Here is a 239,684-nt window from a genome sequence, read left to right on the forward strand (position 1 = left end):
TGCATGCTACGTTGGTGTTACGTTGTCATTTTAAGAAGTATTGTCATACTAATGCATCCCTGAGATAATAATGTAGAAATCACATATAGAGGTAATTAAAAAGAGATGTGTGCACCTCTGAAATCGTTTAAGCCCAGGTACAACTCTCTAAGCATACTCAAACTTCCAATTTCGCTTGGGATTTTTCCGTTGAAATGATTTTTAGATAATGCCAGCTGCTGAAGTGTCTGCATTTCCATATATTTGGTGGAATTTCTCCACAAAGTTGGTTGTTCCAAATATAAAGTACTTCAATATTTTGGAGACTATTGCACATATCACTTGGGAGCACACCTGTTAGACTATTAGAGCTAATTCTAATATCTCTCAGGGAAGATACATTGAAAATACCATGTGGTATGGACCCATTCAATTGATTATTGTTCAAGTATAACATTTGGAGCTTAGAACTGTTAGACAAAGATGCAGGAATTGTACCTAAGAAAGTGTTTTTGTACAAATAGAGTTTCTCTAGTTGAGGTAAACTGTCAATCCATGTTGGTATTTCTCCGGTGAATGAATTGACTCCCACATTCATCACCTTCAACCGACGCAGTTTAGCTAGCTCAGAGGGTAAGATCCCCGTGAAACTGTTGAAACTGATGTCCAAATATCTGAGAAACGTAAGGTTTCCAAGATGTGGAGCAACAGTTCCAACAAGGCCGTAGCTAGAGATATTAAGAGCTGTGACACGGTGGTGTTTGAGGCCGCACGACACACCAATCCAATTACAGACTGATGTGTTTTGCGTCCAATTGGTGCTCAAAATAGAATAAGGGTCGGAAGTGATGGAGTTTTTGAAGGAAATGAGTGCATATTTATCTGCGACAATGCTAAAGGAGAAAGCAAAGCTGTTTAATAATAACACTGAAAGAGCAAAGGTAAAAGTAAAACTCTCCATTTCTTTTCTGGTTAGTTTCATTTGGTAGACGGTGTTCTTTATAACAGATTCTTTATGGTAATCCTTTTATATAAACGGAGTATGATTTTTAATTATAATTTTAATTTTTTGTTGATATTATTTGATTCCATTTGATTTGTTCAATGAAATATACGCCAAAATAAGCATGTGGAATTTAATCGGATTCTTCTAAATGATACTTGTGTGTCACTTTCTGTAGCTACCAAATGAAAGGAGTATTGTAATGTGGAAATTTATTAATGGGATTCTTGTAAACGTATATATGACGATGAGAAGGATTCTTGTGTGGAAATTTATGTGTACTGACAAAATTAAGAACAGGTTAAGAAACAAATGAAAACAATTTCCAGACTATCAAGATGTCTATATATATGTGGTTTCAATTAGATTCACAAATATGAAGATAAATGTGAGTCGTCGTAGTCAACTCAACCTTTCCTTAGTGGGAAGTATTTTTTGTATACAGAGAAAAGTTTGGATAGCTAATTAAAATTAGAGATTTTATTAATAAAAAATAAAAAAGTCTCACTTATGTCAAAATACAATTCAGTTGGGATGACACTTATCTTCATATCGATGCATAATTATATATGGAGTTGGGGTTGGAAAAATACCAAGGTTAAATTTTCTAGATTTTGAATAATTTTCTTATTATTTGATGATCATAAGTTCACTATACTCCCACCGTCCCAGATAATTTGACCCAGTATTCCATTTCGGTTAGTCCCAGATAATTTGACCCATTTCACTTTTACCATTTTTGGGAGTGAACCTCATATTTCACTAACTCATTCCTACTCACATTTTATTATAAAACTAATACTTTAAAAGTATGACCCACATCCCACCAACTTTTTCAACTCACTTTTCATTATACTCGTGTCCGGTCAAAGTGAGTTGAATTATCTGGGAAGGGAGAGAGTATAATCTTGTTCTCATATTTTGTTTTCTTGTGTATTATCCTACAACCCTAATCTTGTTCGCAATTATTTTTGCAGAAAAAAAATTCAATCGGATTTGCCCTTCTACGTGTCATTGAAGTGCAAATTAATCGCATCCCACATGTATCATGAATAAATAAAGTTGCAGGCAATGTATAATTGCTATCTCAACTTAATTAGTGCAAGGCTTAACTACAACAAAAGAATCTGTTAAGGATTAAGGACGCTAAGGACGTTAATTTGGGTTTTTAAATATACGATCAATGCTTAAGAAATTGTCCTTATTATTGGTGTCACAGTTAAAATTAGAAAATGCAAATGGAAATGCCCTAAAAAAGTAAAAAGTTAAGTTAATTTGTCCTTAAATTAGATACGCTTTATTTTTCATCCCAAACTATTGTTTCTTTTAAAAGATTTCAACATACGTAATTGCATCTCAATTTTTGTGTCCTTAAAAATTATCTCTCTGTTCCGCGGCAGCGGAGACATTTCTTTTCGGCACGCGATTTAAGAAAAATTATGTTAAGTGAGTTGAAAGAATAAAGTAAGAAATAAAAAAAGGTGGTGAGAGGAAGAGAGAATAAAGTAAAACAAAGTAAAGAAAGTGAGAAGAAATGTGTAGATATTTATCAAAAATGAAATAACTCCACTATTATGAAATATATCAAAATATTGAAAAATTTCCTTTATTATGGAATGGATGGAGTACTACTTTTTGTAGTGCTTATTGAAATGTCCCAAAAACAAAACCTGTGCTCGAAAATATGAGAAACATAAGTAGTGAAGATCTAGCATGGATGAGTTTTGGGTTTTTGACTGGCTCAGAGATCCATATAAATAGTTTGATACTTATGGCTATAAAATTCATCTAAAATTTTGCCGTCCATAACATTTTTTTTTTTTTGTTTAAAATTATGCGAACAATACTTATGTATCAACTACGACATCATGATTTTGGATTGTTATAAGATATTTATACATATTGACGAAATTCTGGGAAAACTATTTCAACACTGCCTTTTACGTGATCAACAGGGCAAATGAGGCTGGGTCGTCGTCGGCTCAAGTCTTCAAAAACTTGTTTTACGTTAAACAGGAAAATAAATCTATCAAACAGTGCATTTTTACAATTAACTGATGTCTATATTCTTGAGTGACATAGGATTTTAGGAGGAGTTGTTTGGTGGAGAAAATAAAGAGAAAAGAGTAGTTGAATATTTTAATGAGACGTGAAGAGGAAGAGACCTAATTATTTCCAAGTAAAAAATGGACAGCTTGAGTGGGATGAAGGGGTAATACTTCATCCATTCCATTAGAAATAATACATTTGCATTTGGGTATGTGATTTTTTATAGTATTGTTCTGTGAGTTAATGAGAAGAGAATAAAGTAAAATAAATGAAAAAATAGATCATATAAATAAATTTTTTATTGAATATAAGCGAAAGGAAGGAAATAATTAGATTTAATTAACACAAAAAGAGTTAATTAATGGCAAGTAGCTAACAAAATTTGATTGGGGCCGATCTCTAGCAAACCTTCAGCTATTATGGGCTTGGCCCGATAAGATATGGGCTTTAAAAAGGGGCAGGAATCACATTTACAAAAATCTGAAGCCCAATATTTGCATTTACCTTCATTTATGGTTCTATTATTTACTTTCTAATTTCAAATATGGAGAACACCTTTCTTTTTTTTTCATATAGAGTGAACTACAAAATTGACCTCTACGTATGACTAGTCGAACGCTAGAGGTATCCATATTTAAAAAAAATGCATTGTAAGCCTCTACGTATGGGTATATATCATTTCAGACCCTTTTTTACTATTTTGAGTCTTTTATACTCTTTTCCCCCACTTTTAGTCTAAATGTAATTCCAAGGGTTTTTTAGTCTTTCTCATTTTTATTATTATGTACTATGTTTTTTTTATATTAAGATATTATTTTCATTTAATCCATAAATATTGTAAATTTAATTAGATTGATAAATTAAAATACTTATCAAACTAAAATAAAAACATAAATCATTAAAGAAGTAAAATATTTTAGTTAAACTAAAATAAATCCTAATTTCTCAGTTAGGTTAATATAAAAATAATAGAAGATGTTTAACTAAAATATTAAACATAAATCCTAATATTTCGACAATCCATTTTCTATTTAGTTTAACTAAAATAAAAACATAAATTACTCTTATGATAAATATTTTAATTTATCAATATAATTAAATTTAGGGAGATGGGGTACATGCCCGGAAAATCCAAATGGAGGCTGAATTTTTCTAAATTTTGAGATTAAGATTTTGAAGGATAATTTTCTTACTATTTGATCGGAATCCGATTTGTACATTATCGATTTACAAGTCTAATCTTATCCTAATCTTTTGTTTCTTATTATCTCACAAGCCTAATTTTATTCTAATGTACCTCAACAGAATTGCCTAGCTATTAATAAAAAAATAAATAAATAGATTTTCACTGCCCTTCTGCTACAAGATACTACATGCTACTTCATTCGTCCCTCTATATAGTAGAGACAATTTTTTGGCAAGAGATTTAAAAAAATTATGTTAATTGAGTTAAATAGAGAGAAAGTAAAGTATAATAATTTAATAAAGTACGTAATATATGAAAAACGAACAAAGTAAAAGAGAGGAGATATGTTGCGTTTTGTCTAAAAAAAAGATATGATTCGACTATATGGAAAACAACCCAAAAAAGAATGCGATTAGCTACAAATCGGACGAAGAGAGTACTATTATTTAAGTATTATAAATGTGAAATCGATGTTTGAGTCTTCGTCAACGCGCAACGGACTATTCTTCTTCGAAATATGGATTAAATTTTTGAGTAAGGGCCACATGTGGTCCTTAACGTATGACTATTTTATCATTTTGGTCCTAATCTTGTCTCATATTGACTTGGTGATGATCCTAGCTCACCTATATAAGTGTGGATAACTCTCCCCCTTATGAGGCTTTTTAAGGAGTGAGTGATCCATTTCTAATAAGTGTCATGGTGTATAAAGTGTTAATGTGAGATTTTGTTAATATCCAATTAACTTTTATATATATATAGGGAATCTAACCGACAAAGGGTTCAGTTTCGGTTCTGGGTTTCGAAAAAATGGGAGTCGGTTAACCGACTAATCGGTACGATCGGAACCGAACTGACTTAATTCCCTCCCCTACATGAATTGTATATGTAGTTGACAAAAAAAAATAAAAAAATATATATATAAAAATTTTAAAAAATTAAAATTAAAATTAAAAAAAATGTATTTATTGAAGTACCATGAACCTATCATTCTGCTATTTCATAATAATTAATTAATTTAAAAATATCTTCCATATGACAAATTTTAGACATTCATTCAATAAAATAATGCATCTCAATTACTCAATTACACTAAAAAAAATCTCAATTGATCACAATCTTAAATTAATATATGTACATACAATTAATAACCCACAAATCGGTATCCTTTGACTATGAAAAACCCTAATTTTAAAATTTGCCACATTGATTTTAGTTTTTTACATACAGTAATAGTAGCTAAATAGCCTTTTCTTCTAGCTGGAATTTCCTACGCCGCCGGTACAACTTCTCATTTTTACAGCAATTTAACATTTACAAATCCATGAAATTTGATTTTGCCGCGTGAATTTGTGCGTATTCGTTACTCTGTCTGTTCAATTTCACCGTTAAAATTGCAAATGCCGTGGCGTTTCTGATTTTTGGTAGACATTTTGTTATTCAATCATGTTGTTTCAGTTCATCAAAATAAGTTCTGATTGTTGCATCTTTTTAGGAGCATTTGGCTGTTGGAATGGATTACTGTTTCATTCATGTTTTGCTGCTTAATTTGTTGCATTTAGGCTGAATCAGAGAATTAAAAATCTGTATTTAGTTAGTGTTTATTGTGTTTTGAGTTTTGAGTTTTGAAAGTTTACTACTACAAATTTGGGGAAAATTATAGCTTACCCTGTTTTAATGTTTCTATACATTTCATTTTACCCTTAAAAACATTGAAAATAGCCTTTTTTCCCCCTTGTGGTTGATTTCAATTGCTGTGTGGTTGAAGAATTTGCTGCTGTTAAACTAGATCATTGCTTTGTGAAGGTGTTTGATGGATTAATTGTATGTCTAATTGATGTAATATCGAAATGCACAGAGCTGTGATCGTGTGAGGGCGGAAGGGGGTGGTGTTTCGGTTGAAATGGATTGGTCGGAGAGGCATTTGTGCATAAAATGTGATAAAGGTGGGAATGTGCTGCTTTGCAATGAAATCGGCTGTCCTTTGGCTGTTCATGAGCGGTGTTTGGGCGGTCCGGCTAGGTTAGATGATGCCGGGCGCTTCTATTGCCCCTATTGTGTGTACAAGCAAGCTGTTGCTGAGACGCGCAAAGCTAGAGAATTTTCTCTGGCGAAAAAGAAGGCTTTGTTGATCTTTATGGATGGCAGTGAAAAGGATATGCGAGAAAACAAGACGTGTGAAGAGAATGGGCGAGATCAGTCGAATGTGAATAATGGATTATGTGAGGATGGTAAAAGTGAAAAGGCTATGCGAGAAAGTGAGACGTGTGAAGAGAGTGGGCGAGATCAGTTGAATGTGAATAATGGATTATGTGAGGATGGTAAAAGTGAAAATGGTATGCGAGAAAGTAAGACGTGTGAAGAGAATGGGCGAAATCAGTCGAATGTGAATAATGCATCATGTGAGGATGGTAAAAGTGAAAAGGGTATGCGAGAAAGTAAGACGTGTGAAGAGAATGGGCGAAATCAGTCGAATGTGAATAATGGATTATGTGAGGATGGTAAAAGTAAGGCTAACAATGACGGGGTTATTGATCAACCTCGTGAAGAGGAAAAGGTCGAAGAAGATTCTGAATCTTCTGGTGGCTCTAAAGATGAGGATCGTTCGCTTGATTTGAACAGGGGAAATGGCGATATAGCTGTGGGAGAGAAACAGATTCGGGAAGAGGAATGTGAAGAGGAAAATGCTGAGGAAGAGGAACGGGAAGCTTCTGATGAAGAAGAAAATGCTCAGGGGAAGGATTTTGGAACTTCGTTATCTTCCACCAACGAAGACTCTACACTCACTGGGCGTGCAAGAGCTACGAGAGTACCAAAAAGGATCACACTTGTGGACAAAGAGTCCAATGCTATTTCAGTCCTGCAAAGTAAATTTAGCGATAAGAAGAAGCACGCATCTCCAACTTCGACTCCTGCCAAGAAATCTGCTAGGAGTCCATCGTCGGCTATGGGAAAGAGAAAAGTAGTTATAAAATTGAGTTCAGCTAGGAGGTTGAGCAAATCTGAAATACAATCCAAAAAATCGTAAGATTATAGTATAAATTACTAGCTATGTTCGAAATCTGCCTTTTCTTGTATATGCATCCTTACTGACAGGAACTAATCACTTGCTGAGGTAGCGACACGCCTGGCAGCAGGAAACGCAGTAGACTGATGTGGACGGAGGAAGAAGAAGAAGCACTCAGGGTAAATGTTGATTCTTGAAACGCTGTTAAAAGCTTCTTTCATTTTTTTTAACGCGGTTATGTCATAAAATCTGCTAACGAAACCATACCTTATGCCTTCGTATTCGAAAATTACTATTCTACATTGACTTGACATTCTTTCGACTTTGGCTCTGGAACCGGTTGAGTGATTCGGTTAACGATTTCTGTTTGCTATAGGAAGGAGTGAGAGAATATCAGGTGGGAGTGAACATCCCTTGGAAGAAAATCTTGGATGAGAGCGAAAAGTTCGACCCGACTCGGACCCCGGCTGATCTTAAGGATAAATGGAGGACTCAGAAGTTTGTGCAGCTTGGCTACTTGGAGGATGGTAGTGAAGGTATATAGACAGCAATTTTTGGTTGGTCTATAGTTGGCTGTCTAATTTTGTCTATAAAGAGTGAAATTGCTGATTAACTCTTTGAATGAATTTGTCTATTTCATCATGAGTTAAATTGATGATCAATTGCATAATTATGATCGGTTTTCTTGTTAAATTAGAAAATAGAGATATCCTTTTACATGTGTTTGTATTTGATGAAGTTTCTTAAAATTGGATATGGGATGAAATCTTTATAGTACTCACAAAACATCAAATAAATACATTGCCGATTTTATATAAAATGTGAAATAAATCCGCACAATGTATATAAAAAAAAATTATCAACAAAAAATGATGGAATTTATGTGCCAAGCGTGGGCAAAATATTTGACGAAGTCTAATGAAACTTTTTGTATCATTTATCAAAACTTCAAACTTTTTGTAGTAAGTATAACTATTCCCTCCGTTCCATAGTAATAGAGTCATTTCCCTTTTTAGTAAAAGTCAACACATATTTCCACACCTACTTTACTCTCTCTTATTTTTTTCTCTCTTCATCTCTTTACCTTTTTCATTTTCCACTTTATTCTCTCTTTACTTAACTCACCTAACATAATTTTTCTTAATCTCCGTGCAGAAAAGAAACATCTCCATTACTATGGAACGGAGGGAGTATTATTTATCTAAACCACAAACTTTGTACTCCCTCCGTCCCACAAAAGATGTCACACTTTCCTTTTTAGTTTGTCTCACAAAAGATGTCACATTTCTTTTTTGGAAAAAATTCTCTCTTACATGAATATAAAATTTATATTTTCTCACTCTATTTAACACACAAAACAAAACCTCCTAAAATCTCGTGCTGTCCCACAAGTGTGACATCTTTTATGGGACGTAGGGAGTATTAATATGAAACAACGGTGGAATATTTTGTATGAAGAGTATAGTTACTTACCCCTAGTATTTCTTAGGGCAATCATAAAATTCAACCAAGACCTCATTTCACAATAAGATTTAAGACAAAACCACCATTTTTTTTAGTACGATGTTTCTCTTGATGTTTGAAACAAACTTGAGATTAAGACTGCATCTCCATAATATATTTAGATGAAAAGGAGAGGCATTCAATGAAATTAACGTTTATTTTAATGTTTTAAATTATTATATCACCATTTAGATAAAAGGGAAAAACTATTGAAAGTTCTTAAATTCTCAGCTGTTATGTACATCAAGATAAGATTATACCCATAAAGCTGAGAACTCATTCTCCACCTCCGTCACGTTGCTTCATCGGACCGGCGATTTCTAGATCACACTACCACTGGGAATCAGAGCGTCTTTGATAACGGTGACGATCCCACTCTTGATGAAGTATCCATCCGTCTCCCTCGCTGCTTCTTGAACGTCGTCACTGTTTATAATCTGCCATACATCGAAAAACATATTTTAGAGGTGAGGCGAGGATGTTCTTTCAAATGCACTCCATATAAGTTCGCACCTTCACATTTTCTCCAATCCGGGCATTTTTGTCGATGATGGCTCTCTTGATGTGAGTGTTTTTACCAATGCCGATAGGTACTGCGCCCTTGGCTGCCAGAAACCTTCTGTCTGCGTCCGTCTATAATGCAGAGGAAGTAAAACGGGTCATATGCTCCGAATTCAAGGATAGGAAAAGATCAGAACGTTACATTTTAACTTGTAAGGGGAGAATTTACCTCGTAATAATCTGCACCCATCAACAAGGAGTCCTCTATGATTGCACCCTCGGCTATGCATGACCGAAGTCCAACCACAGAATGATGGATTTTGCAGTTCTGCACGGAATAAGATCACGATAAAATGGGATCATCTGGCACACTAAAGGATGTTGTTCGCTATTTTTTATATGGAGTAGAAGACTAGCATAAAAAGCTATACTAATTTTTGACAGAAGGTTAGATGGTGCGAATATATTAACCTTCTCTATTATACTAGGCCAGTTTGCAGATTACTCACCTTGATCACACAACCTTCACCAATGACACTATCTGTGACATCAGCATCCAGCATCTTTGAAGGAGGTAGATATCGAGGTTGGGTATAGATGGGAGCAGATCGATCATAGAAGCTGCATAAGATAATTGAAGAAGGAAGAATATAAGGGTATTGCAATAATACATCGTGTAGGTTATCTGGTAAACAACAATATGTAGAAAGGGTTCGTGATAAGAACAAACACCCACCTAAAATCGGGCACTGGCTTTTTAGTGATCCCTAGATTGGCATTATAAAAAGCTTCAATGGTACCAATGTCTTCCCAGTAGCCATCAAACAAGTAAGCTTGCACCTTTATAGAAAATTTAACTGTTAGACCATATTTCACTAAATTGCTAACAGTAAAAAGTGATAGAGTGCTATGTAAAGTTCACTGATAAATCCTTAATCACATTTAAGGAGAAGATACTGCCAGAAAACATTATGACCTTTATATTTCTCCCATTAATTAGTTTGCAAAACCACTGCACTAAAGTAGAGAAGAACTAAAGTAAAGTTCAGAAGCGTACTCTTAATCCCATGGCAGTGGCTCCTGGGATAACTTCACTACCAAAATCATTGGCTGCGGGGAAGTCATCTCTGAGAAGATTTATCATCACTTCTTTGCTAACAACGTATATTCCCATACTTGCAATGTAAGGCATCTCCTTTGCTCTCTTATCATCAAGACCCAATATGGTAGTATCAACCTTTAAAAATGGAACCACGGAAAAAGCAAACTTAAAAATCGGTCTATTTTAGCTAATTCAAAATGCTTGAGCGTATTTGCCCAAAAATCCACCTTCATAGATTTTAACTGTTCTCCCTTTGGTTTCTCAGCAAATTCGATGATGCGCCCTTCTTCATCAATCTTCATCAGTCCAAATGATGTGGCGCGCTTTTCATCCATAGGCAAAGCAGCAACAGTAATGTCAGCATCTGTCTCTCTGTGAGCCTGAATAAACCTCTCATAATCCATTCTGTACAGATGATCTCCAGCAAGAATCAGGAACTCAAGCACATTGTGCTCATCAAACAGCCACAAATATTGCCTCACAGCATCTGCAGTACCCTAAGGAAGAACAAACTTTATGTATCACCGGTTTAACACACAAAAAAAGAGCAATTGGGTTGAAATGATATCAAGCATCGACTACAAATCTGGAACATAACATGCATAACATTTGATTGAAACAAATGCAGCTGAAGAACTTGTACCCGTTAGACAAAAGATTAAATTTTTTGTGCATGATATATATTCATCTTAGTGAACATTGAGAATACCATAATAAGTACCTGGAACCAATTGGGGTTTTCTGGACTTTGCTGAGCTGCAAGAACCTCAACAAAACCTTCGTTTTTGTATCCACCCATGTTGCTTGCATATGCCCTCGAAAGATGGCGATTGAGGGAAGCAGAATTGAATTGAGTGAGGACATAGATCTTCGATATATTGCTGTTCAAGCAATTGCTAACAGGAATATCAATCAACCGGTAATTTGCTCCAAGAGGAACAGCTGGTTTTGCCCTCTTCTTTGTTAGCGGATACAGCCTAGTTCCAGCTCCACCTCCCAGAATGATTCCCAAGACACTCTGCAGAAGGACCATAACACATATATGATAACTATACATTCTATTTTCCAAGCCACAAAATAAAACATTAATGGTCCACACAGAAATCAGTTGAATTTGATAGCCTAAAAATACTTCAATCCGTCACAATACTTTAGAATATTGAACTGTGTTAACAAGAAAGCACAAAAATAACATCCTTATTGATCTAATCCATGGAAGTAACAGTGCATATGCTTGATTCAAGTGTAAATGAATAGTATAATGGGGAATCACATTATTAATTTAGTGAGTCAAACTTCGTTTGCACGTGTGTATTGGCCTGACTAACTGTACCTTACCCATAATTTAAGAATACATTAGCAGATAACAGAGAATTTCACCAAACTATAATTTCAATAAACAAATGTAACACTCGTTGCTTGCTCAAATCAATTAAGCAGCATAAAGACTCCCCTGGTTTAAAGCTACATGTACATTCTAAATGTTTGTTGTTTCACAAGAGAGCGAATCGCGGATCTGCACAAAGCACTAATATAACTTCGAATCAAAGCAAAGGTCAATTTATTTTCGTTTGTTTTGGATTTTTGTGAAGGTAAGTCTACTCCTAGAATCATGTGAGTATGTCTTTGTCAAATTGATTTATTTTCATGATAAAGAAATAAAGATAAATACTCTTTCCGTTCTGGATTAGGTGTCACTTATGTTATGACTCGGAACAGTGGAAGGGCCGCGGCCCCCCACTACTGAGGCGAGAGAGGGAGTCGGCCCAGCGGGGTGGACGAGAGAGAGGCGAGCTCTCGGCCTGGCCGAGGCCCTTGGGCACGAGGCGCGGCCCTCCACTGCAGGGGGCCGAGAACCGCGGCCCTTGGGCTTCCGATTTTTAATTTTTTTTTTTCTAGTTTTTTTATAAATTCTTCATTTTTCCTTCATTTTTTTTACAGTGAAAATTTTCATTGTATAATTTTCCCTTTTATAATAATACAGTAGAAATTTTGTTATAAATTTTTTATTTTAATTAATTTACTTTTTATTTTTTATTATTATAGGTAAATAATTTTTATTCTAGCTAAAATTAAAATATACCAAAAAATGTTAAGAAAATAATTTTAATTGGTGGCTCGGAGGGCCACCATTGTAGTGGCCAAGTTTTCATGGGCAGGGCTAAGTTTGTTGGGGCATGCCCAAGAGGGCCACCACTGTGGATGCCCTAAGAAAGAGTTGAAGTGTGCAATAAATGAAGCGAGATAGTGGAGTGTGTAATAAATGAAGTGAGTTGGTTGAAGAAGGTGTGTCCCTTTTGACTTTTTGGAATTTATTTAATTTTTGTTTTATTTTATTTTAATATAGAGAATGACATTTTGATGTAATTTTAATGAAGAATGAGGTAAAATTATATGACCAAATATGACAAATTCTAAATGTGACTCTTAAACAGAGACGAACTTTTATGGCAAAATGTGACTCTTAATCTGGGATGGAGGGAGTAAATGACAAATACTTTTTGTATACCATCAGTCTCATAAAAAAAAGTCATATTTTTCTTTTCAGTCAATCTCAATAAAAATGTTATATTTTTCTATTTTTAAAAAAAGCAAATCATCATTAATACAAAAAACTAGTATTTTTTATTATTTATTAATATATTCAAGTAAGCATTATCAATTTAACACAACAAACAAAGTTCCTAAAATTTCATGTCACTTATTTATAATTGCACATGTTAATAGACATAATAAAAGGTGAATCGTTAAAATAATATCTATTTAGTTAAAATTTCAATCTTAATGCTCATTGCAATTATTACACATCGAAATATTAGTTTAGATAAAACATAGTATTAACATATTGTAACATGTCTCAAATTATTAACGTGATCAAGCATAAAATTTAATTATTAATTATAGTGTCAAACTGATAAACATAAAAACTTAAACTCTAGTTGTCAATACCGAATAATGTTCTATCAAATCAAAGTCTCTGAAAACTTACAAACAAGAAACAACATTAGATTTCTTGATATTTTTATTGGCTTTTAAAATTACAAAACAAACCCAATTTAATCAAAATTGATTGTAATATTAATACTGCATTATCGGGGGACACCACACGTGATACGGAGGGTAAATTGGTAAAGTGAGCCTTATTTTTGTATCCCATATTTGGCAGGTCAATTAACCAATTTCCCATATTAATAAATCAAAGAAATTTGAAGTTGTCACAGGTGGCATGTGAAAAATATCTGTGACGAAAGTGATTTTGCACCGTTGCTTATATTTTCTAATTTCTTAATTACTTTTTCTACTGTGACATTAATAATTGTCGAGATTATTTCTAGTATCGTATGATTTGAATACCGAGAGTGATGTTTGTAACTCCCTCCGTCCGCCATTAGGAGTCTCATTCATGGACGGCACGAATTTTAAGAAATGTTAAGAAAAGTGGGTGGATAAAAATTAGTAGAATAGGGGTTCCACTTGTTTATATTAGTTTTAAATAAAATGTGAGTGTAATGAGTTAGTAGAAGGTGGGACCCTATTACCATTTATGACATAAGTGAATCGGGACTCCTATTCGCGGACGGACTAAAATGCAAAAAAGAGACTCTTATTCGCGGATAGAGGGAGTATATATTATTTGAATAAACAAGATTATTAAATATTCTCTCCGTCCCAGATAATTCAACCCAGTATTCCATTTGAGGTCATCCCACCTAATTTGTCTCATTTCACTTTTACCATTTTTGGTAGTGGACCTCATATTCCACCAACTCATTACTCACATTTTATTATAAAACTAATACTCCTTCCGTTCCACAGCAATGGAGGCGTTTCGTTTTGAGCTCTCGTTTTAAAATGATAATAAATAGTTAAAGTGGAGAGTGAGTAAAGTAAGAGCGAGAATAATGTAGTGAAGAGTCTTGTCTACAATATTCTCTATCTTACTTTACTCTTTCTCCACTTTAACTATTTATTACTCCATCCGTTCCGCTTAAGATGACACGTTTTCCTTTTTAGTTTGTCCCAACTAAAATGACACATTTCCTTTTTTGGTAACTTTTTCTCTCCAATTAATACACTCAACCACTTTTTCTCGCTCCTATTAATATATTCATCTTTCTTTATCTCTCTACTTTAATACTTACATCTACCTTCTCTTTCCAAAATTAAACACTTTAACCAATAACTCCCTAAAATCCCGTGCCGGCTAAGCAATGTGTCATCTTAGCCGGGACGGAGGGAGTATTATTTTTTCAAAAGGAGTGCTCAAAACGAAACGCCTCTATTACTGAGTAAAACTAGGAAGTACTTTAAAAGTAGGATCCACATCCCACCAACTTTTTCAACTCACTTTCCATTACATTTCTTAAAACTCGTGCTGAGTCAAAGTGTCCCAAATTATCTGGGATGGAGGGAGTAAATAAGTAGAGAAATAATAAAGTAGATGAAATAATTAAATACAATTGAAGAGAGATTTAAATATAATAAATTAAGTAAATTAAATAGAGTAATTAATAACCTCTTAGTAACGTATAAACGAACCCCTTGTTTCTAATGATCTTCTGCACTTTGTTAATTGTCTTTTATTATCCTTTTATAGTGCAATATTTTTCATTGATAAATTCGTTGGTAACCAAAAAATTACTTCTTTTAATTTGTGTAGTTTGATAATCAGATCATCAAGGTCACCAAAAAAAAAAAAAAAAAAGAAAAAAAGTGCCCTAATTATACAAGCATTTTGTTCCAACCATTGCGTTTGGTAATAAAGTGACAAAACCAAATCTATTACACATATTAAGGTTTATTTGGTCGTCGTCACTCGTCAACCACTCCAATCAATTTTGCTCCCCTCCATATTATCTTTTCAATAATTCGGAAATAGAATAAAAAATAGTTTTGGTAGTTGAACATATTTTATATAAACATTAGTAAGTATCAAATAAAACTAAACACTATGATTACAATTTTAAAAAAGTACTCTTGCAAATTCTCAAAACATAATTGTTTTGAAAACAAAATAAAAGAGCCTCATATACAATAATTAACAAAATATTTTCATTAAAATCAAATCAATCCGCAACAAGCTCCACCACCACCACCTCTCCCTGCATTACCAATTTTGATTCCACTCTACAATAATTAATCAACAAAGAAATTGTCAATTTATCAATTAATTTTATAAAAAAATATGCTTTAAAATTGAAGAAATATTAGTTCTAATTAATTAAGAAAATAACATACCTTCTCATTAGGTAGAACAAAAACTCCATCTTCAATATTCCTATAGATTGTTTCTGCAGTTCTGATAAATGCCTGCATAAAATAATACAATAAAACTCAGTTATTAATATTATTTATATAAATAGAGAGTAATTAATTAGTTTTTAAATGATGATATATTATATGTACCTGATTCACATTTTGAGTTGTTTTGGCAGAAACCTCCATGAATTGCAAGCCATTCATCATAGCAAAGTGTTTACCTTCTTCAATACTCACAACTCTCATGTGATCAAGCTCACATTTGCTACCTATCAACATTATGCTTGTGTTTGTATCTACATATTTTCTAACATCTTCCAACCAAGTAGGAAGGTGGTCAAAAGTTTCCCTCCTGAAAAATGAAAAATAAATTAATGATATCCCAATCATGAAATCAAATAGTAATACTCTATTATGTAATAGGTTATTGTTCTCTATTTTCTTTTCTAATTTTCGTATAGATAACAGGCTATTGATCTTAACTTTAAATATCAAAAACTGAAATGACAAATTTTAAATAAATGGGATTGATATATAAATTTTGAATTTTTTTATTACTCCTAATTTTGAAGACACGTTGTTAGATATAATAAAGGGTAAACGGCAGAAAACACTATAAAGAATGGTCAAATTTTGGTTCGTCTCACAACTTTACAAATTAGTCGAAAAAATCATGAAAAATGAAACTGTTCGCAAGTATGCCATGGTGAAAATCCAATCACCTACCTCCAAACAATATCACCATTGCATGATTGCCGAACCAATCTAAATTTCATGATTTTTTTCCAATTAATTTTTAAAATTACACGAACCACAATTTTACGAACATTGTAATTTTTCCAACAATTTGCTCTATAATAAATACTCTATAGAGTACCTTGTGATGTCATAAACAAGCAGCACTCCAACTGCACCCCTATAGTAAAACCTTGTAAGGGACCTGAATGTCTCTTGACCAGCCTGAAATTAAATTTAAAAATTATTAAAATGAAATTCACAATATATTTGATCAATCAATCAATTGTTTAATTAATTGTAAAAAAACAGATGAACTCACCGTGTCCCACATATATAACTTGATAGTTTTATTATTTACTTTTATATTTTTGGCCCCAAATTCAGAACCAATGGTAAAATCATGATCTCGCCGAAAACCTCTACCAATAAATTGCATAAGCAAACATGATTTTCCAACACCTGCACCAATAAATCTCAGACATTAATCACACTATTATTAGACATTACACATACTTAAAAAAATCTTTTTTCTTGTACATGCATCACATAAACTAACACAAAAATTTGAATATATTCAAACCATTCAAACCAATGTAGTAATAAGAAAAATCTAATACCTGTGTCACCAATTATTATGAATTTAAACAGATAATCGTACTTGGAAGACATGAATTAAATCTGCAAACTAGACTAAGAAATATTCAATTAAGGATATTTGGTGTGGAAAAAATTGATAGAACAGCAATGGAAATTGAATCATAGGATAATCCTTTTTATAGATAAAGAGAGAATCTAGTGCGAGTTGGAGAAAGCTTTTACTATGGAAATAAAATTATAGGATAATCTTTCCTTCTTACAAGTCCCTTTCCTTGTCCAATTAGGATATCTCATTATCGATCAAACCCAATTATTTAATAATGGGTTTTATTATAAATTTATTATTGTTTAATCAACGGTGATTGACACTTTATCAGTTATCACTAAATTTTAGAGTAAAAAATCATATGCGTATTTATGGTATAATTGATCCTAATATAATTTTCGTTAAACAATAATTTCCATATATCGGTAGAATCATTCAATCTTATTTCACATAAAAATATGTACAAGGATTAGAGCTTATATAGACTAGGTTACCTCTATACATGGTAAACCTAATTTACATTTATTTGCATTCTATCTATGGTATGATTTGATTCCATATATTGTGCTCCTGATTTCCTTCTAACACTCCCCCTCAAGTTAAGTAATGGGATTCCCGATACTTAACTTGCCTAGTACTTCTTGAAACGATTTTGAGTTCACCGCCTTGGTCAGAATGTCCGCCAGTTGATCTTCGGACTTGACATATGGCATCTCAACTATCTTTGCTTCGATGTTCTCCTTTATGAAATGTCTATCAACTTCCACATGCTTGGTTCGATCATGTTGTACCGGATTTTCCGAGATGCTAATCGCCGCTTTGTTATCACAAAAGAGTCTACACGGTTGGACTGGGCGAAGACCCAACTCGTTCATGAGTTTCCTTAGCCATAATATCTCTGTCAACCCACTTCTAATTCCTCGAAATTCTGCCTCTGCACTAGAGAGTGCCACCACTTTCTGTTTCTTGCTTCTCCATGTAACAAGATTACCTCCAACAAAGGTAAAGTATCCCGCGGTTGATTTCCTGTCGTTCGGATTCCCTGCCCAGTCGGCATCAGTAAATCCATGTATCTCCATGTGATTGTGTTTCTCAAACATGAGCCCGTGCTCCGTTGTCCCCTTCAAGTATCGAACAATCCTCAAAACTGCCTCCCAGTGTTCTTCTTGAGGTGCATGCATAAACTGACTCACCACTCCTACAGCATAAGCAATGTCCGGCCTCGTGTGGGAAAGGTAGATCAATTTCCCAACTAGTCTCTGATATCTTCCTCTATCTGTTGGTTTAGCTCCTTCCTTCATCTGCAATCCATGATTCTGAACCATTGGGGTGTCTGCTGGCTTACAGTCTAGCATCCCAATCTCAGCAAGTAAGTCCAACACATATTTCCTCTGATTTATAAATATCCCCTTCTTCGACCGTAGGACTTCTATTCCAAGAAAATACTTCAAAAAACCCAAGTCTTTCATCTCAAATTCTTGAAACAAGTTCTTCTTTAGCTCAGCTATCTCCTCTGTATCATCTCCTGTAATGATCATGTCGTCAACATATATAATGAGGCACGTGATCTTACCATCTTTCTTCTTTAGGAACAGAGTATGGTCGGATATGCTCTGTTTGTACCCATATTTCTTCATCACTTCGGTGAACCTTCCGAACCATGCACGTGGGGACTGCTTTAGCCCGTACAATGTCTTCTTTAGTTGGCAGATGTCCCCATCTTGAAATTCTTCCGTGAACCCAGGCGGAGGTTCCATATAAACTGGCTTTGGCAACTCTCCATGAAGGAAGGCATTGGTCACATCAAACTGATGAAGTGGCCAATCCTTATTTGCGGCAATCGAGAACAGAACTCTCACTGTGTTGATCTTTGCTATTGGGGAAAAGGTCTCGTCGTAGTCTATGCCATAAGTCTGGGTGTACCCCTTCGCCACAAGTCGGGCTTTGTATCTTTCAATCGTACCATCTGGTCTTCTCTTAATGGTAAATACCCATCTGCACCCAACAGTCCTCACTCCTTCGGGTAACTTCCCTTTCACCCACGTATTGTTCTTCATTAATGCCTTCATCTCAGTAAACATAGCTTCTCTCCAGTGCTTAATCTTCATAGCTTCCTCGGCTGACTGTGGAATCTCTTCCTCCTCATACAATGCAGCCTCAAATGCCCGGGCCATTTTGGTTAAGTTCCCTTGCACAAAATTCGCCACTCCATAGCGACTCTTCTTGCCAATCTTTTCTGGGGAGTATCGCTTCGGTGGTATTCCCCTTGTACTCCGATAGGGAAGTGCATACCGTCCTGTGTCTCCATCAATAACATTCTCCTCTTCTCGTGGTTCTGTGTTAACAGAATCAATGGAAACCGAAACAGAGCTGGGATCGGGTTCAGGAATTACCTCGGATATCGTCGGAGGAGAATTCTGAGGTGGATGAGCTGACTCTAGTGGCAAGACCTGCTCGGCAGTAGTGACAGCGGGTTCTGGTGGATCCTCAATCGAAGAGCTTGGAACTGGCACAACCCAACTTAGATAGTCCACTGTACTACCTGGATCACTCTCCCCCTGACTACTAAGGTGGGTTTGGTGGTAAAAGAATTCGGTTTCCAAAAAATTGCAATTCATGGTGGTAGTGATTTTTTTGGTTAGAGGATCATAACATCGGTAACCCTTTTGGTTCAGCCCGTACCCCACGAAGACACATTTGGTAGCACAAGGTGATAGTTTAGACCTTTCATGTTTTGGAATATGGACGTAAACAGTACATCCAAAGACTTTGGGTGAGAGATTTAGGTGGTCAGGAATTTTGGCCAATTTGGATAGGGTATCAAGTGGGGTTTTCATGCGAAGGGTTTTAGTAGGTAGGCGGTTTATAAGGTAGACAGAGGTAGCGATGGCTTCGGGCCAAAAATGTTTTGGGACTTTGGATTCGATCATTAGGGCTCGAGTCATTTCAAGTATGGTTCGGTTTTTTCTCTCGGCAACCCCATTTTGTTCAGGTGTATAGGCACATGAAGTTTGGTGGATTATTCCTTTTTCTTTGCATAATTGGGTCATGGCATTGTTAACAAATTCCCTCCCATTATCGGACCTAAGAGTTTTAATGGTAGTATGAAACTGTGTTTGGATTAATTTGAGAAAGGAGACAAATCTATCGAATACCTCAGATTTATGTTTCAAAAAATAAATCCATGTCATTCTAGTGCAATCATCAACAAATATCACAAAATATCTAAACCCATTCCCACCAACAATTGGGGCAGGCCCCCACACATCAGAATGTACTAAAGAAAATATGGAATTCATTCTAGTATTTGTAGGTTTAAAAGACTGTCTGTGGCTCTTGGCCAAAACACAAGTTTCACAAGCAAAATCAGCAGGAATAGTAATGTTCGGGTAAAGAAGTTTAAAATAACCAGGAGAGGGGTGCCCTAGTCTTCGGTGCCAGAGCCAAGTTTCTTGTTTCGTGGATCCTTGAGCCAGCATCGCACTACCAGTTTGAGCTATCTCGTCCACGTAGTAGAGTCCATGCTTCTCAGTGCCACGCCCAAGAATCCTCCTCGTCTGAATATCCTGCAAGATACAAAAATTCGGATGCATTAGAAGAGTGCAGTTCAGTTCCTTAGTAACATGACTAATAGACATCAGCCGTTGAGACAATGTGGGGACATATAAACAATTCTTAAGACGAAGTGTTGGAGATATCTCAATAGTCCCGGAACCCACAACAGTAATCAATTCCCCATTAGCAGTCCGAATATATGTTTTAGTCACTTCATCATTAAAATCAACAAAATCATTCTTTTCCGGAGTCATAGTATCAGTCGCACCACAATCAAATATCCATCCTCTCGTATGTGTATCAGATATATTTTGGGCATGAAATGCAGCGGAAATATTGTCTAGGGGTGCGAAAGAATTTCTAGACACATAATTGGGGTCAATTTCATAATCCAAAGAGTCAAGGGTGCATTTACTAAAGGAATGGGGTTTAATTTCGAAATCATTAAACTGCTGGGGGTAAATGTGCAATATTCGAGTTTTTCTAGGGTTTGGTTTAAAACCAAACCCTTTACCTCCTTGAAGCGGCGCCGCCACCATTCCAGTCGCCGTCTCCGTCCGCTCGGCTAGGTTTCCGGCGCCCCGTACGTTGCCGCCGCCGGATTGACCGTCCTGGCGGTTTCCCGATCCTACACCAGCCGTTTCCCTTGGGTTTCCGGTTTCTGCTCGTCGCGTTTGTTCGTTGCCGCCTCCTCCGGCGGCGAATTTCGCCTGAGCCTGTGCAACCCTTGCCTTCTGTCGCTCCTCCCACCATTCCGGATACCCCAATCGTTTAAAGCAAGTGTCCCATGTGTGTTTTTGTTTCCCACAGTAGGAACACCACAATTTTGAGGTGTCGGGGCGATTTCCCGGCCGGCTGGTGGCTGCGGGGCGCGGTGAGAACCCGTTCCGATGTGGCTGGCGACTGTTCTGTGCAGCGAACCCGTGCCCGATCTCCCCAAGTGACGAATCGGCGTTATCGCCGTCGGTGTCTGCGGTGGGTGCGGCGGACGTCAGTGGCTTGATTCGACGTCGAGCCGCCTCCGTCTTCACCCACCCGTAGGCTGCCGCTACTGATGGGTAAGGTTCCTCCTTCAAGATGTCACGCCGGATTGAGTCGTATTCCTGGTTCAGTCCCGTTAGGAACTTGATCAGCCTCTTCTCGCTCGAATGCACCCTGTACTGACCAACTCCCTTATCGCAACAAGTCACGGGTTGTTTCTGGCAGCGATCAATGTCCACCCATAACCCGTGGAGTTTACGGTAATATGTTTCCAAGTCGAGATTTCCCTGTCTAATTGCAATTACCTTTTCTTCCAGATCATAGATGAGGTATTTGTCCGCCTTATTCTCAAAGGTCACGGCAAGACTGTCCCACAACGCTTTCGATGTTTGGTGGTGGGCAAAGTCCGATATGATGTCGTTCTCGATGTTGTCGACGATCCACGAAAATACTACTAGATCGTTCTCTTCCCATTCATCGAACCCTTTGCTCCCTGGTTCGGGGGGGTCGTTTTTTATGTAGGCGTACGCCCCTCGGCCTCCGATCTTCACCTTGATCAGTCTCGACCATAAGGGGTAGTTTTTCCCATTCAATTTGAATGCTATGGTGATGCTCTTGCTGTTCCTTAAGCTTTTCGTCTGCTCCTGATTCGGTTTTGTATCTTCCTCTGTGTCTGACATGTTTTTGGTGTAGGATTGGAATTTCTGGGCTGATTTTGGCTAAGAACAGGTCGGGTATTGGTATGTATTGGCTATGATGAAAATTTTCTGAGCCTAGGATCGTTGCTGCTCTGAGGCCATGTTAAATATCGGTAGAATCATTCAATCTTATTTCACACAAAATATGTACAAGGATTAGAGTTTATATAGACTAGGTTACCTCTATACATGGTAAACCTAATTTACATTTATTTGCATTCTATCTATGGTATGATTTGATTCCATATATTGTGCTCCTGATTTCCTTCTAACATAATCATTATAGGAGCTCAATATCTAATTGATATTTTCCAAATGATCTCGTATTGAAAATATATGCAACTGATCTAGTCATCTAGGCATAGTCAGACTTAAATTACTAATATGCCCTTGATGTTTCAATGAATATTATGCGAATGGTCAGTTTATTTCGTTGTTTTGGAATTTTGTATTAGAAAGGGGGCTGGTGGTAGGGCTAAATAGCCTTGAAACACATTCACAGCGTTTGGTAGCTCCTACACAAATTCATCGATCCGATAAACATGTTTCGGGTTTCCACCCTACAAATACTACTATCGGTGGTTTCATGTTAACACAATCACGGTGGTGAATAAGTATATATTAGGGCTCGGCTTTTCGCGATTTGGCTGAAAATGTTGTATATGCCCACTTTTACCCTCGGAATTCTCCAATCGAATCAACTGTCGCCCCCTCCCTAGCAAAATTTTTGGTAAAAGGTTGTATATGCGGTCGCGTCTGCATACCGCTTTGGATTGTCTACCCCTGTGGCGATTTTGGACAAGAACTTGGACTTATAGATGCTGAAGCATCTGGGCGATGTCGCTAATGCCTACGCCGCGGCGACCGACCCGATCGGTCGCCAAGGGGGTGCACTGGGACATCATGCAGAGGCCAGTGACGGATGTACAGTAGTTCCACAAGGAGCAAATGCCCCTCCTCAAAAAAATTCATTTGTGCTATTTTGAGTATTATTTTTAATTTTTTTTTTGAAATACCCTTATATATGCCCCTTCTCAGATCCTTAAAATGCCTTTATCTATATGTTTGCCCTAGGTATATAAAATTTATGGATCCGTCCCTGCCAGAGGCAGAGGGGTCAACTGGGGATGACAAGGTCTACTGCACCGGCAGCGGCAGCGACGACGACGGGGGATGGGGAAGCAGCGGTGGATTCGGATGATGCCACCGAGTGAGTGGCGACGGTGTATTTTTAAGTGTTTTTATTTAATTTTCGTTGTATAAATTTCTCATATTTATTTTACAACGAATATTTAGTTTTATTTATTTATTTTTAAATTAATGATGTTTTTTTTTCAAATTATTTTAGTCCGATAATTTTTATTCCAATTCAACTAAAATATACCAACAATTGATTAATAATGTGATTTATGTTTGTGATATGACTATGAAGTGACTTTTATTGGGCCGGACAAATTTTTGTAGCTGTGGAAGTGTTTTCGGCCGTGGCCGTGGCCCGAGAGGGAGTAACCTGAACCGTGGAGCCTATAATTATTTCCTCCTGGTTTTGATGCTCCGTATCCTCCTGGTTTTTTGAATGTTGGTGCTTCTTGTGATGTTTTTGATTGAAATTACTTTTATTGTGCTTTTTATTAAAAGTTGGTTCTCTTAGTTTTTGACAATTATGAATGGTAGGTTTAGACATTGTGCATACTCGAATTGTTTTTATTGAGTTATAGTAGTAATTCATATCCTCACGTCCAACATCAAATCTGGTGCTTTAATCTAGTCGCTCACTCACTTGAGTTTTGTAAAATTTTGTGAATTTTAATAACTGGTGCAGTTCTTTTTAATAACTAAATTTGTTGTTACATACTTATGTCTTTTTTGTTGACATTAGTAATGTACTCCATATAGTTGACAAGTTATTGAGTTAGCGATTTAGGGCATTCATGATGGGGCGGAGGATGCGATGCCCTAAGCCCCGCCCTATGCTCCGCCACATCAGCATTCTATCCTCCGCCCCTTCCTTCTGCAACAGGGCGGACTATAGCCCGCCCTATAATTTTAACTCATATTTTGTATTTTTTTTTTTTGTTTACAAACATATCAATTAGCAAGAATAAATATAAAAACACCACAACTTAAATGCAAATCCTATTGTCAATATTTATATTTTGTTTTTTATGCTTGCAAAAATGGAAAGTCGTCGGAATTCATTATTGTATTTAAAGAGAAATTGAGATGGAGAAGAGAGTGGAGTGAAAGGTGTGAAATGAAGTAAAAAACTTGGGGATATATATAAAAGAAAATACAAAAAAAAATTTATAAATGAAAAATGTGTGCATAGTCCGTCGCATCCTCCGCAACCCCTGCAATGGGCGGAGGATAGGCCGGAGGATGCATCCTCCGTGTCATAGTACGCGGACGATGCATCCTCCGCGGAGGATAATGTGTGCATAGTCCGTGGTGCTGCAGTGGTGGACTAAGGGGCGGAGGATATATTATTAAATTGTGACTAGTCTACAAAATATCAGATATATTATTATAATCTGTGCAGTTTTTTTTATTCTCAAATTGCAAAGATCAATATTTATGAGCTTAAATTTGAAATATTTTGACATATAGGTTTAAATAAATACTGGTGTGCATGAAATTTATAATTTTAATTTATAAATTTGTGATCTTGAACGAAATGGAAGGAATATTAAATAAATTCTATATTATATTTGTTGATCTATGTAATTGCATTAGTGATATACATAAATATATGATTATTAATATAGTATATAATTGCATTAGTGATTTGTATTTAAATTGAACTCATTGATATAGTTGATTTACATGTCATAATATGATTACTAAAATAAGCAATTGAGTTGATTCAAACTCATGATTAGAATTTGAGGATGTCAGTCGGGATAGACTAGCTGGTTTCGAGTTAATTTTATACTTCCTCCGTCCACAAATAATAGATCTATTATTGTTCGGCACGGATTTTAATGTAGAATTGGTAAAGTAAGAGAGGAAAGGAGAAAAAGTAGGTAAAGTAAGAGAGATAGCGAGAAAAAATGGGTAAAGTATGAGAGAGGGAAGAAAAAATGGGAAAAATATGAGAGATAAACTTTCCATTTTAGAAAGTGATCTATTTTTTGTGGATGTCCCAAAATGGCAAAAGTGATATATTTTTTGTGGATAGAGGAAGTAAATTTTACTATAATTACAATATAATATTATAAATTATCTTTAGATTTCAATAAATGAAGTAATATTACAAATCTCTCTTAAGTAATATTACAAATCTCTCTTTCTGTCTCTCATTACATTTCATATCTTATATCATTCAAACTCCATCACTCTCTATATATACACACTACTCGTAACACACCTTGTTTTTCTTCATCTCCTCCGCTCAACTTTAATAGTAGTAACATTTTAAATTCTCCTCTATAAGGAAAACACAAAGAATGGGATCGACATTCTCGTAAGGATAATTATTGCTCTAAATTGATACCTCACTAATTTTTTCGGAGAGATAGAGCAATAATTATTTAAAGTGATACCTCACTGAAATTGATATGGAAAAATTTTTGTACTATTTGTAGTTCCTAACAAGTCAGGTTGTCACGACCGTATTTTCTAAGGATAGAAAACACGGTTTATTGCGACTAGGGGAGGGTTTAAGAAGCGGGAAAGAAAAGGGGAAACAAACATATTGGTCCAAAACATTTTAATAACTGAAATAACATAGAAAAAACAACGTAGTATCATTTCAACAAGGTACCAACCCTAAAGACATAAAGACTAGAAAGTAACCAATTTTGAAAAGAGTTAGGTTCTCAATACTAAAACAATTCTAAAGAAAAGACACTTAGCGGAAGCGTTCAAGACACGGAAAATGCCGAGTATGAAGACACGACATATCCCACAATATTAAGCTAAACATAATTAATCCATGAATTCTGCTCAACATCCTCCACGCCCGTCGTCGCTCAATCTGCACATTAAGAAAAACAAATATGCAGGGCTGAGTACTTGATGCACCCAGTGGACACATGCCAAAACAGTTTGTCAAGCCATAACGAGTGATCTTGGGGGTTTTAATTGAAAAGAACCCAAGTCACTAAAAGCATTTTCAGATAAAATTCGGTTGCAACCATTTTTCCATCCACATCACCATCACCATATCTGAACATACATGACAAGGAACGTGGCCACGAACCAAGTCACTAGACCGGCCAACTCCAATGAGATAGCGCACGATCTACTGGGTGTACACCAGTCCGAGCAGGGTTTGCGGCCCTACTGGGACCCGAATTCGTTAACAATACATGGCATAGCCACTTCAGATAGGTTCATTCAAACACAAAACATGGCAAGACAAACATATTCCACCTCCTTTCACATAGTAAAAATATTTATGACATAGCCCTTATTTAAAACGAAAGCCCACCTCACAAGCTTACTCCTCAATCACCTCTTATTCCAACCGCCAACAACGTACACAAGCTCACCCTTTTTAAAATAACATGACATGCAAAAATCAGACTTTGCAAAATAAATTAATTTAACAATGCATGCATCCTAAGTGTGCTCAAAATTTCCTTTTATTATCTTAAAAAGCCAAACTCATTCCAATCAATTAACCGTTCTAAACAAACACATGCGAACAAAATGAAGATCACTAGCTTTAAAAAAATGCTTCCAGCCACCATATGCGGACATACCCAAAACTTATTCTACTTCCTCAAATTAAATCCAATTTGCTCAAATCAAGTACAGTCATATACATAACACAAAGATTAAAACAAGGTACATATACTCCCTACTACTTACGCCTATTTCCCAAATTACTCAAAATAAAGAAATTATGTAGGCAGTACATATACTCCCAGCAAACCCACGTACCTACACTATATTTCCAACACCATCACAAATCTATTTAATTAAACCACTTGTAAATGAATTAAATAGCTCAAGCTTTTAAACCAATGAATTAGAAATATACTCCTAGCCAAACACACGTATATGTAATAATTATATTACTGATTCCTCACTGAACTTAAAGGGACAGAAGCAAAACTAGATAAAATCATTTAATATCGGCCCAAAAAACAAATAAGCCGGCACACTTCTAAACAATTTCCCCAGCAGCTCTATTAAACAAAATAAATTTTAATTAGAGGCCCAGAACCACAAAACTAAAGAAAAAGAATTAATGATGAGTATACATAAAATACTCCCAGCCACCTCTCGTTCCTCTATCTCTCAATTCTCTCTCTGTATCAGCAAATCTCAAAATTCTCTCTGTAACTCACGCCCTCTCTCTCAAATTCTCACCCCAAAATTTAAACGTTTAGTTCCCATCTCTTCTTCCTTCCTCTCCTAACACAACATAAATCTAGTTCCCACCATAGCCATCTCATCTCAATTCACAAACAGGAACACAAAAAAAAAAAAAATAATATAAACAATCCCACTCCAGCCGCAACTCTTTCTCTCTCTCTCGGTCTCTCCGCTAGAGACTCGCCGCCGCGGCCTATCTTCGCCGCTACTCCAGCCGTCCCAGCTCGCCGGCGTGCGACTGGACCTCGCTGCCGCTGCCTCTGTAGCGCTCGGCCTCCGTCGCCGTAGTCACTGTCCATTCACGACAGGTGGTATCTCTCTTCCCCCTTCCCCCAATCTAAATCTTAAACCTTTTATTAAATTTTAAATTGTCCGATTTCAATAATTAGTGGGTAGGCAAAGTATTTCCAAGAATTTGGATTGTAGGGAGAAAACAAGAGATTCAAGTTTCCAACTTTATCAAGAACCAATCATTCAACAAATTTTGAAGAAAAATCAACAAATCTGATCTCGTGGACTACCGTGAATGTATGCATCTATAACATGGAATTGAAGAGAAGAAAAAAAAATACCTTTGGTTGAAAGAAAATTTTGCACAAGCAGGAGGTACTAAAAGAGTCACGGTTTCCTCTCAACTGTAACAAAATGGGAAGAATATGGTGCTATGGATTTAATACGCAGAAGGTTGTATACACTAAATTGAAGGGAAAGATTATACCTTTGAGAAGAAGAGGATAACAAGAAAAATTAATTCCACAGCTCTCTCGGTTTTCTCCTCTCAATGCTGTGATATCAAGAATTTGGCCATGGAATCAACAAATTGAGGTTTTCATATTAATGAATTTGGGGAGAAGAATATACCTTTTTGGTGGAGGAGATGAAAATAACTGCAGCTACAAAAAGAAAGCTGCGTTGTGGAAGAAGTTATAAGGAGAAGAATGGATTTTGGTTGGAGATTTTTAAGGAAGATGGGGATATGGAAGAACCGTATGGTTATGGGATTGGGAGAGATTTATTTGACTAAGATTTGACTGCAGGAGAAGTAGAATAATTATTTACTACCTCCGTCCCCCAAAATTTGCTACACTTTGACCCGACACAGGTTTTAAGAAATTTAATGGAAAGTGAGTTGAAAAAGTTGGAGGGATGTGGGTCCTACTTTTAAAGTATTAGTTTTATAATAAAATGTGAGTAGGAATGAGTTAGTGGAATATGGGGTCCACTACCAAAAATGGTAAAAATGAAGTGTATCAAATTTTCAGGGACGAACTGAAATAGTAATGTGTATCAAATTTTCAGGGACGGAGGTAGTAATATTTTGGCTTCTCAAAATCGGTCAACCAAAAGTAATAAAAGCTAGAAACATGGGAGGTACAAAGATAAGCCAAATTATTTGGTTTAGAGTTTTTTTATTGGTATTTTACTTTTAGTATTTTGGTGACTAAATAAGAACGCCTAATATTCCCATCGACGACACTCACATCAATCTCACCGAAAACTTTCACCACTCGATTAACCAACAATGATCAAGCATTCACTAATTCCATTCCCAACTAATCAAAACAAAGACAACGTTTTAATCAAGGTCTATCACTTGCTCGTTCTCAAAACAAAACTAATCGAAAAAGGTACTAAAAAGACGGGTGTTACACAGGTAGAGACGTCCCTATATTTAAACTTCGCTCTTTTATTTTGATATAGAATTTTCCGTATTTTATGTAAATTATTATACAAATTTAATTAACTATATCAAATAAAATAAAAAACATGGATTTTCGTGCCGTTCAAGAAAGAGATCATCTTCTTTGGGACGGAGTGGTACTACCATCATACTATAGTACCTTGTTATGTCATGTTAGCACTCCAACAACACTCTATGGCGCAAAATCTTGTAGGGAATCTGAATGTCTTCTGACAATGGAATTAAATTAAAATAATGATAAAAATGAAATTCACAATATGTTATTATCAAATCAATTAATCAATTGTCAAAAGATATGAACTCACCGTGTCCCACATATATAATTTCATATTTTTATTATTTATTTTTATATTTTTGGCCCCAAATTTAGAACCAATGATAAATTAAGTCGTGAACGAGCTGATAACCTCAGAATTTTCTAGAGTAATAGAATGTGAGTGTAATGAGTTGGTGAAAAGTGGCTTCCATTTACCAAAAAGGAAAGAAAAAACAAAACAAAACAAAACAAAGTGGACAATATTTCGCGGACAGACTGAAATGCCAAAAGTGAACAACATTTCACGGACGGATTACACTGAAAAATATGAAACGACATCATATAATATCAAATTAAATAATTGTATTTGTTGAATTTATTTTTGTTTTGTTTCACATTTTCTCCCCATCTCTTTTTTTACTAAAATAGTACTCCCTCCGTCCCATAAAAATAAGGATAATTTTCATTTTGGGATATCCCATAAAAATATCTCATTCTATTCTTGGTATTTTCATTTTGGGATATCCCATAAAAATATCTCATTCTCTTTAATAAGGTGAGTCCATTCTACACTAATAATACTCTAATTACTTTTTCTTTCTATCTATCTCTTACTTTTTCAATTGTGCATTAATTCGCGGCGTCCCAACATCCATATTTTATGGAACGGAGAAAGTATAAATTTTATTTCAAATAAATAAAATTATTTAATTTCATATGACATAACATTATTCAACTAAGTACTATGCAACATCACTTTAATTACTACTCCCTCTGTTCCACTTTAGGAGTTCCGGTTGAGTTCGACACGGATTTTAAACGATTGTAAAGAAAGTTGGTAAAAAAAGATAGTGGAAAATGTGGGTCCTACTTGTGAACGAACATGAGTTTTAATGTTAAGAAAGAGATGGAAAAAAGTAAGAAAGGGAAAAGTTAGTGGAAGAAGTATTAGTAGATTGCGGCATTCATATTATGAATGATGTGTAATATAATTATTTGTTAAAAACTTTCTATATTTAGAATTATTATAGTTTTGGGGGATGGCTCAAGTCTCAACGTATTAAAACTAGTTTATTTTCTGGGAATGGATGTCAAGAATTTATAACGAATTCATAGGATTCTTGATATACAGTATTTAATTTGATTTTAAATCGTCGTTTTAATTTTTTAAAAGCGAATTAATTAATTTTGGTCGTTGAGTCCATAGCTCTAGACTTTAGTGCCCAATTAATTAATAATAGAAGAGACACAGTAAACAAGCGCAACAGTGGGCCGCACTAATCATAGGCCCAAACGCCAAACGAGGCCAACCTAGAGATATTAAGATTTTTTTTTGTCGCTAGATTAGTTTGCTTAATGTTTTGTTTATATTAAACGCTTTATTTTTTTTTTTATAGAATTTTACTTTCTGGGTTTTCTCTTGTTGGTTCTTTTCTAGATAATAAAAGAGAGTTGAACCAATCCTATATTTGACCTTATGTCTCTGTCCCTCGACTCCTGCCAAGAGAACAAACGAAGACAAGACCGATCACAGAGCTAGTGTACGTGGAGTCGATTCACAGCAGCGGCCAAAGAGCACCGCGACGGCATTGATAGACATTGCAGAGAGAAAGACTGGTATGCGACGGCGAAATCGCTTGTTCATACTGGAATGAAATTAAAATTCGACTAGAATGAAGTAATATATTCTGATACGAAGTTAAATCCTCTCAATATGTCCTGGGCCAAAGTAAAATAGGCTTGTGATGAAGACAAAAATAATTTATCTCATCCATAAAAAACTAGATTGAAGAACCCTGATTTAGTCTTTAGTTATACAGTTCTGCAATAAGGAGTTGATTTACATATAATGAGACTCTATATCAATGATCATATAATTATATACTCTCTCTCCCATAAGAATATGCATTTTGGGATAGACACGAATTTTAATATAAAATTGGTAAAGATATCCACACACATAATACAAAAGTACACTAACTCTCAAACTTTTAAATATCCACACATAGATAAAAATATATTAACTCTCTCTTGACATACCCTTGTTTCAATGTACAAAAACAAACAAAATAACATGAAATGTATATACTCCTATGAATGCATACTCCCAACCTTCACACATGCCTCTGCCATAAGGCCTTGAACCCAACATAATACCTATTGCCTTATTTTCCACACTTCCTTGATCACCACCAACTCCCACTCTCACTCTCACTCCATGATACCTATGTACATTTATTGATCAAGGAATTAGTACTTCAACATTATCTCAAGACATGCAAGATTAATTGCATACCTCTTCTTCCTTGTTCTTGGGCATTGCATTTACAAAACGCCACTTTTTCCCCATATCGTTTAGGGAATGGTGTAGCATAGAGCGTTGAAGCTTCTTTAATGTTCCTACAACTTCCACAGTTAAATATAAATCATGATCACTACAATCAAAATTTTGTTTTGGGAAGTGAGTTGTGTCCACCATTTCCTTGAACCTATCGAATTCCTCCATGTCCTGAAAGGCTATTCGAACTTCAATCTCCTCATTGCCCAGACTCAGCTGCTCCTCCAATATTTTGGTTGATGAAACTGCAGCAGATTCATTACACGAACTTAACACAAGAGATCCAAGTGTTGGGATTTCTCCGAAACCCATAGGGATCCCATCCAATGCATGCAAATTGCGAAGGAAAAGCTTCTCCAAGACCGGGAAATGGGATTTGTTAGCAGTCCAGTAGATCAAATCACTGTTGGAAACACTTAAGGATTTGAGACGAGGGAATGCTTCCTCAACAAGGTTCCACTCTAGTCCCGTGACCAAGTCTAAATTCAGAACTTGAAGATTTGGCAACATCAACCCAACTACTGCCACATTGTCGAACTGAAGACAACAACCACTTAGAGACAACTTATGAAGTGAGCTTGGAAACGCGAGTTTCACTGCCAGATCTCTCATCTTTTCGTCAAAAAGAGCATTTCAGTGATTGGAGCTTACTTAGGGAATAAATATCAATTCTGAGACACTCATCTGAGAAATCATCATCATGGCTTATATGCAGTTTCTCGACGTTGGGGGTTCTTTTGCAGACATCCTTACTGAAGCAGAAGTTCACGACATCCACGAGTGTCTGCAGGTTATGCAGAACAGAGTCATCACTTGTTGGAGGATTAGGAAGACAAATTTTGTTGTACTCAAGATGCCTAACTTGTCTCATGTTCCAAATTTCAGGTGGTGACACTGTTCTCCCCGTGATTCCTTTAAAGATCAGTGTTTGCATATTCCACTGTCGGAATACTGATGAACGAAGTTGGGCTCCTGAGTCTCCAAAAGGTTCGTAAAGAAGGTATCGTGAGTTAACTTGTTGAAAAACAGTTTCCAGGGGACGATCTTTAACTGTAGTCACCACCTTCAACAAACGATATTTGGAAGGGAATGGGCCGTCTTTCAATATCAATGACTGCACAAGTGCTTCTGATCTTATAGCAGCAAATACTGCAGGGTCCTCTGAATGTTTTAACTTCTTCTGATAGTTCTGCTGACATTGGTATGCCTTTGAATATCAATGAACGCGTAAGTTCTGCTGATATTAAAGCGTCGACACTCCAGTGTCCTTTGATCTCTCTCTTTTACGACGACCACATTCCATGTGTAGGAACTTCTCTTTCTCAGCTTCCCTAAGGGACACTTCTCTTAAAAGATCATGAATGTAACAAACTTTAGCTGTTCCATTCCGTCTCCACTCTGTAACTAAGATGAGATTTCTGTCGATAAGATCTTTTATGTAATCTTGTGCAATCTCTTCTAAGCTTTGGATTTTGTTTGGTCTCAAAAATCCCTCAGCAACAAAAAGTTCGATGAGTTGGGATACATCAATCCGATCATCTTTTTCTAAAATTCCCATATAAAGAAAACATGGTTTTAGATGGACGGGCAAGTGAGTGTAGCTCAAAGATAGTATATTCAAGCAAAGACCACCACCACCATCATCATCTGATTTCGAAATTGAGTTTATGTCTCTTACGGCATTCTCTCAGTTGTCTTTTGAGTTTTGACCTACTGGACATTGCAAGAAACCCCCGATCACAACAGTTGATAGATGAAGTCCTTTGCATTTGTGATGATTTAGTTTATTAATTTATATGATATAATTATGTTTTGAATTATGTGGTGCAGTTCCTATGGAGACGTCGAAATAGGTCGTAAACATTATCTTATTAATTACTGGAAATTTGCACGGTGCTTGCTACTCGAGCTGAGAAGTTATTCTAAAATACCATTGATATAAGGCTAAACCCTAATAATTGAATAATTTGTATTTTATTCACACTGCTTCTACAAAAGAATGACTTGAAATTTGCACGATGACTTGAAATTCGCACGGTCACTTGAAATTTGCACGGTACCATAAGTATAAGATTAAACCCTAATAATTGAATAATTGATATGTATTTTATTCACACTGCTTCTATAAAAGAATGACTTAAAATTTGCACGGTCACATGAAATTCGCACGGTCACTTGAAATTTGCACGGTACCATAAGTATAAGGTTAAACACTAATAATTGAATACATGAATAATATCTTTTCCCTCACAACTCCTTCTCTCTCCATCTTTTTTCTTCAGATACAGTTATGCAACCATCCGGAAGTAAGGGCGGCCATGGCGATAATGGCAAGGGTATTGGGTCTGTCATCACTAACCTTTGATCTCTCCTTAAAGTTGTAGGGAAAAAAAAAGTTCTTTCCTTTTCAACCTTTAACTTCGCAAAATATCTCTTGTATCGCCTCCTGTATATTCATTTGTTGTGGCGACTTCGAAATGTTTTGGTAAAAAATATGGCATGGATCTTATCCCCATCTAGAAAATCCATCCTAACAATCGATAAACTAAAGTGAGTAGCAACAGTAGATAACCTAGTAGTCACAAGAATTCAGCTTCCATTACCATTATCAAGAAAGAAAAACTTCAATTTGTCCCAAGACTCAACACTCTAGATATCATCCAGCTCAATTAGATATCTTCTACCATACAAATATTGGTATAATTTGAGTCCTAGTTGATCTTTGGGTTCTTGACCAATTTCACTAGGGTTTGCTATGTTCAGTATCGGTAAGCATGTAAGAAGTTCTAACAGAAGCTCTCTATCACTGTAGCTATGAGAGATTGTAACTCAACACGAATGTCAAAATGCTGAATAATAAGACAATTTTCAAAAGCATTTCTAGTCAGAGTTGTTTTACCTATGCCCCCCATACCTACGATCGAGATGATCTGACGGCTAGAATTCGTTCCGGTGAACACATCCAAGAGCAGAAGCAATTCCTCATCATCTCCCACCATATCCTTCTTTGGACTTTTGGTTGTCTAGGTAGGAGCACGTGATTTAGGGTATGTTGGTTGCACATTCCTCAAAATTCCCCTTTTCTTTCAACGTTTAACTTCACAGAATCCATCTCTTGTATCACATTCTGCAAATTCAGTGGCGAATTCGAACTGATTTGGATCTGATCAGCAAGATGAGATTCCAACACATGTTCAGCTGCGAGAGATGCGGATGCAATTTGGATCTCCATATCTCGTGCTTCTTTGCTACCTTCCTCCATGAAATCAAGCAGGAAATCAAGTATTTCACGAATCGATTCTATCTGCCTAGGTCGAATGAGGTCGCAAGGCGCGGATGATCCATGATTTTCTCTGTGGTATTCCTAAGCGAAACCACCGTTGCAGACGTAACTAGAAACTAGAGTAAGGTGGTGTTTGAAAATATATTATAAAATTTTTAATATAAATTGTATCTTTATAATGTTTGCATCTCAAAATAATACAATCGATAAATATGATATCAACAAATATAACTAAAAGAGACATTAGTTTTTTTTAATCCTCTTATATCTTCGATTTTGGTATGTGGATGTACTAGTGTGTGATGATTTAATTTTTTAATATGTACACTTAAATCATGTGATGCAGTTCCTACCATAGATGCCGAAGGACTTTTAAAATGACTTGAAATTCACACGATACTCACAACTCAAGCTGAGAAGTCATTCTAACTTACCATAGATATAAGGCTAAACTCTAATCCAAATAATAATACGAAATCATATCACTATATACGTGTACTCCTTCCGTCCCACTATCTCCTTCCGTCCCACTATCAGTGGGGTGTTTCTTTTTGCCCGTTATTGCGAAAATGATACTAATAAATAGTTAGGAGAATAATATAAATACGACTCTCTTGTATATTATTCTCTTTTCCTTTACTTTCTCTTTACTTTAACTATTTATCATCATCACTTAATGTAGAGAATATGTTCTTTAAATTATTTTTATATTCACTATTTGATATTAGATGAGTTTTTTTATGCACATTGTTATTTGTATTCGTTATTAATTATGGATGAGTGCAGTTTCTTCTATTACTGTTGTGTGACAAAAAAAAATGTACGAGACCAAATTAAATCTTTATTTATTTGTGTGATTAAATTGGTCATATTTTTTTTGCTATTTAGCAACATTATTTTCACTAATTAGAATGAAATGAATTGCTTGTATGATAAGTAAATAACAGCAGTCAACAATATTACATAAATCCTATTATCAACAATCGTAATATGAGTTGTAATACTCTGCCCAGCCTATAAATATTAAATACACATATCAACCCCTATATAACCCCCTAATTCCATACCATTTTCTATTTTTCTCATCTTCTCATGATAGTATAATAACTCCTTAAAATGTCGGGCAGAGAATCTCAAGAGCCCAACGTCGTCAAAATGTATGGCAAACCGTCGGCTCGTATCCGCACTACGTGAATGTCCGAATCCCCAAATTCAGAGCTGATACAGCTTCTTCCATGTCATCTTCACAAGCCACAAAGATGGTTTTTTATACCTCGTGTGTCTCATTCTGTGTTTAGATGGCCTAGAATGTGAGAAATAATATTCACATTTGGTATCATCACAGCAATTAAGAAGAAATTGTACAATATAAGAAATATTGCACATGTGGAGATAAATAGAATTTTTTTTTTTTTGGGATAGAACTAGAGCAAATATGGTCTCTATTTATTCAGATTGACCTTAATATCCTTATTGACGTTTTTTGTTGGTCGTATTGGCATTTCGAGGATGATGATCTAGGCCATTGATTTTAATATCCAAGAGCTTTTATATAGTTATAGTTAACAATTAAGTATTGAGTTAGCATTATAACACTCCCCGTAGTAGACACGTACTTATTTAAGTAAGTGTATATGTTTCATAATCAAATTAAAAATATAAATGTCATATAATGCTAAACATACCTTACATAATGACAACAATGATGGATGGTGCTCATATTAATGTACATATCATTTAATTTCTATTAGAAAGTACTCCCGGCCGGGTCTCACAATAAGAGTCATACTTTGTCTTTTTAGTCCGTCCTATAATAAGAGTCACACTTGATGTTTATCATAAATGGTAAGTAAGTCTCACATTTCACTAACTCACTTTACTCACAGTTTATTATAAAACCAATATAAAAAAGTGAGTTTCATATTCCACTAACTTTTTCAACTCACTATTCTTTACATTTCTTAAAACTCGTGCCCACAATAAGAGTGACTCCTATTATAGAATGGAGGGAGTACTATATTATAAGGGCCTGACTCTCCTTTGTACCAAACGGCCTTGGACCCAACACAATACCTATTGCCCAAGTTTCGTACATCTTTGCTGCCTTGATCACCACCAACTCGAATTTTGTGAGTTTTTTTTTTTTTATTTTCTCAGGCAGCTAATACTTCCCACCTGTTGAGATTAACCAGAAAGAGATAACACACGGTTTACGTGGTTCGGCAAACTTTGTCTACGTCCACAGAAAGGATGGATATGTTTATGACTTCCAATCTTTGATGGTGAAGATACCAACTAGATCACTGCGTGCACAGAAAGAAATAATAGGTTTCCTAGGTCCAGCAAATCCGCTAGATCACACGGTCTAGGAACTCACTGGTCGTTGGGAAATCCTGGTCGTCGGACACTATGAGCACTTCTTCAAAAACCCTCAACCACTTTACTAAAACCTAGCTTAGGGAAGTAGGGATCGATCCCACAGAGATGGATGCGTAATAATCATGCTTAAGGATTTGGAAATTGTTTTTTGGGTTGGCTGCCATGCATTTTTTGGGTTGAGGAAATTAAACTAAACTTGGTATTTCAAACTGCTACGCTATCAGCTAGATCTAGGCGAAACAACAAAAGCATGCACGTAAACTAGAACCGAAACAATCAGTAGATTTGAGAGACTATTCTAAACTACCTAGATCTGGGAAATATGGGAAATAAACTGACGGTGGGGACCATAACTGAAAAAGCAGAGTACGGACAAAAAGCTGGAAAAACAACTAACTAAGGTACTAACTAACAGCGACATCATCTTCTCCAACCAATTTGCATAAAAACTCAGAAGAAACAGGTATGAGCGTAATCGGAACAGAGCAGACTGGATTTTAACGATTTAATGAAGAACAATTAAAAACTAAACAGATCTACGGATGCTAGACGAAGCAAAACAGAAAGTAAACAGAAACTCAAAATCCATGCATAACTCGACTTCACCTGTTCAAATCCAGCCTCGGATGCTAAATCCGCTCTGGATCCAAGCATCGGACACAAACTCCAGCAAAAAAAAAAACATTCCATAACTTCAAATTCAACCAACAACCTCCGATCAACAACAACACCGCAGATCTACAGCCGAATTCCCCAGATCGAGCCGCAAAAACATCGAGAGTAAATAGATTGTATCTTCGCCCTCACGCGTACGGTATTACGACGGAATTTCTCTGAAGATTTGACCCCTTAAAACCTAAACTATCCCAGAATTCTCATTTCCCAAGTGTGTGTGTTGTGTGTGAGCTAAGAGTGAAAAAAAAGTGGTCTCCTTGTGTGTTGCATGCTCCTCTATTTATAGGCGTTGAAGTGGGGCTCAGCGAGATATAAATAGACTTTATTGCCCTCAGCTATTGACTCCCTTCTTGTAGCCTTTTTTTCCTTAAATTCTGCTCACTTCTCCTTCATTCTTTCGCTAGTCCATTCCCTCCAGCATCTCCTGGATCTAGCGATTCTGTCACACACCTGGCTTAGAAACTGTGTTAGACCCAGCAAAATATAGTGTTTTTCACATATAACCGATGCATGAAATTAGCCTTATCAGATGGGTACAGAAAATGAAAATTACACACCAAACATAGTGAAACACACATCTCTCATTCTCTTCTTTCTTTTTCCTCTCTCTGTGATCTTGCTTACAGAGCTCTTTTATATCTAGCCTGGAAGCTTCCAAATCGGTTGTAACTGAATTTACTTCCTCATGCTGCGACCCACATGCTCACAAAGATCAGACACAAAGACGACAAGAAGGAGAGGCTTGAAGAGATGTATAGACAGCATGGATGGATGTTGATCGAGTTGGTTGTTTTAAAGAGAGAGGGAGGTGGTAATGGTATAGACAGAAGTTAAAGCAATGAGCTGGGGGAAGATTGGCACCATTGATGAAGACGAGCAAGAAAATGTGGCTCTCAAGAATGATCACATGTTTCTCAGTACCAGATTAACACACACTGGACTTTAACTCGACAAAATAGGATGAATTCTTGTTCTGTGCATTGATCATCAGTTCCTCAACTTCTTTGGCTGAGGCTGTCAGCACCACACATCATGTGAGTTCTATACTGCTGGGAGCCTCGGGAGGTTAAGGGTGCAAAATGAAGCAGTCGAAAGGGGACAGGCAGTTTCCTAAAGTCAGAATTGAGTTGGCATGAGAAACGGAGACAGCATGTGATGCCACTCATGGTGCCGGAGAAAAGGTCGTTGAGATCGACAACTACAATACAACAGCCATAATGGTTTGCATCAGAAATACTGCCTGCTAAATCATGTACATTTAAAAATCACCAAAATAAGCAAACTTACAGGAAGGAGTGGAAAGCTTAAGAGTTCGGAAGCAGATATCATAGAGAGCCTCGTTATCCACAAACACATTCTCAACGAGCTGATGAACACACAATGTGGCACTGTATGGCTCAACAAATTAACAGTGTCGGATACCTTTGGCGATGGAAAGACAGAGAATGTCACCTTCATCCTGTCCGGAATGACATAGTTGAAATCCTGTTGAAGAAATATCAGAACAATGTCACAATCCATAGAATAATCACCCTCAGTTTGCATTATCCTACACCTTATAAACCATCGTAGGCAGAGAATGAATATCATATTGAATTTCTTGCAGAGAATGAATAATGACTGCCTTTGCTAAGTTATGAATTCTCTGACTTCCAAAGCATGCATAAAATCTAAAGCTAGAGTTCACAATCATGTAAAATTCTATTTACCTATTCGTTTTCAGAAGGAAATAGTCAATATTTCTGAAAAATTATCTACACTACAAAACAATATCACAAAAAACTAATCAATATTAGATAAAAAAATATGGGACACATAAAACTATAGATTGGTTATCTACGGTTGTTTCCAACTATGAATAAATTTACTAAAATGAGAAATAATATCATTACATGAAATTTAAAACTCACAAATGAAAAAATATAATTATTTAGAAATTTTTTTACTTTATCTTCCGGGAGATTCACATGTGGAATATTGATTTATCATCACTTCTTTGCTAACAACGTATATTCCCATACTTGCAATCACAAAAATACTTCAATCCATTCGCAATACTTTAGGATTATTGACCTGTGTTAACGAGAAAGCACAAAAACGCCAGGCTGATTAGTCGGTGGTGTTCAGTTTTCTAGATAAAATAATGTCAAGATATAATTTAGGATTGAGTTGTGAGATTATTTTAGTCATAGGAGATTAGTCATGACTAATTACCCATATATGATTGAGTCGTGGGATTGATTCTCATAAATCAAACACAATGCATATTTAATCTGTGATGCAATCTTTACAAACCGAACACCCTCGTAGTCTAGGTATTGCAGTCATAGAGAATTGAGTGTGGGTGTGATGATACGAATTTATTGAAAATCGAAATACGAGGCTCCTCGTTCAACTTTCAACTGCCCACACCACCCCTTCTCTTATTCATGTTTTTTTTTATTACTAGTACTAGGAGTAATATAATTAAAAATTAATTTATAATAGAGGATGAATGATTTCACCTCTTTTGTTTAGATGTGAAATGCTCTTTTGGTGTCATGGATAAGATGAGTTTCAATTTAACTAATAATGTTCCTAGATTGAAACAGGGCTCAACATTGTTTTGAGACATGTCTTACTAGGGATGAAATTCATCCAATTTTGTACTAGTAATAACCAAAATTAAACATTCAAAGCATAAAACATAATAAAACATAACATCAAGATTTTGAGTATATAATTATATATAGTTGATAGTCTAGTTCAGTGTCATGTGCCCACTGCACAATAATAGCAACTATCACTGATTCATAGCATGTAAATTTCAATATCTAGCAACAAATTTTTAATAGAAAGCACAATAAAAGTAATTCCAATCAAAAACATCACAAAAAGCACCAGCATTCATACAACCAGGAGGATACGGAGCATCAGAATCATAGGTATCCTGCCATTTCTTAACCCAATCCACGAAACTGATAGAGTCGGAATAGAGCCACAGATCTTTTTCCCAACATCTTTTTCCCGAAGATTTATCGTCAAAACCAGAGCATCGCCGAAGATCAAGTGATTTGAGGTTGGGGCAGCCATCGAGAATCGGTTCCAGTACCTTATTTCCAGTCATAAATTGACAAAGCCGGAGATGGTGCAAATTAGGCATGGTTTTTCCAATTGCGGCAGCATACTCTATAAAATCCGGACCCCTGGTTTCACAGTTGTGATAGGTAAATGATTTCAACATTGGGCAAGCAATGCCAATGGTTTCAAAATCTCGGGGATCGACCCATGGCTTCATGACAAGCTGCAACTCTTCCAATTGTTGCAGTTTTGTTATCTGCAAAATCAAAGGAGTACTTCCTCCTCCTCCATAATTATATAGATACTCTACAAGCTTAAGGCATCGAAGCTGACTTGATCTGTCACAATTAAGTTTACAAATTTATAAATTTAGTAGTAGTAGTAGTATAAAAACTGAGATAAATTAGTACTCCCTCCCATCGTCATATTGAAAATGACCCACTTTCCTTCTTAGTTTGTCTCATCCAAGATTACAAAACACTTTTATCTGTACTTTATTCCCTTTCTCTTATTTTACTTTCTCCACCTAACACACAAAATAAAAATACATAAAATCTCGTGATTATAAGAAATTAAAAAGGGAGCAATCCATCCATACCGATGGGCTACATAGTTTAGCAAGGGATCGAGGTGAGAACCGGCAAGCGTTAGATCGATCAATTGTCCCTGACTACGATCCACTGCGCAACGGAAAATGCGGTCAAATTGGTTGACTGCGCAGGAGCAAATTATGTCACATGTGTTGACTCTGCAACGGGGAATTGTGTCACGAGCGTGGACGGGGCAGCAACAGGTATAGCAACTGCAAGGGTAAAGGTTATCGGATTCGCAGCGGCAGATGTTCCAGAAATCGCGGCGTCGAATATCCAAATGAATGGCGCGCCACATGGACGGATCCTTGGAGACTCTCCACCATGTAGTGCACACTAACTGCGCGCTCATCAGTATCTCTTCGGGGTGCAGCCTTTGCAATATATTCGCCGTCAAATCTTGAGGAAGTTCAGTCCATTGCGGGGCTGAGGATAAAGAGGCCGCCGTCGGAATTGGAGGTTCAATTTGCATTCCTGTGCTGCACATCTTCGATAGCTAGGTTTCGGTATTGGGTTGGGTGTGGAATGTTTTATAATATTGAAATAATTATAGGCTCCACGCTTCAAATTACTCCCTCTCGGGCCATTTTAATTGTCCACGGCTACAAAAATTTGTCCTGCCCAATAACAATTACTCCCTCCGTCCCCCATTAAGAGTCACACTTTTCCATTTCGGTCCGTCCTCAATTAAGAGTCACACTTCATTTTTACCATAAATGGTAGTAGGTCCCACATTCCACTAACTCACTTCACTCACATTTTATTATAAAACCAATATGAAAAAGTGGGTCCCACATTCCACTAACTTTTTCAACCAACTTTTCTTTACATTTCTTAAAACCCGTGTATCAAACTGTGACTGCTAATGGGAGACGAAGGGAGTACTTTATATCATATCACAAACATAAATCACATTATTTAATTAGTAGTTAGTATATTGTGTAGCGGGTATACATAAAATAGAGGCGTTTCAAATAGTTAAAGTGGAGAAAAAATAGTAAATAGTTAAATATTAATAGTCATATACGCACTCATTTTGAAAAATTAAAAATAAAATAGTAAGAATGGAGAAAAAAATCAATTAAGAGAGATAATAATAATATAGAGAAGAGTATTTCTATTATTATTTTTTCTAAAATGAGTGAAGAAAATAAAAATACCTCCATTAAGGCAGAACAATGGGAGTACTTTTTATATAATCTAAGAGTTCTTTTGAAATATTTGTATATTTTAACGAACGTACAATTTAAAACTCACCGTAACAAGCTATAGAGTGTCCCCTCACTTTTATTCTCAATTTATTCAAAGTTTATCATCGATATTAATAAAGTAAATTGTGGTACATTAACGGTTATTATGGTTTTCAATTTTTTTTATTATGATTTCGCGTCGGATACGGGTACCTGCAATGTCGTGTACGGGATACCCCGTGTCGAGTAATCCCGATATGTCACGGGGCGGGTATAGGGACAAAAAAATTGGCTAAAATCGGGTACGGGTACCCGACTTGTCGGATGCGGATACCTGCGGGTAACCCGTTTCGCCACCCCTAATTTTAAATAAAAACTTTGAAGAAAGAAACTTTAGGGATCGAAATTGTGTATTTTCTTGAATGAATTATCGTTACACTGATCCACCTATTTATAGGTCTAGAAATATTCACATAAGGAAAAACTAATCTTTGCCTATTTTACAGGGATTGCATTCTATCTACGGAAGGAGATCAATCAAGGATCAATCTATCTACGGAAGGAGATATTCTCGTGATATCTTCAATATCTTCCAACACTCCCCCTCAAGTTAAGTAATGGGATTGCCAATACTCAACTTGTCCAATACTTCTCTAAACGACTTCGAGTTGACCGCCTTAGTCAATATATCTGCCAACTGATCTTCTGACTTGACATACGGAAACTCGACAATCTTAGCTTCAAGATTTTCCTTTATGAAGTGTCGATCCACCTCCACATGCTTGGTTCTGTCATGTTGCACCGGATTTTCTGAAATGCTAATTGCAGCTTTATTATCACAAAACAGTCTGCAAGGCTGCTCCGATTGAAGTTCAAGCTCTGCCATGAGTCTCTTCAACCACAATATCTCCGTGAGACCACTCTTAATCCCTCTAAACTCTGCTTCGGCACTTGAGAGTGCTACCACCTTCTGTTTTTTGCTCCTCCAAGTGACCAGATTTCCTCCAACAAAAGTGAAATATCCGGCAGTTGACTTTCTATCATTCGGGTTACCGGCCCAGTCCGCATCAGTGAACCCATGCACTTCCAAGTGGCCATGCTTCTCGAAAAGCACCCCATGTTCAACTGTCCCTTTCAAATATCGGACGATCCTCAGTACTGCCTCCCAATGGTCTTCCTGTGGTGAATGCATGAACTGGCTGACTATTCCCACCGCATATGCTATGTCGGGCCGAGTGTGGGAAAGGTAGATGAGCTTCCCCACTAACCGCTCTAATGATATCTCCCCCTGTCAGCTAACTTCGCCCCTTCGCGTATCTGTAATCCATGGTTCTGTATCATAGGAGTGTCTGCCGGTTTACAGTCTATCATTCCAACTTCTGCAAGCAAATCGAGTACATACTTCTTTTGGCTGATGAAGATTCCCCTTTTTGACCGTAGGACCTCAATTCCCAAAAAATATTTGAGAGGGCCTAGATCCTTCATTTCAAACTCCTTGAACAAATTTTGTCTTAGTTCTCCTATTTCTTCCTCGTCATCCCCAGTGATAATCATATCATCTACATAAATGATCAAGCATGTAATCTTTCCGTCCTTCTTTTTGAGAAATAGTGTATGATCTGAGTTGCTCTGCTTGTACCCATACTTTTTCATCACTTCAGTAAACCTGCCAAACCATGCCCTTGGCGACTGCTTCAATCCATACAATGTTCTTCCGAGCTTGCACACCTCACCCGGTTGGAAGTCATCAGTAAACCCCGGTGGAGGAACCATGTACACAGGTTTTGGTAGTTCCCCATGTAAGAAGGCGTTTGTTACGTCAAACTGGTGGAGGGGCCAGTCTTTATTTGCTGCGACTGAGAACAGTACCCTTACGGTATTAATCTTTGCCACTGGGGACAAAGTTTCAGCATAATCAACTCCGTATGTCTGTGTATACCCTTTCGCCACAAGCCGAGCCTTATACCGCTCAATTGATCCATCGGGCCTCCTTTTGATGGTAAACACCCATCTACATCCCACCGCCTTTACTCCTTCTGGTAACTTCCCTTTCACCCAGGTATTGTTCCTCATTAGGGCTTTCATCTCTGTGAACATCGCCTCTCTCCAATGCTTGATTTTCATTGCCTCTTCGGCAGTTTGTGGTATCTCCTCTTCCTCGTACAGTGCTGCCTCAAATGCGCGAGCCATCTTAGTCAAATTAGCCTATGCAAAATTCGCCACTCCATATTTGCTATTCACCCCTATCTTGCCAGGGGAGTACCGGTTTGGAGGAACTCCCCGATTGATTCGATGTGGAAGCATATATCGGCCTGTATCTCCATCCACTGTGTTCTCCTCAATTTCTGCACCGTTAGTATCAACGATAGTACTTTCTTTGGATTCCAGACATACCTCGGATATCGGTTGAGGCGGAATGATAGGTCGCGGATGAGATGACTCTGACGGGGCATGCTCGGCGGGAGTGATAGGAACAGTCTCTATTGGCCCCTCAATCGAAGGGCTTGGAAGTGGCACAAACCAACTTAGACAGTCCCCATAATTATTTTTAGGTTCTATCTCTCTCTCCCCCTGACTGTTAAGGTGGTAAAAGAATTCGGTTTCCAAAAAATTACTGTGTATGGTAGTGATGATTTTCTTGGTGTTTGGGTCGAAGCATCGGTAACCCTTTTGATTTACCCCATATCCCACGAAGAGGCATTTTGTTGCACACGGGGAAAGTTTGGATCTCTCGTGTTTAGGAATGTGAACGTAGGCAGTGCACCCAAAGACTTTTGGTGACATATTAAGGGATTCTGGGATATTGGCTTGTTTAGAAAGAAAGTCAAGGGGTGTTTTCTTGTTTAGTATTTTGTTAGGGAGTCTGTAGATGAGGTAAACGGCGGATGCTATTGCTTCGGGCCAAAGAAAGGTAGGGACTTTGGAATCAATCATGAGAGCACGAGTAACTTCTAGGATGGTTCTGTTTTTTCTCTCAGCTACCCCATTTTGTTCGGGTGTATAGGCACAAGAGGTTTGGTGAATTAGACCTTTCCCCTTTAAAAATTCTGACATGGTAGTATTAACAAATTCTCTCCCGTTGTCTGACAAAAATCCACCCCTTTTTTCAATATTATCAGTATTTTGCACACTAAATGCAGCGAAAATATTAAATAAGGGTGCAAAACGATTTTGGGTTCTAACTTGGCCAACATTTGGGGTCAATCTGGAATTTACAGTACTTAGGGGGTATTTTTCGGAATTTAAGATGGCATGGGGTACTAAAGGTGATTTACACACAATATAGGGGTTAAGGCATAAATTAAGAGAATTATTAGGGTTTGATAATTTATCAAACCCTTTACCTCCTTCGTAGCCGCCGCCTCCCCTCATTTGCGATTCACCTCTGCCGGCTTTCTCCACAAAATTTCCGACACGAACCCCGCCGATTCCGCCGCCGCCGCCACTCCCGGAGCTCGCTTCTGGGTTCGGAGGGTTATGCGGTTGATTCCCCCCTCCGATTCCACCATCTCGAGCCAGATTTGCGCCCTGACTTTGCTGCTCTGTTACTCCGAGGGCGGCGAATTTCGCCTGAAATCTGGCTTTCTGCCTTTCGTCCCACCACTCCGGGTAGCCTACCCGGAGAAAAAAACTCTCCTTTGTGTGTTTGTTCTTGCCGCAATGTGAGCACCACAGTTTGCTCTTGTCTGGCTTTCCTCCGGCGTGGTGAGTGGTGGCTCCGGCGGGTGGATGACGAGGTGGTCCGTTCCGATTGGTCGATCTGTCCCTCTGTGCTCCAAATCCATACCCGATTTCCCCCGATGATGTATCGGCATTTCCTATGCTAGTGGCATCTCCGGTGAGTGATAAAGATGCCGGTGACATGATCTGGCATCGAGTCGCCTCCTTCTTCACCACCGCGTATGCCTCTTCGACTGAGGGGTACGGCTCCATCTTGAGGATATCTCGCCGGATTGCAGCATACTCTGGGTTTAATCCGGTGAGGAATTTGATTAACCTTTTTTCGCTTGTGAAGTCCCTGAATTGTTTTATTCCTTTATCGCAGCACGTCACGGGCTGCTTCTGCCTCCTGTCGACGCTGATCCATAGTCCATGGATTCGACGGTAATATGTCTCAAGATCCAAATTGCCCTGTCGGATTGATATAACTTTGTCTTCCAGGTCATAGATGTGGAACGAATCTGCCTTGCTTTCGAATGTTATTCGAAGGTTGTCCCACAGAGCTTTGGACGTTTGGTGGTGAGCAAAATCGGAAATTATATCATGTTCGACATTGTCGATTATCCACGAGAAAACCATGAGATCGGTTTCCTCCCACTCTCGGTATCCCTTGGTCTCTGGTTCTGGCGGTTCATCAACTATGTGGGAGTATCCTCTCCTTCCTCCTATCGCGACTTTCATAAGTCGAGACCATAGCGGGTAGTTCTCCCGTTGAGTTTGAACGCTACGGTAACGTTCTTGCTTGACCTCAATCTCGAGGGTTCGGTTGTTGGTTTCTCCTCATCGGTATCTGACATTTTGTGTGTATAGGGATGAATCTGGATTTGGTTTTAGCCTCTTGGCCGAGTTTTGGTATGATTGGGCTAGGATGAAATTTTTCTGAGCCCTAAAAAATCCTACTCTGACGCCATGAAGAAAGAAACTTTAGGGATCGAAATTGTGTATTTTCTTGAATGAATTATCGTTACACTGATCCACCTATTTATAGGTCTAGAAATATTCACATAAGGAAAAAACTAATCTTTGCCTATTTTACAGGGATTGCATTCTATCTACGGAAGGAGATCAATCAAGGATCAATCTATCTACGGAAGGAGATATTCTCGTGATATCTTCAATATCTTCCAACAGTTAGTGCCGACACTCGCTACACTAGAACCGCCACTGTAGTACCCGCGCTGCTCGGGTATCCAGATTCTTCAGTGCCGGGGGAATCACTATTTCAGCCTTGCATATTGACTACAAATAAAAATCTAGAGAAATGAAAATATGGCTATGGAATTGTCAATTGTAGCTGGATGTGTGAATGAAAAAATGAGAGAATTCGATGTATTTATAGAAAATAATTAACAAAAAAAATAAAATTCACCAGCGGCGGTTGCCATGGAACCGCCCCTTCCACGCCGCACACGCAGCACTGACCCCCTCCCAAACATTATCGGTCATTTTACAATTTTGGTCATAAACATTAACTTTTGAATTTCTATTCGGACCACAATTAGCCCAAAACTGACGAATCCGTTAAATATTAACGGTCAAGAATATTTATAGGCGAGTGATTGGGGTGTTGAATTATATTTGTATGTTGATTTATTTTGTATGAAGTGTGATTTTTTGGATTTCCAAATGCAGAAAGAGCAAATAGCATGGAAGTAGCATAGTATTATTTGACAAATTGCCCGTAAAGTCATATATTGAATTAAAATTTAGCTAAATCAAATAATAATATAAAACACCAATAAATAATGATAAAAAAGTGAAACTAAATTAGTGTCATTATTAGGCACAATATTGCATCACATTAACATTTTTATTAATACGAACACATACTATGTGTTATTTTCTTGATATTAGGCCGTACGTTTGGTGTTACTTCAACTAAAGTAGGAAAATTAAATTTTCAATTCTTTTTTACAAAGTAATCAAATTCATGTATATAGTAAGAATCGAGTTCAATCTTATTTACAATCACTCATATTTCTCTTTTTTAGACTTCTTAAAATATTAACTGAAAATTATATGTGTATTCACATGTTGATAAAATTCTTATATGGCAATACACGGGATATTATTTGAAGAAATAATATTTGCATACAGGATGAAAAAAGTTTGGAGTGAGTATAATAGAATGAAAAATAAGTTAAAGTAACAATGTTAGTTTTTGACAAATGTACTAATTTGAAACACTAATAAAATTTATTTTCACTCACTTCTTTTTCATTTATTTTCAAGGCTGCCCGAGCTTCCTATCTCCATCAACCCATGACACTAGAAATTAATCTTCAACCCAATCTTTAATTATTCTGCCCCAAACTCTAAATTAACATTCTGGCCCAAAGTGAAAATAATGATCAACCCCAAATTCCTTGACCTCTTCTTGCCAATCATTGAAGCTTTTAAGATTAATTCGATGTTAAAGGTGGAAGGATTGTAAAAACATGTTATAAATTCTTGTTATTGTTATAGGCTTGCAAAGTGTAAGGAAATATGCCGTGAGGCTGAGATGTCTGGATTCAAGATAGATCTTGACAAATTGACATAGTTTTGGTGATACATTATGTTGCTTTACATTTATGGAATTGATGTAGTTTGAAGAAAATATTGCTTGTAAGGGTAATTTTCTCATTCTGCCTAAAACTCCCTACATTAGACAAAAAAGTAAAATAAAATGTAGCCACCATTCATGATAGAATTATTTGTCAAATATTAGTATTATGTTACTTCCGTTCTATTTGTTGTTTCTGTATTCGGAACTTGTGTAAAAGATGACAATTCATATTAAAAGGCACTACAAATCCAAAAAATAACACCATAAAATTTCATGATTAAATCGACAAAGAAAACTCGGGAAGGAGCTTTTTATATGGTCAACACTGTTACAATAATTAAAAACCACAAATCCTATATAGTTAGTTTTGTGAAAAGCTCCTAATTAGAGCTGCTTGAGGAGCATTTGGATCCATCGAGTGCAGCATCTGTGAGGCCTCGGCTCAAATCATCAACCTTATTGTGCAAAGTTTTGATGTAATTGTTAGCATCGTCAAGATAGTCTGATGTGAAATAAATTATAGTCCTTTATTGTATTATCTTAACATACTTTTTAAGGTGAAAAATAGACTCATTTTGATGAATTGTAGGACAAAAGACTAAGTTTTAAGAGAGATGAGAAAATAAAAAAGGTCTGAATCTGATCAGTAATCAGGCCTTCAAGATTAAATAGCCTTTCAAAATCTAGGGCACAAGATTAAATATAATGGGACAATATAACTACATTTTTTCTTTTTGTAAATCTTCGCATTGCTTCAGGTTCTTGTTTACTATAAATTCATTAAAAATTATATTCATTTTTTTAACTCTTATATCATGTGCATAACACGAGTATTAATAATAGTAGGTACAAAATTGTGGTTAGAAAAAGGTTAAAAGAAGCAACCGACAGCGTACTTTCCGCGGTAGGCAGTCATGGTTGCAGATTTAAAATGTTGAGAGAAAAAAAAAAGGCAGATGCAGAGAACGAAATGAGACTTGTGTGTGTTGGAATATTACAATATAACTTTATTTTGTATTACGTAGAATTCTCTAAATATTAGTAAAAATTAAAATATATAGGTATTTAGGAGAATTCTCCAGATTATTTAAGAAAATATCCAAATTTTTATGTATAAAAATCTAGATATTTAGAATATAAAAGAATGAAGTAGATATTTCTAGAATAGGAAGTGGATACCTATAACTATGGGAGAGTTGTACCATTTTGCATAATTTAAGGAGTTTGATAAATTAAATTCTTTGTTGGCAATGTTGGGCAAGGCCATCAAGACCTTGGGTGGTAGTCTTACCATTGGTTCCAGCAAGCTCAATTGTACCCTTGTCAACCTTGATACCAGCAAGAACACCATTATGCTTAAAAATATCAACTAAACTCGTGCCTGCGAGTACACATACAAAATGTCAGATTGTTTATTTAATCATTTTAATAGTTTTAGAAAAATTATGCATATACCTTGACGGTTGATCATGTCCAAAAGTCTCATCATTAGAGATCACACCAGTTGAGTATGGATAGTAATCAAACACGGTGAAAAGGGTAAAGCCATAACTAGGGTCGAATTTAGTATCATCAAGAATACTGTTCCCAGATTGCAATAATTGCAGCATTGGCTGTAAGCTCAGATCATGTAGAAAGTCTCATCATTAGAGATCACACCACTCAGGTATGGATAGTAACCACAAACGGTGAAAAGGGTAAAGCCATAACTAGGGTCGAATTTAGCATAAGCAAGCCCCTTTCTGAAATTCTCAAGGACTTGAACAAAAAGGTCCCCGAATCGCTTCTCAAATCCCGCACTGAATCCTCTAGCTTCCTAATTCGATACGTTCCTTGGTATTCTTTCTCTCTTCATCTCCTTTTCTTCTCAATAATAACCTTCCCAGGGGTACCAATGATTGCAGCATTGGTTGCAGGCTCTCCCTCTCTTCATCTCCTTTTCTTCTCAATAATAACCTTCCCAGGGGTACCAATGATTGCAGCATTGGTTGCAGGCTCATATGTAGTGAAAATATTTAAGGAATTAGAGTAAGAATACAAATTAAAGTGCATATCATTAGTTTATTCTCATTTAATGCTGGAATGGAAATGGGAATAACAATTGATTTTGGCGAGAAATTGAATTTTTCAGGGATGGGTAGGTAATTGGTCATTTCCCCAATGAACAGTGAATACCCTAATTTGCCTAGATTTAGGGCTATAAATGCATCATTAAAGGATAAATTTCAGAAAGAAAAATAGCACAAGATCCATTAATTAATTGACCATTCCTATAAACACGCCATTAAAGGATAAATTTCAGAAAGAAAAATAGCACAATATCCATTAATTAATTGGCCATTTCCCCAATGAACAGTGAACACCCTTATTTACCTAGATTTATGGCTATAAACGCGTCATTAAAGGATAAATTTCAGAAAGAAAAATAGCACAAGATCCATTAATTAATACTCATTCCGTCCCGCTTTAGCAGTCCCATTGACTTTTCTGCCCTCTTTTTGTAAAAATGATAAAAAATAGTTAAAGAGGAGAAATGGTAAATTAAGTTAGAGAATAATATAAGAAGAGTCTTACCTACATTATTATCTCTCTTACTTTACCATTTCTCTACTTTAACTATTTTTTATCATTTTTACAAAAAGAGGGCAGAAAAGTCAATGAGACTGCTAAAGCGGGACAGAGGGAGTACATAATGTGGTTAAAAAATGTCAAAGGCTGAAAATCTTACCGGCGTACTTTCCGCGGTAGGCAGTCATAATGTTGAGAACTTGGGTGCGGTGGCGGTGTCGGTGTCGGTGTGCGCCGCTAGGGTTTCTGTGGTGGCAGTGGCAGTGGCGGTATCGGTGTGCGCCACTAGGGTTTCTGTAGTGTCGGTGGTGAATTGTGATTCTAGGAGTAGATTAGGGATAGGAGTAGATTGGGGCTTAGATATCTAAAAAATTGCCATTTTAGATTTAAAATAATAATCTATACAATATATAAAAAGGGATTTTTGAGAGCATTAAGGAAAATATTCTAAAAATAGATGAATGAAGATTATTACGTGATAATTGATACTCCTGTCCATCTTCTAACTTTTGACTATAATATGGTTTGGTTTGGAATTTTTGCAAATCTGGCATGAGAATATTGATCGAACTTATTAACATAGAAATTAATATAGGAATAAGAAAGGTGAAGAGTTTTGAACTGTTGGTATAAAACAAAATAAAATATCTATAAATACTTCTCACAAAACAATTCTTCGTACCAAAAAAAGTAAAATATCTATAAATACTCTTCACAAAACAATTTATTTTCGTAATACTAACAAAAAATAAATATGGATTTATTTTTTGCTAAAATCACTAATTTTGATTTTGGAACCGGCAAGTATTTTGTGAAAGTTTATACGTCATGAACTTTTATTACTATTGTAATTTTCAATAGTGGACTTCTCGCACAATTTTATATCATGTATTATTGTGGTAAAACACCGTTGGTGATTTTTGTTTGAAGTTCTTAATGTCCGCCAAAATCTCCCTCTCCAAAATTGCTCAAGCTTAGAGCATCTCCAATGGTCGTGCTAGCGACCGGCTTAGCCGATTCGTCACGCTGGCCGATCGGCTAGCCGAACCATTGGAGTCTCACAGCCGCAAAATCGGCCGGGGACGTCTTTTTGGCCAATCGCTCGGGCGCTAGCCGATGCGCTCGCCGCGATGTGGCGTGCCGATCCCGACCAGCGCCGATTTTTGATTTTTTTTTAAAAAAACCTATATAAATTAGTGGCAAACTAACACAGATTCAAAGCATACTAACATTTTTTAATGTATTTTTTTAATAAATTAGTGAGGAGTAGAGTGGGGCGGTGGCTCGTGTGTGGAAGCTCGGATTTTTTTTATTATGTAATTTTTTTATTTTTAGTTAATGTACTTTTTTTATTTAAATAAAATTAACGAATTTTTTTCCGTATATATGTCGTAAATTTAATTCCGTATTGTGATTTTAATTCCGTAAATGTAGTATTTTTGAATTATTTTTATTGCGGCTGGCCTATGGATGACCTAAATCTGATATAATAGGTGGATTTTTAATGCTACTGACGTGGCAGGGGGAGAAACTGCTGGCCGATTTTTGGGCCGAAGTACCATTAGAGATGCTCTTACTGCTATCATCTCTGAGCTTGTCATTTCTCCTCAAAACCACACTTAATTTAAGACATCTTTCTTGGGATATAGAGAATATTAATTTGACGATTGTTTAAATTTCACAGTCAAACTAATTTGATTTTAAATTGTCAGTTAAGTAGAGTATTAATTTTATTTAAAAGCGAATTAATTAATTTTGGTCGGAAATATGGTTTAAACAGCTCAAATTTGGAGTGAAGAGAGAGTCGAAGATCAAACAATGGCCGCCAAAATCTCCATCTCCAAAATTGCTCAAGCTTCCTGCTTTCATCTGCGACCTCGTCGTTTCTCCTCAAAACCACACTACTCTTCCTCCTCCAAATCGCAGCGGCAAGACTCCAATTTCGGCTCCGACGCTGACGACGCCGCTGTCCCCACCGCCGGAATAAGCAAGCCCCTTTCTGAAATTCTCAAGGACTTGAACAAAAAGGTCCCCGAATCGCTTCTCAAATCCCGCTCTGAGCCCTCTGGCTTCTCAATTAGATACGTTCCTTGGTATTCTCCCTCTCTTCATCTCCTTTTCTTCTCAATTTGGAATTCGAAGTTCTCGTTTTGTTTTTCAATTCAAGCTTCTATTAACTTTGCAGGCATGTATTGAATCGAATTCTGAACCTACACGCACCAGGTATGCACACACTAGATGAGTATTAGGGTTTAGGGTTTAAGAAGATGGACTGGAAATTTGGGGATATTCTGAAGCACTTGATTATTTTGTCAATTTGGATTAAATTGGTTAATTCGGATTGCATAGTTCCTCGGAATTAGTTCAATCATCTATAATTGTCAATCATAAAGAGTGAAAGCAGTTTGCAATCTTCTGTTTGTAGAATGGTCTGGTGAGGTTCGCAGCATCACTTACTCAGCTGATGGCAATTCTGTATCGGTCGTCTATCGCGTCACACTATACGGGACTGATGCAGAGGTATAATTGCCTTTCTCATTGTTGCAATAGTAATGCAGATGATGTGTTTATAGCATAGCTTCGACTGTAGTATTAGTTTCAAGGTCGCAATATAGAGAGCGACTTTAGTGCTGAAGAGTGCGTGCACTGCTGATCTTGCTCTCGTCTTAGTTGTGATTTTGTGGCTCCACTTTCAACAATACAGTTGCTGATCTTAACTTTTAGTTTCAAGGTCGCAATATAGAGGACCCGTTGAATCCATAGCTCTAGACTTTACTGCCAAAGAGTGCGTCAACTGCATTTGATCTTACTCTCGTCTTAGTTGTGATTTTGTTGCTATGTTATCAACAATACAGCTGATGTGTTTATAGATTGACTTCGACTGCTGTGTTTGTTTCAAGGTCGCAGTATAGAGGGCTCTGTTGAATCCATACCTCCTAGACTTTAGTGCTAAAGCGTGTGTCAACTGCTTTCGATCTTTCTCTCATGTTAGTTAGGATTTTGTGTGGCTCCACTTACCAGCATTACCTATGTGGAATCTGTGAGGACTCTTGCTATTGTTTTCCGAATATGAATCCCAGTGAACTTGAATCTCTAAATTGTGTGATCAGATGAATTTGGACTACCTAGTTTGTATAATATGTGCTCTTTCAGGTCGAATATTTAGAGCTATACCATGTAAACCCACAAACTAGTTGAGCCTCGTACCAATGCCATTCATCTTATCCTAACGATGTGGTTGTTTCATATGAAGTAGATATTCAGGGAAGCAACAGGCAGTGCTTCAGCTAGCGACACAAGCTTCGGGAGTCCTGTGCAAAAGGCAGAAGCAATGGCATTTCGCCGAGCTTGTGCTCGCCTAGGGCTGGGACTTCATCTTTATCATGAAGAATTGGAGTAGTGCAGGTTTAAGCCAGAGCAACTCGGGGCTATAGCCTGTATATGCTTCTCTCGAACTCGGTGGATTTGATCTCTTGCTTTTGTGTGTAATCGCGTTTACAAAGCCATGTTTCTTTTAGAGAACCTCCCAATTTTCCCAAAAATCCAGGAGGAAATTCTTTAACTTGAAAGAATTGGTACAGATTTAGGATACTTATCCAAAAGTTTTGATGACTCAATCATGGATGATGGAATCATCAAAGATTTAACCTTTTTCGAACTATGTTTGTACCTAATTAGAGTGATCAATGTTAGCACATTATCATGAATGTTTGTTTTGTTACAAGTTTATTTCTTGGTAGTTAAAAAGATTTTAATCATTTTGTTTGTGAAAAATTGGAATAAAATTGACAAATTAACAATGGAGAGAGAAATTTTGAACTATGTTTATACCCAACTACAAAATGTTTTGATTTGCGATTGCATTTCATATCCAAGCCAAGAACCATTTAGTAAAATAGGTTGTTTCAGCCCTCAAAAATGTTACATCAACAATATTTCATACCCAATTTATAAAAACATAAAAAAAAATTACATTTCTTGCAAATTGCAATGTGACCCATTGTCGAAAGGACAGAAATACACATTATATGTGATTATATGTCAACAACTGTTGGTTTCCGGCCAATTTCCTAGTAATCGAACATAGCTATCAACACCTAAAAAACATAGAAATTGCAATTTACAATATAAGTAAAATATATTTAGGTATTGATCAAGATAATTTCGTTACAATTCACATATTTGATACGCGTTAGCATTTGTTATAAATTACTATGTGATTGGTATTTCTGTCCAAACCATACTCAAATGTATAGGAGCTGGGTAATGAGCTTCTTCTTCTTCTCTCTCAAGGTATGTTCTAAATCATCCTTCTAAATTTAGTAGTTTAATTTCATAAAATATTATCATGCTTGTTTTGATATATTTAATTATATGTATATACAAATTAGTCCTAGGCAATCTCCAATCGTTTACATCAAACTCAAACTCATTTTTAGTATATCTCACACTAAAAAGTAGTTTTACTCCAACAATTGACACCAAATTCAAATTTTACACTATTTTTGAGTTTTTGTCCCACAAAATTTTTACAGTAACACCATATATATTAGGTGTTAATACATAGAAAAACCCAAAAGTGGGTATGAGCTTGGGGTATGGTTGAAGAAATTTTCTAGACCAAAATTTATTTTTGGTGTATTGTTAGAGATGGTCTTAGAGATTGTATTGAATTGCAGTGTCGGTATGCAAACACACGTGGAAGCAAGGAGGGTTTAAGCTTTTACCAGGTTATAAAATTCTTTTTTATTTGCGTAATATCATCGAATTTTTGATATTTTGTGTGAAGAGTTGTACAAAAGCCCTTATTACTGCAACAAAATATAGGAAAATTACTGTATCAAAATTGAACTCGGAAATTAGAATATATAGCCCATGTCAAAACAAATTTATGCATCCGCCCCTGCTTCCATGTTCAACGTGGTTTTGCTTTTCGAAAATCGTGGTATGTAGGAATTTGTGTTCACTTTAATTGAGGGGACATTTTGTTGGGGGTGTTTAGAAACATATAGATTGAAAGTGGGGACTTAATTGCATATATTGAAAGTTTCAACCTATTTGTAACTTATGTAATAGGTTGTGATTTTAGGTGCAATGGACTGATTCAATATCAACGCTACTTTTTCTTGACAATAAAATGGTTCGATCGTTCACTAAAAATCAATTTCAACACCCACTCGATTTTATATATATTTAAGTTGAATAATACGAAATATTGGGAAATGGTGGTGACTTATGTAATGGTTGCATTATTCAATATGTATTATCTTTGGAAAAAGAATAGTAAACATTATACAAGTAGTATGAGCTAGTATATTGTTCCCTTCAATCAAGCCAAATACAAATCACCATCTCAATATTTATATACTATAAAAAAACAACCAAAAAGAAGATGAGATCCAAGTCTTTGTTGTTATTATGTGGAAATTTCATGAGTCGTGAGGCTTTATATTTCGTGGAACGTCATCTTCGGTTTGAAAAGTTGAACCTCAAATTGATAGGGTGATTACAACGAATGATATTGACCCATTCTCACATTTCTTTTTTAATAATTAAGAATACTATAATTAAAGAGATTATTTGTAAATGATCAATCAAATTAATATTGTTAACAACCAAAAGGATTAATGACTTTGTTTAGAAGATTCCATTGAAGACAAATCTAGATGGAGTAGTAGAGGGCCGACCCCACGTCCGATTAAAAAAACTGAAAAACTCCATTAAATTTGGTTTTTGAATATGCCTCAGACTTTATAGTACAATATATAGTTTAACCCCATTCTTTTGAAATTGTGCTCATCTTGTTCTTTGCCGTCATTCATTGCTTGTTTATGTTTTTCGATGCTAATCTTGTTCTTCGCTGTCATTCATTGCTTATTTCTGTTTTTCGACGCTAGTAACGACATTATTTCACTCTCACGTGTTCTATTTATGAATCCACTATTGCCATTGGCATTTGCATAAAAACAAAATACTATATGAAATTTTATAAATATAATTATAGGATGATTATCATTTGAAGACATTTATGTTTACTCAATAATATATTTAAAAGATAATTTTGTTTAGCTATAGCTACTAGTAATATTTCGGTTGTGTTTTTATCTTGTTTATTGCATAACCAAGCTGGCTCTTTTTTTCTTTCTTTTTTTTTTATATTTAATTTGAGAAACGTTTTTCACTGTTTAATACATTAGCTTCTTTGCTAAGATTTATGAATTTATATTTGTGCACAAGGTAGAAAAATACAATATTATGCCCTCAAAAGTCATAAACAATCAATGCTAGATAAATAAGGTCGGATCTCAAAGTAAACGCACAAACAAGTCTTTTTTTAGTACTAGTACCATTAATACTACAACGTATAAGTATGAATAAGTACTCCCTCAGTCCCTTATAATTTTACCCACTTTGACCCGGCACGGGTTTTAAGAAATTTAATGGAAAGTGAGTTGAAAAAGTTGGTGGGATGTGAGTCCTACTTTGAAAGTATTAGTTTTATAAATAATGTGAGTAGGAATGAGTTAGTGGAATATGAGGCCTATTACCAAAAATGGTAAAAGTGAAGTGAGTAAAATTATGTGGGACGGCCCAAAATGGAATACTAGGTAAAATTATAGGGGACGGAGGGAGTAATATTTTATAACTAAATTCAAATAATTTATAATTAACAGTAATAGTTTATTAAACATTAATTGAATTAATTATTAGACAAAATCTCATCTAGAACGTCCACGAATAAAGTTATTATGAGTAGACCTGTCCAAGGTTTACCGAACCGGCGGTTAACACTGGAACCGTAATCGCCGGTTACGGTTCCGAACCGCAACCGTGAGAATTTATCCAAACCGAAATTGTAAATGTTTAAACCGTGGTTCGGTTCAGGTTCAAAATTTTTCGAACCGAAACCATGCCGGAACTGCGAAAAACCACCGAAAAACCGTCAAACCAAGCCAAAACCGTAAAAAACCATAAAAACCGCCGGTGGTTTTGAATCGTAACCGCAAAACACTCTCGCGGTTCAGTTCCGGTTAGGCAATTTCCAAAACAAGAACCGACGGTTCCGAACCGCGGACACTCTAATTATGAGCAATTAATTATTAATGCTGACGTAAGCAAAATTTTATGTGAAATAAGCAATCGTGACTCTCTATAACTCATTATTGCATTCACACGTTGCTCAAAAAGAAAAATTACTTTTTTTATAAAAGAAACTTTTTGTTCAAAAAAAGAGAGAACTAAACCGTGTGATATGGGATTAGACCCTACTTTGACGAATAAATTAAGTTTATTTATTTTCATAAAATTATTATTTATTCCATTATAACAGTTTCCGGATTTTGGCAAAAGTTAGGTTCTGAAGATGAAAAATACTCCCTCCGTCCCCGAATACTTGACACGGTTTGATCCGGCACAAGTTTTAAGAAATGTAATGGAAAGTGTGTTGGAAAAGTTGGTGGGATGTGGGTCATACTTTTAAAGTATTAGTTTTATAACAAATGTGAGTAGGAATGAGTTAGTGAAATATGGGGTCCATTAACAAAAATGAAAAAAGTGAACTGTGTCAAGTATTCGGGGACAGATCGAAATAGCAAACTGTGTCATTCGGGACGGAGGGAGTAATAAAAAATTGTGATCACTAATTAAAATATATTTTTGAGAATGATCACTTATAGAATTTACTGTTTGGGCCTTGAAATATTCCCTTAAATATCACGGTTCATTATCAATACACATTATTTTAATATGTATGTAATCTATGATGCATTTGTTTTGTGGTGTATTTTATTCAATATACTGAAATAGTTTATATATTGAGATAATTATATTTAATAAAAATTAACTAAATAAACTAAATTAATAATACTGATAATTTTGATTTTATCATAGACTACACATATAATACAACTAAGTCAAATAGACTATTACTATGATTTAGTCTATTCGTAAAATTACTTTAAAAAATAAGCTATGAATAAAAAAATACACAACCACACAATTATTTGGGTGGTGCCTGAAAATTGAAACTACAAATTACGAAAACTAATAAAGCATACCTTAAAATTACAACTTATAAACTTTAAATTTCATATAGTATTTATAATTTGGCGTGGATAAGAATATAAGATACTTTAGTATTATAATAGTAATATTATTATTATATTAGTATTATTCTTACTTGACCATATTATATACACTCGTCTACTTTTCTAACAACCATCACTGATGACATGTATCTTCCTCGAAATTATATTGAATGCGACTGTGTGATCCACACAAAATATGGACCATTCATTTATGAGGTAGTACGTTGTCCATAATTATTTATTTATTTTTTATTTGAAACAATGATGTTTGTTCACAGTTCACACCATAATATGCACATTTAGATTCCAAGTTTAATTAATAAAATTACAATTACAATCACACGAATAATCCATCCACTTTAAATTAATTTTGCTTCATCATTGTATAATTTACCATTTAATTGATTCTACCCAAGAGAATAGAAATATGGACTATCATCTTTGATAAACATATACTCCCTCCATCTTCAAAGAATATACATTTTGGATTCGACACAAATTTTAATGTAAAATTGATAAGGTAAGAGAAAGGTAGAGAAAAAATAATAATTAAAGTATTGTTAGTGCATGATGAGTCTCACCTCATTAGAGAGCAAAGTCTTTTTAAAATTAGAAAGTACATAAACTTATGGGATAGACTAAAAATGAAAGAATGTAATATTTTTATAGGACGGAGGGAGTATAATTCCTTAAAATACAGTTATGTTACTAACACTGTTACACGATTTATAGATTTATTAGTTTTCTAGTTTAGATATATGATTGTATATTCACTTGGTTGGTATTAATGGAAAAAAAATAGTCCACAGATGTTGCAGTGGGTGCAGAATGCAATATTTACAAAAGCAAACTAACATAACTACTTATAGTGCCATGGGTTGAATCAAATTATAGGAACAATTGTTTGGTAGTACAATTAATAAAAATCAAGGTATAATACAAATATGATTAAGAAAAAATTATAAACGAAAACCCATCGCAGGCTAACGCTTTTATCATAAAAGATAGTCTCTTTGTCTCATTAAATATGCAATATTTGGGAATCGGCACAGATTTTTATATAGTGTTGTTTTGTGAGTTAATGAAAAGAGAGTAAAGTGAAAGAGATGAAAAAGTAGAGATAGAGATATTTCCATTTTACGAAACGTTTCAATTTTAATGGGACAAACTAAAAAGGAAAACGTTTATTTCTAATGGGACCGAGGGAGTATAAATTCCGATTTTGTAATATATGAGTTACAAATGACACATTTAATCATTCAAATTTTTTATTTATTAATTAGATAATATTATCCTTTTAATATAAGAAGAATTTGTCAAACTACCAAAAATACTAACGATAGAAAATATCAAAACTCAAAAACATTTATCAAGACCCTACAATATTATTAAAATAATAAAAATAATAATAATAAACGCGTTTAAATTATCTTCACGACCCTATAAATACCACTCTCTCAGCTCCATTCTCCCTCAATTCAAACACTCTGCTCTCTACCAAAGCCATTTCATCTCAATTCCTTCAAATTTCATCGATCGCGTTCATCAATCAACAAAATGAAGGTAAATTCACTGCAAATTCGTTGAATTCCTCTGATTTCATTGCTCAATTGAATCGATTGAGTGATTAATTTGGATAATTCGATGCAGGTTAAGATTGTGGTGAGGGTGTCGATGAACGACGAGAAATCCCGCTCCAAAGCCCTAAAAATCACGGTGGGGATCTCCGGCGTCGAATCGGCGGCTCTGGCGGGGGCGGAGAAGGATCAGGTGGTGGTGGTGGGGGAGAGCATCGACGCGGTGGTGCTCACGCGCCAGCTGAGGAAGGGCGTGGGCCACGCGGAGCTCGTGAGCGTCGGCGAGGATAAGAAGGAGGACAAACCCGCCGCGAAGGCGGAGGCGCCGGCGCCGGCGCCGGCGGTGCCGATGGTGTGGTCGTACGGGCCGAGCTATCCCGGGTACAACAGCTACCCGGTTTACGAGACGCGGTCGAGCGATCCAACCTGCACGATTATGTGAAGAATTTGGGGAAATTTGAGTTCCATTTTTTAATTGAGCTGCGATTGATCGTCTATCTAGGAGTTTTGTGAAAATATAAAATGATAATTTGTGACACGAACATAGCAACATGTTTGTTGGAACGGAGATATATCATTAACGAGATGCGATTGATCGTTTCCATTGTTTCAAATTCTTTGCACGAGAGTTTGTGTAGTATAAATCGATTATTGAGTTGACTCGAACATGATAAATTTAGTTATTGAAATTGAAACATCTTAGAAATTGAGTTGAGTTGTGATAGGTAGTTTATATAGTTTTGGTATCCTTGCATGGAGTAATTTTTAGCTAGTGAAATGCAGTGTCTACACGTTAGCATGTTAAGGTACTAGCTACTACGCAAAATATACCTCCTCCGTCTCACTAAAGATGATCCGTTTTTCTTTTTAGTTTGTCCCAACTAAGATAATTCATTAATATAAATAGAAACATCTTTATCATGAGGAATTGGAGTAGTGTAGGTATAAGGCAGAGCAACTCGGGGCTATGGCATGTATATGCTTGTCTCGAACTCTAGTGGATTTGACCTCTTACTTTTGTATGTAATCGCGTTCAGAAAGCCATATTTCTTTTAGAGAACCTCCTAATTTTCCCAAAAATCCAGAAGGAGATTCTTAAACTAGAAAGAATTCGGTACAGATGTAGGATTCTTATACGATGGAATCATCAAAGATTTGACCTTTTCTGAACTATGTTTATACTCCCTCCGTTTCTTCATAGTTGAGGCGGAACTTTTCGGCACGGAGTTTTAGAAATGAATGTTATGTGTGTTAAATAAATAGATAAAAAAGTAAGAGAGAGGAAAAGATAGAAAGAATAAAGTATAAAGTGAATAAAGTAGAAAGAATAAAGTAAGAGAGAGTAAAGTAATAAAGAGAAAAAAGTTACCGTATATGGAAATGAGTCAACTATGAAGAAACTTCTCGAAATGGAAAAATGACTCAACTATGAAGAAACGGAGGGAGTACCTGATTAGAGGCGTATTCGATCAATGTTAGCACATTATCACGAATGTTTGTTTTGTTACAAGTTTATTTATTGGTAGTTAAAAAGATTTTAATAATTTTGTATGTGAAAAACTGGAATAAAATTGATAAATTACGATGGATAGATAGCATTGATAAATTTATTAAAGGTCATGATCGATTTTTGATCTGTGGTTGCATTTCATATCCAAGCCTATACCCATTAATTAAAATAGTACTCTCTGTCCCTAAAATATGATAATCTCTTTGTTCACCATTTAAAGAGTCATTTTAATTCGTCATGAATTTTAAGAAATTATTTGACTTTGTAAATAAAAGGAAAGGAAGTTAGTGAGTTGAATGTGAGACCCATTTAAAATAGAATATTAGTTTTATATTGTATTCCGAGTGTAAAAAATTGGTGGAATGTGAGACCCACATATTGAAAGTGAAATAAAGAATAGTTTTATAAATCGTGGACAACAGAATGGCAAAATGATTCTTTAAATGATGGACAGAGGAGTACATCATTAATATTTTGTACCCAATTTATAAGATCGAAAAAATACATTTTTTATAAAAAAAAGTACTTACATTTATTACAATTTGATTTTGACCCATGTCGAAATGTGATTATATGTCAACAACTGTTGGTTTCCGGCCAATTTCCTAGCAATCGAACATAGATATCAACACCTAAAAAAAACTTAGAAGTTGCAATTTACAATATAATTAAAATATATATAGGTCTTGATCAAGATAATTTCGTTACAATTCATGACATATCTGACACGCGTTAGCATTTGTTATAAATTACTATGTGATTGGTATTTGAATTTCTGTCCAAACCATATGAGCTTCTTCTTCTCTCTCACGGTATGTTCTTCATCATCCTTCTAAATTTATTAGTTTAATTTCATAAAATATATCATGCTTGCTTTTATATATTTAATTATATGTATATACAAATTAGTCCAATATTTGAGAATATTGAATTGCAGTGATTGCCTGTGGACACACGTAGAAGCAAGGAAGGGTTTAAGCTTTTACCAGGTTATAAAATTCTTTTTCATTTATGTACTATCGTCGAATTTTTGATATTTTGTGTGAAGAGTGCAAAAGCCCTTATTATGGCAACAAAATAAAGGAAAATTATTGCATCAAAATTGAACTCGAAATTAGAATATATATAGCCCATGCCAAAACAAATCTATGCGTCCACCTCTGCTTCCATGTTCAAAGTGGTTTTGTTTTTCGAAAATCGTGGTATGTAGGAGTTTTGTTGGGGATGTTTGAAAACATAGAGATTGAAAAGTGGGAACGTAATTGCATATATTGAATGTTTCAATCTAATTTGTAACTTATGTAAGAGGTTGTGATTTTAGGTGCAATGGACTAATTCAATATCAACACTACTTTTTCTTGACTATAATGGTTCGATCGTTTACTAAAAATCAATTTCAACACCCACTCGATTATATATTTTAAGTTGAATAATACGAAATAATGGGAAATGGTGTCGACTTATTGGTCAATAAACCCCTTTTAAGTATATGTAATGGTTGCATAATTCAAAAAGATAATCTAGTTTATTGCTCCTTTGAATCAAGCCAAATATAAATCACCATCAATATTTATGTATAGAAAACAGCCAAAAATAAGATGAAATCCAAGTATTTGTTGTTATTATGTGGAAATTTCATGAGTCGGGAGTTTGAAAAGTTGGTTTGAAAAGTTGAACCACAAATTGATAGGGTGATTACAACGAGTGATATTGACCCATTCCATTCTTTAGCGATTTTATTTAACATTTCTTTTTTAATAATTAAGAATACTATAATTAATGAGATTATTTGTAAATGATCAATCAAATTGATATTGTTAACAACCAAAGGATTATGGACTTATAATTAAAGAGATTATTTATAAATGATCAATCAATTATCAACCATAGGATTATGGACTTTGTTTAGAAGATTCCATTGCAAAATGATAGATCTAGACGGAGTTGTGGGTCGACCCCACCTTCAATTCAGAAAATCGAAAAACTTCATTAAATTTGGTTTTTGAATTTCAGTACAGTAGCTTAACTCCATCATTTTGAAATTAGGTTCATTTTTGTTCTTCGTCTGTCATCCATTGCTTGTGATGTCTCTGTCTTTCGATGCTAGTAACGATCTTTTTTCGCTGTATTCGATCTCACAGGTTCCATTTATGAATTTGTCACTGACACTTGACACTGAATTTGCATAAAAGCGAAATACTAGTGAAAATTTATAAATATAATCATAGGATGATTATCATTTGAAGACATTTGTTTTGTGCTTACTCAATTATATTTACAAAAGTTAATTTAGTATAGCTATAGCTACTAATACTTTGGATGTGTTTATATCTTGTTTAGCTCCTTTCTTTTCCTTTTTTTTTCTTAATTTGAGAAACGTTTTTCACTGACTGTTTGAACTCAAATGACATTAGCTTCTTTGCTAAGATTTATGAATTTACAAAAACACAAAATTATGCACCCCAATAGTCATAAACAATCAATGCTTGATCGAGAAGGTCGGATTTCAAACTCAAATTAAAGTAAACGCACAAACATGTCTTTTTTTAGTAGTATCAGTTTATACTACGACATTTAAATATTGATTTGTCGACAGATAAGTATGAACTTGTTATAGTTTATTAAACATTTAAACATGTCTTTTTTAGTAGTATCAGTTTATACTACGACATTTAAATATTGATTTGTTGGCAGATTAGTATGAACTTGTAATAGTTTATTAAACATTAATTGAAATAATTAAATATAAAAATTAAGCAGATCTCACGACCCTAAAACGTCCTCGAACAAAGATAATATGAGTAATTAATTATTAATTAGTAGTATTAGTTTATACTACGACAGATAAGTATGGATTTGTCGGCAGATTAGTATTAATTTGTAATAGTTTATTAATTGAATTACTTAAATATAAAAAATAAACCACTCTAACCCTAGAACGTCCTCGAATAAAGATATTATGAGTAATATCTTTATTAATTATTAAATGTCGTAAGCAAAATTTCAGGTGAAATAAGCAAACGTGACGTTATAACTCATTATTGACTTGCATTCACACGTTGCCCATAAAGAAAAATTACTTTTTTCAGCTAAAAAAACTTTTTTTCAAAAAAGAGAGTTTTGTAAAGTAAACCGTGTGATTGGGGATTAGACCCTACTTTAACGAATAAATTAAGTATATTTATTTTCACGGTTAATTATCAATACACGAATAAATAGTGTGATCAATTGAAAACTCTAAATATTGTATGAACTCAAAACTATAATCTAGATCATTGAAAAATGTCAACATATCACAAAAAAGCATTAACAGGAAAATGTAAACAGAATTTCAACGGTAGTCAATGATTAATGTTGTGTTGATATTGTGTTGACATTAAAATCTTGAAATTTTACTCTGTGTTGATATTGTATTGAAACTGTGTTGAAGCTGTGTTGAAGAGTTTTGAATTTGTACAATATATAAGTTTGCATTTTATCACTACCCTTAACTAACTAGTATAGCTTTTAATAATCTATAGTGCCTTCGTTTTTTTTGGGGTGTATTTTATTCAAAATACTGAAATAGTTTATACATTGAGACAGTTAAATTAAATTATATCAACTCGTAGCATATTATATATAATAAATTTAAACAGAATTTAACTAAATTAATAATATTAATAATTTTGATTTTTATCATAGACTACTTCAAATATAATACAATGAAGTCAAATAGACTATGATTTCATTTAGCCTACTTCAAAATATTTCTCTTTGGTGATATTATAATATTATTAATTATTACTTGACCATATATACTCGGTCTACTTTTTCTAACAACCTACATTGATGTGTTGTATCTTCCTTGAAATTACATTGAATATGCTTTGTGGGTTCCCCACACAAATTATGGACCTATTTCTTTAGACTCATGAGGTCCATATAAATATAATCCATATCTTTTTCAATTTGAAATTATCGTACTCCACTTGATACAATCTTAAACTATGACGTAGTGGTTGATATCATAATATCCACATTTAGATTACAATCATGAAAAATCCACCTACTTTAAATTTATTTTGCTTCATCATTACCATATAGTACTTCAATAGTTCAATTGTATCCAAGAGAATATAAATATGGATTAACTATCATCTTTGGTAGTATTAAAAACACTTAAATAGCCTTTAAACATGTAATAACTTAAAACACAGTTTACATAAGTATATATTTCACTATTACACGATTTTCTAGTTTATATATATGATTGTATATTATTAACTTATTAATGAAAAAATAAATCATTCCACATATGTTGAGTGGGTACATAATGCTAACATAATGCAATGGGTTAGAGGTGTCCACGGTTCTGGAACCGATGGTTACGGTTCGGAACCGCCGCTTTTGGTTTTGGAAATTGTTGAACCGGAACCGAACCGCGAGGGTGTTTCTTGGTTACGGTTCCAGTTCCGAACCCGCCGGTTTCGGTTTCGGTTCCGAATTGGCGGTTTTTTTTACGGTTTTTCACGGTTCCAAACCGTCGATTTTTTGCGATTCCGGCTTGATTTAACGGTTTTCCGGTGATTTTTCGCGGTTCCGGTTTGAAACCACGCGGCGGTTCCGGCACGGTTTCGGTTCGAAAATTTTTAAACCTGAACCGAACCACGTTTCAAAAATCGACGGTTTTGGTTCAGATAAATTCTCACAGTTTCGGTTCGGAACCGTAACCAACGGTTACGATTTCAATTTTAACCATCGGTTCGATAAACCTTGGGCATGTCTACAATGGGTTGATTCAAATTATCAGAACAAGTGTTTAGTAGTAGTCCACACATTTATGATTATGTAAACAAAAACCCTTTGTAGGTTAATCCTTTTATTTTAAAAGAGATAAATTTTGATTTTGTTATGTCTACTATAAAACACCTTCGATTTCAAACTCATGTTTTTGAGTTAAAAATCACACTTATATTAGAAGAATTTCCTAAACTACTTCGAATTTCTTGAATGCAACATTACCAACAAATTAACATTTATTAGTGACCCTACAACTTTATTAAAAATAAAAAATAAAAAATAAAAAATAAAAATAAATAGTTTACGCGTGTAAATTTGTTCACGACTGCTTCCTATAGCTATAAATACAGCTCTCTCAACTCATTTTTTCTCAATTCAAACACACTGCTCTCTACCAAAACCATTTCACCTCAATTCTCTCAAATTTCATCGATCGCGTTCATCAATCAACAAAATGAAGGTAAATTCACTGCAAATTCGTTGAATTCCTCTTATTTCATTGCTCAATTGAACCGATTGAGTGATTAATTTCGATAATTCGATGCAGGTTAAGATTGTGGTGAGGGTGTCGATGAACGACGAGAAATCCCGCTCCAAAGCCCTAAAAATCACGGTGGGGATCTCGGGCGTCGAGTCGGCGGCTCTGGCGGGGGCGGAGAAGGATCAGGTGGTGGTGGTGGGGGAGGGCATCGACGCGGTGGTGCTCACGCGCCAGCTGAGGAAGGGCGTGGGCCACGCGGAGCTCGTGAGCGTCGGCGAGGATAAGAAGGAGGACAAACCCGCCGCGAAGGCGGAGGCGCCGGCGCCGGCGCCGTCGGTGCCGATGGTGTGGTCGTACGGGCCGAGCTATCCCGGGTACAACAGCTACCCGGTTTACGAGACGCGGTCGGGCGACCCGGCGTGCACGATCATGTGAAGAATTGGGGGAAATTTGAGTTCCAATTTTTTGATTTTGTTTTTGGAGAGGAAGAAGAAGTAAGGGTTTAATGTTTTGGGGGTTATAAAGTCTAGACATAATGCGTGGAGAGTCGAGACGTTTTATCAACTGAGCTGCGATTGATCGTCTATGCAGGAGTTTGTGAAAATATAAAATGATAATTTGTTACTGAACATAGCAACCTATTTGTTGGAATGAAGATGTATAATGTATTATTAACTGAGTTGCGATGATTGATCGTTTCTGCGGTTTCAATTTCTTTATACGAGAGTTTGTGTAGGTAGTATAACTGTACAAGGGGTGTTCGGTTGACAAGACTAAATCTCATAATTAAATATGTATCATGTTTGGTTCATAAGATTGATCCCCTCAACTTAATCCTAGATAGATAGTCTCATGATAATTAGTCATAGCCTCCTTCCTCCAACTAAAATAATCTTACAACTTAATCCTAGACGGATAGTCTCATAATTATTAGTTATGACAACCGAAAGCCACTTAAATTGATTATTGAGTTGACTCGAATATGATAAATTTGGTTATTGAAATTGAAACGTCTTATCAATTGAATTGAGCGGTGATGAGTAGTTTTATATCCTTGCATGGAAGTTTGTGAAAATAGAAACTAATTTTTTTGCTTGTGTTGGTTATTTGGAAAATTTTTAAACAAACAATTTCAACAAATTTTTTAATAATATTTTGTAATACTCAACTCTATGCATACCTCAATCCTTATCATACATTGAATGATTGAATGTGGAGAAATAACTAGAAATCTAAAACAGATCTTTTTTCCAACATCATTACATTTAATGATTCTCAAACTCAAATTAGGAAACCGAATTTTTAACAAAGCCCAGCCCAATGTACTCATATGCAAAGCCCATGGAGCCCAAATTTTAGTTCTTGTTATCCCACATCGGATAAGCAATAGCCTATGGTTGTGTTTATATTTCATCACCTAGCTACCTCTACTGTCCCTTCGGGGACATCCGATAAAATTGGAACGATACAGAGAAGATTAGCATGGCCCCTGCGCAAGGATGACACGCATAAATCGAGAAATGGTCCAAATTTTTTTTGTTAACGAAACAATATAATTTTGTGAAAATAGAAACTGATTATTTTGCTTGTGTTGATTGTTAATGTAACAAAAAGAAAAATTTGTTGTTAACGCAACAGATAGGAATGTTGAACTCTTATTGGCATACGCATTCCACAATTTTCTTTTGCAATATCAATTTAGCTTAAAAAGTTTTCTTCATATTTTGGTTGGTAGGAGTATTTGTTATAGATGAACAAGTAGACATTTGATGAATAAGGTAACCATAATATTAGTCCAGTTTCTCTATTCAATTCCTTTTCTACTAATGTAAAGTGCACTTATGTTTTCTTGATAATTTGGCTTGTATTGATTTGTGATGACAGTGTTGTAATGGTTTAGGTCTTGAGAAATTAAGCAACAAGTGGGATAGGATATAGTGTCCTATTAATATTGGGTATATTAATTTGAAAATTGGCATTTAAAAAAGTACACAGTACCTTATTTTTTAATTTATCATTTCTAATAATTATTTTTATTTAATAAAAATGACTACTATATAACTCAATTTTGTGTAATAAATTACACCATCCGTTCACTAATAAATATCTCATTTTGTCATTTTCGTCCATCCACCAAATTTTGCAAATATTTAACATGTATCTCTCCTCGCCGGTACCACCCCTATAAACCTATAAGGCTATAATGTATGAAACAAATATATATGCGATTAAGGTCACAGTCTATAGTTATAATTCTATCGTATTATGTCTTTTTCATTCCGCCGAAAATAATTTTACTGGTCCTATTGTTCAGATGTAGAAAAGAATATACCATTAGCTTTTCAAGAAATTTTCAAGCAAACAATATCTATTTTACTATATTCAACTCTATATATATATCTCTATCCATAGAATTCATTGAATATACATAAATAACTAGTAATAGACTTCTCTTATAATTAGTAACTGTCAATAAAATCTTTAAAATTAGTAGTACTATAACTTTTAAACAGCCCAATCTCCACATATCCAAAGCCCATTGCCCAAATTTTAGCTCCTTTTTACCACATCGGATAAGCACTAATTTTGGATATACTACCTCTGTCCCTGAAAATTTGAAACAGTTTATCATTTCGATCCATCCCTGAAAATTTGATACACTTCACTTTTATCATTTTTGGTAGTGGACTCCATATTCCACTAACTCATTCCTACTCACATTTTATTATAAAACTAATACTTTAAAAGTAGGACCCACATCCCACCAACTTTTTCAACTCACTTTACATTACATTTCTTAAAACCCGTGTCGAGTCAAAGTGTAGCAAATTTGGGAACGGAGGTAGTATCATCTAGAGACATCTGATAAAATTAGAATATTATAGAGAAGATTAGCATGACTCGCATGGCTCCTGATGCATTCCTATATTTGTTGAGTACATTAAATGTATAGAATTGACTATAACATATTTTTTTATAATAAATTCATTTCCAAGAATAGAACATTAAATAAGTCTAAAATCTTATTATTTTGTCCAAAGTTTTAATTATTGTTCTCCCACATCGAAGAAGCAATGACTTATATGTATGTTTATATTCCAGCACCTAACAACAAATATTGTCCCTTCAGGGACATCTGATAAAATTGGAACAATACAGAGAAGATTAGCATGGCCCCTGCGCAAGGATGACACGCATAAATCGAGAAATGGTCCAAATTTTTTTGTTAATGCAACCATAAAATTTTGTGAAAATAGATACTGGTTATTTTGCTTGTGATTGTTTGGCCATAGGAATGTTGAAGAAGATTGATTATTGGAGCATTTCCCCATTTTCTTTTGCAGTATCAATTTAGCTCATAAGTTTTATTGATATTATTGGTTAGTATTCCTAATTAGACATGTGATGAATAAGGTAACCATAAATTTAGTCCAGTTTCTCTCTTCAATCTTCATAGCTTTTCTAGTACTAATGTAGTGTTTCATTTCAATATGAATGAAAAGTGCACTTACGTTTTCTTGATATTTTGGCTTGTGTATTGATTTGTGATGAGAGTGCTACATGTGATGGTTTAGGTCTTTAGAATTTAAGTAGCAAGTGGATAGGAATTAGTGTCCTATTATTGGGTATACAAATTTGAAAATTGGCATTGAAAACAGTAAAGACTTTAATTTTTAGTTTATCAATTATAATAATTATTTTCTATTTGATAAAAATTACTACTATATAACTCAATTTGGCGTAATAAAGTATTGATAAAGAGTTCAATATAAAATTTAAGCATACAAAAGTAGATCATTCATTAGAAATTATATCACTCCATAGAACTTATATTGCATCCATAGAAGTCAAGGAAAATATTTAACACGATATCTCTTACCATCCCTATAAATCTATAATGTATGAAGTAATGAAACAAGTTTATATTTCGATCAAGGTCATAATCTATAGTTATAATTCTATCATCTTTTCATCCCACCAAAAATCAATTTTATGGTCCTATTTGTTCAATTGTAGAGAAGAATCTACAATTAGCTTTTCATGAAATTTTCCAACGAATAATTTCTTATTTTAATTCAACTCTAGATATTCCTCTATTCATTGAAATTCGTGAATGTACACAATTCATTCCCTACATCATTACATTTAATGAGTCTCAAAACAAAATTTTTAAAAAATTACATAGCCCAATCTACATATATCAAAAGCCCATTACAAAAGCCAATCTACATCAGATAAACAATAATTTATCTTCAGGTTTATGATCCAGCACCCAACTAGCATCTTTTTCCTTCAGATACATATGATAAAATTGGAACGATACTGAGAAGATTAGTACGACTCTGTACAAGGGGAGACACACATCGGATAAATGCTAACTTTTCTTCGGGTTCGTCATAGAATTCCATCTTGGAAAACGATTTTATGACACTATCGTTCTGTTGGAGAGAAGAACCTACGCAAGAGATATTTTTTTAATAGATAGCTGAATTCCGTTGAAAATCGATTTTATGGCTCTATTTTTTCGATTGAGAGATTAACCTATGATTAGTTTTTTTTTTGGAAAATTTTCAGCAAACAATGTCAGTTATAATTTGAAAATTTCTTGTTATACTAGTTTATTAAAGTCTATGTGCACCTCTTTTCAATTGAATTTTAAAAATGACTACAAGAGAGTTCTCTTAATGCAATTATTTAGTCTCAAATTAAAACTTTAAAAATCACATTTTACAAAGTCCAGCCCAATCTCCACACATCCAAAGCCCATGAAGCCCAAACTTTTAGTTCTTGTTTTCCCACATCGGATATATAGCCGCTTATACTAGTGTTTAAATACGAGCATCTAACAATAGATATTGTCCCTTCGGGGACATCCGATAAAATTGGAACGATACAGAGAAGATTAGCATGGCCCCTGCGCAAGGATGACACGCATAAATCGAGAAATGGTCCAAATTTTTTTTCCTGTTACACCCAACAGATTTAAAAAAAAAAAAAAAAAAAATTGAATTCCTGCAAAATACAATCTTATGGCCTTATTTTTTGATAGAGAGAACGAACATAAAATTTGTTTTTCAGGAAACTTCCAAGTGACAATTTCAATGAAACGTTTGAATTTATTATTAGACTATATTCATCTCTATGTGCGTTGAATGTATTGAAATGACTATAACGTATTTTTTCTTATAAATTAATTTCCATGATTAGTAGTTAGTACATTTGATTGAATAAGTCTCAAATCTTAATCATCACATATTTCAAAACCCATATTGCCCAAAGTTTTAAGTTTTGTTTTCCCACGCCGGAGAAACAATGTATTTATGTTTTATATACTTATATTCGGCATATAATTACATCCATTGTCCCTTCGAGAACATCTGATAAAATTGGAACGACACAGAAAAGATTAGCATGGACTCTGCGCAAGAATGACACGCATAAATCGAGAAATGGTCCAACTTTTTTATCATCAAGAGTTTAGATTTTCTTTAATCAAATTTCCAAGTTGGTCAAAACTATCAATAATTTATTAAATCATATGAACATAGTTAATTACTTACACGCATGGATTGAATTCTTTTTTCTTAATTATAACGTTGTATAATAGAGGGAATGCAAAAAACAGAACAAGAAGGTCATTCATTCATATCACACAATCTAATTTTGTTTTTATTTCTATATTTTTAATTTGTAGATAAGAAATCTTGGACATTAATATGCTGCGTGATCTTAGCCGTATTTAAATGAAGCAAACATGGGGAGAAGAATCGGAATTTGTGAGACGGTGACTTCGGTTTGATTTGAGAACCGTACACCATTAAACAATGTGGATCAAAGAGACACTTGATTATTAAATAGAATGCATATGTAATTCTATATTCTTTAGTATGTTTCATTACATGGATATTAATGAGGCCCTGATTTCTTAGCAAGTGTTAGAGGTGGTGTGTTGGTGTAACGGCTACTATTGTATCTTAATTTTCTTGCGTTTGAACCATTCGATTGCGATGTTGTCTTGATGTATGTAGGTGCGTTTGATTGTCGTTCCTCTCTATTGGATTGATGTATAGTAAGTTTTGTTCGTAGTCATTTTGTGTCGTCATGCATTCTATTCAATCGAAAATATATTGGCCTCTGAGTTGTGGCTGACACATGAGGTGCTAGCATTGACGAAACTACATGGTGGGGTGACGGGCCATGGGGCCCCAACGATTATGTTAAATTTATAATCACATTTTTTACTCCATTCCGAAACTTTAATTTTATGGCTAGTTCATTTCTCTATCTTTTTTATTCATTTTTCATTTAATATCAATATGAACAAATTTCTATAAATGAAGTTTTATTTTTGTTTTGATTCAAAAGAAATTTCGCTAAGTAAGCTCGTAAATAAATATCTTCTTGACAAAAGTATGGCTTTGTTACTAGACTAGATGCTAGGGTTATATTAAACACACCTTACCAAAAAAATTCAATCTACATTTCACATATTTAGATATCATTTTAGCATTTATTTAATAAAATCGACTTGAACTCCTCTTAATTAAATTAATTTTCTGTGCCCGTTCCTGATTTTTTTATAAATATAATTGATAATTTTTTTTTAATATTATTGGTAAAATTAGAAAATGTTATTATTCAATAGTGTAAACCGAATCCCAACCAGTTGACTTATTTCACATCGTGGAGCGGCTTCCATTTGCATTTTTTCAAAGTTCAAAGCCTCTATCTTTCTTTCCAACTCAATTTTTGGATGCATTTATCATATATCCCTTTCAATATTGTCTTAAAATAATTCAAACTATGTATGTATACCACATCTTTTAATATGTTTTGTCCAAATAACTTTATCATTGTCAATAACTTTACGCATTTCAAAGATTTATTCTTCCCTTTATCAATTCGAATTTTATCCAATCATTAATGACAATTGTCATGTTTGCTATTCTTCAATCTTCACACAAAAAATCAATGAAAAATCCTATAATAAATGAACTCCAAAGTCCAATGTTTATTAATATGTGAAGAAAAAATAATTGAGAATCAAGTAGCATAAGGGTCCCCTCCATGATGTTAATGGTCATCCATATATAAGCCCCACTCACCTAGGGCATGGTCATGTGCTTGTTATTTTTTATCAAAAGCACCCACTCATATCACCATTTTCTTTTATATTACTCCATCATGTGTTGAAAAATCTTTCACAATTTTGATGAAAACTATTGTTTGTTATGATCCAAATAGTTTGTAATTTTGATAAATATTGTATTTTTTTCGTCCAACTAAAATTGACACCAATGACACTGCAAAAGATCGATGTTTGTTATAAGATAATTGTGCTTGGTTAGCAGAAAATACTGAGCATTTTCTGAGCACGCGAAGTGATGTGCATTAGGTTCGTCGTATGAGTATTTCTTAGCGCATCTCATAGAGATTTCGAGCACATATATATGTGCTCTATTACTAGTTGATGATCATAAGATTTTCATATAGTACAAGGAAAAGTGTACTTGGATTTTTTTTAACATTAATTTATTATGTAACTCGTCAAGCACAACTCAGGTCGTGAGGTGCAAATCATGTGCTCGGATATTATGAATTTGATAGTGATACAATGTAACAAAAGATTATATTGATACAAAATATTACATTGATTACTTTTTATTGATACAAAATATTACATTAATTAGTAGTACTACTTTTTATTGATACAAAAGGTGGGCAATATTTTAGTGTCTATTGATGAACAAGTGTTCATTTTCATTTTTATCTATTTTTCACATTGTTCCTATATAGGGTCAATGCCTACAACATAGCTACTAGGGATCAGGGATTCATCAAATAATCAATAAATGTGAACATATATACAAGTTCAAAGTTGATTTATGCCAGATGAAAGTTTCACCAATTCTGAACAAGACATGTGCTCTTTTATTGCTAGTGTAACTTATATTCCTACCTACATCTCTAGTACTCCCTCCGTCCATAATTAAGAGTCTCATTTCTAAATAGTGCGGATTTTAAGAAATGTTAAGAAAAATTGGTGGAAGAAAGTTAGTGGAATATGAGTCTCACTTATATATATTAGTTTTAAATGATATACGAGTATAATGAGTTAGTGGAATGTGGGGTCTCTTTACTATTTATGGTAATTATGAATCGGGACTCTTATTCGTGGACGGACAAAAATGGAAAAACGAGACTCTTATTCATGGACGGAGGGAGTAAAAATTAATTCCACGAGTATATTAAATACTGGAGTATTTATACTAACAAAATGAGGTGGAAACATTTTTTTTTGACAAATCAAATGATCATAGTCATACATGCACCACACAACTAAAAAAGTTGACCAACTTTGCTCATTAACTATGTTGGATTATGTCTATTCATCATCACACACAACTCCACAACACTTGTTGTCACTTAATCTTACCTCATCATAATTAATCATTTGATCTCCTTTAGATGTGGATATCGTTGATTAACTATTTTAGTCAAAATATATACAATTGGAAGAATTAGTGCTTGCTTTCATTAAGTATATGTCCAGCTTCATTGCAACTCTCAAGTTAATTTTGTTGTCTCTTTCCTTTTTTCACTTTGTCTTTGCTAGTAGATCGTTGTTGAATCTATCCGATTAAGGGTTTTTCTTACTATATCACGACCAGAATCTCTTTCGTCGTCAATTGAATCTCGAAATTTCAAATTACAAAATATCTCATAAATTGAAAAAAAATTTACTAACAAGAATGACATAATTGCATTTTTCCCTAATAACACAAAAGTCAAACCGAACTATTTTGTCACACCACTTAAATACTTTAGATTAACAAAACATATCATATTCACAAATTACATGCAAATCACAACACCCATAGAATATAATACGATCCAATTAAAGCTCCAAACACCATCACCTCGTTTCGATCATTTCTTTAAAATGAAGTCAAACAATGATGGGTTTTCTCACCTTTTTGCCCCATGAAAGGTCAACCCCACAGCCTTCAAGAATCTATTAAATAGCTGCTTCAACCACCAATACAAACTGCTCACCATCACTACACACTCTCCTCCTTTAGTGGGAGCTAAGTGAGTGGAAAACTAAAATAAAAAATAAAAATAGACTGTTATCTCTAAAGTGAAGAGCAATGGCAATTAATAGAGCTCTTTATCTCCTCTCACTTGCTCTAATAACACTATTGCTTAGACCCACACTTGCCACCAAAAAGGTAAGCATTTACTAATTTTTCTTCTCTGGTTAATAATAGAGCTTGATTTGATTTTTTTGTTTCTTGATTTTTGTCTAGTCCTACGTTGTGTATTTGGGAGCTCATTCACATGGAATAGGACTCCAATCTCATGATTATGATGCTGTCACAGAGTCCCATTATCAGTTTCTTGGATCATTCCTTGGCAGGTTAGCAGAAATCAAGATTTGTGGGATTTTCTTGTGATAAAAATCCAATCTTTATGATAAAAACCAATCTTTATGATAAAAATCTAATCTTTATTGATCCCATGTAGCTCTGATAAGGCCAAAGATGCAATTTTCTACTCGTACACTAAACACATCAATGGGTTTGCTGCAATCCTTGAAGACGAAGAAGCTTCTAGAATATCTAGTAAGAGTGAAAGTTAATTTTGTTTTGCAGTTCTTGTCTGATTGGTTTTTGTTTTTGTTTGGAGTTCTAATTGTTTTTTTTATGTCAGAGCATCCAAATGTTGTATCAGTGTTTCTGAATCAGGGGAAGAAGCTTCACACAACAAGGTCATGGGATTTTCTTGGGCTCGAAAGCAATGGCGAAATCCGAGCCGGCTCTCTGTGGGAGAAGGCTAGATTTGGGGAAGATACCATTATTGCCAATCTTGACACTGGTGAGTCTTGAAGCCTTATCTGGATCCATTTTTTTTAATGACTAATGTTAGTTAAGTCAGTGTTTAGTTTGCTTTAATTATGAGGTTTGAATCTGTTAGGTTGTGAGAATTATTTTATTGTTTTCTGCCATCTATGTCTGGAGCTTTGCTGCAGAGCATTATTGACCTCTATGATTGTTTATAGCAATGTGGGGTTGTTGTGTTGAGCTAAAGAAGACATTTTTAGTTTATTCATTTATTTTACTTGAGTTTGCTTAACCAGAATCAGAATCAGACAATAAATTTGGTAATTGTGATTAAAAAAGAACACATTTTGTGAGTGTGGAAGTGAGTATGGCTTTGCTGAGTTAAATAGGAAAACCGGGTCGTGTCTCGTTCGATGTCATAGCTTCGTGTAGGGTCTAACCGTTGTGTGGTTGAAACAAGGTGTGTGGCCATCTTCAAAAAGCTTTAGTGATGAAGAATTGGGACCAGTTCCTTCAAAGTGGAGGGGAATTTGCCAAAATGATTTGGATGCCAGCTTTCTTTGCAACAGGTTACCCTTTTCTAGCACCTTTATCTCATCTAATTTCTTACCAAATTCATCTTGTTGTCATGTGGAGACAGACACCACTTTGTCTGTTTCTTCATTTAGTAGTTTGCATTTTCAGTTGGGAAACTTTAGTGTTTTAGTATATTAACTGTCAATTGATTGGAGCTGTGTAGGAAGCTGATTGGTGCAAGGTACTTCAGCAAGGGGTATAGTGCCGTGGCCGGCCCACTGAATTCCACGTTCGCGAGCCCGAGGGACACGGAGGGGCACGGGTCCCACACGCTGTCGACGGCCGGTGGGAATTTTGTGAGCGGGGCGAGTGTTTTCGGGTATGGGAACGGGACTGCCAAGGGCGGGTCGCCAAGGGCTCGGGTGGCTGCTTACAAAGTGTGCTGGCCGCCTGTGGGCGGGAACGAGTGCTTCGATGCGGACATCCTGGCTGCTTTCGACACGGCCATATATGACGGGGTTGATGTTCTGTCTGTGTCTCTCGGAGGAGATCCTGTCCCGTTCTACAACGACAGCGTTGCTATAGGCTCGTTCCACGCAGCGAAGCATGGCATTGCGGTGGTGTGCTCGGCTGGGAACTCGGGGCCGGACCCTGGCACGGTTGCGAACCTTGCACCTTGGCAGATCACGGTTGGGGCGAGCACCATCGACCGCCAGTTCTCTAGCTTCGTCTCGCTAGGGAATGGATTGCGCTTCAAGGTATATAAGTCAGAACACAAACTTATATCAGTTTGCAAATATACGAATATCAGTTGACATTACAAAACATATCATTTCATGATATTCATGAATTATCGAACTGATATATTTTATGATGTCAACTGATATTACAAAACATAACATAACATACGCATTTTGTTGTTTCGAAGGGAGAGAGCCTTTCAGCGACGTCGTTGCCTCAGCACAAGGCGTATCCCGTCATCTCAGCTGTGTCGGCCAAACTTGCCAACGCGACAGCTGATGAGGCGTAAGTTACTTATACGCGGACACCGAATGATAACCACCGCTGTTTGCTGATCAAGGAAATGTTGATGTAGGTTGCTTTGCAAACCGGGAACTCTGGATCCGCGGAAGGCGAAGGGGAAGATCGTGGTGTGTCTGCGGGGGGACAACGCGAGAGTCGACAAAGGCGAGCAGGCCGCCTTGGCCGGAGCAGTGGGGATGGTGCTGGCAAACAATGAGGCTTCTGGTAATGAAATCCTTGCTGATCCTCATGTTCTGCCTGCTTCACACATCATTTACTCTGATGGAGTCACTCTATTCTCCTACATCAATTCAACAAGGTTAGAAACAAATCAATGATGAATCCGAACAATGTGTGATCCTTATTCTTGGCACGGCGTTTAACTGTCAGGTCGCCCGTGGCGTACATTAGCAAGCCAACGACTCAGCTAGGCGCGAAGCCTGCGCCTTTCATGGCGGCCTTCTCGTCTAAAGGGCCTAACACCATCACACCTGAAATCCTAAAGGTTTAGACTTTAGAATGCAATTATTGCACTTATCTTAACGAAACACCGATATACCACACTTATCTTAACGGTACGAAACAAGATTTTGGTATAACGGTATTTCGGTAATGCCGCCGAATTTAGTATACCATAAGTATGGTAAGGTACTCCCGAACTTCAGTATGGTAATAATGTTAAAAATTAACATATCGAAAAATCGGGTAAGGTAATAGTATGATTATTTATTTATAATGACATTTTCGGTAATATATACAGTATGACAGTTTTAGTAAGGTACACCGTACTGACTCATCCCAATGTATACTTAACTTGGAAACACCGTTTGTTTTCAGCCGGATATCACTGCTCCGGGAGTGAGCATCATAGCCGCCTACACGGGGGCGCAGGGGCCAACCAATCAAGGCTTTGACACGCGGCGCGTCCTCTTCAACTCGGTGTCGGGGACCTCAATGTCGTGCCCCCATGTCTCCGGAGTAGTCGGCCTCTTGAAGACCCTCCACCCTAAATGGAGCCCCGCAGCCATCCGGTCCGCCATCACAACAACAGGTAACAAATCAAAACAAACATGATCAGTAGCGAACGAAACCACACTATCCCGTCACTCACTCTGTTTCCTCTTGCAGCGAGGACGCGCGACAACGAGTTGAAGCCCGTGACAAACGCGTCCCACGTCAAGGCCACGCCATTCAGCTACGGAGGAGGACACGTGCAGCCCAACCGCGCCATGGACCCCGGCCTAGTCTACGATCTATCCGTAAACGACTACTTGGACTTCCTCTGCGCCATCGGGTTCAACCAGACGCAGATGAAGCTCTTCTCGGAAGAGGCGTACGCGTGCACCAGAGCCGTTCGCCTCATCGACTTCAACTACCCTTCCATCACGGTCCCGTACCTCAACGGCTCGGTGACCGTGGCGAGAAGGGTGAAGAATGTGGGGTCCCCGGGCACCTACAGAGCCCGCGTGCGCAGCCCACGTGGCGTGTCGGTGAGGGTCGAGCCGGAGACGCTCGTGTTCGGGGGAGAAGGGGAGGAGAAGGCCTTTAGAGTGACACTGAGTGCTAAGAAGTATGGTGGTGTGAAGGACTATGTGTTTGGACAGCTGATATGGAGTGATGGAAGGCATTATGTTAGAAGTCCAATTGTTGTGAAACAAATCTAGTGAAATTACCAAATTTTTATTGAGAAATTCTTGCTACTTGAGCTTGAGGGGATTGATTCTTGCAATTCTGAATTGTAACTATTTTTATTTTTATTTTTGCATTTAGTGAAAATCAAGGAGGTTATTTTAATTATTTTGGATTATTAACTAATGTACTTCCAAGAACTTGATTGAATAACTATCAAATTCTTCATATTTTTTGCTTTGACTGAATTTGGTGATTCATAATTAGTATACTTAAAGCAAATGCTTACTAGTATAAATTAATTTTTTTTAAATGAAATAAAAATGGGATATTTCAATTGTATCAATCCTAGATTATCCTCCTTGCGATGCATGGATAAAAATACTGAATTAAATTAATATAGTAGAGAATTAAAATTACACTAACATGTACCAAATCGAGATAATTAGAAGAGAAGCCACTTTTCATCGTGATTTATTATTTTTTTCACAATGTTTTTATGGTCATATAATATGAAATAATTTCCGTCCCAATTAAAATAAAATATTTGAGAATCGATACGAGATTTTATGTAGTGTTATTTTGTGACGTAATGAAGAGAGATTAAAGTAAGTGAGATGAAAAGTAAAAATAGACTTGTTTTCATTTTAGTAAACGTTTCATTTTTAATAAGTCAACTAAAAAAGGAAAAAGTTTCATTTTTTATGGGACAGAGAGTGTATATTAGTAAGGGTGGGTCGATATGATATATCGTATCGAAAACGTTGTATCGTGTATCGTATCGAAAATATCGGTATGAAAGAATTTCATATCGTTATCGTATCGAAATTCGATATATCGAACTTTCGATATAAAAAAATTTCATATCGTTATCGTATTGATATTTCGATATATCGTACCGAAATTCGATATATCGTTAAATATCGATATATATCGAAAATATATCGATATATCGAAATTTTTCGATATATATTGTATTTTCGATATAAAACGATATATCGCGATATAAGGAAATTCATATCGTTATCGTATCGAAAACTTACAATACAGTATCGTATCGTATCGAAAATTACGATATATCGAAAATTCGATAATTTTTAAATATTTTTCAATACAATACGAGCGATATATCATTTTTTCGGTATTTTTCCCCAGCCATATAGATCAGTAGTATTATAACTTGATGAAACTAAAATTAGTAGTACTACTATAGTTCCAATTAACGATATTAATCTTGACCACTTTTGCTAATTAAATGCTAACTCTTGATTGAAATTATAAATTACCATTTTAATTCATAATTTATTTGATCAAAATTAGTTACAACTATTTTATTTAAAAAATTATAATCTATTTAACTGCTCTCTTCTTCTTCGTCACTCCCTAACGGTTTTCTGCAGATCAAATGTGAATCAAAATTCGAGCGAAATCTCACACTGAATCAATCTCAAAAATCGAGATGGCAGGAGTCACCGTAGCGGCGGAATGGCAGCTCCTCTACAATCGCTACTACCGCAAACCGGAGCTCTACCAGATGGAGTGGAAGCAAGTCGACCTCACGCGCAACAAAATCGCGTGCGCCCCCTTCGCCGGCCCCATCGCCGCCATCCGCGACGACGCCAAAATCGTCCACCTCTACGCCGAATCCGCCCTCCGCAGGCTCCGCATCTTCACCTCCTCCGGCCGCCTCACCGCCGAGTGCGTCTGGCGCAACCCCGGCGGCCGCCTGATCGGAATGTCCTGGACCGACGACCTAGCCCTAGCCTGCGTCACGCAGGACGGCACCGTCTACTCCTACAGCGTCCACGCCGAGCTCCTCTCCACCTTCTCCCTCGGCCGGGAGTGCTTCAATTTCGACAACAGCGTCGTCGATTGCGCGTTCTGGGGGAACGGCGTCGTCTGCATCACCGAGGCGCTGGAGATCCTCGCGGTGCCGGATTTCAAGGCGCCTAGGGCGGTTAGATTGGCGGATTGTGGATTGGAGGAGCTGCCGCATTGTATGGCGGTGATTGAGCCGGGGCTTTCGAAATCCGGGGGCGTGGAGGTGCTGCTTGGGGTTGGGGATCACGTGTTGCTGGTGGAGGAGGATGGAATTCAGCCCTTGGCGGCCGGAATTGGACCGTTGCAGAAGATGGTGCTGTCGAGGAAAGGGGAGTTCGTCGCCTCCTTCACTCATGATGGAAGGCTTCTGGTTATGTCCTCTGATTTTTCCAAAGAGTTCATTGATTATACTTGTGAGGTACGAGATGCGATCATATCATAACCCATATTTATGGTGATAATCTAATAACCCTCATTTTATGGAACATAATATCATTTTATGCATGCTGATAAAATGATATTTTATCGTGTATAAATACCATTTTTAGTAAAAATGATGCTTTTGACCCATAAAATGATAGGGTTATTAGGTTATCACATAAATATGAGTTATGATATGATCGCACCCTGTGAGTTACATTGTGCTCTGCTAAGCATTTCTGTTTAGCTAATTCGGTTTAAATTCAATGGCAATGGATTTGTCCTTTGTGTAGATAATTCAATTGGAAATATGGAGTATGGATTAATAGCTTGCACACAATTATACTATCACTTTTAACATTTTCAGTCAGCACTCCCACCGGAACAGCTAGCTTGGTGCGGATCGGATGCTGTGTTACTCTACTGGGAGGATATGCTGTTGATGGTGGGTCCCTATGATGAGCCGGTGCGATACATTTATGACGAGCCAATTATTCTTATTCCAGAATGCGATGGGGTGCGTATATTATCTAACACAACCATGGAGTTTTTGCATCGAGTTCCAGACTCTACAGTGTCAATCTTTCAGATTGGGAGCACATCGCCTCCTGCTTTGTTGTATGATGCATTGGAGCATTTTGATAGGCGAAGTGCGAAGGTAGTCCGTCTTTGATTGCATTTTCTATTATATAGATTTGTTATATACAAACTTGTCTGTTGCCTCAACTTTATACAGTAGAAATGTGGCACATGGAGGTTGTTAGAGTTAAGATAGTTGAAATGAAATACTTAAATGACCAAAGTAGGAAAGGTTCCAAAATTTAGGTTCACACTTCAGAGTGAGCTTTTCTTTCTCTGCCACATCAATTGTTTTACCTCCTTGAAGTTTTGTAATATGCCGACCTGATAAAAAGTTAAAAATTTGAAGGTATATTACCCCTCTCCTTTCCTACCTAGCCGATTTATAGAAATCATTGTACGCTATCCTGTTAGCCTCCCCTACACATTCACTAAGTTGATGTTATTAATATTGAAAATAAAAAAATTGGGATAAAAGATGCATGCTTATTAATGTTAAATATGGTAGTAGACTCATAAAAATTTGATAAGATTGGGATTGTATTCCAAAACTATGCAAGAATTTTTTGAATATTTATATTCTATTATTTGCAGGCTGCTGAGAACTTGAAATTAATCTCTTCATTGCCTGAAGCTGTTGAGTCTTGTATTGACGCTGCTGGCTATGAATTTGATATTTCACTGCAAAGGACACTATTGAGAGCTGCAAGTTATGGTCAAACCTTTTCTAGGTACATTTAGTGCAGAAATTTGCCTCCTAAGAATGAATTTAAGGTTATCTTTTTCCTATTCAAGTTGTGCTAATGAATAATTTTTATTAGATGGTCTACTATTTGTAATTGATATGTGACGTAGTTCGATATTCCAGGTGATTTGTGATCTTCATGTGCATTTTCATCATTTATTTGATTGTTTGTATTTATATGCAGAAGTTCTCATTTTATAGATGAGTACTCAGTATCTATGTACAGGTCGAGGACACTGATTTCCATTCCTAATGTGAGGTGTTATCTTCTGCAATTGGTCAAGAAAGGATTGGAACTGAAATTCTGCTACTATATTGAGAATCTATTTTGGTTGATTTATAGAGTAGATGATAGTCTCAGAAAATCTTACAAATTACTATATTTCTTGTGCTCTGCTTTTTTCATATTTTTGACTCCATACCATCATAAAGTATTGAAATTTGAATGAGTGAACTGAACATATATTGGTTTATGTGTTCCCGTAACTTGGACTTGGCTGTTGTAGTCTAAATTTGGTGTAGTATATGGCGTTTAATGCTCCAAAAAGCAATATCTTCTGTTTTCTTTTCATGTTATTGATACCCATTTGGCTTTTTTGGCAGCCATGTTCGACGTGACAGTGTACGAGAGATATGTCAGATGCTCCGTGTCTTAAATGCTGTACGTGATGTCGACATTGGAATTCCTCTAAGCCTTCAGCAGTACAAGGTGTTGGCATCTGAGTACCTTACGCTAAAATCTCATGTCCTGGCTTCTTACAAAATGCTAGTTTATTTATTTGCTTGTTTGTTTTTCAAATTTTTCTTTGCAGTTACTTACTCCATCTGTTCTGATCAACCGTCTAATTAAAGCCCACAAACACCTTCTAGCTCTGCGACTATCAGAATACCTCGGCTTAAGCCAAGTAAGCTATCAACTTCTTGTAATGTAGTAGTGTATATTTTTTTTAAGAAACAAAATTTATGGGTAGAAAGGAATAAGAGACCTCAAGTAGTGGGCAAATTTGCAAAGAAATCGTTATAATTTGATGCTTGTATAGGAAGTTGTAATAATGCACTGGGCGTGTACAAAGATAACAGCTTCCGCAGTGATTCCTGATGCCACTCTTCTTCAGATTCTACTTGACAAGGTCAGTTTTTCAGTAGTCTATGTTTTAGTTATTTCCCCACAAGAACATGATCATAAGAATCTTGTTACTGACCCAAAGTTTCATGATTAGTTTTATTTACCCTGATTGTTGGCTGCCAGATGTAAGAGCATATAGTTAGTTTTGCAGCAACTTCACTGCATATCTTGGGTTAAGTATACTCACTGTAGCTTGAAGATATGCAGAGGAATATCTTATTTATTTGCACCACTTGTTTGGTTACAAAATGTTTTGTCTAATATAATTATCTATTAGATCTCAGTTGAAGATATGCAAAGGAATATCTTATGCAGCTGTTGCTGCTCATGCTGATAAGCGTGGCCGCAGGAAATTAGCTGCTATGCTAGTTGAACATGAGCCATGCTCCTCTAAACAGGTAGAGTTTTGAGTTTTTTTCTCCCTATTCCCTTCTGTATGCCATATTCCTTCATTACGTGTGTATAGAGACATGATTACGTATTGGCTTGATATCGTCTGTCATTAAAGCTACTTGTTTGACAGTCTTAAGAAACTCCTATATGACGTATCTGTATGTCAGATCCCTCTCTTGCTAAGTATTGGGGAAGAATATTCAGCACTTGTGAAGGCTACCGAAAGTGGAGACACTGATCTTGTTTATCTTGTCATGTTTCATATCTGGAAGAAGGTGTAGTATTGTTTAAGATTAATATTCTCACACATTTATACAGGAGCAAGCTCTAATATATGCTTACATGAATTCTTGGTCAAAGATATTTGATTCACAAATTGCAAAATTTCAGAGTTCGCCAATGGAGTTTTTTTCAACAATACAGGCTAGACCTCTTGCACGTGATCTGTTTATCAAATACGCACGGTAGGTAAAGTACTTATCCTCCCAAATACCATGCGGAAGGGAAGAAATTTGTTTCATTTTGATCTTTTTCCAGGTGTTACAAACATGAGTTCTTGAAGGACTTCTTTCTATCCACTGGGCAACTCCAGGTTAATTACATTTGGTTTTTCCCTACATTAATAATATATTCACATTTACCTGTTCCGTTTGGTCTCTTTTCGTCACTCTCAACATGTTTACGAAATTAGTATGGTTATGTTCTCAAACTGACTTGTGCTGTAGAAGAAACCTGATACTATGGCTTGTCTTTCAAAACTTCGATTCCTATTACTTCTGTCATTTCAGTTTTCTAATTCTATGATACCAGAGATATATTTGCTGGAGTTTCAATAGTCTTTGGAATGACTTAGACATTTGCATTTTTGCACCATTCTCTTGCTGCCTATTGCAGTTTTTTTTGTTTTGAAGATGGTGTTTGGATGATGTTTTTCACAGATCTTTCGATCCTAAGGCCCAACCTTTTACCTCTTCTCTCTATAACATTTGTTGTAATAAAAGGTTTTATATTTTGCAGGAGGTAGCTTACCTCTTGTGGAAAGAATCGTGGGTACTTGCAAAAGATCCGAGGGCCAAAGGATCATCTTTTGGTCCACGCATAAAACTAATCGAAAAGGCCAGCAATCTTTTTGCGGAATCAAGAGAACATATATTTGAGTCCAACGCAGCTGAGGAACATGTCAAACTGTTAAGGTAATTGTTGTGCTGTGGCACTTACAGGCTTGTGACATTTAGAACATGATTTTGTTCTTCTTTGATCCTCTCCACCACAATCCTATCTAATCCCTTTGAAAACTTTTTTTCTATTTCTACTTTAAATGAATCATGCATAGTTTTGTATTTGCAGAATTCAACGTGAATTAGAGGTAACAACAAAGCAGGCTATTTTTATGGATTCAAGTGTCAGCGACACAATTCGCACATGCATTGTTCTGGGAAATCATCGTGCTGCAAATAAAGTTAGAGCTGAATTTAGGGTTTGTATATTCCAAACATTGCCCTGTTGAACATAAAGTAACAGCGATTCATAACTAGCCGTTTTGGGCATGCTTCTGCATTTTCATAGATGGGTATGGTTTTTATTTAGCACAATTAATATTTTTTGAAATACATGAATACGATTCAGGTTGCTGACAAGCGATGGTATTGGCTTAAATGCTTTGCTCTGGCAACAATCCAAGACTGGGTTGCGCTGGAAACATTTTCGAGAGAGAAGAGACCGCCAATTGGTCAGTGTTATGCGCTCATAGTTTATATTTTATGTTCAAATTTTCTTATCTTCATCTTATTCTGGTATTCTTTTCTCTGTTTTTCCATCTGTTATCTTCAGTAGTTTGCATAATGAGCATAAACTTGGCATCCTATGATACGATAACCTTTCCAGTGATAAGATACAGGTCGATCCAATTGACTATCTCTTTCTTTGTGCCTTCTGGCTGCACGAGTTACTTCGAGAATAAGCTTGTTTTCAGTGCAGTAATTGACTGATGGACGCAGATTCTGTTGGTGATGCATGTTGCTAGCTTTTTGTACACGAAAGGCTAACGAGAAAAAACTAGCACGACATTAAGTTCCAAATTTCAGCATATGCTTTTTACTCAATTACTAAACTTGAATCTTTTTCTTAGTTAGTTCCTTTATATTTACATCGTCTCTAGGTTATCGTCCATTTGTGGAAGCTTGCATTGACGCGGGTAAGAAAGATGAAGCACTGAAGTACATACCGAGGCTTTCAGATCTGGGAGAGAGAGCAGAAGTAACTAAACTAGCATGCAATTTTCACTTAGTTTTTTGTGTCTTCTCTTTCACTTGCTGAATGTGCTGTAACTGGCAAACAGGCTTATGCGAAAATCGGGATGGCCCGGGAAGCTGCAGATGCAGCATCTCAATCCAGGGATAGCGAACTGCTAGCGAGATTCAGAGAGTCGTTTTCACAAAATGCTGGAGGTTCTTCGATCTTTGATACTCTTCGCGACCGCTTATTGTTCCAAGCTCTCCTTTAGTTTTGTTTGCTCATTTTTGTAGGGTCATTCAGTTTCAAGGCATAGGTAGGAAGGCTAGAAACTCAATGCATTTATCTCATTTCATAAAGAAGTTGGCAAGACAGATTTTTTACTTGCCACTTTTGTTTTCTTATAAAACGAATGACTATACCACAAAATTTTGAGTCCCATTAACTTCAAAGTTTATACCACAATGATTCTTATATTCATGTGACATATTAGTAATTTACTACTAGTGCACTATAATTAGTTAGCTCCAAGTTTACCTACAATGCAACAATGAATATCAAGATACTATTTCCTTCGTTTCGTTCAAAATGACCCATTCTTTTCAAACTTCTCATTCAAAATGATAATAATTCTAAGAAACAAAAATATGACTCTCTTAACTCTATTATCTCTCTTTAACATATAAAAATAATGCAGAAAATTTACACTACGTTGAAATAGAAATGTGTCACTTTACATAAGATGCAATATGTCTTCGATATGCTAAACATGATAATATCAAGGTACAATGCAAGATACTTAGTAGCATGGGTGAGAGTGTGATAAATATGTATGAGACAAAGTGTAATCTCAGCATTGTGGAGCCAACCGAGCCAACCGAGATACATTGTCACGAATCACGATCCAAATTTTTGAGAGAAAGGACAATCAAACTAGAAATAAGGATAAACATTGTCTTTAGTCACGAGCAATAGTGGAAGCTAGGGTGAGTATTTAATTCAGTTTATTGGCCAAACAGAACCAAACCGAAAAATCAAAATTTTTAAAAATGAAAATTAAATTGAACCAAATTATCCGAAAAACCAAAATCCGAACTATAAAAATCGATTGAAACCGAAAATCTAAAATTTCATAAATATATCTAAAATATCCTTAAAAACGAAACTGAACAATATATCCAATTTTTTTTAAAAAAATCCAAAATCCAAAAATAAAATTTCTATAATTAACACAAATTATATGTATCGAAACAACAATCTTTACAAAATCTAAAGGAAATTAAAACAATTGAAATGAATTTTAATTTTCCATTTTTTTGGATTGGATATTCGATTTTCGATTATTTTGCTCATCACTAGTGGGAACCGAACAGAATCCGAAGAGTATTGTACTCCCTCCGTCCCATAAAAGTTGAGTCGTATTCCTTTTTAGTCTGTCCCAACAAAGTTGAGTCATTTCCTTTTTTTTAACTAAAGACAAAACATCTAATTACTCTTACTTTATTCCATCATTTACTTTACTCTCTCTTTATTTTTCCTACTTTTTTCATCTCTCCTATTTATTTAATATAAATGTTTAATTTTCGTGCCCAAAAGTTTTGTCTCAACTTTTATGGGACGGAGGGAGTATTACATATTGAAATTTTTGAAGAGTGAATGACAAAAATACCCTTGGATGCATTTTCCTTAGCCGTGTTGGAATCCAATGAACTAAATCCAGCGCACATACGGCTCACGTTAGCATCCACCTGGAAACCAACGAGCACGAAATATGACCGTTACCCATCTGAAACTCCCACCCTTCCTTATTCAAAAGCTTCCCATTTTTAAATCAAGCAATTATGGCTTTAGATTTTCCCCCAAATCTATCGCAATAAATCCTCATCCCTCACTCCCAGCATTCAACCATGCTTTAGCACAATTTTCCATTCAATCTTCCTCTTTCCATCTTTACGCGTTCCAATTCATTCCCCGTGTTAGCAGATTCAGGTGCTGTGTTGTTTTCGTTTAGGAATGGCGAAGAAAGGCGCAGAAGAGGCGAAAAGCGAGGTTTTGCAGGCGGTGGAGGAAGCAGGGGGAGACGTAGATTGTGAGAATCGGTTGGAGATTCAAGCTCAAGCGCAGCAGCAGCATCCCTACGCGTTTCATGTGTCTGGACCGCGGAATGTTCCTACCATAAACTGGAGAGATCTCATCAATTCGACTTGGTACAACCGCGATTCGTCTTCTTCTTTGTTGAATTTTCGGTTTGATTGCAGTGTTTGATTTAGTTTTCTGCCGATTTCTCGTTTGTGTGGTGAAATTAGGGATTTACCGATCTGTGCATTGATGAATTAGATTGAATCACAGATACCTAAATCCAAGTCTGATCTGTTGAATTTTGAAATTTTGATATGAAATGCATGAATTCAAGTTGGGAATTTGGGGGATTTGAGCTTATTTTCCTGCTCTAACACGGATTGAATTGAATCAAACAGGAAGGATGGGAAATACAAAAGGACTGTGATTGCTTGCTTCATACAAGCAGTTTACTTGCTTGAACTGGACAGGCAGGAGAGCCGAAGCGAAGAGACCGGTCTCGCCCCTAAATGGTGGACGCCTTTCAAGTACAAGCTGGTGGAGACGCTGATAGACGAGAGAGATGGATCGATATTCGGGGCGATACTAGAATGGGACCGAGCAGCTGCGTTGGCGGATTTCGTGCTCCTGAGGCCGAAAGGTGCGCCGAGGGCTGTTCTGGTGCTCAGGGGGACTCTGCTGAAGAGCCCCACGATCAGGCGCGACATAGAGGATGATCTCCGTTTCTTGGCCTGGGAGAGCCTCAAGGGGTCGGTGAGATTCAGCTGCGCGTTGAAGGCGCTGAGATCCATCTCGGATAAGTACGGGAGCAGCAACGTGTGTATTGCGGGACACTCCTTGGGTGCTGGCTTTGCTCTCCAAGTCGGGAAGGCTCTGGCTAAAGAAGGGGTGTTTGTGGAGGCGCATTTGTTCAATCCTCCATCGCTGTCGCTGGCTTCGAGCCTGAGGAACATGGGGGAGAAGGCTGGGGTGATGTGGAAGAGGGTCAGGGCGATGCTGCCCTCGAGGAGCGCGGGTGGTGATGGTGGTGTCGAGGAGGTGCAATCGTCGGTCACGTTGGGATCAAAGCAATGGGTGCCTCATTTGTATGTGAACAACAGTGACTACATCTGCTGCTACTATAGTGATGATCCGGTCGGGGCGGAGGGGAGTGGTGGTGGTGGTGATAATGGTGATAAGGAGAACGCGAAGCCACTGGAGACGAACACGAACATGAACACGAACACGCCATGTGCGGCTAAGCTCTTCGTGTTCTCGAAGGGGAAGCAGAAGTTCATGGAGGCGCACGGGCTGGAGCAGTGGTGGTCGGATGATTTGGAGCTGCAGATGGCTGTTAATAACAGTAAGCTGATCAGCCGGCAGCTCAAGTCGTTGTACAGTGCCCCGGCAACGACGCAGCAGTCGCCGGCCAAGAGGCCGGCGGCGGCCATGTGAAACTGTGATTAGGTTTGGTTTTGTTTTCAAGAATTTGATCATACAAAGTTCCTCAAAGGGAGCTGAGAAATGAGAAAAAGTTTGTGCTGAATGATCTGATGATTATCTCACATTTGTTTTCTGGTTATTACTGTAATAAATACTATTTGATTCATTTGATTATATATGTATATTAGTTCCTTTTTCTTTTTATGGAAGTATTTTGTTTCTTGTTGCCATTAAATGGTTTGACTGAAAAAGTGGGGGAAAGTAATGAAGATTTAGAGATACTATTTCTTGTTGTAATTCAAATAGAATGGTTTGGTTGAAATAGCGGAGACAGAAATTGATGGAAACTCAAATGAAAATGGTTTAATTGCAACAATAAGGTAATGAAGTTTCTTTTTTTGTTAAAATAATACTAGTCTGTTTTTCTTTATGAAAATGTAATAATATGCACAAACTACTATAAACCTAGCCACTCTTATATAAATAGCCGGTAGCAAATAATTCATATATTTACTTTGATGGAAGAATTAATGCAATAAATAGTGGGGGAGGGGGAGTAAATGAAAATCAAACATAATGAAAGAAATGAAAAATTAATGCAGATTCAAAATTAAAACAAAATAGGTCATATATTTACTTTGATGGAAGAATTAATGAAACAAATTAATATAGTGGGGGAAAAATAAATGAGGATTCAAAAATTATAGTACTGTGTTTACTTTGATGGAAGAATTAATGATATAAATAGTTGGTGGAAAATAAATGTAGATTCAAAATTAAAGCAAAATTAAAACAAAATAATTCAAAATTAAAACGACTCTGCTGGGGATCGAACCCAGAATCTCTGGTTCCGTAGACCAGCGCCTTATCCATTGGGCCACAGAGTCCTTGTTGCTTCTTTTCAGCTATGTTTTAATATAATATATATGAAAGGATTGATCTTACTCCTCAAATTCGAGCTATTTTACTAAAAAAATGAAATACCTAGGGGTGGGTAGGTAAGGTATACCTTACCGTAAATACGGTATACGAAAAAGTCATACCTTTACCTTACCAAAATTTTCGGTATACCTTATTTTCGGTATGACGAATTTCCATACTGATACCGTACCGAAGTTCGGTATACCTGACTTTCAACATCAATTAAAATAGAAAATTAGAGTATTTAGAATATTATTTATATTTTATAGTTTTAAAAATAAATTAAATATAATTTATTCATAATTATATTTATATTTCACAATAGATTTTATAATTTAAAAATGAATTTTATATATAATTGTGTTTATATTTTTGTGGTATATATAGTTTACGGTATATACCTTAATTTACGGTATATACCAAATTTCGGTGTGCAACGGTATACCGCGGTATTTGAAAATTCATATTGTTACCTTACCGGAATCTTTCGATAAGGTATCATACCGTGCCGAAAGTCACGGTATACCGAAAATTCGGTATTTTTTCGACACAATAAGGCCGGTATTTCGGTATTTCGATATTTTTCCCCAGCCCTAGAAACACCTGATACTTCATTCATTGTTTTTTATATAATTTTTTTTACCAAATACTCTTCTCCGGGGCTTAAAGTAGAACATAAACTTGTGAATTTGCACTCGCATACAAGTATCGATCGGGTTCGTGTATTTTTCCATCAAAGTAAATACGCGAATCATTTCGGTGAAGGGCATTCTTGTGAGTCTATGGCTATTGCTTTCTTTCACTAATAATGAAAAACATAGCTATTTATAATTTTTTCCTCCTTCCTCGACGTTTCTTGAATATAACAAGTTTTTTTACTAATTGACATTTTGATTAACTTGTTGTACAAACTACGTAGCAAATTTGATATTCATGTGGACAAGCATTTCCCATCAAAATGAGTGATCACTCATTTTTTGCATCCTCTAATATTTTCTCATTTATTTTATTTTATTAGTGTTTCACACACACCAACAAACAAAACCATTTCCAAGTTTCCAACAACAAATTATGCAATGAGTTACAAATTTATAGTATGAGATTTTGAAAAACATCATGTTATTGCATGTAATAACTTCTTCACTTGAATTTCCTAGCTTGCAATAAACCTTCAAAATAAACATACATATAAACATAAGGAACAATAAAAAACTAATTTACAAATAGTATGAAAAAAAAAACTATTCACAATAAAGTATTTATTATCAATATGTATCAAAATATACAAAATCTTACAACCCTAATCTCCTACTAGCTTCATCTACACATACCATAATACAAAATACACACATATATACATATATTATAAGCCATATACATATATACATGTCCATGATCACGATCATGATCAAATCAAGCCGGAAAAATCATAATCATACGTGCAAAACTCTTGCTGGATATTGGCATAAGAGCAAGAATCAAAACCACTAAAATTGGAATAATTGATGGAATCTATCCCCATCAAAATCTCCTCCAAATCCACAACCTCCGACGCGAAATCGAGCCCATAATAATCCGAGCAATCGAGCGGCCTCAAATCCGGGGACCCCTCCAGCGGCGTGCTGAAGCAAGACGAGTCAAACGACACGTCCCGGTATGCATGGACCGGAGGAGGAGAGGCGGAGGAGTTGATCCTCGGAGGCGGAGACGAGGAGGCCTCGTTTCCGGTGAGTTGTTGGACGAGGCTCTTGAAGTTGGATGAGTCCGTGATGAACACTTTGGGCTTCAACATCTTCATCAAGGTGTTGTTGCTTTGTTGCTTTTTCTCTTGCTTTGTTGATGGAGATGATGATTGCTTTGATTTCTTCCCCATTTTCTTGATTTTGGAGATGATTTTGGAGATTGATGAAAAATTAGGTTGTTTGGATTTGGGAATTTTAGGCTACTTTGCTTAGTAACGGAGGATACAAGGTGGTGATGATATATATGGACTAGCTGTATTTTATTTTATTTTATTTTATTTGGGAAAAAAAAGTAGAGATCATCCCTAGCAAGTAATTGAGATGCCGAAAATGATGTTTATTTATGGCTATATTGATGATATGCTAATATTTGTAGCTATATTGATGGAAGGGAGTGCTAATTAAACCTAGCTAGTGATCAATCTTGGGCGAAGAAATTTGTTTTGGTAGGGTCTGTATGGTGTATATTTTGAGTTTGGAATTTTGAAACGGTATTTTTTGTTATGTTTTGAGGTGTTGATAGAAGTTTTTGCATGCCGATTCACGCAAAATATCAAAAATTAACGGTTTTAATGGTAAAAAATTGCATATTTTGAGTTTGGAATTTTGAAACGGTATTTTTCCTTATGTTTTGAGGTGTTGATAAAAGATTGTGCATGACGATTCACACAAAATATCAAAATTTGACGATTTTAATGGTAAAAATAAATGCAGCATTGAATTCATCATGAACCCTAATTGTGAATTAGTATAAAGTTTTACAAAATCAAACATTCTTCGTGAAATTATTATGCTATTTAAACGACTTTTTTGCGTAAAAGTCTTTTAAAATATAAGGTTTTTAAACGACTTATATTCCGCTAATTGATGTTGTTTACTAATTAAAGTTTTTAAAGTCTCTAATTGATGTAGTTTTGTAGAGATGCAAAATTTGGAGTTTGTAAACGTGGTGGACATGAAGGTTAATTCTTGAAGCTGAGGTTGTGGGAAAATTACAAAATATCACAAAAATAGTTTATTTGATTTGTATGGTGTGAGGTAGACCAACATCTAAGGCACGCTGATAAAACTATTCACTACATTGTCCATTTTCACACACACATCCACATGGATGTGTGCGTTTGTTTGTTAAGATGAGACAGAAAATTTTCACAGTTTTATATTGAGAAAAAAATTATGAATTTAATAGGGCTTTTATCTTGAGAAATTAGAGAGCTTATAATATGACATGTAATTATTAGCATCAATCATGTACAGTTTGTTCACTTTATAATTGTATGTAACTATATGTCTTAGTTTGTTAACTTTATTATTAGTATTTTTTTATATGTGACTCATTCTTTTATGGTTTGGGAATTATATAAGTACTTCATCCGTCCCATAAAAGATGTCATATTTTCCTTTTTGGAAAAAATTCTCTCTCATATGAATATAAAAATTATATTTTCTCTCTTCATTTAACATATAAAACAAAACCTTCTAAAATTTCGTGTCATATTACAAGTGTAACATCTTTTGTAGGACTGAGGGAGTAATAAAAAAGAATAGATAGATATTTTGATGCTGATCATTAGGTGTGAAATGTGAAATAGCCATCAGGAATAATAGTAATATTATATGAAGATAATGAACATGATAATGATAAAGAGGAGGAAAATTTTTCTACCTAACAAAGACAAATAATTAAATTATAATATTAGTCTTTTCAATTAGGTATATAAATACAGTATCCAAATCTTGAATTTTGGCGTTGGCTGTCTTTCTATTATTAATATAGCCGCTTTCACATACCATTATTCCATATAATTCGGCGTTTCATTTATTTGAAAGCAACATTTTACTAAAATATATTTATGTCAATTTGATTACTACATGAATAATATACTAGTACTATATACTCACTCCGTCCAAAAAAAACAATCTCATTTGGTCATTTTAGAGCGTGCATAGTAGTCTCATTTCGAAAATGAAAATTTCTCATACTTTATCTACTTTTTCTTCTTATCTCTCTTACTTTTTCATCACTCACATTTACTTTTCTTTTTCCCTCTTTTATTTTATCTTTTTTTTTCTATAGTATCTTTTACTTTACCAATATCACGTTAAAACTGTCATCCACAAATGTGATTATTTTTTGAATATCGTTTGCTATTATGGTAAAAGAAAACATGAGTTTGAGACATTTTTAAACGCTCAAAGTTGGAGACACTAAACAAAAATAAGACAAGATATAAACAAAAAGCAGCCACAAAATACAATTCATCAAAATCAAATAGATAAAACATCTTCATTATAGTTTACTACCTCCGTCCCTCAAATTTTGACACATTTTGACCCGGTACGGGTTTTAAGAAATGTAATAGAAAGTGAATTGAAAAAGTTGATAGGATGTGGGTCCTACTTTTAAAGTATTAGTTTCATAATAAAATGTTTTTAGGAATGAGTTAGTAGAATATGGGGTCCACTACAAAAAATGGTAAAAGTGAAGTGTGTCAAATTTTCAAGGACGGACCGAAATGATAAACTGTGTCAAAATTTTGGGCGCAGAGATAGTATAATTTATACGATCTAATTAAGTGAAGAATGTACAAACTTGTATATGTATATTTCACCTAAGTAAGAGTGCTACAACTTGATTATAGATAACTAACATCTACAAGATTTTCCCATACAGAAAATAATCAACACAAGAATGTGTTGCCCTAGGCAGAAACATGGAAACCCAACGAGGGCAGACCCGAAACCCGATGAGCTAGCCCGATTGACATCCCTAACGATAACGATGATCAAGTGAAGGCCGCCTTGTCTTTCTTCCCTGCCAATATCATCGAAATCTGGAGGCCTCGGCTGAAGGCTTGGTTGAAGAGGAGACGCGTCTGGAACTCGGACACGAAGGGGAACCACGACAGCACCACGATGGGCATGAAGATCACCATCCCCATCACTGCTTCAAACGCCCGAGCCAACTCCCTCACCGAGTCCCACGCCCCGATTCGTTTCAAACACGGCCTGCATGCTTGAGCAATCTGCACAACCATGGCTCATACATGAGATATACAATGCAAAACCTCATCACAAATATGCATAACTTCGAAACACAAGCTCCGGGGCAAGAGGAAACACGCGTAGAGCGTGCTTACCAGAACAAGGGCCCATCCGGTGGGCATGAAGGCCAAAATGGCAGCAAAAATATCGCCCACGACTAGGCCACACACCACGAATAAAACGGTCATCACTGACACGAATCCGAGGAACAGAAGTGCTTTCAAAATCCTGAACATCAGCTGAAAATCGGTTCCAAATTTTCGCCTCCCCATTGACACCATCTGTTCCAAAACGGACGACAACTATCTTAGCATAAACAGAACGTATCGATTTAAGGCAACGAATCAAGTAACGAAGCATACCTTTAGTACCAGAAGCACAGTTGCCATAACAAACCAAGACAGTCCATAAACCTACACAAAACCGAATGGAACGATGAGCAAATGTAGAAAAATCCATGAAACGAAATATCGTGAACAGAGCGATGTTCTTACCAGGAAGTCGTCGTTGCCCTGTGATATCTTGAGGTGATAGACAATCCCATATTGGTAGATGAAGAATCGAAACGAGAGGAGAATCTCAAGCAGTTTACCACGTAGGTTCGTGTACTTCAAGTGTTCCTGCTCTTCGTTCCACCACGATTCCCAACTTTTATCAGGCGCGATCCCAATGCCACCACGGTTCCCCATCCACCTCTTCCAATCCGTCCAGTCATCTACCGTCTTTTGCCACTCAAAACCAGACGGATTGAATACGAACGGAGCAAACAGCCAGGACGCCACGAGGAACCACATTGAAAACGTGATGAAGAGGTACAGCGACGAGCTGCTGGAAGCGTGCCCGTAGACCTCATAAAGGATCAACAATATGAAAAGCTCCAGCCCTTTCACAAAGTGGCTACGCGAATACAACCTGTAGTTATCGGCAAATTTGGCGTGAAAGACGACAAAACCACGGCCTGTGGCTCGGTACTTGGAGCCTCCGTGTAAAAGCGTTCTGCCAAAATAATGTGCTTTCGTTCCAAGCTGAAACGTGAAGAACACGGACGCTAGCTGGAGCTGCATGACGATAAAATCACCAATAGCGTTGCGAAAACCTCGTTCGAGGCCTATTTCCATCACCATGGGTAGAATGAGCAACAAGCCTAGCTGAAAGAAAGACTGTGAAGCCAAAGCCTCTTCAAGCGCTTTGCTCTGATGAACGGACGGATCCCTCAATATACGCCTTTCCAATCCACTCAACGCCATGTATAATCTTCCGTATAAGAAAACATAGACTGTAAGCACGGTAACCTGAAAGAAATTACGAAACAGCCTTTGGTATCAGAGCGAGAGAAGCCTTAATGCACGATGTGTATCATTCGACAAATAATTGAACTCGTATACCATGCTACTGAAGTAAAAGCCAATTGTGGTGAAGTAGAACGACAGCATACGGTAGAAATCAAACTGATGTCCAAGCCGATAGACATCTCGACTAAGAGTCTGCTCCCCGTTGCCATTTGCAACCTTCGCCTCGAAAAGAGATATCTGATTCATGCCAACGTCTCGTCCCTTGCCTACTTGAATATATTCGTGATGCGTGACGTATCCCCTTCTAAGTGTCGAATTGTAGCCTGAAATTGGTAGCTCGATCAAACATTAGAAATTGTAACATATTCACAGATGAGCGTCGAGTTGATAGTACCAGAGAATATGTCTTCACTCAAGTTTATCGTTTTCGAAGCTTTGCTTATGCCTCCTCTTGTCAAGTGGAAGATTCTATCGAAAATATCAGGATGTCCGTAATGAAACCTTACCCTACAAAATAACAAGGAAAAAGCAATGGTTAGCAAATTGCACGACATGTTCAACCAAAATATGATTCGAAGACTAACGAATACGCAGCTGCAGATTTACCTTAGGGGGTTCGCCAAAACTCTTTGACCGATCGTCACGAAACTGGTTTCTTGATTGGACATGAACCAAGCTAGTGAAGAAACACTGATCAAAGGAAAATGTAAGCATATTCATATACTGTTATATGTACAGTATTTTGCTTTAGTCCTCAAAATGCAAATACAGACCTTCCTGTGAAAATGTGCTCCCTTAGTCCTAATATCGTTGGTGTTCGATCTCCATGATGAGTCGTCAAAAGCTCCTCCAAAACATTGCGCATTTTGAAAGCCTCTTCGAAGTAGTTGTCCTGTTGAAACATAATCAGATACTTACTCGCTCATGTAGGTAAATCCGAAAAGAGGAAAGGGAGAGAGATTACAGACCTGATTCATGTCTATGGTTTGCAAGGCTTCCCCCCGAGTAAAAATGATAGCATGATTTTGATTCTCCGGCTTGCCTTCGCCAATTTCTGTAGGGGGACCGGGAAGCTTGATACGATAAATTTCCTGGAATCGCAATGCATGACTATTAGACCAGATGACATATAGGTATGACCGGTGTTAAGGTTAATCGTATACCTCATCCAGCTTCTCGCCTCCCTTGACCAGAACGGAATAGTAAACCTTTTTCGTCATCCCGCCAATAGTCTCCTCTCTCTCATCTATATAAGCAATCCGTAGCGATGGATACCTTGAAATTTCGAAATACTGTCAACAGATCATACTCAAATAGACGCGGACACTCAATTGCAAACGAGTTTAAGTCTTCAACTTACACCAACATAAGATTCAAAATATTGACATAACAGCTCCTGTCATGTGCATCACTAGATTTTTTCTGGTTCCCGTAAACCTGACAAGATACAACGTAAGTGAACTTCATGTCGGCTAGAGCTTCTGCTTTTTCCTTGAGGATTCGGTAGTCCCTGTGCTTTACATCGATTGCCCGGTATCCACCAAATATGGCTGCCAAGAATATGAAAATATTTATCACTAAAAGCAACATACTAGAAAACTTAACTATAGAAAGTCTCAACCAACCATTATCATCAGCAAAATCCAGAAAACACTGAAGCTCCAAAGTCTCGCGGTAATACATCATTCCTCTCACTGGTGATTCAACGACCCCCGAAAAGAGAAACAAAAAAATTAATATAGACATAAAACAATGTTCAGAAATACTAGCATTTATAAATTTCTGACCTGTACGGGCGAGTGTTTGGCCCCTGTAAGACACCCACTGACGATCCAACTCTAAACGGTCTTTATTGGCAGCATCGAATTTAGGATCCATGATTCGCTCCTCGTAGTTTTTCCACTCATCTTCACAATGGTTAAGAAGAATAGAAGAGTTTAGTGAACCATCTCAGATATTATACGAAAACGATAAACTTAATACTCACCGGGATATATTTTCTGAAGATAAAACAGGGTTGTAATACCATCCTCGTTTTCTTTGTTGAGCTCGTCGGTTGAATAAAGGACGGACTCTTTGTAATAAGGAGTCAAAACACTGAACAAACACGGTAACATTTAGCAACATGTAAGAAAATGTAGTGAAATGTGAAACGAGAGAAACTTGAAAAGACGAGTAATCAGCCATTTGATAACTGACCTGAAAGAGAGCATGTTGCGAACTTTAGGCGCGTTTGGCATGATCATAAATAAAGAGTTCGCAAAGAAAGTAGTCCGCCTACGAGCTTCCAAATTCATTGGCACATTGATTGCTGATTCTTTCACAGTCAACAGTAAATGAAGCCTGACAACCTGTTTAACAGAATGTGAAACAATTAAAGATGGGAGCGAAAAGCACAGGAGAGAATTAATCTTCGAAACCACCAATACCTTCTCCATCCAGGGCCCACTTTGCAAGAGGTCGATGTTTACCCTTTCGAACTTCTGTTCTTTCCTTTCATCTTGATGGAATGCCAGCACTCTACGCAAAAAATTTCGATAACTATCAAACTTTTGAAAATAACTAGTATGTTAGCGGATAGTGGGAATTTTCGGATAGACATACTCGTGCCCATTCTCCATGACATCTTGAATGATGATCTCTACAATATCTTGGAGTTTGTTGATGATCTGAGACCGATATAACTCTATATCATCATCCTCGTGGTCTTCCATCTTCCGATTCAAAAAATAAAACAGTATATAGCATTAGCAAGAGACATGCAATATCGATATTGCTTCAACAAAATATAAAATAAAACTTGAAAATTAGTGGTGTAACTTACTAGTAGGTTTAGAAATTTATCCAACTTATCACTCAACATTGGTAGTCCACTCATCTTGAATTTCTTCAAGAATCTTTTCTGTTGGAGGCTGTTTTCGACTTCTTGACAAATTTGCAATATGATTCTAGAGTGGTGAACAAACAATACAAGCAACTTGTGTTAGAAGGATCGAAATGAAACAAGCAAAACTGATAATAGACTTACTTCTTATCCCCTTTATCTTGCAGAAGAGCGAGAAGCAAGTCCCTCAACGACTCATAGCATTCGATTATTGCAAAATACATGAAATCGTCGTTCTTGATTTTCCTGATGAGGTCAGCATCTTCCCGTTCCTTGAAATCTTTAGCCATGTCCAATGCTATTGGAATCTATCAATAGTAAGACAATGAGTCGTGCTAAAAGTGCGTTAAAAGTTAAGACGTGGAGTATAAATTAGACATATTCTTACCTTGCTAGCGAGCAAGAAAGGAGGCCACTGGACGACAGATACATCACTCGATGAATATGGCACAAGCAGCAGGTTTCTCTCCCTGGAAATTGATTATGGAATTTTTCATGAATCGTGTTAAAACGTCTTTATGACAGAATAGAGATAGAAGCTTCTTCTCCGATGACTCCACGTAGTTGAAGTCACGTTAAAACTAAAGCATTACTATACCTGTGGCTTATTAAATCTTCATTTCTCATGGATAAAATGAACTCATTCCACATCTGAGAGAACTTTGCGATGTTTATTCTCTCCAACGTGTCATCCTGTGCCATAGCAGTTTCTCGATAATTTATTACAATGTATTTACATTGGAGCACCGAGCGACCAAAGATACCTACATACCTGCTGGTGTTGTCTGCTTTCGTCTTTGGAATATGGAACGAGGCGTCTGCTGAAAGCTGAGGGAACAGATTCGAATCTTGCCCTTAACATACCAAGAGTTCTTATCTACAATTGGAAACATGGAGTTAAAATTTGGAGCATACGCTTCCTATTTTATCAAACAAAATAGCTGAAATATCTCTGACCTCTCCAAGATGACTGAAGGCTCCATAAATCCCACCAATGATAGTAGCAAAGATCGCATACCATATTTGTGTATCCATGAAGTAGACCTGTATGCAAAGAAAAATTTTCAAACGTCGAAGCCATTTTTATCAGAAAGTATTGCATTGATTAGAGTTTCTCATCACATACCAGAACGACCGGGGCCCATATTGCAATAACGACAGCAGAATTGTGAGTAACTGCATCGGTTCGTGCTAGATTAGTTAGGCCAGGGCCTCAAAAGCAACACAAAACAGAATATATCTTGTAACGAAATGCTATTACCGTTTGGGAAAAACTCATGCCAGTCATAGCTACTGACTTTGAGGTTCATGATAATCCATGTTGGTTGAATCAATGGCAATATCTAATTCAACATGAAAAGGTAGTGAAGACAAGAAAATGCATATCTCTAGGAGAAGACGAAAATTATTCGAAGAGCAACTTTAACATAACTTCCCATTTATAGAAGCAACTTACCTCAAAATAATAGCTGAATGCAAGCTTGCTTATTATCAGTGTAACCCAATAGAGTGTGTATCTAGCAAAAAGAAGGTTTTCATCAAGGTTAGGTGCAATCTCGATTTAATCTAAGAAGTCTTCGAACACGTTATTCTTAATAGGTGCATGTCCTTGAAGTCATACATAAAATAACAATACAAAAACCAAAGACAGATAGTACAACGAGAAAAGGCGATTATCTTACTTTAAAAGGGATAGCATGTCTTCGTGCATTCCTCTTCCGACATACAACTTTGGCTGGAATATGAGGAGGGCCGTTAGTTCAAAACGTACAAGATATTGTCTATAACGAAGAGGAGTGTTAATTACTTGCCTGAGACCACCACATTAGGATGCTAATGATGCGCCAGTTTGAACGCTCCATAGATCTCCGCAAACAAGGTAGTAAAAATAGTATGGCCGAGAGTATATTGGGCACCAAATATATCGCAACGCAATAGTAGTAGAGAGACTGCGTCTGCCAATTTCCTCCCAAAGTGTTGAAGAATCTTATAATCCCTCTTGGGTTTTGAACAGATCTTGAATATGCTATTGGCATGACTACGAGCCAAAATGCAGCAAATGCGAGTTTCAGAAGGTAGCGGAATGTCTGAGTGTATTTCAGGGTCCTCCAGGCATTAAAGCTGAGGACGATATCCAAGATAGCTGGAGAAAAGATCAGAGACATGTTATGAATCATTTTACAACGGAAATAGCATTCGAGACAAGAAAGGATGAGAGAAAGCCCTGCACAAACATACACGACGGATAGGGGGTAAAAAGTTACCTTGTAGAAAATTTAAAATAGCTGCTGTGACGAAGATGCTCGAGACACTTTGGAGTACGTTATCGTCAAACAGAGCATTTGAGGATATACGTTGATGCCATGCAATGATAATCATAGCCTGATAAGAACACGTATCGAAAATTTCTCATACGCATCATGACTAATAAGAAGCCATAACAGTTAAGTAGCAGAAGCAATTTGAATTACCTGGAGGGCCAATATGAAGAAGATCCACATTCTGTCAAAACTCCGGTAAAGGTGCCAAAACGTACGCAGTTCAACAAAATTTGTCTTTGGTTTTCTCTTTCCTACGGCCTTGTTATTTTCCTGTGTACATGAGAAAATGCCATGTTTTAAAAACCGAACTTGAGCCTTGTACGATGATACACAGTGCATACCTTGTTTACTGGCTTTATTACATCGGAATGCACGAAGAAATCAGCTTTCCGATCCCAAGGCCACCCCAACTTAAAACACTTGTCAGTCCTAAGAACAAAGGGAAAAGGAAGTCAAGAATCAAATAACATAGATATCACGTTTAGTTCGACTAAATAGACAGTAAAGTAACCAGAAATATTCGTTAAGATCGTCATAGTTCCTCCACTCCGAGTGGCTTGATTTCCCATTTTTGTTTCTCCTAGCTTCCTTCAAGAATAGAGATAAAAGTTTCAAACCAAAACTAAAGAAATAAGCTAAGTAGCATAGAGAGAAAGATCTTTACCTTTTGCATAACCTCATATATAGGTGTCACGACATCCCTCAGAAACGACTCCTCGCCTTGCGGTGCTACTGTCTGAGATGTAGCCCCGATTTCAGGCTGAGCATTGTTAAATAGAGTTCCATACATGTCATGGGCCATCTGTGATTCGGTAAATACAAAAGAGTCACTATTTTCAACTCATATTCATGTACAGCTAATCCCAAAAGGATTTATCGATTCATCGGGCCGACAGCATATGGAGGCATACCCGGTGAAAAATATAGCAAAGGCATTCTGGCATAAATCGAAGGTTTGAAGCTTCACCCCAGATAAGGAGATAGAGTCCAATGTAAAGAAGCTGTGACTGTTGCCTCCTGTCGCCCCACGGACACCTGCAAGAAGAACGATAAAATTAAAATCGTTGCTTTGTTAAGGCATTAGGCGATAACGTAGCCATGTAAATCAGTGAACTTACTCCAGATTAGATGCGGTGTGCAAGTATTTACACCATGATTGATAATTCTTGAATACCTTTTCCATCAGTTTTTCGACTGTATTGCCATCCAACTGCAGTACCGTTCGACAGAAAAATGCATGATAATAAGAAGCAGTTCGCTACAAAGAAGAGGCGCGCAAATGAGAAATAAACAAACGCTTACGAGTTCATAGTCCTGAAGGCTCTTATTCCGTACATCCATATTAGCAAGAAGCAATATCAAGTGCTCCCGCTGATTCGCTACATTCCCTTTCTTCAACACCGACATGAGACCAAACAAACTCAAGTCAGCTTATCTCAGCTATCTCGCGAGTTAACAGTCAAAACGTAACGAAAGCCATTTGGAAGGATAAACGAGCATTCCACTGTACCTGGAAACCAAAGCGTAAAGAAAGCCATTCGAGAATATCAACTACTCTTCTCTCCTCGCCGTCAGGCATTTGGAACATGGGAAGATCATCTACACTTTGGATAGCACTAAGTGCTGCTTTTATCTGATTAGCAGATACAACAAGAATTGTCATTTAAATTCATATTTATCTTTCGATAATAAGGTTTCATAAATGATGTGAATCTTCATAAAATAAACCTCGGGGAGTTCCATGATTGCTGGTTTCACGCCAACAGCGTACAACGGCAGAATGTTGTAATGCTTGTACTGTTCCTTTTTCTCCTCGACATCTTTGGCATATCTTTGAGTCTGCATTTAACATCTTGAGTTGAGTAATATGAGTAATTATTAGACCCGAATTACTCAAAACCAACAGAAGCCAAACCTTATTGTCAACTTTCTCCGGAGGTACAACAGTAATAAGGACATCATGCAACACAGTAGCAATTTGATACATCTTAGCCATCTCTTCCCTGTAGAGGTAGTTAATACGATATTAAGGTCGAAACGTGTGTATTCACAATGTGCCAACGTTATTTTGGTATATGATTAGCTTCAGATGAGGCTTACGGTTTTTTGGTATATTGGCCCTCTCGGATGTTTTTCTCGTAGAAGATCTGATAAAATCTCTGGATTTCTCTGGGATCATTCGAGGCAAGTATGGGTTTCGTCTCTTCATCTTCCTGCAACCGTACAGTATCCAATGATGAACAAATAAGCAGATAACAAAATGATCAGAAATGCAACAAGAATCTGTTGAATAACGACGGTATCAAACACATACAGAAAAGTAGAAAGTGCCCAGTAAAAAGAGAGATGGGTTGATATCTAATAAAACCAAAACCAACATCATCAGGCCTACCTTTTCAAGTCTGTGCAGCAAATACGTCTTGAACTGCCGAATGCCCCTCCCACTTGAGGTTGGGTCCATCCGGTGTGCTTTCTCAAATGCATGGAAACGGCCTGATCCATAGTTACAAGAAACCAATAAGTAGAAGTCAAAGTAGGAAACAGCGATGCATGATATAAACGCGTAAAAGCAATAGCTAGATGCAGTGTTAAAATCGGAGAACTTGATTTAGTCCAAAAAATGGCGGAACAGCACACAAAATGAAAGATAGCTAGCTTCATACATTCATACCAGAGGCTTTTAGATGGAATGCAACTCCTTAAAAGGACAGTAGAGATTCGACCAAACAGTAGAGATATATAATGAAACAGAATATTACTAAAAACAACACCTTTATAACCACAAACTAGACACCCATACTAAAACCCACACTCTTCTTTGACTAGAGAATCAACCAAGAACACCACATCACTAGAAACTTGATCAGCAATCAAGGTATAAGCAACCGATCCTCCACGTGACAAGGTGACTACGTGGCCATCAAAAGTCAAGAAAGGGAAATGGATAACAAGTAAAATTGTTCCTTCATAAACCAAAGGTCTCCTCCCATTCTTGGTCCCCCGGAGGGACCGGGGACTTAAAAGAGCCGATGCACTTCAGATTCCCTATTCCTTAACACTTCACACACTCACAAAAGGCTGGAATCTCCAACATAATGGTTGAAATTTATAAATTATGGCATATTCTTTTATATATGCAGTCATGAAACTTTGAGGGGAGCTGGGGTGGGCCACATTGGCCGCCTGAATCTAAGGAATCAATGCTGTTAGCAACAAAAAAAAGCCAAAATATTCCACAGAATCCTAATCATTACTGTCCATTTCACCCAAAACCAACAACATAATCAGTAGCAACACCACTTCAACAAATAAGTAGATGATTGAAATTTCCAAATCATGGCATATTCTCTAATATATGCACTCATTAAAAAAGACATAATATTCCACAGAATCACAATCAAATTAGCAAGAAAAGACTACTCACACAAGTAAGCAACCCGGGGATTCTCCTTCTCAACTTCATTAGCCACGCGGAGGATGGGGGCGATGGAGGCCAGCGACGACGGCACGAGCTCGCTGTCCACGGCTGCGCTGTCGTCGGCGCGGTCCACCATGGTGGGGCCCCTCGAGGCCCCCCTCCTGTAAGGCAAGCTCGGGCTGAGCTCGCCCTTTGTCCCACTGGAACTCGCCATGATTTTTCAACGAAGGGAGATGGTAAAAATTGAATCTTTTGCGAGTGTATATATAAAAGAGAAAAAGAGGAGTGGGAAAAATTCATTCTTTTGTGGCGCTGCTTTTTTGATTCCTGAGGGAGGAAGGAAAGAATGTGGGGTAAGGTGAAGGGAGAGTGGAAGTGTTTGTTTTGGAGTGTGATGGAAAAGAAAAAGCTCTGCTTTTGCTTAGTGTGGGTGTTTTTGCTTTATGGGGTTTTGCCTTTGTTTAATCAGAAGCGCACTAGCTGTGTTGTGGATTGTTGATTGATGCGTACGAGGAAGTTTCAGGAGGAGGGGAATTGTGATGGATGCGCCGACGCCGTTGCCGGTTCTTGAATTGAAATGGCTCCGACATTTCACTGTCAGCAGCGCTTTACGACATGCAACTATGTTAGGGAGAAAGAGAGAATGGAAATTTTTGTTTTTTTTCCTACTTTTTAAAAAATTGCCATTTTGGAGAGAAATTATTTTGATTGAGCCAATACTTTGTATCCGACGTGGATCGTGTATTTTACTATTGATCTAATTTACTACTCTTAATAGTCTGTTCGTCGCAACTAAGTTGAGTCGCAATTTTTGGGCATAGAGATTAAGAAATTGCGGTGAAAAATAGGAAAGAAGAATAAAGTAAGATAAAAAGAGAGTAAAAGTAGGCTATAGAATAAATGAGAGATGATTTGATATTTTGTTTTTTGTCAAAAAATGAAATGACTCAACTTAGTTGGGACATCCCAAAATGGAATACGACTTAACGAAGTTGGGACGGAGGGTGTACCAAATTTAGTCACTCCGTCCCTGAAATTTTTGTCACGTTTTTTCATTTTCGTCCGTCTAATAAAATTTGTCACATTTCACTTTTTACCATTTTTTGTGGTGGACCTCATATTCCACTAACTTATTCTCACTCATATTTTATTATAAAACTAATACTTTTAAAGTAAGACCTACGTCCTACCAACTTTTTTAACTCACTTTCCATTATAATTCTTAAAACTTGTGCCTAGTTAAACTGTTACAAAATGTGGGGGACGGGGTGAGTATTTATTATTACAAGAAAGGGTGTAGTTTTACGAGATTTATAGTCTAACCAGATCGAATTTACTCTCTCTATCCTTGAAAAGTATGAAAATTGGTTCGGCACAGATTTTAATGCATATATTTGACAAAGTGAGATAGAGATAGAAAGAAAAAATAATTAAAGAGCTTTCAAAATTAGAAGGTTCATATTTATCAGGGATGGACTCAAAAGGAAATAGTTTATATTTTTTAGGGACAAATAGAGTACTATATGATTTGGATTTATTACTAAAGGACAAATTTCAAACCACAATTTATGATTTTCATGCATATCTTGACAACCAGATTGGCAAATAATTTGCAATCGAGTTAGCCTCATAATATAATCTATCTAACCACGATGGATAATTTCTCATCATGTATGCTCCAAATATTTTGAACTAGATTGTTTGGCTCAAATAATCTGCAATTGAGTTAGCCTCCTAATATAATTTGTCTAACCACGATGATGGATAATTTCTCATCATGCATGCTCTAAATATTTTCTCATCTCAAATTGTTTTTTGCTTCAACTTCTACTAATTAATGTCAAGTGTAATTCAGTAAGTTGGGCAATACAAGTTTAAGAAGTGATTTGATCATAATTGGGCTTTAATTGCTCGTGTAGTGGAGAGGCCCAGTACGCAAAGCCCAAATTAGAAATTTAAACTATCTATATACTAGTACTAATTTTTATCATTATTAATGGAGTACTTATATTTTAGAAATATTTTCTAACTTTCATTTTTCATCAAATATCCTTTAACTCACGGTTTATCATCAAATGCACCATTTATTTAGTTATATTTATTGACTAGTTAAAATATGCATCGTGTAGAGCACTCTAATTAGAGAAAGTGAATGTATAAAATGAAATTGAGTCAATAATAAACAATATATGAAATCCTTAATACCAATAATATAAAAGATTTTTCAGAATGATTGTTGAGTCAATTGGGCAATGTTTGGCTGTGTATAGAAAAAGTGCTGAAACAATGAAAAAGAGATGTATATGAAAATAGGTGATGTGTCAATAAAAATTAGATTTGGAATGACATCCAAACATAGAATAAACAAAATGAGCATCTTATTGCAAAGTGGAGAATGGACAGAAACAAAACAACAAATTATGAAATTCTCAAACAGTCTGGCACTGTAATAACATTTCAATGGTTGTTATTTTAAAATCATATATAAAAATTGTAACTGCAGTTATACAATATTTATATGGTGTTAGAATTGTTAGTGACAGCCATTTTTTGTCTGTGGACCTATTCCCACCCTTTTTACTCATTTACCCTTTTATTTGTAAAAATAATTTGATTAACGATTTAAAAATTATTGTATTTGTCTGATTTTTACTATAAGACAACAAAGAATAAGGATATTGTAAATAAGGAAAATAGTAGGTGTAGTTTTTGAAGAATTTTATTTCCCTAGTTTTTTTAGATATTCTCTTTTCAAATTTCAGAATTTTTATATATTTAAGTATACAATATTACTTTTCCTTTTTATTGAAATAAAATAATAATAATTGGTATTATTAATATTTCTATTGTTTATTATATTTATTATTATATCAGCAATTAATAACTTCTTCATTCAGTTTTATTGTGATACACAATTAATAATATTTATAGTAATAGTTGTTATTATATAGTACAAGATTCATGATTATTATAATTATTATTATTCTCAATTAATAACTTATTAACTAAATCTTTATGTAATTTTGAAAAATCGTGAATCATAGCAATATATTGTTACTATTATTATTTTTAGTATAAGTATTATCTGAATTACTATTTAATCAAGAAAATCATACTTCAATTGTTAATTGAATTCATGTGATGGACACTTTTCACTAAAACTTCTCACGGTACTTTTCACCAACTAGCATAAAATGATGTATTACTAGTATTTCTTTTAAAATATCTTACAATTTTAAATTTCATATGATTGGATGAATGGCTTGTATAATGTACCTAGCTAGGTCGTTAATTAATATTAAACCTGCTAGATTTCATTACTAATAAAAGCAGAAATTATGATAAGAGATATACCACTATGACTAGACCTAATACAAAAGTAGTAGTGTCTCAATTTTATTAGTTATATTATTATTTATGCACACATATATAAAGCTAGTGACTAGCATAGAGTTTTTTGAATCAAGCAAATAATTAATAGACACCCCTGCATTATTCTCATGAGTTTAAGTTTTACTATATGCATAAATTGTTGCAACTAAATAATTGAAAACTACTCATTTAATAAATCTTAAATATATGCCATACTCAGTTAACCGTTGTTGTACCAGTTATCTTCTTACTTTATGGCTGTTATCAATAAATGAAAATGTAAGTAGCTTCCAACAAATGAATTAAAGAAAACTGTTAGTGATTTACCAAAATATCAATTTAAATGCATTTTTTTTCACATTAATTCATCCAACCTTTGGGTTGGATCTATACGAGGAGAAAAAGGGGGCAAATGCCCCCCTAAACATATGTAGAGATGTCCACGGTTCATGAACCGGCAATTCCAGTTTTAGGAAAAGTGGAACTGGAACCGAACCGTGAGGCTATTTTACGGTTACGGTTTCGGTTCGAAAATCGGCAGTTCCGGTTCCGAACCGTCGATTTTCAGACAGTTTTTTCAAGGGTTCGACCACCGGAAATCGGCGGTTTTGGCTCGATTTCGTGGTTTTCCGGTGGTTTTTCGCGGTTCCGGCACGATTTTGGTTCCAAAATTTTGGAACCTGAACCGAACCACGGTTCCAAAAGTGGTGGTTCCGGTTCGATTTAAATCTCACGGTTCCGCGGTTAACCGCCTAAACTGAAAACCTTGGGCATCTCTAAACATATGTTAGTTAAACTATTTTATTCTTCAATTCTTTTAATTTCTCAATTTCCTTTATTTATGTTCTTCTTAAACTCCTAAAATTTCTCCATAGTAGTATATATTTTTGTCCCTTCTGGATTGAATTCCTGGATTCGTTAAACTAGATTTAGTTTTAAATAGACTTTGAGAGACAACATGCGACACTTCCATACTTTCATTGACGTACGTTCGTTGTACATGAGGCTTAACGTGTTGATGTCATTGTCTTTATGTAGTCTTGCACGTTGCACGACATGTGTGGCCTCCCCAAGCAACTCCGGCATGGCTTCCTTCTCCAAGGATGAAATCTATGCGGATTGGTTAATGTCGAATGAATTTCTAGTCGAACATAGGAGAGTTATGTGAAGAAATTCAAGAAATTGGATGGATTTGAGAGAGAGTAGAAAGAAATGAGAAATGAAAATTAAGAAATGAGATAAATAGATATTTATTGTACTGTTACGATCTCTCATTTAATTAATCTATCCAAATCGACGCTTTTAGCTCCAAAATTATATAATGTTGGCCAACTAACTCGTTTAAAGAACAGTCGCATTCTTGATTATTAATTTATACTATTATTTTATATTCCTCATTTCAAACACTGATTGTTACCTTATCCAATATGATAGAAAAAAATACTCCAAGTTTTATATTTAAATATACAAGCGTCCAAAATCAAGAAAAGGAAATAATTGGTCACTAGAAAACAGTGAAAATCAATTACTTTTATGTCAAAATTACAGTCAATTTCACAAATGCATGTGTGGTTTATTCTCTATATAAGACTTAACACCAAGGAGAGATGGTCTTAATCATGAAATTCTAGTTTGTGGAGATTGTATTGTATCTTGCAAAAGCGACGTTTGGATTTGCTTTGTGCACCCGTCATATATCTTGGTTCGGTGAATCAGTTTGCATTAAGTATGACGATGTTTCGATCTTAGGCATTGCTTCGATAACAGTAGTTGTTAGAGATCTTAAATAGACATGCAAATGGTGTAATTCAGTCAGTAAGCATAAGCAACACGGTTTAATTAGGGCTCACGCTATTCATTAGTTTTATGAATTAAGAAAAAGTACAATTGTGGGTTGGATATCATCCGGACCAACTTGTAGAGTTTTGGGTATTCATCAATGCGAGTTAAAGAGGTTGAAATTTTTTCAAATTACAAATTTTAACTTTAATCCTTTCAAATTTAACAAGCTATTCGAATCAGCCCACGAGTTTCGTATAACACTCTGTCCCTACTCATGAGTATTGAAACCCAAATTTGTCTTTTATAGAAAGTGTGCTAGATGCCAATGGGGTAAAGGTGTTGTAAATTGATTTAGGGAGGACAAATTAGCTAACTAACTTTGAGAAGTTGGAATAGTATGTATTTAACACTTCCTCGTTTAAGAAAAAATAGTCTTGCAGTGATAAACCCCAATAGTGGGGTGGATTACTTAAATTGAATTAAGAATGGAAAATGGCACCCTTCAACTAATTAATAATTATTGTTGATTAAGTATGACATAAAGATGGAAAGAGATTTGCGTGTGATACTTTTAATAAATAGGTTATGCTTCAAATCAACGACTTTATCTCCTTAACCAAAATTACACCCCATTCCTCTACTTAATCCGAAATGACCCTATTGTCCTTGGACACCATTATATAAAGAGTTAATAGCCCTTTAAACATAAAGGCCGGTCAAATTCTGATTTGTCTCGTTAACTTTAAAACTGGAATATTAAATAGAGAAGTTTCATTTTTTCTCAATTGTCCCATCCATGGACAAAATGTCGTCTTTATATGTTATTTAAACAACGTGTTTCATTAAAATGATTATTTTTGCTTTGATATTCCTTTATTTTCTGATTTTCTTCTTATTTTATTGAAATATTATCGTTTTTAATGTCACAAAAAGATGTCAATTTGTGCATGCATATATGAGACAATTGATAAAAAATGAAACTTCTTAATTTAATATTTCAATTTTAAATAGAATTTAATCAAACTTCATGATTTAAATTGCTATTATCCCTTATATAAAAGGTACACGAGTAAAAAATGTATTTGTAACGATAAATCACAATTTAGCTATTAAGACGTTTTTCCTTCGATAAATCGATTGGGATTTGAGTTACAGCGGATGTAGAGATAAATGAGAACAATATCTACAATTTAATAATACAATTATCTATTCAATTGACGACAAATCCCAATTCATTTTCTACGTCACAATGGCTATGGAGATAAGACAGAACAATATCTAGTTTAATTATACTGTAATTTGTTTAAGACCATCTCCAACCGTACGCTAAAACTCACTTTTGGTGTAGATAATTTCTCCAACTATATACTAAACTCAAACCCATTTTTGGGGTTTTCAATGAAATAACACCAAGGCAAATATGGTGTTTACTCCAAAATTTTGTTAGAGAAATACTGAAAAATGGTGTAAACTTAAAGATGGTGCAAATGATTGGAGTAAAACTACTTTTTAGTGTGATATATACTCAAAAATGAGTTTGAGTTTGGAATAAATGGTTGGAGATGACCGACAAAATGCAATTCATTTGGTAGAGACATGTGCTTGTTTAATAGCCAATAGGTAAAATCTATGACATAGTCCATATTTTATATCAAGGTTTCTTATAATTTTAATATATGTAGATTATATAATTAAATTGCAATAAATTTATAACTTTTTGGAAAAAAATATTTTGCATCTGTATAAGAAAAAGTAAAATTGACTATCATAAAATTTCTATTGCATCTATGTATTTTATTGCTCTAAAATTGATACATAGAAACTCATTGATAACAATTTCAAATGGGTATCTTACATAGAAATTTATTTGTTATAAATATGAATCGTGAATAACTCAATTCATTTCACTAACAAGCATGTAAGGTAAGTTTGAGATTACAACTAACTTTTATGAATATTAAATAAAATCCCATTAATGTTCGCATAATAAAAATCAAATATTTTGGTTGAGAAAAATATTGAGAACGAAACTCAAACAAACAATTTATCACACAAAGAGTTAAGTAACATTTAAAACTCAAGTCATAACAATTTTTTGAGTCCACTATAAAAAACTTTATTTTCAAACCACAAATTAGATAAAGGAAATATATATACAAATATGGCATAATATACAATACTATACTAAAATACATTGTGATGATAATGTTATAAATAAATTAATATTACAACTCATAAATTAAATATCATCTAAAGAATAAATATAAAAATGGCCAACATACAGATTATGTGCCAAACACATAGTTTATTGAATTTGTTTAATAATATGAGAAAATTGAGGATAAATACACAAAGTTTAAGGTCTTGAATTTGCTTATTATTTATTCATATGATGAAATTGAGGATAAATTACTGCGACTCCACGCTCTACATTGATTTAATATCTTATTAATGTGCTATTAAGAAAAAAAATTCCATAATTTGATTACACATTGATTAAGCTTTTTATGCACATTAATTGCTGATTAGATCGTGGATTTGTGGGTGTCATGACTCTATGTCTTCAGAAATACTCTGAAAATAAAACAAAATTAATTACTCTTACACTTAGCTTGTTCTTCTTATAATATACTATATGTGTGTGTAAACTTTTTAAATGTATATAAATATAATAATGTGTTTTTTTTTTCTAGTATGGTATATATATAATTTTTTCAATAAAGATGAACGTTGTGATTGATGAGGACATGAGGTCATGTACAACCTATGCCCATTTTATCTTACGACTCATGCGTATTATATACCGTGAAGTCATATTCCTTAATTTCTATGTTAGGCCAAAACGCCTGCAACCTCATTCATCTCCTCATACATCTACTCATACCACATCATAATTTTATTTTTTTTATTTTTAATTATTATCTAATTTTATGAAGTAATTTTTTTCGTAAAACATAAAGTTAAATAACTACAAATGAAATTGATAAAATACTTTTGGTTAATCCCACAATTTTTAAAAATAATTACTTTTATCATAACCTTTGACGCTTCATGTATCTTTATTTTTCGATATAATCGACCAATTTTTTTTTTAAAAATACATAATGAATCAGAATTTAACCAAAACCAATCATATTTTTTACTTTAATAATTGTAATTCAATTTTCAATTTGCTTGGATACTCCACACTATATTGATAGAAGTTCAAAATTCGAATAAATGTCCTTAAAAAGTAAAGAAATCAAAGTAATTCATTTTTCAGAGCAGATTCAGACAGATGACATCCTAAAAAAGGACAAACTTGTAAATGCAGCTCTGTTTTAGTCCTAGATTTACTGTTCATTCTGTTGACTCACACCCACACACACTTTCATAAATCTTTTTTTTTTTTTCCCTATTACTCACATTCCACTTTTGTCTGGATTTAACTTTTTTCTCTCATTATTTTCATTTTTATTTTCTCCACCATTGCTATAAATGCAGGCTTACTTCTAAGTTCTAACCTCATTTGCTTTCACTTTACTATTCACTCTCTCTCTCTGGTTTTCCTCCATTGCAAACCAAGCATTCTTCCCTCTTTTCCCCACATTCCCAAATCCCACCTACCATTTCTCCCCTTTCCCCTTTTATTAGAAAATCCCACATCTCTGATTTCCTCCCATCATTCAAAGCCCCAACAAAATAAGGTAAAAAAGGATGAACTCCTCCGCCTCCTCCCAAAGATTGGATTTTTGGTCTGCCATTGTTTCGAGAAAGAAAAAGAAATTCACTTTCTCACTTGCATGATTGTTATCATTTCTCTTGGCCCACTCTTCACCACAAACCTTCTACTTCTAAACTACTCTTTCTTTTGAGCTTCTCTTTTCCCCCTTTTTTATTCTTGGTGGGTTTGTGGCGTTTCATCTCTGCATTGGCGTATCTATGCAAATTGGGCATCTGTTGAGGCAAAAAAGAACCTTTTTTTTCGCTTCTTTGGGTTGTCAAGGAGGAAGATCAGAGGGGTTGAGTTCAGATCACTGGCCAAGGTGAGGGCTTTCTCTCCCTTTGTGTTTCTGCTGCTTGGATGGAAAGACACAAGCTTTCTTGATTTTGATTCAGCTGTTGAATTTGGGTTGGATTTGAGGCTGTAATCTGTGTAGATCAATGTTGGTTTAGTTTTTCTTTAGCTGTAATGCTGCTGATTGTGTTGTGCTTATATGTGGAGAAGGGTTATTGTAATTGGTTAAATGTAGTGTTGAAAAGAAAGAAAGATTTGTGTGTTGATGCTGCTGAGTGCTAACTAGTGATCACAGTAAGCTCATTTCTTGTTTAGCTGAGTTTGTTTAGGAGATTAGATCAATGGTGGTTTAGTTTAGGAAGTTAGGAATCTGTGTAGATAAATGGTGGTTTGGTTTTTTTAGCTCATAGAAATGTGATAGTGTTTATATGTGGAGAAGGCTTATTGAAATCGGTTAAATGTAGTGTTCTTGAAAAGAAAGAAAGATGTGTGTTTTGATGCTGCTAACTAGTGATCACAGTCTGCTCATTTCTTGTTTGTCTGAGTTTCTTTTGGAACTTAGGAATCTAGCAGCAATTGAATATTTTGTGTTTTCTGATAATGTGATGTGACTCTTGAATTTAGAGTTCAATGAAGTAGCCCTCGTTCAGGTTTGCTTAGTGTAGATTTACTTCCTTGTGCTGAAATCTCGGGAAATGGCTCTCATTTGCATATGCGTGGGTGCGTTTCTAGTTCTAATTTTGGGGATCTTGTAATTGGTTAAATGTTGTATTCCTCAAAAGAAAGAAAGATGTGTGTGTTGATACTGCTAACTAGTTATCAAAGTCAGCTCATTTCTTGTTTAGCTGAGTTTGTTTCGGAACTTAGAAGTCTAGCAGCATTGAGTTTGTTTAGGAACTTAGATCAATGGCGGTTTAGTTTAGGAACTTAGCTATCTTTGTAGATGAATGGAGTAGAATTTTGTTATGTTGTTGATTGTGCTATGCTTGTAGCATTTATATGTGAAGTTGTATTGAAATTGGTTAAATGGAGTATTCTTGAAATGAAAGAGAGATGCGTGTGTTGATGTCGCTAACTAGTGATCACAGTCATCTCATTTCTCGTCTATCTGAGTTTAAATTGAATGAAGTTGGTGTGTTTTTTTCTGAAATGATGTAGTCCTTGTTCAGGTTCGATTGGTGCAGATTTACTTCGTTGTGCTGAAATACCAGAAAAATGGGTTCCGAAAGTTTATATTCCGAGTTGTCGAAGAAGTATGGGGCTCTGAAACTTTGGGTTCTCATTGGCATATGCGTTGGTGCGTTCATAGTTCTAATATTGGGGATCTTATCGATATGGATCATGTTCCAACGGAGATCTAAAAGAGCCTCGGACAAGTATTCTGCATGCCAGATTCCTAACATCTCGAAAGAAATCAGCGTAGACAGAGTTGGGGAGGAAAGCACGCACGATCATCCAGAAGCTCTATACTTGACGATTAACGATAAATCTAGCGATAAGAAAACGGAGAAGATGTTAGTCCATTTGGGTAGGAGCAGATCAAGCGATGCGGATAATATCAGCCAGAGCAGTTCGGTTTACCATTATGAGATGGGCGGTAGCTCTCAGTCGGGAGAGGAGGGGAGTTCTGGTCATGCACGTAAACAGTCTTCAATGTCGTACGGGATTGCCACAGCTTCTCCGTTGATTGGTTTGCCGGAAATATCTCATCTTGGGTGGGGCCACTGGTTCACGCTCAGAGATCTTGAGATCGCAACAAGTCGTTTTTCAGCCGAAAACATCATTGGGGAAGGTGGTTATGGGGTCGTCTATCGAGGAAAATTGGCCAATGGCTCGGAGGTGGCAGTTAAGAAGCTTCTTAATAATCTGTGAGTATCCTTATTAGTTTTTTTTTTAACGAAGCTTGTGCGAAATCTTTTTTTGATAAATGATGCGTTGAATTGCAGAGGCCAAGCGGAGAAAGAGTTTAGGGTCGAAGTCGAGGCCATTGGTCACGTTCGACATAAAAACCTCGTGAGACTTCTCGGCTACTGCATTGAAGGAGTTCAGAGGTTAGCTTTTGGTTCCGTTTCTCTTAGTTTTTGTTTCGTTGATCTTTATTCGAATTCTGAGATGAGGCGGCATGAAATCTATTTTCAGGATGTTGGTGTATGAATATGTAAATAACGGAAATCTCGAACAGTGGCTTCATGGGGCAATGAGGCAGCACGGCTCCCTAACGTGGGAAGCCCGGATGAAGGTTCTACTTGGCACCGCCAAGGCGTAAGTGGACTCTTTTCGTTTTTTTGTCTCTTGCATTCCCGTTTTCTTTCCTCGAAGCATCAACATTGAATAATTGGATGATGATAAAATGGCATCTGTTTTCGTTATGCAGGCTAGCTTATTTGCACGAAGCAATAGAACCAAAAGTCGTGCATCGTGACATAAAATCAAGTAATATCTTGATCACGGGCGAGTTCAACGCTAAAGTTTCCGACTTTGGTTTGGCTAAGCTGCTGGATTCTGGAGAGAGCCATATAACAACAAGGGTGATGGGAACTTTCGGGTATATTTCTCTTTTGAAGTTTGCTCCTCTCCGGCTTTCTGATCTATTTCTACCTTAGTTTTTGTTCATAACGAGCTTTTGTGAATTTCAGTTACGTGGCTCCAGAATATGCGAACACGGGCTTGCTAAATGAAAAGAGCGACGTATACAGTTTTGGCGTTCTGCTTCTTGAAGCCGTCACCGGAAGAGATCCTGTAGATTACGCACGTCCAGCCAACGAGGTGCTAATTTATTTATTTTTTTGTTAAGGGTAAAAGTAGCTAGTAAATTCTCGTCGTAACAGTCCATAACTGCGCTTGTGGCAGGTTAATCTCGTCGAGTGGCTTAAAATGATGGTAGGGAACAGGAGAGCCGAGGAAGTTGTAGACCCTATTCTCGAAGTCAAGCCTACTACCCGTGCTCTGAAACGTGCACTTCTCGTTGCGCTAAGATGTGTCGATCCCGAGTCGGAGAAACGGCCCAAAATGAGCCAGGTCGTACGTATGCTGGACACCGACGATCTTCCTTATCGTGAGGTAAGCATTTCTCTCTGATTAAATGGTTTTTGTCGAAAAGGTCACAAACTCTTTCGTATCCACGAACAAATAAGGTTTCGATTCCATGGATTATTCGCCTTGTAGTGTAGACCGTTTCAATAGATATAACGTTCATTACCTGCAGGATCGAAGGAGTAGGAAAAGTAGGACGATGAGCTTGGAGATCGAGTCGATGAAGGAGGCTAGTGGTTCGGCTGATTCGGAAAGCAGAGGGGAGCCATCAGAGAGCCACACTTCTAAGACAATGGATTCAAAAAAACTGACTATTTAGACATATATCTCTCTACCATTCACATTTTCTAACTGGAAAGATTCCTCCAGTGAAGAACAGGATTGGGATCTTGAATCATTGCCGATACCTCCAAAGATAACGAAGAAACGCGCGTGAGACCAAGATGGCTAATTAATGTGGCGCGGTAAGGGTTTAGGGTTCCGGTGGGCGGATCAAAGCGCCCGTCTTTTGTAACATTTATGGTTTGTCATTCTATTTCCGACTTCATTTTGTCTCGGTGAGGATACGTTCCTGCGGATTTACGGCCTCCCGGTTTATATAAATTTTTGGCAGAAAAACATTGTTCTTGCAATTAAGACTAGAGAGAGGGGGGTTTGATTAATTTATAAAAATTACTAGTGTTGAATTTGAGGTTTGAACCGAAGATTGACGTAATACTGAACGATCTCGGTTGAGTAGTGATGACGAAGGTCACTGAAAAGAGCGACGAACTACTATTGTTGCAGCTTCGCCAAAATGTGTCATCGGTTCTCGACCAAAATTGTTGAGTAATATGTCAAAATCTTCGTATTAACGTGGCCGAAAAATCGGTTATAAAGCGATTGAAAATCGGTTAGTGAACTATAGTTTCACTGAAAAGAGTGATGAATTACTATTGTTTCAACTAGGGGTTTATAAAGCGATTGAAAATCGGTTAGTGAACTATAGTTTCACGGAAAAGAGTGATGAATTACTATTGTTTCAACTAGGGGTGAGTCGATACGATATATCTTATCGAAAATGTTGTATCGTGTATCGTATCGAAAATATCGATATGAAAGAATTTCATATTGTTATCGTATCGAAAGTTTCGATATAAAAAAATTTCATATCGTTATCGTATCGATATTTCGATATATCGTACCGAAATTCGATATATCGTTAAATAACAATATATATCGAAAATAAAATATCGATATATAGAAAATTTTCGATGTATATCGTATTTTCGATATAAAACGATATATCACGATATAAGGAAATTCATATCATTATCGTATCGAAAACTTACGATATGGTATCGTATTGTATCGAAAATTACGATATATTGAAAATTCGATATTTTTTCGATATTTTTCAATACGATACGAGTAATAAATCATTTTTTCAGTATTTTTCCCCGGCCCTAGTTTCAACAATGAGTAATATGTCAAAATATTCGTATTCATAAAAAGTTTATACATCAATTGAATTAATCTTGTTATAAAGAAAAAACCACAAAATCAAATGGGCCTGTGCATTATTTAGCTCAGTGGACTAATGGGCTTCAATTTATTGGACTTGGGCTTACTGGAAAACCCTTTTGATGTTTCAGGGCTTACTATTTTTATTATTATTAAAATTATAATTATGCAATAAATATTATAATAATTAAAGAAATGAAACATCATTATAATATTGGCAGTAAATTTCCATAATGTTTAAGATTAGCCTTTTTTCATATTTGGTTTGCTAGATTATACCGAATTGAATGTTATGAATATTATTCGATTGAATGGATTCGCTCAACACTGAATATGAGGATGAGGATACGAACACCGACACCGACATTTCTTATGGAATAAAATTAATCTCGGTCAATTCAATTTCATAAATTCTCGTTTATCCGGTTATCCCCATTCATTTCAATGTGATTGCTTCTTTGTTACTCTTCTCTCTCTTTTTTTTTTTTTTTTTTTTAAATTTAGTACCAATACAAACACTAAATTTTTAAATTTTAGTGGCTCTTTCGGAAACATTCTTTTATTATTTATTGCAACATTATTTAAATTTCGCTACAGTCAAGAAGCCACTTTATTTAGCTTCAAAAAGAAGCATAAGAAATGAATTAATTATAGTAGGTGTATACTATAAAGCAAGCCTAAGTAGACTTTAAATATAAAATATGATTTGGCCAAAGTAATCGTATTTAGGTTAGGATAAATGTTACCCTACTTTTGATACAAAAATAAAACAAGACACCCCAAAATGTACAAAGGTTGGCCATAATTATTGCAATCGACCCACCATCTCTATCTTCCACCTTTTCTTTTATTGGTTTATTATTTTCTATTGAAAAGGAAATTAGTACTATTTTATGAAAATAATTCAAGATAGAATGATCATGTATTGTTTTTAATTGTAGAGGAATAAAACATAAATGACATGGAATGAGATTCCAAATTATTTTATTTGTTTTTATTTAATAGTAGTACAAAATTAATCATCAAGCTAAAAAGTTAACGAACATGAGTAATGATACAAAAATAGTTCAAAATAAAATACTATAAATAATGACAAAATTCATGTAAGATAAACCTTTGTTTTTTTATATATATTTTATATAGTCAATAATGGTTCATTATATACTCTGGTTATGATAATCTAAGCCTTTATTTTATTAATCGAAAAGAGAAACATTTTATCAATTAAATTATGTTTCATCGTTGAAATAATTAGTTGCACAACAATGAGTCACTATCTTCCCAAAGCTTATAAAGGCAAATTTAACAAGATAGTTGCCCAAATCTTTTTTAAATTTGTACCATAAAGAAAAGTGAGATTTATATAAAGTGAAAGATAAATATTTCTCCCTCATAAGAAAAAGAACAGATCGAATAAAAGTATGATAAATGATAAAATTAAACATTAATTAGCCAACAGCATCTTGCAATTAGTGAAGACAAAATTGACTCTCCAACCAATTAAAGAAAGTATTTTATAAAGTAGTATTTAAATGACTAATAGTAACAGAGAAAATTAATCTTAGAGTGAGTTGTTTTTTATACAAGCTCGTAGCAAAAAATCACAAGTAGAATTTAAAAGAGAATCAACAATAAAAAATGAAATTAATTAGACCTTTATTAAAAATCATTACACGATAAAAGAAGCAAACAGATGCAATAAAACATAATCAAACACACAAATTCAACAAGTGTTTTACACATCGTTATGTTTTACTAGTATTTTTACCCATCTTTATGATTTTTAAATATCAATAATCTTGTTTTAAAGTAAGGACATCAAAGTAGATATTGAAAAAGAAATTCAACTTTCTAACTCAGTTTATGGTGATAAATCGATCACTATCCTTTTTGTAATTTTGTGAAATAATAATAATAGCAATAACTGATGAGAGTCTTCCACTAACCATTATTAAATTATTCTGGCTACTAAGTTGGAACTCAAATTATTCTTTCATCATGTAATTTGGGAAGATCGTAGAACTACTTGAGTCAGTACTATTTAAAGTGAAATACTTTTTTGTCATGTGTTTTACTCCCTCCGTCCCACTTTAGCAGTCTCATTGACTTTTCTGCCATCTTTTTGTAAAAATGATAAAAAATAGTTAAAGAGGTGAAATGGTAAATTCAGAGAGAGAATAATATATAAAAGAGTCTTATCTACATTATTGTCTCTTTTACTTTACCATTTCTCCACTTTAGCTATTTTTTAACATTTCTACAAAAAGAGGGCAGAAAAGTCAATGGGACTGCTAAATCGAGACGGAGGGAGTAGTATATTTTTTGAAGTAAGAATATTGAAAGAAAAATGTTTCCATTCAAAAAAATGTGTTACTATGAAGTTTATATGAGTGTAGTCAATATTTTCCAACTTCCAATAGTATTTTAATGTCGTAGTTAAACAATCTTAACAGTTAACACATACCGATTATACAATCACGATGAGGTGCAACTCATTAATAGTATTTTTTTTTGTTAATAGGTTGATGATTCAATTAGCTCATATGCCTAATGAGTATAGGTTGTGTCTTAATTGTAATTAAAAGAAAAAAAAATACAATTATGATTATTGGTTGAAGTATAGGTTGATGATTCAATTAGCTCATATGCCTAATGAGAATAGGTTGTGTCTTAATTGCAATTAATGAGTATAGTTGTTTCTTACTACAGTTAATTGTGTTACCTTAAGACTTTGCATGTATTTCTTTACAAAAAAGAGAAAAAAAAAAAACTCACAAATTAAATATACTATTGTAACATCTAGTAATAAATTAGTAAAATAAGAGAAGTGAAGCCACATGACAAAAACGACCGGTTTATGCTCCGAGCCATCAAGTTCCAGTTTCACAGAAGATAGAATTGGAACCGAATCGGCTCAAGAAGCGGAATACCGCTAGTCTGGTCCAAAATATGTGGTTATTTTTACTCTTTCTTTTTTTTTTAATCTATATTTCACGATTAATCATCTGTTCACAATTCAAAAAATTTGCAATTGGAACCAGACCACCTAGTTCACAATTTAGGTTAAGGTTCGATTCGAACCAGCATTCTGATTTAACGATGCATCCCTAGTAAAAATAATTAAATATAGTGTGTGTATCCACTAACCACTATCCTGGCTCCTAGGCAGCAGAATCAGTCCCCAACCTAAGATGGAGCATTAAAAAGTTTATTTTGATATTTATATAAAGCAAACCCCACTTCAAAACTCCCTCTCTCTCTAGAAATGTTTGTATTTATATATGGTAATGGATGACACAAAGCCTCTTCTTTTCAAAGAGCAATGATGCTTGTTTGGATGGTGGACATGGTTTATCAAAACCAAAGCAAAACCAACACATGAGAGAGAAAGCAACACATATCACTGGCAACAATGGCAAGAATCAGAGTAACCATTCACTGCTTCACATTTCTTCACATGGCTTCTCTTCTCCTCTCTTCAGGTTCTCTTTTTTCTTCATTTTAGACTACTTCTTTTTGCTTTATACTCCTAAAATTATGTAAATCTATTTGTTTTCTTCTATTTCTTCTGAAACACGTCAGTTTTCTGTCAAAAACTCAGTTCAGTTCAAGTTACTTAGATTTTTATTTTAATATATTTTTTTTAATTCAAAGTGTTCATGCTTTTGTTCATCATCACATCTAACTAGTTATTCCAAGTTTTGAATTGGTGAATAGCTGTCTTGTTTTTCTTTTTGTTGGAAAGCCATCATTTCATTTTGAGACTAATGTATCTTTTTTTTTCTTTTCAATAGTGTCATGGTAAATACTTTTATCACATCACTTATTCGATGAATTAAATAAGTGATTCAATCAACCGAATAAGTGATGTCACGTTCTGTTACACTGGAGCATTACAACATCAGTTCCAATCTGTCGATACTAATCACCCAATCAACACATTTATTGATTATGTTTTTCAATCAAACGGCGTTGTTTCCTTTACATCTAATACTATGATTCTTGAATTTTGTTCTATTTTTCAACCAAACGACGTTGTTTTTTGACGATTTGTCTAATGGAGTACTACTATAATTTTTGAATTCTATTGTGTTTTTCAGGTTCAAGTTCCAAATCAATAGACCAAATCAAACTCCAAGAATCAACCACAATCTCCACCACACAAAAGGACATAACAACCCCAATCACAACAATCCCAACTGCCAACAACCCTTACACAACAACTCCAATGCTAAATCCAACTGATTCCAACTCTGATCAATCCCCAACCATCATGAACCCTGCCAATCCCCAAATGACTCCTCTGTCCACAAACTCACCCACTCCCTCGGCCGGTAGCTGGTGCATCGCCTCCTCCTCGGTCTCCCAAGCCGCCCTCCAGCTCGCCCTAGACTACGCCTGCGGCCACGGGGGAGCCGACTGCTCCCCCATCCAGCAAGGCGGGGGCTGCTTCGCCCCCAACACCCTCCGCCACCACGCCTCCTTCGCCTTCAACAGCTATTACCAAAAGAATCCCATCCCCACTAGTTGCAACTTTGGTGGGGCCGCCGTCACCACCAGCATTGATCCAAGTAAGTTACACTCTTCGTCCACGACCAATAGTCCTATTTTTTTTCCCTCTAACTTTAACTATTTCTGTTTTACTAATTTTGAATTAAAACTCGTGCAGGTTATGACACATGTCAATATCCATCAACTAGGTGAATATTTTTACTATCATTAATATGTAACTTGTGACATTCCATTTTATTAATTAAATTGATGATCATAGAAATTAATTTTTGCAGTACAAGTTCGTCTCTGCTGAATATAACGAACTCGAGTGGTTCGAGAGTTTTTGGAGGGGGTCGACCGACCACACCGGATACTTCATCAAGCTGCATCCCTTGTTTTCACTACATATTAGCATATTTGGTTATTACTATTATAGTAGCTTTGTTATGGTAATATATGAGATGTGATATGAGATTTTTTATATTGTATGATGTCAATTGGTGCTCATTTTTTGAATCATTTGACGTTTAATGTAGTGAGATTGTACTATGTATGGAGTGTATAGTTTTGAAAAGTGTAGTATAGTTATTGAGACTTGTGTTGGTTGGTTTAGTGATGCTACTTTATCACTTCTTTCTCTTTTTCATGGGAATCTTGGTAGGGAAATGTGTAACTAAAAAAGTAGTCTTCTTTAATGTGTAGATGAAATTTGACAGGAATACTCACTGTCTGCAAAATACACCTACCCTTATCGCGGATTGTCGGAGAAATAATCCTGCACGAGTTTTTTACGTCGAACATGACCAATGGCCATTTCGACTCTGAACTCCTCGTGGAGGATTATAATGTTGCATGCCCTTCTGAGGTTGTATTGAACTCTGTTTGTATTTGTCATACTGATTGAGGACAACATCGTCTTCACCATTCGATAAATTTCCACAAACAATATAAGAAAATTATTGAAATATTGATAAGTTAGAAAAATTGTTTTATCCGATTATTTTATTTCCTTCTTTCTCTTTCCATTGCACGTACTTCCTCGAGAGTACATGCTACATCAGCGTCTGCACCTTTTCGGTCAGACTGATTGGGGACAACATCATCTCCACCGTTGAGGAATTGCCAAAACCGTGTAAATACATAAACGAGACGAAATTGAAAGAGAAATTGATTGAAATATAGAGAGATTTATCTAATTCATTTATGCTTCAATTTGATGTGAATCTTGGTAGGGAAATGTGCAACTAAAAAGCAGTCTTCTTGAGTGTGTGTAGAGGAAATTCGACAGCTGAAACTGAGTGAGTCTGTGAAAGCAAAGTGAGATAAGTGGTAAAGATAAGAAAAGTAAGATTCAATCTAAAACAAATTGATACATCAATCAACAAAGCTAATAAAAAAATTGAGCTATTTCAGGTAAAATTCGATTCCAATTTAAAGAGCACATTGTTTTTGCTTGTGCTTATATAGTTATAAATATATTGCAAAAATAATACATCAATTTTCTAATTAAAGATCGATTGCGTTACATTCACGACAATAGTATCTAACTAGATTTTGTTCCACTTTTGAAACACGTGTGAATTTGAATTTGTCACCCAATCATGTTAAATTAAAAATATTTATGTATAAATTAATAATAATGTGTATTACTAGAATCAAACCTCACCAAAGGGTTTCAAATATAGTTGAATTTCTATTCTTTGAAATTAAAACTTGATTGTTCAAACTTCAAATTGTAAAGTTACACTGACTAACTTTTTATTACCTTGTTACTACTTTCTTTGTATATAATTATATTATCCAATATGCCTTTATTTTCAGAAAGCTGCCTTATTTATTTCCTTCTTTTTTGAAGCTATTACATGTTAAATCATTTTCTCCCCTTTTTTTCTTTTTTCAAAGTGAGATTCTACTTCTTTTTCTCCATTTCTATTATTTCTGTCCCATTTCTTGTTTTAAAGTTTATATTGATTAATATTCTTATTTTATTTTATTTTTGAAGTTATTACTATAATCAGTGTCAATAACATAAGAATAAATTTTTAAAGAATTTTTTCCCACCCAAGTTCGATATAATTGATGTCCTAATTAAATTATGTTGATTTAATCATTTAAGAGATTTTTCTACTCAACTTCAATCCATTTTAATTGCATATGGCCTTGTATTTAACATGCATGTTGTTGAATTGGATTTTTAATGTTTCCTAAAGTAAAGAATATATGAATAATTAGTGATGAGTTAAATTATCATGAGTTTACACACAAATAATTTTGTTCAATCTTGGAAAAAAAGGTCCATGAAGAAGAATTGAATGTCCTAAGCCCTATCAATAGTCAAGGCTAGCCCAATACCTATTTCTCTCTATATATCTACTCTTAAAAGCCCAAATCTTGTCATTTAAGTCATGATTTTTGTTGACTTTTAATTAATTTCATAACTTTTGAAATGAAAATGAAATTTTTATTTTCCAATATTTTCGCATTTTTCACATAATCATCAAGTAATATTGCAAATTTTTGATGTAACAATAAAAGGACATTATTTTTGACAAAATGACATCATTCCGCTATAAGACTTTGGGTCTTAATCCGCAAATTCGGTTGAGCAGGATTAATACGATTTTGCTAAAGGCGGATTCGGAAAATCTGTGGTCGAACAAAAACAAAAAAACAATGTGATTTTATTGCTATATCAATATTTAATTTTGTCACACAAAATCCGATTTTGATCATAATTGAATAATTCAAAAAAAAAAAAATATTTGGAAATTTAAATGAATTTTTTTTAATTTAATAAAAACAATTCTCTTTTTGGTATCACTCACTCTATATCTCTCTTTTCATAATTTCCCGACCACCGCATCAGATCACCGCCGCCGCCGTCGTTGGCTTGAGCTCGCCGTCCTTTTTTCAGGTCAAATTCTTCTCGAAGTCTGCTCTTTATATCCTGATTTGGAATTTATGGATTCAAAAAATTGATTGATGAGATTTGTGAGAGATTGAAATTTGACGCCAAGTGTTTGATATTTTGACTCACTGATTGATGTTTTGCTTTTTTTGGTGGAAGCTTTGTGATATACTAGTACTGAATTTGACTTGGATCTATTCATGTTTACAGTTAAAAGTGTTAGGCTGAAATTAGTGAGAAAAAATTCTAGGTTACACATGTATTTGTAGTATAGAATGCCCTAATTTGAAGCTCCATTGAATTATTTCATGTGTGTTAGCTGCTGATATACAACAGAATTTGGTGGATGGTGGATGAGTTTGGCTTGTAATGCCTTTAATTCTTTGTATATTTATTAATTGGTGTGAAACTCTACTGCTAAATTTGATGAATGCATTTTGATTTTCTGTCAGGAACTATATATCGTTATCGTTTCTAATCTAGCAATGAGAGTTATGAATTGCTTATTATTACCATCTTTGGAATACATCAGTTTTTGTTTCCTTGATTGAATTGGTGCTTTGGTTGATTGCTAATGCTTTGGTTTTGAATGAACTAAATGAGATGCATTCTTCTTGGTTGCTTTATTAGCACTCCGTATGCTGTTATTTCACTGCTGACTGCAGAGGCGGATTTCTACTATTGCTAATTGGAAAATGAGTTCATTCCTTAATCTGATTAGGGTTCAATGAAGTTGATTCTAAATGGGAAGTTGGGAACTTAGACTAGGCAACTAGATATAGTCTACATTTTGATAGAATCATTGGTGTAATAAATTTCTTAGAACTTTATAGTCTAAGATGGGTGGTAAATTGATTACTCCAAAAGCTTAATCTTCATTGTATTACCCTTCATTCCTTCATTAACAATGAGTTTGGTATAAGCTACAATGAAATCATTCGATGAAGGATGGACACGGCTTCATCGCTTCATTGTCCTCTGTTAACTTTATTATATAAAGAGCATCCAAGAATTGCTAACGATGGTGTATTTATGGACTGTTATTAATGATACTCCTTGTTACAATGTTATGTTTTACCATGGTTTGACGCAATTTATTTTTTGTAACTGTGCTATTGGCTAAATCTTTTCTTGAATATTTCATTTGCAACTGCAGGTTTCTAGAATTTTTCATTTGGAAGCTGCAGTTGATTTCATTTTATGGACTCAGCTGTCTTTACAATCACCAGAATACTACTGTAGTGTTGGGTCATGATGCTCTAATATTGCTTCTCTCAGCACGCTTGTGTGTCGTAAAAAAGAGAATTAACATGCTAGCAGCTACTCAGTTCCACCCTGTTATCAATGCCTCCAAAAGGTTTAATTTCTTCTTTTTTGTCTACTTAGCTTTCTTTTTCTCTGGGGTCACAGCATGAAACAATATGGTTTTTTAATTCCTTTGAACCCTTTTTCCCCGAAATCCTGCAGGGGAAGCTTTATTAATGTAAGAAATCCTGCAAAATTTGCATCCATTCGCTTCCGGTACCTTGGCAGGAGAGTTGGTTTTGCTGAAGGAGCTAAGACCTTGAAGCTTTTATCTTCGATTCAAAAGAGGGATCATAGTTTTGTTCTGAACGCAGATGGCCACGCAAGTGTCTCCATATCGGAAGAAGAAGAAGAAGAAACAAGTGAAGTATCTGTATTGAATCTTGAGTCGAATACATTCTTGAGCAACTGGTCACCTCCTCGCTACTTATGGAGAGGATTAACCGTTCTGATTTTGGCGGGGCAGGTGGTTGTTAGAACTGTTAAGGGAAAGATTCACTGGAAAAACACTCTTCAGCAGCTCGAAAGAGTTGGACCTAAATCAGTGGGCGTCTGTCTCCTCACAGCCGCTTTTGTTGGCATGGCCTTCACTATCCAGTTCGTGAGGGAATTCACCCGACTCGGGCTGAACAGATCCATCGGTGGGGTTCTGGCCCTCGCTTTCTCAAGGGAGCTGAGTCCCGTGGTCACATCAATCGTCGTTGCTGGGCGTATAGGAAGCGCCTTCGCTGCAGAGCTGGGGACGATGCAAGTCTCAGAGCAAACCGACACACTAAGAGTTCTCGGTGCGAATCCCGTTGATTATCTCGTGACGCCGAGAGTACTAGCTTCGTGCATCGCTCTCCCCTTGCTAACGCTGATGTGCTTCACCCTAGGGATGGCGTCGAGCGCCTTCCTAGCTGACAGCGTCTACGGCATCAGCATCAACATAATCTTGGATTCCGCGCAGAGAGCTCTCCGAGGGTGGGACATAATCAGTGCAATGATCAAGTCAGCGGTGTTTGGCTTGATAATATCGATCGTGAGCTGCGCGTGGGGAGTCACCACCATGGGAGGTGCGAAGGGAGTCGGAGAATCAACGACATCGGCTGTCGTCGTCTCCCTTGTCGGGATTTTCATTGCGGATTTCGCGCTCTCTTGCTGCTTTTTCCAGGGAGCTGGAGATACGCTCAAGAATTGTATGTAAATTCATAGTCACTATAGCTTTTTACTAGACAAAAACTTGAATTATACTGCTATATTTTGTGTAGAAGCCTTTCTTCTATATTCTAGTGATTTTTTTGCTGCTTTTATTCTTTATTAATTATGGATAGAGTATTTTCTTTTTTATACAATTTCGTTGAAGGAAAGGAAAATAGGAGACTTGGGAAACCTTTAATTACATACGTCTTTGCTTTTTAGTTTGTCTCACAAGAATATCTACTTTTTAATTTTGGAAACTTTTTTCTAATAAGGTGAGACTCATTCCTCAATAACAATACTTTAATTATTTTTTCTTTCTACGTCTCTTTTACTTTACCAATTTTGCATTAAAAACTGTATCGATCCCAAAGTATATATTCTTTGAGAACGGAGAGAGTATCTTTTACTCTTTGACAGAATAACATCAAAGAAATCCTTATTCCCAGAGAGACAACACCCAACTCCAACTCCAACACCACCTTCATTTCCTTCACACACCTAAACAAACATCTTATAAAATCCAATCATCTATGAATTAGCAGCAAAATTTTAACAAGACTGCTTTTTCTACATAGTATTATAAAATCCTTTTTAAACTATTTTTAAATTAAAACACACGTCTAAAAAAAATCATATTCACTGTCTTGAAAACGATCTTTACCCCAAAACATGAGATCCATCACCTCAAACCTAATATCTAGAGTAGAATTTTCGTAAAAAAAAAAAATTGGATAGTGAAGTTCGGGCAGTGCGGTGTTAGTGTTAATGTTACCTCCTTATCCTTTGTGGAGGACGATATCTTGTGCTGTGATAATGTGATGTGCTACTCTCAATAGAAACAGAGTGCTATATATAGAGAAAAAAAGGTGTAATATACTAATGAATAGGTTTATCTGGAGTGTAATAGTAGTGATCAACTCATGTGATCTCACAATTTTCTAACCAATATCAACACATCTTTTCCAATCCACATTGAATTTGGATTGGACGTCAACTTTCATTTTTTTAAGAAAGATACACACATTCACGCCTTTCCTCTTTTACACTTTATGACTCACAGAGTGAAGCAATTTATTTTTTTTATATAGTTTATTTTTTTATATTAAATGGTGTAAAAGTAAAATACTATAGAAAAATACAATAAAGAGGGTGATAATTTCAAATGTTGCAATGAAAAAACAAGAGAATTGAATATGTACCAGATAATAAGGAAGGGTGGTGGTGATATGTGACTTTGAGATTTTTAGAGTTAGTTACTTCTATTAGTATTTCATAAATATCATTAAAAAAGGTTTTGATTGCGAAGATTTGTGATTAATTCACATATGAAAAAAGTTAATTTTTTCTAAATCTACATAATTTGATTAAAAAAAAAATACTCTTGTTTCCCTATAATCTTGCAAAAATAAGTATTTAAGATATTAATTATTTTAAATAGATTATTAATATATTTTAAATATAAATTAGATAAAATCACTATGATGGTGGGACCCTCCTACCGAAAAGGCATGCTTTGTTCCGGGCCCGGCCCGGCCCGGCCTGAAAGCCTGCCCTGCTAGCTTTACAAAATTAAGCCTATCGAATAATGGTTATTGCAACTCACTCTTTCTTTCCACTGTGTGTTTGAGAGAGAGATGGAGAGATCAAAGAAGAAGGTGCTGCTTTTCTACTGTGTGGAAGCTGAGGATTTGGCACGCAAAGTTGCTGCTCAATCCAACCTCATCCAGCTTCAATCCATCAACTGGAGGTTAACCCAAAACCCCAACCTTTAGATGTATATTGAATCGGAAATTTATGTAAAGTTTCGATTTTTATTTGGTTGGAGAGAGAGACTACACTGCACTTTCTTCTCCTGTTGTTAATGTAAATTGGGGTGTTGTCTTTTTTTCATTCTTTCAATGAGTTCTTGTTGTTTTTTGCAATGCAATTATTCTCTGTTTAGAATGAATTGGTTCTTTGCTTAGAGAGATTTGGTGTAAAAATCCATTCTTTTCTTGGCCTCATATCTAAAAGAATAGTTTTTTTGCAGGAGTTATGTTCTCACAATAAGAATTGATTAAGTTCAATTCTGTTTCTTGAACTCACAGAGTGATTATTTGTGTCTTAGGAACTTAATCTGAGTGGTGGGAGAGTGATTCTTGTGTGTTACTTTCTGCAGAATTGGTGAGGGCTTTGTTGAGATTGTTGTGTTTTATTTTATGCAGGAGAGTGATTCTTGTGTGTTACTTTCTGCTGAATTGGTGAGGGCTTTGTTGAGATTGTTGTGTTTTATTTTATGCAGGAGCTTTGCTGATGGATTTCCGAATCTGTTCATTAAAAATGCGCATGATATACGGGGCCAGCACGTTGCGTTTCTAGGATCGTTCAGCTCCCCTTCGGTCATATTTGAGCAGCTTTCGGTCATTTACGCACTTCCAATGTTGTTCTGTGCCTCATTCTCTGTTGTGTTGCCATTCTTTCCGACCGGCTCCTTTGAGCGAATTGAAGAAGAGGGTGACGTTGCAACTGCGTTTACCTTGGCCAGAATGCTGTCGAATACTCCTATCTCGAGGGGTGGTCCAACCAGTCTGGTTATCTATGATATACATGCTTTGCAGGTTCCTCCCTTGTTCCAATTCTATTGTTTATGTCGTTTATATCAGGTGCATCGTTGCAGTATTTTCGCAAACAGGGCTAATTTGCTTCTTTGGATTCTACTATGATTTTACATTTCTTTGGTTTCAACACCTCTTATCATCTGCCATTAGTGTCAAAAAAAAGTTTGGCCTTATTTGTTTCATTTCGAGAATGCTAGTCAATTACGAATGATTTTAGTCCTTTGTGAAGACTCCAACTAGAAACGTAACATCTCTCGGATGGGAATATCATACTTTACTTACGTCTTCTCCTTTCTACAGGAGAGGTTTTATTTTGGTGATAGTATTCTACCTGTTTTTGAGAGTGGGATCCCACTATTAAAGGAACGGCTTCAGCAACTTCCAGAATCGGATAAGGTTATTGTTGCTTTTCTCAGTGATTTTGATGATCTTAAAAACAATCAGGATGGTTTTCTTCTGTCAATTATGTTAGAGGACGTTGCCTGACTTCAGTTTCATTGCAGATAGTTGTTGCGTTTCCAGATGATGGAGCGTGGAAACGATTCCACAAGTTGCTTGATCATTTTCCTATGGTTTGTTCTCCTTTGAAAAATTATCAACGTTTTCCTCTTTTGCTTTGCGTTTCTGATGCGAGCATTTCACGTCCCCCGTTTTTGGCCTTTTAGGTCATCTGCAACAAAGTCCGTGAAGGCGACAAGAGAATAGTGAGGATAAAAGAGGGCAATCCCGCTGGTTGCCATGTCGTCATTGTTGACGACTTAGTACAGTCAGGAGGCACCTTGATCGAGTGTCAGGTATTCCTTTTCGACTTTGAATACACCTTGACTGGATTTCTTGAGGCTTTTACTGTTTGATCATAGATTTAATTGTGAGTGAGCTTGATTTGATTCAATATATTTCTTTTGTTGTTTTATCAGAAAGTTTTGGCAGCACAAGGTGCAGCAAAGGTGAGTGCATATGTCACTCATGGTGTGTTTCCGAAGAAGTCTTGGGAGCGTTTCGTTCACAAGAACGACAATGCATCTGAAGTTTCAGGGAAGGCGTTCGCCCACTTCTGGATCAGTGACTCGTGCCCCCTGACCGTTGAAGCCATCTCCGGAAAAGCTCCTTTTGAAGTGTTGAGCCTTGCAAAGTCTATATCCGACGCCCTCCAAATCTAAGGCCCGAACGGCCACCGGAGGAATCCATTGCTCAACTATGACTGTGTTACACTAGAGTTTTCATTTTTGAATGTAGAATTTGGTAATCTTGTATTTTTTGGATGATATATATTTGACTATTTGGTATTTTTGCCAAGATCTATCTTTTCATGAAAAGTGGATATCACAGACATAAACAAAGAATCAAAAGAATAATTTCATTGAATCTCAGTCAATTCTATAAACTTCTATGCACATAAATGAATGAACAATAAAACAAATACTAGTTGTTAAAAAGAGCAGAGACTGGAAGAACTGAGCAAAGGAAACAGCAATGGACACAGCTACACCAATTTCTTCGTCTCCGATTGTTAAACCATTAGCTTATGTCGTTTCAGCTTTCACTTTGAGAATCGAGCATCCATCGCAAAAAAGTGGATACGAAAGTGAAGACTGCAGAAGACTTCAATGAATGCAAAAACTGTACAAGAGTCAAGCACGTACTCTAGCACGAAAGTCTTGTTAGATTCAGTTACTCCAAAAACCATACGGCTTCTGATCTTGATCGCCCTTTGGGCTGTCGAGAGCATCTCCTGTGTAAGATCCGTCTGGCTGGCGGACAAAAATGTTCAGATTGCTGGATGAGAAGTTTACCTGAGCCACCAAAGACGCAGCGAATTAGCATTTGAATAGCGATGAATTGTACAACTGAGAAATTTGATGAACACCAATGAAAACTCTGTGGCACAAACATAGCATACCAAATGATCAGATTCTTGGCCCTCGGATTGGAAAAGAATTGGTCGAAACCGCTTATCTTCATTCATCAAACTTGAGTTCTGAAAATGTGAAACGAGAGCGACGTTTCCCTGGATTCTTGCATATGCCAAGGCCGCAACTTTTTCGCTATTGAACTTTTCCCATTTCTTGCCATCAAATGCCTTGAGAGACGAGGCGCGTGGCGTGAGTCAAATTAGTCTATTATTCGGAATTCGTTGAAACAATGGCCTTATGCAGCCAGGGAAGGAAAGAAATACCTCAAAAAGTGAGATGATGTGAAGAGGAGAGACCATATTAATGAAGGCATATCCAACATTGCACTTATTCTGGATCAAGAAAGTTGAGATATCGAATCAAGATTCGATATTTAATCACTAGAAGAGGGAAGAGTTGCTCAAACTAAACACATAGTACTTACCTTGAAGTCTATTGGCAAATAGAGGAAATCGTATGCACCCTTATGCGTTTCATCGATAGTTAGGAGAAGCATCTTCGAAGTGTACCTTCAGAGATGCACGAGAAGACAAAACAGATAAGGAATAGGCATTCAGAATACAAAAACACATATAAGGCGAGCATCACGAACTCTTACTTGTTCGGGATGTTTTTAATCATCAAAGTGGTCCTAGTATCTTCACCATTTCTGATCTTTTCCAAATCGAGTTGGTATTGGCTTTTACTGTCCATTTGGCTTCCACTGTCAGCCCTTCTTCGACCACGATCCATTGCTCCATCATTGCCTCCAAAATACATAGGACCATTTGTGGACATTGGCATCATTCGGGAGCTAGAAGAACCACTTTCAACGAAAAAACCAATATGTCTTTCCATCTGAATACACGATGGAGCCGATCCAACATGAAATGGGAAGCCGATTCCATGTGCTCTAGACGGAAATGGGAGCCCTTTCTGTGAGGTAATGAGGTCGGAGTTGACAGCGGGACTTCCCCAAAGAAACTGAGGACCAGAAAGCGTTCCTACACTGGACGGCTTGGAATCACTAAACGATGAAGCGGTTCCAGGACTTAAACTTATCATCGAGTCCGGAGCAGAAAAGTGTTGCTGATAGGGTGCTCCATGCTCCCCGTTGGTAAATACCCGATTCGAATGGCTTATTCGTGAACCGATGGGTGAAATCTTTACAGGGCTGACCCTTCCTCCAAATAGAGGAGACTGACTGTAACCGTGCAAGGACTTTTGCTCGACCGGGCTGCCAAAATACTTCCAAATACCTGCAGAGACACCATAATTGTTAGTTTATGAATCAAAGCTGTAACAGATTGTTTGATACACAAACTCTCAATTAACATGCCTGGAGGAGAGTTGCTTATGGGTGCACCGGTTGGACGGCAGAGACCTCGAGCTTCGTCTAGTTCCTGATCTTGGCTCGGTTGCAGCAGTGAGCTGGAGGAGAGGCATGATGAGTTAAAGAAGCAAGATTGTAACTATCCAGTAAAAAATCATGACAAAAACTTGTGGAAAACAGCGCCAATGTAGTCGAAAACAAGCATGGTTTTTAGAGGTTACCTGCGACGAGCACCACCAGGCCGGCTAGGTTCAAGCTTTATGCGCTTTCCAGCTATGTCGCATCTGTTCAAAGCCTGAAGAGCTGCATCTGCACCTCTAACGTCATAAAACTCGACGAACTTGTGGTGTCGTTTATGTGGTGTTTCCCTTATCTACAGTGAATGCAATTCAGTTCATCAAATACAAGTAAACAAACTAACATCTCTAGATGCATGCTACTACTCGACACGTTAAGAAGATTTACCTCCTTCACGCTCCCGTAAGCACCAAAAATTTGGCGAAGGTCGTCATTAGATACAGAATCATCCACATTGAACACCACCAAAGTTCCCTGGTTGAGATCTTTTTCAGATGGATTGTCCTGCACGTACCAAGAAACGATGGTCGTATAAGGTATAAGCGAAAACACAGCAAAATCAACAGATGTCAGGGGTTCACACCTTTGGAATTGAGAAATGGATGTCGAGTTTCCTTCGCCTCAGGGGCGTATTTTGCAAGCCACGCATTGCACTTCGAGCAGCTCTGATGTCATAGTAAGATATCATCACAAATCCCCTATGCTTGCAAGCTGTATAAAGAGTTCTGATATCTCCATATTGCTATTAGGCACAAGCAGAAAGAAAAAATAGAGCACGAATCAGTATTTTTCGTACGATATTTGAGAAGCTAAAAATTGAATATGAATCAAGTTACACAGACACATACCTCAAAGAGAGACTTCAGTTCAGAATCTTCCACACTACTGTTGATATTGCGAACGAACAATGTCCTTGAAGGGTGCTCTCCGTATTGATGTTCACTACTAACCGATACAACGCCATTTGCAAAGACATATTGTGCAATGCTGCTGGGACCAATAGAGTCAGGACTCATCCTTGATGTCCCGGTGAGTAGATTTCCAGGTTCGATTTCCATTCCGCCTCCACTTGCAAAAATATCATCATCCAAGTCCTCAAGTTGAGTTGGCAACCAAGAGAGATCGAAATCGTCAGAAAGTTCATCTTTGTCAACAGGGAGTGGATCAAGAACTTCATCTTGTAGTTTTAGTTTGTTAAGGCTAGGAAATCCGTCCTCCAGCGACAAACCACTTTGGTTGGATTCATTAAAATTAACTACAAACAGAAACAAGAGTCCACAATAAAACAAACGAAAATCAAGATAATGCCATCAAGATTTCAATTGCTTGTACTTACGCTTCTCATGAAAAAAGACGGGCAACGAAGAAGAAAACAGCCTAGCATCGCTAGAGGCATGATATGCGTTTGTCCTTCCAGGAAGCCCCCACACGTTTTTTTCTTTCCCTACGGTACTCATGAATGGGATTTCAGGCAGGCCTAGAACTCGGAACTTTGCTTAAATCAAATCACTTCCTGCAAGAAACACAACATCAATGATACAACAATATCAACTCTTGTGTTGGCAAATCAATAGCTACAATTGATGTTATCATTCATAAAGTGAAAGAAAGAACAAAAATCTGAATAAAAACAGTAGTATAACTAATAAAGAAAACTATTTTCAAATATCTTCAATGGCTAAGCAAAACAAGAAATTATAATTACATAGGAAAAACATCCCCATATTGAAAATATCACAATTAGATTCACAAAAAGTTTCCTCTCATCAAACTGTATTATTAAACCTTCCAAATTAAAGCACAACAAACTCAATTCTAGTTTATAAATGTAAAACTACCTAGTTTTATTCAACCATAGGCAACTAATGAACATAGCTATAAACCCAAAACCCATAAACTGATTTTCCTAAATCAAATAAACACAAAGAAACAGTCTTGTTAATAACTGCAAAAATTCAAAACTTCTACTCGAACACATGCAGCTAGCAACACAATCAAGATAAAGATCACAACTTTACCACATAAAGATCACAAATTTGCATTACAATGTACTCAACTTTAGAATTTGAACACAACCCAACATGTATAACCATAGGCAACTTATGAACATAGCTATAAACCCAAAAACCCATAAATTGATTTTCCTAAATCAAATAAACAAAAAGAAACAGTCTTGTTAATAACTGCAAAAATTCAAAACTTCTACTCGAACACATGCAGCTAGCAACACAATCATGATAAAGATCACAAATTTACCACATAAAGATCACAAATTTGCATTAGAATGTACTCAACTTTAGAATTTGAACACAACCCAACATGTATAACCATAGGCAACTAATGAACATAGCTATAAACCCAAAAACCATAAACTGATTTTCCTAAATCAAATAAACACAAAGAAACAGTCTTGTTAATAACTGCACAAATTCAAACCTTTTACTCGAACACATGCAGCTAGCAACACAATCAAGATAAAGATCACAACTTCACCACATAAAGATCACAACTTTACCACATAAAGATCAAAAATTTGCATTACAATGCTCTCAACTTCAAAATTTGAACACAGCCCAACATGAACATGAAGAAATTATCATGACCCACCTTAATTTTGCAGTGCAATCACAAGTTGGTTTCTCAAAACAACACACATAGAGCAGAAAAACAGAGCAAGAAGAAGAAGAAGAAAATTCTGGGCTCGGTAGAGAAGAGAGGAAGTCAACAAGGAAGAGAAAGAAAGAAATTCAGAAGCTATAGAGATGAAGAAAACAAAGCACAACTTACTTAAAAGCAGAGGAATTGTTAACTTCCACTCTTTCACTTCCTTCTCTCCCGCTGTGTTTCAATTTGATTTTGAAAGATAGTTACCGTGTTCAATTTAATCTTTAATTGGAGGCATATTTATTAAACTTTCTCAAGCAATTCATATGGTAATAAATTTTAAGAGCATATTATATTACCTTGAGAAAAAGATTTGATGACAGGGATCGTGATCGCTTATCCAAAAGTGTTAATTGGATAACATTTATTGCTCATCAATAGTCAATAATGTGTAACTTGATTATTTAGATTAATTAAATTGCACAAGATAAAGAATTTGAGAGTGCGAGGACTTTCCTTGAATAATAACTTACCTTAAAATGTCAAACCCCAATTACCTAAACTAAATAATAAAGTAAAATTGGAGTATTTTATTACTTTATATAATTAAATATTTATTATTTATATAATGATATAAAAATTTTGGATGTAGCTGAAGATATGATTTTTCTAAGTTGGATAACGTTTTGATTAAATTGAACACCGAGAGAAAATAACAATAATTTGACTTAGTTGTGCTTTTGTGTGTACGCAGTGTTTTTGTGTAAAGCAAACAATATTTTTGAGCACTACGGAAATTTGATATCTAAAAAGAGTTCAAAAATTTTTACACAAAAAGATCATACGAATGAATTTTTTGTATTAGTGTTGCAGATAGAATATATTAGTAGCTAATATCATGAACTATAACTAAATTCTGGATTTTATTATGAACTTAAAATATAGCAATGGTAAAATCATAAACTTTGGTCGTATTTGTTTTCCACAATTAATGACTCTTGGCGAAATCGATTCATATAGTATGACTCGTCAAAGAGTTCTGATGAATGCAAAATCAACGATGTTGTTTGAATAGATGTAAATGACATCATTTAATGCAAACATTGCGATTAAACATCAATAGTACATTTTTGTCATGTTCTAAGTTGCACAAACTTTGGGTTTGAGTATTCAGTACTCATGTCTGTTATTCATTTCTCCATATATGATTTGAATTTGCCGGAAACATCAATAGTGAGTGTTGTGACGGAATAAGGTAATTGAGTAATCGAAACAAAGAGAAACGTAAAGAGACAGTTCACCAACGTTGTGTTGGCTATATCTACTGGCACGAATGGGGAGCAGATTGTATTATAATTGCGGTTACAGATTACCGAATTTTGTGCTCTACTTCCATATAAATAGACACACAAGACGGACTGAGTCCAGTATGACAAATACGACCTAATACGACAACATAGCATACGGTCGGACTCTTCCCCTTGGACCACTGGCGGACCTACACTCTTCCCCTAATGAATTCATTTTTTAAATTATTTTCTACTATAAATTCTAAAATTTATTCATATTCTATACACATTATTATATAAAAGCCCCTATTAATAATCTGAGTTACCTACAAATTTATTTTAAGATAAAATTTGAGAATTTAGCCCCTACTTACGTGTATTTATGCGTCCGCCACTGCCCTGGACCTCAGACAGCGAAACCCTATTTGAATAGCGGCAAATCATATAGATTCAAGACATTGTAACAATGAGAAATCCCAACAAAAACAATAGACATGATCAAAGTTTGTACTACTACATATTTTATAGATACTTATTTAAAAAGGATTGATCATTAATTAATTTCTTAAAAAATGAAATGCTTCTCAACGGCTAAGCTCAGCTTCTTCCCCACCTGATTGTGACGTCACTATAAACATCTTTCTCTCTCTAAAATCCAACTTCCCCTCTCTTTCTCTCTCTAGATTTGGCCTCAGATCTCCCCCACACGAGCCCCACAGCAGCTATGGATCCTCCACATCCACACATTCGCACGCAATTGATACTCTACAAACCTCAATTCCGCATATAAACACTATCAGAGGTTTAGAGCTGCAGAGAGGAGATGCTTTCTGCCGCTTTTGCTGCTCTATGACTGCGGGCGAGGAGGTTGAGGAAGGCGAAAGAGGAGAAGCGGCGCGTTTTATGACCGATCGCTTCCCCTTTCTCTTCAGCAAGCGCACGCGGTGGGACTGCTCCTTCGCCGTCCGCAGCCGCGGCCGATGGGGCAAATGCGGCTGAATTTGTGCGATTGAATGCTGATTGAGTTTTATCCCTTCAATTGGGGATTTTATTAGCTGCTGCTGCTGCTGAGAATTCTAATTTGGGGGAAATTTGAGTGTTTTTTTTTTCTGGCAATGCAGCCTGATCAACGGAAGAAAGTGAGCTCCTTGTTTTTGCAGTGATGTGAAAGATGATGAATTGCTTTTGCTGTTTTGGATTTTGGATGATTAGTTTTTGCTGATAGAGTTTTATCTATTCAATTGGGGATTTTTGAAGCTGCTGTTGAGAATTCTAATTTGGGGGAATTTGAGTTTCTTTTTTTTTTGTTTTTTTTTTCTGGCAATGCAGCCTGATCAACAAAAGAAAGTGAGCTCCTTATTTTTTGTATGCTGAATTGCTTTGTTGTTTTGGATTTTGGATGATTAGTTATTGCTGGTGGGATTGAATTGGAGCAGTCTGATGTATGACAATTTTCAGTAACTTTTTTTTATAAATTCATGCTTCTGATTTCTGTTTTGTCTTCTCTCTCATTTTAAAAGTTGACTTGTATGTATCTTAATTGTGTGAGAATTTAATTTTGTCCTTTTGTGGGCACTGCACTGTACAAATGTCTTGCCATTGTTTTCTTGAATAGTTGAGTTCATATGGCTATTGCATTGCCCCAGGTTTGCATACAAATATTTCAATATCTGATGATGTATTATAGATGATAGTTTTCATGATAGTTTAGGTGTGTTTGAGATGTATTGACTTGATTATCTCTTTGTTGTGAGGGCAAGATTATTGTTTGTTCCTACTTTTAGTTAGGGATAAACCATTCTTTTTCTGGAGTTATGAATTTGTCTGGTTCTGAAAAATGAATGGAACTGATAGTAATTTGTTAACCTGCTACTTTTCCTACACCATATGGTGATTGGAATGGTTTATGGTGTAGCAACAAAGTAGGATCTGTCTGAAAACATATTGCATTTCTGATGAACAGAAAGCTCTCTTAGTTGTCAATGTGCTGTTATTGTTGGTTGATTTACCCTCTTTTGTTTCAATGGACTAACATAGTTCTCATTCCATGAAACAGAGTTCAGTGGAGCCGGAATTCTTTTCTGAATATGGTGATGCGAGCAGGTATAAGATCCAGGAGGTGATAGGTAAAGGCAGCTATGGTGTTGTTTGCTCAGCAATGGATACTCATACGGGTCAAAAAGTGGCAATAAAGAAAATACGTGATATCTTTGCCAACGTTTCTGATGCTGCTCGAATACTTCGGGAGGTGAAGCTTCTGAGGCTTTTGAGGCACCCGGATATTGTTGAAATAAAGCACATTATGCTTCCACCTTCAAGGAGAGACTTCAAAGATATATATGTTGTTTTCGAACTCATGGAATCGGATCTACACCAAGTCATTAAGGCTAACGATGACTTGACACGTGAACATCATCAATTTTTCCTTTATCAATTGCTCCGTGCTCTCAAATATATCCACACAGGTAAGCCAGACTGCCACACCTCTTTCTCATTCCTCCTATGTTGAAATTAGAAATTAGTGACGTGTCTTAGTTTGCGATAAGGTCAATTGATAACCGTTATTGCTTTCTGCAGCCAATGTATATCATCGAGACTTAAAACCGAAGAATATTCTGGCCAATGCGAACTGTAAACTAAAAATATGTGATTTTGGGTTGGCTAGAGTTGCATTCAACGACACACCTACAACAATATTTTGGACGGTATAAAATACTAAGATCTCGTAGAGAATTTTGTGTTATCAAATTTTTTTCCTTTTATCTATTTCTGAGAGAATTCTATGGGTTTAACACAGGACTATGTTGCTACAAGATGGTATAGGGCTCCAGAATTGTGTGGCTCATTTTTCTCTAAGGTGATTCCATAGCTTCTTGAATCTTGACAGTCTTTGTTGATGAGAAATTTATAATGGTGATCTTTATAGTTCCCGTTGAAGCTTTCACGACATTGATGTTTAAACTTCATGTTTATTCAGTACACTCCAGCAATTGACATGTGGAGCATTGGCTGCATTTTTGCCGAGGTTGTAAAGGGGAAGCCACTTTTCCCCGGAAAGAATGTCGTTCACCAGCTGGATATGATAACTGACCTTCTTGGAACACCTTCTATGGATACCATTTCTCACGTATGCATAGAATGTCTTGAAAATATTTTGATTTTCTTAAATCAGACCCGCTTTTGATGTTCTGATTCTTCTATTCTTTTGTTAGGTGCGGAATGAAAAGGCTAGAAAATATCTTACAAGCATGCGAAAGAAACAGCCGATTCCTTTTGCTCAGAAGTTTCCAAATGCTGATCCTTTGGCTCTTCGGCTCTTGGAGAGGCTGCTTGCTTTTGATCCAAAGGATCGTCCAACTGCTGAACAGGTTTGCTATAACCTTATCTGAGATTTTTTCCCATTTGGTAGTCCTTTTAGTGCTTAGGGTATTAATCATCATTGATTTTCATTTTTTTTTTCTTTTCAATAACTGTTTGTTAATTTACAGGCACTGGCTGATCCTTACTTCAAGGGATTGGCTAAGGCTGAGAGAGAACCATCCTGTCAACCAATCTCGAAAATGGAATTTGAGTTTGAGAGGCATAGGGTGACAAAGGAAGACGTAAGAGAGTTAATATATCGGGAGATACTGGAGTACCATCCTCAGCTACGGAAGGATTACATCAACGGAATCGAAAGAACTACTTTTCTCTATCCTAGGTGACCTATTTCGACACAGTGGCTTTATCGTTTCGACTCCACTAGATTGTTGATTTGGAACATCTCTCTTGTGCAGTGCAATCGATCACTTTAAAAACCAATTCGCTCATTTGGAAGGAAGTGTTGGTAAAAGTGGACAAGTGATTCCACTTGAAAGAAAGCATGCTTCCCTTCCTAGGTATATGCAAACCTAACCCTTTCTTTTCCTTCTTAGTTTAAAACACCGTTATCGCATTTTGACACCGTTTTGGCTCGTTCTCATAGTAGTGTTGGCTTACGATTACGCAGGTCGTCTACAATTGTACATTCTGCTAGTGTACCTCAAAAAGACCAGCCAGCTGTTGCAAATGCAAGGGATCGGCTTAACTCTGAAGAATCACGCAGCAAAAACTCGAGAGATTCTGATGGGCTTCACAGCAGTTTGTCAAGACCCTTACAGCCACCGCAGAGGATCGCACAAGGTACTTTCCCGATTACAATGTTAATCTCTAATACACGAACCGTTATGCTTGTTTCCTGCGTGAAAATCTCACTTCCTACATTCAAATCATACGTAAAACAGCCAAACCAGGCAGAGTTGTCGGCCCAGTGTTGGCATACGAGAATCCAAATTGGGGAAGGATGAAAAGACCAATGGGCGAGACCGGGCGAGACTATCATACTAATGCGAAACAAGCTCCAAACTGCAGCGTACCTGCCAAATTGGCCCCGGATGTGACAATAGACATAGATCACCATCCATATTTTACGAGCCGGGCTGGGGGCACAATGTTGGACTGTCCTGGTGACAGGGTCATCGTAGACATGAATCTGCTGCATGCCGAAGCTCAATTTGGTGCGGCGAAAGTGGAAGTTCAGAGAAAAGTAGCCGTGATGCAGTACGCGGCGGCACAGATGTACTAGCCAGCCGGCAAGGCTCTATGGTTCAAAAAAAGGTAGTGAAAATTGTGAAGTGCAAAACATGCATCAATCTTTCTTTATCTATTTTATAATTTGATTATTTTTTTCAGATTTTGGTTTGGTTCGTTATCATTATTTTGATAAATTTCACTTTTTTCAGTTTGGTGAAAAAAACCCAAAAAAAAATAAATAAAAAGCGAATTTATTTTAATGGTATTGTAAAAATGAAAAGAAATGCTACCCAACATATTTTATGTGAGCATCATATATAACCACCTTGGGTTTTGAATCGTGATGCAGTCTTTTAATTTTATGTTAATTTATCAATAAAATTATAAAATTCTATTGGGCAAAATACATACTTAGGTCCTTATACTCTAGTCAAAATGTTCATTAGGTCCTTGTTCAATTTTTCGTTTTAGTAGGTCCTTATACTTTTATCATAACTTTCATTAGGTCCTTGTATAATCTTTTATTTTAGGGACTTTTTTACATTTATCTTAGATAATAATCTAAATTTAATTAAACTTAATGAACTTTTTAATATTCCATTATTTAACTTAGCATAATCTATAAATATAAATATCATCTTGTTAACCAATAATTTCAATAGTTGTAGAGAATAATAAAGATTAACCGTGGTGATTGAAGATTAAAATCGAAGTTTTTTTAGAATAACTATCTGAATTTTCAATTGATTATTTATATTTATATTGAAAGATACGTTTCCTGAATATTTATAATTATGAGATAAGTTAAATAATAAAATTAAAAGGTTCATTAAATTTAATTAAATATAAATTATTATCTAAGATAAAAGTAAAAGAATATCTTAAAATAAAAAATTGTATAAGGACCTAATAAAAGTTATAATTAGGGTATAAGGATCTACTAAAACGAAAAAAATGTACGAGGATGTGATGAAATTTATGAGAAAGGTAAAAGGACCTATTAAAACGAAAAAATTGTATGAGGACCTAATGAACATTTTGATTAAAGTATAAGGACCTGTTTTGCCAATTCTATTGTGTTAAGTAGGAAAAACTCTATCCCATTTTTTTATTCATATTCATCTCAATCTTTTAAATCAATCTACTCATCACCGGTCTTCCGCTGTTAAATAGTTATGTGGATAGACTTTTATTCCAAATCCAAATCCAAATCCAAATCCAAATCCAAATCCACTCAAATCATTATATAACTATCACTAGGGTTAGCAACATTAGATTTCCAAAATATATTAAGAACATAAATCCATCTAGTATTCGTTAATTTTGACTGAATTTACGGCGGAAGAAATTCACTATATTAAGCCTTAGGCTGAAGCCATATTTTCGCGAGATGACGACTGAACTAATGGAGGAAGGCTTGCTTACAAATCTTCCGGAAGATATCAAGAGAGAGATCCTCAGGAGACTCCCGATTAGAAGCATTGCGAGGTGCAAGTGTGTTTGTAAGTCATGGGGCCAGTTTGCGACGTTGTATAGCCCGAAACCAGGCCTGGCTTTCGCTAATGAAGACACGGGGTTCACGGCCTGCGATGAGGCCTTCCAACCACTTTGCCAATCCTGGTCGCCTCTTCTGCACGGCGATAAAGGTCGTCATGTGATTGGATCAGTTGATGGTTTGATTTTGGTGTGCGCTGGATACCATTTTACTTGTGAGATTCTTTACATATGCAATCCAATTACTCGTGAATATATCAAGCTTCCTCCTCTGCCTAGTACATATGTTTATAACTATGTATATGGATTTGGAGTGAGCAAATTAAGTGGACAATATAAGATTATATTTAGCGATCACAGGTTATGTTTAGTATATACTCTAGGACAAAGAGGGTATTATTGGAGATGCATCTCAGCAGCACCAGGCAACCCCAGTATGCGTCGTGATACAGCTGCATTTTTGAACGGAAATCTTCACTGGTTGGCATCTGATTCGGATGAGAATGTTTTTATATATTGTCTTGATCTTGAAACCGAGCTCTTTACCAGATATTCTACTTCTTCTGGTGATTACGGTAGCCTTGAATACGATACATATATCGTTACTAGATATCATCTTTGTGTTCTAGAGGGTCGGCTATGTTTAAGCAAATATATATCTCCTCATGGAATTGTTATTTGGAGGATGGAGAACTACGGTAATGAGAATTCCTGGATAAAGGAATATACCCTCAACAACTTTTGTAACTTGTATGGACATTTTTATCCGCTTGTTTCGTTAAATGATGACTTGATCTTTGCATCTATTGGTAGATATGATCGTCACCTATTAGTCTACTCCAGAAACACTAAACCTCCTGTGAAAAATCGACGATTTCCCTATTCTTGTTTATATTCCAACGTCGTTATTTACACCCCAAGCTTGATTTCGCTCGAGACCATGGGTATCACAATGTTCAAATCTTGAAGAATAATATTGAGGAATTTGATGTAGCTTTAGAAAAGGTTCCGGAGAAGATTGGTGATTTGAAGGAAAAGAACTGGCTGGCGGCCGGAGTTTCTACAATTGCTACTGTGTTCGTTGCGGCTGGCCTGCTGGCGGTCGGATTTTCGACAATTGCTACGTGCAGAAACAATGATTCAAGCACTGTTTCTATCCTTGATTGATGAGGAAGACTTGTTTTCAATTCTGAAATATTGTTACATTTTAGAAATATTCTATTTACACAATAATATATTTTCCATTCTGTTGATTACTATCATTACACATTAGGCCAAATAATTATTCACATGTGCACTTCCATCATCATTTCAACAATTATTTTTTTGTTAATATATTCACACAACGCTGACTATAGAAAATGTATTCTTAATGATCCCAAATAATTAAATAAATAAAATGTGAATTTTTATTAGGGTAAAACAAACATCAATCTTTCTTTATCTATTGTCTTTGGATGGTTAGGTATGGCTAGATGTGGAAAGTTCTTTTTTCTTGCATTTTTTTGTCAACTTTATTCTTGTCAAATTGTCCCCTCTCTTGTTAATAACATATCCGAAAATCAAATATCCGAAACAAGGGTCCTATTCTAATGCTTATAGCACCCTAATCCAAAATCAAGACTAAATCTCCACCCTTGGATATTAAAATGAGTGGATGAGATTAAAGCTTACAAATCTCAATAAATAGTAGAGAAAATATCAACAAAAGGGTAATATCGTCATTATGTTATCATATGATAATTTTCGTGGGTGTTTTTTTATATCAACATTGTGTATTACAAATATAACAATATGACATTAGAATATCAATACAAGGACAAAACAATATCAACACATTTTTATTGAGATTGAACATGCATAATATTGAGATTTTGCCTACAATATATTGAGACTTTTTTGTTGCATTTGTTGATAAAAGCTGCTTATCAACATGTACGAAAATTAAAAATATAATTTATCAAATTTCATCACCCGAACATCGTCGGAACATATGCAATTGAGATCTCGTTGGAATCCTTATTAAATTATTTTTAATTTGATATAATTTTTGCGAAAAAATAATTTAAATTGAGAGAGTTACGTAAATTTAAAGATTTGAGATGATTTTGAGGAGAAAGAAAGTAGTTAGTTATAATTACTATAGGATTTAACATTAATACCCTTTTAATTTAATTAATAATTATTTAAATTTAAAATATATTACACTTGACATTATATTAACCCCAAGATCTTTTAATATAATGGTTGAAAATTAATCTCAATTTTGAATTGATAATTAATTAGCAATTGATTACATCCCTCCGAAACAAATTAAATTGAATTTAAAAATTTGATTCGTTTTTTTTAATCAGATTTTGGTCTGGTTCGATTTAATTTAATCAGATGTGGAAAGTTCTTTTTCTTCCTTCATGTCAATCTTCCCCTCTCTTGTTATTTTAAAATATCAGAAAATCAAATATCCAAAAAAAATTTAAATGAATTTTATGATTTGAATTTTTTTTTAAAGATTTTGGTTTGGTTCGATATCATTTTTTTTTGTTAAATTTCACCCTTTTCAGTTTGGTGAAAAAACCCAAAAAATTGAGAAGCAAATTTGTTTTAATCGTATTATAAAATTCCATTGTGTTAATTAGGAACAACTCCAATTTTTTATTCATATTCATCTCAATCTTTTAATCAATCTACTCAATCTTTTTATTCCAAAAATCAAATCCACCCAAATCATTATATAACTATCACTAGGGTTAGCAACATTTTTAAATTTCTAAAAAATATTAAGAACATAAATCCATCTAATATTCGTTAATTTTGACTGAATTTACGGCGGTAGAAATTCACTATATTATGCCTTAGCCGAAGCCATATTTTCTTGAGATGACGAATGAACTAATGAAGGAAGGCTTGTTTACAAAACTTCCGGAAGATGTCACTAGAGATATCCTAGGAAGACTCCTGATTAGAAGCATTGCGAGGTGCAAGTGTGTTTGTAAGTCATGGCGCCAGTTTGCTACGTCGTATAGGCCTGAATCAGGCCTGGTTATTGCTAATGAAGACGCGGGGTTCATGGTCTGCGATGAGGCCTTCCAACCACTTTGCCGATTCCAATTGCCTCTTTGTCGCGGCTATAGTTATCGTTATGTGATTGGATCAGTTGATGGATTTATTTTGGTGTGCGGTACCGATAATAGTATTTGTGAGATTCTTTGCATATGCAATCCAATTACTCGTGAATATATTGAGCTTCCTGCTCCGCCTAGTACATATGTTTATAGCTATTTATATGGATTTGGAGTGAGCAAATTAAGTGGACAATATAAGATTTTATGTAGCGATCACATGTCATGTTTAGTACATACTCTAGGAAAAAGAGGGTATTGGAGAAGCATCTCAGCAGCACCAGGCATGAGGCAACCCTAGTATGCCCCGTGATAAAGCTGTATTTTTTAAGGGAAATCTTCATTGGTTAGCATCTGATTTGAGTGATTTGAGTAATCATTTTGTACATTGTCTTGATCTTGAAACCGAGTTTTTTACCAGATATTCTATTCCTTCTCGTGATTATGGTAGCCTTGGATATGATACATATATAACTGGATATTATCTCTATATTTTAGAGGATCGGCTATGTTTATGTGATTATATACCTCCTCATGGAATTGTTATTTGGAGGATGGAGAACTACGGTGATGAGAATTCCTGGATAAAGGAATATACCCTTGAAAACTTTTGTGGATATTTTTATCCGCTCGTTTCGTTAAATGGTGACTTGATCTTTGCGTCAATTATTAGATATGATCGTCAACTATTAGTCTACTCCAAAAACACTGAACCTCTTGTGACATATCGATGATATCCCTATTCTCGTTTATATTTCAGTGTCGATATTTACACCCCAAGCTTTATTTCGCTCGAGACCATGGGTATTCATAATGTGCAAATCTTGAAGAATAATATTGAGGAATTTGATGTAGAAAAGAACTGGCTGGCGGCCGGAGTTTCTACAATTGCTACTGTGTTTGTTGCGGCTGGCTGGCTGGCGGTCGGATTTTCGACAATCGCTACGTGCACAAACATTGATTGAAGGACTGTTTTTATCCTTGATTGATGAGGATAACTTGTTTTCAATTCTGAAAAATTGTTATATTTAAGAAATATTCTATGTTCCATTCCGTTTATAATATCATTACACTTTAGGCCAAATAATTATTCACATGCGCACTTCAATCATCATTTCAACAATTACTTTTTTTGTTAATATATTCACACAATACTAACTATAGAATTGTTTTCTTAATAATCACAAATAGTAATTAAATAAATAAAATGTGAATTTTATTATGGTAAACAGCTTAATTACATAAAATTTCATTGAATAAGAATGTGAAGGGAATCAAATATAGACACACAAGAATGATATAACACAATATTAAATAAATTGATGATGGAATCTTAAAATCTGGAGCGCTTGCACTCGAGAGAAGATCCCTGAGGGAATCTGTTGGAATCTGCGCAGTAATTGTAAACCATGTGTTTCTGCTGAACCCATCTGAGCCTGTTTCTCGCCTTCGCGTCGAGCTCCTGGGTCGCGCAGGGCGTTCCGGCTGCGCACGAGCCGATGTTGAAGTTTCTGTAGTAAGCGGTGAATGGAGCATGGGCCCAGTCGGTCTTCACGCGGCCGCCCTGCGTAGCCCAGTCGTCCGCATTCCAGAGGCTGCAGTATACCCTCATCGGCTGGTTTGTGGGGAAGGCCACGCCCGAGCTACCGTGGTTGTTGAACACTCTGATAGGGCTGTTGTCCACTAGGAATCTGCACATTTTAATATAAAATTAATAAAATAAGAGAGAATTAGTAGAGCTGAGAAAAAAATGATGTGACATATTACTTAAAGTGAAAGGGGATTATATTTTTTTTGACGGACTAAAATAGAAAAAAAAAAACTATTGATTGTGTGGTGTAACTGTGTAAGTGTAATTACATGATTTTGTTGGGGCTCCAGACGATGGTGTAGGTGTGGAAGGCGGCGGTGGGGTCAAACCAGAGATGGAACTGCTGCTCTTTGTCGCCTTTGCCTTCTGAGTACACATTTGTGTGAACTGTGTAGGGATTTCCGCTTGAATTTCCAAGAAATTCGAAGTCTATTTCATCGTGGCCCGGGCCTTGAGACGACAACTGCATTAATTAATTATACCGTACAAATGTTAGCTAAGAAATTTAGTAAAAAATGAATGAATGAATGAATGAATACTAACATAGAAAGTGGTGACGGTTCCGGCTGAGTTTCCCGGGATGAGTTTGAGCTGCATGTCGAAGCGGCCGAATAAGAACTCGTTCTTGGATTGGAAACCGGAGCCAGAGGATTGGTCGAGGGAGAGGGAGAAGCCGCGGCCGCCTTCAAGTATCTTGGCGCGGCCATCGCCAAATGTGGTGACGGTGTCGCGGTAGAAATCGGCGGCGGTCAAGCAGGCTAAGGCAAGAAAGGCTGAGAGGAATGCTAGAATTGATGCTGCCATTTTTATGTATTGAAATAGTTATGAGAGAGAGATGTATTATATATTTGCAATGGATGTTGGAAGTGTATATATAGTTGAGAAAGGTGAGCTGGAAAAGGAAAGCTGGCTATTGAAGAGCAAACAAAATAATTGAACGCGTATATTTGATTAAGCAATGGGTCCAATCCATGATTACATTCGGTTGGCGTCTTCTAACAAGAGGATGTCTTCACCACATATGACTTCAACACAATGTCTATCTCTTTCTCACACACATACATGCACGCATTTAAATTCTCGAAATCGATGAAATGGTAGTTTTGGGCCATGGCTTAACAGTGTCAGAATGATTTGAATTTCGTACGATGTCATTCATTATAATGTATAATGGATTTTGGCTAAGCAAAGCTTGAATTCAATGTTCACCTTAGTCTATCTGATAATTACTACTCCCTCTGTTCTATAGTAATGTGGGCGTTTTTTTCGGCACGGAGATTAAGAAAAATTGTGTTTGATGAGTAAAGTAAAGAGAGAGTAAAGTAGAAAATGAGAAAGGTAGAGAAATGAAGAGAGAATACAATAAGATAGAGTAAAGTAGTGTGGAAAAATGTGTTGAGTTTTACTAAAAAAGAAAATGACTTTATTAATGGAACGTACCAAAATGACAAAATGACTCTATAACTATGGAACAGAGGGAATGTTGCTAGTTATGTTCTAAATTGATACTATGTTGCTAGCCAATATTTGGATATGAGAATTCCTTTTGTACGAAAGTGCATAGGCTATGGAGTATATACATTTAATGAAAAAGGAATAAATTGATTACTAGTATAAATGTATGGTTATATACGTAGACACGTGATAAATTGCTAACTAATTTTCTATCCAAAATCTAGAATATTTCAATTTTGTAAGATAAAATTATTAATACAAAGATGTGTTGATATTTAAATTTACATGTTGTATTGATAAAATTATGCTTTTGTGTTGATAATTTTAATATATATGATTGTTGTATTAATAAAATTATGCTTTTGTGTTGATAATTTTAATATATATGATTGAAAGTTCTGGGTTCTGAATTGGAAATTAGTTTAATTGCTATCCTATGTATGTATATATATTATGGTGTTATTTGACGTACCTAATGAGATTTGGGTGTTGCTTGGTAGTTCATATATTAAATGTAGGCAACATATATATGCGTTGGAAAAATATGATTCACTATTAAAGTTAGGTGTTAGAGGATATATCATTATAATGGAGTATAAATAAACAAGATAAATTGTGATGTTGTTGGTAGAATTATTATATTGATTTTAAATGATGGTAGGCGGCGGTGCCAATTTCTTGGAAGCATCTCATTACACACTACCTACATTTGATGATTTCATAAAAAATCAATTTTTATAAGATGATGTCCCTTTTTTTGTAACACTATAGAAAAATATGATAAGAACTTACATACCTATGATAATATAAGGTATTTTATTTCTCTCAATATATTAATTTATTCATATCAGTTTTTATACTGTAGGAATTACTTATCCTGTAGTTAGAAGTTAGAACTGATAATAAAGACCCATTTCAACAACTTATTGACCTTCAATAATTGTGGAAAAAGGAAAAAATGTAGAGTATAAAATTGGAGACTAGTGGATAAAGAAAAAATACTATTCTTCTAATTCTATTTATAAGTTATAACAATCAATTAGCTGGAAACGGCGTAAAGCATGTCGTATGAATCTCAAATCGATATCCACCAATCTATATTAGTTTATTGTTTACTTTTAATAAGTTAAGAACTCGGTAGTATTAATTTATTTTCAAATTAAAAAAAAAAAAAAATCTATCTTACGTATTGTTTTATTATTTGATGATATATTGTTTTGTTATTATTTGTACTTTTTTTTTGAGCATATTATAATCTTAAAAAAATACTTTTGTATCGTATTAAGAAAATATCAGAAAATCAATTATCCAAAAAGAAATTTAGTTGAATTTTATAATTTGAATTCTTTTTCAGATTTTGGGTTGGTTCGATATCATTTTTTTTGGTAAATTTCACTTTTTCAGTTTGGTGGAAAACCCCCAAAAAAATGAAAAGCGAATTTATTTGAATAGTATTGTAATATATAGAAATGCTACATATTTAATGTGAGCGGTGTGATCTTTTGCTAACTATTCTTTAGTTGTTAACTTGCTAATTCATTAATACAATGTATTAAAAATGTCAATATGATGATACTGAAATGTCAACGTAAACTTAAATTGATATTTTAATACATTATATTGGCATTTTAACGCAACCCGAGCACCATATATAAGCACCATGGGTTTGAATCGTGATGCAGTCTTTTAATTTTATGTAAACGTACATAATTGTGCGTACATAATCAAACTTTTTTTAACATTTGACCTTGAAAATTGATTCATAAACATTAATTGATTTGAAATTAATTTCATACTTATCATTTACGACACTTCCAAAAAAAATTAGAATTTAAACTTAAATATTTGTAGAAAAAAATCTATATTTTACTGAATATTGTATAATTAATTTGAATCAAGCTTATAACACTATTTTTAATTAAATTCAATAAAATTAAAAAATTTAATGATATTATGTACATTTATCTTTTCTCTTATGGATAAAATTATCAATAAAATTATAAGCATTACCAAATTTTCTCCCAAATTCTATTGTGTTAATTAGGAACGACTCTATATTACATTTTTTAATTATTCATATTCATCTCAATCTTTTGAATCAATCCACTCATCACCGGTCTTCCGCTGTTATATAGTAACGTGGATAGACTTTTATTCCAAAACCAAATGCATTCAAATCATTATATAAGTTAGAACATAAATCCATCTAATATTCGTTAATTTTGACTGAATTTACGGCGGAAGAAATTCACTATATTATGCCTTAGCCGAAGCCATATTTTCTCGAGATGACGAATGTACTAATGAAGGAAGGTTTGTTTACAAATCTTCCGGAAGATATCACTAGAGATATCCTCCGGAGACTCCCCATCAGAAGCATTGCAAGGTGCAAGTGTGTTTGTAAGTCATGGCGCCAGTTTGCTACGTCGAAATCAGGCCTGGTTTTCGCCAATGAAGACACGGGGTTCACGTTCTGCGATGAGGTCTTCCAACCACTTTGCCAATTCCGGTTGCCTCTTTGTCGCGGCTATAGTTATCGTTACGTGATTGGATCAGCCGATGGATTTATTTTGGTGTGTGCTGCAGGCAAAAATATTTGTGAGATTCTTTGCCTATGCAATCCAATTACTCGGGAATATATTGAGCTTCCTGCCCTGCCTGGTGCATATGTTTTTAACTATGTATATGGATTTGGAGTGAGTAAATTAAGTGGACAATATAAGATTTTATTTAGCAGTCACAGGTCATGTTTTGTGTACACTCTAGGAAAAATTGAGTATTGGAGAAGGATCTCAGTAGCACCAGGCAACCCTTGTATGCATCGTGATAAAGCTGTATTTTTTAATGGAAATCTTCATTGGTTGACATCTGATTCGAGTAATCTTTTTGTATGTTGTCTTGATCTTGAAACCGAACTCTTTACTAGATATTCTATTCCTTCTCGTGATTATGGTAGCCATGGATATGATACATATATCGGTACTAGATATTATCTCTATGTTCTAGAGGGTCGGCTATGTTTAAGCAAATATATATCTCCTCATGGAATTGTAATTTGGAGGATGGAGAACTACGGTGATGAGAATTCCTGGATAAAGGAATACACCCTCGAAAACTTTTGTGGACATTTTTATCCGCTCGTTTCGTTAAATGGTGACTTGATCTTTGCATCTATTATTAGACATGATCGTCAACTATTAGTCTACTCCAAAAACACTGAACCTCTTGTGACATATCGACGATATCCCTATTCTCGTTTATATTCCAGTGTCAATATTTACACCCCAAGCTTTATTTCGCTCGAGACCATGGGTATTCATAATGTTCAAATCCTGAAGAATAATGTTGGTGTAGCCTTAGTAAAGGTTCCGGAGATGATTGGTGATTTGAAGGAAAAGAACTGGCTGGCAGCCGGAGTTTCGACAATTGCTACTGTGTTCGTTGCGGCTGGCTGGCTGGCGGTCGGATTTTCGACAATTGCTACGTGCACAAACAACGATTCAAGCGCTTTTTCTATCCTTTATTGATGAGGATAACTTGTTTTCAATTCTGAAATATTGTTAAATTTAAGAAATATTCTATGTTACACAATAGTATATGTTCCATTCCGTTTATAATATCATTACGTATTAGGCCAAATTAGCTTGCATACATGTACACTTCATCATCATTTCAACAATTATTTTTTGTTAATATATTCACACAATACTAACTATAGAAAATGTATTCTTAATAATCACAAATAATTAAATAAATAAAATGTGAATTTTATTATGGTAAACAACTTCATTACATAAAATTACAATGAATAAGAATATGAAAGGAATCAAATATATACACTCAAGAATAATATGACACAATATTAAATAAAATGATGATGGAATCTTAAAATCTGGAACGCTTGCACTCGAGAGAAGAACCCTGAGGGAATCTGTTGGAATCTGCACAGTAATTGTAAACCATGTGATTCTGCTGAACCCATCTGAGTCTGTTTCTCGCCTTCGCGTCGAGCTCCTGAGTCGCGCAGGGCGTTCCGGCTGCACACGAGCCGATGTTGAAGTTTCTGTAGTATGCGGTGAACGGAGCGTGGGCCCAGTCGGTCTTCACGCGGCCGCCCTGCGTGGCCCAGTCGTCCGCGTTCCAGAGGCTGCAGTATACCCTCATCGGCTGGTTCGTGGGGAAGGCCACGCCCGAGCTGCCGTGGTTGTTGAACACTCTGATAGGGCTGTTGTCCACTAGGAATCTGCACGTATTAATATAAAATTAATAAAATTTGAGAGAAAATAAAATTAGGTGACATTGTTACTAGAAAAAGGAAAACTATTTTTTTATCAGACAAAAATGAAAAAACGGAACTATTGATTGGGAAAGAGTAATTACATGATCTTATTGGGGCTCCAGACGATGGAGTAGGTGTGGAAGGCGGCGGTGGGGTCGAACCAGAGATGGAACTGCTGCTCTTTGTCGCCTTTTCCTTTCGAGAACACATTTGTGTGAACTGTGTAGGGATTTCCGCTTGAATTTCCAAGAAATTCGAAGTCGATTTCGTCGTGGCCCGGGCCTTGAGATGACAACTGCATTGTTTATAAATAAATACTGTAAGTGATAATGATTTCAATAATGAAATCGAATTTTAGATTTGAATTAATTCAACTATGAGAAAATACTGACGTAGAAAGTGGTGACGGTTCCGGCTGAGTTGCCGGGGACGAGTTTGAGCTGCATGTCGAAGCGGCCGAACAAGAACTCGTTCTTGGACTGGAAACCGGAGCCAGAGGATTGGTCGAGGGAGAGGGAGAGGCCGCGGCCGCCTTCAAGTATCTTGGCGCGGCCTTCGCCAAATGTGGTGGTGGTGTCGCGGTAGAAATCGGCGTTGGTGAAGCTGGCTAGGGCCAGGAAGGCTGAGAGGAATGCTACAAATGAAGGTGCCATTTTTGTGTGTAGTGAAATGAGATTGAGAGAGAGATATGGATAGAGAAGTATGGGATTTGGAAGAGTATATATAGTTGGAAAATGTGAGCTGGCAATTGAAGAGCAAACGCAATAATTGAACGCGTAATTCATTGGCAATGGTCATATCCACCCATATTATTAGATTTGGTTGGCGCCTATACCAAGAGGAAGATGTCTTGACCACATATGACCATGAAAGAACATTGCTCTTTCTCACTCCTCGTATACAGTGTCGGATCCAGAATTTTTTAATTTAGGCGTGCCGTAAATAATTATAGCTAACTTATTTCTAAAATTAGATTGATATGTTTTCTCATTCACAATTATATCATTTAATTTTAAACGGTGTCCCATTTGAATTATATATTCCAATTGTTATAAAAAAATTGAAACTTATAAAACTTCAAGCATATTACAGACAGAGAAAGATGGAAAAAGTAAATGCATCCATAATATTAATAAGAATAGTAGATGGAGGACATATCATGATAACAAACTAATAAAGCAATATAAATTATGAATTTGTAACTTTATTTTATATACAAGTACTAATACAGAATGGTAGGCGGCGGTGCCAATTTCTTGGCAGCTTCTCATAAAGAGTCTACCAACTACTGATCATTTCACTGAGACCAATTTCATAGAGAGATGGTGAAGATGGGCCCTTTCCTTTTAGTAGGGACCAATATTAAAAAATTATAACATGCATATAGTGATATTATGCTATATCTTTATAAAAGAATAACACTATGCTATATCTTTATTCTTCAATATTAAAAAATTATAACATGCATAAAGGTAATATTATGCTATATCTTTATAAAAGAATAATACTATGCTATATCTTTATTCTTCGAGTGAACTACAAACATAGTCCTTGTACTATACATTTATCTCGCCAGACAACCTGGACTTTAAAAATATCATCAGACAATCTTAGACTATGTGTTTGTCTCAAAATTGGTCCTTTTTCACTGTTTCGTACCGAAACTATCCTTTTAAGGGTTTGGGCAATTTCGGAAGTTCAAAATTTTGACTTTTTCAGATGTCAGCACAATAATTGATTGTGCATGTTGTCTCCTCTATTAAATACTCCTCTCATTCTCTCTCTCACCTTCTCTCCTCCATCTCTCTTCATTTTTTCTTCTTCCCCTCCCTTATGCAAAAGTCGAAGCAAGATCTCAACTTCAAATGGAATGTTTTGGAAAAAAAAGACAAGGTTTATTTTCGGTGGTGTTATCCTAATTGTGTGGATTTTGACTTAGTTGGGAAGATTCGGCGTGAAGGTTTCATTTGGTGGGTTGGAGGAGAGGATGAAGTTGTTTGTTTCATTTGTAGCCATTATCGTGGGTTTGAGCAAGTAGGTTTGATAGATAGATTGCGGTTCGTGAGTTTTGGGGAAATTTGTGATTCGCTCGAATTTTATTTGATTATTTCAAATAAACCCATTGTCTGTTTTTCTTGCTTTTCCATCTGTCACCCTTGTAAGATGTGAGTCGGTGGATTTGATTCCATTAATATCAAGACAATGCCTTTTTTTAGGATGAATTCTCAAATTTGTAAGTTGGTACGTCTGGAATCTCCCTTGAGGTCGAACCCTAGGTCCTATTTATACCCGGGGCGAAAATTAGAAGAAAATCAACGCACGAGCAAAACGCCCGGCCGGGCGATTTTAAGTGGTAAAACGCCCGACCGGGCGATTTCCTTGAATCGCCATGTAGCACAAAACGCCCGGCCCGGGCGATTTCTGCATGAAAAACGCCCGGGGACAGTGAATACGCCCGGCCTGTCATGCAAAACGCCCGGTCTTCAGCTGTAGAATGCCCGGCCTGGTTCAGCAAATCGCCCGGCTACTGATCTTTGGCAGCTGTTTCGTTCGTTTCCACCTGTTTTGACTACAAAGACTTGACAATCTTATCAAAGCACTAAAGTATGGGATCAAAGATGAAAACTCAAGTAATGTGCCACAAAACATTCACTTATGCACTTTCAAACATCCAAAACACTTGCTAAACTACGAGTTTATCAACTCCCCCAAACTTAAACACTTGTTTGTCCTCGAACAAGAAGGAAACAAAGAAAGATACACTCTTGCAAGTGTGTTGGACTTCATCATTGCCTCAGTAACAGAAAACGAGTACTCATGCATCATTAACTTCGCAAGCAAGTGGAACCACATCGAACATTGCTTCAAGCTACTAGCACGTATTCCACCTTGTCAATTACCCTTACCGGATATGTATAGTGTAATTTTCTCAATAGTCTCTCACGCTCAAAGTGTATGGGTAAAGCATATAACTCTCAAGTCAATCAAAAATGTATAGTTTACCATAGGCTTGCTCGAAGTCTAGACTCTCCTCTGCTATGTTGTGACTATAGATCTAGGATCCGAAAGGTCTTTTCTTAAGGTTGTAATATAAGGCTTTTTGGTTAGGTGAGGAACATTTGGCCAAAGTGACTCATAATCCCAAAATGAAACTACAATTACTCCGCCCATGTGTATTACAAATCTCAGCAGACTTAGGCCTTGCCTAAACTCTTCTCAACTTCCCAAACCTCATATATATATTTTTTTTTTCAGCTCTTATTCAATCTCAACTCAACCCAGACTTTCTCTTTTCTTTCTTTCCCTTTTTTTTTAACTTATTGCATGCTTTGCATGTCATTTATTTATTTATTTATTTTTTTTTTCTTTCTTCCTATTTTTTCGAGGCCTTCTTGCTACAACAATATCCCTTCTCCAAAAATTTCTTTTCCTGTGATCCACAAAGATTTAACCCATATTTTTTTTTTTTTTTTTTTTTTTTGGCTATCAAAGAAAAAGGCTTAAGCTCAAAATTGGCTAGCAAAGGATTATGATTCGCAATTAGGTTCAAGGTTAAGAAAAAGCTCCAAAGGATGGCCTAACGTCCTCTCCTATCACTATAACCACTATGCAGATTCAAACAGACCGCGAGCAAGTTCTAGAAACATATAACATAGTTGATGAAAAATCACACGTATTTTTTTTAGAAAAGAAACGGGGCTCAAATCCTCACAAGGTAATGTTTGGCAATAGACAAGGCAACGAGCAATTCACTTTAGACAAATCACAAATAGGAAACACAAGTCACTTAGCCAAATCAACAAGTTTTCGCAAAGATTTTAACCACAATCATCATAAGCAACTCATCCAACAAACATGCTTAGTTTATCTTAGCAACTCACCCATTTCCCATTTCAACTTCACTTAGGAGAACTTGACCAACAAAAACATACAAAAGAAAAACACCTAAAAGACAAAATAAATAAAGCAAAAGAAACTATCCTAGTATCACCACATAGAAAGTCATCATATCAGATTAAGGTACATGCCAGGGTCACTCAAATCACCACAAATTACATAACGGGAGAACATAGAGTAGGGAGGGGGAAAGGAAAGGAAAAAGACCCAATTCCACTAGACACCCCCCCAAACTTATTCCAAGCTAAAGCAAGGATAAGTTTGGAAGAATGTGAAATTGGGGCGGACCTCTACTAATTCGGCGGGTGATGAGGTGGTCGCCAGGCGGCCATGAAATCCTGTTGTTGTTGCACAAAGGTGGTCCATCTTTCATCGTACCGGGCGTAGAAATTCTCAAATTGGGCATTCATACCCGCCCACTGATCACTGCTCTGCTGTTGCCACCTAGCCCATTGAGTATCATTGGTCTCCTGCAGCCGCTGCACATTCAGCTCGACTCTGTCCAGCCTGTTGGTGATGGCGTCCATATCCTCCTCAATCCGGTCTCCACGGTTCCTTCGCCGTGAGGTGCTTGCCCCGGCCCCATCTCCTCCTTCTCGGGTTGGAGCTTCTTCATACTCCTCTTCTTCTTCCTCATCGCTTTGGATTGGGCTTGCCACATTGCCGCCTGGATTCCTTGATGTGATAAGGCGGTGGGCCGGACTCGTCATCAGCCAGTTGTCCCTCTGCTCCGGCCCGTGGACATAAGTAGTGTCGGGATTGGGGAGGGGAAAGTGATCTCCGGCCTTTTGCTTCAAGTAGATTTGGCCATGCCTATCTGAAGCTATCACAGTGGTCCTCTTTAAGAAAATGATGTCCAACACCGGGTTGGGCGACTCACCAACGTCGGCGATCATACCATTCAGTTGCACCCCCAGGTGGAGGGCTATGGCAGCCACCACCGCACCAACACACAAAGTCCCTGTGGTCTTCTTCGCAGCCCGCTCTAGATGCTTAATCATGAAGTGGCCCATGTTCAAAGCTGGCTGTCTGTACAGGATCTGCCACAATAAAAATAGCTCATCTCTGGTAATGCTCCCATGCTCCACACGGGCGAAGGGAAAGCAAACGCATGCCTTCTGAAGGACGCGCAAGACAGGGTTCCTGATGTGAGAACTTTTTGCCCTGTTGGCAGAGAACTTGTCTTCGTCAGTGATCTCCTGCCAAAACCTGTCTGTACCGTGGCTGAACTCGAAGGGCATCTTGGTCACAACCCCCGTAAACCCAAATACCTCATTGAACTGAGCTAGCGGCATGTTAAATGTGGTGTTCCTCAGCTGAAAAGTGATGGACTCGATTCCGCGGCGAGTCTTGTTTACCGTCAACGTGGAAAGGAATTCCAGGGTGAGCCGGTGATATGATGGGCGGCCCTGTGCAAGGAGCAAGCCCGAAAGTTGTCCGACCTCACACAACTCTAGGAAAGACTGCTCAATCCCGAGCTGCCGGAGTGTATAAAGGCATGGGACTCTAGCCACTTGGTAGGGCAGCTTGGCGAGGGCTTTCCACGTTTTTTTCTGGTCGGCAGTAAGATTGACACCGGTGGGGTTGGGAACCATGATGATGACCAAGTGGTACCTAGAAATTTGAAGCATTAGATCCGTTCCACAATAAACCACATTTATATCCACGAGATACCCAACTCCCCCAAACTTTATTCAAACCGAAGTCATGCACAAATTTCACTAACATTAGGACGATAGATTCAAGTCCTAAAATCACCAAACCTCAATCAAGACAAGCATTCACCCCCACTGCACATCATACTCAACAATTCCACAAGCATTCAACATTGGGAGATAGACTCGATCCCTTCAAACACTCTAGTCCATGTGAAAAAAAACAAAATCATGCGCAAGACATAACCATTCACCAACTTTGATACACACAATAGCAATTGACCACCAAAAATCATTATAACACAATTCATGCTAGAATTGAAGACATACAACCACCAACCCATGAGATAATTCAACCAAATCCACGTTCAAAGCAACCATTCATACCAAATCAACTTTAAACTAGCAATTAAGCACCAAATTCCTTACAACTTCGAAAATTATGCTAGCCCATGTAACAATTCATCAATACCCATCCATATACCAAGTGAAATCAAGGAAAGAAGAGGAAAATTCGTACCTTTGTAGCTTAATAAGTGAGAATTTCGAAACTTTCCAAGATTTAGCCTTGTTCTTGAGCAAACCCACCAATTGCTTGGTTCAATTTGTGAAATAGAAGGATAAGATGGGTGTGGTGTGTGCAAAAGTGAAGATTGTGGGAGAAACTTTAGAGTGGGAGGGGTTTGGGGCGGAGAAACGAGGGAGAAGGCGAGAGAAATTAGGGTTAAAGCTTTACCTGCTGCGCCCCCTTTATTGCGCGAGACAAACGCCCGGCCGGGCGATTAGCCCGGGCGTTTTGCTCGATAACCGGGCGTTTCTCCTGTCGTCGGGCGAATTGGTGTTGAAAAACGCCCGACCGGGCGTTTTTATCTTGCAGCCCAGGCGTTTTTCATTTTCTTTTTTTTTTTTTTTTTTTTTTTTTTTTTTTTTTTTTTTTTTTCACAAAAAACTCAAAACCAGAATTAAAACACCAAAAACCCAACTCAAACAAGAGTGGGGGAACGAAAAACAAAGAAACAATCAAACACCAAAATAAAAGAACAGAATACACAAGCACACAAAAGCAATAAATGTACCTACTAGGGGTTGCCTCCCCTATAGCGCAACTTTTTACCGTCGTATGCTCGACGCTCTTCTAGCTCCACTTACTCAATCAAGCCAACAACAAAGACGTCGTCTTGTTGCTCCCTAGTGTAAAACTTCTTCAAGTTTTGACCATTGGCCTTGAATGTGCTTCCATCGGGTCCAAAGAGCTCCATCGTGCCATTGCTCATGACCTCCTTGATAGTGAAGGGCCCGGACCACTAAGATTTGAGCTTGCCCGGGAAAAACCTCAACTTGTGGTTGAAGAGTAAAACGGCGTCTCCCGGGTAGAACTCACGCCTCTCAATCATCTTGTCGTGGTGAGCTTTCATCCTCGCCTTGTAGATGGAGGAGTTCGCATAGGCTTCATTCCTAAACTCATCAAGTAGGTTGAGGTGAAGCATCCTTTCCTTGCCGGCCTTAGTGAAGTCCATGTTCAATTGTCTCACCGCCCAATACGATAAGTGCTCCATTTCAACCGGGAGGTGGCACGACTTCCCAAACACCAATTGGTAAGGTGACATTCCGATGGGAGTCTTGTAGGCCGTCCTATACACCCATAAAGCATCATCAAGCTTTAGCGCCCAATCCTTGCGATTTGTCTTGACACTCTTTTGCAAAATTTGCTTGATCTCTCTGTTGGCCAATTCGGTTTGGCCATTCGCTTGAGGATGATACGGAGTTGTCACCCGATGCTTTACTCCATATCTTGCTAACACCGCCTCTAGCCACCTATTGCGAAAGTGGGAGCCTCCATCACTAATAATAGCCCGTGGTGCGCCAAATCGAGTAAAAATGTTCTTTTGAACAAACTTTGTCACCACCTTCGAGTCATTTGTTGCGGTAGGAATGGCTTCCACCCACCTTGATACATAATCCACGGCTAAAAGGATGTACTGGAATCCATTAGATGGAGGAAAGGGGCCCATGAAGTCGATGCCCCACACATCAAATAGCTCGACTTCCACAATCGTCGTCATCGGCATCTCCTTCTTCTTAGAAATACCCCCCATTCTTTGACATGCATCACACTTCTTCACAAATTCTTGACAATCTTTGGCGATGCTTGGCCAAAATAGGCCACTTTGTAGTACTTTCATGGCAGTCCGGTTAGCTCCAAAATGCCCTCCGCTAGGTGCGGCGTGACAATGCATGATGACGGACTCCCACTCTTCTTGAGGGACACATCTTCTAATCACCATGTCAGCGCACCTCCTAAACAAGCACGGGTCATCCCAAAAATAGAACTTCACGTCATGGAAAAATTTCTTCTTTTGATAGTCTTCAAGTCCTTCGGGAACCACCTTTGCAACGAGGTAATTCACAATATTGGCATACCATGCCACTTCCCCCTTAGCCACGAAAAATAGGTGTTCATCTGGAAACTCTTCATTGATGGCCGGCTTCAACTTCTCTTCTTCATTCATGTGCTCCATCCTCGACAAGTGGTCTGCCACCACATTTTCACATCCTCTTCGGTCTCGGATTTCCAAATCAAACTCCTGTAGGAGCAGGATCCACCTAATAAGCCTTGGCTTCGCGTCTTGCTTCGCAAAGAGGTGCCGGATTGCGGCATGATCGGTGAAAACGATGGTCTTGGCCCCGATGAGATAGGGGCGGAACTTATCAAAGGAGTAGACCACTGCTAGCATCTCCTTCTCCGTGGTGGTGTAGTTGACTTGGGCAGGGTCCAAAGTCCGACTCGCATAGTAAATCACACGGAAGATCTTATCCCTCTTCTGTCCCAAGGCTGAGCCTACCGCCACGTCGCTTGCATCACACATAATTTCAAAAGGTTTAGACCAATCCGGCGAGATAAGGATAGGGGCGCTCACCAATGCCTCCTTTAGCTTCTCAAAGGCCTGCAAACAATCAGGGGAAAAGTTAAATTTCACATCTTTAGCTAAGAGATTGCAAAGAGGTTTAGCAATTCTCGAGAATTCCCTGATAAATCTCCTATAAAAGCCGGCATGCCCCAAGAAGCTTCTTACTCCCTTCTCATTTGTGGGTGGAGGCAATTGCTCAATAGCAACAATTTTGGCTCTATCGACCTCCAAGCCACCTGCAGAAATCTTGTGCCCGAGCACAATGCCATCCCTAACCATGAAGTGACATTTCTCCCAATTGAGCACGAGATTAGTCTCCTCACATCGCTGCAACACTTGAGATAAATTGTCAAGGCAGTTATCAAATGAATCACCAAACACAGAAAAGTCATCCATAAACACTTCCATAATATTTTCAATCAAGCCATGAAATATGGACATCATGCATCTTTGAAAAGTGGCGGGGGCATTACACAACCCGAAAGACATCCTCCTATAGGCATAGACACCATAGGGACAAATAAAGGCTGACTTATGTTGGTCTTCGGGTGCTATATGGATCTGATTGTACCCCGAGTACCCATCTAGAAAACAGTAGAACTCATGCCCAGCCAACCTATCTAACATTTGGTCGATAAAGGGGAGAGGGAAGTGGTCCTTCCTAGTTGCAGCATTTAAGGCACGGTAGTCAATACACACTCTCCACCCGGTGACCGTTCTAGTGGCTATCAACTCATCATTCGCCCCTTTCACTACAGTAGTACCCCCTTTCTTTGCCACCACTTGGGTGGGGCTCACCCACTCACTATCAGAAATGGCATATATGATGCCGGCATCTAGCAATTTTATCACCTCCTTCCTTACCACATTTTGCATAATAGGATTAAGCCTCCTTTGGTTTTGGGCCTTAGGCTTATGGTCATTCTCTAAATGGATCCTATGCATACACAGAGATGGACTTATTCCCTTCAAGTCCGAGATTGACCACCCTATTGCTCCTTTAAATTTCCTAAGAACTCTCAACAGTTTGTCTAATTCAGAAGCAGAGAGAGATGATGATACAATTACCGGTAAGGTGTCATCTTCTCCTAGGAATGCGTACTGCAAATGTGAAGGAAGGGGCTTCAGCTCCACTTTGTTGCTCTTTTCCTCATCCTTGCCGTCTTCTTCTTCATTCCTAAGAGGTAGGAACTGTTGACGGTATGCTCTCGGGACCTCCTTCCCTGAATCCAGAGCACCTACAAACTCAATAAGCTCATGATCAGCTTCCATAGTGTCAATAAGATGAGAAGAATAAATAGAGTTAAAGATACACCCCTCTAGTTGATCTTCTGGTGCGTTGGCATAGGCCATCTTTCTGACACAATCATCCACTATAGTCACTACATTGCAATGCTGCAGGCTTCCTCCTGGTTCCACGTCGTGCCTCTTCAAGGCTTCATAGATGGAGAAAGTCACGCTCTCGCCATTGAAGCGAAAAGTAAGCTCTCCATTGTCAACATCGATCAGGGCCTTCCCTGTAGCTAGGAAAGGTCTTCCTAAAATGAGAGGCACCTTCTTGTCTTCCTCCATGTCCAATATCACGAAGTCAGCTGGGAAGACGAACTCGTTCACTCTTACCAATATATCCTCCACTACGCCCACTGGACGGGACACCGATCTGTCAGCCATCTGCAACGTGATAGAAGTGGGCTTCATCTGGCCAATCTTCATCTTGTTATAGAAAGACAGAGGCATGAGATTAATGCTCGCTCCAAGGTCGCATAAGGCATTCTCCACAAAGTAGTCTCCGATGGTGCACTCAATAGTAAAGCTTCCCGGATCCTCCATCTTGGCTGGGAGCTTCCTTTGCAAGATCGCACTACAGTTTTCCGTCAAGTTGACGGTCGCATGATGTTCCCACTTCTTCTTTTTGGCGACAGCTTCCTTGAGAAACTTGACATATCCGGGCATCTGCTGTAATGCCTCAATCAATGGAATGTTAATCTGCACCTTCTTGAAGATCTCCCAGAATTTAGCGAACTGATCATTTTTCTTCTTCCTTTGCAACATTTGGGGAAATGGCACTCTAACCTCTGCTGGCTTGACTAGTGTGTTCACCTCAGGGTGAACTGCAGTAGATGATGTCTCGAGTTCCTCCTTTCCATCTTCAGTTGCTACTTCCTTCTCTGCCTCAGCTGCAGGTGCTGATGGAATCTCTGGCATGGAGGGACCCTCATAACTCGTCCCACTTCTCAAGTGAATCGCCTTGCAATCCTTTGGATTAATAGTAGGCTGCCCTGGGAATTGCCCTGGCTTATGCTGGCCGCTCACAGATTGAGCGATCTGACTCATCTGCACCTCTAAGTTCTTCATATGTGTTGCCATGTTGTGCACATCATTCTCTACCTTCTCGAGCCTCTTGTTCGAATGCTCCATATTTTTCTGAGACTGGGTCATGAAGGCATTCAGTATGTCCTCTGAACTCCTCTTCTGCGGCTCATTGATCATTCCTTGAGAAACTGAGAACCCCGGAGGTGGCTGCAAGGCATTGTTGGGGTTCCCATAGGATAGGTTCGGATGTGGCCTGTTCCCAAAATGATTGTAACCTCCACCCCCTTGATTGGGGCGGGGGTTGTTATAGTACCTGTTGCCCCCCTGATTTATGTAGTTGACATCTTCTACCACATCTAGGTTCTCTTGCATCGATGTTCCCACCCCCATAAGGTCTAGCTTCTTGTGGATGAGCTCCATTTGCTTAGCCAGACTGTCATCAGGGCTGACTTCTGAGGTGGATGCTATTCTGTGGATCTTGCTTCTCTCGTTGGTCCAACCCTCGTCATTTGAAGTCACTCTCTCGATGACCTCCATTGCTGCCGTTTCACCGATCTGAAGCAGTGCTCCCCCTGCACTCCAGTTAAGCTCGCTCTTTGCTTCAGGCAAACACCCCTTGTAGAATGAGAGGATTTGGTGAGTTGGGCTGAGGCCATGATTAGGACACCGCTTCAAAAGGCTCTTGAACCTTTCCCAAGCTCCTCGGATACTCTCTTGAGGAGTCATCTCAAATGCTAGAATTGCTGACTGCCTCTTCAAGGCTTCACTCGGGGGGTAGTATTTTGCTAAGAATTTCTCCACCAATGCATCCCATGTGCGGATGGAGTTGGGCGCCATACTGTCCAACCAATCCCGTGCGTCATCTTCTAGAGAGAAGGGAAACGCCCTCAATCTGATTTGTTCATCAGTGACTCCATTGATCTTTGTAGTGTTGCAGATCTGGATGAACTTAGTGATATGCTTGTTAGGATCCTCCGTGGAGCGGCCTCTAAAAACATTGTTCTCCACCATCTGAATGAGTCCCCTCCGGAGCTCAAAGTTGTTTGCGTTCACATTGTTGCCAAAAATCGGTGGGTTTGACACCCCATGGTAGGCAAACATGTTCTGTACTGGTATCCCATTCTGCCCTTGATCTAACCGCCTCTGCAATGCCGCGAGCTGCTCTTGAAGTTGAGCATTCGTTAGAGGAGGTGGTGGATTATTATTGTTGCCCCCGTTATTGTTCGCATTTTCCCCCTCCATCAGAAAAGGAGGATGTGGCTCAAACTGAACAGGAGAGTGAACTGGTGAAGGTGACCGTGTCTGGACCGGAGAAGAAACTCGGATCCGTTGGTGTAGCCTCTTCAAAGCGTTTCTCCTTCTGTTGGATGCTTCGATCTCAAGATCAATAGGCTCTAAAGGTAAACCCTTAGAGCGTGTTTGCATACAACCTGAAAAAGACAACACAAATCTGAGAGCTCAAAAATAAAAGTAAAATTAAAGCAATAAAATCTAGAGTAGTAATCTCTATCTTTACCACGATATTAAGATAAAAACACAAATTGTCCCCGGCAACGGCGCCAAAAACTTGACTCGATTTATTTTTAAACACGAGAATTACCCGCAAGTGTACGGGGCTATCATAGTATAAGCAAGTCAAGAGTATCGTATCCACGAAGACAAATTGTGTAACTCAAGTACCACGAACCGATTTTGACTACTATCTAGAAAATCTGGAAGAGTTGGTTTTGATTTTGAAAAACAAAATAACAAAAACAAGCTTAAAGCACGCAACGAAGAGAAGAATCAAATAAGAGAACACGGTAGAGCTTTGGATCCAACTACAACGAACACAATGCGAATAATTCGACAACTTCGATTACCCAATTAAAGTCTCTAGGATTACTAGGAAAGCCGCTAGTCTAGGCTAAGCCCTCTCTCGAGTGCACTCAACCAGTTGATTAACAATTAATATTGAAGTCTCCTTCTAATACTTCACAATTAACTCCTTAAAACAAAAGGCTCAAGCCCTCACTCTAGAATTCCTTCTCTCGAATGCAAATTATCTAGGTGTTGTTCATTCTTTTATCAATCCTAATTAGGTATCTCTCGATTACTCAAAACTAGGACAACAAACCCAATTGGTAGCTAAGCAATTGAATTGAAAAAGCACAAGAATGAAACAAAGAAATCACAAGAGCAAAGGTAATCAAAAGTCCTTGAATTAATCAAAAAGCATTCATTGTAGTCTTCACCAAAACTCTACAAAAGGTTTAGCTACTCATATTCAAATCAAAACCACAAGAAGAATCCATAGAAATTGAATTGAACATGGAAAAACTGATAAAGATACTCCCAAGGGTGGATTGAATGGGCAAATCGTCTTCGCCTTCAAACTTGTTGAGGAATCGGACTCTTCGTTACTCAATCTGCTCTCAAAACGTGAAAAACTGCTTCTGGGGCGTCTGGAATCTCCCTTGAGGTCGAACCCTAGGTCCTATTTATACCCGGGGCGAAAATTAGAAGAAAATCAACGCACGAGCAAAACGCCCGGCCGGGCGATTTTAAGTGGTAAAACGCCCGACCGGGCGATTTCCTTGAATCGCCATGTAGCACAAAACGCCCGGCCCGGGCGATTTCTGCATGAAAAACGCCCGGGGACAGTGAATACGCCCGGCCTGTCATGCAAAACGCCCGGTCTTCAGCTGTAGAATGCCCGGCCTGGTTCAGCAAATCGCCCGGCTACTGATCTTTGGCAGCTGTTTCGTTCGTTTCCACCTGTTTTGACTACAAAGACTTGACAATCTTATCAAAGCACTAAAGTATGGGATCAAAGATGAAAACTCAAGTAATGTGCCACAAAACATTCACTTATGCACTTTCAAACATCCAAAACACTTGCTAAACTACGAGTTTATCATAATGGCTACAAACGAAACTAACAATGAAAACCCAACAAATAACACCAAAATACAATATTTCACTTTACTTCTACCTTCAAAACGATTTGGATATACTTCAGAATCAACTTCGTCTTCTCTTCCAACTTCGTCTTCACGCCCACCGTGCCCAACCAAGTAATTGCAGCCTTCAAAATCCACACAATTGGGATGACACCACCGAAAATACTTGCAGCCTCCAACCTTGCCCCTCGCAAACGAAATACAACATTCCATTTGATTCATTTCTTGGGTCGACAACAATTGTAACAGACAACAAAGACATGAAGGCAAAGAATTGAGTCGAGATTTTGCGTCGACTTTTCTGAAGGAAGGAAGGGGAGGAAGAAGAAGGGAAGAGAGATGGTGGAGAGAAGGTGAGAGAGAGAATGAGAGGAGTATTTAATAGATGAGCGAAGTATGAGAGAGAGAGAAAATAAAAAAATCAGACAACCTGCACAATCAATTAATATGCTGACATGCTGAAAAAGTCAAATTTTGGAAATGACGAAATATATACAAACACAATTGCACTTTATAATGAAAAATCATAACCGATATAACAATAAATCATAATCATGTTTGTTTTTTATAAGACACCCTATCGATGAGATCGCACCATTGTTTACAAACACACTTGCACTTTATAATGCTTCTAATCTTGAGTCTTCCCAAAATGTTTATCATCATCTTCTCCGATAGTTTTGTAAAGAAAACTTCCTCCATCTCAGACTCACTTTTATTAGAGAATAGTAGTAGAATTAGATGAAGAAAAAAATTATTCTTCTAACTTATATTTATAACAGCCAATTGCGAATGGAAACGGTCTAAATTAAGTGAATATATGCCGTTTGTTTGTTAGGAAAGAAATCTTTTTGGAGATTATAATTTCTCTTCTTGTTATTTATTACATATATAGTGATTAGAAATATCAATATAAATTACATTAAGATTTTCTTGGCTTTATTGTATTTGTATCTGTCCACATTTGGTATTACTACGGAATTATTGAAAATATTATAATTATATTTATAATTATTATTTTATTATCATTCATAGTTTTAATAATCATACTAGGATTTTTCTTAAAAACTTTTAGAATAATAATAAATAATAATATAATAACAAACATGATTACTGTTACAATTTATTTATTTATTTATATTACTTTATCATGATTGGTTATAATTTATAATTAAAAATTATACTTATACTTTATTAATTAATTATTGACTAATAATGGAATAATATTAGTAGTAACAATAACAGTAAAAACAATAAATAAAATCAATAATTTTTAAATATTATGATTTATAATTTAACTAATTAAATTATAATTATCTTAGTGAGTTATTATCATTATAGTAATTTAATGATAAAATTATTAAAATCGTGCTCACACCAAATGTGACTACTATTGTGTGACGGAGGGAGTAATAGTAATTCAAGGAGTATATTATTATTCTTCTAATGTTCCCATTTATATCCGATATTTCCTCTGTTTTGTGTTCTTATCGGGTCAGGGTAAGGACATAATAATTTTAGAATGAATTCGAGTCGGATTTGGATGATCCATTAATAATTATATTAATAATTATATTTCTTACGTTTTTTAATTCTTTATTAATACTTAAAATTAGGTTATCATTTTCTCACTTTATCGCTACGTTCATGTTAGTATTTAGAATTTCCGAGTATCTCAATAAATTTATAACAGTAGTGTACTAGTGTCAACCGAGAAGCTGCCAATAACATGGCACTGCCAACTACCATTAATTATTTAAAAGTCAAAATCACAGTTTATCTTTGTTTATTTAATTTACTATCATGTTATGTATGTCCTTCAACTCCTAGTATATTTTATTGTGAATAATAATATTTTTATTAAACATCGCTATAGCTTTGAATGTTTAAAGCGCATGATGCAATTTAAAATATGAGAAATTATAAAGAACACTAATCACTGCTTGCAATTTGACGTGAGAATTTGTAGGCACAACAATAAAATTGCCTGAGCAATTATGATACAATTATAATAGGTTATGAGTTTTTTCAATAATAATTATACCATCAAATTTTACAAGTAGGACATGACGTGGACATTGATTAAATAACAAATGATAATGTATTATAAGACAACGTAAAAGTCAACCATTATATAATGAAATAGGAATGTTATCAAATGCAAACTCTAAGAGCATCTCCAGTGGGCGGCTAGCCACCGGCTAGCCGATTCGTCGCGCTAGCCGGTCGGCTAGCCGAACCATTGGGGCCGGCGAGCCGTGAATCGGCTAGACAATCGCCTAGGGCTGGCCGATCGAGGGGCGCTGGCCGATGCGCTGGGCGATCGGCTAGCCGCCATTGTGGCGGCCCGATCGGCTAGCGATCGGCCAGCGCCTATTTTCGATTTTTTTTTTTTTTTTTAAAACCTATATAAACGCGATTTTAGTTTCATTTTCATTTGCACCACTTGTTTTAACGAGTTTTCTATCTCTCTAACTTTCTGTACAAGAGCATCATCGAGCGATGAGTAACGCGGGTGGTAGCGGTGGTGGTAGTGGTAGTGGTGGTGGGGATGCTGAGGAGTACGCGCGGCGGATGAACGAGGCTATGAATGCCTACATGAACCGCCAGATGGAGCGGTACATGCGTATGGTGGAACAGCCGGCGATACCTCGCCCTCCACGGGTTGTCCACCGCCGAGCAGTGATTGATCGGGATCACGTCGCCGCACATCAGCGGCTGTACGACGACTACTTTGCAGAGAATCCGCGGTTTCCCGCCAACATGTTCCGGCGGCGCTTTAGAATGCGCAGGGAGTTGTTTATGCGCATCGTTGGCGCATTAGAGCGTCGATATATGTGTTTCCGCTTTAGGCACGATGCGGCTGGCAGACCCGGCCACACCCCTATTCAAAAGTGCACGGCGGCACTCAGTGCAGTTGGCCTATGGAGGCGCGGCAGACATGTGGGATGAGTACCTCCACATCGGTGAGACGACAGCCCTGGACTGTCTGAAGGATTTCTGTGGGGGCGTGATTGAAATATTCGGTGAGGAGTACCTTCGAAGCCCTACTCCCGAAGATTGTCAGCGGCTGATGCAGATGCACGGGGAGCAGCATGGGTTCCCCGGGATGTTAGGCAGCATCGATTGTATGCATTGGAAGTGGAAGAACTGTCCGACTGCCTGGAAGGGGGCCTACACGACCGGCTACAAGTCAAAGAATCCCACGATGATCCTCGAGGCCGTAGCCGACTACCGGCTGTGGATCTGGCATGCATATTTTGGAGTAGCCGGGTCGAACAACGACCTCAACGTCCTCAACTCGTCTCCCCTCTTCAACGAGAAGTGCCAGGGCGTCGGTCCAGCCGTCTCATTTGTGGCAACGGCAACCGGCATGATATGGGCTACTACTTGGCGGATGGGATATACCCTCGGTGGCCGGTCTTTGTGAAGACGATCAGTGCAAACGACCGACGAGAAGAAGGCCTACTTTGCGCAACGACAGGAGTCGGCGCGCAAGGACGTGGAGCGCGCATTTGGTGTGCTCCAGTCTCGATGGGCGGCAATTAAGGGTCCCACGCGTTTGTGGGATGTCGGATGCGTTTCCGAAATAATGTACGCCTGCATTATCATGCACAACATGATCGTGGAAGACGAAGGCGGACAACTGACTAGTTGGGCCAATGACGATGAAGCAGGTCCAAGCCACGGAACGGCCACCCCTAGTGTACGACAAGGGGTTCCTCTCGATGAAGTCGGCCGCCTCAATGAATATGCCAACATGCGCCAAGTGAATGCTCATATTCAACTCCAAAAGGATATAATTGAAGAGTTGTGGGCACGGAGGATTGCACGGCGATAGTTTTTTTTCTTTAGTATGTACCTTTTGAAATGTAATTTTTTTTTTAACTTTGTATTTTTTTGAATGAAATTAATGAATTTTTCCACATATGTGTCGTAAATTTATTTTCGTAGTGCAATCGTAATTTTAATTCCGTAAAATGCAGTATTTTTTGAATTATTTTTTTGCGGCTGGCCTATGGCTGGCCTAAATCCGATGTGGCAGGAGGATTTTGTAGTGCTGCTGACGTGGCAGGGGAGGGAATGGCTGGGCTATGGCTGACCTATGGCTGGCCTATCACCCATTGGAGATGCTCTAAATATTGTACGAACTTCAAACTATGATGACATTGAATTGACATTCTGTTGACATCAAAATCTTGAAATTTTACACTGTATTGACGTTGTGTTGATACTGTGTTGAAAAGTTTAGAGTTTGTATAATATATGAGTTTGCATTTTATCACTACCCTAATGAAATAAGGATCAAATAAAAATTAAAAAAAATAGATAATGGCCTACTAAAATGAAAACATCGTACAATTATCCAAAAAAAAATACAAGAATTTATGAAATATACTTTGCCTAATAAAAACGTGATGACTGAATATTATTAAGCTGGATATAAGAATGGTAGTGATCGAACATTGTGAAACCCCATAGCTTTGAGCGAAACAAAATTTGGGATATAATTGACGGGTCATCTTCTAATGCTTATAGCATCACAATCAAAAATCAAGACCAAATCTCCACCCTTAGATCTTAAAATGAGTGGTTGGGATTAAATCTTACGAATCTCAATAAATAGCAGACAAAATCTCAATACATTTTTATTGAGATTTCACATGCATTATGTTGAGATTTCACATGCATAATGTTGAGATTTTATATGCAATATATTGAGATTGTTTTATGTGTTTGTTGATAAAAAATATGTTACGAAAACTGAAACAAAAATCATCAAATTTCATCATCCGAACGTCGTCGGAACATATGCAAGTGAGATATCGTTAGAATCCTTATAAAATTACCTTTAATTTGATATATTTTTTGCTAAAAAATAATATAAATCGAGTGAGTTATGTAGATTTAAAGTTTTAATAAGAGAGAATTGACATTAATACCCTTCAATTTTATTTAATACTCATTTAAATTTTTCCACATGGCATTATATCCACCACTAGATCTTCTAATCTAATAGTTAAAAATTGGTCTCAGTTCTTGATTGCTAATTAGTTATCAATTAATTACATCCCTATAATTGACTATGTTGGAATAATAATCATTAGATAGCTTAAGAAGACCATCGCATGTGACAATAGTTTCAGTCTTTTTGGAGTATATAAACAGTTGACTATTAATGGAATAATAAGTTACCATTTGCCAAAACTTTGAGCGGTCGAACAATGTGTGACCGGATGACTATACCTTCGTCGAAGGTATATTCCTTAACCCAAGAATTCTCATTCCCGTACTTGTCCATCCACCAATTAACAAACTTGTACCTATTTGAAGAATCCCATAAACATAAATATAACGAGTAAAGCATGCCGTCAACACAAACACGGGGAGGAAGAGAAAGGCTGGAAAATAACTCAGTTTCAAGGTCAAAACATAAAATCAATTCGTTCCCCTCAATATGGGATGCCAACCAATGAAGATTCCCATTCGAAAATGCAGCAGTATCGTAATCCACTGTACGAATACCCAATGTTGGTTTTGGGATGCTTCTCCATGACTCTTCCCCTAGGGTACATATATGATAAGATCTAAATACGTCACCATATAAAATCTTATATTTCCCCGTTAATTTGTTCACACCAAATCCAATAATGTGAGTACATGTAGGTTGAGAAGGAAGTTTAATATATCCACGAGTAATTGGATTGCATACAATCAAAATATTAGCATATTCATATCTCAGTAAAACTAAACCATTAACTGAATCAATTAGAGTGCGATAAGTAGCAACACGTGGAACATTAATATCACAGGGATGGATCCTAAATTTGAAAAGTGGCTTGTAGGCCTTACCATCATAGACTATGCAGGTGTCTCTATAAGAGAGAAATAGCGTCGGAGTATGCGACGTCACAAAGTCACCCCCTTCTATCAGATCGCGCCATGACTTAGAAACACACTTCCACCTTATAATGCTTCTAATCGGGAGTCTTCGGACGATCTCTCTCTTTATCTCTTCCGGAAGATACAAAACTCCCTTTGTTTCAGATTCAACATCCCATTTCAACAACTTATTGATCTTCATCAATAATTGCAGTAGTAATTGTTGAAAAAGGAAAAAAGTAGAGTATAAAATTGGAGACTAGTGGATGAAGAAAAATACTATTCTTATAATTCTATTTATAACAACTAATTAGTTGGAAACGGCGTAAATCATGTCAAGTAAATCCCAAATCGATTTCCTTTATTCAGTATACCAATATACTTATATTAGTTTATTGTATAGTTTTAATAAGTTAATTAATTACTCGACAGTATTAATTTATAAATTTAAAATAATTATTTACAAAAAATATAAAATCTTATGTATTGTTTTCTTAGTATTATTTGATGATATATTGTTTTGTAATTATTTGTACTCTCTCTTTTTTGAGCATTTTATAATCATAAAAAGAAAAAATACTTTTGTCTCCTATTAAGAAAAGCATTTTATATGAACGGAACGGTCATAAAATAGGAGTCGTTATGACAAAATTTCACAAAATCAATCAAAATATAAAATATGAGTCTTTTTTTTTAATCGTCCTCAACAAATATTCCAAACTAAAAATAAGTACTTTTAAAAGTTGTTAATTGACATTATGGTGGCTGGTATATCAAATCATCATTGTTATTTAACATAACTATATGTATTAGAGTATGTATATTTGTTGTTTGTTGGAGAGAATGAAGCAATTTTATATAGTCCCCATGATATGTGGGATTTGTTGAAACGAAATTATAGCTCCAGTTATTCAAAGATTTAATTCTCAATCTATATTATGCCTTAGGCTGAAGCCATATTTTCTCGAGATGACGACTGAACTAATGAAGGAAGGTTTGCTTACAAATCTTCCGGAAGATATCACGAGAGAGATCCTCAGGAGACTCCCGATTAGAAGCATTGCGAGGTGCAAGTGTGTTTGTAAGTCATGGCGCGAGTTTGGGACGTTGTATAGCCCGAAACCAGGCCTGGCTTTCGCTAATGAAGACACGGGGTTCACGGCCTGCGATGAGGCCTTCCAACCACTTTGCCAATTCCGGCCGCCTCTTCTGCACGGCGATAAATGTCGTTATGTGATTGGATCAGTTGATGGTTTGATTTTGGTGTGCGCTGGATACCATTTTATTTGTGAGATTCTTTGCATATGCAATCCAATTACTCGTGAATATATCGACCTTCCTCCTCTGTGTGCATATGTTTTATATGATTCTAACAAAGTATATGGATTTGGAATGAGCAAATTAAGCGGGCGATATAAGGTTTTATGTAGTGATCACATGTCATGTTTAGTATATACTCTAGGAAAAAGAGGGTATTGGAGAAGCATCTCAGCAGCACCAGGCAACCCTAGTATGCACCGTGATAAAGCTGCATTTTTTAACGGAAATCTTCACTGGTTGGCATCTGATTCAGATGAGAATGTTTTTGTTTGTTGTCTTGATCTTGAAACCGAGATCATTACAAAATATTCTATTCCTTCTCGTGATTATGGAATAAAACGTATCTATGGCGGTTATCATTTGTGTATTCTGGAGGGTCGGCTATGTATATCCGATATTTTATCTCCTCATGGAATTGTTATTTGGAGGATGGAGAACTACGGTGATGAGAATTCTTGGATAAAGGAATATACCCTCGACAACTTAGGTGGACTTTTTTATCCGCTCGTTTCGTTAAATGATGACTTGATAATTGCATCTAATAATAGAGACAACCGTGAACTATTTATCTACTCCAAAACCACTGAAACGCATGTGACACATCGACGATTTCCCTATTCTTGTTTATATTCCAGCGTCGTTATTTACACCCCAAGCTTTATTTCGTTCGAGACCATGGGTATTCGTAATGTTCAAATCTTGAAGAATAATATTGAGGAATTTGATGTAGCCTTAGAAAAGGTTCGTTGCGGCTGGCTGGCTGGCGGTCGGATTTTCGACAATCGTTACGTGCACAAACATTGATTGAAGGACTGTTTCTATCCTTGATTGATGAGGATGACTTGTTTTCAATTCTGAAATATTGTTACAATTTAGAAATATTTTATTTTAGACAATAATATATTTTCCATTCCGTTTATAATTTCGTTACACATTAATCCAAATTAGCTTGCATACATGTGCACTTTCATCATCATTTCAACAATTATTTTTTGTTAATGTATTCACACAATACTAACTATAGAAAATGTATTCTTAATATTCACAAATAATTAAATAAATAAAATGTGAATTTTATTATGGTTAACAACTTCATTAAATAAAATTACATTGAATAAGAATATACACACACAAGAATGATACAACACAATATTAAATAAATTGATGATGGAATCTTAAAATCTGGAACGCTTGCACTCGAGAGAAGATCCCTGAGGGAATCTGTTGGAATCTGCGCAGTAATTGTAAACCATATGATTCTGCTGAACCCATCTGAGTCTGTTTCTCGCCTTAGCGTCGAGCTCCTGAGTCGCGCAGGGCGTTCCGGCTGCGCACGAGCCGATGTTGAAGTTTCTGTAGTAAGCGGTGAATGGAGCATGGGCCCAGTCGGTCTTCACGCGGCCGCCCTGCGTAGCCCAGTCGTCCGCATTCCAGAGGCTGCAGTATACCCTCATCGGCTGGTTCGTGGGGAATGCCACGCCCGAGCTACCGTGGTTGTTGAACACTCTGATAGGGCTGTTGTCCACTAGGAATCTGCACGTTTAAATATAAAATTAATAAAATAAGAAAGAGAATAAAATGACATGATACGTTACCAAAAAAAGAAAGAAAAACTATTTTTTTTTACAGACCAAAATGAAAAGTAATTACATGATTTTGTTGGGGCTCCAGACGATGGTGTAGGTGTGGAAGGCGGTGGTGGGGTCGAACCAGAGATGGAACTGCTGCTCTTTGTCGCCTTTTCCTTTCGAGAACACGTTTGTGTGAACTGTGTAGGGATTTCCGCTTGAATTTCCAAGAAATTCGAAGTCGATTTCGTCGTGGCCCGGGCCTTGAGACGACAACTGCATAGTTTATAAATAAATAATGTAAGTCATATTTCAATACTTTAATAATTTCAATAATGAAATTGAAATTCTAGATTTAAATTAATTCAACTATAAAAAAATACTGACATAGAAAGTGGTGACGGTTCCGGCTGAGTTGCCGGGGACGAGTTTGAGCTGCATGTCGAAGCGGCCAAACATGAACTCGTTCTTGGACTGGAAACCGGAGCCAGAGGATTGATCGAGGGAGAGAGAGATGCCGCGGCCGCCTTCAAGTATCTTGGCGCGGCCATCGCCAAATGTGGTGATGGTGTCGCGGTAGAAATCGGCGGCGGTCAAGCAGGCTAAGGCAAGAAAGGCGTAGAGGAATGCTAGAATTGATGCTGCCATTTTTGTGTATTGAAATAGTTATGAGAGAGAGATGTGTGATATATTTGCAATGGATTTTGTAAGTGTATATATAGTTGAAAAAGGTGAGCTGGAAAAGGGATGGTAAAGGAAAGCTGGCTATTAAATAATTGAACGCGTAGTTTTGATTAAGCAATGGGTCCAATCCATGATTACATTCGGTTGGCGCCTACTAACAATAGGATGTCTTCAACACATATGACCTCAACACAATGCCTATCTCTCTCTCCCTCTCACACACACACATACATGCATTTAAATTCTCGAAATCGATGATATGGTAGTTTTGGGCTATGGCTTAGCTGGTGTTTGATGCAGTTTCGTGAGTAGACGTTAACTCGTGTCAGAATGATTTGAACTTCGGACACCTCCATTATTATGGAACGGAGGGAGTATTAAAGTGCATAGGTTATGGAATATATACTCCCTCTGTCCCACTTAAAATGCAACATTTGGAAATCGACACGGGATTTTATGTAGTACTGTTTTATGAGTTAATGAAGAGAGAGTAAAGTAAGAGATATGGAAAAGTAGAGATATAGTTGTTTCCATTTTTAGGAAACGTTTCATTTTTAATGGGATAATCTAAAAAGGAAAACGTTTCATTTTTAATGGACAGAGGGAGTACATTTCATGAAAAATGAGTAAATTGATTACTAGTATAAATGCATGCTTGTATACGCAAGGACGTGAACAACTGCTAACTAATTTCCAATCCAAAATCTAGAACTTTTTAATTTTGTATGTTAAAATTACCAACACAAAGACATAACTATATTAAACACAACTGCATAATACTACCCCTATCCCCCAAATATTGTCCCACTTTCATCCAACACGGGTTTTAAGAAAAAAGTTAGTGTAATGTCAGCCATATTTTTATATATTAGTTTTATAATAAAATGTGAACATGAATGAGTTATTGGAATATAAGGTCCACTACCAAAAATGGTAAAAGTAAAATGGGACAAACTTTGTGGGACGTAGGAAATAAAAAAATGAGATAAACTTTCATGGACGGAGATAGTACTATTGATATATTTATGCTTTTATGTTGATATTGATAAAGTTTGTCATTGTGTTAATAATTTTAATATATAAGATCGAAAGTTTTGGGTTCTAAATTGGAAATTAGTTTTATTGCGATACTATGTATGTGTATATATCAGGTTTTTTGACGTACCTAATGAGATTTGGGTGTTGGTTGGTAGTTCATATATTATATGTAGGCAACATATATATATATATATGCGTTGGAAAAATATGATTCACTATAAAAGTTAGGAGTTAGAGGACATATCATTATAATGAAGTATAAATAAACAAGATAAATTGTGATGTTGTTGGTAGAATTATTATATGCTTTTAAACGATGGTAGGCGGCGGTGCCAAGTTCTTGGAAGTTGGAAGCATCTCATTTACACACTACCTACCTTTGATCATTATATAAAAAATCAATTTCTTATAAGACGGTGTCCCTTCTTTTGTAACATTATAGAAAAATATGATAAGAACTTACATACCAATAATAATATAAGTATTTTATTTCTCTCAATTTATTAATTTCTTTATAAAAGAATAACTTGTTACACATTAATTTATTCATATCAGTTTTCAATTGTAGGAATTACTAAGCATGTGGTTAGAACTGATAATTAAGACTGCGAGCTTTTTATACAACCGTTATTTAAATGTATTTGCTTAAAAGAATGTACTAAAAATTCCTCAAACTCAATTTATTACTATAAGAATGCATCCATCCAAGTTCCAAACAACGCTGTGAACATGCACACAAACAAAAGTAACATTATTCTAGGCTGTATTAATTATTGATATTCTCTAGCAATAGACTTATTTCTTTCCATCTAGGGTTTAACAAATATTATTTTATCATATATCACTATAGCTTGGATTGTTTAAAGGAATGGCATATTGCAAATTAAAACACGAGAACAAACATAGAATGGATCTAATCAAATAGTTCAAATTAAAAATACGTACTCTCTCCGTCCCAGATAATTTGGGACACTTTGACCCGACACAGGTTTTAAGAAATCTAACGGAAAGTGAGTTGAAAAAGTTGGTGGGATATGAGTCCTATTTTTATAGTATTAGTTTTATAATAAAATGTGAGTATGAATGAATTAGTAGAATATGGGATCCACTATCAAAAATGGTAAAAGTGAAATGGAATACTGGGTCAAATTATCTGGGACGGAGGGAGTAATACCCTAGCTATCAAAATGAAAACGCGGTAGAAGAATCTATGAAAGTACAAGAATTTATGAATATATTTTTCCTAATAAAAATTCAATGACTGAGTATTATTATCTCGGTAGAAGAATGGTAATGATCGAACATTGTGAATCCCCATAGCTTTGAGAGAAAGAAAACTTGGGGTATAAATGGTGATGCTTGAACAATCATACCTAGATCGCTTAGGAAGACCATCACATGTCACAATAGTTCTAGTCTTTTTGGAGTATATAAATAGTCGTGTAGTATTATAGAACAATAAGTCACCATTTGTCAAAACTTTGAGAGGCCAAATCTTGTCAGGCCAATCAAGTCTACCGTGGTCCAAGGTATATTCCTTTACCCAAGAATTCTCATCTTCGTAGTTGTTCATCCACCAATAAACAAACTTGAAACGATCTGCATAATCCCATAAACATAAACATAGACATAGCCGACCTTCCAAAATGCATAGTTGATGACGGGTGTATTTGCTGTCGACATGTAAAAGCGGAGGAAGAGAAAGATTGGTAAATAACTCGGTTTCAAGATCAAAGCAACATATTAATCTGTTCCCCTTATCAGACGCCAACCAGTGAAGATTCCCGTTGAAAAATGTTGCAGTATCATAATTCACCATATGACGAGTTAAAATACCCAATGTTGCCTCTGGGATTCGTCTCCAGGACTCTTCTCCTAGGGTAAGTATATAATAAGATCCAAATTTGTCACCATATAAAATCTTATATTTTCCGGTTAATTTGCTCACCCCAAATCCGAAAATGAAAGAATGTGTAGGTTGAGGAGGAAGTTCAACATATTCACGAGTAATTGGATTGCAGATGACCAAAATATTATTTGATCCATACCTCAGCAAAATTGAACCATTAACTGAATCAAGGCGATTAGTAACATGTGGCATGTGAATATAAGATGTATGGGTCCGAAATTCGAAAAGCGGCACGCATGCCTCACCTGCATCGTAGACCATGTGGGTGCCTCTTAAAGAGAAAACCAGTTTTGGAGTTTGCGGCGTCACAAAGTCACCCCCTTGTATTATATCGCGCCATAATTTAGAAACACACTTCCACTTTATAATGCTTCTAATCGGGAGTCTTCGGACGATCTCTCTCATAATCTCTTCCGGAAGATACAATCTTCCTTTTGTTTCAGTTTCTGCATCCTTTTCCAACAACTTATTGATCTTCATCAATAACTGCAGCAATAATTGTAGATACTGAAAAAATAGGAGTATAAAATTGGAGACTAGGGAATGAAGAAAAAAACTATTCTTCTAATTCTATTTATAACAACCAACTAGTCCCCTATAATAGAAAAGGTGTAAATTATTGCCGCAAGTAAATCTCAAATTGATATATTCTATATTTTACTTGTTTCCTTATACAAATCTCTATTAATTTATTTTCGCTAAATCAAATCATGTACTAGAATACGGAATACACGTTTGATTTTTTTTTTTTCTTATTTAAAGAATAAAATCTTACTATAATCTTTAATATAATATAAATAAAATACAATATATTGGGGTGAAAACAATTGAACGAATGGGAACACAACAAGTAGAGAATTAGTTTGTTTTTGTTTTGTTTTTTTGTTTTTTTTTTGGGTAGAGATTTAGGTAACCTTATGCATTATTATTATTCCACCGTTGCCATTTATATCCGAATTTTCCTTTACTCACAACTAGGAAAGTTAATGTAGTGCGAAAACCTAGATTAGGTCTAAAATATTTTGAACAAAGATAAGAAAACACACACAATTAATTAAGAGTATCTCCGGTGGCGCCCTTCCCACTAGGACTTCCCACAAAAACCTCCTGCCACGTCACTAGGACTTCCCACTAGGACTTCCCATCCCACTGCACAATGTAGGACTTCCACTAGGACTTCCCGCAATAAAATAAAATCACAATTATTCAATTTATACGTTTCAAATTTACGAAATTTAACGAGCCGTATATATGGTGCCGTATTTATAGAGTTTTACCAAAAAAATAAAAATAAAAATAACTAGGACGTCCGACCGGGACGTCCGACCGTCGCCACTACGACGGACGTCGGGCTGAGGGGCGAGGACATGGGACGGGCGTGGGCGCCCTTCCCCTTCACTACGGCGGACGTCGGGTAGGACGTCGGCGATGTCCTACCGCGACGTCCGCCATTGGAGACGCTCTAATGGATTAGTGTATGGCCTTAATTATGGTATTGGTGTTCTTATAGGGTCAGGGTAAGCACTATAATTTGGATTGAGTTCTCGGATTTGGATGACCAATTAATAATTTACATTACTATTTTAATTTATCATTTTCTCAGAGTTCATTAGGTTATCGTACCAGATTCGTATTGCTATTATGACAACATGTGTCTTGTTGTCAGCGCATCATGTTTGGATTCGAATATAATAGGTCAGGTTTGTGTTCAAATTCGAATATAATAGGTCATGTTCGTATTCGGATTTAGAATTTCCTTCTTATTACATATCAGGTTTGATCTTAACAGATTGAATTACCAAGACTAACCTAGATAGCTAACTATATTTATGAATGTAGTGTCAATTGAGATGCTACCAAGAAATTGGCACAGCCGCCTACCATGAATTATTTAAAAGTAAGAGTAAATGGTTCTCACTTTCCACTAACTCATTCTCACTTATATTTTATTATAAAACTAATACTTTAAGGCCATGTTTGGTTGGCGGGAAAGTAAAGTTGGCAAGGAAAATGATTCCTAGGAAAGTGAATCCCGGGAATATGATTCCTAGTAACTTTACTTTCCTGTGTTTGGAAAATATCAAGATTCTAAATTTGTATTTAATTTAAACACCAAACTAAAAATATACTTATTATTATTTTATTTATAAAAAAGAATAATATTGAAAAAAAATAATTTATTATTAATTATAAATAATAATTATTATATAATTACATTTATTATTATGTTGGACAGTTTAATATGGATTATCCATCATAATATATAATAGTATAACTATAATTGTAGTTACATGGAGTATTATACTCATTTATTATAGTAATAGATATAATAATTACTATATTATAATTATAATATTTACGAATATTATAATTGAATAAATTTTATAAATTATAATTGCACATGAATTTATTGATTAATTATTAATTTATAAAATATAATTAATTATTATTTATTATACAATTTATATTATATAATTATATTTTAATTATTAATTATTATTATGAATTATTATAAAATATAGTTATAATTATGATAATATTAATTATAGTTATTTATTATAGTCAAATTAAGTATGATTTATAATTTAAAATTATTTTTAAAATATTGTAATTAATAATAATAATAATAATAATAATAATAATAATAATAATAATAATAATAATAATAATAATAATAATAATAATTAAAAAACTATATTATATTGCTGAAATATGTAAGAATCCTAAAACTGGGAAAAAGAATAACTAAGAGAAGCTAGGATTCAGAATCCTGGAAAGTTGTATTAACTTTCCTTGTTCTCGGATTCTGATTACTTTCCCAGTTTGATTAAAAACCGAAACAAACACAGAAATTTAAAATTTAAGGAATTAGATTACTTTCCCGGACAGAATCCTGGCAACCAAACATGGCCTAAAAGTAGGACCCACTACATATTGACCTTTTCAACTTACTTTCCATTACATTTCTTAAAATCCGTGTCCGGTCAAACTGTGACAAAATTTGAGGGACGGAGGGAATATAAAACTAATACTGCATAAATGTGGAAACCATAACTTTTTGCACTCACTTTTCTTCACTTTTCTTAAAACTCCTGCCGAGTCAAATGTAGACAATATTTTGCAGGCGCGGATATACTATTTAAGCGTATGTTGTAACTTGTAATTTAAAATATGAGAAATTGTAAAGAATATACTAATCGATTCTTGCAAATAGACTTGAGAATTTGTATGCACAATAAAAATGCATGAGCCATTATGATTGAATTTCAATAATAATTACATTGAATAAGAATACGAAGGGAATCAAATATAGACACACAAGAATGATATGACACGATATTAAAAAAAATTGATGATGGAATCTTAAAATCTGGAACGCTTGCACTCGAGAGAAGATCCCTGAGGGAATCTGGTGGAATCTGCGCAGTAATTGTAAACCATGTGATTCTGCTGCACCCATCTGAGTCTGTTTCTCGCCTTCGCGTCGAGCTCCTGTGTCGCGCAGGGCGTTCCGGGTGCGCACGAACCGATGTTGAAGTTTCTGTAGTATGCGGTGAACGGAGCGTGGGCCCAGTCGGTCTTCACGCGGCCGCCCTGCGTGGCCCAGTCGTCCGCGTTCCAGAGGCTGCAGTATACCCTCATCGGCTGGTTCGTGGGGAATGCCACGCCCGAGCTACCGTGGTTGTTGAACACTCTGATAGGGCTGTTGTCCACTAGGAATCTGCACGTTTTAATATAAAATTAATAAAATAAGAAAGAGAGAATAAAATGGTGTGACATGTTACTAAAAAGGATGAAAGACTATTTTTATTAGACGGACAAAAATGAAAAAATAGAACTAACTATTGATTGTGAAAGAGTAATTACATGATCTTGTTGGGGCTCCAGACGATGGAGTAGGTGTGGAAGGCGGCGGTGGGGTCGAACCAGAGATGGAACTGTTGCTCTTTGTCGCCTTTTCCTTTCGAGAAAACATTTGTGTGAACTGTGTAGGGATTTCCGCTCGAATTTCCAAGAAATTCGAAGTCGATTTCGTCATGGCCCGGGCCTTGAGATGACAACTGCATTGTTTATAAATATATATTATAAGTCATATTTTCAGTACTTTAATAATTTCAGTAATGAAATCGAATTCTAAATTTGAATTAATTCAACTTTAAGAAAATACTGACATAGAAAGTGGTGACGGTTCCGGCTGAGTTGCCGGGGATGAGTTTAAGCTGCATGTCGAAGCGGCCGAACATGAACTCGTTCTTGGACTGGAAACCGGAGCCAGAGGATTGGTCGAGGGAGAGGGAGAAGCCGCGGCCGCCTTCAAGTATTTTGGCGCGGCCATCGCCAAATGTGGTGACGGTGTCGCGGTAGAAATCGGCGGCGGTTAAGCAGGCTAAGGCAAGAAAGGCTGAGAGGAATGCTACAATTGATACTGCCATTTTGTGTGTTGAAATATGAGTGAGAGATGGATATATTTGTAATGGATTTTGTAAGTGTATATATAGTTGAAAAAAGGTGAGCTGTTTAAGGATGGTAAAGGAAAGCTGGCTATTAAATAATCGAACGCGTAGTTTTGATTAAGCAATGGGTCCAATCCATGATTACATTCGGTTGGCGCCTACTAACAATAGGATGTCTTCACCACATATGACCTCAACACAATGTCTATCTCTCTCTCACATATATACACACACATATATGCGTTTAATTATCGAAAATCGATGACATGACATTTTCGGGCTATGGTTTAGTTGTTGTTTGATGCTGTTTCATCAGAAGACGTCAAAATGAATTGAAATTCGTACAGTGCTCTTAGTTGGACGTATTGTGGATTTTTAGATTTTTGGTTTTTTTTCTTTTTATTTGTGTAGGATTTTCATACTACTTACTATTAAAGAGTAACTTTCATTGTTTTATATTCAGTTTTGATACTCCATTAATGATAAATTTTTAATTCATAAAACTAGTAGTTAGAGGACATAACATGACAATAAATTCAATAAACAAGATAAATAGTGATTTTGTTGGTAGAACTATTATATAATTACTTTTAAATCATGGTATGAGGCAGTGCCAATTTCTTGGCAGCTTCTCATTATACACTACCAACCATTGATCATCATTTCATACAAAGCAATTTTTTTAAGACGGTGCCTTCTTTTGTAACGATATAGAAAATTAAGATGGGAACTCACCCACCTATAATATTATGGTAGTACTTATTTTATTTCTCTCAATGATTAATTGGACTTAACTGTATTATAGTGGAAGGTATATTCATTTACCCAGCAATTCTCTTCTCCGTAATTGTTCATCCACCAATTAACGAACTTGCAACGGCACATAGATGCCCATATACATAGACATAAACATAGCCGACCTTCCAAAATGCATAGTCGATAGGTGTGTATGTTGTTCATCCAATATTATTTGTAATGAATTTTACGTTGTCTATAATGAAATAAGGATCAAATAAAAATTTAAAAATACATAATGGCCACCTAAAACGAAAAGGTAGTACAATAATATATAAAAATACAAGAATTTATGAATATATTTTGTCTAATAAAAACGTAATGACTGAATATTATTAGCTGGATATAAGAATGACAATGATTGAACATTGTGAATTCCCATAGCTTTGAGTGAAACAAAATTTGGGATATAACTAACCATGTTAGAATAACACACTCTAGATAGCTCAAGAAGACCTTCACAAGTTTCAACAACTCCGGTCTTTTTTGAGTATATGAATAGGCTACCACCGTAGAATAATAAGTCACCATTTGCCAAAATTTTGAGCGGCCAAACAATGTCAAACCGACGAACTATACATTTGTAGTGGAAGGTATATTCGTTTACCCAAGAATTCTCATCTCCGTACTTGTTCATCCACCAAAACTTGAAAGGATTTAAAGAATCCCAAAAACATATGCATAAACATAGCCGACCTTCCAAAATGTATAGTCGAGACACATTAAGTAAGTCGCAGAGATTAAGACCATGAGGAAGAGAAAGACTGGAAAATAATTCGGTTTCAAGATCAAAACAACGAATCAATTTATTCCCCTTGCAATCAGATGCCAACCAGTGAAGATTCCCATTAAAAAATGCAACAGTATCAAATTCCAAATTTAAATTACCCAATGCTACATCTGAGATGCTTCTCCAGGACTTTTCTCCTAGGGTACATATATGATAAGAGCCAAATTCGTCACCATATAAAATCTTATATTTACCACTTAATTTACTCATTCCAAAACCAATAATGAGAGGAAGTGTTGGCGGACGAGGAAGCTTAACATACTCACGAGTAATTGGATTGCATACGAACAAATTACCAGCCCGACTATCGCACGTCAAAATTAAACCATTAACTGAATTAATTAATGCACGAGAAACATGTGGTGGACCATTTATATAAGAAAGAACGACCCGGAATTCGAAAAGTGGCTTGCGGACCTCAACATCGTAGACTGTGTAGGTGTGTCTATGACCACAGGAGAAAGCGAGTTTCGGAGTATGCGATGTGACAAAGTCACCCCCTTCTATCAGATCGCGCCATGATTTAGAAACACACTTCCACCTTATAATGCTTCGAATCGGAAGTCTTTGGACGATCTCTCTCGTAATCTCTTCCGGAAGATACAAATCTTCCTTCGTTTCAGATTCATCATCCCCTTCCAACAACTTAATCATCTTCATCAATAACTGTTGTAGTGATTGTGGATACAAGAAAAAAAGGTATAGGAGTGTAAAATTGGAGACTAGTGGATGAAGAAAAATAATTATTTTTCTAATTCTATTTATAACAACCAATTAGTTGGAAACGGCGTAAATCATGTCAAGTAAATCTCAAATTGATATCCTTTTATTTATTATACCAATCTATATTAGTAGTTTATTGTTTACTTTTGATGAGTTAGTATAATTTATTGGAAAAAAGAAACAATTGAGTTGATATTTACTTTACAAAATACACATAGCATATACTATTAACTTATACTACTTATTAGTTACCTTCGTTGAAAATCATTTTATTTATTTATTATATTTGAATTAGTATATAAATGTAATATATTTGTATTCGGAAAAAGGAAATCCATATTTTAAGCTCTTATTCCAAAACAAAATGCGAATCACACTAGTCAAATCAGCATATATAAACAGAATTGGTAAATTAGCAAATTATTAGGATCTTAGGTTATGATTTGTTATAAGTGTGCAAATCTCTCTCCTATAAATTAGCATATAATCTAAAGAAAACTCTCTCCCTCACCATCGATCTCTCTCTATATGTGCTGAAAATTTATTCAGTTCTCTATATTATTTCCTAGGCTGAAGTCATATCTTTCCGGCGGCGGTGGTGACTGAATTACGGTGAGTAGTATAATTCAATAAATTGAAATATTATCTTTATAGTTTTATCAATTTATTTACTTGATATATACTCGAGGATTGATTACAATACTTGACTTCGTCCAGTTATGCACTCTCCCTTCTAATTCAAAATGTTCCACATTTTTCATTTTTATGAGATTATTTTAGCTGGAGGTATGACTATGACTAATTATCCATTTAGGATTCAATTTTGTGACCCAAGGACAATACATATTTAACCCGTCTTATAATCTTACAAACCCAACAGCCATTTAGCTGTTGTTCAGTTGTCATGACTAATCATCATATGATAATCTATCTAAGATTGAGTTGAGAAATTATTTGAGTTGGAGATGGTGACTGTGACTAATTATCACATGATTATCCATCTAGAATGTATTAAGTTGTAGGATTAAATTTCATGAACTAGATACAATACATATTTAATAAGAGATATAATCTTGCAAAATGAACCGCAAAACGAACTCCCACTTAGAATATTCAGTTACCTTTTTCTCTTTGCTCCTTGCATTCAACAATTCCACCTAAAATCTCGTTCAGTCAAGAAAATTATTATTTTGAATTCCACATTAAGTAACAAGAAATTGATGAATTTTTATCCATGTCTATATATAGACATGACTACAATATGATAATTGTTTCTTCACTCACAACTACTGCAGGCATTGATGAAAATGGCCAACTTATTAATAAAGATCCCCAATTTATTCATAAAATGGGCCTACTTTTTTATGAAGACGAAGACGAAGAGGAAGATCACCAAATTTTTGGAAAAGGAAAACAAAGAAGTCTTATTGACAAATCTACCACAAGACATAATGAGAGAGATCCTCGAAAAACTCCCAATCAGAACCATTATGAGGTGCAAGTGCGTCTGCAAATCATGGCGCGACAAAATAGAAGCGACTGACTTCGCTACCTTCGATAAAATCCACAAACTTCTCCACACCATCGTTTTCGAAAACAACGACATGCTATTTAAAAGCAAGCACGGCCAGCTATTCATCTACTCCAAAAACACCGAACCTCTCGTGACGTATTCCTTCCTTCGACAATTCCCCAGCTTCCGTTTCCATCCCAACGTCGTTATCTACACCCCAAGCTCGCTCCCGGTGGATAAGGGGCTTCATGATGCGGGAATGTTGACGACTAAATTCGAGGAGAGTTTGGAAATCGCCAAGGCGGTGAAGGAGAAGAAGGAGCAATTGTATGAGAAGGAGAAAGTGGTAGAAAACAAGGCTTTGAAGAAGAAGATTGAGCAATTGGAGGGAAGAATTAGAGGTCTACAGAGGGAGCATTTGAGGGAAACGAGGTGGCTGGAGTTCGGGTGCGCGTTTTTGAAGGCTGCTACCGTTCTTTTTGGGGGGCTCGTGTGCTACGATCTTTCTGTTGCAAGAAACATTGAAACAAACAATTGCGGATGCTCTGGAAGAAATTAGGGTTATGAGGATGTTTTTCAATTTTCATAGATCCTTTTTGAGTACTAAAGAAATATTCTATGTTCTTTTGTTATCTCTCCATTAATGAATGTATTTAAGGGATAATAATCATTTATTTACGTCACGAAGTTTGATCAAATTCTGGCCAGACTCAACTTTTGAAAAATAATGAGTTTTAATTTTTTTTCTCAATGGGTTGCGTTAGTATGACTAATTTATAGTAATAGCTAATAACTTTCAATTCTGTGTATTAAAATTATCAACACAAAGATATAATTATATCAATACAACATGTAAATTTAAATATAAAAACAAAGGCATAAGTTTATCAAACACAAGAAGATTGTGTTGATATTTTTAACATATAAGATTGATATTTAGTTATTACTCCCTCTGTCCCGGCTAAGATGACACATTGCTTAGCCGGTATGGGATTTTAAGAGTTATTGGTTAAAGTGTTTAATTGGAGAGAAATCGACGTGTTCGGGTGATATTTGAAACTTTCGTTACTTTTTATTTCCTTTTCTTATTTGAAATAATCAATGCACTGTTTTGTACAGAAATTAATATTTCGTAGTTTAAATATTTTGTTTTCAAACATCATAGAACTAACAAGAATTTGATTAAACTTTCAAAAAGCTATCATAATATATTCAATTGCATTATAAATTGCGCGTTTAAGTATTCAATCTGTTTTATTAGTTAAGAAAAAGAGAAGAAAATAGAATAGAGAAGACCAATGGTATTTATATTTTAAAATAAATGTATCAAATAAATGAGGGGACGTGATCAGGACCACAAGTGAAATTCTGTCAAAAATCAAAGCAAATTTCAGCCATTGGATCTTGTGATGTAACCGTTAGATTAATGTTACGTGTCATCTAATAATGTAGATTGTGTAGTCTAACATTGTAGCTCGGCTAATAATGTAACGAGCTTTAGTCTAATAATATAGATTGTGCAGTCTAATAATGTAGCCCAGTTAATAATGTAACGCTTTTAATGTAATAATATAGCTCAGATATTATGATCACAACCCTTCAATCTAAGGATCCACTGACTGAGATTTGCTTTGATTTTTGACATAATTTGCCTTATAGACCAGCGCCCCTAAAATGAGTGGTATATAATGTTTTTGTACTACACATTGTTAATATGTATTCGTTTGACCCCTCAATAAAACTTCTACCAATAAGTATTAGGAATATTTTTCTATGTCCATTCCCTACGTTCAAATATTCGAAATCATGTGTTTATTTTAAATATTACCCCTTCTACTTCATACTTAGTAGTTAGTACTATCAATAATCCATCATCAGCATAACACTACAATAATTTTGTACTCTAATTTATCATTAATTCCTTAATTTTGCATGAATTATATTTTAAAATTTGGTTGACTAAGCATCATCCGACCGGTCAACGCGGATCTTCATGTGGATTAATTCTTTAATCAAATATTATATAAGTATAAATAATCAACATTTATTCAACAAACAAATTCATCAATTTTCAAATAGAAAGAAATAAATGAAAGAATACAATTTCTCAAAATGAATGAACAATTATCAGAATCTGGATGCCTTGCATTCATGGGGAGTCTGTGGAAATCTAGGAGGATCGTTGCAGTAATTGTAGATCATGTGCTTCTGCTGCACCCACCGGATCCGGTTCCGGCCGTTGGCGTCGAGCCCTTGCGTCTGCCACGCCTCGTTGCTGAACGTGTCGTTCCCGGACCCGCACGACGAGGCTGTGGCGCAGGGCTTTCCGCTGAGTTTAATGTTCCGGTAGTGTGCGATGAACGGAGCTTTCGTCCAATCGGTCTTCACACGGCCGCCCTGCGTCGCCCAGTCGTCCGCGTTCCATAGACTGCATATGACCCTCATCGGCTTGCTCGTCGGGAACGGCACCCCTGATGCCGCGTGGTTGGTGAACACTCTCATCGGAATGTTGTCCACCATGAATCTGCATTCAGAAATTAATCGATAAGTATGTCACACATTCTACTAGACCAATTCACTAATATTCCATTTTAAACAACTACTATAAATTAAAGTAGGACCCACATCCTAGTAAATTTTTTTCATGCCACATTTTTTTTAGTTATGCTGATTCTAAATAAAACACTTAACTACTTTTTAAATTTTTATCTATAAAGTTTTAAATATATTTTACTTTTATGTGAATCGTTACGCAAAAGTCATGCCATTAATTATTTAAATTAATTTAAAAAATATACATTCAAATAAATTTATTGCTATCAATATTTTTTCTGCGTCCGCTACTTACATGATACGTTGAGGGTTCCAAATGATGGAATAAGTGTGGAAGGCGATGGTGGGGTCGAACCAGAGGCGGAACTGCTGCTCCTTGTTGCCTTTCCCTTGTGAGTACACATTCGTGTGAACGGTGTAGGGCTCGCCAGTCGCGTTCCCCAAGAACTCGAAATCAATCTCGTCGTGACTCGGACCCTCGGAGGCCAACTACACACACACAAACTCAAAATTAGCCCAAATTTTCAAAAATTTCACACAATTAAAATTATCATAAAATAGATGAGATCAAATTACATAGAACGTGGTGACGGTGCCGGCCGAGTGTCCCGGGATGAGCTTGATCATCATGTCGAATCTCCCGAACAAGTAGTAGTTCTTGGACTGGAAACCCGAGCCGGATGATTGGTCGAGGGAGAGGCGTAGGCCACGGCCCCCATCGACGATTTGGGCGTGGCTCCCGCCGCCCCAATTGATGTCGACGTCGCGGTTGAAGTTCGCCTGCACCACTACGATTATTGTTGCTAGGAAAAGTAGAATTGAATTTGCATGAATCTTGGAAATTGCCATTTTTTTTTAATTGTTGGATGGTTTTGGAATTGGAGATTGTGTGAATATATATAGGTGATTTAATTAGGGGTTGACGAAATGGAAAGAGTGGGGATAGAGAGGGGTTTGATTGCATGAACTGTATAAGGTGGACTAAGAGCTGTCTATTTACAATTTAAAATTTAGTTTGAGACAACTCAACGACGTAACGCGCTAATTGTTGCATCTTAACAATTATTTGAGTATTAAAATGGTTTTGTGATTTAGTATGTTACGTTTATTTTGGGTTATTATCTAGAAGAAATGGAAATTGGTGTTCAAAATTATACTCCATCCGTCCCAAGATAAGTGACTTGTATTCCTTTTTGGGGTGTCCCACTATAAGTGACCTATTTCCATTAGCAAAAAGTCACACCTCTTACTTTATTCTCTCTTATCTCCTCTACTTTTTCCTCTCTCATACTTTACTCTCTCCACTTTAATTTATTTAAATATCATTCCTTAAATCTCGTGCTACAAGAAGTAAGTCACTTATCTTGGGACGGATGGAGTATTACTTTTGTTCATTGGTACTCCCTCCGTCCTACTTAAGATGACATGTTTTCCTTTTTAGTTTGTCCAAACTAAGATGACACATTTCCTTTTTTAGAAACTCTCTCTCTCCAATTAATACACCTAACCACATTTTTCCATCCCTATTAAAATGAGAAAGGATCCCTGCTGTGCATAGCAGGGGCTGTGCCATTTCTAACAGGCAAAATTAAATCAAAGAAAAGGCAAAAGAAAAAGAAATAAAACAAGTGTTGCTGCGTTTTGTTCATAGAAAATTGTGTTTTAACACAACCCCCTGCTGTGCACAGCAGGGGATCCATTTTCTATTAAAATATTCATCTTTCTTTCTATCTCTATTTTAATATTTTCATCCACAATTTCTCTCTCCAATTAAACACATTAACTAATAACTCCCAAAATCCCGTGTCGGCTAAGGAATGTGTCATCTTAGCCGAGACGGAGGGAGCAGTAAATTTGGTGGAGAATGACACGAGTTTCCTACCAAATTAAAGTACGAATTTTGAAAGGAAGTTAATCAGTTTATATTTGTGCTTAATGGTGTATAGGATTATGATTCATTTTTCTATTGATATACATATTTCATCTCATTGTAAATTGTATTTGAAAATCATATAGGTGTAGTTCATTTTTGGCTTAATATTGCTCTTAGATGTAAATATACATTATATTGAATTGGATACGTAAAAAATTCACATTTTTGTGTTCATTTTTATCTATATTAATTCCGTAAAAAAATGGGGAAAGAATAGAGAAAAAAAAGTATTGGAGGTGTTATAAATGGAAAATAGACTCAACAAAGTAGTAATTAATTTTTATGGATAATTTAAAAGGAAAAATTGTGATTATTAATTGTGGACAAAATAATACTACTCCACTAATTTACGAAATTATCAAACTATGTCAAGAAAAAGGGGACATGTTACATGGAATGACTAAAATATAGGTGTCATGACTATTGAATAATGGGTTGGGAGAATATTATTTAGTCTTAGCCATTCGTACAAAAACCTTTCACGATATGTGAACAAAGAAATTGTTTCAATAATGACAGATAAAATACGAGTTGACTAACGAAATTAAAATTGATAATTATATAGATGAACACATGCATAAGTTGTGGGCCGGACTGAGGTAGGTTGCAACCCCTTAAAAACATTTGAAATTATTCAAATAATTTTGAAAGTTTTTAGAGATATTTTTTTTTAATTTTGTGTTCTACAAATTATCATTTTTATTATTAAAATAGTTAGATTTTATATTTTAATTTTTGAACATTTGTTTCTTGTTACTATTGGTCAAACCTATATGCATAATTTCTCTTTCTTCCAAGATTATGTCAAGCGGTGGAAATAATAGAGGTTTTCAAAGTTTGTGAAACGGTAATTAAGTTTGAATAATTGAATTTGTATATGTTCTGATTTGCAAAATAATTTTATCGACAATCGCCCCCAATGAATATACTCATCTTGAAAGGATCGATAAAATAGAAATACCCATTTATTTCAAAACGTTATAAAACATTATTATTAATGAAAGGATAAAAAATATCGGTGATTAAATTAGATAGTTAACAGACCAAAATTACAAATAATATGTTTTCATTTATTTAAAAATATGTTATTATTGCAAAATGGTGTGTACACTTTGACGCCATCGACGTTACCACATGGATATCAATGCATTATTGAATACTCGCCACCGACAATTGGTCCATTTTATATTTTATAAATAAATAACTTTTTCCATTTAAATTGAATTCAATTTCGTATTACCCTAATATATTAGTTTACTCCCAAATTTTTATTACTTTATGGTCTTATTATGATACCTTCAAATACATAGTGGTAGAGTTCCAAGATGTAAATAAATACATAGATAAATAAATTTAAAGCTAGTCAATATCAATTCTTAGTTACTTTTTTGACATACCAAATATAATTTGGAAATGCAATTAAATTTTATCAGTTAGCTGATTTTACCAAACAAAAGGTTTATAATTGAATATCATAATTAACTTCAAATTCAATTTCATAAAATTGCAATTACAACATCATTCCAAATTCAGTTACCAAACAACAACCTCAATATAATCTCTATGGAAATTAAAGAATAACACAACTCCTCAATGTCGCTTTGCTTCTCGTTCAGCCTGCAACAAAAATATTATTTTCTTCATAATCAAGCAAAGGCGTGACAACACAAATCTCAAATAAATTCGTTCAAATCAAGATTCCACATAAAATAAACTAAAGTCGAACACTTTGGGGCCCACCACATTTTAATACTATTTCTTTTTTCAAAGGGCTGAATTTGTTGGAGTTAAATTTAATCTTTCACATAGGAAAAATCGAGCCAATATTGAGGAGGTCGTTCTTTTCTAGACAATATATTATAATCCCATTTTAGCTAGAAGTTGTTATGATTCATCGTGGTCGACTTTATTAATGTCGATAACTTAATTCAAGATCAATTTAAACCTATGTATAAGATTAATCGTGTTTGATATTAATCAAGTTCAATATCATTGAAAAGCCGAGCAATTTAATTCAAGTTTAACTTTAGACTTATTTGACGAACAATTATAGTTGTCTTATCGTTTTGACAAATGGAATCTTCCAATTTTGTTAACATAATATCATTATTTTCAGATCAAATACTCCCCTTTCCCGTAGAAATAAGTCATATTTTATTCGTTTATCTTTTATAATAGTCCAAATCTAGTTATGATAACTTTTTTCCTCTTTTGCTTTCAATTCACTACACAATTTTAACTATTTTTTCTCCATCTCTCTTACTTTACTGATTATGCATTAAAACTCGTATCAACCCTAAATGGTCAATTTCTATGAGATAGAGGGAGTATATTAACCATATTTTAACAAATTATGATTTTCATCGTGTTTGATTTCATTAAGAAGTCGAATAACTTAATTCAAGATCGACTCAGACCTACTTTGATACTACTCTTTTAGCGAACAAGGATAGTTGTCTAATCGCTTTATAACCCTATCAGTTTCAAGTTTTATTTGCGAGGTTGTTATTTTCAAGACAACTACATTATTTTTCATCATGTTCGATTTTATAAAAAAAATAAAAAAACTAAATTTAAGATCGACCTAGACCTACTCAGATACCATATCAACAAATGAGAATAGTCGTCTCACCGCTTTGACGACCCTGTCGAAGGCTTCGGCTCCATATTTTTCGATGTACCTCTCGACCGATTTCCTGGCATCAAGGCTCATCATCTGAAGAACCCTCCTCTGGCCTTCTGGAACATTCGAGCCGACATAGCTCCCGACCTTAACGTATTTTCGTACAAAATTCTCGTAAATATAAGCTGCGCCGTTGAAGATGGGAAGAACCAGCCACAAGCAGAATATGAGCTTCATGTACGGCCAAAATGGAAGCCTACATATTAATATACATAACACATTTAAATACATAATTATTTTTTTATTTACGTTGAAATTTAAAATATTAGAATTACCATTGGAGGATCTTCCAACATGAGAGCTCGAACAATGTAAGGAAGGAGTAGAGAACCCAATATGTCAGCCATTGTTGATCATCTAAGGTTGATGGGCTCTCAATTGCTCTCATCGATGCATATCTATATCAAATTATTAATATTTTATTAAAAAAATATTATAATTAATGTGATAAAATTTGATGAATTTTAATAAGAAAAAAAGTGTAAGAATTCTTACAATGGATATAGAAGCATTACTCCAGGCCTGTAACATTAAAAAAGAAGTTTCTATAAAAAATCAATGCTTCAAAAAATCAAGAAACTTGTAAAAATGGAAGAAAAATTACCCAAGAAGTGCATCCAAATTTCTTGCAAGGGCTACAAAAAAACCCATGTCTGTAAAAATATGGTGTTTTTCTTTTTAGAATTGTTGATGAAAGTTAGGAAAGAATGTAACTGTTTGAAGGTAGAAAATTGAGTTATATTCAAAGTGTTTTTATAGAGAATGGGGTTTAGTATTCAATATTATTACACCCCAAGTTAAGAATCTCTTTAGGAAGATGCCAAAGGCTTCTTTACTTCCACCAACATGTGGAAGAAAATGAAGGCGGCAAGAAATTAATAGAGAAACCAAACTCAAGGGTTTCTCTTTGGTTTTTTGTTATTTATTTAATGAACGTAATTAGTTAATTTTTTAAGTATGTGACTGATGGAAAACTGTAATTGGACACCATTTAGTAGTAAAAGTACTTTTTTTTTCCTAAGTAGGCTATGGAGTTGGTGTCAAATGTAGGTAAAGTATATCTTTCAGGAAGAGCAAAACTGCAAAAGGGATCTTACTATAGAAATTGATATTATATAAATATTTGAATTGAAAATTAACAGATGTGGTCGTGCCGGAGTGGTTATCGGGCATGACTAGAAATCATGTGGGCTCTGCCCGCGCAGGTTCGAATCCTGCCGACCACGTTTTTCTTTTCTTTTTTGTAGTTAAAAGATATTAGTATTTAATCATGTTTGATTATAACCATGTATCTCACAATAAGTATAATTAAATATTTTACGTTGTATATATGATAAATTTTCATCATATATTAATTTTATCGTTAGTGGCTCGAATAGTCCATTGGACTGGCCCAAAATCCGAATTTTAAAATTAGGGTTGATATTCTGAATTCTGAATATATTAGTATATTTGAAATTATTATAGTAATATGTTGCCCAAAAACTAAATTAGTCAATTCAAAGTGTCCAAATAAGTATGTAATGATTTATTTATCAAATTAATTAACGAAATTATATATTTATTTTCAATAAACTTCGATAAAAAAAAAATTACACGTGGTACAAGATAGTATCATTAATCACATTGAAAAAGAATACCAAAAATAGTGATGCAATGTGAAATTGTTTGCTTTAAATGGTCTAAACTTTATGAAATCGTATATATAATTCTTTGTGTATATAGTAATTTGACTCTAGAAAGACTACTATATATCAAAGAAATGGTGATTGCACTAATAGAATGGATTTATAACATTTTCTTAGTTAGTCCAAAAACCCTATAAATACAGCTACTAAACTAGTTTAAATCACAAACAAAAAAACATAACATAGAAAACACACTACACAGAAACAAAAATGGCCATTTCAAGAATGCTCCAAATTATCATTGTCATATTTTTACACTACTTTTCAGCATCAATTCTAGCAGCAAACCCTACTTACAATGTCTTTTCCTACGGTGCAAAAGCCGACGGAAAATCCGACTGCACCAAGGCTTTTCAAGTTGCTTGGGACGCAGCTTGCGCCTCCGTGTCCCCGGCCACCATATATGTGCCACAAGGAAGGTACATTTTGGGAAATGCGTATTTCGACGGCAGCAAGTGCAAAAATAATGCCACAACCATACAGATTGATGGGACTCTTTCAGCCCCAACGAATTACAATGTCATTGGTAATAGTGTCCATTGGTTGAAATTCAAAAGAGTCACCGGAGTTTCTATCCGTGGCGGAACCCTAGATGGTCAAGGCACCAATTTGTGGGCCTGCAAAGCTTCCGGCAAGAATTGTCCAAAAGGAGCAACGGTAAAACTCTGAATTTTAACGTGTTGTATTGCTAGTCATGCATGAACTCATGGGGGCGGATGCATAAATAAACATGAGTAGGCGCTAAATTTTCATGTAATTTAAATTATTATTAGGGGTTTTTATATACCAATATCCTCAAAATATGAATAAATTTTAAAACTTATAGAAAAATATTGAAAATTTAGATTCATTAGGGGCTATAGCCCTTCTCCCTTTACATGTGGGTGCGCCAATGCATGAACTAAATGATTATTTTAAGTGTTTCTATCGCGGATTCTAATGTCCTGCGCGACTGTGTAACACAAATAGACTAAATAAGCTATCTCTATTGATAGGGCTAGTCCCGTCTGTCACTAAATGTAGCGCTCGAGAAGATTGAAACCCTACTAAGCTTATTTTTTCAATTGTTAGTGTTTGATGTTACAAATTTTATTATGTGAAGGTGTCTTTGATAACAAGCAACTAAAAATTATATTTTCTAATAAAATTTTAAAAACGTGTAATTAATCATTTTCCTATGTTATCTTCTCTCATGACCAGTCACTAGCATTCCTCAACTCGGACAAAATAAGCATCAACGGATTAACTTCCATAAATAGCCAAATGTTCCACATCGTCGTCCACGGCTGCCGCGACGCAGAACTCCAAAATATAAAAATCTCCGCACCCGATGAAAGCCCCAACACCGACGGAATTCACATCGGGCGGTCGTCGGGAGTTTCCATCACCAACTCCCACATCGCCACTGGCGACGACTGCATCGCCGTGAGTCCCGGAACCTCCAACTTGTTCGTCCAAAACGTCGCATGCGGCCCGGGCCACGGCATAAGGTTCCACCATAACTATAAATCCTTTCTTGAATCAATTCATGATTTTTTTTTAAATAAACTTCTATAGAAAGGAGGAAATTACATCTGATATTAAGAGGGCTCGAACTCGACACCTCATACAATAATGTTTAAGCTCTTTGCCGCTAGGACAGGGGGTCTAGACTTGAATCAATTCATGAATATTTGATGAAAATTGATGTAATTAAATATCAATTTTTTTTTTTTTTCTTTGCAGCATTGGAAGTCTAGGGTGGGTAATGGATGAAGCAGGAGTGGAAAATGTGACAGTGAAATCGTGTGTTTTTAGTGGAACAGAAAATGGTGTGAGAATAAAGACATGGGCAAGGCCAAGCAATGGATTTGTTAGAAATGTTCATTACGAGAATCTCACTATGGTTAATGCCGAAAACCCTATTATCATTGACCAGAATTATTGCCCCAGCAATCAAAATTGTCCCAATCAGGTATACATATATCATTGATAAGTGTGGATCCATCTTTGCTTCTTTATCTATATTTAGTCCCTTCTACTATTGATTAATGCAACATGATGGAAAATTGATTTTTATTTGCATTAGTTTATCAAGGGTTGAAAATGATTTTAAACAATTTTAAATAATCTTGACAAATTAATTATTATCTCAGTCAAATAGGTACGTGTGTTAGTATTATTTGAATGGTCGAATTGGTAAGTAGTACTATTATTACTCCCTCTTTCATGGAAATTTGTCACTTATTTTCATTTTTGTCCGTCCCTAAAAATTTGTCACCTTTCACTTTTACCATTTTTTGTAGTAAACCCTACATTCCACTAATTCATTCACACTCACATTTTATTATAAAACTAATATATAAAAGTAGGACCCACATGTCATCAACTTTTTCAGACCACTTTCTATTAGATTTCTTAAAACCTGTGCAGGTTAAATGGTAACAAATTATTAGAAACGGAAGAAGTATTATTTTTTATAGTCGAACAGATATATGCTCCCTCTGTCCCATTAAAAATGAAACGTTTTCCTTTTTTGGTTGTCTCATTAAAAATGAAACGTTTCCTAAAATGGAAACAATTCTATCTCTACTTTTTCATCTATCTTACTTTACTCTCTCAACTACACTACATAAAATCCCGTGCCGATTTCCAAATGTTTTATTTTAAGTGGGACGGAGGGGGTACATATGATACAAAAAGTCATACTAATAACATATTTTACATATTACAATATTTTTATTTTTGTTGTATTATACTATAATTTCAGCACTTTCTAACCCTCAAATCCTTTATTGTAGTCGTCCGGTGTAAAGATTAGCGGCGTGACATATAAAGATATACATGGAACATCGGCGACGGAAACCGGAGTGAACTTGAAGTGCAGTAAATCGGAGCCATGCACCGGAATTGCACTAGATAAAATAAAGCTAAACTACAAGAATAAAACAGTTGATGTTGTATGTGGAAACACCGTTCAGAATATGGATGGAGTAATCAAGCCATTGAGATGCCTTTCATGAGTAGTTGTATTACCATATTTCTTGAGAGATTAGCTAGAGTTATTACTAAATATGATATCGCAAATGTTTATGTATTTTTTTCACATAAGCCAAATGAAAAACAAAAGAAAAGAGAAAAGACGGATGACTATGTTTGAGACCAAATATTTGTGATCTTAAAAAGTACTATTATAATATAGTCAATAGTTTCTTCCCTTTTTCAAACATAGCAACTCTTTCTATTTTAGTCCGTTCTTTAAAAATAGCAACTTTCAAACTTTCTATTTTAGAAAATCTTTACACCCCTATATAGAGTTGTTAAGTGGGCTGGGCCGAGTCTAGCCCAGCCCGGGCCCGCCGAGGCCCACCTGTATTGAGGCCCGGCCCGGCTTTTTATAATTTTGCTTGGCTCGGCCCAACCCAGATGACATGCATAGATAGGGAAAATATGCTATTATTATTAATTAATCATCTAATTACATTAAAAAAATACTAATTATAGAAGGTGTGCCTCTGATAGGCCCGGGCCTAGGTTTACAAAACGGCCCAATTGAAACCCATCTCAACTAATAAGCCCAGCACATACCGGGCCTGGCTCTATCCCTATACATCAATTTATTTACCACTTATACCACTACAACTAACAACTTAATGTCGACCTCATGATCCACTAACATTAATTCCATTACTATTTTTTTCTCCTTTCTCTCTTACTTTACCAAATTGTGTATTAAAACCCATATTGTTTAAAACCTTCCTATTTTTAAAAAACGGAGGGAGTAATAGAGATGCCCAAGGTTTTCGGTTCCGGCGGTTAACCGCGGAACCGTAACCGCCAGTTCCGGTTCTGAACCGGAACCGTGACTTTTTTCTTGAACCGGAACCGCCATATTTTGAACCGCGGGCCGGTTCCGGTTTCAAATTTTACGAACCGAAACCGTGTCGGAACCGTCGGTTCAGGACGGTTCCAAACCGTAACCGTGACACCGAACCGGAACCGCGAAAAACTACCGGAAACTAGCGGTTCAGAACCGTGAAAAACCGTAAAAAATCACTGAAAAACCGGCAACCAGAACCGCCGGTTTTTGAACCGAAACTGAAACCGTGAAATAGCCTTACGGTTCGGTTCCGGTTCCACATTTCCTGAAACTGGAACCACCGGTTTACAAACCGTGGGCATGTCTAGGGAGTAATAATAAAACTAAATATGTAAAACTTTTTTAAGAAAGAGAATTTCATTCTTTAGCACTCATAGTTTACCTAGCCCAATAAGGCCCAATATGAGGCCCATTTAGGAGAGAGAGCTATACACAATTTCTCTTTCCCTCACACGCACAAAACACACAGTCACTGAAACAGAAATTCTCCCAAATCAATGCAACGCCACCTCTGCTATATGCATAATTCCAATTCGGAGATTTTGTAGTAATCTCAATTCCCTGTAAGTTTGCTAGTTTTTTCTCTGATTTTTTTGACAGATTTCGGTGGTTTCACGTGTAATTTGGATGGATAAATCCGAAATCAGAATCCTGTTTTTCGTTTAATTTATTGAGAGAATTTGATTGATGAGCCAAGGGTTAGGGTTTTTTACTTCTCAATTTGAATTGATTGTATTTGTATAGCTTCTCAGATTTCTGCATTTGCCTTTTATTTTCATGATGTTAATGTATCGTTAATTATGCGATGATTGATTTCAAATTGGATGCTGGTTTCTGTATTTGATTGATTTTTAATTAGCTTTGTTCGAATTTCCATGAATAAAGTTGGTTTTTTTATTTATTTTCAGTTCATATTTGTTGAGTGGGTAAAGTGGTGAGATGATGGAGATCACAGAAGAAGAAGCAGTGATTGTCAATTCCAGTAGAATGAAATCGGTTGTGTGGAACGACTTCGACAGGGTTAAAAAAGGCGAAACTTTTGGTGCTATCTGTCGCCATTGTAAAAGAACACTCAGCGGATCGAGTACCAGTGGGACGTCTCATTTGAGAAACCATCTGATCAGGTGTCGTAGACGTTCGAACCATGATATAAGCCAGCTGTTGACGAGGGGAAAGAGGAAGCAAACCACTCTTGCCGTTGCCAACTTTAGTTGTAATCAATCTGCCGTGAGGAATGAGATGGTTACGGTTGCAAGTGCAAATTTTGAACAAGGGGTGGAAGTTAGAAATATGAATGTGGGAAGCTTATGTATTGATCAAAGGCGGAGTCAGCTGGATCTTGCGCGTATGATTATAATGCACGGATATCCTTTGGGTATGGTTGAGGATGTTGGCTTTAAAACCTTTCTTCAAAACCTCCAGCCGTTGTTTGATTTTGTGACAGTTAATGGAATTGAGGCTGAGTGTATAGAGTTATATAAAAGGGAGAAACAAAGAGTGTACGAGGAGTTGGATAAATTACCTGGGAAGGTCAGCCTTAGCGCAGATAGATGGGCTACGAATAGAGGCTCGGATTATCTCTGCTTGGTAGCACATTACATTGATGATTCTTGGGAAGTAAAGAAGAAGATTTTAGACTTTTTTTCTGTTGATCCTTCTGAAGCGGAAGACATGCTCTCAGAATTGATCATGACAAGTCTTAGGAATTGGGATATCGATCGAAAGTTGTTCTCACTGACTATTGATAATCTTGTGACATACGACAAAATTGTATATAGCATCAGAGACCAACTCTTTCAGCAGAGGTTCCTTATGTGTGAAGGACAATTATTTGATGTAAGATGTGCGGCAAGTACGGTGAAGTTATTGGTCCGAGATGTCCTGGAGACGTCACTTGAGATAACCAACAAAGTGCGGAAAACCATACAGTACATTGAAGGTTCTCGCGAAACACAAGAAAAGTTCAATGAGATAGTACAGTTAGTTGGTATAAATGGACAGAAATGGTTGTCCACCGACAATCCATTTCAGTGGAATTCTACGTATGTGATGCTCGAAACTGCTTTAGAGTATAAAGAAGCCTTCCCTCAGCTGCAAGAACATGATCCTGGCTTTTCAATGTGTCCTTCTGGCGTAGATTGGGATAGATTGAGGGGCATTACGAGCATCTTGAAGTTCTTTCATGAAGTGTCTAATGTCTTTGTTGGGCACAAACTTGTCACTGCGAATTCCTATTTTGCTGAGATTTGTGACATTCATTTACAGTTGATAGAATGGTGCCACAAGTCAGATGATTTTATCAGCTCGTTGGCATTGAAACTGAAATCAAAATTTGATGAGTATTGGAAGAAATGCAGCCTGATTATGGCTATTGCAGCCATCTTAGATCCACGATTCAAGATGAAACTGGTGGAGTATTATTACCCCCAAATCTATGGTGATAGTGCTCCTGATTGCGTGGACATTGTTTCAAATTGTATGAAAGCTCTTTACAGTGGTCATGCTAGCTATTCACATTTAGCTGCTCACGGTCAAAGCTCATCTTCCGAAAGCAATGGCAGTGTTGTTAAGGACAGGCTTAGTGGGTTCGACAGATTTCTCCATGAAACTTCAGCTAGCCCAAACACAAAATCAGACTTAGACAAGTATTTAGAGGAGCCACTCTTCCCTCGTAGTGCTGATTTTAGTATATTAAACTGGTGGAAAGTTCATGAACCAAGATATCCTGTGCTTTCAATGATGGCACGCAACATATTGGGGATTCCAATATCAAAAGTTGCACCGGAGTCCCTATTTGATATTGGAGATAGAGTCCTTCATCATTCTTGGGGTGCCGAGAAGTCTGATACTCTGCAAGCTTTGATGTGTTCTCAAGACTGGATACGAAATGAAGTGGAAGGTATCTACCATATTTCTGATTTTTAATATTATGTACTTGCTGCTCATATACTCTGCATTTTGTGGCAACAGATCCCAAAACTCCGGTGTTTGCTTTGCCCGTCGATGCAAAATAGCAAATCTATGGTATGGTATTTCTTACATGTTCCATCTATATATTAAACTTGATTTGTTTTCACCTAATGAATTATGATAAGTGCTTATGAAGTGGAGTAGTTTTTAAAGATGTGCTATAGTTCCCAGGCTGCCATAAATTCATTAAGCACGAAGTTTCATGTATTACTAGCATTTCACTTGGATTCTTCCTTATATTAAGTGAAAGCTAATTATGTTTTCATAGGGATCTGCATTTGGAACTGAGGACTATCATGGCTTCTTGCGAATCTACTAATATAATAAAAAGCTGTACAGGAAAGGATGTTGTAATTTAGAAAGTTGCACACTGCAGATCTTCACTAGTTTGTGGGAGACTGGTCATCCAAGTGTTAAACCCAAATCTAGTCTTCTTGTCTATTTACTTTGACGGCATGTTTCTATGGGAAGAAGAAAATATAACACCTATGGAAATTAGCCTTCGTGTATATATGGAGTTCTGAAGCTCGCGCTGACGATTTCCCATTTCGCTTGGCATAGAGGTTTATTTTTACCTTCCTTTGTCAATTTATAACCTTTTTTGTTTAAAGCAATTGCTAAACACTAGTTCACTCATTCTCACAAATTGTAGTTTTCACCAGTCAATCGATCGAGCTTCTTGTTCCTTTGAGTCCAAACTACGTAGTAGTTGTTACATAGAAGATAAATGTTTTGCTGCCTGTCCAAAAGTATCATGACTGTACAGACTAAACATATTCGCAGCTTCTTCAACACTTGACCACGTACAACGCTATCAGAGACGAAAAAAGGTCAGTGAATATATCTCCCCACAACCCCACCCCATGGTTGCTTGAGAATTATTGGAGGTAGGCTGAGCACCCAAAGTAGGTACAATGTTAGTGGGACCTTTCCGATCCATTGTTTTCTTGTCTGCTTTCGTTCTTCCGTTTATGTCGATACAAGCACTATGGTTGTGCACAGTTTGGAGAGCCCACCACTCTTCACCTCTAAACACACACAAACTTTGGTTATGCTGAAAGAATATCCTTTGCCATTGTGTGGAGATATTTGCTCAACGAAGGTGGAAAAGTGGGAGTCTTTTTCTTTTGCATTAATAGAAATTTGGTGTTTTTTTCCATCTTTTGCTATGGGGAAAATCCCTTTTATGTTAAGCACAACTGTCTATCTCTTTTCTGACTTATTTTGTTAGTGCTTTCTTTGTAGTCTTATGATTGTATAGTATTTGAGTTGACTATTTTTAAGATTCTAATTTTGCCAATTTTGAAACCTTGAAAAAGGGTTGTGATTTGGTTCTTGGTTATGATCAAAGACATGTGATTGAAAGTTATTAAGTAGGTCCCGTGAAAGAGAAAAATCAAAGTTAATAAAGGAGTTATTACTTCTTTAAGCTCTCCTTTTCTCTACCTTTAAAATAAATGCACCATCTTAATGCCTCTCCTTTTTTGCTCGCCCATCTTAGAGTTATTCATTTTGTTTTATGCACTTATTTTTATCCAATACCTCAAAAATTGTTATCAACGTTATTAATTTAATAGATTAATTAAAGTCAGAGCTCGATTTGTTATTTTATTCGTTAATTTGAAATTATAGAAAAAAATGAATAGATGGAGTTTTGATTTTATTTAATTTGTAGAATCAATGACAATAATAATAATTTTTGAGGTATTTGAATAAAACAAAACAAATATACAAAAATTACACAATAAACAAAACAAATGAGGTACGTAGCATTATGTTTGATTTAAGTTAACTTTGGAATTAGTGAGGGTTTTAAAAAATGCAATACCAATAATAGTAAATGCATTAATTGTGGCTAAGTCACTCTTTACAAACTTTAATGTAGCACCTTAAAAAAAGTGAAGATGCGTCTAAGTAAGACTCCACTCATTCTCATTTAATAAAAGTGATTTACCTAGCATGAGTCTCAATCAATATTTGTAATTAGTCACAAAAAATCGATGGGTCTTAATTGTTAAACACGTTATATTTTTTGAGAATGCATGATACTCGTGCAACTTAGTTCGTGAGACGTTTCTGTTCAACGAAAGGGCTATGGTCATTTCATATGCGTGAGCGTGGAAGCATGTGAATTTTAATTAAAAAAAATATACGATAAACTTAATTTTAAAGAGCAAGTGAATTTTCTAGTTTATTGTTGTATATGTGAGTGTCAATAAGGCTTAATTAAACTCAAAATTTTCACGATAAAGCTTTTTCAATGGTAATTTTGTTACAATGTCATGAATCACTAAGCTTTTACACAATTTTCACGATTTTAATTGCGTGTTAATTACGTATAGTATAGTGTATTAGGGCTAACATGCTTGTCTAAAAACTTACAAACGCAGTGATCATAGTTAAATTGAATTTTCTTTTTAAAGCAATTCTTTAAATTCCACATCTCATTTTCCTACCACAACTTCCCATATCCCTTTGAAAAAAAAATAAAGATTGATTCTTATTCCTTTGGTCTCAACAACCTTTTCTAATATGCTATACATAGTCAAAGTCATGATATTAAACATTTAAATCAATCAAATCAATTTTTTTTCTCCCATCATTCATTATCAATTGAACACCCTAATGTTAGCATCTAAATGTGTTCAAATTTAGTATCCAAAACATGCAAAAGAATTAGGATGCTCAAATTTGTATATGAATTCACAATCCTTCAAATATGAATACTTGTAATCAACTTTTGCTTACTAATTTCGTTTGTATTAAAGCTTGGAAACAAAGTTCCATAATGATAATAGTGACTTTCTAAAACAAGATGTGTTGCCCATCCTTAACGCAATTATGATAGGGTAGTTAATAGTTAATACTCATAGACAATTAATGGAAGGTAACACACTATCTCATTTTTTACATTCTCAATGTGTAGTCAATTGTCATTTGCATACAATAATATGGTAAAATTCCTTGTTACAAACCTTTTCTTTTCTTGCAAAAATATTCCAACATTTTTTTGATACAAAATTGGCAAATAAAAAGTAGCAATCCAAAAAAATTCAGGATAAAAACAACAAAAAAGCCCGAGTTTGAATTGGATTGACCCAACTAACCAAATTTTCTTATGTTGCTTGATTATCAAAATTCATTATTTTGTTTCTAGGTTTTAAGTGAAGTTAACCATGAAAATCTGGTTAGTCGGGTCAACCCATTCGAACTCTGGCTATGTTTTTCTTCGTCCACCAATGTGTCGAGATTTTTTAGGGTTCGAAAATTTGAGCCCGATTTCTCTTTAATATTGAAGTTTATGATAGTCATCTATAGAGGGGTGATGTGCTACCCAATTATTTTTTTCTATTTTTGAAAATTTTGATAGCCATTTATAATCTGCAGCTTTTCACCACACAATCATGGACAAATGCAACTAGTTAGTTCAGGTAAAACATGAAGTTGGAATAGAAACATCACTTCTCTTAAACTAGTATGTACATGGATGAGTTATGTTTGTGGCCACCTACATTTACACTTTGTGACAAATATATATGTTTACATAAATGGTTTTCTCATCTCAGTTCCCAAGAATAGCACCAATTGATCTATAAGATGAAACTGAATCAAAAACCCCAATGTACATCAATTCTAGAGGGCAAAGGAAAGCATAGTATATATTTATTCAAAGAGGGGTGGGGTGGGGTAGCATATAGCTATAGGTAGGCAAAGCTCTAAACCTGAAATAATTGAGGGCGTGGTTGGATGGTCAATTTTGATAGGTATTAATATCCGCTTTCTGAAGGTGTTTGGTCGCTCAAAATTAAATTATCTCGAGATTTACTTGAGATTGAATGAGCCTGAGACTAAATATTATTACACAAGAAAGGCTAAGGCTCATAAGCTAAGACTAATCTTACATTGCATGCATTATCTTGAGATTAAGTATAGACCGATTCGAATAACATTCATAAGACTCAATCTTGTTTTATCCATCACATCGAACACCACCTGAAATAATTCACAATCCCAATTTCTGCAACTTTATTTGCTCGAGATTAATCTTGACATGGGGGAAGCCGCTAAAAATTCAATCTTGTTTTATCCATCAAATCGACCACAACCTAAAACAATTCAATCCTAATTCTCTAGATTAATAATGTCACACCGGGAAGACTAAGACTCAAGCCAAGACTAATCCGACCCGACATTACCCCAAAATTAGTACTCCACAATGTATCTACCCAACTGAACAACATTCACAAGATCCGATCGTGTTTAATCCATCAAACCAAACACGACCCGAAACAACTCAACCCCAATATACACTACTCTATCTTTTCACAAGTATAGAAAAGAAAAACAGTGAATATATCAAGGAAAAGGAGAGGCCTTGTTTCACCCTCTCCCTCATATCTTCTCTCTCCCACTCCCTCAAATTCCAAATTCCTCCCCTCTTCACCCACACATCTGCAAACTCACGCAACTCTCAGTAAAAATAAAATACAAGTAATTCCTCTTGCTTAGCTTATTTTGGATTCCTACAAATTTTTGGTGGCTCCATTCCCTAAACCACCCTATAATCTTGATCCACTTTTCACATCTGTTTTTGCTTATTTCAGCTTTACAAACCCCACCCCACCATGGCTCTTTGCAACCAAGAAAGCAAAAATGGGAGAGGCAAAATTGAGATCAAGAGAATTGAGAGCACCACCAATCGCCAAGTCACCTTCTGCAAACGCAGGAATGGCCTCCTCAAGAAGGCCTACGAGCTCTCCGTGCTCTGCGATGCCGAGGTCGCCCTCGTCGTCTTCTCCAGCCGCGGAAGGCTCTATGAGTACTCCAACAACAGGTCTCAATTTTATTTTATTTTAACTAATTTTGCCTTTTTTTTTATGATTTTCTTGCTAATTTGAGGTTTTTATGACTAGGGTTTCTTTAAATTTTGGGTCTTTAAATGTTGTTGTCTGATTTAGGTTGATTTGTCTTTTTTAAAGATTGGATTTTTTTTTAATTTGTTTCTTGTTTATGTGGTTCTTTCTCCTGTTTGATGATCTTCAAGATCTGTTTGGGATGGATGGAAATGGAAGTGTGTATAGTTAGTTACTTGCAATCTTGCAATAGTGAGTTTTAAAAAGTGAAATTTGAATCAAACAAAATGCAAGAAGTCAGGTAAGAAGATCTATGGAAATGTAAATCTTCTCTCTCTCTCTGTGCACATGTCATGATGTCAGCCCAATGTTGTCAAGTTCCCATTAGCTCATTTCCTAGTGACTGTTCCTTAATCCAATGTCATTTCATCGAATCATCAAGAAAGATCAATTTTTTAAACCTAATTAAAACCTAGATTTCTAGGGTTGATAATTCCCATCAAAGGGGCTTGCTTGAAACTCACAAGACAAGATGGATTTACAAATTTACCCTTGTGCACTTGCAAACACACTACGCACTAAGTGCTTCAGCCCCTACCAACGTAAAGATTCCTTTTTTATTCGTGTAGCATTGTCAAATTTTCGGTATTGTGTGTTAATCGTTGTGAATAAGCATCTTTCGTCACAACGAAATATAGGTTAATTTTGTCTTGAAATTCTAAACACGGAATTTAGAAATTTTTTTTGAGAACTTTAGGGTTTGAAATGGGTTTTCTTGTTTCATTTTTATCATAAACTGTCCTTTCATTACAAACCATAAAATTATGTGTGTTGAAGCTGAAAAAAGGTGCTTTCTTTTCTTGTATGCATAAATTTTCTTGAATTAGCCTTAAGGGAGAGAAAGAGATGAACCCAAATCGAAATGGAGAAAGGTCATTTAATATCATCCAAAACTAGTAATTAATTAATTAATTAAAGAATAAAACTTGGAAAAGGAAATGGGTTTTCTTCTCTGAACAGACAGGCCTGGAAACAACGCAGACAAACAAGACTTATTGTTATATAAAAACAGATTCTTGAGAATAAAAATCAAGTCTTTATTTTTTTAAAACTTGGTGAGGAGAGGAGCAATTTCGGGATTTTGAATGAATCGAGGCGGTTAAAGGGGTGTTTCCGGCGGGTATTAACCGCCGGTAGCAGACACGTGGCGGGATTCTATAGGGGAGAGGGTTGAGCCAATCATATTGTGGGATCTCGTGCCACCGTGGCAGGGGACAGCCAATCACTGCCTCGACGAAATTAAGGTTGCATGTGTGTGTTTTCACTGTGTTTTTTTTTTTGCTTTTCTGTGTTTTCACTGTGTGTTATTTGGGGTATTTAAAACGTTGAGTTAAACATTTGGAAAATTATTTGTAAACCTTACCAAATCGTAGGTTCACAAACTTTACCAAAGTATGATTTTAGGTCCGTGAACTTTGAAGATATCATTTTAGGTCCGTGAACTATAAGTTAATATCATTTGAGGTATTTTGAACTTTGACCGGACAAAAATGCCCTCAAAGCCTTCAAAGAGCAATTTGGACAATTCATTCGTCCCTCATCTTGCGTCAAAGATCTAGAGTCCAACAAATTTTTTTACTACTATTTAATTCAATTACCATCCAAATTTTTTTGGACTCTAGGTCTCTAACGCAAGATGAGTGGCGAAACAATTGTCCAAATTCCCTTTGAAGGCCTTAAGGGCATTTTTGTCCAAAAAAAGTTCAAAATACCTCAAATGATATTAACTTGTAGTTGACGGACCTGCAATGATATTTTTAAAGTTCACGGACCTAAAATGATATTTTGGCAAAGTTCGTGGACCTAAAAAGATGTTCCCTCTTTCAAAAAATCATGAAATCATGAACTAACCCTCCTATGATCCTATTTTCTTAGTTAAGAGTACTCAAATTTTTTATTCTTATTGTGTCTCTTTATCAAAGTTGTACAATGTGTATGCCATCAACACTCACATAGAATTGTTTTTTATTTGTATAATTCATCGAATTTCATTACTTTGTGTGAATCGTTGTGAAAAATTCCATATCGTCACAACGAAACATAGAAACGTATATTTTTTTTAAAGGTTTTTGAATTCAATTTTTTTTATATATAGACTCAATCAAATGAGCTTTTTAAAGGTGATTAGTTCATGTATGCTTGTAGTAGCAAGCTAACACAGTGACACATATAGTCATTGACTAGAGCTATAGAAAGAGATTCTTGCTTAAAAGTTTATTGATTGATTTATTTAGAAGTCTTATGTATACTTATTTGGAAATTTGTGACGCAAAACAACAGCAGATCCCTTGACCCAGTGAGGAAGCAACCTTCAAATTTAAGAATATGTATGGCTGAAATTACTGAATGAGACTTGATTGATTGAAAGGGTCGCAGAGAATAATTTACCAATATTATTTGTTTTGAGTATATTCATGTATATTAACTTGAATATTAATTGCATGTACTTTGTGTTGAATATAAAATTTGAGAGAATGTGTAGAAATTGATAAGTAGTTTGGAGATTTTTGAATAATAATGTGTAATGGAATTTTGTGAGATTATATCGATTTAGACATTATATATATGAAGAAATGATAATTTGAATATGGCTTCTTTACTGAATTGTATCCCAAAATCTTAAATAGTAACCACTGAAATTTATATTATGCAAATTACTGAGTTTTAACACAAGTAATTTACTTTATAGGAAGTTTATATTATGTGAATAAATTTATATTTTGAAGTAAAATTTTTTGGTTGCAGTGTTAGGGCAACTATTGATAGGTACAAGAAAGCAACTGCTGATTCTACAAGTGCTGTGTCTACATCCGAGGCTAACACCCAGGCAAGTTATAACTAATTAGTGCTATTGCAATAAAATTAGTGTCTTTATTAATTCAAGACTTTATAAAATTAGTTTTTAAGATTGTTTGGCTAAGTTAATAGGCTCTATTAATGAGTTTAAATATGGTTTTAAACCTCACTTATGGAAAATGGAGAGAATGATATAATTCTTTAATCAAAAAACCCCCATTTCATCATCCAATCTTTGATTCATTTCCTACTTCAAAATGACATTTTCTTGAGTGGTAGTGTATTAGTGAACTTATTAGATACCTATGTTATTTGATTTTCAATTGATCAACAGTTTTACCAGCAAGAAGCCAACAAACTGCGCAGACAAATAAGAGATATGCAGGCTTCAAACAGGTTGATTAGCAACATCTTTCTTTTTCATGTTTATCAAAATATGAATTGTGTAAGAAATAAATATTTATCTGTTGGTGTAGACAAATGATGGGAGAGGGAGTGACCAGTTTGCCACTGAAGGATCTCAAGAGCATGGAAGGCAAAGTGGAGAGAGCCATAAGCCGAATTCGCGCCAAGAAAGTAAATCGAATCAACTCTACAATCTTCGGACAAGAGAAGCTATATGTATATATAGTTAACTGTTGATGTTTTTGTGCAGAATGAGTTGCTGTTTGCTGAGATAGAGCTCATGCAGAGGAGGGTAAACTAATTAACAAATTTTCTCTGCTTTTTCTTGATTGATAACTCGAGTTAAACTTACATGATTGATTAACTAATGATGTATCAGGAGATAGAGCTGCACAACGCTAACATGTTTCTTCGATCGAAGGTTACTACATATATATATATATATGTCTCCGTGTGTGTCTGTGTTTCGAATAATGATGATAAGTAGATTGGAAATGGTGACTATGTTTTTTGTTGGTGCAGATAGCTGAGAGTGAGAGAGCACAGCAGCAGATGAGTCTGATGCCGGCCGAAGCTGAATACAATGAGCCCATGACTTCTCAACCTTACGATCTCCGAAGCTTCCTTCCCATGAATCTCATGGAACCACCCTCCTACACCCGATCTGACCAAACCCCGCTCCAACTCGTGTATGATCCTCTCTCCCCTCCCCATTCTTGCTTCTTTACTATGGTTTTTCGTTAACTATTTCATGTTCATGTCTGCAGCTAAAAATCTCGGAGATGGATGACGCTGTAATTTCCTATATATATCTATAGTTTTGTGGAAGTGATGATGATCTTAAGTTAGGGGCTGACCAGCAGATTTCTATGTAAAACACTCACTACATTTGAACTTATTAGTATGATGTTCTTGTTGTGGTATTAGTCCTAAAAAAATATGTATATATATATATGAACTAACAATATGATTAGCAACAAAATATGCAAAAATATAAAAGCAGGACTTCAAATAGGAGAGTAACAATATTGATATTGTATGTGTAGATGAAGCTACAAAATAATATATGGTTGTATTAACATATTCTACATCCCTACTCATGCTGTGTAGGTTAGATATTTAAGCTATACACACACATATATAATATATAGAGATATGTCGCGGCTAGCGTCTCCTATATATACATATATATGTGTTATTATCAACAGAGGAGCAATGCCTGAAAAGAGACTGAAGGCTCGACCTTCTTCCCTCTGCCTCAAACAACTCCTATAAGTAGCGACCCTCTCAGCTCGCTATTCCACATTTTCTAATATGATGATTCGATGAATTTATGTGCCTAGTCCACAGATCTCTTACCTCTGATGACCCGATTTCGAGCCATGGCTTTGCCGGTCCACTAAAATGCACAACAGCTGCAGTTTCTAGCATGTGCTTGTCTAGTCGTGGGTACCGGTGCCCCAAACCAGCTATGTGCCATGAAGGATCAATAGGGTGCACGTGATTTTCGAAGGCAAGTAAGGCGGGTGGAAGTACTCCCGGATGCCATAGTTCAAAACCAGAATTGAGGCTCTGCATAAAAAAGAAAATCGTATTACTAGAAATCTTCTAGTAATTAATCGTCTGTATTTTCTAGTGACATTAACACCAACAAAAGCATGCTTACAAGTTTAAGCCATTGATGATAAACTGCAGTGATATTGCTATTCCTCCATCTTTGTAGATCAAAAACATTTACCCCATAAAGCCATCCGCAACGATTTTTGTCCGAAAGAGACGATATGATTGGATTCGTAAAATTGAAATAATCATTGTACTTTCTTCCCGGACAGCAGTCCGTTCCACACCATGAATCAACAACTGCAGCCACAGCTTTCTGGTTGAGATTCAAGTCCCATAGGGACGATATGTCACGTTGTACTACGACATCATGGTCCAGGAACACAACTTTATTCAGATCAGGAAACAGCTGTAAAGATCAATAAATATGAGAAAACGGACATCCATTCATCATTTAGCTGAAGGCTATACTCACAAACAGTAATTCATTCGAAAAACTACCTCGGGTAGATAAATACGGAGGTGATTTAAGAGGGAGACGGAGCTGGGACTTAAGGCATCCAGCTTGTGATGATTTCCATTCCCATATTCGAGATCCTCCTTCAGACTTCGGAAATTGTGATTCCAGATCTGGTGATGAATTTCTAGCATCTCCTTAACAGCTACATTCACCTCATGAGGCCACTCGTATTGATGCAAGCCCTTGACTTCAACAACAGCAGAATCGACTGTGTTTACTGAAAACCACGCATGCATTGAAGTGTACGTCTTCTTATCAGTGACCACATGGAAGACCAGTTTATCGGGATTGCTTGATGTTTTGAGAGTGGAGGAAATAACAACAGAGGCAGCGAGGATGTTGTCACTTAAAAGAACAACATGATGAAACGAAGGGTCTGTGAGGCGGTGAATGTATTGAGGCAGAGGAAATCGAGAACGCGCTGCAGCATTGACAGCATACTCCTCCGCCATTTCAAGTGAAAGACAATGAAGGCCCTTGGGCACACTATGAGCAGCTAAATGCCAATACATAGATTCATGCCATTGAGCTGTTTTTACCATGTGTTCCATCTTCGCAATCTGCGCTAGGATAAATAACTAATGTTCAAATCCATCATTTAAAATATAGATGAAATAATGCCACTGATTTATTCAACTTCATAATCCTAAAGAATTACTAATATTCAAGTCTGTCCATCTTTGCAATTTATGATAGGATAAAGAATTAATGTTCTAGTATCCATTTTCATGTCTAGCAAGCAATAAATCTCAGCAACCTCTCAAGAACTAAAGAGTAAATTAAAGAAATGCCAAGATTATTAAGGTAAATTACCATGGCCTTGGTCTTGAAAGCGAAGGCTTTTAAGTCCTGTCTGTTTAAAGACATGTCCTTTACAAGATCCTGGAATGAAACCGGTTCAGAACTTGAACCATCAACTATGCCAATTCCACCACCATCAGTGGCCTCCAGCAAGGCCCTCACCAGCTCTTCTCTGAGCTTTTTTGGCATTATTAGAGCAGATAATTGTAAGCATAGGAACATAATCATGTAATTTTCCTATAAACTTTAGTAATTACTAGTAAAATTTTGCAAGAGACTACATCAATATCAAAATCAAGTGGTATGTGACAGTACAGTATGTCATGTGTTGATGAATGAAAATAGTTGCCGACAGTCTAGTTACTGCTGATTCAATAACTCAAAACACAGAACAATAATTATAGTAATTCAATAATTTGTTGACTATTCAAAATAAACGTTTTTCCTACTCTAGTTTGTTCACTTTTCTCAATGGGGACAGATTAAAATTTCCTCCATTAATGTTCACAATAAGTTGGGCTGTTTACATATAAGGCAGAGACAAAATATTGGTCTGGTCTCTCATGTCAGCTGTAAATCACCCAAGAAAAAGGAAGTATAACTTTTATTTCACTTTTGATAAAAAAAAAATAATAATTCAATTATTCAGTTACATTATTAGAAAATGGATTTTGAATCAAATAATTCAATTCATTTATTCAGCTAGTACAATAATAAAAACAAAGGCAAAATATTGGTCTGGTCACTCATGTCAGCTGTTAATCAACCAATAATTTCTCAAGGAAGTCTAACATTAACATAGCAAACATTTAGTAGTATTTCACTATTTTTGATAAAAGTAGTAGACATGCCCACGGTTTGTAAACCGGCGGTTCCGGTTCAGAACCGCCGGTTCCGGTTTTAGGAAATGTGGAACCTGAACCGAACCGTGAGGCTATTTCACGGTTTTGGTTTCGGTTCGAAAACCGGCGGTTCTGGTTCTGGTTTTGGTTGGAACCGCCGGTTTTCTGGCGATTTTTTTTCGGTTTTTCACGGTTCCGAACCGCCGGTTTCCGGCAGTTTTTCGCGGTTCCGGCTCGGTTTCACGGTTTTCTGACTGTTTTTCACAGTTCTGGTAAGGAACACGGTTTCGGTTCGTAAAATTTGAAACCGAAACCCGCCCACGGTTCAAAATATGGCGGTTGCGGTTCAAGAAAAAAGTCACGGTTTCGGTTCGGAACCGGCGGTTACGATTCCGCGGTTAACCACCGGAACCGAAAACCTTAGGCATCTCTAGTAATACTCAATTCATTTTATTCAGTAACAATATTAGAAAATGGATTTCAAATCAAGTAACACTAATAAAACCACAAACAGGAGAAAAGTTAATTAATTATTTATTTATTAATTTATCAACAGAAACTTACCAAGGCAGCGTCACTCCCGCCAAAAAACCGCCATGTGAGGCAACCTGAAGCTTCACACTACCGAATTTACAATTTTACCCCCGAAAAACACAAAATTGCAAATCTGAACAAATCGAATCAGTGTGTGTGTGTGTGTGAAAGAGAGTGAGAGAGATTACCGATAGGGGAAGAGCATAGGGCGGCGGATTCGAGGACCAGAAGAGCAGACCTAACAAAAAGGAAGGGCAAAAGTAGGCCGGCGAGCAGCCTAATCGTGCGGTGAGACAATCGGCGCTTACTCGACTTCATCCGCCGGAAAACGCCGGAAAACGACTTAATCCCGGTCGCCGATATGTAGAGCTTCATCGCGCGATCTCTGATTGCCGCCGCTTCTTCTCGATAACCGATTGCATCGCAGGGATCAGCTGAGCTTCAATTTGAGGTTAGGATTGATTGCGAAATCGAAACGAAAATTGCATTTGCGGAAGCAATTGGTGAGTTAGTTGCTGCTTCAATGGAGCTCTGCTGCATTGAAGTTCATGAATATGCTTCGCAATAAGCGTATGCTATATATATAGAGTGATTTAGAGAGAAACGTCTTTATCAACTAAATTAGTTTTATTTACCTAACTTAATATCCTAAAATTTTGAGATTATAAACCAATAAAAATAAATTATTAAAAAGTCTATAATAATATTTTAAATCATACGATGTTGTTTTATATGAATAGAGAAAGTGGTTTAATATACATGTGATTTCACCATAAAAAAAATAGATATAGGATGTGGTTTGTGTTAAAACGACAACTCTTCTTAAAGTAACACCGTGATACCACTTAGACAGCAATATTATAAATGCTACACAGCATTATTCAATATGCTAGACAGCAATATTGATGTCCAAAAAAAATGATATATAGTGTACAACATATTGCTAACCGTCTTTTTCATAATTTTTTTTTTTTTGCCATGTGGCAGCTTATTATTCGTCCATGTGTACGTACAAATGATTGACTAGGAATGGTGGTATGATGTTATTTTAAGAGGTGGTGGCACCCTAACACTCCCCGTGCTTATGAAAAAAAATCAAATTTTCAATTTTTTTTAATAAATCAGAATTTAATAAATTTTATGATTTTTACATCAATTTGCCGTATTCTAATAACTCAAACCTTAAATGGCTCAAACCATTAATCTAGTGATTAAAGGTGAATATCCATTGCATTGCATTTAATTTAGTCAAATATATGAAGGGAAGTCGTTATTAATCACCTCAACTACCAATATTTAATTGTACTCGAGAACATCCCTTTCATTTTCTCCTATTCTTGTTTTTATTCCCTTATGGATATACCAATAGTAATACTATTTTTTTTTTTGCGTTCATGGAAATCTACAGTCATTTCTTTAATTATCTGACAAAATTGAAATAAATGGCATATAAAAAAATAATTTCGTGTGTCCCTATCAATTAATTATATCAAGTAAAAGAAATACTAGTGTATATAGCCTAACATTATTTGTAAATTTGTAATGCAACTGTTTAACGCTCAAGTGTTTAACACACATCATTGCTACATTACTACTATTCCATTACCATATTAATATACAACAACATAATAAGATAAATTATCAAAAAAAAAAAATTGTTAAATTATAGTTCGTCATGCACTTTTAAAAATAGACTGGAATAACGTAAAGTTTTCACATTGTAACCCGACCATAGGCCACTTCTGTGAAAAACTATTTATAATATAGTATTATACTAAGAAATATTGTCACTATAATATACTCCCTCCGTCCCCGATTAGGAGTCATCATTTGACCGGGCACGGGTTTTAAGAAATGTAAAGAAAAGTTGGTTGAAAAAGTTAGTGAAATGTGAGACCTATTTTTTTATATTGATTTTATAATAAAATGAGAGTGAATTGAGTTAGTGGAATGTGGGATATATTTACTATTTATGGTAAAAATGAAGTGTGATTCTTAATTGGGGACGGATTGAAATAGAAATGTGTGACTCTTAATCGGGGACGGAGGGAGTAAAACAAGTATGAAATCTAATATTTCATGTATATACATGTTCTACGTTTTATACATGACCTCTACTATATCTCAATCCTATGTATACATATTTTATAGTTTGAAACACACCTTCAAATAACTCTACATAATTTAAAATATGTGAACTTCCTATCGACAACAAATTACGAATAGAAAATCAAAATATTTTGTCATGAAAAATAAAACATAAAATTCATAGTTTGTTGTAAGACTGATTTTCATGAAAAAGACCAGAATTTAACTAAAATAAATTAATGATTTTCTCAACAATTTACTCTTCAATTTTTGTGAACGCTATATTAAATTTTTGTTGATTTTTTTTTAATTTTTTTGACGGTGGGTGTATTATTGAAAAAGATGGAGGAAAAATTCAACGATGCTTGACAATAAAGTCACAAATTCTTATCATATGAAATGGAAACACATCTTATCATAAGTACTATTCAAATGTCATATTTCATTTATATTGCAAGCCTTCGACGTATGTCATTTTCAAATATATTGTATACTAACAACTAACAAGCTATCTATTATATACTAGTACATCGACGAAGATAAATGATAAATAAATTGTGTGGAGCAAATGCACCTTTTTCTTAGTTTTTGCCTACTTTAATATAAACAGGAAACACATGCTACTTGGGCCATCTATAATGATAATCTTTATTGATTTGCAATCATTGGTGCTACGTGTTGCAAATGCAAATATTCATTATTATTTGAGTTGCAAAGCATTACATACACACACACTTATAATATCAATCCATCAATTTTTTGTTTGTGTTTAAAGATCACATGTATTGTTGAAGATCTATTTATGCATCTTAACTTGGTTTTCAATGTACAAGTTGCATAACCACCTCTTTAAAAGTCTTTTTGAAGATATGATGTGCGAAATTCTAATATAATAGTCTCTCCATTCACGATTAAAAGGCTTACTTTAACTCTTTATACAATTTTTTAGAAATGTGAAAGAAAAATTGTTGCAAAAAATTAGTAAGAATATTTTTAAATTCTAATATAATTTCCTTTAATTAGTGGAACATGAACCCTACTTTTATATACTTCGTTAATTTTATAATAAAAAAATGAGTTAGAATAAGTTAGTAGAATGTGCGATTGATTTACCAAAATTAGTGAAAGACAAACGAGACAAATAATTGCAGAAGAATGCGAGTATAAAGATTTAGTTGAGTGTTTGGAAGTCCTGAAATGGCAAAATAGAATATTATTTCATGGTCGGTAGGAGTACGAGAGCTCCTTCGAGTTGATAAGGATTTGTTTAGCCCACGTGTAATACCGATGCATGTTTAAACTAGACCCGCCTATTTGCCATGGAATTGGACCATCTGTTATAGTTTTTGAAAACCGTAATGGCCTCTCATGGACTGAACCAGAAGCGGCATACTCAGGTATATAGTGGTCTAGTTTAAGGCGAAAACAGCTAATTCGGGGTACTCAACTAGAGCAGTAATCCAGTAATCAAGATGTTCTTATATAGGTCTATATTTTCCCAAATTGAAGCAAGATAGTGAAAGCCCCTCAATCTATAAAATAACATAAAACTTGATTTCAGAAAGGTGGTGTAGGAGATCCGCTCCGAAAGAAATATGATCACCAGCAAAAGAAATCATCAGTTTTTACAGAAATTTAAAGCAACAAAGACGATTCAAAGTGAGCAAATAGAACAAGAACCCTAACTCAAGATTCAATTTTTTTGGGAACTGAAACCAAAATCAAGTCATCACTAGCTTCCTAGCATTTTTTTTTATTAAAACGAATTCAATTAAAGGTTAAATAATACCATACATATAACATTACGACTCCCCAATAACATAAATTAGGTCAGAGACTCATTCAACAAAAAAAAACCATAAGCTTCAAATCACAAATAAAAAATCTTGAAGCTTTTGATGGCATGTAAGAAACAACACTCATATGTTCAAATCATAGAAAAATCATCCGAGTTCAACTAGTTTCCCTGAAGATCAGCTTCTTCGAATCAAGTTCATCAATTAAAGAAATTTTCCCACATTCAAAGATCATATTTTTATCAAAAGGGAAATAATTTTGATTTGTAAATGTGTAATCAGGGGAGAATGTGGAACAATAAAAGGGAAAAATGGAAATTTTATATACTATCAAAATCATCAAGATTAATAACGATTACTTGACTAATTATTTTTAGTTTAGACTTTATTTTCTAATAAAAGTTGACAGATGATTATTTGCCAATAAGAATAGAACACGTGCGATTTATTTATTCATGCATTAATTTACTTTCCCTCCGTCCGCGAATAGGAGTCCCATTTTTCCATTTTAATCTATTTGTGAACACCGTTACTAAATGGTAATAAGGTCCCACCTTCATTCCACTTACTTTTTTCACATTTCTTAAAATTCATGCCGCCAAAGAATGAGACTCTGGACACGGAGGGAGTAATAAAGATTCACATTTGAGCCGGAATTAAGGTAGATGTTGACAAGAATTCCACCGTAGTAGCCGAAATCAGAGAAGAAAATATCTTGATTCCGATATCCAAGGTTCCCCTTTTCAATTCTCTTAATGCTTCTAGGTAATTGCAATTACAAACTTACTTCTCTTCAATCTAATTTGATTTCGTTTCAGTTCTATTTTGATCGCCCAAAGATTTGACCGTTATGCAATTGCCAATTTCAATTTTAGTATTGGTGTTATGATGTTGCAATGGCTCTTTGTGGGCTTCGTTTGTTTTACATTCTTTTCATGTTTATTAGGATGTTAGTTGTGAAAAAAATGGTGCCTTTTATGTTTTTGCAGCTATGTTTGGGCGTGGAAATAGAAGGGGAACAAAAAAGATTGAGTCTTCAGTATTCTTTGCATTGCTGATTTTAGTAATAGTTGCATTGGTGCTTTTCTTTGGAAAGAATGGTGATTTTAGTAATAAGTCCACTTTGATGCCTGACCTCAGTAGCCAAAAATGGAGTAGCTTCGACTCGCTGGTTCGATTGGATCCAACCGTTGAATTGAGGAATGGGACTGATTTGATCTGGCAGATTCCTGATTCATCCCAGGCTGTTCTCTTCTTGGCTCATGGCTGTAGCGGCCGAGCAGCTAATTTCTGGGATAGGTCCCCTAAGTGTCCGGATTGCGTTGGTTTACCCGAAGAGAGGCTCATTGTGCTTCATGCTTTGGCTAGAAAGTTTGCTGTATTTGCCATATCGAGTAAAGGTGTATGCTGGTCGCTAGGGGAGGAGCGGGGTGTCGTTAAAAGTATGATCCAGTGGTGGATTTCTGAGAAGAAGATGGATAAGCTGCCTATCTATGCAATGGGAGCCTCCTCTGGTGGATACTTTGTCTCTGCTCTCGCTGCAGAGTTTCAGTTTAGGGCTATCGTGTTGATGATCGCTGAAGGGGTGTTTAGTCATTTGGATATAAGGAAGAACTATCCAGCTACGCTCTTTGTCCACATGCCTAAAGATGAAAAACGGAACGGGAAGATTGAGAAGTATCTAGTGGTGATGAGGGACAAGGGTATCCATGTTGCAGAAGTTAGATGTATGGAGTTCCCTTTGACGCCTCAGTTTTTTGCCAATAGAATTCCGGGTCTTAGTCTGAACTTGTCAGAGAAGTTGTTCGATGTTTTTCAGGAGAAGGGCTTTATTGACGGGAACGGTTACATGAGGGATGATGGGCGTGTGATACCGTGGAAAACAGCAATCGAGGAGAGGAATATTATTCTCCCGAAGAAGTCATTGGTCAATCATATTCAGGAGGAAATGAATCTCGCATTTGCTTATCATGAAATGACTAGCTTGCAGTCTCAGGAAATCCTCGACTGGTTTGATTCTCATAAGAGATGACGAGCAGTTAACCTTATTACCAGACTCCGATTCCTCTTTCCACAAATGTGATTACAGCTTGGGAGTTCACAGCATAAATCTAGCAGATTTGATCAGTCTACCAATTTTGGTGAGTTGTGAAAGCCAGAGTTCTACACAGTTTAGTATGAAGCTGTGCAGATTGCAACTGTCAAGGACAGTTTTTCTCGTTTTACCAGATATGGCGGAGTTGTCTTGTTTATAGAAATCCTTACAACTAACTTATGAAAAACCACATTGTATTGTTGGCCAATTAGCACATAATTTGCTGACCACCATCAATTTGCAATCATTTAAAGCTATTACCAAATGAGTTGTTCGCTGCAGTTGTCTACGATACCTGCTTTACTCGTTTGATCCATGAAGTTGATATTGACATAAATAAACCAAGTACATGTGCTTATGCCTACATTGTGGTTTCTTTACAATGGGATTTCTAAATATCTCTGAGGGGCCACAGCTATTTCTTTCTTTAGCAGAAGGCTCACCAGAAATTTCCGGAGTCATTGAGTAGCATTGTTTTGTTGTGTTGATGGTAAACACTTAAAGATTGAAACTTTATGGTTTTTTTCACTGCTACAAGAGTTGGCAAAATAACTCTCGAATATGCTCCATGTAACACATAAATGGGTGGGAAAATCACATTCCCGGATCGACTTCCTTGTTCGATACATTGCATAATCTTCTGTCTCTTAACTCCATCACTTCTTTCATCCTCGAGTTCATGGAAAAAGGTATACTTAAGAAGAAACTGCTTCATATTGCTTACAAACCTCAAAATTCTCTTTAAACTGTTAGTTTCTACGAGGTTTTGTTTTGCAGGATTCGATGAACTAAATTGGATGCCTCATGAAGACCAACATGTCAACCAGCATCATCCGGTTCCGAATTAGGTGATGTTGCATTAATGATGCTGTTGACTGAATCATGAGCTAAACTATACTGCCTGAATTTATTTTCAAGCTCCTAGGCATAACATTTAGAGCTGGGTTTACCACTTGCATAATAGTTCATCATCACAGGTGAATAGTGAATGCTACTATGATATAACTACAGGATGGACTTATCTGTTTTTCGACTTTATGATAGATCTTGTAACATCACGTTGCGCTTTCATTGCCTTGTTTAATGCATCAAAGTGTACGTGTTCACTATTTATTGAATGTGTTTGTACATGACCGTAGTTTTCTGGCAGGAATCCAATGTTTTACTCATACTGAAGAAATAGGATATTGTTTAGGAATCCTTCTTTTTTTGCCTAGCTAATCAATCCCTCATTCCCATCTAAAGTGACTCGTTTTTCCTTTTTGGGACGTCCCACTTAAAGTGATATGATTCCTAAAATGGAAGCATCGCTTTCTCTACTTTGTTCTCGCTTCACTTACCTCACAAAAACTGCATAAAATCACATCCTGAGCATGAAATGGTCCATCAGTAGTTAAAGATGCTGAAAGTTCAGATGCATTTTTTTTCATTTATATTTGTTTATCTATTGCTAGTATTAATAAGGGTTTTTGGCTTTTTAAAGCAAAACCTTTCCCCGAATTTCGGTTTTTCCCATGAACTATGAGATTTGTTTTTAAAACCACGAACTTTCATTTCGTTAGGATTTTCCCCCGGCGGGTCAACGACGAAACCCGGGTTGTCTACATGTCAATTTTAATCTTATTTGTCACTAAATTGATTACTTGGATCCTATTTGGCACAATAATACATACAATCACAATTATTACATAACAAATGACAACTTTTGAATAAACAAAACACAACTTTAACGTTTTGAATTATGCTATTCGTGTCGAAAATGTGCTATTCGGGTCGGGTTGGGAAAATCCTAACGAAATGAAAGTTCTTGGTTTTAAAAACAAATCTCATAGTTCATGGGAAAAACCGGAATTCGGGGAAAGGTTTTGGTTTAAAAAGCCAAAAACCCTATTAATAAATCAATCTAATAATAATGGATAATGCTACTCTGTTCCTATGTATCTTTGTCATTCTGATTCTACAAATTGAGTAAAAATAATTGAAAATAGCAAGTTTAGGAAACAGCTCCACCACATTAATTTTCTAATATTGCAGTATAACTAAAGTACTAATAAACATAATATTACACCTCAAACAAGTGAAAGTAGCACACACAACACACATCAAGTTGTACCATAAACAATACTATGGTGTTTTTGTTTCCTTTTACAAGCTCAGGGGCTCATTCTACCCTCATTGGCCATCTTGAAGAGCTTCGCCTGAGCTCCCGCGGCCTGGTTCGAGCTCAGTCCTCGAACGAAACTATCTCTGACCTGGTTGGTAGTGTAGGGGAACCTCGTGTTGGCCATGGAGTTCAGCAGAGCAGCCGTGCCTTCCCTGTAGAGTGCTCCGAAACCGTCTGTGCGAGTGTTGGAGAGAGCCTCGAGTAAGTTCATGTTTGCCCCCGTGATTGGTGGGGTACCGTTGCCGATACCTATACCTGTACCAGTACCAGTACTGCCTCCGAACGCACTTCCCACGGTTCCGAGCCAGCCGAATAAGCCCCATATTAGCTGGGGGTGATTCCTCCAGTAGCTGCAATTTAGGCAAAGTGCAAAACAGTGAGTGATAAAATAATTACATTTCACTTTGACTGTTTTTAATGATTACATCTCACATTTTACTAACTCAATTCACCCGCATTTCTTTGTTAAATTATTATGTAAAAGTGGCACGATTAACGGTGAAATGAAGGAGTAACATTTTGGTAATGTAGTGCTTTCATTTGAACCATGGTACTTACTTGCATGTGAAAGGTGGGGAGTTTGGATCAAACGAGAATGGAGGCGATGGCACCGTGATGCCCGGTGTGGTCGGGGTCCCTGGGTCGATCGGAGTGCTTGGTGGCGTCCCATAGGTTGGCGTCGGAGTGTAGGGTGTGGTAGGGGTCCCTGTGCTCGGTGGCGTCCCATATGTTGGCGTCGGAGTGTAGGGTGTGGTAGGGGTCCCCGGGTCGATCGGAGTGCTCGGTGGTGTCCCATAGGTTGGCGTCGGAGTGTAGGGTGTAGTAGGGGTCCCCGGGTCGATCGGAGTGCTCGGTGGTGTCCCATAGGTTGGCGTCGGAGTGTAGGGTGTAGTAGGGGTCCCCGGGTCGATCGGAGTGCTCGGTGGTGTCCCATAGGTTGGCGTCGGAGTGTAAGGTGTGGTGGGCGTTGGGGTGGACGGCGTTGTGGGAGTCGGGGTGTAAGGCGTGGTGGGGGTTGGAGTGGAGGGGGTCGGGGTGTAAGGCGTGGTAGGAGTTGGGGTGGGGTCGGTTGGTGGAGGGGAATGGTAGTATCCTCCTCCTCCGGAAGGGGGTGGAGTGGAGTGGGTCGGAGTGTAAGGTGTGGTAGGGGTTGGAGTGGTGGGCGTTGTGGGAGTCGGGGTGTAAGGCGTGGTCGGGGTTGGAGTGGAGGGGGTCGGGGTGTAAGGCGTGGTAGGAGTTGGGGTGGGGTCGGTTGGTGGAGGGGAATGGTAGTATCCTCCTCCTCCGGAAGGGGGTGGAGTGTGGTGGCCGCCTCCGCTTGGGGGGTTGCCACAGTAAGCAGGCGGCGTGCCTCCATGGGACGGTGGCGAGCCGTGTGGGGGAGTAACTGTGACAAAGAAAATGCAAATGTTAGCTCATGAGAGCGAAAACGACCGAGAGAGAGAGAGAATGTACCTGCAGGAGGAGGTTGTGCATTGGGGTCCGGGGTGTGAGGCGGGTTATAAGGCGTGGTCGGGGTTGGAGTGGAGGGAGTCGGTGTGTAAGGCGTTGTGGGAGTTGGGGTGGGATCAGTTGGTGGAGGGTTGTGTCCGGCTCCGCTTGGGGGGTTGCCACAGTAATTGGTAGGTGGAGGTTGTGCACTGGGGTCGGGGGTGGTAGGCGTTGTAGGAGTCGGGGTGTAAGGCGTGGTGGGGGTTGGAGTGGTGGGCGTTGTGGGAGTCGGGGTGTAAGGCGTGGTGGGGGTTGGAGTGGAGGGGGTCGGGGTGTAAGGCGTTGTAGGAGTCGGGGTAGGGTCCGTTGGCGGAGGGGAATGGTTGTGTCCTGAAGGCGTTGAAGGATGGTGGCCGTGGCTGTGGCCGTGTCTGTTTGGGGGGTTGTTTCCACAGTTGTTGGGAGGTGTTCCGTGAGACGGTGGCGAGCTGTGTGGCGGACTAACTGTGACAACAAAGTGCAAATGTCATCTCATTATACTAAAATTGTGACATCACTTATTCAGTCGGTTTACCAATCGAGTAAGAGGTGTTACAAGTCTGTACCTGTAGGAGGAGTAGGTGCATTGGGGTCGGGGGTGTAGTAGGTCTTCTGATCATCGAAGTGTTCGGGTCTGGAAACGACGTGGACGACCAAGTTTAGCGAAAGCAGTGCAGCAAAAGCAGCCCATAGGAAGGCGCGCCTACCCTTCCTCGCCTCCATATTCGTGGAGCCGAGAAAAAGAAGAGGAAGAAGGAGAAGAAGAAAGAAGAGAGTGTTGGTGTTGAGAAAGGGAGGGGAATGAGTGTTGTATTTAAAGAGAGAGCAGAGAGAGTGAAGTAAATATCAGCAGGTGTGGTTAGCTGTGTTTCTTCTGTATTTAACCACACTCTCATTTAAATCTTGCAGTGTGTATTTATCATCATTTTTGCATGACATTACACATCCAATTCTTTTAGATTGAATCCACCATTTTCAGCTAACTGACTTATTACATGCTTTTCTCTAACGCCACGTGCTGTTTCTGAAGCCCCCACTATAATTCAGGCAAGAAATGAGGAGACAACGACCTAAGTCTTTGAGCTACTAACTTTCTTTCTTCTTTTTCTTCTCTTTGTTATGATTTCTGAATTAGCTTATGGGTTGATAAAAATAGCAAAGAACTAATCATAGTAAAAAAAAATATATATATATAGATTTTTTGGTATATCATAATTTTTTATTACTATATGTTATGATGGAGAGTGCTATATTGCTAACTCAATTCTTAATTGCTAACTATAACTCAATAATAGCCATTAGATATTCAAATTAAAGGCCTAGATCATCAACCACAAAATGTCAATACGATAAAAAAAAAACGTCAATAAAGCTATAGAATTAATTCCAATAAAAATCAATAGGGGTATTAATGTCAAATTAGTTATAACTAACTTTTAAAAGAAATCCCAAAACTTTAAATTCATATAGCATATATCAAATTAAAGATAATTTTATAAGGATTCCAACGATATACTATGTGCATATGTTCCGACGTCAAAATTTGAAAAAAAAAATCTAGAATTTTCGTATTTTTCGTACACAGGTTAATGTCAATGCAGATAAGATAATATGTCAATATAAAGCATATACAATGTCAATCCTAAATTTGTGTTGACATTCTCAAAGCATTGTGTTGATATTTTCGAAACACTATATTGACATTTTCATCCAAAACCCTAATTTGGCGTTTTTTTTTTATCTTTTTCGATTTAATTAATAAAAACGAAAATTACACGTGGCAAATTGTAGATCACACGTTTTAAAAATCCACGTGGCTTTAAATTAGTTGTAGTTAGCAATTAAATGATGAGTTAGCAATTGATCACTCCCCATGTTATGATACTTTATCGAAAGATCTCTGTAAAATAATGGTATAAACTTTTATATACTATGGTATAACGAAAATTTCGGTACACACCATATGTCGTGTATTGTAATTCATGACATATGGTGTCTCTATACCGCCATCAATGTACACTGTAGCAAAATTTTGTGTTCTGTAAAATTCCGGTAATTCCAAACTTTGGTACGACATTACCGAAAAGGTAGTATGATACCAGTATTGAAAGTTGTCATACTAAAAATTTGGTTTATCAAAAATTTCGATAAGGTAAAAGTATTATTTTAGTCATACCAAATTTTCAGTAGAATATAACAATTTCGGTGCGGTATATCATACCGGCCACTCCTAGGCTATTATTGTTGTGCTTAATTTAAGATGCCAATTACCTAAATGACAAAATAAAATTAAAATATTATATAAAAGTTGTGGTTTTAGATTTTTTTCGGGGGTGCATTGTTAGCTAGTATACATAATAATTCTATAATAGTAATACTAAAAGAATTTTTTTTTGTAGTACAATTGCCGTTAGTGATATATAGCTTTTGTTTTTCATATACAAAAGTGCAAAACCATGATTATAACTAGGACACTCTAATTAAAGTCTAATTATGATTAATAAACCATGCTAACTATAAATTTAAATCCTAACTAGGAATTAATGAGCCCTAATTGAGATGTATGCATCACATATCAACCAGAAAGTCAAATCTTCATTGGTGGTAATTAACTAGGCCAACTGAGAAGAAATTCTATATATTGATTGAATAAAAAGGGAAATGATATTGGATTACAACACTATTAAATGAAGGTTGATATATAAAATTAAGAAGCAAATCGACATAAATAATTCAATTTAGGAAATTATTTAACATATCTAATATGATTGGGTATTAATTAAAAGAATTTTGTTATAAAAAACCCAAATTTAGAATGGAATAAACCTTAAATCTAAAACACTGCCATCCATGATATTTAAATCGTGCATGTAATTTAAAAACATTGATTCTGACATTTGGCGACATGGTTAGACTCTGAGAGGAGGCATGGCAGTCGATAATGAAATTTATTGGAAATTAAACATTGTAAATTTGGTAGATGCGATTGAAAAATTAGAATTCATGTGCATATATTTTTCAAAATACTGCAATGAAATATTATTGAAATATATTATTTTATTTATTTTCTTGGATTTTGTAGATTAAAAATTAAATAATCTAAATTGAATAAAAAAATGAATTTAAAAAAAATCGAATCAATCTAAAAATCTAAAAAGTTCGAATCAAATACTATAATACTTCCTCCATCCCGTTCTAAGTTTGAAAATTTTTAAAGTTCATCAAAATTATCATACTTAGTAACTTAGAAATGTTTTAATAAAATAAAAATTTGAGCTTGGTGCCGACTACAAATTTGTTGACTAGGTGCAGTGAACTGCAGGGTGCACCGACGACCTCAGAATTAAATTTGAAAAAAAAAAATCAAATCAAAACAGATCAAAAAAAGTTGCACATGAAAATTAGAATTGATTCAAAGTAAATGCAATTTCAGAGAAGTAGGTGAAAATATGATGAAATTGATCTGGCACATTAAATTGGGTTGATAAATGAGGACCAACATCTAAAGTGGAGTACTACTTTTAAAAATAGATTAATTTGTGGCCTTCTTTTTTACTAATTTGTTTGTAAATTGAAGAAGTATAGTGTTTGTATTCAGAGCCATGCTGTTTTCCTCTGTGTATTTATGAATTCTAAACTCAGAATTTCCACACAATAATTTGTGTGTGAGAGAGCGCTCTGTCTATACGAATATATTTGCATTTTAAGTGAAGTAATTATAAAAAAAATTTGCATTTTAAGCGGGTAATATAAGTTGATAACGTTAATCGTTAAAATTCTTAATATCTTATCCCGCATCGACTTGGTAACGATCCTAGCTCACCTATAAAAGTATGGATAACCCTCCTCCTTATAAACCTTTTAAGGGGTGAGTGGTCCATTTCTAATATGGTATTAGAGCGGACCCAAGTCGATTCTCTTACCTACCCACGTGATGGAAGTCTGATGTGTCATTCCGGCCCACACGTCAGGAGGCGTGTTAAAATTCTCAATATCTTGTCCCACATCGATGTGTCATTCCGGCCCACATATGAAGGGGCGTGTTAAAATTTTTAATATCTTGTCTAATATCGACTTGGTAACGATCCTAGTTCACCTATAAAAGTAATTGGTTTAGATATGAATCTCTCTCTCTCATGTGGTGAAACTTCCAACAATTTATTTATTTAATGGATGTGCGTTGATAAATGATAATTATCCCAACAATTTAATGGTTTAACACTAATGGAATTAAATTGAACAATGTTTAAATTATGATGTTGAAACTGATGTTCAAGGAGTTCAATAAATTTGTCCTGCTCCCAGTTGATAATGATGGTAAAACAATTAAGACATACTACGACTTTTGAAATTTGTAGTCACGTCATGATCTATCCATCACTATCAAAAAATAATATCTCAAGTTTCTCTTATTTGGAAAATTTGTAAATAATCATCTTACGTTGTTTTAAATATAATACTACCTCCGTCCCGTATTAACCGTCACATTTACTTTCTGCACCCATTTTGTAAAAATAAAAATAAATAGTTAAAATCGAAAAATAGTAAAATAAGAGAGAGTGCTTAATTAAGATCTTTGTCACATTAACTGTCATATTTACTTTTCTGCATCCATTCAAAGTGTGTTTAGTTCATTTGAAATAAATTGTAAGTGTAATAAACTAAAACGCTCTTATAATAAACTTTGTGTTTTCATTTTAAAATTCCTTATTTTGATTTAGTAAGTAAGATCAGTTCTCTAGTTATGCAATAAAGAGCCGTGGTTGTAATTAAGAGTTCAATGATTAGTATTAATTAATTTCATGCTTTGTCTAATTATTGCTATCCGTGAAGAATCATCAGGTATTCAGCATGCTTGTTTTATCAAATTTCATACATTAAATGACAATTATGCCTACCAATTTGTCTAATAAAAGCCCCTATTATTTGCAAATGTCTTCGTTTGGGCTAATCTACTAATTAGGGCTTCAATTTAATTTGTTTGTACTGTACTATGTTTGAACTATTCCTAGAGAATAAAATCAATTATATTCTTGGACTTGGACCATGATTTGATCTTGATTCTTATTTCCTTTTCTAACAAGATTATTATAAGAACTCTAAATACGAGTAGATCAATTATTTGTACATGGTATAATTAAGAACTCTTATTTGTACTATACAATTTTATTCTCTTCACTTTTCTTTTAACATTAATTCTCTAACCAAACAGAAATGTTTGAGCTATCTTTGGTCGGATGTATTAATTTTTTTCTTCATATATTGGCGAAGATCATTAACTTTTTGGGATGGAATACTGTTTTAATCGAGATTGAGAAGAAGGAAGATTTGTTTGCAAATCTTCCGGAAGATATAAAGAGAGACGTCGTCGGACGACTATCACTTGGAAGTGTTCTAAAGTGCAGGTATGTTTGTACATCATGGCGCGATCTGATCGAGGGGGTTGAATTTGCGACTTTGTATTTTCCGAAACCAGGTTTAGCTTTCTCTTCGTATCAAGCCTATCAGGTCCATGGTGTTAAGAAGAAGCTATTTTTCGACTTTTGCATGGTTCACTCTTTCAATAAAAAACCATATAATGATATAAGTTGTAGTGTCGTGATTGATTCAGTTAATAGTTTGATTCTTGTGAAGGATAAATGTCCTAATTTGCTTTTTGTGTGCAATCCAATTACTCTTGAATATGTGGAGCTTCCTTTCCAGCCTACATGTGATGGAATATTTGGATTTGGATTAAGCAAATTAAGTGAGCAATATAAGATTTTATACGTTAGTAGATCTATGTCATGTCATGTATGCACTCTTGGAGAAGAGTCTTGGAGAAGCATCTCAAAAGCAGCACCAGGTGTGCCTTTACTAAATCACGATATTGCTGCATTTTTTAACGGAAATCTTCATTGGTTGGCATCTGATGTCGGGGAAGAGAATACATTTATTTGTTGCTTTGACCTTGAAACTGAGCTGTTTACAAGCTTTTCTCTTCCTCCCCGTGCTTGTGGTAGCGACATACTTTGCGAATATCGGCTATCTGTTTTGGAGGGTCGGCTATGTTTATGTGATACTTATAATAGTGACAATTTCGTTATTTGGTTGATGAACAGCTACAGAGATGAGAATTCCTGGGTAAAGGAATATACCTTTAGGAAACCTATAGATGGAGGTATTATTTGGCAATCCGCTGATAATTTAGGGTAACGTGTTTGGCCACTCAAAGTTTTGGAAAATGGTGATTTGTTGTCGGTGTTCAATAATAATAGTATGGTCTTTACATACTCCAAAAAGACCGAGCATCTTGAGCCACTTGGTTTTGTTTTTCGATCTCCATATAATTTTTCCAACATCGCCATTTATACCCCAAGTTTTCGTTCACTCAAAGCCATGGGGATTCACAATGTTGGATCATTGACATCATTATATCATTATAGTCCTACTAGTGTCTTTGAACGACGACGACAATGGTTATCCAAAATCGCCAATCGTGTTCCGAAATTATCATGTTTCGGCATTTGGTAATTTTTAGGCAATATTATTGTGTACTTTTATATATAGATTCTTGGAGTACTATTTTTTTTGTATGTTCTTATTTCATTAAATCTAATTTCAATTATCCTCCATAGAATGATTTATTTTTCTGATGTCTCTATAATATATCACCATTTGTTGTTTAAATATATTTTAGCAAATACATATTAAACTAAGCTTTGGATGAGATTTCGAAATTTCTTTCGTGTATTGTAGTGATTTTATATTATAACTACAATTTTTGGTAAAATGTAATTATTATTTAATTAGTTACATTTGAAAATTTGAAAAATTTGTCAGTTACAAGTATCATTATACTCCAAACAATATCAACCATGATATATAAATCAAAGCCCAACTTTCTAGCAATCAAACTTTTACAATTTTATCTTATTGTTGATAAACTGATAAAATAACAAATAAATCTCGTCTTTCTTCTTTCTCCATCATTATTTGTAATTAAAAACTACTCATATTTTTGTAAAATCAAAATGAAACTTAAACACATTTTAAATAAAAAAAAATACTACTGGTTTATTTCAGACTAACACCAATAGAATTAAATTTGATAATGTTTAAATTATGATTTTGAAAATGATGTTTAAGGGGTTTAATGAATTTCGTATCTCCCTGTTGATAATGTGGTGAAACAATTAAGTTAATCCCAGGCTACTTTTGAAATTTGTATACATGTCATATCGATCCATCACTTTCGAAAAATAATCTCTCAAGTCTCTCTTATTTAGAAAATTTGTATGATAATTATCTTACGTTGTTTTAAGTACATACTATACTCTTATATTAATTATGTAAGAAGGCCCAATAAATAGATGAATCAATGTTTACAAAAATGACTCTTTTAGTAATAAAATAAAGTAAAATTAGTTAATGTGGGTATGAAGGTTACGGTGAATAATATTTTGTTATATATATGAGGATCAACAATTTAAAGGAAAGTTTTCCATATTTTAAGATAATAAATATATTTAAATTTATATTATATATATATATATATATATATATTCCATAAGTTAATTTCCATTATTAGGTTCTTGCCATATAGGAAAAATGCCTCATAAAAACGAGAAAAAATTCAGTGGACCATCCATCCCACGTAGGCATGATGAGTTGGTGTGCCCAACAAATAATTATTTGACAAGTAGAACTCTATAAAAGTTAATATTCCAACTATACATAATTATACATGGAAACTGTAAATCAGCATTCAATGAGTATTACACTAAATTATGGAAAATTTTCCAAAATATTTTGAACCTTTTTAAATATTCTCAACTACATATTGAATCTAATGGGAATAATATTTGCGTACACATAATAATACATGTGTTTTGCATTTTTATTTTATAGTTTTAAAATATTCTTACATTTTTATATGCTATTAAAAAAATAGAAAAATGTTGAAATTAATACATTAGTATGTTAACAAAATTTAAGTTAATAGCCACACTTCATTATTTATGTACTCAGTAGAACACACATGATATTATACACAAACGTATATTAACCTAAAATAAAATGTTTGGCTATTAATTTAAATCTTGTTGATATATTATTAATTATTTCAACTTTTATCTATTTTTTGATAGAATATAAAAATTGAAGAATTTTTTTAAATTATAAAATAAAATAACAAAAAACATGTAAATTGTATAAATATATTACTCCCACTAAATTCGGAGTACGTATATGACATAAAAACAAAATATTTAGATTTTTTCCCATAATTTAAAGTAATAATTGACCTTTAGATTTACATCCATTAATTTCCATATATAAGTATTTATAGTTGGAATATAACTTTTATAGAATTCCACTTATCAAATGATTATTTGTTGGACATACCAACTCATTATGCCAAATGGTATGTCAAGACTAGGGAATTTTTTCTCATAAAAACCTAACGATTTAATATGGCGAATTTCCTTGAATTCCGCGATGGAATTGGTTGTTATAGACAGAATTGAATGGATTCAAGTCTACCATAATGTACCCTTAAAAATCTCAGTTTATTAAACGAAGAACAGTTTTACTATTCATCCACTACTCCTTCTCAACTCTCATACTCTCTAACCTATTTTCATTCTCTCCGGTTTAATCTTTAAACATCAATTTTATAAATTTTCTGACCAAAAGGTATATCTAAACTATCTTGGGATGGATGTAACAATTTTATTTGGTCATGTAATCGAGATTGAGAAGAAGAAAAATTTATTTGCAAATCTCCCGGAAGAGATAGAGAGAGAGATCCTAAGAAGACTACCGATTGAAAGCGTTATAAGGTGCAAGTATGTTTGTACATCATGGCGCGATATAATAAAAGGGGTTGAGTTTGCGACTTTGTATTTTCCGAAACCAAGTTTAGCTCTCTCTTCATACCAAGTCAACGGGGCCATCATAACTCCCTCTTTCACCTTTCGCACGCTTCCCTCTTTATATGAAAATTCGTTTAATGTTAGATGTGGTGTCGTAATTGATTCAGTTGATGGTTTGATTCTGGTGAAGGATAAATGTCCTACTCTGCTTTACGTGTGTAATCCAATTACTCGTGAATACATCGAGCTTCCTTTCCAGTCTACATGGCAAGGCGTATTTGGATTTGGAGTAAGCAAATTGAGTCGACAATACAAGATTTTATACTGGAATAGTAGATTTAAGTCATGTTATGTATGTACTCTAGGAGAAGAGTCTTGGAGAAGCATCTTTGAAGCGGCACCAGGTATGCCTATATTGAATTATGAAATTGCAGCATTTTTTAACGGAAATCTTCATTGGCTGGCATCTGATGAGAAGAAGAATAAATTTATTTGTTGCTTTGATCTTGAAACCGAGCTGTTTGCAAGCTTTTCTCTTCCTCCCCGTGTTTATGGCACAAACATACTTCGCGCATATCGGCTATGTGTTTTAGAGGGCCAGCTATGTTTATGTGATACTTATGATAGGAATAATTTCGTTATTTGGTTGATGAAGAATTATGGAGACGGAAATTCTTGGGTAAAGGAATATACCTTCGACCAATTTAGAAGCGTTTGGCAGCAAAGTCATGATTTACATCCGCTCAAAGTTTTGACAAATGGTGATTTGTTATTCCATTTTAATAATCTGTTTATATACTCCAGAGAGACCAAAACTGTTGTGCCACTGCCATGTGATCATGTTATCCACTTTATAGATCCTTATATCAACGTTGCCACTTATACCCCAACTTTTCGTTCGCTCAAAGACATGGGGATTCACAATGTTCGATCAATGGAATTATTATGTCCGTTTGTATTCTAAGTGACACAATTTTCTTTTTGGGATGTCCCACTCTAAATGACACATTTCCAAATGTAAAAATATCACTCTCTCTATTTTGTCCCTCTCTCTTATTATAGAAATATCATTTCTAAATATCTTGTTTCTGCATTTGGTAATTTATAGAAATATCAAAATGTCGAAAGCTATTTTTCGACTTTTGCATGGTTCACACTTTCTATAAAAAACCATATAATG

General features: G+C 36.0%; 33 protein-coding genes, 2 long non-coding RNA genes, 7 other non-coding genes and 2 pseudogenes across 55 annotated transcripts; 27 read left to right on the forward strand and 17 right to left on the reverse strand.

The window, feature by feature from the left end:
- The window catches only part of LOC125195491, a 5,860-nt pseudogene extending 4,895 nt beyond the window's left edge, over positions 1 to 965 (reverse strand).
- Positions 966 to 5,401: 4,436 nt separating this feature from the next.
- Positions 5,402 to 7,917, forward strand: LOC125193577 (myb-like protein V). Of its 2 annotated transcripts, none has more exons than XM_048091401.1 (4): positions 5,402 to 5,498; positions 6,076 to 7,241; positions 7,337 to 7,403; positions 7,601 to 7,917. In XM_048091401.1, exons 2-4 carry the CDS (start codon positions 6,121 to 6,123, stop codon positions 7,766 to 7,768), a joined length of 1,356 nt encoding a protein of 451 aa, XP_047947358.1. In that variant the 5' UTR covers positions 5,402 to 5,498; positions 6,076 to 6,120; the 3' UTR covers positions 7,769 to 7,917. The 2 variants fall into 2 exon arrangements, with proteins under 2 accessions (XP_047947358.1, XP_047947359.1); XM_048091402.1 differs by having other exon boundaries at positions 7,605 to 7,739.
- Positions 7,918 to 8,865: 948 nt separating this feature from the next.
- Positions 8,866 to 11,378, reverse strand: LOC125196429 (glucose-1-phosphate adenylyltransferase small subunit, chloroplastic/amyloplastic). Its single transcript, XM_048094943.1, has 8 exons — positions 11,052 to 11,378; positions 10,558 to 10,827; positions 10,286 to 10,465; positions 9,965 to 10,068; positions 9,738 to 9,849; positions 9,458 to 9,556; positions 9,241 to 9,360; positions 8,866 to 9,164 (listed from the first exon to the last, which is right to left on the reverse strand). The coding sequence occupies exons 1-8, from the start codon at positions 11,361 to 11,363 to the stop codon at positions 9,048 to 9,050; spliced, it is 1,314 nt and encodes a 437-aa protein (XP_047950900.1). The 5' UTR covers positions 11,364 to 11,378; the 3' UTR covers positions 8,866 to 9,047.
- Positions 11,379 to 15,396: 4,018 nt separating this feature from the next.
- On the reverse strand, positions 15,397 to 16,996 carry LOC125195492 (ras-related protein RABB1c-like). Its single transcript, XM_048093636.1, has 6 exons — positions 16,945 to 16,996; positions 16,647 to 16,786; positions 16,467 to 16,549; positions 15,737 to 15,941; positions 15,569 to 15,640; positions 15,397 to 15,432 (listed from the first exon to the last, which is right to left on the reverse strand). Exons 1-6 carry the CDS (start codon positions 16,994 to 16,996, stop codon positions 15,397 to 15,399), a joined length of 588 nt encoding a protein of 195 aa, XP_047949593.1.
- Positions 16,997 to 25,909: 8,913 nt separating this feature from the next.
- On the reverse strand, positions 25,910 to 28,504 carry LOC125191661. Its single transcript, XR_007171204.1, has 5 exons — positions 28,391 to 28,504; positions 28,248 to 28,313; positions 28,102 to 28,164; positions 26,637 to 26,698; positions 25,910 to 26,180 (listed from the first exon to the last, which is right to left on the reverse strand). It is a non-coding gene; the product is annotated as an uncharacterized LOC125191661 (long non-coding RNA).
- Positions 28,505 to 34,892: 6,388 nt separating this feature from the next.
- On the reverse strand, positions 34,893 to 39,707 carry LOC125195493 (annotated as a pseudogene).
- A 1,206-nt stretch (positions 39,708 to 40,913) lies between these two features.
- Positions 40,914 to 42,299, reverse strand: LOC125195494 (putative F-box/LRR-repeat protein 9). Its single transcript, XM_048093637.1, has 2 exons — positions 41,821 to 42,299; positions 40,914 to 41,560 (listed from the first exon to the last, which is right to left on the reverse strand). Exons 1-2 carry the CDS (start codon positions 42,297 to 42,299, stop codon positions 40,990 to 40,992), a joined length of 1,050 nt encoding a protein of 349 aa, XP_047949594.1. The 3' UTR covers positions 40,914 to 40,989.
- Positions 42,300 to 53,619: 11,320 nt separating this feature from the next.
- LOC125196316 (DNA repair RAD52-like protein 1, mitochondrial) lies at positions 53,620 to 55,562 on the forward strand. 2 transcript variants are annotated; one of them, XM_048094783.1, is made up of 4 exons: positions 53,620 to 53,931; positions 54,024 to 54,061; positions 54,264 to 54,358; positions 55,095 to 55,562. In XM_048094783.1, exons 1-4 carry the CDS (start codon positions 53,657 to 53,659, stop codon positions 55,236 to 55,238), a joined length of 552 nt encoding a protein of 183 aa, XP_047950740.1. In that variant the 5' UTR covers positions 53,620 to 53,656; the 3' UTR covers positions 55,239 to 55,562. The 2 variants fall into 2 exon arrangements, with proteins under 2 accessions (XP_047950740.1, XP_047950741.1); XM_048094784.1 differs by having other exon boundaries at positions 55,092 to 55,208.
- Positions 55,563 to 56,099: 537 nt separating this feature from the next.
- LOC125191873 lies at positions 56,100 to 56,952 on the forward strand. Its single transcript, XR_007171269.1, has 2 exons — positions 56,100 to 56,131; positions 56,518 to 56,952. It is a non-coding gene; the product is annotated as an uncharacterized LOC125191873 (long non-coding RNA).
- Positions 56,953 to 61,331: 4,379 nt separating this feature from the next.
- On the forward strand, positions 61,332 to 69,011 carry LOC125196899 (disease resistance protein Pik-1-like). 2 transcript variants are annotated; one of them, XM_048095561.1, is made up of 3 exons: positions 61,332 to 61,488; positions 61,576 to 61,957; positions 68,724 to 69,011. In XM_048095561.1, exons 1-2 carry the CDS (start codon positions 61,483 to 61,485, stop codon positions 61,942 to 61,944), a joined length of 375 nt encoding a protein of 124 aa, XP_047951518.1. In that variant the 5' UTR covers positions 61,332 to 61,482; the 3' UTR covers positions 61,945 to 61,957; positions 68,724 to 69,011. The 2 variants fall into 2 exon arrangements, with proteins under 2 accessions (XP_047951518.1, XP_047951517.1); XM_048095560.1 differs by lacking the exon at positions 68,724 to 69,011 and having other exon boundaries at positions 61,576 to 62,191.
- On the forward strand, positions 68,107 to 69,011 carry LOC125196900 (heavy metal-associated isoprenylated plant protein 47-like). Its single transcript, XM_048095562.1, has 2 exons — positions 68,107 to 68,254; positions 68,342 to 69,011. The coding sequence occupies exons 1-2, from the start codon at positions 68,249 to 68,251 to the stop codon at positions 68,708 to 68,710; spliced, it is 375 nt and encodes a 124-aa protein (XP_047951519.1). The 5' UTR covers positions 68,107 to 68,248; the 3' UTR covers positions 68,711 to 69,011.
- A 696-nt stretch (positions 69,012 to 69,707) lies between these two features.
- LOC125197714 lies at positions 69,708 to 69,810 on the forward strand. The gene has a single exon (XR_007172240.1). It is a non-coding gene; the product is annotated as a U6 spliceosomal RNA (small nuclear RNA).
- Positions 69,811 to 71,395: 1,585 nt separating this feature from the next.
- LOC125197716 lies at positions 71,396 to 71,498 on the forward strand. The gene has a single exon (XR_007172242.1). It is a non-coding gene; the product is annotated as a U6 spliceosomal RNA (small nuclear RNA).
- A 1,063-nt stretch (positions 71,499 to 72,561) lies between these two features.
- LOC125197567 lies at positions 72,562 to 72,662 on the forward strand. The gene has a single exon (XR_007172106.1). It is a non-coding gene; the product is annotated as a U6 spliceosomal RNA (small nuclear RNA).
- A 471-nt stretch (positions 72,663 to 73,133) lies between these two features.
- LOC125197715 lies at positions 73,134 to 73,236 on the forward strand. Its single transcript, XR_007172241.1, has one exon. It is a non-coding gene; the product is annotated as a U6 spliceosomal RNA (small nuclear RNA).
- A 401-nt stretch (positions 73,237 to 73,637) lies between these two features.
- LOC125197563 lies at positions 73,638 to 73,740 on the forward strand. The gene has a single exon (XR_007172103.1). It is a non-coding gene; the product is annotated as a U6 spliceosomal RNA (small nuclear RNA).
- A 3,571-nt stretch (positions 73,741 to 77,311) lies between these two features.
- On the forward strand, positions 77,312 to 81,516 carry LOC125196962 (subtilisin-like protease SBT5.3). The gene is made up of 11 exons (XM_048095633.1): positions 77,312 to 77,508; positions 77,587 to 77,696; positions 77,804 to 77,901; positions 77,990 to 78,154; positions 78,581 to 78,689; positions 78,860 to 79,394; positions 79,565 to 79,662; positions 79,733 to 79,978; positions 80,050 to 80,164; positions 80,497 to 80,710; positions 80,788 to 81,516. Exons 1-11 carry the CDS (start codon positions 77,428 to 77,430, stop codon positions 81,321 to 81,323), a joined length of 2,307 nt encoding a protein of 768 aa, XP_047951590.1. The 5' UTR covers positions 77,312 to 77,427; the 3' UTR covers positions 81,324 to 81,516.
- Positions 81,517 to 82,699: 1,183 nt separating this feature from the next.
- Positions 82,700 to 89,084, forward strand: LOC125196489 (protein VACUOLELESS1-like). The gene is made up of 15 exons (XM_048095020.1): positions 82,700 to 83,527; positions 83,897 to 84,187; positions 84,703 to 84,839; positions 85,457 to 85,562; positions 85,666 to 85,758; positions 85,894 to 85,983; positions 86,264 to 86,377; positions 86,540 to 86,647; positions 86,763 to 86,836; positions 86,910 to 86,964; positions 87,390 to 87,565; positions 87,720 to 87,849; positions 87,999 to 88,101; positions 88,531 to 88,628; positions 88,711 to 89,084. The coding sequence occupies exons 1-15, from the start codon at positions 82,748 to 82,750 to the stop codon at positions 88,873 to 88,875; spliced, it is 2,520 nt and encodes an 839-aa protein (XP_047950977.1). The 5' UTR covers positions 82,700 to 82,747; the 3' UTR covers positions 88,876 to 89,084.
- Positions 89,085 to 90,450: 1,366 nt separating this feature from the next.
- Positions 90,451 to 92,271, forward strand: LOC125193425 (GDSL esterase/lipase At4g10955-like). Its single transcript, XM_048091215.1, has 2 exons — positions 90,451 to 90,811; positions 91,082 to 92,271. Exons 1-2 carry the CDS (start codon positions 90,618 to 90,620, stop codon positions 92,115 to 92,117), a joined length of 1,230 nt encoding a protein of 409 aa, XP_047947172.1. The 5' UTR covers positions 90,451 to 90,617; the 3' UTR covers positions 92,118 to 92,271.
- A 648-nt stretch (positions 92,272 to 92,919) lies between these two features.
- Positions 92,920 to 92,992, reverse strand: TRNAR-ACG. Its single transcript has one exon. It is a non-coding gene; the product is annotated as a tRNA-Arg (tRNA).
- A 4,360-nt stretch (positions 92,993 to 97,352) lies between these two features.
- Positions 97,353 to 108,015, reverse strand: LOC125194017 (callose synthase 7-like). The gene is made up of 42 exons (XM_048092009.1): positions 107,735 to 108,015; positions 106,703 to 106,803; positions 106,411 to 106,523; positions 106,226 to 106,313; positions 106,039 to 106,149; positions 105,821 to 105,943; positions 105,613 to 105,702; positions 105,429 to 105,520; positions 105,222 to 105,345; positions 104,975 to 105,112; positions 104,822 to 104,898; positions 104,652 to 104,739; positions 104,461 to 104,580; positions 104,254 to 104,371; positions 103,801 to 104,132; positions 103,672 to 103,724; positions 103,446 to 103,506; positions 103,251 to 103,332; positions 103,116 to 103,165; positions 102,947 to 103,033; positions 102,762 to 102,866; positions 102,588 to 102,682; positions 102,378 to 102,459; positions 102,134 to 102,297; positions 101,930 to 102,053; positions 101,710 to 101,819; positions 101,535 to 101,625; positions 101,305 to 101,456; positions 101,093 to 101,202; positions 100,893 to 101,012; positions 100,731 to 100,799; positions 100,466 to 100,655; positions 100,269 to 100,380; positions 100,074 to 100,196; positions 99,879 to 99,997; positions 99,712 to 99,795; positions 99,500 to 99,612; positions 99,199 to 99,428; positions 98,308 to 99,105; positions 98,176 to 98,226; positions 97,909 to 98,094; positions 97,353 to 97,794 (listed from the first exon to the last, which is right to left on the reverse strand). The coding sequence occupies exons 1-42, from the start codon at positions 107,940 to 107,942 to the stop codon at positions 97,555 to 97,557; spliced, it is 5,724 nt and encodes a 1,907-aa protein (XP_047947966.1). The 5' UTR covers positions 107,943 to 108,015; the 3' UTR covers positions 97,353 to 97,554.
- An 8,361-nt stretch (positions 108,016 to 116,376) lies between these two features.
- LOC125193684 (probable receptor-like protein kinase At2g42960) lies at positions 116,377 to 120,530 on the forward strand. Of its 2 annotated transcripts, none has more exons than XM_048091529.1 (8): positions 116,377 to 116,907; positions 118,049 to 118,747; positions 118,826 to 118,930; positions 119,019 to 119,141; positions 119,254 to 119,424; positions 119,516 to 119,645; positions 119,730 to 119,939; positions 120,085 to 120,530. In XM_048091529.1, exons 2-8 carry the CDS (start codon positions 118,095 to 118,097, stop codon positions 120,229 to 120,231), a joined length of 1,539 nt encoding a protein of 512 aa, XP_047947486.1. In that variant the 5' UTR covers positions 116,377 to 116,907; positions 118,049 to 118,094; the 3' UTR covers positions 120,232 to 120,530. The 2 variants fall into 2 exon arrangements, with proteins under 2 accessions (XP_047947486.1, XP_047947488.1); XM_048091531.1 differs by having other exon boundaries at positions 118,064 to 118,747.
- Positions 120,531 to 124,671: 4,141 nt separating this feature from the next.
- LOC125193686 (PLASMODESMATA CALLOSE-BINDING PROTEIN 5-like) lies at positions 124,672 to 126,521 on the forward strand. Its single transcript, XM_048091533.1, has 4 exons — positions 124,672 to 124,897; positions 125,516 to 125,986; positions 126,085 to 126,115; positions 126,203 to 126,521. The coding sequence occupies exons 1-4, from the start codon at positions 124,828 to 124,830 to the stop codon at positions 126,360 to 126,362; spliced, it is 732 nt and encodes a 243-aa protein (XP_047947490.1). The 5' UTR covers positions 124,672 to 124,827; the 3' UTR covers positions 126,363 to 126,521.
- A 2,196-nt stretch (positions 126,522 to 128,717) lies between these two features.
- On the forward strand, positions 128,718 to 131,414 carry LOC125193685 (protein TRIGALACTOSYLDIACYLGLYCEROL 1, chloroplastic-like). The gene is made up of 3 exons (XM_048091532.1): positions 128,718 to 128,823; positions 129,974 to 130,174; positions 130,285 to 131,414. The coding sequence occupies exons 2-3, from the start codon at positions 130,128 to 130,130 to the stop codon at positions 131,306 to 131,308; spliced, it is 1,071 nt and encodes a 356-aa protein (XP_047947489.1). The 5' UTR covers positions 128,718 to 128,823; positions 129,974 to 130,127; the 3' UTR covers positions 131,309 to 131,414.
- Positions 131,415 to 132,889: 1,475 nt separating this feature from the next.
- Positions 132,890 to 135,197, forward strand: LOC125196151 (ribose-phosphate pyrophosphokinase 4-like). Its single transcript, XM_048094545.1, has 6 exons — positions 132,890 to 133,051; positions 133,586 to 133,901; positions 134,202 to 134,297; positions 134,405 to 134,473; positions 134,567 to 134,695; positions 134,819 to 135,197. Exons 1-6 carry the CDS (start codon positions 132,939 to 132,941, stop codon positions 135,059 to 135,061), a joined length of 966 nt encoding a protein of 321 aa, XP_047950502.1. The 5' UTR covers positions 132,890 to 132,938; the 3' UTR covers positions 135,062 to 135,197.
- A 44-nt stretch (positions 135,198 to 135,241) lies between these two features.
- On the reverse strand, positions 135,242 to 140,117 carry LOC125196150 (protein MEI2-like 2). Of its 2 annotated transcripts, none has more exons than XM_048094544.1 (12): positions 139,992 to 140,117; positions 138,541 to 138,717; positions 138,053 to 138,459; positions 137,788 to 137,946; positions 137,592 to 137,708; positions 137,348 to 137,499; positions 137,133 to 137,224; positions 136,413 to 137,052; positions 136,239 to 136,323; positions 136,078 to 136,146; positions 135,802 to 135,981; positions 135,242 to 135,694 (listed from the first exon to the last, which is right to left on the reverse strand). In XM_048094544.1, the coding sequence occupies exons 2-12, from the start codon at positions 138,659 to 138,661 to the stop codon at positions 135,569 to 135,571; spliced, it is 2,148 nt and encodes a 715-aa protein (XP_047950501.1). In that variant the 5' UTR covers positions 138,662 to 138,717; positions 139,992 to 140,117; the 3' UTR covers positions 135,242 to 135,568. The 2 variants fall into 2 exon arrangements, with proteins under 2 accessions (XP_047950501.1, XP_047950500.1); XM_048094543.1 differs by lacking the exon at positions 139,992 to 140,117 and adding an exon at positions 139,812 to 139,947.
- A 1,610-nt stretch (positions 140,118 to 141,727) lies between these two features.
- Positions 141,728 to 145,806, forward strand: LOC125196207 (mitogen-activated protein kinase 10-like). Of its 2 annotated transcripts, XM_048094629.1 has the most exons (11): positions 141,728 to 142,236; positions 142,427 to 142,444; positions 143,154 to 143,562; positions 143,675 to 143,802; positions 143,895 to 143,954; positions 144,075 to 144,224; positions 144,310 to 144,465; positions 144,586 to 144,797; positions 144,874 to 144,975; positions 145,086 to 145,258; positions 145,360 to 145,806. In XM_048094629.1, the coding sequence occupies exons 1-11, from the start codon at positions 142,213 to 142,215 to the stop codon at positions 145,698 to 145,700; spliced, it is 1,773 nt and encodes a 590-aa protein (XP_047950586.1). In that variant the 5' UTR covers positions 141,728 to 142,212; the 3' UTR covers positions 145,701 to 145,806. The 2 variants fall into 2 exon arrangements, with proteins under 2 accessions (XP_047950586.1, XP_047950587.1); XM_048094630.1 differs by lacking the exon at positions 142,427 to 142,444 and having other exon boundaries at positions 141,729 to 142,236.
- Positions 145,807 to 146,862: 1,056 nt separating this feature from the next.
- On the forward strand, positions 146,863 to 148,404 carry LOC125194168 (F-box protein At5g49610-like). Its single transcript, XM_048092237.1, has one exon. The coding sequence runs from the start codon at positions 147,039 to 147,041 to the stop codon at positions 148,107 to 148,109; it is 1,071 nt and encodes a 356-aa protein (XP_047948194.1). The 5' UTR covers positions 146,863 to 147,038; the 3' UTR covers positions 148,110 to 148,404.
- Positions 148,405 to 151,498: 3,094 nt separating this feature from the next.
- On the reverse strand, positions 151,499 to 152,679 carry LOC125194170 (xyloglucan endotransglucosylase protein 1-like). Its single transcript, XM_048092239.1, has 3 exons — positions 152,396 to 152,679; positions 152,122 to 152,315; positions 151,499 to 151,952 (listed from the first exon to the last, which is right to left on the reverse strand). The coding sequence occupies exons 1-3, from the start codon at positions 152,654 to 152,656 to the stop codon at positions 151,595 to 151,597; spliced, it is 813 nt and encodes a 270-aa protein (XP_047948196.1). The 5' UTR covers positions 152,657 to 152,679; the 3' UTR covers positions 151,499 to 151,594.
- A 2,916-nt stretch (positions 152,680 to 155,595) lies between these two features.
- On the forward strand, positions 155,596 to 156,834 carry LOC125195495 (F-box protein At5g49610-like). Its single transcript, XM_048093638.1, has one exon. It carries the CDS (start codon positions 155,596 to 155,598, stop codon positions 156,832 to 156,834), a length of 1,239 nt encoding a protein of 412 aa, XP_047949595.1.
- Positions 156,835 to 157,053: 219 nt separating this feature from the next.
- LOC125194169 (xyloglucan endotransglucosylase protein 1-like) lies at positions 157,054 to 158,268 on the reverse strand. Its single transcript, XM_048092238.1, has 3 exons — positions 157,979 to 158,268; positions 157,688 to 157,881; positions 157,054 to 157,550 (listed from the first exon to the last, which is right to left on the reverse strand). Exons 1-3 carry the CDS (start codon positions 158,237 to 158,239, stop codon positions 157,193 to 157,195), a joined length of 813 nt encoding a protein of 270 aa, XP_047948195.1. The 5' UTR covers positions 158,240 to 158,268; the 3' UTR covers positions 157,054 to 157,192.
- Positions 158,269 to 178,154: 19,886 nt separating this feature from the next.
- On the forward strand, positions 178,155 to 179,309 carry LOC125195496 (F-box protein At5g49610-like). Its single transcript, XM_048093639.1, has one exon. The coding sequence runs from the start codon at positions 178,155 to 178,157 to the stop codon at positions 179,307 to 179,309; it is 1,155 nt and encodes a 384-aa protein (XP_047949596.1).
- A 287-nt stretch (positions 179,310 to 179,596) lies between these two features.
- On the reverse strand, positions 179,597 to 180,744 carry LOC125195643 (xyloglucan endotransglucosylase protein 1-like). The gene is made up of 3 exons (XM_048093775.1): positions 180,461 to 180,744; positions 180,156 to 180,349; positions 179,597 to 180,038 (listed from the first exon to the last, which is right to left on the reverse strand). Exons 1-3 carry the CDS (start codon positions 180,719 to 180,721, stop codon positions 179,681 to 179,683), a joined length of 813 nt encoding a protein of 270 aa, XP_047949732.1. The 5' UTR covers positions 180,722 to 180,744; the 3' UTR covers positions 179,597 to 179,680.
- A 6,190-nt stretch (positions 180,745 to 186,934) lies between these two features.
- Positions 186,935 to 188,156, reverse strand: LOC125195644 (xyloglucan endotransglucosylase protein 1-like). The gene is made up of 3 exons (XM_048093776.1): positions 187,877 to 188,156; positions 187,572 to 187,765; positions 186,935 to 187,425 (listed from the first exon to the last, which is right to left on the reverse strand). The coding sequence occupies exons 1-3, from the start codon at positions 188,135 to 188,137 to the stop codon at positions 187,068 to 187,070; spliced, it is 813 nt and encodes a 270-aa protein (XP_047949733.1). The 5' UTR covers positions 188,138 to 188,156; the 3' UTR covers positions 186,935 to 187,067.
- Positions 188,157 to 190,977: 2,821 nt separating this feature from the next.
- LOC125195497 lies at positions 190,978 to 192,538 on the forward strand. The gene is made up of 2 exons (XM_048093640.1): positions 190,978 to 191,078; positions 191,762 to 192,538. Exon 2 carries the CDS (start codon positions 191,768 to 191,770, stop codon positions 192,536 to 192,538), a length of 771 nt encoding a protein of 256 aa, XP_047949597.1. The 5' UTR covers positions 190,978 to 191,078; positions 191,762 to 191,767.
- A 1,465-nt stretch (positions 192,539 to 194,003) lies between these two features.
- On the reverse strand, positions 194,004 to 195,420 carry LOC125192661 (xyloglucan endotransglucosylase/hydrolase protein 24-like). Its single transcript, XM_048090281.1, has 3 exons — positions 195,109 to 195,420; positions 194,828 to 195,021; positions 194,004 to 194,503 (listed from the first exon to the last, which is right to left on the reverse strand). The coding sequence occupies exons 1-3, from the start codon at positions 195,379 to 195,381 to the stop codon at positions 194,107 to 194,109; spliced, it is 864 nt and encodes a 287-aa protein (XP_047946238.1). The 5' UTR covers positions 195,382 to 195,420; the 3' UTR covers positions 194,004 to 194,106.
- Positions 195,421 to 197,930: 2,510 nt separating this feature from the next.
- LOC125196809 (HVA22-like protein f) lies at positions 197,931 to 199,887 on the reverse strand. Its single transcript, XM_048095440.1, has 5 exons — positions 199,753 to 199,887; positions 199,644 to 199,670; positions 199,424 to 199,546; positions 199,098 to 199,344; positions 197,931 to 198,082 (listed from the first exon to the last, which is right to left on the reverse strand). Exons 1-5 carry the CDS (start codon positions 199,797 to 199,799, stop codon positions 198,056 to 198,058), a joined length of 471 nt encoding a protein of 156 aa, XP_047951397.1. The 5' UTR covers positions 199,800 to 199,887; the 3' UTR covers positions 197,931 to 198,055.
- Positions 199,888 to 200,292: 405 nt separating this feature from the next.
- On the forward strand, positions 200,293 to 200,374 carry TRNAS-AGA. Its single transcript has one exon. It is a non-coding gene; the product is annotated as a tRNA-Ser (tRNA).
- A 672-nt stretch (positions 200,375 to 201,046) lies between these two features.
- On the forward strand, positions 201,047 to 203,838 carry LOC125195498 (polygalacturonase-like). The gene is made up of 4 exons (XM_048093641.1): positions 201,047 to 201,493; positions 202,037 to 202,326; positions 202,562 to 202,790; positions 203,617 to 203,838. The coding sequence occupies exons 1-4, from the start codon at positions 201,047 to 201,049 to the stop codon at positions 203,836 to 203,838; spliced, it is 1,188 nt and encodes a 395-aa protein (XP_047949598.1).
- Positions 203,839 to 205,157: 1,319 nt separating this feature from the next.
- On the forward strand, positions 205,158 to 209,038 carry LOC125197384 (zinc finger BED domain-containing protein RICESLEEPER 1-like). 3 transcript variants are annotated; one of them, XM_048096120.1, is made up of 5 exons: positions 205,158 to 205,258; positions 205,604 to 207,594; positions 207,666 to 207,719; positions 207,934 to 208,228; positions 208,318 to 209,038. In XM_048096120.1, exons 2-3 carry the CDS (start codon positions 205,635 to 205,637, stop codon positions 207,707 to 207,709), a joined length of 2,004 nt encoding a protein of 667 aa, XP_047952077.1. In that variant the 5' UTR covers positions 205,158 to 205,258; positions 205,604 to 205,634; the 3' UTR covers positions 207,710 to 207,719; positions 207,934 to 208,228; positions 208,318 to 209,038. The 3 variants fall into 3 exon arrangements, with proteins under 3 accessions (XP_047952077.1, XP_047952078.1, XP_047952079.1); XM_048096121.1 differs by having other exon boundaries at positions 208,328 to 209,038; XM_048096122.1 differs by having other exon boundaries at positions 208,042 to 208,228.
- A 2,983-nt stretch (positions 209,039 to 212,021) lies between these two features.
- LOC125191830 (agamous-like MADS-box protein MADS1) lies at positions 212,022 to 216,677 on the forward strand. The gene is made up of 9 exons (XM_048089253.1): positions 212,022 to 212,156; positions 212,270 to 212,499; positions 215,324 to 215,405; positions 215,709 to 215,770; positions 215,851 to 215,950; positions 216,030 to 216,071; positions 216,159 to 216,200; positions 216,302 to 216,468; positions 216,547 to 216,677. The coding sequence occupies exons 2-9, from the start codon at positions 212,291 to 212,293 to the stop codon at positions 216,548 to 216,550; spliced, it is 708 nt and encodes a 235-aa protein (XP_047945210.1). The 5' UTR covers positions 212,022 to 212,156; positions 212,270 to 212,290; the 3' UTR covers positions 216,551 to 216,677.
- A 108-nt stretch (positions 216,678 to 216,785) lies between these two features.
- On the reverse strand, positions 216,786 to 220,575 carry LOC125191829 (probable galacturonosyltransferase 15). Of its 3 annotated transcripts, none has more exons than XM_048089251.1 (6): positions 220,225 to 220,575; positions 220,067 to 220,110; positions 218,673 to 218,837; positions 217,841 to 218,419; positions 217,446 to 217,748; positions 216,786 to 217,351 (listed from the first exon to the last, which is right to left on the reverse strand). In XM_048089251.1, the coding sequence occupies exons 1-6, from the start codon at positions 220,409 to 220,411 to the stop codon at positions 217,067 to 217,069; spliced, it is 1,563 nt and encodes a 520-aa protein (XP_047945208.1). In that variant the 5' UTR covers positions 220,412 to 220,575; the 3' UTR covers positions 216,786 to 217,066. The 3 variants fall into 3 exon arrangements, with proteins under 3 accessions (XP_047945208.1, XP_047945206.1, XP_047945209.1); XM_048089249.1 differs by having other exon boundaries at positions 220,067 to 220,116; XM_048089252.1 differs by having other exon boundaries at positions 218,673 to 218,832; positions 220,225 to 220,318.
- Positions 220,576 to 224,552: 3,977 nt separating this feature from the next.
- On the forward strand, positions 224,553 to 227,086 carry LOC125194448. 2 transcript variants are annotated; one of them, XR_007171759.1, is made up of 3 exons: positions 224,553 to 224,685; positions 224,910 to 226,704; positions 226,793 to 227,086. XR_007171759.1 is itself a non-coding variant. In XM_048092674.1 (2 exons), exons 1-2 carry the CDS (start codon positions 224,676 to 224,678, stop codon positions 225,950 to 225,952), a joined length of 1,053 nt encoding a protein of 350 aa, XP_047948631.1. In that variant the 5' UTR covers positions 224,553 to 224,675; the 3' UTR covers positions 225,953 to 227,086. The 2 variants fall into 2 exon arrangements, 1 of the variants encoding a protein (XP_047948631.1); XM_048092674.1 differs by having other exon boundaries at positions 224,910 to 227,086.
- An 893-nt stretch (positions 227,087 to 227,979) lies between these two features.
- Positions 227,980 to 230,494, reverse strand: LOC125194447 (vegetative cell wall protein gp1-like). Of its 3 annotated transcripts, none has more exons than XM_048092673.1 (5): positions 230,216 to 230,490; positions 229,635 to 230,114; positions 229,462 to 229,566; positions 228,738 to 229,278; positions 227,980 to 228,529 (listed from the first exon to the last, which is right to left on the reverse strand). In XM_048092673.1, exons 1-5 carry the CDS (start codon positions 230,370 to 230,372, stop codon positions 228,169 to 228,171), a joined length of 1,644 nt encoding a protein of 547 aa, XP_047948630.1. In that variant the 5' UTR covers positions 230,373 to 230,490; the 3' UTR covers positions 227,980 to 228,168. The 3 variants fall into 3 exon arrangements, with proteins under 3 accessions (XP_047948630.1, XP_047948629.1, XP_047948628.1); XM_048092672.1 differs by having other exon boundaries at positions 228,738 to 229,144; positions 229,328 to 229,566; XM_048092671.1 differs by having other exon boundaries at positions 228,738 to 229,566; positions 230,216 to 230,494.
- Between the last annotated feature and the right edge of the window lie 9,190 nt (positions 230,495 to 239,684).

The sequence above is a fragment of the Salvia hispanica genome, chromosome 6, assembly GCF_023119035.1.
Source record: "Salvia hispanica cultivar TCC Black 2014 chromosome 6, UniMelb_Shisp_WGS_1.0, whole genome shotgun sequence".
Taxonomy (NCBI): Eukaryota; Viridiplantae; Streptophyta; class Magnoliopsida; order Lamiales; family Lamiaceae; genus Salvia; species Salvia hispanica.

Coding starts and splice junctions, on each gene's coding strand:
- LOC125193577 (XM_048091401.1), top strand. CDS start 6,121: ATGGATTGGTCGGAGAGGCATTTGTGCATAAAATGTGATAAAGGTGGG. Junction 7,242..7,336: donor GAAATACAATCCAAAAAATC/GTAAGATTATAG, acceptor TTGCTGAGGTAG/CGACACGCCTGGCAGCAGGA. Junction 7,404..7,600: donor AAGAAGAAGAAGCACTCAGG/GTAAATGTTGAT, acceptor TGTTTGCTATAG/GAAGGAGTGAGAGAATATCA.
- LOC125196429 (XM_048094943.1), bottom strand. CDS start 11,363: ATGGTCCTTCTGCAGAGTGTCTTGGGAATCATTCTGGGAGGTGGAGCT. Junction 10,828..11,051: donor AAAACCCCAATTGGTTCCAG/GTACTTATTATG, acceptor GTTCTTCCTTAG/GGTACTGCAGATGCTGTGAG. Junction 9,850..9,964: donor AAGCCAGTGCCCGATTTTAG/GTGGGTGTTTGT, acceptor TATCTTATGCAG/CTTCTATGATCGATCTGCTC.
- LOC125195492 (XM_048093636.1), bottom strand. CDS start 16,996: ATGTCTTCCAAGTACGATTATCTGTTTAAATTCATAATAATTGGTGAC. Junction 16,787..16,944: donor CATAATAATTGGTGACACAG/GTATTAGATTTT, acceptor TTATTGGTGCAG/GTGTTGGAAAATCATGTTTG. Junction 15,433..15,568: donor TTGTTCTACCTAATGAGAAG/GTATGTTATTTT, acceptor TTGGTAATGCAG/GGAGAGGTGGTGGTGGTGGA.
- LOC125195494 (XM_048093637.1), bottom strand. CDS start 42,299: ATGTGCAGCACAGGAATGCAAATTGAACCTCCAATTCCGACGGCGGCC. Junction 41,561..41,820: donor CTAAACTATGTAGCCCATCG/GTATGGATGGAT, acceptor TAATTGTGACAG/ATCAAGTCAGCTTCGATGCC.
- LOC125196316 (XM_048094783.1), top strand. CDS start 53,657: ATGGCCGCCAAAATCTCCATCTCCAAAATTGCTCAAGCTTCCTGCTTT. Junction 53,932..54,023: donor TCAATTAGATACGTTCCTTG/GTATTCTCCCTC, acceptor TTAACTTTGCAG/GCATGTATTGAATCGAATTC. Junction 54,062..54,263: donor TCTGAACCTACACGCACCAG/GTATGCACACAC, acceptor TTCTGTTTGTAG/AATGGTCTGGTGAGGTTCGC.
- LOC125196962 (XM_048095633.1), top strand. CDS start 77,428: ATGGCAATTAATAGAGCTCTTTATCTCCTCTCACTTGCTCTAATAACA. Junction 77,509..77,586: donor CCACACTTGCCACCAAAAAG/GTAAGCATTTAC, acceptor ATTTTTGTCTAG/TCCTACGTTGTGTATTTGGG. Junction 79,979..80,049: donor TCCTACATCAATTCAACAAG/GTTAGAAACAAA, acceptor TTTAACTGTCAG/GTCGCCCGTGGCGTACATTA.
- LOC125196489 (XM_048095020.1), top strand. CDS start 82,748: ATGGCAGGAGTCACCGTAGCGGCGGAATGGCAGCTCCTCTACAATCGC. Junction 84,188..84,702: donor TTGATAGGCGAAGTGCGAAG/GTAGTCCGTCTT, acceptor TATTATTTGCAG/GCTGCTGAGAACTTGAAATT. Junction 88,629..88,710: donor ATCTGGGAGAGAGAGCAGAA/GTAACTAAACTA, acceptor ACTGGCAAACAG/GCTTATGCGAAAATCGGGAT.
- LOC125193425 (XM_048091215.1), top strand. CDS start 90,618: ATGGCGAAGAAAGGCGCAGAAGAGGCGAAAAGCGAGGTTTTGCAGGCG. Junction 90,812..91,081: donor GATCTCATCAATTCGACTTG/GTACAACCGCGA, acceptor TGAATCAAACAG/GAAGGATGGGAAATACAAAA.
- LOC125194017 (XM_048092009.1), bottom strand. CDS start 107,942: ATGGCGAGTTCCAGTGGGACAAAGGGCGAGCTCAGCCCGAGCTTGCCT. Junction 102,460..102,587: donor GAAGATTTAATAAGCCACAG/GTATAGTAATGC, acceptor ATCAATTTCCAG/GGAGAGAAACCTGCTGCTTG. Junction 99,429..99,499: donor GAGTGAAGACATATTCTCTG/GTACTATCAACT, acceptor TACCAATTTCAG/GCTACAATTCGACACTTAGA.
- LOC125193684 (XM_048091529.1), top strand. CDS start 118,095: ATGGGTTCCGAAAGTTTATATTCCGAGTTGTCGAAGAAGTATGGGGCT. Junction 118,748..118,825: donor AAGAAGCTTCTTAATAATCT/GTGAGTATCCTT, acceptor GTTGAATTGCAG/AGGCCAAGCGGAGAAAGAGT. Junction 119,425..119,515: donor AGGGTGATGGGAACTTTCGG/GTATATTTCTCT, acceptor TGTGAATTTCAG/TTACGTGGCTCCAGAATATG.
- LOC125193686 (XM_048091533.1), top strand. CDS start 124,828: ATGGCAAGAATCAGAGTAACCATTCACTGCTTCACATTTCTTCACATG. Junction 125,987..126,084: donor CACCACCAGCATTGATCCAA/GTAAGTTACACT, acceptor AAACTCGTGCAG/GTTATGACACATGTCAATAT. Junction 126,116..126,202: donor TGTCAATATCCATCAACTAG/GTGAATATTTTT, acceptor TAATTTTTGCAG/TACAAGTTCGTCTCTGCTGA.
- LOC125193685 (XM_048091532.1), top strand. CDS start 130,128: ATGCTAGCAGCTACTCAGTTCCACCCTGTTATCAATGCCTCCAAAAG. Junction 130,175..130,284: donor GTTATCAATGCCTCCAAAAG/GTTTAATTTCTT, acceptor GAAATCCTGCAG/GGGAAGCTTTATTAATGTAA.
- LOC125196151 (XM_048094545.1), top strand. CDS start 132,939: ATGGAGAGATCAAAGAAGAAGGTGCTGCTTTTCTACTGTGTGGAAGCT. Junction 134,298..134,404: donor AACTTCCAGAATCGGATAAG/GTTATTGTTGCT, acceptor GTTTCATTGCAG/ATAGTTGTTGCGTTTCCAGA. Junction 134,474..134,566: donor TGCTTGATCATTTTCCTATG/GTTTGTTCTCCT, acceptor TTGGCCTTTTAG/GTCATCTGCAACAAAGTCCG.
- LOC125196150 (XM_048094544.1), bottom strand. CDS start 138,661: ATGAGTACCGTAGGGAAAGAAAAAAACGTGTGGGGGCTTCCTGGAAGG. Junction 137,709..137,787: donor TCCATTTCTCAATTCCAAAG/GTGTGAACCCCT, acceptor TGGTACGTGCAG/GACAATCCATCTGAAAAAGA. Junction 136,147..136,238: donor ATTTGCCAATAGACTTCAAG/GTAAGTACTATG, acceptor TTCTTGATCCAG/AATAAGTGCAATGTTGGATA.
- LOC125196207 (XM_048094629.1), top strand. CDS start 142,213: ATGCAGCCTGATCAACGGAAGAAA. Junction 144,466..144,585: donor ATCGTCCAACTGCTGAACAG/GTTTGCTATAAC, acceptor GTTAATTTACAG/GCACTGGCTGATCCTTACTT. Junction 145,259..145,359: donor ACCGCAGAGGATCGCACAAG/GTACTTTCCCGA, acceptor TACGTAAAACAG/CCAAACCAGGCAGAGTTGTC.
- LOC125194168 (XM_048092237.1), top strand. CDS start 147,039: ATGACGACTGAACTAATGGAGGAAGGCTTGCTTACAAATCTTCCGGAA.
- LOC125194170 (XM_048092239.1), bottom strand. CDS start 152,656: ATGGCAGCATCAATTCTAGCATTCCTCTCAGCCTTTCTTGCCTTAGCC. Junction 152,316..152,395: donor GAACCGTCACCACTTTCTAT/GTTAGTATTCAT, acceptor TAATTAATGCAG/TTGTCGTCTCAAGGCCCGGG. Junction 151,953..152,121: donor TGGAGCCCCAACAAAATCAT/GTAATTACACTT, acceptor TAAAATGTGCAG/ATTCCTAGTGGACAACAGCC.
- LOC125195495 (XM_048093638.1), top strand. CDS start 155,596: ATGACGAATGTACTAATGAAGGAAGGTTTGTTTACAAATCTTCCGGAA.
- LOC125194169 (XM_048092238.1), bottom strand. CDS start 158,239: ATGGCACCTTCATTTGTAGCATTCCTCTCAGCCTTCCTGGCCCTAGCC. Junction 157,882..157,978: donor GAACCGTCACCACTTTCTAC/GTCAGTATTTTC, acceptor TAAACAATGCAG/TTGTCATCTCAAGGCCCGGG. Junction 157,551..157,687: donor TGGAGCCCCAATAAGATCAT/GTAATTACTCTT, acceptor TAATACGTGCAG/ATTCCTAGTGGACAACAGCC.
- LOC125195496 (XM_048093639.1), top strand. CDS start 178,155: ATGACGACTGAACTAATGAAGGAAGGTTTGCTTACAAATCTTCCGGAA.
- LOC125195643 (XM_048093775.1), bottom strand. CDS start 180,721: ATGGCAGCATCAATTCTAGCATTCCTCTACGCCTTTCTTGCCTTAGCC. Junction 180,350..180,460: donor GAACCGTCACCACTTTCTAT/GTCAGTATTTTT, acceptor TAAACTATGCAG/TTGTCGTCTCAAGGCCCGGG. Junction 180,039..180,155: donor TGGAGCCCCAACAAAATCAT/GTAATTACTTTT, acceptor TTAAACGTGCAG/ATTCCTAGTGGACAACAGCC.
- LOC125195644 (XM_048093776.1), bottom strand. CDS start 188,137: ATGGCAGTATCAATTGTAGCATTCCTCTCAGCCTTTCTTGCCTTAGCC. Junction 187,766..187,876: donor GAACCGTCACCACTTTCTAT/GTCAGTATTTTC, acceptor TAAACAATGCAG/TTGTCATCTCAAGGCCCGGG. Junction 187,426..187,571: donor TGGAGCCCCAACAAGATCAT/GTAATTACTCTT, acceptor TAAAACGTGCAG/ATTCCTAGTGGACAACAGCC.
- LOC125195497 (XM_048093640.1), top strand. CDS start 191,768: ATGAAAATGGCCAACTTATTAATAAAGATCCCCAATTTATTCATAAAA.
- LOC125192661 (XM_048090281.1), bottom strand. CDS start 195,381: ATGGCAATTTCCAAGATTCATGCAAATTCAATTCTACTTTTCCTAGCA. Junction 195,022..195,108: donor GCACCGTCACCACGTTCTAT/GTAATTTGATCT, acceptor GTGTGTGTGTAG/TTGGCCTCCGAGGGTCCGAG. Junction 194,504..194,827: donor TGGAACCCTCAACGTATCAT/GTAAGTAGCGGA, acceptor TTCTGAATGCAG/ATTCATGGTGGACAACATTC.
- LOC125196809 (XM_048095440.1), bottom strand. CDS start 199,799: ATGGGTTTTTTTGTAGCCCTTGCAAGAAATTTGGATGCACTTCTTGG. Junction 199,671..199,752: donor AATTTGGATGCACTTCTTGG/GTAATTTTTCTT, acceptor TTAATGTTACAG/GCCTGGAGTAATGCTTCTAT. Junction 199,547..199,643: donor GTAATGCTTCTATATCCATT/GTAAGAATTCTT, acceptor AATTTGATATAG/ATATGCATCGATGAGAGCAA.
- LOC125195498 (XM_048093641.1), top strand. CDS start 201,047: ATGGCCATTTCAAGAATGCTCCAAATTATCATTGTCATATTTTTACAC. Junction 201,494..202,036: donor ATTGTCCAAAAGGAGCAACG/GTAAAACTCTGA, acceptor TCTCATGACCAG/TCACTAGCATTCCTCAACTC. Junction 202,327..202,561: donor GGCCCGGGCCACGGCATAAG/GTTCCACCATAA, acceptor TTTTCTTTGCAG/CATTGGAAGTCTAGGGTGGG.
- LOC125197384 (XM_048096120.1), top strand. CDS start 205,635: ATGATGGAGATCACAGAAGAAGAAGCAGTGATTGTCAATTCCAGTAGA. Junction 207,595..207,665: donor GATACGAAATGAAGTGGAAG/GTATCTACCATA, acceptor TTGTGGCAACAG/ATCCCAAAACTCCGGTGTTT.
- LOC125191830 (XM_048089253.1), top strand. CDS start 212,291: ATGGCTCTTTGCAACCAAGAAAGCAAAAATGGGAGAGGCAAAATTGAG. Junction 212,500..215,323: donor TATGAGTACTCCAACAACAG/GTCTCAATTTTA, acceptor TTTTGGTTGCAG/TGTTAGGGCAACTATTGATA. Junction 215,951..216,029: donor GCCGAATTCGCGCCAAGAAA/GTAAATCGAATC, acceptor GTTTTTGTGCAG/AATGAGTTGCTGTTTGCTGA.
- LOC125191829 (XM_048089249.1), bottom strand. CDS start 220,411: ATGAAGCTCTACATATCGGCGACCGGGATTAAGTCGTTTTCCGGCGTT. Junction 218,420..218,672: donor CTTTCAAGACCAAGGCCATG/GTAATTTACCTT, acceptor ATCCTAGCGCAG/ATTGCGAAGATGGAACACAT. Junction 217,749..217,840: donor TCCGTATTTATCTACCCGAG/GTAGTTTTTCGA, acceptor TGATCTTTACAG/CTGTTTCCTGATCTGAATAA.
- LOC125194447 (XM_048092671.1), bottom strand. CDS start 230,372: ATGGAGGCGAGGAAGGGTAGGCGCGCCTTCCTATGGGCTGCTTTTGCT. Junction 230,115..230,215: donor TGCACCTACTCCTCCTACAG/GTACAGACTTGT, acceptor TTGTTGTCACAG/TTAGTCCGCCACACAGCTCG. Junction 229,567..229,634: donor TGCACAACCTCCTCCTGCAG/GTACATTCTCTC, acceptor TCTTTGTCACAG/TTACTCCCCCACACGGCTCG.